This window comes from Anarhichas minor, unplaced genomic scaffold, assembly GCF_050575085.1.
Source record: "Anarhichas minor isolate MPS153535 unplaced genomic scaffold, ASM5057508v1 ptg000024l, whole genome shotgun sequence".
NCBI lineage: Eukaryota > Metazoa > Chordata > Actinopteri > Perciformes > Anarhichadidae > Anarhichas > Anarhichas minor.
This window is the reverse complement of record NW_027466470.1, coordinates 18,034,477-18,307,818: the sequence shown is the minus strand read 5'-3', so window position 1 is coordinate 18,307,818 and position 273,342 is coordinate 18,034,477. Positions and strand designations below refer to the sequence as shown.

General features: G+C 44.2%; 31 protein-coding genes and 1 long non-coding RNA gene across 39 annotated transcripts in view; 13 read left to right on the top strand and 19 right to left on the bottom strand.

Annotated features, from left to right (window-relative positions):
• Nucleotides 1-51,640: 51,640 nt before the first annotated feature.
• psmb5 (proteasome 20S subunit beta 5) lies at nt 51,641-58,411 on the bottom strand. The gene is made up of 3 exons (XM_076097820.1): nt 58,165-58,411; nt 56,099-56,405; nt 51,641-52,059 (listed from the first exon to the last, which is right to left on the bottom strand). Exons 1-3 carry the CDS (start codon nt 58,387-58,389, stop codon nt 51,776-51,778), a joined length of 816 nt encoding a protein of 271 aa, XP_075953935.1. The 5' UTR covers nt 58,390-58,411; the 3' UTR covers nt 51,641-51,775.
• Nucleotides 58,412-58,722: 311 nt separating this feature from the next.
• On the bottom strand, nt 58,723-59,662 carry psmb11a (proteasome 20S subunit beta 11a). The gene has a single exon (XM_076097819.1). The coding sequence runs from the start codon at nt 59,623-59,625 to the stop codon at nt 58,723-58,725; it is 903 nt and encodes a 300-aa protein (XP_075953934.1). The 5' UTR covers nt 59,626-59,662.
• Nucleotides 59,663-60,634: 972 nt separating this feature from the next.
• On the top strand, nt 60,635-66,517 carry prmt5 (protein arginine methyltransferase 5). The gene is made up of 16 exons (XM_076098496.1): nt 60,635-60,760; nt 61,116-61,234; nt 61,845-61,930; nt 62,034-62,168; nt 62,277-62,389; nt 62,500-62,549; nt 62,672-62,835; nt 62,924-63,085; nt 63,174-63,251; nt 63,526-63,584; nt 64,115-64,237; nt 64,758-64,933; nt 65,159-65,362; nt 65,468-65,578; nt 65,662-65,726; nt 65,812-66,517. The coding sequence occupies exons 1-16, from the start codon at nt 60,663-60,665 to the stop codon at nt 65,962-65,964; spliced, it is 1,896 nt and encodes a 631-aa protein (XP_075954611.1). The 5' UTR covers nt 60,635-60,662; the 3' UTR covers nt 65,965-66,517.
• Nucleotides 63,681-66,095, bottom strand: LOC142956759 (uncharacterized). 2 transcript variants are annotated; one of them, XR_012956050.1, is made up of 3 exons: nt 65,768-66,095; nt 65,446-65,587; nt 63,681-64,206 (listed from the first exon to the last, which is right to left on the bottom strand). It is a non-coding gene; the product is annotated as an uncharacterized LOC142956759 (long non-coding RNA). The 2 variants fall into 2 exon arrangements; XR_012956051.1 differs by lacking the exons at nt 65,446-65,587; nt 65,768-66,095 and adding an exon at nt 65,089-65,430.
• A 1,654-nt stretch (nt 66,518-68,171) lies between the features above and the next one.
• Nucleotides 68,172-73,425, top strand: slc7a8b (solute carrier family 7 member 8b). The gene is made up of 6 exons (XM_076097381.1): nt 68,172-68,349; nt 69,581-69,760; nt 70,078-70,333; nt 70,855-71,006; nt 72,351-72,476; nt 73,268-73,425. Exons 1-6 carry the CDS (start codon nt 68,172-68,174, stop codon nt 73,423-73,425), a joined length of 1,050 nt encoding a protein of 349 aa, XP_075953496.1.
• A 5,049-nt stretch (nt 73,426-78,474) lies between these two features.
• Nucleotides 78,475-91,595, top strand: ap1g2 (adaptor related protein complex 1 subunit gamma 2). Its single transcript, XM_076097332.1, has 21 exons — nt 78,475-79,424; nt 79,954-80,078; nt 81,068-81,209; nt 81,849-81,945; nt 82,027-82,103; nt 82,190-82,285; nt 82,641-82,721; nt 83,017-83,115; nt 83,237-83,292; nt 84,039-84,152; nt 84,736-84,876; nt 85,238-85,292; nt 85,906-86,028; nt 87,105-87,194; nt 87,399-87,526; nt 87,747-87,851; nt 88,015-88,165; nt 88,677-88,824; nt 89,032-89,183; nt 89,923-90,021; nt 90,315-91,595. The coding sequence occupies exons 1-21, from the start codon at nt 79,128-79,130 to the stop codon at nt 90,420-90,422; spliced, it is 2,484 nt and encodes an 827-aa protein (XP_075953447.1). The 5' UTR covers nt 78,475-79,127; the 3' UTR covers nt 90,423-91,595.
• A 95-nt stretch (nt 91,596-91,690) lies between these two features.
• On the bottom strand, nt 91,691-93,538 carry nedd8l (NEDD8 ubiquitin like modifier, like). The gene is made up of 4 exons (XM_076097333.1): nt 93,379-93,538; nt 92,410-92,457; nt 92,214-92,296; nt 91,691-92,104 (listed from the first exon to the last, which is right to left on the bottom strand). Exons 1-4 carry the CDS (start codon nt 93,394-93,396, stop codon nt 91,981-91,983), a joined length of 273 nt encoding a protein of 90 aa, XP_075953448.1. The 5' UTR covers nt 93,397-93,538; the 3' UTR covers nt 91,691-91,980.
• Nucleotides 93,539-94,285: 747 nt separating this feature from the next.
• On the top strand, nt 94,286-96,820 carry LOC142956695 (zona pellucida sperm-binding protein 3-like). Its single transcript, XM_076098412.1, has 9 exons — nt 94,286-94,352; nt 94,436-94,620; nt 94,694-94,797; nt 94,879-94,970; nt 95,048-95,228; nt 95,319-95,424; nt 95,501-95,589; nt 96,010-96,101; nt 96,200-96,820. The coding sequence occupies exons 1-9, from the start codon at nt 94,286-94,288 to the stop codon at nt 96,358-96,360; spliced, it is 1,077 nt and encodes a 358-aa protein (XP_075954527.1). The 3' UTR covers nt 96,361-96,820.
• A 1,749-nt stretch (nt 96,821-98,569) lies between these two features.
• On the top strand, nt 98,570-100,458 carry LOC142956607 (zona pellucida sperm-binding protein 3-like). The gene is made up of 9 exons (XM_076098266.1): nt 98,570-98,660; nt 98,760-98,926; nt 99,007-99,095; nt 99,179-99,267; nt 99,356-99,536; nt 99,613-99,718; nt 99,805-99,890; nt 100,000-100,091; nt 100,166-100,458. The coding sequence occupies exons 1-9, from the start codon at nt 98,594-98,596 to the stop codon at nt 100,228-100,230; spliced, it is 942 nt and encodes a 313-aa protein (XP_075954381.1). The 5' UTR covers nt 98,570-98,593; the 3' UTR covers nt 100,231-100,458.
• Nucleotides 100,459-105,646: 5,188 nt separating this feature from the next.
• On the bottom strand, nt 105,647-107,089 carry LOC142956657 (zona pellucida sperm-binding protein 3-like). The gene is made up of 8 exons (XM_076098329.1): nt 107,023-107,089; nt 106,757-106,923; nt 106,588-106,676; nt 106,418-106,506; nt 106,149-106,329; nt 105,967-106,072; nt 105,796-105,881; nt 105,647-105,686 (listed from the first exon to the last, which is right to left on the bottom strand). The coding sequence occupies exons 1-8, from the start codon at nt 107,087-107,089 to the stop codon at nt 105,647-105,649; spliced, it is 825 nt and encodes a 274-aa protein (XP_075954444.1).
• A 3,812-nt stretch (nt 107,090-110,901) lies between these two features.
• Nucleotides 110,902-112,966, bottom strand: LOC142956452 (zona pellucida sperm-binding protein 3-like). The gene is made up of 9 exons (XM_076098058.1): nt 112,870-112,966; nt 112,604-112,770; nt 112,435-112,523; nt 112,263-112,351; nt 111,994-112,174; nt 111,817-111,922; nt 111,645-111,730; nt 111,447-111,538; nt 110,902-111,369 (listed from the first exon to the last, which is right to left on the bottom strand). The coding sequence occupies exons 1-9, from the start codon at nt 112,934-112,936 to the stop codon at nt 111,305-111,307; spliced, it is 942 nt and encodes a 313-aa protein (XP_075954173.1). The 5' UTR covers nt 112,937-112,966; the 3' UTR covers nt 110,902-111,304.
• A 1,220-nt stretch (nt 112,967-114,186) lies between these two features.
• LOC142956451 (zona pellucida sperm-binding protein 3-like) lies at nt 114,187-116,324 on the bottom strand. The gene is made up of 9 exons (XM_076098057.1): nt 116,258-116,324; nt 115,990-116,174; nt 115,813-115,916; nt 115,640-115,731; nt 115,382-115,562; nt 115,186-115,291; nt 115,005-115,093; nt 114,491-114,582; nt 114,187-114,389 (listed from the first exon to the last, which is right to left on the bottom strand). Exons 1-9 carry the CDS (start codon nt 116,322-116,324, stop codon nt 114,190-114,192), a joined length of 1,116 nt encoding a protein of 371 aa, XP_075954172.1. The 3' UTR covers nt 114,187-114,189.
• A 1,583-nt stretch (nt 116,325-117,907) lies between these two features.
• LOC142956593 (zona pellucida sperm-binding protein 3-like) lies at nt 117,908-120,066 on the bottom strand. The gene is made up of 9 exons (XM_076098251.1): nt 119,976-120,066; nt 119,710-119,876; nt 119,541-119,629; nt 119,371-119,459; nt 119,102-119,282; nt 118,920-119,025; nt 118,749-118,834; nt 118,548-118,639; nt 117,908-118,472 (listed from the first exon to the last, which is right to left on the bottom strand). The coding sequence occupies exons 1-9, from the start codon at nt 120,040-120,042 to the stop codon at nt 118,408-118,410; spliced, it is 942 nt and encodes a 313-aa protein (XP_075954366.1). The 5' UTR covers nt 120,043-120,066; the 3' UTR covers nt 117,908-118,407.
• Nucleotides 120,067-123,725: 3,659 nt separating this feature from the next.
• LOC142956572 (zona pellucida sperm-binding protein 3-like) lies at nt 123,726-125,911 on the bottom strand. Its single transcript, XM_076098227.1, has 9 exons — nt 125,823-125,911; nt 125,557-125,723; nt 125,388-125,476; nt 125,216-125,304; nt 124,947-125,127; nt 124,767-124,872; nt 124,596-124,681; nt 124,395-124,486; nt 123,726-124,316 (listed from the first exon to the last, which is right to left on the bottom strand). The coding sequence occupies exons 1-9, from the start codon at nt 125,887-125,889 to the stop codon at nt 124,252-124,254; spliced, it is 942 nt and encodes a 313-aa protein (XP_075954342.1). The 5' UTR covers nt 125,890-125,911; the 3' UTR covers nt 123,726-124,251.
• A 3,663-nt stretch (nt 125,912-129,574) lies between these two features.
• Nucleotides 129,575-131,761, bottom strand: LOC142956591 (zona pellucida sperm-binding protein 3-like). Its single transcript, XM_076098250.1, has 9 exons — nt 131,671-131,761; nt 131,405-131,571; nt 131,236-131,324; nt 131,064-131,152; nt 130,795-130,975; nt 130,615-130,720; nt 130,444-130,529; nt 130,243-130,334; nt 129,575-130,165 (listed from the first exon to the last, which is right to left on the bottom strand). Exons 1-9 carry the CDS (start codon nt 131,735-131,737, stop codon nt 130,101-130,103), a joined length of 942 nt encoding a protein of 313 aa, XP_075954365.1. The 5' UTR covers nt 131,738-131,761; the 3' UTR covers nt 129,575-130,100.
• Nucleotides 131,762-135,422: 3,661 nt separating this feature from the next.
• On the bottom strand, nt 135,423-137,609 carry LOC142956578 (zona pellucida sperm-binding protein 3-like). The gene is made up of 9 exons (XM_076098232.1): nt 137,519-137,609; nt 137,253-137,419; nt 137,084-137,172; nt 136,912-137,000; nt 136,643-136,823; nt 136,463-136,568; nt 136,292-136,377; nt 136,091-136,182; nt 135,423-136,013 (listed from the first exon to the last, which is right to left on the bottom strand). The coding sequence occupies exons 1-9, from the start codon at nt 137,583-137,585 to the stop codon at nt 135,949-135,951; spliced, it is 942 nt and encodes a 313-aa protein (XP_075954347.1). The 5' UTR covers nt 137,586-137,609; the 3' UTR covers nt 135,423-135,948.
• Nucleotides 137,610-141,396: 3,787 nt separating this feature from the next.
• Nucleotides 141,397-143,465, bottom strand: LOC142956433 (zona pellucida sperm-binding protein 3-like). The gene is made up of 9 exons (XM_076098034.1): nt 143,369-143,465; nt 143,103-143,269; nt 142,934-143,022; nt 142,762-142,850; nt 142,493-142,673; nt 142,316-142,421; nt 142,144-142,229; nt 141,943-142,034; nt 141,397-141,865 (listed from the first exon to the last, which is right to left on the bottom strand). Exons 1-9 carry the CDS (start codon nt 143,433-143,435, stop codon nt 141,801-141,803), a joined length of 942 nt encoding a protein of 313 aa, XP_075954149.1. The 5' UTR covers nt 143,436-143,465; the 3' UTR covers nt 141,397-141,800.
• Nucleotides 143,466-144,685: 1,220 nt separating this feature from the next.
• LOC142956432 (zona pellucida sperm-binding protein 3-like) lies at nt 144,686-146,816 on the bottom strand. Its single transcript, XM_076098033.1, has 9 exons — nt 146,756-146,816; nt 146,488-146,672; nt 146,311-146,414; nt 146,138-146,229; nt 145,880-146,060; nt 145,684-145,789; nt 145,503-145,591; nt 144,985-145,076; nt 144,686-144,888 (listed from the first exon to the last, which is right to left on the bottom strand). The coding sequence occupies exons 1-9, from the start codon at nt 146,814-146,816 to the stop codon at nt 144,689-144,691; spliced, it is 1,110 nt and encodes a 369-aa protein (XP_075954148.1). The 3' UTR covers nt 144,686-144,688.
• A 1,254-nt stretch (nt 146,817-148,070) lies between these two features.
• Nucleotides 148,071-149,728, bottom strand: LOC142956637 (zona pellucida sperm-binding protein 3-like). Its single transcript, XM_076098304.1, has 9 exons — nt 149,638-149,728; nt 149,372-149,538; nt 149,203-149,291; nt 149,033-149,121; nt 148,764-148,944; nt 148,582-148,687; nt 148,411-148,496; nt 148,210-148,301; nt 148,071-148,135 (listed from the first exon to the last, which is right to left on the bottom strand). The coding sequence occupies exons 1-9, from the start codon at nt 149,702-149,704 to the stop codon at nt 148,071-148,073; spliced, it is 942 nt and encodes a 313-aa protein (XP_075954419.1). The 5' UTR covers nt 149,705-149,728.
• A 2,114-nt stretch (nt 149,729-151,842) lies between these two features.
• LOC142956549 (zona pellucida sperm-binding protein 3-like) lies at nt 151,843-154,008 on the top strand. The gene is made up of 9 exons (XM_076098187.1): nt 151,843-151,933; nt 152,033-152,199; nt 152,280-152,368; nt 152,452-152,540; nt 152,629-152,809; nt 152,886-152,991; nt 153,080-153,165; nt 153,275-153,366; nt 153,447-154,008. The coding sequence occupies exons 1-9, from the start codon at nt 151,867-151,869 to the stop codon at nt 153,509-153,511; spliced, it is 942 nt and encodes a 313-aa protein (XP_075954302.1). The 5' UTR covers nt 151,843-151,866; the 3' UTR covers nt 153,512-154,008.
• A 1,749-nt stretch (nt 154,009-155,757) lies between these two features.
• LOC142956281 (E3 ubiquitin-protein ligase RNF212B-like) lies at nt 155,758-158,787 on the top strand. The gene is made up of 12 exons (XM_076097798.1): nt 155,758-155,857; nt 156,303-156,355; nt 156,451-156,525; nt 156,813-156,919; nt 157,023-157,125; nt 157,223-157,251; nt 157,341-157,381; nt 157,487-157,511; nt 157,623-157,689; nt 158,411-158,468; nt 158,582-158,612; nt 158,712-158,787. Exons 1-12 carry the CDS (start codon nt 155,758-155,760, stop codon nt 158,785-158,787), a joined length of 765 nt encoding a protein of 254 aa, XP_075953913.1.
• Nucleotides 158,788-159,144: 357 nt separating this feature from the next.
• Nucleotides 159,145-164,065, bottom strand: homeza (homeobox and leucine zipper encoding a). Of its 3 annotated transcripts, XM_076097796.1 has the most exons (4): nt 163,611-164,065; nt 162,761-162,945; nt 160,621-162,483; nt 159,145-160,358 (listed from the first exon to the last, which is right to left on the bottom strand). In XM_076097796.1, the coding sequence occupies exons 2-4, from the start codon at nt 162,833-162,835 to the stop codon at nt 160,251-160,253; spliced, it is 2,046 nt and encodes a 681-aa protein (XP_075953911.1). In that variant the 5' UTR covers nt 162,836-162,945; nt 163,611-164,065; the 3' UTR covers nt 159,145-160,250. The 3 variants fall into 3 exon arrangements, with proteins under 3 accessions (XP_075953911.1, XP_075953910.1, XP_075953912.1); XM_076097795.1 differs by having other exon boundaries at nt 159,145-162,483; XM_076097797.1 differs by having other exon boundaries at nt 159,145-162,483; nt 162,854-162,945; nt 163,611-164,064.
• A 1,318-nt stretch (nt 164,066-165,383) lies between these two features.
• On the bottom strand, nt 165,384-168,728 carry dhrs1 (dehydrogenase/reductase (SDR family) member 1). Its single transcript, XM_076098025.1, has 9 exons — nt 168,588-168,728; nt 167,743-167,891; nt 167,356-167,499; nt 167,115-167,194; nt 166,771-166,903; nt 166,508-166,651; nt 166,338-166,407; nt 166,156-166,236; nt 165,384-166,059 (listed from the first exon to the last, which is right to left on the bottom strand). The coding sequence occupies exons 2-9, from the start codon at nt 167,884-167,886 to the stop codon at nt 165,923-165,925; spliced, it is 933 nt and encodes a 310-aa protein (XP_075954140.1). The 5' UTR covers nt 167,887-167,891; nt 168,588-168,728; the 3' UTR covers nt 165,384-165,922.
• Nucleotides 168,729-170,819: 2,091 nt separating this feature from the next.
• LOC142956075 (uncharacterized) lies at nt 170,820-182,975 on the top strand. Its single transcript, XM_076097380.1, has 45 exons — nt 170,820-170,895; nt 171,119-171,192; nt 171,287-171,331; nt 171,446-171,470; nt 171,608-171,676; nt 171,757-171,846; nt 171,960-172,028; nt 172,154-172,243; nt 172,378-172,464; nt 172,592-172,684; nt 172,900-172,965; nt 173,060-173,149; nt 173,224-173,310; nt 173,394-173,483; nt 173,615-173,704; nt 173,860-173,946; nt 174,072-174,134; nt 174,221-174,283; nt 174,357-174,425; nt 174,552-174,635; nt 174,780-174,866; nt 175,783-175,857; nt 175,950-176,018; nt 176,164-176,238; nt 176,361-176,450; nt 176,538-176,627; nt 176,704-176,766; nt 176,858-176,920; nt 178,343-178,411; nt 178,573-178,662; nt 178,801-178,887; nt 178,993-179,076; nt 179,175-179,243; nt 179,356-179,445; nt 179,539-179,628; nt 179,731-179,820; nt 179,920-180,009; nt 180,101-180,181; nt 180,366-180,428; nt 180,771-180,836; nt 180,939-181,085; nt 181,231-181,377; nt 181,488-181,529; nt 181,643-181,690; nt 182,291-182,975. Exons 1-45 carry the CDS (start codon nt 170,820-170,822, stop codon nt 182,842-182,844), a joined length of 4,026 nt encoding a protein of 1,341 aa, XP_075953495.1. The 3' UTR covers nt 182,845-182,975.
• A 21-nt stretch (nt 182,976-182,996) lies between these two features.
• On the bottom strand, nt 182,997-184,420 carry cunh14orf119 (chromosome unknown C14orf119 homolog). Its single transcript, XM_076098171.1, has 2 exons — nt 183,670-184,420; nt 182,997-183,565 (listed from the first exon to the last, which is right to left on the bottom strand). The coding sequence occupies exons 1-2, from the start codon at nt 184,096-184,098 to the stop codon at nt 183,392-183,394; spliced, it is 603 nt and encodes a 200-aa protein (XP_075954286.1). The 5' UTR covers nt 184,099-184,420; the 3' UTR covers nt 182,997-183,391.
• A 250-nt stretch (nt 184,421-184,670) lies between these two features.
• Nucleotides 184,671-199,152, top strand: acin1a (apoptotic chromatin condensation inducer 1a). Of its 2 annotated transcripts, none has more exons than XM_076098169.1 (18): nt 184,671-184,829; nt 186,149-186,214; nt 186,389-186,500; nt 186,608-186,663; nt 186,843-189,644; nt 189,747-189,890; nt 190,069-190,154; nt 192,582-192,639; nt 194,659-194,698; nt 194,911-195,053; nt 195,183-195,326; nt 195,574-195,763; nt 196,017-196,162; nt 196,777-196,884; nt 196,991-197,098; nt 197,187-197,487; nt 197,651-197,751; nt 197,851-199,152. In XM_076098169.1, exons 1-18 carry the CDS (start codon nt 184,692-184,694, stop codon nt 198,160-198,162), a joined length of 5,055 nt encoding a protein of 1,684 aa, XP_075954284.1. In that variant the 5' UTR covers nt 184,671-184,691; the 3' UTR covers nt 198,163-199,152. The 2 variants fall into 2 exon arrangements, with proteins under 2 accessions (XP_075954284.1, XP_075954285.1); XM_076098170.1 differs by lacking the exon at nt 184,671-184,829 and adding an exon at nt 185,821-185,973.
• Nucleotides 199,153-206,090: 6,938 nt separating this feature from the next.
• Nucleotides 206,091-218,765, bottom strand: mmp14b (matrix metallopeptidase 14b (membrane-inserted)). The gene is made up of 10 exons (XM_076097815.1): nt 218,174-218,765; nt 211,129-211,277; nt 210,899-211,021; nt 210,357-210,664; nt 209,680-209,841; nt 209,381-209,541; nt 209,160-209,298; nt 208,877-209,027; nt 207,778-207,893; nt 206,091-207,654 (listed from the first exon to the last, which is right to left on the bottom strand). The coding sequence occupies exons 1-10, from the start codon at nt 218,270-218,272 to the stop codon at nt 207,206-207,208; spliced, it is 1,857 nt and encodes a 618-aa protein (XP_075953930.1). The 5' UTR covers nt 218,273-218,765; the 3' UTR covers nt 206,091-207,205.
• Nucleotides 218,766-220,064: 1,299 nt separating this feature from the next.
• On the bottom strand, nt 220,065-227,367 carry sall2 (spalt-like transcription factor 2). The gene is made up of 3 exons (XM_076098218.1): nt 227,292-227,367; nt 221,540-225,420; nt 220,065-221,338 (listed from the first exon to the last, which is right to left on the bottom strand). The coding sequence occupies exons 1-3, from the start codon at nt 227,365-227,367 to the stop codon at nt 221,063-221,065; spliced, it is 4,233 nt and encodes a 1,410-aa protein (XP_075954333.1). The 3' UTR covers nt 220,065-221,062.
• Nucleotides 227,368-234,557: 7,190 nt separating this feature from the next.
• trim110 (tripartite motif containing 110) lies at nt 234,558-239,119 on the top strand. The gene is made up of 7 exons (XM_076098380.1): nt 234,558-235,095; nt 235,182-235,277; nt 235,478-235,711; nt 236,715-236,737; nt 237,044-237,189; nt 237,347-237,618; nt 237,981-239,119. Exons 1-7 carry the CDS (start codon nt 234,607-234,609, stop codon nt 238,248-238,250), a joined length of 1,530 nt encoding a protein of 509 aa, XP_075954495.1. The 5' UTR covers nt 234,558-234,606; the 3' UTR covers nt 238,251-239,119.
• Nucleotides 239,120-239,161: 42 nt separating this feature from the next.
• On the top strand, nt 239,162-242,023 carry cbln12 (cerebellin 12). Its single transcript, XM_076098143.1, has 4 exons — nt 239,162-239,343; nt 240,451-240,802; nt 241,084-241,203; nt 241,286-242,023. Exons 2-4 carry the CDS (start codon nt 240,521-240,523, stop codon nt 241,481-241,483), a joined length of 600 nt encoding a protein of 199 aa, XP_075954258.1. The 5' UTR covers nt 239,162-239,343; nt 240,451-240,520; the 3' UTR covers nt 241,484-242,023.
• Nucleotides 242,024-243,500: 1,477 nt separating this feature from the next.
• On the top strand, nt 243,501-260,752 carry chd8 (chromodomain helicase DNA binding protein 8). 3 transcript variants are annotated; one of them, XM_076097244.1, is made up of 39 exons: nt 243,501-243,632; nt 244,770-245,723; nt 245,865-246,170; nt 247,474-247,587; nt 247,720-248,213; nt 248,365-248,476; nt 248,777-248,980; nt 249,113-249,181; nt 249,277-249,332; nt 249,430-249,547; nt 249,651-249,734; nt 249,859-249,996; nt 250,085-250,206; nt 250,447-250,690; nt 250,774-250,950; nt 251,227-251,370; nt 251,489-251,587; nt 251,690-251,849; nt 252,141-252,351; nt 252,492-252,687; nt 252,844-253,014; nt 253,130-253,423; nt 253,545-253,765; nt 253,859-254,061; nt 254,175-254,331; nt 254,439-254,528; nt 254,667-254,770; nt 255,124-255,247; nt 255,728-255,803; nt 255,912-256,183; nt 256,534-256,769; nt 256,962-257,642; nt 257,725-257,831; nt 257,955-258,176; nt 258,389-258,484; nt 258,906-259,019; nt 259,164-259,265; nt 259,361-259,465; nt 259,605-260,752. In XM_076097244.1, exons 2-39 carry the CDS (start codon nt 244,872-244,874, stop codon nt 259,968-259,970), a joined length of 7,641 nt encoding a protein of 2,546 aa, XP_075953359.1. In that variant the 5' UTR covers nt 243,501-243,632; nt 244,770-244,871; the 3' UTR covers nt 259,971-260,752. The 3 variants fall into 3 exon arrangements, with proteins under 3 accessions (XP_075953359.1, XP_075953360.1, XP_075953358.1); XM_076097245.1 differs by having other exon boundaries at nt 248,774-248,980; nt 257,728-257,831; XM_076097243.1 differs by having other exon boundaries at nt 248,774-248,980.
• Nucleotides 260,753-270,630: 9,878 nt separating this feature from the next.
• The window catches only part of tox4a (TOX high mobility group box family member 4 a), a 5,660-nt gene continuing 2,948 nt past the window's right edge, over nt 270,631-273,342 (top strand). Inside the window, exons 1-7 of one of the 2 annotated variants that reach the window (XM_076097372.1) lie at nt 270,631-271,488; nt 271,568-271,633; nt 271,721-272,017; nt 272,121-272,366; nt 272,518-272,850; nt 272,940-273,020; nt 273,122-273,342. The exon at nt 273,122-273,342 is cut by the window's right edge and continues 487 nt beyond it. In XM_076097372.1, coding sequence (XP_075953487.1) covers nt 271,384-271,488; nt 271,568-271,633; nt 271,721-272,017; nt 272,121-272,366; nt 272,518-272,850; nt 272,940-273,020; nt 273,122-273,342 — 1,349 coding nt within the window. In that variant the 5' untranslated portion in view covers nt 270,631-271,383. Of the gene's footprint in view, nt 271,489-271,567; nt 271,634-271,717; nt 272,018-272,120; nt 272,367-272,517; nt 272,851-272,939; nt 273,021-273,121 lie in introns of both variants that reach the window. The other variant, XM_076097371.1, reaches the window with a different exon arrangement.

Sequence of the window (273,342 nt, the reverse complement as noted above, 5' to 3'; positions counted from 1 at the left end):
CGGCTATCCGCTCCACTGATAACAAGAGCAGCCTAATTCTATTATAAATATATACCGTGAGTGCAGTGGTGGCTGAGACGAAGGCGGCGAGGAGGAGAAAAGGGGGGGGGTGATGGTAGGAGATGGAGGCCAAACAGGGGGAGGGAGGAGCAGGCTGACTGACTGGCGAAACAAACCCGAGAGACAACAGTGAGCCTGAAAGCGCTTGCACAGGGAGAAAGTTTCGCCTGTCTTCTTCCGTATCTCCTTACCCCATCTGCCCATCATCTCTCTCAACCTCTCCATCTCTTCAAATCAGCCTCTCTCCATCTATCTAACTACCCATCTGTCTGTTTATGGCTCCATCCATCTGCCGGCTCTTATCACTCCCCACAGGTGACTGTTCTCATTTAGGACAGCTCTCTCTCCGCTTGGCTCGCTTTTATTTTTTCTTTGACTCCTAACATCCATTTTGCCCTGCTCGTTTTTTTTCCCGCGCCAAGTTAGCTAACCTCGCGTCTCGCAGCCGGTTGCTCTTTCATCTCCGAACTCCTTGGCAAGCTGGAGTGCTCTGCAAACGACTTTGTTTTCCAGGTTTGACTAAAGATAGACCTCAGTGGCCGGCTAGTCACCAATCAGCCGGGGGATCAATCTGAATTCACAGAGGGCTGCGAGGGAGCGGGTCCCGGTTTATCTTGTCTTCAGCCAAATAAGACTTTCAAAGAGTATTTGCCTCCGTGACAGCTGGGGCCAGCTGAGACCAGAGATTGTGAGTGAGACAAAGGATTTGATGGAGATGAGAAAAAAACTACACACTGAGAGCCGGCGAAAAACATCATTATTTTTTGCCATCATTTTTTTCTCTTAGACGAAGTGAAAAAAGAAAGCGAGGGAGTGAAAGCCCAAGTGTCAGGAGCAGAGTGCGTACGTGGGGTCGGCCTATAATAAAAAAGTAAACAGCAATGACTCCAGCAGCCGGGCAATAAAGTGTCAGGCTAATGAATTAATCAGACGGTCATTAGTTTCTATCTGCTGAGGGTCCGAAGCCGGCTACTTTTTCTCCCTCTCTCTTCCTTTGCAGACAGAGAGAGGATGCTCATTCAGCCGTGAAAGACACTGTGTGTGTGTGCGTGTGTGTGTGTGTGTGTGTGAGAGATCACACGCTTTTATGCTGAGCGTGCATGTGTGAGTGCGTGCATGCACCCATTACGCTTTGTAGCTTCTGTTGATGATCACCTGTCATACCAATAAACTAAATGTGAAAAAGGGGAGGGGGGGAGACGGGGTGGTGTAGAGAGCACAAAAGCAAAGTCAAGGAAGACACAGACACACAGAGGGAGAGGGAGACAGAGGGGGGGGGGGGGGGAGAATTAGGTGGACAGTTGGGAGAGTCACAGCTGAGAGATAAGATCCTTGGATTAACAAAGAGAGAGCTACAGAGTGACAGATGAAGAGGCTGAGATACGGAGAAGGGCAGTTGTGTAATCTTGGGTTTTAAAATGAGTTTGCTACTGCGGTGGTCAGAGGGGGGCTCTGAATTGAGATTATAAGGGATTGCGGGAGGACTAGGCGGCGATAAGGAGACACTAATAATGACAAAGATAAAGGGGAGCCGAGGATCAAGACAATAGCTGTTTATGAATCTGCACGCTGTCTGGTATCCAGTCCCCCTTCAAATAGCACTTCATTTCGCTCAAGTGGAACAAACTCACGGAAACGCATAAATAAGAATGCAGTGTTTGTCTCAGATGAAAGTCCCTCTCTCTGTAGCTGCCTTTGTGCAACAATCAGCCTCGGAGTTGTAACCTGTAATACTTACCTTCGGCAAACGACACACACTACACAGGCTGTGTCAATGATGTATGCAAATTGAATAGAAATGAGGAAAATAGGCTGCAGATCCCAAAATAGCAAAACAAATAAGACAGAATAATGAATTTAAATTGTCGTGGGTCCAACCGCCACAGAGACGATTATTTAAACAAGCCACTTAACACCCAGCATTCTGGGTCGGGCCAATAATGGTTGTTTTAGCGAGCGCACTCATAATCAATGAATGGACTAATAACCAAGGATATGGAGTCGGGTAAATGACTTTACTCGGGTAATATTAGCAGGAGAGAGGTTAGCCACCTTTTACAGTTGACTTTTAAATCTTTAAAGGATCTCTATACAATATTAAGAGCATTACTATAGCAGCAAACAGCTATTTGCTATGTAAAGATATAGTTGAGCAGAGTCTACGTGAGCAGAGGGTGAAGTCACTCTCCTTCTGTGTGCGTTGTTATCCACGCTTTTCTGTGCTTTGCTGACATTGCCGGGATGGCCGCTAGTGCATGTTAGTGCACATGAGCGTGCCCCACTGCTTCGCTCACGGCCGCAGCTCTGCACTGCTCTCATGCGGCGGTTACAGCTGATAATGCTGTCCCGACTGGCGGCGTAGCACATGCTCTCCGGTTCCTCTCCTGGTTAACTCTGTGGGCACTGTTGCCGTTGTTTGCACTGTTAGCAGCTGGCCGCCGGCTCAGCTGGCTCCATGTTGAGAGCCCTATGGAGGCACTAGTTTTGATTTTGTGTTGAGCACCTTTAAAGGTGCTTTCAGACCAAAGCTGTTTGGTCGGTCAAACAAACATCTGTCCGTGTGGTCGTGTTCATTTAGTCCGATGTGAAGGCTGTCAATCACACTCTGCTGGGCGCTAAAAACCAGGCTACGGCCACTTTCACTTCATTTGGTCCAGATCAAGGAAAAGAAATACACATTGTTGCCTTTGAGTTCCAGTCCATTTCATGTTCACACTGGCTGTAAGCATGGTGTAAAATGGTCCAAAGGGTAATTCGTTTATTGGACAGTCATCCTGCATCATCACATGGACCCACATGAGGGGAAATCAAATTCTGACAGCAGTTATGCTGCACTTTTCTGAACCTGATGTGTCACAAAGAACTAATAAGATTATGACCACATTTGGTCGGGACTGCAGCTGGACCAGCTGGTCATAAATAATGCCGAACAGTCGGGACACAAAATATACATTGTGTACAGGAGGATAGTTACTGTCTGGTCGCTTCGTTTCAGTCTTTTTTTTATCAGGGAGCTGCTGAGTAGGACACAAGCTGAACACACATCTGGTTTAACTGACTGATCAGGGAAAATCCCTGCATTGTGCAAAATAATCTTCTATGGCTTTATACAGATCGGGAGATCGTATACTAACAGTTCACTCTACGCTGATGGATTTCAAAGTACTTTAGCTTTTGAATTTCATTCGTGAAAGCAGTCAATCATAACCTGGTGCAGACGAAACAGCTGGGCCAACACCTCCTGACAGGTTTCAGTCCGTAAACTCATGGTGTTTGTGGTGTGAGAGCAATAAAGCAGATCTACCGCAGGGTTGCCTGATAGCAGATACGTGAATTCAAAATGAATTCAAAGGCTAAACTTCTACTGAGTTTAAAGTAAAAGATGCTCCGTTTTCACCATTTTCTTTCCATCGTGTTTATGATTATGTATAACACATGGACAAGTGGCAGCCTCGACCGACGATGCTCATAATCAGTTATTTCTTTGTGCTCTTTGTTCCACCGGAGAATGTTCAGATACACGTAAGAAGCGGTGTAGTAAGACAGACTTACGTCAAGGTGTTGACCGTTTGTAGCAAACGGGTTTAAAGTTAGGTGTGCCGCAAAAGGCTCTGCTCTCTGATGGATCTCTTGTAATCCGAGTAGCGACGAGCTTTCTGCTGATAGAGATAACAATCCCCTCAATGAACACACGTGGACATTAGATCTTTCTGAAATACCAAAAATGCATACTGTAGAGAGGAGGCTGGGATGGCAGAGCAATAGAGAGAGGCGTCAAATCATAATTGCAGTGCTGCACACCTGGATGAATATGGTCGACGCAAGCCGAACAGCTGATGAATGAGCCAGTGATTGTGAAGTGCGTATGAGACAGCTGATGCTAATCAGCTAATACAAGCACGACTTAAGTGCTCTGCGTGAACGCTGTGCTTCTTTTAAGGGCTGACAGTCGATTTAACGATGTGTTTACAGCCACTTCGTGTTCTCTCCAGTGAGAACACGAAGTGGTCCTTAACCAGTTTCACAATCTAAACTAACATCTAAAAGCCAAGCTGGAGAAGTTGTTGACATTGACTAGGAGCGCTTCCTCTTTCTGATCAATGGTCAGACCAGGGAAGGAGGGGTGATTGGCGTTTGTCATGGATTTGATCTATCTGGTCTTCTCCACACCTGTCCCCTGTCTCCGTCTTTCAAGAAAAGAAAAAAACTGATCAATGCATCGGATCGATGGCTCCAAAGATTGAGCCTAAGCTCAGCTCCGTTGTCAACGGGGCTGTCATTCCTCCCCGGCTGCCGAGACACATCTTATTCCAACAGGAGACAGCTATTCACTTTCTGGCTTTCGCAAAGCACTCCCTGGCGTCCATTCTGAGGGATTCTGACAAGAGGCGATGGTGTGTTTTCGGATTGAGACTGAGCGCAGAGATCGGAGCTTGGATCCAGAGGGAAGAAAAGGTGGGGAGGCGGTGGGGTGGGGATGGGGCGGAGGTGGTGCCGTGGAGGGGCCGGCTTGTGAAAACAGACGCTTGCAGAGGCTCCGCTCAGGAAATCATCAAACAGCAGTTGGTTAAGGGTCTCTCTTGTTCCGCAGCAGTAAAGGGACCCTGATGATGTGACACCCTGGCGGAGCAAATGAATGTGACTTTTGGCTGGTTATAGATAGCCCCATTCTGTGCAACACGGCCCCTCCTTCCTTCCACTGGCAGCCAGCTGAATGGAGGCTTGGCATTTGAAAGGAAGCCGGGAGATTTGCTGGCGGATTAGTCCTTTCATTAGGGAAAGTGAGAAGTTAATTGCGGCAACAGCTGCATCTCTCATGTTTACACGACTGGCGGTTTAAACGTCGTCCCTTTTAACGGAAAAAAGCAATTATCAATAAATGCGGGGCAATCTTGCCATGATGATGAATTGAGCTCAAATTAGGCTTTCTTCTTCTGCGCACCGCGCAGTCGCGGCGCGAACAGCCGTGTTGGCTGGCAGCGCGTGGTCTTTTCCTGAGTTGAACTGTCACACAACAAAGATAAAACACTTGAGTTTCTGCGATGAAGAGGTCCCAGAGAATGCGATCAAAGGTGAGCCGGAGACGTGTCTTCGAGATGATGAGGAGAAGAGGGGATGAAGAAGAGAGCGCAGGGAGGGAGGGTGAAAGGGGCTCCAACTCACATTTGCAAACTGAGGGGGAAGAGTTGTGTTGATACATTGTGGAACAACAACTTCAACAGAAGAAGAGCTTGCCAGACAACTAGAAGTCAAATTACGCCGGTAATTGAGAAACTGAGAGAGCGCGGCTGTCTTCGTCCCGAAGTTTCACTTTGAGGAATGAGAATCGAGAGCGCAGGGGAGACGAGAATACAGAGGACGCTGCGGAGGAAGTGGGACGGGCATGGAGGTTGAGAGATGAAAGGGAGGGCCGGGGGCAAAAAAAAAGTAACCGGATGACTGAAAACAAGGGCAGCGTGGAGTCCGACAGCGAGAGGGGATGGATGGAGGACAAATAACGTGGGTAGAGAGATGAGACGGAGGAAGGCAGGGTAGCGTTCACCGTTAGGACCAATCAATTTCCCGTCCCCTCAATAATAGATGTGACGAGCGCGGTGGTCTGTTATCTGTCATGGTTGACCGACCGAAATACAATCCCCCACTGGGAGCCCACACACGCACTACGATGAGAGATCACACAAAAAAAGCTCACACAAAAAAAAGGAAGAGAAAAAAAGGTCAGATTTTTTATCACGCACTCAAAGTTTTTATGAGCTGGTGGTCAGAGAGACAGAGAAATGGAATTCAACACAAAATGTAAATCGTTTGTGTTCGCCGAGGCCTTCGACGTCGTCTCACGTCGACGCGCTGATGTCACCGACGCTCTCATTCGCGAACTGAACTTTCTGTCCTCTACACACAACCGCCTGCTTTTCTAACGTCCCTGTGTCGTGTTTTTTTGAATCTCTCACCCTCCATCTTTCATGGGACCCGATGTCATGTCACACGCATGACATTACGCCACGCTGCACAGACGCCCTGCGCTTTTAACCGTGCGAGAGTGTGGTGGTATCGACTCGCACACACACGAGCATTAGGTTACCTAACAGCTAGCGGAGGCGTCAGGCACACGGTGAAAGGCGGGCATGTGGAATAAGCCTCAGAGTGACAGAGCACAACAGAAACAGGCTCTCGCTCAGCCCATATCTGTCAGGACCCCCTCCCGCGTCGCTCTACCCAGATGTGTCACACCAGAACACACACACACACACACACACACACTTTATCTCCAGCTGTTCCCCCTGCATATGTAAAGGGTACGTGTGCGCACCTACAGCTACATATCTGAGTGTCTGTTTGCGTGCGTCCTTTTGTCTTTGCTGATGTTTGCCATATTGGGTATGTCACAGCATATCTGCGTGGATGCATCCAAAGAGAGGGTGACAAAAGTAGAACAGAGGAATATGTTAATGTGCATGGGAACGAATCAACAATTGTAAACATGTCAGTTTCACACACTGAAAACACATCAAACACAGTCAAGAGGAGCAGAGCTGATACATGCCGTGTGCTGAATCCAATATCAGGAGGGGGGGGGGGGGGGCACCAGGACGGTCAGTTTTGGCAGAAAGATTATTTGGCGCTCGGATACATTTTAACTACCCGATCGAGAACAAAGAAACTCAATTTGGAAAGTATTCAGACGTAAATGGCCATGAAATGTATGAGCCAATTTAGCCAACATTCAGCCTGTGATCAGGGATGAGAAACGCAGAGCGAATGCTGCTCCGATGAAAAGCCTCTTCAGCACAACCCGCAACCGGCACACAGGTGAGGAAACAGTCGTGGAGCACAAGATGACATGTGATTACCGTTTGAATACAGTGTTCACAGAGATGTATTTACTCGTGGATGAGGAGAAATGTCAAGCAGCTATAGGAACAATCTGCTCCTACTGTGCTATACCGGGGTGTAGGCCTCGCCGCAGGCTTTCAGATGACGTGCCATTCCTGATATTCAAACAAAGCGGAGCCACGGGAGGGCTGAGTTCTACTTAGCAAGACCTGCACTGCAATGCACGTCTTTTTCTATGAAAAAAACAATGGAGGTATATATTTTTGTGTGTGTGTGTGGGGGGGGGGCTCTCGAAAGACGAACTCTTATGTTTTTTTCTTCTTCTCTTTCTTCTTGAGTCTTATTGCCGTATTTTGTCAAAATGTGAATTTCCCAACGCCTTTGCCGCTCAAAACCAGCTCAGAGCCTCCTTGGATTTAAAAAGATCAGTTAAGCCAAAGTCTTTGGCACCTCCTGAAAGTATATCGTATTCAGTGAGTGTGGTGGTACATAGTCGATCCCTGTCCGACCAGCAATAGATCTGTCGGTGTGCATTAGGTATTAATTCAGCTGATGGTGGCACTGAGTGATAACATGGATATATTCAGCTGTTTTGCACAGCAGCATTAGCCACGACTGCTCTGCACACCCAGGCAGGTGTTTTCACTTTTTGTGGCTGATTAGATTGGAGTAAGGCGGAACCCGAAATCAAAGCAGCTAAATGGATTTCAGTTGTCAATAATTTCATTGTTTACATCCGTGCTTTTCCTACTGTGACAAAGTCAAGATGTCTTCCAAAAAAAAAAGGCCTAAAAATCACATGCGAGGAGAACAATGGGATCAAAAGAAGAGGAATCTGATTTTGAATATATCATTTTGAAATGATAATTTCAACTTATACGCAAGGACGGATCTGCCCATAAGAGGCCAATGGTGGGAGACATGAGCCTGAAATATCATTTTGTTTAATTTTTATTTTGTTTTGCTCTATCCAGACAGTAGAAAGTGACGCCTCACCGCTGTGATTTTCACTGGACATCTGTGGTATCTACTGTACAGCAACTGTTAGCGTATTTTTCACATTGATTAAGAAAAAAAAAGTCAAATGAAGAGGTTTTTTTAGTTGCTCGTTTTTCGTGAATGTAGCTAGGCAGCTAGCTAGCTAGCTACATAGGAGGAGGCTGTTCTCTTTTCTTACCGAACTGATGGTCGACTGTTCCGATGGGCGATACACCGGAGCTACTTGTGCGTGGCGATGCAGAAGTCTGGAAGCAGGCTAGGTAGATGACTGTATTCATTCGGTCTGAAACCCGAGGGGGGACCAGGTCTAATCAGCCAATTAAGTGGAAACACCTGTGTGGGTTTACAGTGACTGAGTGTCGGGGCTACAATCGGCCCTTTTCACTGCAGCCATTTTTACACGCCATAGCAGGGTGAACACAGGTGTAATTGTTCTAATTAGTTATCGTCCCATTCTATTTAGTTTTTGTTGCTTCTATTCATTTATAGTCTGGTTAGTTTTGTGTTCACTACAATGCCGTGTTTCCGTGTTTTCCGCCCTGCCTGTAGACATAAAACCCAAATTGTATTTTTAGGGATTCCATTGAAAGCACCACAGTTCAAACTCTGGCTCCACTTTTTAGTGGATTAACTTGTTTGTGTGTCTATCTGCGCTTGTCTGTCTGTTCTTACCCTGCGATAGACCTGGCAACCTGCCCGGGATGTGTCCTGCCTTCCGCCCAGTGCATGCTGGGATAGGCTGTGGATGAACTTGTGACCCTAGACAGGAATAAGTTGGCACGTTAAATTAACGTTTGTTTTCTTGTCGATTGGTAAAATACTCAACGTTTTGCAAAACTGGTATCAGTTATGCTTCCCTAAACAATATGATAGTCTGTGATATGTTTGGCAGTATACATAGAATGTATTTTATTTATTTCCACACAACATAGAAATACACTAAAAGATATGGGGGGGGGGGGAAATCAATCACACATAATTCAACTTCTCTTTCATGTACCGTTTCCATGTTTCAACATTACTCAGGCTATTATTAATAGTCTTGCAGTAAGTATAAAAATAGCTGGAACCAGTGTACAGAAACAATATGCTGGGGGGAAAAGTATTATAATAATAAGTATTTTTTTTAAGTATCAAGGCATTTCTAGGCCAAGAAAGGAAAACTGCTTCCCAAGAATGACTCCCCAGTGAGCAGTGTGTGTGTGTGTGTGTGTGTGTGTGTGTGTTGCAGCCTTCCACACACCAGAGAGAGAAAAAAAGGAAAAGAGAATTACAGTCCACTTGAAGAGAGATGAGTGTCAAGACTGTAAAGAACAAACAACCTTTTTGCCTCACAGCATGAAACAGACCCTCCATCCGAAAGCGTGCTCTGTCGAGCTCTAAACATGATTCCAGCGTGGCGGCGCTGTGAAGTCCCGGCCAAAACAAATGTGATGTCAATGCAATAATAAACGAGCTTTGTGTTTGAGTGCGACCGTGATAATTAGTCTCAAGACGGTATGTTAGAGAGACGGCTCATAAAATATAGAGGCCGTTTGGCGTGCACTCAAGAACAAATCTGTATTCTAAGAGCGTGGGCTGTTTCACTAATGTTCTACATAGTTTATATCTGGCAGAGGCATAGTCAAAAAACTTTGTTCGGTGGAAAGATGCTGACGGATCCCGGGCAGCGAGCAGGAGAGATTACTGAGTCAGCGCACGTACCCGGATGCATGTGCACGCCCGCTCTCAGGCACACTCCACTCACTTAAAAAAAAAAAAAGAAGCTTATTGTTGACTCGATTGCCCATGTGCCCCCGAGAGACCGCACGCATCACCATTCAAGGTTTCCGACAAAATTGGGGTCGCCGCTGAACAGCACAGCGACTCAGGGTCGGGGAGATGATAATGATGTTTATGAAGTCTAAATCCACAAAATAAGATTCCCTCTGTATCTTCCCAAGTGCCTACCTGCCGAGCAAGCCTCCATTGTGACCGAGTGTGAAAGGTCTCGTCCGCAATTTCAGCTGGAAGCCGCGTTGTGCGGCGCAGCTGAGGAACGGGAGGCCGGGGGGGGGGAAGGCACGCATCGAACCTCCGAGAATCAGAGGCCTCGCGGTGAATGTGCAATTTGCAGGCAGACAGGAACAAGAGACACATTCCTGCAGTTTCGCGCAGTGAATTATTAGATTATTGTCCAAAAGCCTCCGGCATCAGCTGGGGGGGGTTTCCAGTGACATTTTGACAACACTAATCGCCCTCATTCTGAACCGGTTCTGTTTGCCCGGGGAAGCGGAGAAGTCCCCTGCGGCTGAGCGGCCCCGGGAATGCGCCGCGGCAAAAATAAAAGGCGTAGCGAAGATCTTCGCTGCCCGTTGGGTGGTCCGAAAGCTTCCAGGCGGGGAGGGGGGGCTTTTGGTTCAAGATTGCTAGCTGCTTGCTCAAATTGTAGCGTGGTGTTTTTCACAGCTTCCGTTCAAGTAACACCCTCCCCTGCCATGGCACCCCCTTCAGAGGGGCAGCAAACACATCTCGGCTATTTCCTGAGGAACTGGCAAAGAAAACAGAAAATAGACTTTCTTTGAAAGTTTCAAGCTGCTTCTTGTCTTTTAATTTATGTAGCCTTAATTATGCATATAAAATTAGACTTTCTTTTTTTTTTTGATTAAAGCATCAAAAACACAGCGGCGCAGTTTAAGCATGGGGTTTTTTGGCGGATGGGAAACTTTCAAAGCCTAATTGAAGTGCGCTTTAATGGCAATCAAAACACGAAAAAAATAATAAATCAGTGACCATGACACTCGATCGGTGTTTGTTGAAAGAACACACGCAGCTGGGCTGCTGTAGGCCTCCCTGAAGTGTACACGATGCAGATAGAGGAATAAAGATGCACACAACCAGATATATAATGCTATGGAAAAAAAGCATCCATGTGCATTAGAGTATGACCGGGACTGACCACCACCATTACCGCAAAAGTGCTCTCACACACACAAGACAGGCACAGATTCGACCCCAAAGCGCTGCTACACACCCAATTACAATTACACTCTGTGCTCGGTGCTCCTCTGGGGCCGGGGGTATCGATGATTCATTTTGCGTTTTATCAAAGAAACAGGAGTGCCATTAAATAGAGATCAGTCAGCCACCAGGCTTGAGGAGCCTGCTTCTAATTTGCCATTCATCAAAAAGCCCGCTCAAGTAGATCACAGCGCTGAAATATCACGCGTGACAACTGACCCGCGCTGCATTCATTACGCCGCCGATGAACCTTCGCGCTCTGCGGCTCGCCCCTCGTGATCCAAGAGAGGCACAGATGCACCGCACACCTGTTCGCACGCGGGGGGGGGGCGTCGTGACGGAATCACTGTCAGGAAAGGCTTGCAAATAATACATAACATGGTAGGGTGCATCGCACCAAGCTAAAAATCACGGTGTCTATCAATGCAATTTGACACTTGGATGAGCATGAAACAAACATTCCCTTTGCTTCTGTATTTTTAGCTTAAAAAAAAAAAAACCCTCCCCGAGGTGCTGCCATTTCATCTGCTCAATATCATCAGTCAACCTTTACAAAAATTGCTTTCAAACCATTTCTCTTCGCAGCGAGTCCGAACGTAATTCGACGGAGACGCAGCACCGGTTTGAAAAAGGCACCGCAGCCGCTGTCTCTCGATTGTCTTTGTTCAACTGAGCAGCCATCAGGACACACACACACACACACACACACACACACACACACACACACACAGATTAAGCATTTTGAGCTCCATTTCTCTCCTCTCTCACTATGTGCGGGGGAATTCTCCCTTTCATCCATTTCCTGATGCACTCTAACTAGACAGTTTTCGGTCACGTCCCAGAATGTGCGTGCTAGCTCTCTAGATTCCCTCACACACACACACACACACGAAAAGCTGCACATCTGCTGACAATTCATCCATCTCCGAATCTCTTATTTTCTGGTTTGAGCGTTTTGGTGCCCCCCCCCCCCCCCTTCCCCCCTTCTGAGCTGCTGGATCAGCTGAGGCCGGGTTCATTACTAAGCAGTTGCCCAGAGGCCAAGAAACACAGATGCAGCCGCTGCCAGTGTGGTTACTGAGCAACTACGGGGTTAAAACGGGCGTTAAGAAAACGAGCCACACGGAAGCTTGTTTGCACGCTGTGCACTCATCTGCCGCGTTTCCTTTGGGCACGGGACTGATGAGGAAGGGATCTTCAAAGTAACGGAGTGAAACCCGGATGGCTTTTGATGTATGGATAATGATTTAGGTAAGGCTCGAGCAACACTTTCTCCACATCCAAGCTCAACAGAGGGCCTGGAACTGTTGCGTCGGCTCGGGCATGAAAACCAGAAATTGAGAGCTTCACTAGGGCATGAGGAAACGTGGCTCTGAAGTCTTCAACGCGCATTGATTGTTCCTTAACCAGCCTGTCTGTGTAACTTCTTTTCATACATCAAACGGCAAGAACCAGACAGTGTAAGAGAGGGGGCACCTTGCGGGAATCAAACTCGTGCCCTTGCAAACACTTGTGCATGTCAGTCCCTGCACAGGAGCTCTGGACTGTGCACTGCAGCTATCAGTTCATCTTTGTCATACAGTAATTCAGTATGTAATGTGCCTCTCAGTCCCTAAGAAGCAGAGGAACAGACACACTGTCTACCCGGAGCATGCTAAGCCCAGTCAGTGTCCTGCAGGACGGGCTATTTAACACAGGAATAAGCCAATTATCTTCATGGTGAAGGCAAATTTACAATAGGATTTACTCAATTCCTACAGGACTCCTATGTCAGGGGTGGCAGCTTATACTGTAGGTTTCTTTCTGTCATGGCCGCACACACACACACACAAACACACGCGCGCACACACACACACGCGCACACACACACGCACGGCCATGTAGATGCGCATCACCACCAGCCCAAACACCTCCACGCCATCACTCCTACCTTTTTCGCAGAATTACTGTCAGTCTTAATAAAGATGAGCCAAAACACAGAAGGGATAAATAACACCAAAAAAAATAAATAAAAAATAAGATACCATCTGCACAAGCAAATTGAATTCAATTGCTCAGAAAAAAATAATTAAGTTCCTGAGTATGATGAATATAATTCCTAGTCGTTGATTACTGTCATTGACAACTTTTGTCGCGAAGCTTATTAAAGTTTGCCTAAACTGTGTAAAACTATGGTGAAATGAATAAAGTAACTGCAGTTACTGCCTTAAATTTCATGTGTGCTTGGAAATTAATTGAGAGATAGGAACAGGGAAATGGAAAGCCACTGGAAATTATCAAATTGAAAAACTGCTGTTCCATCACTTGTTTAGCACCCACTTCAATGCGACTTCAATGCGACTTCAATGCGACGTCTGAATAGAGATCAAATTTGACATTAAATATCATGATTTCAGATGCAGTGTGCTAACGCTCTAATTGCACCCTCCTTCCGTTTCAGTGCAGCTAAGTAAGATTTGACCCCCCTTATGGATTCCACCTTCATTATCCTTGTACATGTACGTAATGCAAACTGGGCTGTGAGACTGATCTGCATGTTCTTTCATCTGCTCTTCACTTGCACACCTTCATCCTCCCACCACCATGACTCATGATTTAAAGGAATATTATGAGCCATTTCAGTGCTGTCTGCTAGAGGATTACATTTATTTCTCTTCTACTCAGGAGTAAATGTTAAGTGCATCACAAGCTGTTCTGAAAGACAAAAATTGTGCAAAATATGTGCAATATACAATCATTCATTACCTATTACTCACTGAAAAAGTAATTTCATTGCTTTGCATTACTTAAAAGCTAAATAGAGTCGCAACATTACATTTTACATTATTTCACCATCGAAAGGGCATTTTCAAGCTGCTCAATATGAAATTCTGAGCATTTCTTTTGCCTCCAAAGAGCTCTCAACATGCCGATGACTGAGCCGGCGGCTCGCAGCTAACAGCGCAAACAGAGGCAACAGTGCTGACTGAGCGAACAGTGTTTACCTGGCGTCATCAGCTGTATGAGCGCAGTGCAGAGCACCGGCTGTGAGCTAGCCAGTGGCACACGCTCACTAACATGCACTACAAAGCATGGCTACGTCCACAAAGCTAACAGCTAATGTTAGCTTAGCCTCTATGACTGACCACATGCAGCTTTGGGACTGAGCTAAAATGAGCTATCACCAGCCAAATGTAGGCAAAGCTACTGGTGGCTGACTGGCTAAGAAGACACAACATGTCGGTAAAAGACTCACCATGCAGGAGGAGAAGGGTCTATCAGCAGCTTTGCAGGATACATGACACACACCCACTGAGATAACTTACGGACAGCGTGGCCAGATGTGTGATAATTATCGTATTTGTGCAATAATTCTGAGTCTGTTTTGTCTCATTATAATTAATTTCTCCCTCACATTTCTCCTCTCATGCTAGGCTAAGCCCCCTGCGCAAGCTAACTCTTTGTGAGACAACAAAACCGGCAAAATGTTACTGCGACAAGTAACTAAAACTGTAATCCCTTGGACCGCTATGAAAAAACTAATTGCATTACTGGCATACATAAGTTACTGCCCAACACTGGTTTTAAAGTCATTCTTTGCTGCTGATTTCACTTGACTTGAGGGGCTCTAGCCTTATACATAGTGTATTTTTCCCTCCTACTTGCATACACTTAATATTTGTGCACCTGAAGCATGCAAACATTGAAATCTTTCCAATAGGATTTGACAGAATTATAAGGAAACGCTCAGTATCATTATCCAGCACTCGATTCTTGGGTTCAAGAACGAGAGAATAGATTCACTTTAGATCACCACTCCAATATTACTCTGCCAGTGGCAGAAAGTCTATAACCAACACACACACACACACAACTAACAGTCATTTAAGCATTCTTGGTCTGTCAATGGCTGACTCTCTTGCCCTCTCTACACAGCAGGGTATAAATGTAAACACACACACACACACACTCTGCCCAGAAGCAGCCTCCCGCCATTCTGTTTAATAATGTCTCTGGCGGAGCGAGCTGCTTTACTCGGGAGTCCTCCATCCCATCCATCCACCACGAGCTTTGAGAAGCCTCCCCCAATCCAGCACCCCGCTCTGAAATTCAGTCCGCTACGGACCCCCTGCTTACGGCAGAAAGAGAAAGCGCCTCCGAACTTTCAATTCTCGTGGAATGGGAGAAGACAATGATTATGTATGAGTTTTTCTAAGACCCAAAAACGAGTGTGTCTCCTCCCCAATAGGTGCTTGCGTGAGCACCTCTACCTGCACGCATTGCCGCGTGCGCGAGTAAACAGCGGAGGCCGGTCTGAGAAGAATCGGACCGTGACAGACTCTGCAGCACCATCCCACAGGCCTCCACAGAGGGAAAACACTGCACCGCTAGACATAACCATTTCCTCTAAATGACCGCCCTCCTCCCTTCCCTCCCTCCCTCCCATCACCACCAGGGAGAAAACAGAAAGAGAAAACTTGGTGATTCCCCCCGTCCCCCCCCCGTCTTAAAAAGTCGGCATCAGCAAACGTGTGTCTTCACCTCCTTTGATACACGATCACCATCAAAGGCCAACGAGGGAAGGTATAGCACATCATCCCTCACATCCATCGGAACTTTAAAGGGAGCGTCGCGTATGGATGACAAATTGCTCGTCAGTCACTCGACATGAGTAGGTAATTGGTAATGATATAGTTGAGATTGAGTCCCGCACAGAGTCACTGCAGAGTCACAGGCCTTTCATTGCCCCCCCCCCCCCCCCCCCCCCCCTTTCAAAAGACTGACACCAGAGGAAAAGTACTGTGCCGAAGGTTTTTGATGCAGCTCATCCTATTTTCCCCATGTCTGGAAAGCTAGAAGAGGGGAGCACGAGCGGGATCTTAGACAACGTTAGATCCTGGAAGCTCCTTGTTTCCGTTCCTGTTTGAAACAATCAGAAAGGGAATTCTGCCATTACATTATCTGTGCGTGCGAAGGGCCCTGGGGAATGTTCACGTCTCCAGCACTAAGCATTTACTTCCTTGTTCTCCGCGAGGATCCCTGGGAGGCCGTGTTGTCTGATTCATTCCACTGAATTGTCAGCTAATGAATGGTACACGTCCGCCGACTGACACACACACACTCAGTCGGAAGAGAAGAGCCCCTATGGGTGCACATCTTGGGGATTCTCCCATTCTCATTAGGAGGGAATCAAAAGGAAACAGAGGCTGACTGATCGTTTACCATGTTTCCTGCATGTGCGTTTCCCATAGGGGGAGTTGCATATGAAACCATCATCCCCCCACCATAGAATGATCAGCACATTTCGAAGCGCCTCGAACATCTTTGGGAGGGGGGGGGGGGCATTGACAGAGTCTGATTGAGTCATTAAAGAAAGACAGCCAGTGGAGTCTCTGGAACGTAATTAGTGAGTAATCGCTCTTCCTGGCAAAACTTTACAAGGCACTGCAGGCAGGAGAGGCAACCAGGTTATGTAAGATCGGTGGAGGAAGATGAGAAAATCTTCATTCAAGACATGAATTCAAATTCCGTGTTCCTTGCTGCGTCCTAGACTCTCTAGTTTCTGTCTCGGGGAAAAAAACACATGCACCTTTTTTATACATTTCCCTGGCGAGGTTTTATTCTGAGTCTGCCGCTGCTGTTCCGTCCTCCCTCCCACCATCTACTCCGAACTCCTTCCTTATTGTCGGCCGTAATACACAGTAATGTCCGCTTACTTGTCACAACTTCTCCCCCTCCAGCTTCTAGTTTTATCGACGGCATAAGTCACAGACTCAGCGCGACCTGACCTGTTCCCTCCCTTCTCCCTCTTCCTCACCCTCTCTACACCCTCCCACTCTCCACACATTTTCCAAGTATTTCGTCTTAATCTCTCCCCGTGTTCCACCCCACCCCTACCTCTGTCCACCTTTTCATCTACTCCCCCCAACCTTTCTCCAGCTAACTTCCCCTCCTCTCCCCTCCTTTGAAGTCTCCTCACCTCCTGTCTCCCTCTGCCCCGCTCCCCTCGCTTGTTCATTCCCCATCTGGGTAAATGCGAGAGCTATCTGGTGTAAACAACCGCTAACTGAATGCTGACACACAGATTGCCTCTCTCTCTCTCTCTCTCTCTCTCTCTCTCTCTCTCTCTCTCATAACCACCTCAGAAGAGGAGAGAGTGCGAGTCCAATCACCAGTCGTCCTGTTTTCTCCAACAACAACACCGACAAAAAAAATGCCATGCTGGGAGCTGCTCGGGAGAAAATTGCAGAAAAGTCCTCACGCAATCAAAGACACACATCGTGGAAGATACTCTGGGATAAACACATGCAGACGCACAAATACCACACACAAACAAATATAGTCTCGCCGTTCACACACATTGAACTGATTGTACCCATTTACCCTGGTGGGACAGAGATATGTATAATGCATGAGCTTTCCACATACATAAACATGTCTCACACTGATCAGAGCCATTACAGGCGCTTAAGGCCCATCATTTGTGTGTGTGTGTGTGTGTGTGTGTGTGTGTGTGTGTGTGTGTGTTTGTGTGTGGGAGTCGTCCGTGTATCACATTAGTTGCTATGTATATGATCAACAAGAGGCTACAAGAGCACACATTTTCCACTTGAGAATTCACAGCTGCACAAGATGACTGTATCAAAAGCTCGCCGTGCTCCCTCCATCATCAGGAAATTATATATAGATACGGCAGACCCAGTTTTCTTGCTCTTACACAAATATAGTACACAGCTGCAATAATCGATATAACCTGGGAAGGCAGGTCGTAAATCCAAGCAAATATATTTCCCGGAAGGGCAATGGATGCTTAAGGTTTCACACAAACACACACATTATTACTATTTGTGCAGGGTGTTCAAAAAAACAAACAACGTTTCGCACACGCGCATCACCGACATCCCTGGATGTGAAGCCAGATACTTATTATCACCGACTTATAGGGTCGCGTATCAAATGGACGCAATTATGCCGGGTTTTTGGAGCGACTCGGAGCCGATCAACCTCATTAGAGACGCGCCGAACCGCGGAGAAATTGCGCATACGGACGGCGAGCAGGTAAAATATTTGCTTCCCCCCCTCGGGGTGTCGGTGCTCCATGTGTGACAGCCTGACAGCCGCTGCCCGCCACAGCCGTCCGTCGGTAACGGAAAGCGTGCAGACAAGACAGGAGTGCGCCGTCTGTTAGGAATCGGCTCGCACGCGTAAACATATTGCGCCCGTCCAATTGGCACATAAAAAATAAAAAAGTGACAGCCCCTTCTCCTCACCTTGTGGTCGGAGGACACCACGGACTACAAATCTGGTAGAATCGACAAATGGATCAATAGGAGGATCAGTCAGTGTTCACAACAGTTATTATGGCGCTAAAATCCCCCCCTCACTTAAAAAAACACACACTAGTGTGCGCCAGCGGACAGTTCCTCGATCTCTTTGACCAAGGACTCCCAATTAAGACTGTGTGTTCAATGCCGTCCACCGGCCCCGCCGCAATATTTCTCATGACCACAAATCACACGCTGTTTTCACATGAAGCTTTAACGGGTATACTTTTATGACGACAAAAAAAGCCGCAAAAGAAACCCCTCCGGGGTCTTGAAAATACGCGCGGAGCCAGTCCGCCGTGAGCGCAAACCGCATGCCACTGAAACAATTAATGGAAAGCACGAAATTGACGTTGAAGTATTTTAAGTGAAACGTGCCGTGGTTTCAATTCAAGACGTGAGCTCTGGCGAATGTCAAGCGGCGGTGCCAAAGAGCAGGCGGGCAGAGAGAGAAACGCAATTCCCAAATACCGAGCGAGGGGGAAACTGGGTCTGATCTTCAGTCCGCCTGACCGCCGCACAAACAGGGAAAAATTACAAAAAAAATCCTAATCGCTCACAATGACAGGATTATCTGGTTTCAGGCAAATTGATTGTGAATTTACCTCTGAATGTCGGATCTCGGTGTGATTGTCCCAAGTTGCTTCGTCCGTCGCCCGCTCAGCCCGTCAGCCGGTCACAAAACTGAGTCCAAGAAGGACGAACGCTGTTATCGCGCCTCTCTCTCGCTCTCTCGCTATCTCTCTCTATCTCTCCCTCTCTCTCTCTCTCTCTCTCTCCCCTCTCTCTCTCTCTCTCTCTCTCTCTCTCTCTCTCTCTCTCTCTCTCTCTCTCCCCCTCTCTCTATCTCTCTGTCCCTCTATTCTATAATAACATGACTCTTGAAAATCTCACTACGCGTTTTCTCTACCTGTAATTTCTCGGATTCGTTTCCCTCTCTCTCTCTTCATCACCGGTTCTCTCTCTCTCTCTCTGTCTCTCTCTCTCTGTCTCTCTCTCTCTCTCTCTCTCGGAAGTGATTATTATTGGTATGATGTCCATCATCATCACTCATAATCACCACTGCGTACTCAACCCACCACCATCATCATGATCATCATCATCGTGGCATCCAAAAATCAATACAGCATAGGCTACTAATTTGCATATATTATTGACGAGTTAAGGTGTACAGTTTTGGTTTTTCTTATAATATTCCAAAAACTTACGCTGTGACTTCAGTGTCTTCATCATAGGTCAAACGTGGCATTTTTAATAAAGGGTTTATATGCTGTTGCTCATGCCTTAATTAACTGATTATAGATAAAGTACTAATGCTAGAAGCCAATGAGTATTCTATCAACAAATATTGATAAATACAGTGTTTCTTATCTTCTCAAAGCCTAATAATTATGGATTAATGGATTCATTAACATTACTTAAGGCATTACTTACAACCTACAAACCCTTTATAAAGAGGGTCTTTTTATGTTCACATACCTCTTACTAAAGCAAGTACATTATCAAATTGTCAGGTGACCTAAAACTTGTTAATGGCTTATAATAGAGTTACAAAGTATTTATTAACCATTTATTAAGCAATTACTTAGAATAGACCATTCATAAAGTGTGCTTTGTTAGAATTATGAGTGTTCCTAGTGACGTGTTGTAGTTGTCATCATCAGTCATTGTCAGCTGTGACTTTTGATTTCTTACAGCCTGTTATCATTACTCTATTACAACATTTGTAAAGGTACCCTATGGTGTGTTTTATTGGTTTCTTTACCATATTAGTGCACTAATAAGACCACGGCCCTCATTTTGTTTGTATCATGCACGCACACAAGGACGCAAGAGCGCGCGTTTTCACACTGTTCAGCTGATTGACAGTCAGTGGTGGCAATGTGCCAAAAAATGTATAATGTGCCGACAAAGCCAGTGAAGAAGAAGACCGCGAGATAGTAAACGTGGAAGTAAACACTGCACCATTTAAAAAACATATTGTTTTATGGACGCTTTTGTTAGAGGATACACATGACACATTACTTTTTTTTTGTAACTTCACATGGCATCTTTTACAAACATTCCTCAAACAAAAATAACTTTCTTTTCATTCTTTTTTTTGCAGCCTGGTTACAGCGTATATTAATCTTTAAACATGTGCCTTTTGTGTCATTACCCATCTTTCAACAGGGCCACCACCATCATTATCAACACTAAGCCATCACCTGATTACAGGCCAATGATAACATTATTATATTCATGTTAATCAGACCGCCTTCCTCACCGTTGCGGTCCCATTTCAAAAAGCTATTAACTCCATCCTTATCACTTAAGAGCAAATTATACCTCGCCATCTTCACGCACATGCCCGCACACACACACACACACACACACACATTTCATTACGCCGATATATCCTCCTCAGTCATCGCACACGCTGTAAGTCCCCTATCTTCGGTCTACAGTGTACTTGTAGATTGACTCCACCAGAAGCCCTTTGGAGAACAGAGGGAGGGAGGGAAGAGGAAGATGTATGTGTGAATAGTAAAAGAGAGGAACTGCTCCTTCTCTATTATAGAAACACAGTAGAACAGGGCCAGCCAGACGACAGAGCATGAAAGGACTGATTTATCCACCAGGGAGAGACTCTCGTGTGTGTGTGTGTGTGTGTGTGTGTGTGTGTGTGTGTGTGTGTGTGTGTGTGTGTGTGTGATGAAGAGTGAGATGGAGGAAGAGAGGAAGAAATACAAGGAGCCGTGTGTACTTGTCTGTTTTGCTCTCTTTATTATTGAATGATAGAGTGGGTGTGTACATTATTAAATTGAACGTACATATTTGTGTGTGGGCTGTGAATGCCTCTGTAGCACGTCTTTGCTGCAGCCCGGGGGAGGCAGTTTTGCCGCCACATGTGTTTGATGAGCAAAGTCCGTTGGCCAGGAAGCTAGAAGCAGGCTGAATGTACTGTACACAGTACCAGAAAATCTATAGCAATCTATATTTTTGAATTCACTGACATTATCCCCCAGATATGATGTCAAGGCTTGGCTTATATTACACTTATTATATTATATAATATGTATATTTATTATTTTAAAATATCATTATACTATGTAGGCCTATTTATGTTTCATATATCATAAAGATGAGATACTATGACCCCAAATATGCCGATTCGCACGGGACTAATATTATCACATGACCTCTTGGCATAGTATGGCAGGTCATTGGTGGTATTTATAAATAACTGGCGAAATAATGATTACAGACGACTGGATTGAATTTGATTGAATTCAATACTTTGGTTCATGATCAAAATATGTGCTACACTAGCGACATTCCCATCGGCCTCAGCTGTACTTTCTGTTAAGAGCGGTTCGCAAATGTTAGCATGCCAATAGGCTCAACTAACATGGTGACAATAGTAAACGTTACACCTGCGATACATCAGCATGTTAGCATTGTCACTGTGAGCACGTGAGCATAGTGATGTTGGCATTTCGCTCTAAGCAAGACTCTTAGTCATGTTGGAACTACTGTCTACTGAAGAAATAGTTCCTCTACCAAATGCTAAACGGTGAGGTTTTTTGGATAAACGGGAAACCTGCCACTCTACTGAAGGTAGACTACACACGACGTTAGCTTTTGTAGTGTCTTCTCTTTTTGTCTTTTATTTCACGCAAAAATGCGTTGCTGCCAATCACTTTGTTCAAAGGTGTCTAGTTTGTCTAAGTTGCATGAGTTTGAGTGTCTGTACGTGATGTTTTTTCTTCCTCTCTAATGCCATGGAGGCAATCTTATTAATGTGCTCCTCTCGTGTTTATTAAAAACACACAGTCAGAACTCATACCTGTGTGCCAAAGCCATCTACAACAGCAACGACCTACTGGCGGACGAAAAAGCCGGGAGCGGGATAAATCATTTTTGTGGCATGGTAATTGGTGTTAGGCTAACAAAACTGATATTTAAATGACAGTATCAGAGATAATTATTTAGTGAGTCGTTGTAACTCAGAACAGCTATCAGATGCAGCTGGTGAGAGGTTGAAATCTCAATTGCTTGGTTTCCTGTGTCAGTCTGCCCACAGTTTAACGCTAAGCTACTCTTTAACCCCGCAGGGATCGGAAAACAACCATGAAAATCAAACAAACCGTCGCACATACATTCGTATTCAAACACACACATGTGCACACTTGATTTATCTCGCTCTCATTTCTGCTTCAGCCACTTTATGTGCATGCCGGCGTGTGTGTGTGTGTGTGTGTGTGTGTGCATGCAGACTGGCGGCGTGTGTGTTTTGAAGGCCACCGTCATGTGCTTGGAAGTGGGGAGGCGGGGGGGCGCTCCCTGCAGCAAATAACATCCCTTGATCCCAGTATATCTCCCAGTCATCTATCAGTATATAGGAGCCACAGGGAACAGAGAGACGGGGCCGAGGCTGCCATTCGTGCTGGATATATAGAATGATATGTAGAGGGACAGGGAGGAAGAGCAGCTATGGGTGCATCAGATCGGCCAGCAGGTGGGCAAATAGACAGGAGGTGTGCTCGGTGCAATAGGGACAGCTTTACGCCACTGATGGACGGACACAGGGACAGGCAGGCAGAGTGACAGATAGCATGAGGATAACAGACGGCTGGACAGATGCATGATGGGTACTCCATATCTACGGTGAGACACTGGCGAGGTCCACCGTCTAATAGCACGGCACTCAGACGGACACGGACAGCTGCCGCACGCTATAGTCCGAGTCGAGCAGAGACGGACAGATGCCCTTCTCTCGGATGGAGGGATGCTGCACCTCTGCACGCACACACACACACACACACACACACACACTGCTCGTCCTCCTCCTTTCTCCACCTGTCTGCTCCTTGCTGTCAGAGAGCCAGACAGGAGGTGATGTTTGTTCCCTCAGGCACTGTCATCTTCTCCCCCCCCCCCCCCTGTCTCTCCCCGCTCACGTCTCCTTTCCTTCTCCCTCCTTTCCTTTCCTTTCTATTTTCTGTGTGGCATTTGCCATTTAGAGTGCTGTCGCCCTCAAAAGAATACCTCGGACAGACAGCACAGAGCGGTTTGTCTGTTTTGGTGGCGAGAGTCCAGGTATGAATATGACAAGGGCTCCGTGCCAGAGAGGGTGCACGAGCGATTGTCTGAATGCTAATGACCATATATGGATGCATTGTTATTTATCTTTCCTTTCTGCCTCTCTGTCACTCATCCAGCTGGCAGAGACTCTTTGAGCAAATTATATCAGCCTTTAAATGGCTGTTGACAATCGATGAAAAGAGAGAAATATATGGATCGAGAAAAGAGGAAGGGGAGACGGAGGTGTAGGTGAAGAAGCCGCTCCGCTCCGTTAAATCTGGACAATCGTCCTTCACACGGGCTCATTGGAAAATATTCATAGAACAGTATCTCAGCGTGTGTGATATAGCAGGTTTTAGCGGTCCAGCTGGTCACATTTGATAGGATTGTTGAGTCCAAATGGCAACTGTATTTTTCTGCATGAAGCCAAACCATCGCATACCTGAAAATATTTGCCCGCAGGCCGTTTTTATGTTTAAAAATGGAAATTTGTATTAGGCACAGCCGACATTATCTCTCACCAGCAACACTTGTCGTTTAAACCTGCGATAGCGACGGGAAGTGAGAGGCCTCCCACCTTTGTGCATTTCTCTTTACTTATCAAACAAAGCAAGAGAAGAGTTTATTTTAAAGCATTTCTTTTTAGCTTTGGAGGTTAAATCTGCATCAACTGATTTGTAGAGGCAGCACAACAAGCTGAGATCAGCATATTAAGTTTTTATAGCTAACGTGTTAGCATATTTACACAGCAAGAAGACACACAGCAATATTAGGAATTATTTGCCTGGTCATTTGACAAAAGTCCAATATTATACTCTCTGTTTCAGCCTGATCTCAGAGAAATATTATGATGCGACAGCGCATCATAATGTGTACAATTTTGTGTGGGCACAATAGAAACAATGGCAAAGAAAAGTCAATTAGGACCCTTTGTCGTGTCACAAATAAACGTACCCATGTGAATAATCACCACTCAGAGCTCGTGAAAACGTACAGTTTGTGACGTGTTTATGAATTTCACTTAGTTTACATACTTATCTTAAGCCCAACCATGATGTTTTTCCTAAACCTAACTAAGTAGTTTTGTTCCCTAAATCGGCATGTAATTTTAACACGTAGATCGTGGTCATTTCTCGTATGTCTGCGATTTCACGTGGCGCATTTTAGCTCTGTTTTTGGTCTCCACCCTCTCCTGATGGAAATGCTGTTTTTAAAGTTGTTCAATGACTCGCTACGTTCACCAACTTCAGTTCGTTGCTGGGTATATCAGAGCTTCTTTCACCAAAAATAGCGACCCTCTAGAAACAGCGCTGATGAGAACCATAAGAGGGAAATAAAAAGTATGAGACACATAAATGCTCTGGAGAGCAGAGCTGGGTAAAAATAGATAATTATGATAATTCTCAGAGTGACCCCTTTCACATTACATGTAGGCACTTTTTCAATTGTAGAGAAGTGGAGCTTTAAAGTATTCGGGTATTTTGTCAACCTGGAAACGCATCCAAAATGGTACCAGCTTTGGACACACAACCCTAACTGTTCTCCGTGATACTACCAGAAAGACAAACTACTATACTATTGTTTGTTAGAGACAGAGATAACATTCTGGAAAGCCACACCCAAATCAAGAGTTCAACAATAATACTACATGTTGTGCTGTTTATGCTGCTCCTCTTGTTTTCAGGTTGTAGCTACAGTGCTGGCAGTGCACAGGTGTTTCTGCCTTCTCACCCAACAAAAGGTGACGTTGACTTAAGTCATTTTAACTTGTGTTACTTCCTTAAATTTAAAGCTAAACATAAACAGATTTGATTGGTGGTTTGAAGACGTTCAGCTTCAATGTGCAGATTCTGCACTATATTCCGATGCGATAAGATGCTCATCGTGCACTTTGTGTCATCATGTAACAGAAGATAAAAATACAGACCTGCTTTCTGCCTCGGTAATAACTGCAGTATTTAGAAACGGTTTGCTCCCTTTTTAACAGCATGTGAATCACATATCTAATGGATGCCAAGTGCACAGTGCCAAGTGTCATCTCAGAGATATTCAAAGCATTTCATGTATTTTGCGTATCTTTCAAATGTAGATTCACAAAATTAAATTACATGAAGTCAGATCTGCACATCCATTTGTTACATAGACTGGGCTATTTGAGTTTAATTATACTGTTGGATAATTTACTCCTCACTTAATCCTGGGATTCAAAAACTAAAGACTGACTCCGCACGCACTTTCTGTACCAAGACTATCCTAATGAGTACTCCAGATCTTTCATCTTTTGAATTCCATTCATGTACTTTTGTATTTGTATTTTGCGAACCCTTCTCACCTACACTGCTCCTACGCAACACTGTAAAGAACATTTGTGAACTCCCTTATCAGGATGAGTTGAGAAAATGTGCTGTGTGTCAATTAAACAAGACCTTGATGGGATTGACGCTGCCTCACGACCCGCAGTCGAAGCCCCCATGAACTTCAAGTGCACAGCAAGTCGTCTATGCTTGCTCAGGATCTGTTCAGAAGGAACTTCAATGGCCCCTTTTTATTTGTCTGAGCTGCAAGAAGCGCAGATGCAATTTGGGGTCTTTTTCTTTTCTTTTTTTACTTCATACCCACAAATCCACAATTTCTTAATGATCTCTTTAAAAGTCATGCTATGTACGGTAAAGACACTAACAAACACATCGTCTGTCCACATTAGACGTCTTTGTAGAGACGCTTATCTCACTCAGACAGTAGAAAGTCAGCGATTGCAGCGATTGCAGCGTGCATGCTGGTGGAGCAAATGCACCCAGATGCAAGCTGCCTATCGGCTAAATCTCAAATGCAAAAAAGAACCAAGCAAAAGTCAAACAGAGCCTGCAAGCAGAAGATGTTGTCAACATCAGCAGCGGCTCCAGCGGAGCAGAAAAAAAAACCAGGTAAAACAGCCCGGCCGCTGGCTAAATCAGCCTAATTTGAGCCGTTGCAGCAAGCGTAACATTTTCCAACACCTCCAGGGCTACAGAAAGAGTTCTTTTAACTCGCCTTGTAAGTTGATTTTATGGCAGGTTAAATACCCTCTTTCATCGATCATGCATGGAATGAATCTAATCCATCGAAATCCGCCTTTAATCTTAATCTCATGACTTGAACGTGGCAACAATTTATCGTGTGCAGCCCGGACTGAAACTGAATGAGGAAAAAGGGCACATTGGGCCCCGGGGACTTGATGCATCAGAGACTCTGCTGGCTAAGTTCATATGTTTTTATCTGCTTCTATTCATTTCTAATGATGGCCTCGGATCAATTTTACATTGAATCAGTTTAGACAAGCTATGTTTCAAGGCTGTCCAATTGTTTTTTTTACAGAAACAAACCAAGTTAATGATTTTTTTTTTTTTAAACGGAGCAGTAAGTAGAGTGAAACAACTGATTTCATCAAGAACGCAGTGTTCCTGAGCACCGAGTCCTGTTGCACATCAAGGTGAGAGGATGCTACATTAGTGTCATAAAGATGTCCTCCAATAGTTAAACCTCTGGGTGTGAATAACGAGTAATGATTATAAAAACTGTTACTCAAACCTGCAGCATGTCCAGGAGCTTCACGTACAGCCAAGGACCTGCTCAAAGTTTTTACTGTAGAATTACAGTAAATGAGCACTGTACAGTTTGCAGGACATCCACTGTATCAAAAGATCAAAACATACGGTAATTTGCTGTAGTTGTCACGGGGCATGGTGAGGACTCAAACGCAGACAGTCATGTGTAGTGAAAAAGGTTTTAATGAACCAAAAACAAACAGGGAATCCAGGGACAAGACAAAAGACGAGGGGGAAATCCGGCAGCAAAAGGTAGAACAGGCAGACTGGAAAACCGGGAACAGGACGAGCAAACCGGGCGGGTAGGTCGGAAAACAAACAATGATCTGCCAGTGGGTGTGTGTGCGGCAGGGGTTTAAATAGTGAAGGAGGCAGAGTGAGCAGGTGAGAGTAATGAGCCGAGTGTGACTGGCAGGTGCACTGAATGAACTGATTAGGTGAGTGAGGAGCTACAGAAAGAAACAAAGACACAGAACACACAGGGCAAAGCCTGATCGTGACAGTACCCCCCCTCCAAGGGACGGATTCCAGATGTCCAAAAAAACAAAAACATGAACATCTTCCAAGGGAGGGCGGTGGGGGCCCGGAGGAGGGTTATAACTCCTCCGAGGCCGAGAGTCAGAGTCCACAACCGGGTGGGTGGAGGGGGTCCGGAGGAGGGACGGCCGGCCTGGCAGACTGGGGAGACTGAGGGTCCGGAGGACGGAGCTCTGGAGGCTAAGGGTCCGGGGGACGGAACTCTAGAGGCTGGGGGTCAGGAGGACGGAACTCTAGAGACTGGAGATCAGGGAGACTGCACTCGAGAGACTGGAGATCAGGGAGACTGCACTCGAGAGACTGGGAACCAGGAGGGGAACTGCACTCGAGAGACTGGGAACCAGGAGGGGAACTGCACTCGAGAGACTGGGAACCGGACGGGGAACAGGGCTCTCGAAACTGGGGATCGGACGGGAAACAGGGCTCTAGAGACTGGAGATCGGACTGGGAACAGGGCTCTAGAGACTGGAGATCAGACGGGGAACAGGGCTCCAGGGGCTGGAGATCAGACGGGGAACAGGTCTCCAGGGGCTGGAGATCAGACGGGGAACAGGTCTCCAGGGGCTGGAGATCAGACGGGGAACAGGTCTCCAGGGGCTGGAGATCAGACGGGGAACAGGTCTCCAGGGGCTGGAGATCAGACGGGGAACAGGTCTCCGACTCTCGGAGATGGGGCTACGGGCAACCGGAGTCCATAGACTGGGGCTCAGGGGGATAGACTGATGACCCAGCGGGGTAAAGGGCTGGAGGTCGTTGCAGCGCAGAGGCGGCAGCGGCCGGGACTGGAGATCGCTGCTGTTCGGAGACGGCGGTGGCCGGAGGTCGTTGCAGCGCGGAGACGGCAGCGGCCGGTGGTCGTTGCAGCGCGGAGGCGGCGGCGGCGGCGGCCGGGACTGGAGGGCGCTGCGGTCCGGAGACGGCGGCAGCCGGGACGGGAGGTCGCTGCGGTTCAGAGACGGCGGCGGCCGGGACTGGAGGTCATGGCGAGGACTCAAACGCAGACAGTCAGGTGTAGTGAAAAAGGTTTTAATGAACCAAAAACAAACAGGGAATCCAGGGACAAGACAAAAGACGAGGGCGAAATCCGGCAGGAAAAGGCAGAACAGGCAGACTGGAAAACCGGGAACAGGACGAGCAAAACGGGCGGGTAGGTCGGAAAACAAACAATGATCTGGCAGTGGGTGTGTGTGCGGCAGGGGTTTAAATAGTGAAGGAGGCAGAGTGAGCAGGTGAGAGTAATGAGCTGAGTGTGACTGAATGAACTGATTAGGTGAGTGAGGAGCTACAGAAAGAAACAAAGACACAGAACACACAGGGCAAAGCCTGATCGTGACAGTAGTAATTGAAAAACTAAGATATTTTACTGGCAGCGGTTTCACAAGTAAGATACTGTCTCTCTGCTGTATCTGAGAAATACAGAAACGTAGTGTAATCAAAATGTGGTCTCATTCTCTGCTGTCAAATATCCGCCACTCTCTGGCATGCCTTCGATTCTCGGATGCTGGCCTCCTTTTTCTAGGGGCCACCTGTGCGGCGTCTTCCAGCAGCAGCCAGGCCAGCGGCCATGCAGGAGCCGTGCCAGCGACCGTGGCTTCTGTTGCCACCGCTCCCGTGGTGGAGGAGAGGCCTCGCAGCCTGGCCTCGAGGACCGCTGCCCAAACAACAGGAGAGGTTCCCTGTCAAATGAGCCCGAGCATGTGGAGATGCAGCTGCAGTGTTTAGTGGCCCGGTGGAGCTGAAAGAGTGGCGACGGTCAACTTTGACCTTGTTTCACTTTACTAAGGGGCAACAATACATTTGAAACATCAAATGAGGATCATCTGTTACTACATGTTGAAGTTAGAAGTTGATGTTTTTAAAGTAGACTTCTTGAAAACGCCAATTTCAGCAGCCCAGTTGTATCCTAAATTTGTTCATTCGGAGGAGCACGTGCTGGCACGTGTCCTACTACATCTGAAGGCAAAAGTGTTTATAGCTGTTCACTTAAGGCCTTCACCGAACCAACCTTGACAACCTTGACAAAGGCAACGTAGACCAGATCCACATCCATCCTTACCTTTCACGATAAAAGACATATCATATCCGCAGGCGATTAGTTTGCATTTCTGTCTCGTTTGTCCATCACGCCTCCAGTATGTTAATAAGGCCTTTTGAGGCGGGTCAAAAGGTCTCCTGTCATAGAGGGGGGCGAGACACAACAATCTTTTTTTAAATGGGGATAAGAGAGCGCACACTTTCGCAGTCCTTTCTCGAAGGCACTCGCGGTGTTGTACCCATTTGTACAAAGTGACAGGTATTGTGTGTAACGCCGAGTGCTGCATGTGGCGGGTGGGCTTGTCGCTTTCAGAAAGTAACAGAACTTGTCGGACTCGGCTCTTCTAATACTGAGTCAGAAAGGTGTGTGGGGGGGGGGGTGTAGATGCTGTTGTATGATCTGACAAGCACTTCGACTGAAGCATTCTGACACCTTAACAGCTATCTCGTGGAGGCTGGACAAAAGTGGTACATCATTGTAATCTTGTCTTCCAAGGCCTTTTGTCAACAAAAAAAACAAAAAACTTTTCAGACTTGTGTTTTGACACAGAGTAACATCCACACAGACTACCTTCATGCGTTGGAGGGGGATTGCTGAGCATGAAGAATCCAATCTTTTCGTGCTTCAGTGTCAGTGAAACTGTGTGTTCAGACGAATGCAACCCAGAAATCAGCCAGCGTTGTTCTCTAATTATTGTATTACCAACCGTCACTGCAGAGACTGGAAACCTCTGGATACTAATCATCAAATGGCAACGTATAATTATGGATATTAACTTTGAAATTATAATTAAAATTGCTATTATTATGCCTTTGGAATGACTAAGTAAAATGCGTGTCAGGCAATTTAGCCAAATGTTGTTGCGAACATTTGGCATTTCCTTGTAATATAAAACCGACCTCATCAAAACATCTAAAGAATTATTTTTCCATGTGAGAGTATATACTGATAAATGAGTTATAAACTTAGAAAAGAAAAACAAGTCAAGTGAATACTTTTGGAAAGACTCTTTCATCCACTATAAATAAATAAAACAGTTCCCCCGGAATTTTCAAACCGAATTTTGTAGAAATGCCTCACTATGCATTGTTAATGTGTGAAACGTCTGGAAATGTAGCGTGAGAGCGCGTGATTTGAATATGAGCGCGTGCGTGTGGCGTCATCTTTCATCTCCAAGAGTACAGGCTCAATGTCAAGCTGCCCCCCCCCCCCCCCTCCACTTCCTTTCTAATGTGCGCTCTGCGAGTAAAGATTCTGCATCAGTGTGTCCCTGGAGGTAACCCATCACACTGGAATACCAAAACGACAACCGCACACACCTGCACAAACATCATAAGAGCTTTATTTGTTGTTGTTGTTGTTTAAAAAAAAAGCTGCAATACATCTGCACAATCACGCGGGAAAACGGCGCGCTTGCGAGCAACAAACACGACGAGAGCCAAGTGAGCGATAATCACAATAATGATGATAATCACGACCGTCCGAGCAGGGAGAGGATAAAGTTTGAACAAATTACATGCTGCTTAATTTTCCCTCCACGAAGCGCACACAGAGAATTGGGTTGGCAGTGGCTGAGCAGCTAACAATGACAAATTGTCCATACCTGCGATCATATTAACAATAATTATAGCATTAGCGTATTTCGTACAGTGATGAGAGTGGACTCCGTGAGCCGCATACAGAGTGGCCCCCTCCGGCTGAAGGAGCAATGCAACAGTGGAATCTTTGTCATTCCTCCGTGTGAAGTCATTTTCACCGTCATGTTGGCGTTCTCTTTCATCAGGGGCCGGCATTGTTTCGGCACTGCTCCGGCTGACAGAGGTGTAATTTACAGGTGGTGCCAGGCTTCCTGCCATCCACAATAAATTGGTCTCCATTTTTCTGACATCTGTGCTTTTGGAAGTATGATTTCTTTGATCTATTCAGGCCTATACAAGACGTTTTCTGCTATTCCATTTTACATCATCAACCTCTCTGATGCCTCCCCCCCTCTCTCTCTCTCTCTCTCTCTCTCATCAAACTGTCTGCCTCCCCTGTTCTTTATTTATTATTTTTTTGTCAGTCCTGTCACTTATCTTTTCTTTATCGCCTGTCTTACTTATCTCACAGTTTCATCTTCTTTTTGATTTTACTTCTTGCTGTGCCGCTGTCATTATCAGTGAGGTATGTCATGCCTTTGGTTGCAACTTAGTGATCTTAGTAACCATTCCCTTTGTGGATGTGTGTTTAATGTGAATATGTGTGAAGAATTGTGGAACTATTTAAATCTGTAAATCAGGTTTGGAAAGAGTAGAGCGCCGAACTCAAGTAATAAGTACTACTACTTTAAAGATGTATATTAGTATATAATATTTAGTCACATTGTCCGTTGCTGTTTGTAGACACAGCAGTCAAACTTCGCGCCTTTTCTCCGCCTCAAAAAGCGAGCAAAAGCGAGCAAGAGCGCAGCGGGGGGTCGAGCAAGCTCCAGAGTGAATGAAGGGAGGCACCGGAAATTTGCGAAAAACAGAGCTGCCACCAGAACGATGAAACTCCACACAGCACAGAGAGTCCGACAGGGAAAATTTAGCAGAGTAGCAGAATTAGAGGTTGCAAAATGGAAACAAGTCGGCTTGATCTACAGGAGAAGAATGGAGAAGGGGTTTTCAGGATTTTTTGGTAATTGGGCAGGTTTTAAGTGTTCTTACATGTCAGCTAATATTGGCCATGTTTTTTATTGGGCAGAATTTATACGGCGAAGACGTTCCCATAACACATTTAGTGCATCAACTCCTTTTCAACAAAGGCAAAAAAACACCTCAAGTGGTCATGAAAAAAAGAAATTCCTGAAGCGACAAAGTTTTATCAAATTTAGCTTTTCTAATGAGATACTCCACTGAGATACTTCAAAATGCGCATACAAATATGTGAACGGAAAGTGGAGCCGTTTTCCCAAGATTTTATAATTGGGTGTTGTATGCCTCTTGCACTTGTGGAAAATCAACATTTTAAATACTTTCTTGACATTATGCAAGTACACGCCAATCTCTAGATGAATAATCTCTAAAAAGGTCAAAGAAACTGTTTTGGAGAAGCTGGAGACCCAGTTGTCTGTGTCATTAACAACTGATCTCTGGTCTGATGGTATATGCTACGCTCCCTCCTTGGTGTGACCGCCCATGTGCGCTACAAATCAAAGGATTCCGATGCACTTGGATCCTATACTTGCTTGACCGTATGCGTTTTACAGGCAGACATAGTGGGGAGCGAATCGCTTCTGCCGTTGAGGAGATCACAGAGGAATAAGGGATCAATCAAAGGATGACTTACACCATCACAATGCTGCCAATATGAAATGTGCTTTCAAAGTTCAACGTCTCAATTCCGATGACAGTGAGCGTGAGGTAGAGAATTGAGAAGATCAGCACTTCATCGCGACACAAATTCAGCAGAAGACAAAGAATTACACCGGTCGTCTATGGAGCATCTTCCATGCTTCGCCCTCTCTGCAGTCAGTTGTAAAACGACGGCGTGAAGGAGGTTAGGACTCCGTCTCTCGAGGCGTGGTTGCGTCAAACAGCAAGCAGCAAACTGACCTTTCAAACAAGGACAGGCCCCTTACAGCTGCTTAGCGCTCGTGAGTGGAACCAGCTGATGGAACTGAAGTGCAGTTCTGACGGAAGGAGAGAAATCGGTCACCATTAGCAGTGCTGGCTCCAACTGTCCTGGACTTGAATACACACCTCCTCAAGATGGAGGAGACACGAGCGCAATGCATTAGTCAAGGGCCTCCGGACGGTCTCTGGGGAAAAGATTCTCGAACATGGCCAAAGAGAGCGGAGGAGAGGAAACCTTTTTTACCCACAATGTGTACTTTTTGGCTGCCGTGTTGGAATCCACAGTTTGGCCTCAGCTAAGTGGATCTGGATGTTAGCAATGGTGGACATGCAACATCAGTGAAGAAGTTCAGAGGTGAGCTGAGGAAGACACCGACAGGTTGGTACACATTTATATCTGGTGGCAACAAACGAAGACAAACATTTTGAGTGCACTATGTTTCCTTTGGCTTGAAATTGTTATGATGTTCCTAAATTGACAGTTTTTGCAATGTCCACTCCTCATTTGAGTGGGTCTTGGCGTCAAAATAATAATTAAAAAACAATAAATTCGAATTTCCTATTTTCCCTGTTTCAAGCCAGGACTCGAGACTCCCGGCTCGAAACAGGGACCGTCACGGACAAACCGGGAACATCTGGTCACCGTAGTTTCCCCGTGATGAACAGGACTTCAGGTTGGAGTGCCGCATACAGTCACATGGGCGAAGATAGCTGTTGGCAATCAGTAAATACCTCCATGCACATTTGGGATTTAGAAAGCTGTTCGTAAGCACTGCTTTCTTTAATACATTGTAAATTTGGGTACACGTCCACCATCTTGATTTCCTGTCACGCCGTTAGGAATGAACGGAATCACCCTTAATTAATCGACCACTTATGAATCCCCATGTCCACTCGGCAAGTCTTTAGACCTTTCAATGAAAAGACGAGCAGAGAGGAATGATCATTTTGTCGTTATGTTTAAGTTGCATTGGCATGGTCCCTCCAACAATGCTGGAAGAGCCATCATTACGCACAGCTGTGGCTTTTTATAGCAACCGGATTGTAATTAATTCATCATACATGCAACCAACCATCGCGTTGACAGTAAAGGCTGTCACATCGTTGCTCATTAAATGGGAGCCGTCTCACATTTGTTATGAACGCAGTGCAGAAATAACAGTAATGTCATGATAATTCTCAGTCATTTACTTGGTACGGAAACCATTTGGGTCAAAGTGAGGCTGAGCAGTGGTGGCCTGAGCCAATGAATCCAATATGTGGATGTTTCCCGGGCAGACGCTCTGATGTCTTCAATCTGCAGGTTGCCATGGCGCTGTGGATGGGGCCGACTCGATGGCCAGATGGAGCGGCAATTATTCTCACTCCTGTTGGTCAGCTCCGTTTCAAATTTGAGCGAGCGTCGCTGTTAAGAGAGCCGACCTGAGAGTTATTGCATCCCATCTAGGCTCCGACCTCTCCATACCTCCGCAGTCACTCTGTCTCCAAATAGAAGTATTTCATTTTCTTTCAGACACTAAGAACAGGTCAATTACAATAGATTAGTTAAGATTGATGTTCCAGACACAAATATAATAAGCAATGTTGCCATATGATGGACAAAAATTCTTATCATTGCCCAGCTTGTTTCCAGGAACAATACAGTGTCTTCAGCATGAAGCTACGTTAACTGTCGCTAACTAAGAGTTGCATTAGAGCAAGCCTGTGCAACTTCTTAAAACAAGAAATAACACAAGCTTATTCACAGCACGCGGTGCTGAAATGTGGGCGGCTTAACACAGTGCGTGGCTTAGTCTGTGAGCGCCGTGTCTCGTAGATGGGACTAAATAGAGCCAGTGCGTTTGTTGGGGGACTATTTTCAGCCATGTATAAATGCACATTTGGTGATCTAATGAGTACTTCTGGCAGCAGGACAGTATATGTGGGACTGACTAGTAAAATAAACGAGATAGTGTGTGTGTGTGTGTGTGTGTTCATGGTAGTGAGGAACATGTCACCCAGTGCAACAGTGTGACTCACTGATGTGTTTTTCATTGTTTCTGGACAACGATGGCAGAGAGAACTATGCTGCAATGAGCTTTAACCACGCAGCCAACAGTCAGTAGAGGGTCAACGGGTTGGAGTTGATGGAAGTCATGGGTAATGTAACTACTTTTTCAGTCGCTGATTACAGTATTCCAAGTTAGATATGTGTTGTGTGCAGGGGTCCTAATTACCATCTGTGTGTGTGTGTGTGTGTGTGTGTGTGTGTGTGTGTGAGACATAAGTGTATTCAACAGAGTAACTCAACTGCACTGTCCGCTGGCACCTGAGTCCCGGCTGACCAACTCTGCTGCATAAACAGTCCCACGCAAACACAACGCACACACTCCTACTCCATTCACACACACACACATGGATACTTCCCTCCTCCTCCTCCTCCACCCTCCCTCACACATCCCTCCCTCTCTCTCTCCCTCCCTCTTCTTTTCATCTCCCTCGCTTTTTCCTCCATCAACCAGATGGCTGACCCATCTGCTCCCCCTCTTTCCCTCACTCTCCACCTCCGCCTCCATCCCTCCCTCAGCGCTCTGTGCTTCACGTGGTCGAGATCCAAGTTCTGTACGAGCAGGACCCTCAGTTGCCTCGGACGCCGTGCGCTCACGGGGGTTTGAGTCGCTCCCCATTTTGCAGCGACTGTGTGTTTTGGCGCACATCTGTTTGGTCGCCCACGTTTTGAAGCCATTTCTAACGACGGCTCTTTTTGAAACTTGTGTTCTTGTGTGTGTGTGTGTGTGTGTGTGTGTGTGTGTGTGTGTGTGTGTGTGTGTGTGTGTATGTGTGTGTGCACATCTGCTTAGGTAGCCAAATGTGTCTGCGTGTGTATGCAGCACACCCACCATCTGTTAGTGTATTTTTGCATTTGGGGGGGGGGGGGGGGTGGTGGGCGTTTGTCTGATTATAGACTAAAATGTGTTTTGCTTGAGTGTGAAGTGTACATGGGATGATTCTGTCAGCACTGCTTCTTTATCTCTTTGCAGCTACAGCCATCTTTGCTTGGCCATTGTTAAAAGCAGTAGTTTGCATTGTGTATTTTTGGGAATGCACTAATTCACATTCTTGCAGAGGACTAGATGAGAAGATTGATACCACTCTTGTGTCTGTACAGCGAATATGAAGCTCTCACCAGCAGCTGGTAGCGTAGCTTAGCATTGACAGTAAAAACAGCGAGCCTGGCTGTGTGTCCAAGGGTAAGAAAGTCCACCTACAATCCAAAGAAAAACCAAAGCGCAAAAAACAACATATTGTGGAAGTCTAAATTAGGAAATATTCTGTAAAGATCACAATTTATTGTTGTTACATTAAGAATGGTGTACGTAATAAACAAACAGGAATGAATGCGTTAATTAGTGAGCTTCAATGGTGCTGGTTTGCGTCCTATTATTAGCGCCAATTTTTGTTTTATTTTTGCAAATGACTTCATTTTTGCTTTTTAAATGACGCGGTTCTTAAACCAATGAGACGGACCTACTTGTTTATTGTCGAATCGCAGAACACAGAGGGGCAATGAGGCGCAATAAGAACGCAAGGTACAGGCTACACGCCTTTTCTCCTTGACGAAAACAAAAGCATTAAGTCCAGTCACAGAGATGACTGCTAAAATCTCTTCTCTGTAGTTTCTATTCTGTGGATTGTTACACTGAAATTTCTATATAGAACCACGAAAAGCAAGCAAGGCTGAACCCAAGTGATATGTTCTGTCTGTCTCTGCTCAGCTCCATTCAGTATAGGGTCAGCGCCACAAAGCCCTGTGCATAAAGCCTGAACGTAAAACAGATTATTATTATCTTTTTTTACATCACATCGCATAGAGCGTGTCATGAAATCTAATATATACATTTTTTGACAACGCACAACAAACAGCGCTGTCCATGGTTCTGAAATAACAGCGCTATGTTTCACAACAATCTCGTAGCGCCGGGCTCGTTAGCGGTTGTGGCGGTTGCTTGCCATCTCCTGCAGTTGGCTGTAGTGGTTCCATGCCTAGCTGGTAGGTGGATTTTACCTTCAGACGGAGCCAGCTTAGCTGTTTCCAGTCTTTATGCTAAGCTAAGCTAACAGTCTCCTGCTTGTAGCTTCATATTTACTATGCAGACATGACAGCGGTATCGATCATTTTGTTCTCTGCAAGACAGCGAAGAATCATATTTCCCAAAACGTCAAACTACTACTTTAAATGCAGCTTCTTTACAGCCTAACCCTTGATTTTGTAGCTTGGACCATCATTTAAAAATTCTAAACGCTTGACTCACCAAGTTGATTGCTGAGATGTGGAAGCCCAACGAGTGGTCAGACGATCAGACAGGTTGTAAACAAGCCACAGGTTCAGCCACATGATTTGTAGGAAAAACCTGAAATGAGTGCACCCGAAGCGTCCGCCGCTACGCGGGAAAACTGCATGCGCGCAAATACAGTAAGTACGGTAAATCAAGGTGGAACCATGAAGTCTGTCTGTAAAACTGCGATGTTTACAACGCGCAATGTCGAATTTTTACTGCCCGGCTTTGTTTTCTTTTCCTAACAACAATTTTATTATTACCAAGAATGACAAAGCTACAAAAATATGATCTAAGCTGTGGTAATAAACAGGACATTTCCTTTACCGGCTTCCTCATTCAGAGAAAGGGGGACAAAGACAACGACGCTGCTGTCTCGAGGGCTCGTTGGCAGCTCTACCTTTTACCACGTTTCGAGTCACCTTGACCTTGCCTTCGCGGCATAGATAAAATCCTGCTGAGAGACGTTTGACTGACAGGTGGGCACGCGGCGGCCTTACACAAACACCGAGATCGACGCGCAAACATGCGGACACACGAGCCCCCGAGACATGCTCAGGTGCAGAGGGAGATGGACAGCGTGAGCCCGGGGAGTGGAGCGATTGCTTCAGACACATGTGGCAAGAGTCAACACGGAGAATAACAGCGAGGGGGGCTGGAAATGGCAAAGCAGACAGTCTGACAGGCAATGCTGGACAATCACACAGATTCACAGATGGGCAAAATGAGAGACAAACAGACTGATATGCAAGCCCCTACTGCCTCGTACTTATAAGAATCTCCAAGCAGAAGCATGGAAACAGGGTAAATAAAGAAAGAAAAACAAACAGAATTTTGACATTTTCACACACCAAAAAATCCATATACGTAACCTTCACCGGCTCAAAACCCTGTTTGTGTTTCATATGCGGAGACAGTGATATTTGCCTTAGAGATGGAAGAGTCGAGTCGCCACGTGTGATCACAGTTGTCTGAGGAAGAAGAGAGAGAATAGAGGGCGCAGAGACAAGACACTTCTTCAGACGTTCTGCCTGTTCAAATATTCCATAAAGGACAGAAAACAAATGTGAAAACGCATGCATCGGCTGAGAATCATCCACTGCCGGTGGATCTCCGCATGCATGCGGATGGACGGTGCACACTCTCCGGCTCTGTGCGCGTTATTAGGGACACACCTGGCGGAGGCAGTCTGCACCTGGAGACCTCAGGTGTGGCGAGACAATGCAGAGGATGGAGGGAGGAAGCGAAACAAGGTCGCAGGGGTTGCCTTGGGCACCAGGCCAACTGTACTCAAGTGGAAGACCATCAGAAACCCGAGTCCCCCGACGCACGAGATGAAACCGCACGGAAAATCGGGGCAAGGCGGTCCTTGATGCCGTCCGCTTGTGCGAACACAGCATGCACAGATGCTACCCCGCCAAACGCACACTCTCTTGCGCACGACATCCACCAGATACTAACAAACCGTAGACGCCCCCACGGGCGGAGACAAGTGAGCGAAATGCAATACCCACATGTTAACAAGCACAACAATGGTGCAACGGTGCGGCGCGCAGTTACCACCAACTCTCCTCTGCGTCGCCTCAGCAGGTGCCCGGAGTCTTGGCAGCAGACGGCAGGAGGAAAGAGGAAGAAGAGGAGCAGTCGGGTTACTCAGCTTCACAAGGCCCGCCCGCCCTCTCGTGTCATCTGCACACAGAAAAATAATGGTTCTTAAAAAGAACTATCAATTAAATTTTAAGTATTGGATGGTTCTACATGTTTGTCATATGGTTCTTTGGGATAAAAAAAAAAAGGGTTCTTAATTCATGTTTGTGTTATTGGAGGGTGGGGAATGGTATACATTTGCAAAACAAACTACCTTGTCATGATCTGGGGTAGTTAGCTGATATTGTTTTCTATATAAATATATATATATACATATACTGTACATATATATTCCAGAAATCGGTTATTTAAAGAAAAAATGATTCCTTGGAAGAACCTTTTTGAAAAGGTTGCCTCAAAGAACCATTTTTTTGAAGGTTCTTTCACGCACTGTTGCGGGTTCTTTCAAGAACCGTTTAAGAAAATGGTTCTTTAAAGAACCTTGGTCTGAAAGGTACTTTGTGGAACCAGAAATGGTTTTTCTAAGGCATCCCACTGAAGAACCCCTTTTGGTTCCAGATGGCACCTTTATTTTTCTGTGTCCTGCGTTAACCCTTCACTAATCCCCCCCCCCAGTGCGTTTCGACCCCCTCTTCGCCGCAGCGTCTCTCTCTCTCTCTCCAGAAAATTCCCCCGCAGAGGACATCACAACCAATTAGGTGGCAAGAGAGGAAAGCCTTCGCCAGAGCTAGGGGCCGCCAGATCGCAGGCGGAGGGGAGCGATTATCGGAACTCGGGTGAGCAGCGAAACAAGCAAACACATTTCATTTAAGGCCGCTAAAAATCAGTGCGATACCATTTGCGGATTGAGAGGAGTCGCAGCCAGAAGCTTCTTCAAGGGCTTGTTCTCGGTTCAGCATAGAGCTCACATTTATTTACAGGAATAATTCACAGTACAATAACAAGCAAAAGGTTAAGATAAAGAATGAGAGCATGAAAGAGTGTATATCCATTTTGATGGGGGAAAGAATATATTTATGAAAGGGCCGACTATACAAACAGAAGTGTTTGCACACTCAGAGGTGAGAAAAACACTTTCATGTTTTATGTTCGGGGACGGCGGCACCACCGCCTACTGCGGAGGAGACACTGTATAAATACACCTGAACAGTTTTACAAGGCTGTGTTGGAGAACAAGAACGCGCGGCGGCAGCGAGACGCGGTAGAGTAAATATCCTCGGCGAGCAATGGCACCGGAAGACCCTCCCAAAGCAATAAGAAAGCCCACCGCTTAGTTAGATGAAGGGGATCGTAGTAACAATCACTGTTGGGATTACAGGCAAAGGCGAAGCAAAGACTGGGCTTACTCTGATGTGTTTTAACAAGAGAGGAAGGAAAGGGAGGAAAGTAGCAGAGCGGGTTTGGAGGAAACAGAACACAGACATCATCATCTGATAAAGACCACGCTGCCCCTCTAAAGCGGAAAATACACAGTTCGATACTCTTAAGAGCAAATGCAAGACTAATAGCAAGCAATGCCATTTTGCCAGAGAAAAGTGAAAGTTTAGAAAACACAACCCGCTGCAGTCCATCGAGGGCCACTATTGGCGGAGTAATTGGTACCTCTGGGTCGTCTACGAGGCTCCTGTACCTGTATAGAACATGTGAGTGTAAGATGGTGAGTGTAGACACAAGCCCTGATAGGCCTACTGGTGGGGGGTGGAGGGCGATACAAATCAGATGCTTACCTTTGATGCTACAGATTTTTTTGCAGTGTCATGATTTGCACGCTGATCAACGGAAACAAGAACAAGGCACCGGTCGAACAAATAAATAAACCCAGAAATCAAAGGGAATTGCAAACAGGCCTTTTTCTTTTCTTTTCCTCCACAGCAGACGTTTTTGACGAGTCACAGCAGGAGGGGGGGAACAGGTGGAACGAATCACATTAATGGTGTCTTTTCCGTCGAGGTGTCCCGCTAAGCCACTGGCATCGAGTCAGCGTGCACGATATCAGGACCCTGGAACTGGCACACTTGAATGGAATGCAGCTATTATTAATGTTATTAGTTACACCTGTGCTTTCCCTGCTGTGACAGTCAGAATATCTTCCCCTGCGAAAAAAATAAAAAAGCCTCCAGACCTCCAGAAGAGGCACAGTTATACAGAGTCACAAAGAGTCTGTAGAAGTGTGCGCTACAGACTAAAAGATCGAACAGAGTTCTCTAGAGAGTGATCAAGGGTCTGTGTCCTGGAACATCCTGCTCCAGGCCATGGCAGTTAAAGAAGTAAAAGAAGTGCTTTATCTGTGTAGCAACAGACACACAGATATATATATATACACGTTTTATTCTTAATGCATAGAACATGTGAATATGCAATAAGTACTGGTTATCCAACACAAAGAAGAAGAGGACATGTGTGCAGGCAGTCAGCTGCATGGATCACAAGTTAAGTGATGCAAGCTTATGATGGTTTATAGTTATAAAACAGTTCTACTTATAATATAAAATACTATGTAATATGTCCATTACCCAACAGCAAGATACATTACACATATGTTAACACAAAGGATGAAGGTCTATGAGTTCAGAGCAAAAGTACAAGCACTTAAGCATTTACACAATATACTTAAGTAGAAATATATACTAAATAGAAATGTTCCATTACAGGGGTTATAGTGTGCTCTTGATGGAAACTAAGAATAGCATGCACAAAGGAAAGAGAGAAGCTGCTCACACAAAGAAAACAGTACACTGTAGCACGAGTGTAGCCAACCACTTGCTGCAGGTTTCCATTGCAGCCAAAGACCTGCTAATTAGCACTCCGTCAGGTAGAAGGGAAGAGCTCATCAGCTCAGTCACCTGCTGAGGAGATCTGCTGGAATGAAAACCTGCAGACTTTTTGGCTCTCCATGGCATATGGTGCCCCCCCCCCCCCTGTGACGGTACACATCCCCGTGTGGTGTCAGTCTGTAACGGGCATTGTCCCATCAGTACTCACACCCTCTTTTCAAAGTCACCTTGCTTCTGAGTAGCACCCTATGAAGAGCCACGTGGACTTTACTTGTGACTGACACACGTAGCATCTCCTCAGAGTCCGGTGGGCTAAATCGATTTTTTTTTTTTAAATAAATAAAGACTAAATAGTTTTAGCATATGATTGAGCTGTCGTATTGTGGAAAACACAGCTGCAAGCTATTACAAATTAATTCTAGCTAAGTTTGATTGCGTTTACATGGTCAGTATGATCTTCTTTAAACCACTGCCATCATTACAAAAGTATGTCTCACATTTTGTCCAAGTAAAAATAAAGTTAGAAGAAAAGTTAAAGTTGCAGAAATGGAAAAAGAAAGAGTTGAATTAAGGGATAAAGTCTTTATTTTTTTCGGGTTTAAAAGACCCTGTGAAATGTTAGATGTAAGTACATGAGATTTTATCTCATCTGCGGCTTTGTTGAAGAGAGATTTTGTCTTTCACTTCGGCATATATACGAAAGAGCCATTCATGATATTACATTCTTTCTTATGGGACAGCTTGTTCACTCATCTTCTACCTAACTTTCAGCCAGAAGTGCATATAGTCCCCATTCTCTTTATTAGTGTGGATAAAATCTTGCTTTCATGAGACAACCCTCTGGTCATAAAGTTATCCGCTATAACAAGATAGTTGGACAGACATTCCTTTTTTTTCTTCTCTGTCTCTCTCTCACTGTGGGAGCTCTTGCTGCATCCTTGAGTACGCTGTGCAAAGGTCTGTGTCAAGTGCAGAGGAGAGGAAATGCAGTGACGTCACTTTCAATCAATGCTCGCTGCTTTTTACAGTGGGGGGACTTTACTCAGTTGGACGTCAAGTGCAGTGAAGCGATTTTTTGGGCTTTGGAAAAATAGCTGACTCTCTGGGCAGTTCACTTACTGAGCTGCACAATGGACCACTTCACTTCTTGCACGTATTGTAGATTCCCTGGGACCGCTTTCTTTGTTGGAAAGTAGTTCCAATGGAAACTGTTAACAGAGGGGCCTGCAGATAATTCAGTGTAACCGAGACGGGCTGGTTTTATTTTTTTTATTGCTTTCTGTAAGCACAACAAAAATAGTGTGCGACTCTGCTGTAATGGACGGACCCCTTTCATAGCCGATCACATCCAGTTTAATGCTACACGGCTGACATCTACTCTACAGTCATTACAAATCCACGCTCTGCAGCCAAGCGTCGCTCAAACCCAGATCACTTTAGTATACGAATTCTAGCGGAGATCTCGACGTTTATAAATGTACCAAATATGTGAGGCTAATATCTGGGGAGTTGTTTGTAAAATGATGGACAAGATATCTTTGAATATTTCCATTTGATGGAATAGTGCAGCCAGAACAAGGTGGAGCCTTTAACTACTTAACTCTGTAAATACAGTGGTTTTAATGGAGAGTTGGAACAAGCCAATAAAGAATATATGATGCTGTCAGACAGTAGAATAACCTAAAACCTAAAAGGGGAAATCAAATACGTTTTTTGGGGGAAGTACCATACGTGGAGAAAGTTGTATAAAGCCCTCAGCGGCTCACTGCACGACATCTGTTTAAGGACCTCGAGTGATGTCACCTGAGTCAGATTCGAAGATTGCAACTTTAAAAAAGAAAGAAAGAAGCACAACACGCCTGAATCTCCTGACTCCAACTGTGGGCAATGTAGGCGCAAGGCTTTTCACAAAGAAGAAGAATACACGCAAAGAAAAAGACGAGATCTGTGGCTCCACTGCATCAGTTCCACAAAGCTGAATCAGTGTAGTACTCTTTTAAAGTGACTTAAGGAGAGCTAAACGGGGGGTAAAGTGGATTTCAAGGGGTGAAACTAAGCTGCAATAGGAGTGCCGTTTGAAAGGAGAGGAGGAGGGCGAAACAGTCACCTCACAACATTAAGTTATGATTTGGATTAGCATCCCATTTCGCACAACTGTACATCCAGATGGGGGAGCATCGAGTGGGAGGGCGGAGGGGAGAAATGGGACAGATTGTAGCCTGCACCATTTGCATCTGAGCAAGAAATGCAGTGGTAGTATAGCAGAGAGTCACTTGGACTGGAGGCGAACCACAGTCAGCTGCAGTGCAGGTAATCCTGAATGTGTGAAACATGCGCCTTGAGGAATGAATAATGGAGGGCGGTTGTGGCTCAGTTGCTGCCGCTCACTGGCAAAAGCCTGAATCAAAGGGGGAAAGCCTCATACCTGAGATCTGAAATAGAGTGAGAAACAGGAAGGGCCTCCAGCATTTACACCTGGAGAGTCCTGCTTCAATAAAGCACTCATCTTACCACGCGACCTACTATATGAGAAGAGGTCAAGGGGCAGAGTAGCAGGTGCCAGGCTGTCTTTGTGCCCACGGAGAAAGAGCCGAGGCTGCCGTCAGCGCTGAGTGCTGCTGCATGGTGGTGGGGGGGCTGCAGTGAGAGGTCTTGGAGGGGCACTGGGGAGAGAGTGCACCATTCAACTGAATCGTCAGGGCCATCGATGTAATGAGAGCGGATCGGTCCTGAGCATAGGAAGGCAAGCAGGGGGGAGAGGGTAAGAAGGAGTGGGTGAAATGGGCAGGTGGGGGGTTGGGGGGGTAAGTAGAGAGTGAAGGAGGGGAGGGTGGATGGTGGAAAGCAGTTGGGCAGGGAGATAATGGGATACTGAGTATAGCATGGGAGGATAAGGAAAAGTTGCTGATGGAGGGATACGGACTTAAAGATGGTAAACAGATAAAAGCTGTGGCAGGAAAAAATGGGGAATGGCGGGAAATGCTTGAGGAGGGACTCGGCTCGGCAAATAAACATTTAAAAAAAAAATTCCACCGCAGTGCTTACATGAAAGACATCAGAGGCTGAATTACACAAAGGAGGGCAACCGCTGGGCACTCAAGGCTTTGGCACTCAAGCTGTCAAGAAAAAGACACGCAACACAATAGGGCATGGGAGAAGAAAAGGATGACTAGATACTAGGGCACACCGAGAGAGATGCAGTTGTCGAAAAAGAAAAGAACAATTCACCTCCAATGTCTTTGTGCCACAACAAGTAACCACATCGACCGGCGATGACGTCTCTTAATTTTACAATGCCGATTCATAGCAGAGTCCTGATGTCTAATTAAACTGCCATTTCCATGATTTAGTCCATTAGCTTCTCCTTCTCACAAACACCATCAACTCAGTCATTCCCACCGCGGTGACAACCTGGGCTATTGTTTGCGATCAGAGAAGCTGAACTTCCAAAAGGGGTCATTACTCATTTCTGGCATTTGTCTCGGCTCCGGAAGAGAAAGTCATAAATTATTTCTCTCACACACGATCCCATTGTCAGCGCTGCGTGTCAATCACTTTCGAAAGCAACTCCCAGGCCCCCCCCCCCCCCCCGCTTCAGTTCCGTCACGTCCGGCCCTGGCGGATGATCCATCAGCGGGCGATCGTCCGGTTTGGACGGGCCCCCTCTGTTATTACCCTCACGTCTTGGGCCCGCAGCTGAATTACAATTGCAGAGTGGGTAAAGAGCCAGGAAGCTGAGAGGGCTGAGCCTGGATAACGAGCTCTGGGGTGAGTAATTAATGCCTCCCATCTCCCCGTTGGTATCGTCGGGGGGGATGTGGCATTGATCGGAGTGGGATCAGACCGGAGGGGAAGTGGGCAATGGGCCGAGGGCACTACAGGGGGGATTAAGTCAAAATGTAAAGCAGAAAAAGAAAGGGATGGATGGATGGAGAGGTGAGAGAAAGAGAGAAAAAAGAAGAGAAAAGGGGGGGATGGGGAGGCTTTAAGCCAGGCTAAAGAGTTGTCCCTCTTGAGATGGGTCTTCTGCTGGGGTTCGGCTACTCTGTCAAAAAGCCTGCAGCTCTGAGTGACACTTCAAACCAATGCAGTGTTGTACTCTTCTGTCAGAATTGTAAAGCAGAGGCATCCAGGAGGGAAAATAACGTGGAATCCAAAGCTGCATTTCATCAAGTAGACGCACTCTCCTACTTGTCAACGATTTATGAATATGACAACCTCCACAACCCACGATTTGAATTTTCCACAAATAACATTATAGAAGGTTATAGAGGCGAAGCAAAAAATCTCAATAAAACACGATGTGAAATAAGAAAACAGAAGCAGAGTATATATACTGTGCAAGGTCAGTCAAATGAAAAACAACAGCCCGTAAATGGTGTGTCACCTAAACAAATGTAAGAGCTCACATAACCAGAACTGAACTGCCACTAAAATAGCAAGTCGGAAGGGGGAAAAAAAGCCGATTGATACCGCGAAAACAACGGAATCCGCAATTCACTTCTCTCCACCCCGAGGGACTCAGTCGCCACGTGTTGAAGGACACAGTGCAATATAGAAGGAAAACAAAATAGAAAAAAGCCAGGAGCCACATGGGAGTAAGTGGAGTGACCGTGGCAGCCACCATCGCTCTTGCTGCCACGTCTTTAGCTCTGGTCTCCCTGACCCTGTCCGTGTTTGCCTGGGAGGCCAGGCCTGGCGCCTGCTGACGATAAAACAAACAGACAGGCCCCATTTATACAGTCAGGTGTCATGACTAGGGATAAACAGTTGGCCGCTTCGGGCCTCTCGAGGCACAGTCTGCGTTAATGGTATAGGGGCTATCATCATCCTCGGCCCTCATGATCATCATCATCAAGAGCAAGCAATAGCGGTTGGCAGAAGCTCCAAGGTGCCTGCTGGGAAGCGGACGAGCACCGACTCAGATTGGACAAAAACTCGAGGGCCGCGCTGCTTACTTTGCCGGGCTGTGTTCATTCGTGTCACTGAATTGATCAAGTCAAAAAAAAAGAAAAGGCAATTGCCCATAAACATTGCTGGAAAAAAAGGGGGGGGAGGGGAGAACAAATAAATAAAGGAACAGTCGTGATTAGAGCAGAGGCGGCGGTGGCGAGCACGCGGCGGGAATGACAAGAGTGTTGCTGTTATCGCCAGGGATGAAAAACAGCTCCTCTCTGACGAGGCAGCGGCTGCCTCTCGCGCCGGCGAGGAAGGGGCTGCGCGGGGACCACAAACGCAATTATCTTCGCGCCGGCTTTGTTGTTTGTCAGAACCGGCGTGCGTTTAAGGACTTGGGTGTACTGATTATGTGACACTCGGAGAGCCGTTGGGGGTGGACAACAGGCAGCCAGAAGGGAGTCATTACCCAAACCAAATAGACTTCTCATTTGGGGTTTTTCTGTCGGGGTAAAGAATCAACAGGAATAAACAACGGCTGATAGATACTCAATCAGCAAAAGCCTTGCTGTGGGTGATTTTTTTTTTTCCAATTACAAAGTCCTTTGCATCAAAGCTTGGGAAGTAGCGGCTCATATGCGAGGTGTGTGTGTGTGTGTGTGTGTGTGTGTGTGTGTGTGTGTGTGTGTGTGTGTGTGAATCCCTGAAGCGTTGTCGGCGCACCCTTAGGACTGTGTTCAGATATGATCTGGTGTCTGGGACTGAAAAACACATTTGACCACCTGACAGATGGCATTATGTGGGCACAGGGGGTATTTTCTGACAGTGTCAAATTCATCGCGCTGGCACCTATCAATATCGGCAGCTGGTCTTTCTTCATAGCCTTCCGTCTAATTTAGGCGGGAAAAAACAAACGCAAACACAAAGCTATTTTTCTTCATTTTTGTCATGGTGTCACCATCCTGCCCTGTGTAAGTGTAAAGTTTTTCGTGAAAAGTATTCTGAAAGGCGGTACTTACCAGCAGCTATACCTGTTGACAACCCGCAATCTCCGTGCCAGACTTGGACGAACCCCCGACACACTGGCCTGCTGTCTGCGGGTCCGACGCCACGGTCACACTCGCAGACATGATGGGTGAGTCCAAACACGGTGAGAAACCACGGGGGGGGGAAGTGCTTCCTACACACACATGACCAGACAGGCCGACAGGGCAGGCGGGAACATCCACACCAGTGACGACAGGTTTGTAAATGTAAATCAATAAACAGTAACGTTAAGAGTTCAGAAGGCTTCCAACAACCTAACTCGCACCCTGAACTCAAGTGTTTACACGTATATACAGTTGTGTGAAAAAGTGTTTGCCCCCTTCCTGATTTCTTATTTTTTTGCATGTTTGTCACACTTAAATGTTTCAGATCATCAAACAAATTTAAATATTAGACAAAGATAACACAAGTAAACACAAAATGCAGTTTTTAAATGAAGGTTTTTATTATTAAGGGGGAAAAAAAATCCAAACCTACATGGCCCTGTGTGAAAAAGTGATTGCCCCCTAAACCTAATAACTGGTTGGGCCACCCTTAGCAGCAACAACTGCAATCAAGCGTTTGCGATAACTGGCAGTCTTTTACAGCGCTGTAGAGGAATTTTGGCCCACTCATCTTTGCAGAATTGTTGTAATTCAGCCACATTGGAGGGTTTTTGAGCATGAACCGCCTTTTTAAGGTCATGCCACAGCATCTCAATCGGATTCAGGTCGGGACTTTGACTAGGCCACTCCAAAGTCTTCATTTTGTTTTTCTTAAGCCATTCAGAGGTGGACTTGCTGGTGTGTTTTGGATCATTGTCCTGCTGCAGAACCCAAGTGCGCTTCAGCTTGAGGTCACGAACAGATGGCCGGACATTCTCCTTCAGGATTTTTTGGTAGACAGCAGAATTCATGGTTCCATTTACCACAGCAAGTCTTCCAGGTCCTGAAGCAGCAAAACAGCCCCAGACCATTACACTACCACCACCATATTTTACTGTTGGTATGATGTTCCTTTTCTGAAATGCCGTGTTACTTTTACGCCAGATGTAATGGGACATACACCTTCCAAAAAGTTCAACTTTTGTCTCGTCAGTCCACAGAGTATTTTCCCAAAAGTCTTGGGGATCATCAAGATGTTTTCTGGCAAAACTGAGACGAGCCTTTATGTTCTTTTTGCTCAGCAGTGGTTTTCGTCTTGGAACTCTGCCATGCAGGCCATTTTTGCCCAGTCTCTTTCTTATGGTGGAGTCATGAACACTGACCTTAATTGAGGCAAGTGAGGCCTGCAGTTCTTTGGATGTTGTTCTGGGGTCTTTTGTGACCTCTTGGATGAGTCATCGCTGCGCTCTTGGGGTAATTTTGGTCGGCCGGCCACTCCTGGGAAGGTTCACCACTGTTCCATGTTTTCGCCATTTGTGGATAATGGCTCTCACTGTGGTTCGCTGGAGTCCCAAAGCTTTAGAAATGGCTTTGTAACCTTTTCCAGACTGATAGATCTCAATTACTTCTCATTTGTTCCTGAATTTCTTTGGATCGCAGCATGATGTCTAGCTTTTGAGGATCTTTTGGTCTACCTCACTTTGTCAGGCAGGTCCTATTTAAGTGATTTCTTGATTGAGAACAGGTGTGGCAGTAATCAGGCCTGGGTGTGGCTAGAGAAATTTAACTCAGCTTTCCAAAGATGTGATAAACCACAGTTAATTTATGTTTTAACAGGGGGGGGGGCAATCACTTTTTCACACAGGGCCATGTAGGTTTGGATTTTTTTTCCCCCTTAATAATAAAAACCTTCATTTAAAAACTGCATTTTGTGTTTACTTGTGTTATCTTTGTCTAATATTTAAATTTGTTTGATGATCTGAAACATTTAAGTGTGACAAACATGCAAAAAAATAAGAAATCAGGAAGGGGGCAAACACTTTTTCACACAACTGTATATATAATGTATATAATACTATACTATATATAGATCCACTAGATGAAAAAAAAAGTCGGGATCAACAAAGTCTGTAGGATTCTTCCTCTGGGGACCATGAACATCTGTGCAGAAACAACGGCAACCCATCCCATAGTTAAGATATTTCAGATTGACACTGCCGTCCATGGCTAGCATGGCTAAAAAATGACTGGAGGTAAAAAAATAAATAAAAAAGAGACCATGAGAAGTTCAAAAGCTTTCTCCTCTTCACACACATGGACATGTTACAAAAATTGTTGCCTCTCCGATTCCAGAAACGTGTTTGAAGTGGGTTTCTGGCACCGTTGGGCGATCTGATAAGTATTTCATTTGAAGAGTACCGGCACCTTTGACCAGGATGTTTTTAACCCAGTGTAAGAAACACAAATAAGAAATTAGCACCCCATGTTCCCCCCTCGCTCCCTGGCATCCTCCGATGCCTCTCTCTTCTCGTTGTCCCGGGAGCTAGACCCCAACACAAAGGAGGCAAGCGGTCAGCTGTCGGAGCAACAACTTGCCCCAAAAAATGGTCAAGGCGGCAATATGCCTTTCTTTTATAGTGATCACTTTGTGTCTGCATTTCTGTAACGTGTTGTATGAAGTTGATTATTACTGTGCGAAGCCAAGTCCCCAGACAAACCGAGGAGATGTAGTAGATGTGAGGGATCATCCATCTTGTACAGTAGCCGTTTAGTTGGGATGCTCATGAGTAATGTGCTGGTTGAACAAGTGGCGCAAACAGTACACTGGAATAAAAATACTAACACATGTTCCTCTATGCTTTTGCTCAAATAGCATCTCTCTGCAATTATAGAGTAAAACTGCAGCCTCTTAACACTGGCTATTCTTTATCAAGGTAAGAGTTCCTAAACGTATATGACAATATGTTGAATATTTAACGGTGCTGCAGGAACTAGCCTTCTTCCACTTTTCTGAGGATATAATTTAAAGTCATATCCACTCAGTTTGTGAAAAAAATTAATAAATCCTTCCTTCAACCCAGAAGAACAGTTAAGAGGTTAAGTCTTCTACAAAATGTGAAAAAGCATATCTCCATGTGCGCATGCGTGGTCGCTCTGCCAGTCTCTGCTCCTATTGACGGAGCTATTTCCATCACTTCATTCACCAAGAGCAGCATCGCAGACGAGACCCGCTCATTTCCATTTATCGAAATCCCATTTCTCCTCCGTCTGCAGACTGGTCACCTGTGAAACTAGTTTTTAACCATGATTTGAAAGTGCACTGGCTTTTCAGATGTCTACCCCGTCCCCTTCATTAGTGTTTATTCCTGACCATAAAAAGCGCTGGAGGGGCACGCACTGCCAGCGCAGGTCGTTACATTGTAAAACACCGTGGAGGGGCGCACACGGCACTGCGCATCGAGTGTCTCGGGAAGGAATTAAAGAATAAATTCCCCACACTTCCAATTAAAAAGGACGTGCTCCTGCAACGTGAGCGGAGGAAGGGAGCATTATCAATGAGGGGAAGAAAACACACCGTTACAACTCAGGAGGCACAATTACTGAGGCTGGCGGTATGCAATTAAATAGTGCTATTTAGACGGCGCTACTCCGCGCTAATAAACGCAGAACATATAGAGGAGACCAACCAAAAAAAAAAAAACAGTCTTTGGGTGTACCTCCCAATGCCAACAGCTGGGGGAACAGATGACTAAAATGTAAACACAAACGGTGGCATACAGGACTACTTCAAAGGAAAACGAGGCAATAAGAATGCGCATTTACATAAAAGGGTAAATTCTGAGGATTACTATTCACCATAATAATAAACAAAAACAATGCTCTTTGAAAAAAAAAAAAAAAAACGAACATCACAGGTTTTATTGTTGAAGATGAGTTTAGAGTAGGATTCAAATTAAAATGTATGTGAGCGAGCACCACATTACTCCCACTCTGTATCAAAGCGTGTCGGGCCCTTTAAAGCACACTGTGCAGGGCGAGCGGTGCTCGCTGGCATTGTTAAAAATGTAGAATATGAAGCTTTAAGCTAGCGACAAGTAATGAAAGTGGAAAACGGGCAGATGAGTCTTTTTGTTTTTTTATTCATGTGTCAAACCCTACTGACATTTCAGAACATGCTAAACATTAGTATAAACTCCTGACCCTCCCCATTCTGCTCCCACTTCCTGGTCCCCGCTGTGCTCTTGATTCACGCGACTACGCCTGACCCTTGTACTGCTGGTGCAGCATGAGCACGTCTTCCTGGGAGACCCTGGTCCATCCCTCGCTGTGGACGTGGTACAGGTTGACCTGCCCTCCGCTGTAGGCGTCGCGGAACGTGGCCTGATAGATGGCGCGGCGGCCGAGCTCGCAGGCCTCCTCCACCGTCAGGTCCTGCCGCAGGCCGCTGTCGATCACGCCGTAGGCGTACATGGAGCCGGAGCCCACGGCGAACAGGTCGCCGCACACCCGGTTGCCCTCGGAGTCGACGTAGTACAGCCCTGGGGACAGAGGACAAAAAGGCAGGTTAAAAAAGGAGGGTGGGGGAGGCAAAAAGGGAGCTGGGAGGAAAACGGTGTTAAGGGGAGCAGCGGCCTCCTGACTCAGGTGTTGAACTTTTTGTCAGGAAAGCTGAGACGGTGCATATCCAACACGCGCGCACACACACACGCACACGCACGCACGCACACACACACACACACACACACGAGAGAGAGAGAATATGAACAGCTGCAACCTCTCTGAGTGAAGTAAAGCTGGCAGATATGAACAGCTGCATCCTCTTCTCCAAAAAAAAAAAAAAAAAAAAAAAAAAAAAACGAAGCCGGCCACAGAAACCTGCTGACGAGGCACGGGCCACATCGCTGCCCCGGGGGCCCTGCTCCGGGTCTTATTGATCCCCGCAAACACGCCAAAAATTAACTATCGACCCGCAACCCAGAGCTGCACAGGTAACTGCGCCTCGCGCCTCATAAGGGAGGACAGGAGATAAAAGAAGAAAAAAAAAAAAATTGTGTGCTCACATCTTGTTGACATGAGACGAGTACAGCACATTCATATCCTTCCACACACACTAGAATTTCAGACATTTTCCTTTAACTTCTTGGCGTACACACACTTGAATGACACATGCTCACACACGCACGCACGTGCACACGCAAGCCAACGTGCACCGCAAGACCCACAACGCCCCGATGGACCCGTGACCGACAGTTTGCTCCACACCACGCTTCGTGGACATTTTGTTCCGCAACCATGACACACTCGCTCGGGCCTGATCCCAGAGTGACGTGGAACGGGTGACTAGCCAGCACCAGCCTGTGCGCTCGCCCACGGCCAGTCCCGCAGATGGTAAAAAAGAAAAAAGAAAAAAAAGAAAAACAGCCTGCGAAAAAAAGGCATGTTTCTCACAGCGCTTCACAAAGCAAAAAACCTGTGAAAATGAGACCCACTCCGAGAAACGCAGAGACACATGCATATGAGATTGCCTGATATCCAGCGTCGTCGCTCATCTCCCACATTAAAAAACACTCCAAAATGCCCTCGGATTGCATACGCTCGCTTGCCGAGTTCCTCGGCTAAACTAGTGACAGTCTATTAGGGATGGAGAGCCACTTGCTTTTCTGGGAGAAAAAAAAAAAAAAAAAAAAGGGAGCTTACCATTGCTTTCAACTGGCAAATTGCAGCTTCCTCAACCTGTCGTTAGCTTGCCATGGTAATCATGCCGTGCCTGTCTATGCATGGGTGTAATTTGCCAGTCTGAGACCAGTCTGTTCCTCTCGAAAAACTGTAAGGGACTCGTTAAAAACATAATAGGCAGGGAGAAGAGGGTTGTAAAGGCGGCCTCTCGTGTTGAGTGGCACGGTTTGACGGAGGTGGATGAGGACTCTTTAGGAGGTCCAAGTATAGCTGCGGAGCGGCACCAGAAAAACACTTCCCACATCCATTTCCTTTCCAAAACACACCTGGGTCTTTGTAGAGCCCCCTGCGCTATCGCTTAATGGTCTCTGCGCCTCAAACTCTGCCGTAGAAAGGCACGCAGGCAGAGATGTGTGTGTGGGGGGGATTCATGAGCCCCACTTAAAGCGGAGGGCACGTACGGTGGAGCATTGCAGCGGTGGCGGCCAACAGAGACTCCTTCCACTCCGTCAATCCACTGACAGGTGCTTAAGGAGCCTTGCAGCCGGCTGGACTGACAGCTTTTAGAGGAGCACAGTGCGATGGGTGGATGGATCAAATGGGTCAGTGTCTGTCCTTCCCACTACAATTCACCACTGGATGAGGAGTAAAAAAATAAATAAATATGAAGCGCAGCAGTTGACCAGACGGGGGGGGGGGGCAATATTACATCACTCTCCTGGGAGAGGCGGTAAAACTGACACATGGTCTCATATCACACACTGTTCTGCACCTTTTTGTCATGGGGGCTGTATCCCATTTAGTCACATATATCACCTTCTTGCAAACCCTTCATGTCTTTGTAGGTAGCGGGGGGGGGGCTCCACTGAGTTATCAAGCATTAACTGTACACTGATTGCAAGTGTCATAACATTTGAGGTTGTTGCGTGGAGCCGTATTTGACAAGCTCCTCGACGTAGCTTTTTATTCGATTTGTTTTGCTGCGGCTTAAGACACTCCATCGAGGGAATAAGTGCTCTTGACATGATTGTAGCCGGCTAATGAGCTTCCCGCCCAATCGAGATTGATTTCATTTACATGACATTTACCTCTCCGTTCAGTCATTGGCATTGTGGGGGGGAACACACACACACCTATTGAACCTATACGGGGATCATTATTTCCTCAATTGATTGCTCGGGGTTTAACGCTGTGTCGTTTGCGTTTGTTGGCACACAGGCGGGGCCGACATTGTTCACACGGTCCTCTCTGCTCCCCGGACAAAGCCGGCATCGACCGCGGCGGGTGTACGGGCATTACGCATGCGACCCAATTGTCCGGGGCTGGGACCCGACGTCCATCATACCGCCGCGTTCTGGCTGGCCCGCAGTCCCCGGCTTCATTGATTTCCCATTACTGTGTCAGTGTGGCGGCCTCTTTAAGCACACCTTCTGTGATGTACGGCCCTCACGCTGTGTGGCATCCAAAAGCCACAGCTCGAGGTACAAAAGAGGGGCAGAGCATACCGAGAGACCGCAGCGACATCTAGTGGGGAGGTCTGGTAACTACACGCGCTTACACTTAAACACAGGAAAGACACATGTATTGACGGTTCTGTGCATAAAAGGATCGTACATTTCATGGCTGACAAGAAAAACTTGACAAAGTCCTTAAAATGATTATGTGTGGATAGTCAGTTGTTATACATCAAGATTAACTGATTTTCCTGCACCGCAACAAAAGAACTATCTATATATATATCTATATATATATCTATATATCTATCTATCTATCTATATCTATCTATCTATATATCTATCTATCTATATATCTATCTATCTATATATCTATATATCTATCTATATATCTATATATATATATATATATATATATATATATATAGATATATATATATAGATATATAATTTCTTATATTAAACAGCTAACCACTCAAGTTCAACCTCAGTTTGGGAAGTAATGAATGCAATTAATAATTTCTTTGAGGCTAAAGCATATGGCCGGTCTTTCATGACTAAAACCCCTGAAACCGTATTTAAATGAGTGAATTATGTAGCTCACTTCACAAGCTGTGAATCAAAATTAATTAGTGGAAATCACAAGCCGAGAGAGGGCAGTTAATGTATGCTTCGATAAGTTTGAGTGCAACACTCAGACCTGAATTCAACAGCTTTTCCAAAGAAATTTGCCGTGTTGGTTTTAGCAGTAAAATACATCCGGTCATAACAGAGTGAGACACTTTTAACTGACGAATATAAAAACATGCAAAGAATTATAAATCCATACTGCGTCGTTTTCAGAATCCAAATCTTAGATTAATTCAAATTTATTCGATTTTCTAGATTAATCGAGGTGTCAGAAAATATATCTGCTCTTTTGATAACTTTAGAAATGATTATGTCATTTTTCAAGCAAAACAAATTGCAAATATTTGACGTGAGGTTTTGCAGCTTTTCTCTGTTTTCTATGAAGTAAAATGTAAATCTTTTGGTTTTGGACTGTTGGTTGGACAAAGCGAGACATTTGAAGACATCACCCTGGGCTGTAGCATATTGTCATGGCCCTTTGCACTGTTTTTCTGATCGACCAATAAATAACTTTTAAATCGTGAGTTGCAACTAATGCATCAAAAAAGGAAACCCCATCTATCTGTCAACAGTACAACAAAAACAGAATAAATATTATATATTCACTTTGGGAAAATGTTGCTGTCTGACATTTATTAGACAATTTTTTAAATAAATTATATTCTTTAAAAAGAGTGTTTGTATAATAATTGAAACAGCTCTTTTCCTCAAGACTGAACCATAATAATCACCTTTGTGCCAGACGTAGTAGAAATCTTAATTTGGATCATAACCCGACGCCATGTGTGTGCGTGTCGTATACAGCCGTTGTATTTACCTGGGCCTCTCTTGTCCCAGCCACACACCATGGTTCCCATGCTGAGTCCCATGCCCTTGTACTGGTACACCATGTTGGCGAGCAGCTTGGAGGCCGCCGCCACCGAGATGCGCTCCTTGTTGCGGAGCTCGTAGATGCGGCACTGGCGGGCCAGCAGGCGCTCCCAGAAGCTGCAGTCGGCCGCTCCACCGGCCATGGTACCCAGCAGGTAGGGGTTGATCTCGATCACCTTCTTCACAGTCTGCGAGGCGATGTAGGAGCCCGCTGTGGCCCGAGAGTCCACCGCTACGATGACGCCATGCTGGAACTGAGAGAGGTGACAGCGGGAAGGGGGGGAAACGCATTAATGGGAGCACATGATGGCAGGAGGGGGAACACGCACACGGATGGATCAGCGTAGAGTTCAATTACCTATTCCCTACCTTCCATTTCTGTCTAGACAAAGCAGAAATGTGCTGCTGCTCTACAACTGTGCGAGGAGACGAGATATATGGCTCAGCTCTGCCAGAAAGCTGCTGGATAAGAAGGAAGACCTTTGCTCTTCCCTCTAAAATCCTCAATCAGTGAAGTGACAGTAACAACAGCTGTATAGCACTACAGTGAAGACAACAGATTTAGCCAGCCAGAGGAAGATGTCTGCGCCCCCTTCCACTCAGGGATTAAAGGATAAAGTTGGGAGTTATTTTATCTTTTCTTTTTATCAACAAATCCCCGGAAGAGACCAAAAGCAGCTGCAGGGAGTTGGTGCAGTATTTACAGGGCTCTGCACGCTTGACAGAGTGAGAGGGGAACAAGCTGGCCGTTTCCACTAATGACAGCATATGACACCCAAACAAAGTGTGGCTCTTTTATGCGTTTTTAATAGTTTTACGGACAACAATGGTGTTCTGTGGCAGAACTGATTTCAGACTATTATCTCGTTAGTAGCCAGAATTCATTCTTGGGATTGGTATTTCTACCGGACTAGTCAAAAAAAAAAAAGATATGATACCTGTTTTTTTCCAGCATTATTCATTTTTGCTTCAGTGGATCCTACTTTGTTCTTTACTGCTACAACATTCAATGAGCTTATCCACAATAGTGCTTTTGTTGGGTTTTTCTTATTGTGGTGTATTACTGTCATTATGTCTGGTTCTGAAATAATATTCAGATCATCTGATATCGAAGCATCTGCCCTAATATGAACAACATTTACAGAAAGTATGATAGCATACTTAAATGAACAAATAATGGATGTGAAAAAATTAATTCTCATTTTAAAAAATGCAATCCTTCCTACCATAGCTGCTATAAATAGCCTGCCAGGACATATCATCACTGAAAATATGAACCACGTTTTTTTTTATTTTCACCCATTAGATCCATTAATACTCAGTTAAATGGTTACATAGTTTATTTGGGATGAAAGAAAATTGTCAAGAATGCCAAATAGAATAAAGATATACATTATCACACACTTTAACGCCTCAGTTGTCTTTTAAGGTAATCTGTTCAACTTGACTATAATAAGACTTTAAAACAGTTCTTTATCATATTTAACTGTTAATATGCAAAAAAAAGACAGCACCTGTACAGTTGGATGATAGCATTATGTAAACCACAAATTGAGTTCATACTTATATTATTGTGCAGAGAAGTTATTAAACATAAGCCATGTGTGGACGCTGCACAAGTGTCGTCTACAGATCCGTCTTCTTTCCATTCATGCAGGTGGAAATAAAGCCGACAGATTCAAAGGTATTAACTTGAGACACGTACACATTAAAATGTCATGAATGTCAAAAACACACAGAGATGACTAGCTTACGATCACTGAACTGCTTCTGATGCCAGAAACGTTTGACACAAATCATCACAAAGCTAACGTTAACGTGAGGTGAACATGTCCAATGAGAACGCGGTTTGTAGCTATGCTAGCATGCTAACGGTTGACATGTAGCGTTATGTGAACTCTCAAGAACGTAGTCTGGAGTTTGAAAGGTTTATCAAACACCTATGTTGACAACTATTACAATTCGTTAGTTTAGGAATAGCCGCTAGCTACTAATTGGCTTTAATTGACTTACTTTAAATGCTAAGGTGGTGGTTCCATGCAGGAACTCTATTTTCCTCTCGACGCCATCCTCGTCCCCGCCACTCAGAGGGTTTTTAACGGAGAAACTGAGACCGTCTCCCGGCGTAGCGTCAAACCCCAGGCCGCTCTGTTCGGGTCCGCAACCGAAGACGTGAGGTTGACAATTATCAAAAGAAAAATTCGCACAATCACTGCTCAACACACTAGCCAGAGCCATCTTTGAAATAGTGTGATGAGCGAGCAACTTCCGCCGGGGAGAGGGTGAAACATTTTATCGAGTCGAGGTGGCAAAAGAAAATCCCACAGCGCCCCCTGTCTTCGGGGCGGACTGCAGATGTGCCGCTGCGATGAAAGGGGAGATAAAAAGCTGTGTGTAAACTGTGCCAACACCTTGATAAACAAAATCAAGACTCTAAAGGCTACAACAGTTTTAAAATACTTATAGTAAAGATGTATTCTAGCTAACTGACAAACTCTTAGGAAGGTGGCTGACTTTACAATACTTCTAAACTTTACCACCAACCACCACCTGAACCACCAACATTCTGCTTCATCCCGAACCCTCTGATGCTCTTCTTCTTTCCTCCACTGTCTTCTCCCTCCTCTTCATGTCTCTGTAATATTCCTCTCTCAGGTCCTCTCTCTTTCTTTGGCTCCATCCCTGGGCTGTGATGTGGAAGAGGTCCACGCTGTTTCCCGAGTAGGCGTCCCTGTGAGTGGCTCTGAACACCGCTTCCCTTGCCAAGGAGACGGCCTCTTCTTTACTCAGACTCCACCTCAGTCCTCCATCCAGGACTCCGTAAGCATAAGGAGAGCCCGAGCCCACGGAAAAGACATCCCCCTGCAGTCGGGCTCCATCGCTGCACACATATATCAGCTTTGGGCCTTTGTTGGGGGACGCAGAATGTGAGTCTTCTGACCTCATTGCACCGTCGGCGTTACCTGCTTCCTTATCCCAGCCACACAGTGTAAGGGCCACACACAATTCAGTCCCTTTAAAGGGGTGCAGCATGAACGACAGGAGCTTGGCGGTGCCACTTATCGAAAGGCAACGTCTGTGCCGCAGTTGGTAGAGTCGGATCTCTCTGGCCAGAATTCGCTCCCACAGCATGCAGTCCGCCCCGCTCCCCGAGGAGGTGACCACTAAATGGGAGTGAATGGGGGTGATCTTGTGAACGGCTGGACAGGCAACAAGTCCCCCAGCACTGGCGCGCGTGTCTGCAGCTGCAATGACCCCGCCTTGGAAGATGAAAGCCAAGGTCGTCGTTCCATGAGACAGAGGGAAGGGTCGGCGGACCGTCACTGAATTGTTGGCCGGGGAATAAGGCATCGGAGGCCTGCGGTGGAAAGGGGCAGAGTTCGGCAAAGTTAGCTTGGAGAACTGCAGTTGAATCCCCCTATTTGTCCCAGATTTCACCAGTCTCCTCAATCCAAAATTGCATAAGTCAGTCATGTGAAAACATGCGGCTGTATCTTCGAAGTCGAAGTCAGGAAACCACTTGGGATACACAGGAGTGTCTCTGAAGCTACAAATGTCTTCCAAAGCCATGATGAAGGATATACTGATAGATTTGTTGTTCAGAAATTCAGAGTGTCTTTCCCAAAGATTTGGCAGGCAAAAATTAATCATCAAACACAGATTAAACCAAGGTCTGTCTTTAGGAAAACTGGTAAAACAAAGTCATTAAACTCAAGTGTTTTGTAATGGTGAATGCTGCCACCAAGTCTCACTCGCTCATCTGACGTCTGGTCTGAAAGACCAAAGTTTGTACCCTTTTATAGCCCTCCCAAATATGACACCTTGCACAAAAACACACACAGGCCTGTGTCCAAAACCATTGGAGTTGACATACGTGATATTTTATCCAACCGGCTGTGAAAATAATATCCAGAGAAGCCCTTTTCTGCAAACCCTCGATGTTTTACTGAGTGACAGACTCATCTTTCTAGTTGTGTGCAAGTTCATACATCTTTTTCATCATTTTCACTTTGTTGTTACAGCAAAGCAGGATCTTCTGACAAACTTCCTTTCTGTATTGTAGTTGCATCTAGTATATGGCCCAGAGATCTATCATTTAGTTCTAGCAGAACTAAAGTAGGCCTAGACCGAATAACAATTCATCTGATTGAATACCGGTACCTTTTTCAAATTATTCTGACAAAAGATTTTTATTTTTATGACTGTTACTTTCATTTATTTTTAAAATAACTAAATATCTGTGTAGGATGTTTAAAAAAAATAACGTTAAAGCTTTTATATGAAACATGAACTGTTGAATTCAGTATTCATAAACTGAAGACCTTAGATGCGCAGTTATCGCGGTATTTTAAGATACATGCAACTGCAGTACATCCGACGCCATTTTGGGTCTACGTCATCTTGCTACCCAAATGAGCACAGTGGCCCTTGCAGATCCAAGATGGCGTCAGTTTCACCGTAAACCATAGGGACGAGACGGTCCCAGTCAATCCATTCAGTCGGCTAAAATCATGGCGTCCGGCAGCACGGGGAGCAGGGTATCCTGTGGGAGAGATTTGAACTGTGTCCCGGAGGTAGCCGACACTTTAGCTGCGGTCGCCAAACTCGGGTGAGGATACTGCTGCACTCCGCAAATTATTTTTATTTTGGTAAAAGTGAGCTTGCGAGAGGAAACGCGCTGGTTTGCTTGCAAAAAGTCCGTGCGTGGGTTTGCTAGCATCATGTCGATGCGTGATGCTCGCTAAGCTAGCCGGTGAATAACCAGCACGTGCCCAATCACAACGATGCATGATACCAATGCAAAGTGTTTATTTTACCCGTATAGGCTGTTCTGTTTGTGTTTTTGTGAGCCGGCCGGGGAGTAGTTAACTAAACAGTTTGTTTATTTTTAGCGTTTCACCTCTACTTGACATTATACATGATATCAATGCTAAACTGCGACCCGTTCTTTCTCTGGTGTCCAGGTTTGACTTCCTGTGCATGCCCCTGTTCCACTCGAGGCTGAGGAGAGAGTTTGAGTTGGAGCCCGCTAAATCCCGATCCGGCGCGCATACCCGATCAGACCTGCTGCTGTGTGGAAGAGGTTTGTCCTGCTACTGTCTTCAGTCATGTCGGCGGCTAGGAGTAGTTTTATTGTATGCTCTCTGTAAATAAGAGAACTGATCCCCTGTCTGCCGCAACAGGCCCCTGATGGATGGATGATGGGTGATTATGATGGTCGAAACGGGGGTTCAATAAATGGGATTATTATTCACTTTTTAAGTTTCAATTAAAGAATTTTAGAAAACCACAAAGCCAGAAAATGTAATCATATGAACAAACAATAAACTACAAATACAGATTTGTAACAAAGCAAAAAATAAATTGCATCATAAGAGGTCATGGTTGTATGACATAACTCGAGATGCAAATATCAGTGTATTGGTTTTAGTGTACCGTTAAATATATGTCTTGTCCGTCATAACGTCGCCTTTTCCATTGTTCTCTCTGTTGTAGCATCACTAACAAAAAAAATTGGAGTGTCGTATCAAAGTTGGCATATAGATACAATGCTTGCTTCAGCCTTTTTTGATTCTTTGTTTGCAAAACACGGTGCCAGTCAAATTGAACCCACTCAAAGTTTTGATAAGAAACTAATAATAAATCAGTTGAAGCCCTTTTTTTCTTTCAACTGTGCTTTGTGCTTTGTCTAGATTGGAATACTCTTATTGTTGGGAAGCTCTCTCAATGGATCGACGTAGATTCAGAAATCGAGACAGAGCGCCGAAACTCGGAGGCTGTAAGTTCCTCAACTTGCAGAAGTTTTTGATCTTATCTTGTCCAATCTCCTGTTAATTAATGTCTCCACTCATCATTCTTTTTTTCCCGTTGTTTCCGTCCAGGCTCTGGCACAGGAGTTGAACTTCTCCGCCTACCTGGGTCTGCCCGTCTTCATGATCCCTCTAAAGGGCCCTAACTGTGCCAATCTAGCCCGTCTGCTGCTAAACCACATCCACACTGGACACCACACCTCAAATGTAAGACAAAGCACGAACAAACTCCACATGCACACGTAGATTGCTTTTCATCTAGCAGAGAATTCCGACGGACTCATCCGCTAACTTCTTGTCCCCCCCTCGGATCAGTTCTGGGTACGTGTCCCGTTGATGGCGTCTGAGGACACGCGGGAAGATCTGATCGAGAACGAGCCGGGCCCTTGCATCGACGACGCGAGTGTCGATGAGAAGACCTGGAGCTGGTTAGTCCACTTCCCGAGCAGTCGAGTGCAGTCTGCATGCTAAAACAGCTGCCATTGATTTCCTTTTAAAACCGTGACTCATTTTGTTTACTTCCCTCTCGTTCCTTTAGGTGGCACTCATTTAGAACCCTTTGTGACTACAACAAGAGGATCTGTCTCGGTGAGAGAGAGAGAGCACACTGTGAAGCACCAGCCTGGGGCAAAGTCACTGCATTAAGAATAAATAATTATGGTTGTGTCTGCTACTGAAAATGTGCTTTTCTTTTTTTTGTATTCCTGAAGCTATTGATGTCGGAGCAGACATGCCGTCAGACGCGGTGATTGATAAGTGGCTCGGGGAGCCTATCAAAGCAGCCATACTTCCCACCAGCATCTTCCTAACCAATAAGAAGGGCTTCCCTGTTCTGTCCAAAGCCCATCAGCAGATAATCTTCAGTCTTTTCAAGGTACGATTCCACAGCTTCAACTGAAATGACAAAACCAGCCAAATGAGGAAGTGTCGCTTTGAATGAAAACAAATCAATCTTTTCGTAGTTGGAGGCCCAGTTCGTCTTCACAGGCACCAGTCGCCACACTGAGAAGGACTTCCGGTCCTACCTGCAGTACCTGGAATACCTCAACCAGAACCGGCCCTCACCCAATTCCTACGAGCTCTTCGCCAAGGGCTACGAGGACTACCTGCAGTCTCCCCTCCAGGTAAGGAAGTGCTCCTCGGCTTTCACATGTCCAGAGAAGAAATGTTATCGATGAAGACTAATGCTATTATTTTCCCTCCTTCCTTCAGCCACTCATGGACAACCTGGAGTCTCAGACATACGAAGTGTTTGAAAAGGATCCTATTAAATATTCACAGTACCAGCAGGTAAGACCATCAAACCCTTAAGTCAGCCATTCCAATCAGACCTCTCCTAGGCAGATCTTGTGAATTTGTACACAGTATATATATTTATCTATATATTATAGTAGCTACCTTACCCGTTCTTACTCTGAGCTTTCGTGTCGAATATTTAATTAGCTGTCGACGTGTGCGTCTGTAACTGAAGGGAGAGCTTGTACGGACAGGACTGATTGCCACTTGTGCTGCACTCTCACACCATCGACATGTTGATCCACCTGCTTTGTCCTTGTGTCTACAGGCTGTGTATAAATGTCTACTTGACAGAGTTCCAGAGGAGCAGAAAGACACAAGCGTCCAGTGAGTATCTGTACCCACATTAAACGTTTGCAACCAACACACTCTCCTCTCGATAGAGCTCTGTAGAACCTTTAGTAGCTGAACAGGGTAACATACTTGAGGAAATGATTGTTATTTATTTGACAGGGACGGTGCACAGCTTCTTAGTTATTCCAGATTTCGCTATAAGCTAATTTACACCTGTAGTTCCTGGGCAGTAAACAGAGAATAACATCGCTGTTAAGAAAATGAACGCCATAGTACAAAACACAATTACAAGACTGTACATATTCACGATACGAGAACAACATATTTATGGCAGCACAACACCCACAACATTTCACAACTTTAAGACACATCAGGTGTTAGCGTTCATGCGTGACGGGAACATGATTGGTTTGCTTTTAGCCATGATTTCAAATGTCTTGAATTTAAAGCCCATCTCTAACATAACTAAGTTAGTTGCTCTAATAGAGAGAGGCTGATCTGCCAAACTCGGTCGAGCCGTCGCTTGCAGTCTCCTCAGAAATGATGATGTCTCGTTGTCACAGGGTGTTGATGGTGTTGGGAGCAGGTCGGGGTCCCCTGGTCAATGCGTCCCTGCGCGCTGCCAGACAGGCGGACAGGAAGCTGAAGGTGTACGCTGTGGAGAAAAATCCCAACGCTGTAATCACGTGAGTGGAATATACAGTATGTCTAAGCTTATATCTGTACAGTTTAACTTTCATCATCTGACCATAAGGATAAGTCCTGTCTTATCTCACTATAAATCAAGGCGTCTGTCGGTCTGTCTTTATGTGTGTTATTCGCATAAATCATGAATCGCTCCTCCGATCTACATCACACACGCTGGGTGTGTTACTGGAGTGCTTTTTTCAAATTCGGTGCAATTTGGACACGTTCAATAGTTATACACTTTGAATATCCAACAGCGGGGAAAATGACATCGAAGTGTGTTTCACCGCAACCCGAACGTGTGTTTTCATAACCGGATTTGGTGATTTAGGGCCCTTTGCTCTCCTTTTCACCCTTTCCCTAGCTGGGAATTGTGGGTATTAGCAGTGGTAGAAGAAGTACTCAAAATCCAAAGTACCAACGGGCTCTTCTACTAGTTGCATACCAATTTATAGAGCCTAGAAAACATTAAATTGATGCCTTGCGCAAACAATCTTAACAACTTCTATACATGTTCAGGCTGGAGAACTGGCGCTTTGAGGAGTGGGGGGATCAGGTGACAGTGGTGTCATGTGACATGCGTGACTGGGCGGCACCCGAGAAGGCCGACATCATAGTCAGCGAGCTGCTGGGATCGTTTGGTGACAACGAACTTTCCCCCGAGTGCTTGGATGGAGCGCAGAAATTCCTCAAAGGTACTTGGGTTGTGTGGTTAATGTGAAATCTTTGTCCCTTTTTTTTTATTATTTGAAGTATCGACTACAAATGTAGATGCTGCAGATGCAAAGTCATTAAATGCAGGTTGTTTGCCACATCAACCGTGAGGAAAGCATTTTTTGTCCTCTATTACCTTTTTTTTATGCTTCCTTGCATCTCAAAGCGCTTTCTCTTTTCCTCGTCCGGCCACGTCTTGTTCTCAGATAACGGAGTGAGCATCCCTTGTTCCTACACGTCCTTCCTTGCTCCCCTGTCCTCCTCCAAGCTCTACAACGAGGTACGGGGGTGCCGGGAGCGCGACAAGGACCCGGAGTGCCACTTTGAGACGCCCTACGTGGTGCGCCTCCATAACTTCCACCAGTTGGCTGAGCCCAAAGCATGCTTCACCTTCAAACACCCCACAACAGGTAGACGCAAACAGACTGAACTCGTACGGTACGCCCCGGTAAACAAATTCCACTTTGACATGATGTGTTGTGAGTATGCTGACCGCTCTTTGCTTCTTCTTTCAGATATGGACAATAACCGGTATCAGTGCCTCCGATTCTCAGTGGGTTGTAACTCCGTGCTGCATGGTTTCGCTGGCTACTTTGAGACCACGCTGTACAAAGATGTCACTCTCAGTACGTCACCTTTATTAAGAGGGAAGTAATGTCGTCATTAGATCTAAATGTTGATGTTTATATTGTGTGTTTGTTTGTTGCAGGTATAAAACCAGCCACGCATTCACCTGGAATGTTCTCCTGGTTCCCCATCCTCTTCCCCCTCAAAGTGAGTCGCACAGATAAAATCTTCGAAATTGAACTACTTGCCGTTTGCATTCGCATATCAATCCTCGAATTCTTCCTCCCGATAGCAACCCATCGCCATATCCCGGGATGAGGACATCACGGTGCGGTTCTGGCGCTGCAACAACGGGAAGAAGGTGTGGTATGAATGGGCCGTGACCGAGCCCTCCTGCTCCGCCATCCACAATCCAGCAGGACGCTCCTACACCATCGGCCTGTGATGACGACACATCAGCACACCCATCAACACACACATGTTTCTGTAAGAGTTAATGGCAGTTTAAGTGGAGGTGTCCCAGCTCTTTTTTTATATACACAGTTAAAACCTGGACTCGTGGTGCAAAACCGCTAAAAGTTCAGTCCGGGTTTTAAAGTTACCAGTGTTTGGAACGTTTGAGCGGGCAAATATAAAAAAAGAGTTGATTGGATAAACAAGATATTTCCGCCTGTGTTTTTGAGAAGTCCGTTCAAGCGGGCACGGACTATCACCTGTACACAGAGTGTGTTATTGCTGTGAGATGGGCTCATTCAGATTAGGTCAAACACATCGTCACTGGTTTATTTTAAGTCCCCCGACATCCACACTCAACAGAACCTTTTGCCTTATCAAACACAAACACACATTCCATACCCTCCTCCTCAACACAAGGGGGTCAGAGGAAGGTCTTGCCATTCAGGTCACATACCATATTGTTTGGGGGGGGGGCTGTCTCTTATTACCTTTATTTTGTTTGTGTGTTTGAACCATGTCAATAAAAACAACTCTGTAATGTTCTCCCTGGGCTCTGAGCTTTTGTTTGGTACCACTACGCTCTGCAAGTTGTTGGGATCATAACATAACTTATTGTAAATGTCTATTATTTTAGAATGAGAACAGAAGCAGTGCTTTATAGTTTATTATGAGATGGCAGGCTAAGCAGCAAGGATATTTTGTTGTCCAGTAGATGTCACCCTTGGAGGACAATCTGCTGGCCCACAAGAAATCAATAGATTGATGGCTCGCCCTGACCTAATGTGTGTAGAGCGTGTACGCTCTAATTTTTTTTTTGCTGAAGCCTTGTACTTCATTAGCAGATGTTCAGGCATATACAGACCTGTCGGATGTAACAAAGCGTAGTCATCGGCTCTGAACCTCACAGTTGTGCAGTGTGCAAGTGTTTTTCTGCATCGATGCAACTGTCGAGTTCAATTTAACCCTCGGAGAGACTACAAAAGCTACTAAATATGTTCTTCAATCACAGCTAAGCATTTCTGGAGCCTGCAGACAAACAAGCAGGGTCAAAGGTCGATTGACGTGTTAATAATTAAAACAGACAGTAGACTTATCCATATGAGATCATACACTATATGTAACTATTTTATGCAGGCAAGTATGACTATAAGTAAGTTGATAAGCTTACACTTACAAGTTCCCCATCAACTGTATAACCACCTACTTTTGGTAACTGGTGCTTGTCTTGTTAAATGACCGTTTGTGCAACTAAGGGCAATGTCAATCATACATATTGTGTTTGTGGAGATATTCCTTCACCGTCATTTGAAATATGCAATAAATGGATATATATATGTAAGGCAAGTCCTATATCCAAATTTAGTTTTTTATAGTTCTATTCAGGCAACTTTGCTGTAAGGATAAACTATAAGTGTACCTTTAGGTTGTGTATTATGTCATTGGGGAAAAGGGAGCACTGGGTCCTTATTGCTAGAGAGGGCGGGGCGTGAGACGTTTTGACAATTTGGGCTACGCTGATTGGTTAAAAATAACTTAATTTTTCTAATTAATTGTCAGCTGGGTGTCTTTTGTTATCTCGGCCAGCCGACAGGACGAATGCCCAACATGAAGTCCGTCACCTAACAGGCCGCTTTCAGGGGGGTTCAAGTCACAGCAGCTGCCGAACAGGTGGGTCCTCACTTTATTAGCTGTTTCTTGAGGTGTTACACAGCAAAACAAAGAGCACGAGGTTAGTGCTGATGGGTTAATTGCTAATTCCAACCGTCTTGTTGGTTACACAGGAAACACACTTTTGTTGGTAGCTATTCGCGAGACGTGTTTAACCGGCGAATTTCAACCTCAGTATTTCAACATTTACCGGTTTGTAATGTAACGTGACGTGCCTCATTTTGCTTTAAAAAACAAGTTTGTGGTCACTAGTAAACCCTCCAGACAGAGTGCTGCACTCTTCATTAATAATGCTAGGACGAGCACGAGCCTACTGCAGCCAACTTATTTTTTACATCAAATGGTTCTGTAGGAAAGTGGCGGGAAAGTATTCAACAACTGTGTCTGGGAAATATAATTGAGTTGAAATGGAGTTCACTTAAAAAAAATAAATAAAAATTCTGCCTTCATATTTAATTTGTGTATTGGCAGGCTTCGTAGGGAGGCGCTGGCCACAGAAGAGGGAGTGTCGTTGGAAAAGACTTGAGGATGCCCGAGGGTCCGAGAGAAGAGAGCAGCGGCGGCAGCAGCAGCAGCAGCAGCAGCGGGGCCAGTCACTCGGAGGGCCCAGGCCTCCAGTCGGGTGCGGGGAGGGATGCAGGAGTAAGCTCCAGGGTGGCTCTGAGGAAAGAGATCGGCCTAGTCAGCGCCTGCGCCATTATAATCGGTAAGAACGAACATGTGGTGTTTCCTTCCACTCGTGAACTATTGGTAAGTGAAAATAAAGGCAGTGAAGCTCTCATCAGGTTTTAAGTGACAAAAATAATCAATTTTATGGCTGACTTGACTGTGTGGATTGGCCATCAGCAATACTTCATACTGTCATGCTTCATTGTCGTAATTATTTTTTGGGCTTAAATAATGGGCTATGGCTGAGTGGAACAAACAAGTTATTCAACAAGTTATTGTACTGCATAAAACAATCATGAATTTAGTTTCACTTGGGATTCATTACACCTTGTTTTGTGTGAGAAATCACTCATTTGGAATAATGTCGTCCAATTTGTGAACATTTTGTCACTAAGCATATTTTGAAAGCATTTTCAGGATGTCGATGAACCGTCCTCCTTTACACGTGTAAAGAAAATGTAGCTGAATCAAGCTACACTGACTTAAAACATGCCACCATTTACTTTGTACTGAAGTGGTTGGGCCTCACTGACTGTAATCTCTCCCTCCATCACTCTCTCTGTCGTGATCGTGAGGGATGGGCATCCTCGGTACGCTCGTCACATGTTTCCAGGGAACCGTTAACTGCCAGGAAACCTGCTCAGTCCCTGCATACATGCAGAGAAACCCCCCCCCCCCAAAAACAAATGTCAATGAAAAGCAATCCCACTAATGATGGTGTCTACCAACTGCATTTTCCATCACCGCCTTAAGCATGTGGTCGCTTTACCGTTGACAAGAAGCAGCTGTGGCCTCGTTATAATATATTGATTATTATGGATAAATGAGTGTAAAAGCCCATCAATCATCTACCTCATTTAATTTAAACTGCACAAGATGGCAAATACCTTCTTTGAAATAAATCAGGTTAGGCGGTGCCGTGTAAGCATACTGCAATCGTCTGCTCTGCTTTTCCCAGCCACTGAAAATTTCCCAGTGGATGTTTTTAACAATATTATGTACTGTTTGGATTTGTGTGTTTGGTTCTAGGAGCCACACGGGATATAAACTCATTCATCTCCTCTGGTGTTAAAAGTCGCACATATTCTCCTCTAAAACAAAGGCAACGTAAATATAATTCAGAAAAAACATTAGCAACTACAAAGAGGCTAATTGTCTCTCTCGTAGACGGTAACAGACATTCAGATGACAAAAGTAAAATAGAAAATACGACTCGACTGCTCGTTTTTGAAATTGTCCATATCATCGTTGATCCCAAACGAGCACAGTTTTCCCCACATGGGCTGACCAGCAGTGGGCTTGTGGGATGGGAAACATGGGATACCTGATTGGCCAGTCCACACGCAGGATCAGGCTGCTCCAAAAATACATCATAGCCCAGTGTGGAACAAATCTACGAGCCGGTAGTGCGGGCCATGCACAGAATATTCACTTGGGGAGGTCCATAGGTGAGAATAATTTTATATAAAACCAACTCGGCGCGCAGGGTAATTCTGTACTGGAAGAAAAAAACGTATCGCGGGGCGTCATGTGACAATAAATTTAATCTTTCCCTTTATAGCCTGAGATCTGTTTTAGTGGCTTTATGCTTGTTTTCATGCTTCCCACTGTTCATAAGCATAATATCTGCACCGTTATGCTTTTTATACAGAAGATTTGTGACTTGTTTCATTGCATTCACAGTATTTAGTTTTGCATATTTAAAATGGCATTGAAATGCCAGAGCATCCAGCAACTGCTTCTAATTTGTATTCTTAATCTGTCCTCTGTCTGTTCGTTTATTTATTAAACTTTTTTTTTTTTTTAACTCTCTCAGGCAACATCATTGGATCAGGGATTTTTGTGAGTCCTAAGGGGGTCCTGGAGAATGCTGGCTCAGTGGGTTTGTCCCTCATTGTGTGGGTTACCACTGGAATCATCACAGCCATCGGTGCTCTCTGCTATGCGGAGTTGGGGGTGACCATCCCCAAGTCGGGGGGAGACTACTCGTATGTCAATGACATCTTTGGAGGACTGGCTGGGTGAGAACAAATATTTGTCTGAAGCCCTTATGTTAAGGATTTAAAGGAGCAGCATCTAGCATTCATGGGGATATATTAGATAATATTAATATTGGACACAAAGAGGCTTCAACGCATGTTTGCTGTATATTGATTCCTGTATTTATAAAGTTTTGCTCCATTGATGTGTAAAAGCTGTCTGGAAAAATTATAATGCAAGGTTGTTGTAGCAAACCTTTTGTAATTAATGAGAATGTTGAGTAGGCCCCGCCCCCTTTCCCTCCACAGCCATGTTCACCATATAATGAAAGACTCTACTAATGTGTTAAGTGTTGTGTTCCCAGCATCCCAGAATGTCACTGACCCAGTTGCACTCATTTATCTCGTCTTCAACAACAGTGCCCCAGTGCAGTTCTATAACACACTTAGCCGATATGCTTAATTTTGTGCTAACGAGGGCTAGCATGCTCACACTCAGTTGTGCGTGTGTGATGCACACTGTTGCTACGTCTCATCCACCTCCTGCTGTTGTTGTCCCTCAGGTTTCTGCGTCTGTGGATCGCAGTGCTGGTGATCGCCCCCACTAACCAGGCTGTGATTGCGCTCACCTTCTCAAACTACATCCTGCAGCCCCTCTACCCCTCCTGCCTCCCCCCAGAGAGTGGCATGCGCCTGCTGGCTGCTGTCTGCCTGCGTGAGTCCCAGAATTAAACCCCAGATGAAATGGCTGTCGTTTGAGGCTAGTGCATTAACGGATGCAGAACGTGATGCGGCATTCAAAGCCCACTTTGAGGAATTAATTTCAGGCATGACTTTATTTGATTTTATAAAGACTTTTTAAAGCCTTTGTTAGAGGAGCTTTGTGTGTATGGGGGAAAATAACTCGAGTGAGATCATTGAGTAATCTTTGCTTGATTGCCACCTCTATAAAAGTTTTGATCAAAAAGCCTGCATTGCAAACTGGATATCGATGTAGCGTGCAATGAAAGACGCTGCATTAATAATGCACGCGTTGTAATCTGTGCAGTGTAGGAGCTTGAGACATACGGAGGACTTAAAGTCAGGATATCTCTTTCTGTACTGCATTGATGGCAACGTTCATTCATCATTGAACCCTAGTCAGGATGAAAATATTTAAAAATACAACTATGCAGTATTAAGATCACATTTTGCATGAGTTAGCATGCTAACACGTTAAACTAAGAGGTGTTGGGCACAGTGGTGCTTTGAGCTAAATGCTAAGTACCGCCTCTCAGAGCTGCTAGCATGGCTGTAGACTCTTCAGGAACTTGTGAGTGACATATTGTACAACGAACTTCATGGAAGAGATACTTGAGTGCTGGAGTCCACCGTACTGTGTACAGGTAATCAAGCAAACCCTGGGAAACGCATGTTACATCGAAACACTGATGTTCTGAAGATTGGTCATACAGATGCTTATCTGCAGGTGTTTTCTTTTTTCTACTGAGGCAGGCTTTTCTGTAGGTGAATATATATATAGTCACACTTATGCCAAGCAACGATTGGACTAGTTTCACTCAAATTGTCAGATATACAAATACTGGCTTTGTTGCCACCTTGTTGTGAGAAGAAATGTCTTGAATCAGACAAATAAATTAAATTATGATTGGTAAAATGTCTTGAGGCGCAAAAAGAAATGTAACATGGAGGGGAAAACTAATCCCCACATGATGGGCGTGTGATGCAGCTATGCACTTTAACTGATTTGACTAATAATTAGATCCTATATTTTAAGTGTTATGACTTTAAGGTACATAAAACCTTTATTTTCTTTTAAATTAATTTAATGTTTTAAGATGTAAAGCAGCATTCTGTATTATACATTTACCTGTTTCTATTGCAGCTCCACACATCTGGTACATTTTATTTTTCATTAGAAAACCAGGGTTGTTTCTATTCAAACACCATGAAAAACATCAAAACACATTGTAGATGCCACATTGTGTAGAAGGCTCCGTATTATTTGTTCGTAAAATGGGACGGACCTCATTCTAACTTTTGTCTTGCTGTCCTGTAGTGTTGCTGACGTGGGTGAACTGCTCCAGTGTGCGCTGGGCCATGTACATCCAAGATATCTTCACGATTGGCAAGCTTTTGGCCTTAGGTCTCATCATAATCCTGGGCGTCATCCAAATATCCAAAGGTAGCATCATGTCTCTTTCACTCAGACCATTCCTTTAGTTTCTGTCTGTCCGTGTCTCTCTTATGACAGTGGTTCCGTATCATTTGTGCTTTTAGCCTTTTGAAAGTGAAGCAGGGTCAACTTCATAATGTCTGCAATGTTTCCCCATCTGTGTTTCACCTGAATAGTATTTAGAGGTCTGAATAGGGAAACGTGTCTAGTATTTCACAATAAATATGTAGTTTTAATCATTTCCTGACCCTTTACTAGAAAGCCCCTGTCTTAAGGTATGATGCTAAAACGACGCCTCAGCCACATCACAATATAGTTCCCTTGTGCCTCTCACGGGATTTATAATTCCAATGTGAAGGAGGGATTAGCTCTTCATCCCACTCATAATACACACACACACACACACTCATGTGACCTAGCCCCCTCATATCCCACTTTGTGTGACATAGAAGCAGGAGGTGGTTATTGCTCGATATGATAAAATAATATTTAGTGGCTGAATTCTAAAACTGTTAAAAATAGGGATTGATGGTCACCACCGCTAAGATGATGTATAGGAGTAGACTTACACAGGGTATCTGTAGATTTCTATGTTAAGTTAACACATCAGACCCCTGCATCCGTAATCAAAAAGGCAGTAATGAACTGTGTAGAACATGGAAGGATCGTAACGGAGACCTTTTTTAAAAGCATCGTGTGTTGTGTCTGGCGACCTCTGCTGCTCGGGTTGTGGAAGTGAAGAACCAGCTCGCATCAAGATGGACTTCAGTTAAGCCCGACGTTTGCTTTTTGGTTCACAGGTCACTATTACTGGTTGGAGCCGGTTCACGCCTTTGAGACCTTCCGAGAGTACGACACCGGTCAGATGGCGCTGTCCTTCCTACAAGGCTCCTTTGCTTACGGAGGCTGGAACTTCCTCAACTACGTGACAGAGGAGCTGGTCGACCCGTACAGGTAACGTCTGCACAAGCAGCGAAACGCAGAAAACCATCATTCGTTAAACTATTAAAAAGGGAATTTTAATATTGACATAAAAATCAAAACATGGTTTTATGAAGACCTCACAATACATAAGAATTTGTAAATGAAGGCAGAAAAAAAAGTTATGAAATACGTTGCGCAACACACAGGAGAAGGCCACAATGTACACAGCAGTTTGGTCCATCAAATAAGCGTTCAGCTGGAATTAAACATTTGTTAGAGGGGATGGTTGTGGAAATCTCTGCCGCATGATAAGTGCCATCGTTTTGCAGCACAATTTGCTTCCGATTTTCCGATTGAATTTAATGAAAGTTTTCAGTTCTAAATCTTGGAAGATGCAAATGATCACTCGTTGTCGGTACCAAATGCATCACACACACTTGTACATAAAAATAAATGTTGCTCTGTGGCCACTTTATTAGGTACACCTGTACTATCAATGCAATCCAAGCAGGATGAATAGGAATCCAAATGTTTCACTTGTTTAATTAAAGGTCAGTTGCGTTTCTCTAAGGTAACATTAAACTTCAGTCACAGAAAATGGTTAATGTACCGTAAACATCGTCTTCCACCCTCCCAGGAATCTGCCACGTGCGATCTTCATCTCCATCCCCCTGGTCACCTTCGTTTACGTGGCCGCCAACGTGGCCTTCGTCACAGTCATGAGCCCCCAGGAGCTGCTGGCCTCCAATGCTGTGGCAGTGGTGAGGAAACAGAACCACGTTAAGTCCAATCTGAATGTAGCTAGAAGCAGATCAGACTTTGTACTCACTTTGACATGGAGTAGTTGCATTAAGAGTAACCCCATTAATCTGACGCATGCGCCACATTGTAGCATAAGCACTTGATACGTCTCGATTAGTCACTGTTATTAAAAGTATGTGTTATAAGTGTGTACTACTTGTTCTCTCTGTCTGCTCCTCATAAGACATTTGGAGAGAAATTGCTAGGAGTGATGTCGTGGATCATGCCCATCTCTGTGGCGCTCTCCACCTTCGGGGGCGTCAATGGCTCCCTCTTCACGTCGTCTCGGTCAGTTTGTCCCCTCCTGTCCTCTATTTCATCTTATTGCAGCTTCTATGCTTGTTTTTTGTTTGTTTTTGTCACTTGTTCCCATGCTGATATTGGAGCCCGTCCCTGTAGATGGAAACAGGGCAGGGTGAAAATGAGAAGCTTAACAGGAATAAAATGCATGGGCAGTGTAACGGCTCGTCTCTGAGGCCAAAAATTAGATTGCAGATTGTGGCGAGAGAGCCTGAATAGAAGGTCGTACTCCTCGGAGCATATTTGACTCTAAGATGACCCCACTTGATCAACCCATCCCAAAGTACTGCGCCCATTGTTCTCCTTTTCTGGTTCATTTTTTCCCCTCCTGCACTTTTGACTTGAGCAGTTTGTCTCTGCACCAGCTGGCTCTGCTCTCCGGACTTAACGGCTCTCTGGTTCTGTTGCTCAGGCTGTTTTTTGCCGGAGCAAGGGAAGGCCATCTCCCCCGTCTGCTGGCCATGATTCACGTCACAAACTGCACTCCCATCCCAGCCTTACTGTTCACTGTGAGTCCTGAGGGGGGAAAAAACGACAAATCTACTTTTTGTCCTTTCGTGTGTTCTCCTCATCCTGTGCAGAAATGCTAACGTCTCCTCCCCTCTCACCGTGTTCAGTTGATCTCCACCCTGCTGATGTTGTGCACCAGTGACATTTACACCCTCATAAACTACGTGGGCTTCGTCAACTACTTCTTCTATGGCATCACTGTCACCGGGCAGATTGTGCTGCGCTACAGAGCGCCCGACATGCATCGACCCATCAAGGTAAAGACACAGACAGCAACTACAGAGATCACTTTCTGGCCAAACTTCTATCTAATTCTTCTTCGTTCATAACCAATAATCCAATTTCACAAACCCTTTTGAAACACTGACTCATCAAGAAAGGTATCTATGTGGCAAAGAACATGTATTTATACTAGTTTGATAATAAGACCATATCTGCTCTTCATCCACCAGGTGAGCCTGATATGGCCAATGATCTACCTTGTGTTCTGGGCCTTCCTGTTGGTCTTGTCCTTCTTCTCTGATCCGGTCGTCTGCGGTACTGGTGTGGCTATATTGATGACTGGTGTCCCAGTATACTTCCTGGGAGTCTACTGGGAAAACAAGCCACAGTGTTGGGATATTACCATTGGTAAGGCAACATCCTGGTGTCTTTAAATAAAAGTGGTTCATTATTAAATGCAGAGGTTAACGAGATACATTAGTCAGCATAAAAGGTTAACCTGCTTCACTTGTAATTTAAATACAACTAAAAGGTCTTTTTCACAAAGACTTTAATAAAATATCATATAGGTGTAATAAAGCTACAAGATTTATCACAAAGTTAAACCACTGTGATGAGTACATAACAATAGCACGATTAAAGGGTCGAGTGTATTTGAAATCAAGAATTTCTATGAACCATTAACTCTTAATATCAAATATGTTTTTTTTTTTTTGTTTTTTTTTCTTTCTCTTTTTACATCCCAACTGCATCCAGGTAAAATTACTCATCTGTGCCAAAAGCTCTGTGTGGTGGTCTATCCGGTCATGGTGCAGAGCTTGGAGCCTCAAAACCACGATGATGATGACGGCTGATTGAACATGTGATAAACAAACGCTGACAATGTGTCACACTTTTGGCACAAAATACAAAGGCACTTCGGGAAGACCCTCAGAAGATTAGCATACATATTCACTTGTTGTTTAACACTGGACTCTGTTGCTCTATGGTGACCGGCCTTAATTGCTCTCCACCATTCCAGTATGTGGTCCGGGAACAGATGTTTGAGATGAAATGTCACTTAATTTAAACTTATGATGCACAAGTCTGTTCTGTTCACATGTTGGAATTGAGAACTTTGTCCTCTTGTCTGTCTGAGTCTGGAGAAATATTTTAATATGCAAGTTGTATGTATTGTTCAAACTCTGTATTTATATTCTCACCTGACTAGAGTAACACTAAAATGAAATTTACCAGATGGTTTCATGTTGTTGTTTTTTTTTTAAATTCTCATTGGGCTCGTGCCCCATTGTATTAATAATTCATTCAACATGTTCCCCTTTGAATACATAGAGGCAGAGTTGGCTTTAGAGAGCAAGTGTTTGGTTTTCCTAGCATAGATTTCTAGTTCTGATCATCAATGTTGAGTTTTCTGACTATCATTTTTCCCCTTAAGATATATTTGCTGAATATGAATTAATGCAGCTTTTCCTAAAAATTCAAAACAAAATACCAAAAGCTATATTAACTTTATTTATTAAAAGACAGACAGTCCATGGTAAAAAAAAAAAAAGTTTACAACATGCATATGACTATATACCTACATTTTAAAACATCTTGTGATCATTGTTTGGTATTTTTTTTTCACCAGACGTGTGTGTGTGTGTGGTACTTCTGTTAAGATGATACTGGGATGCCTAGTGGCCCTCAGTGTTGCATTGTTGTGTGTGTGTGTAGGCTTAGTGGTATTGGTACGGTGCTGCCTGCTGCGCCTCATTAATGTTTGTTCCACCTGTTGGAACAGCTGACGTAGAAGGGGCGGAGTCCACGTACAATGAGCGATCGAATTGCGGAAGTGATGGGCGGCTGTGACAAGCGAGCTGGGTCAGGGCTTCACTGCCCTCAATAAGACCAGGAAGTAGATGAGTGTGCTTTCAAAATAAAAGCCTGAAACTCCTGACTGCCAAATAACGCCGCATGGATTAGACGTTTTGGCTGGTTCAAGCCAGAACTTCTAATTCATGCAGCCTAGGTCACATATTTAATGGCTTATGTTTATATAATTACGAAGGCTCACAACAGTACACATAAAAGACTACATGTGAGAGTTGGGTAACATTTATGTCTAGAACCACAACCAAACAATTTCCAAATGCAGGGTAAAAATACTGACACGCAGTCAGCCTCAGGCTGTCCGGGGCATTTGCACATTTTGCCAGTCGGTTAATCCAGTCTGTGTTCTACTTGATGATTTGTTGTCACAGATTTTTTTTTTGTCACTAGTATGTGTCAACAGCGCAATTCAAAAGCTACTCTGTTAAAGTTAGTTAGGAACACTTTTCACCTCCCTTCAAGAATTGTAAGGAACCTTTTCATCAAAAGGCCACTTGCAATTTGAAGGGAATAATTGGGGTATGTGTACTTTAAATATATTTAAGTTATATAATAAATGTTTACAGGAGGATGCTACTTGACCTGGGCATGACGACTGCCACATTTATTTATCCAAGGTAGTCGTCAATGACTTTGTACTGGAACACTTTTCTACACTGGTAGACCTAATTCTTCTGTCCATCTGCAGATGAAGGCCATGTGATGCAGTTGAAAGGCCTGGAAAAGCTGGCGAGTGAACCTCTAGTTCTTTTTTTTTTATGTTCTTGCCAAGTTACTGTAGTAATAAGCCCTATTTTCATACTATGACAGGTCTGCTGTAACAAAAGTCCTATTCCCAGCAGTGAAGAGAATTGAAAGCAGCCTTCAGATCATTGTATAGGTAAATTGATATGAAGTAACATATTTAAACAATTAAATTAATACAATTTGGATACAAAAGTATATAGTATTTTTGTATCAAGCCAGACATTTTGCAGCTGAAGTTGTGCTGGGGGAATGTACATTCATGACCTCAATATTTCTGACGCCCTGGTAATGACCCTGGCTCTTTTCCAATGCGTTTTTTTTTTCAAGTAATCTCATGCCATTGAGGCAGCTACAACACTACAATGCCCTAGTACTTACCTACATTGTTATTTGCACCTGTTTGTCCTGCTATGTCTAAATGTCTTGTAGGAAAAGGGACTGTTAACAGAGTTTCTTTCTGAGAATGACACATCAAATCGTGTATAATGCCCTCTCCAGTCAAATCCCTTCACTTTTGTTTGATTTCAATGTCTAGATATATTTCTAATAACATTCCGAATACGATATTTATCAAATATGTTTTATTTTGAAAGTTGTGACAGGAAGTCGTGTGATTATGTTTTTGGATCCATTGACACTATATGGATACACAGTATTTGGGATTCCAGCCAACTGACTGCTGCCGTGTATTGGAGGGGGTTCGGTTGAACCGGTTTACTTTTTTAAATACTGGCGACTCTCCGTACAGTGTAGAGGTACGTTGTTATTGTGGAGCTGCAGCCGTTCACATGAACAGACTGCCATGCTAGCTCCGCTAGCTCTGTCGCTCGACAGTCCCTCACTGAGCAGGCTTGACAGCATCTGCAAGGTTAGCTCTATGCGGTCATCATCGGGCGTCATGCTAACTTAAATATACGTGTTAATGTATTCTCACCACGTAAATTAGTCATTTAGAGGTAGAACAATGAATGTAAGGAGTGAATGACGCTGTGTGCAACAATATGTCACCAGGAGCGATAGTCGAGTTTACCACACTTGAAACGTAGTTGAAGTAGTTTGAGCAGTTTTTAAAACAAATACACGCTTAAGTTGTGTGTTGTAGTGACAGCACAGCTCTAAAGATAAAAGTGTAGTTATTATAGTGTAGTAACAGCTTTGTCATTACCGTAACGTCACACACCTGGGGGGCTTTTCAGTACCAGGAAGTGGAATTGAACTGTGCAACTCTGCATAGTAAAGTAGTTTGTTTTAATTATTCTGCTAATATATTTTTTGTAATTTAATATGTCCACGACACCACATGCACACATACCAACACACATACATCCTCCCATCTACTCTCTCACACACACACACACACACACGCGCACGCACACAGCCATGTCTCCATCAGTACCCCTGCAGGAGATGATCCGGGCCATCAGGTCAGCGAGGACGCAGTGTGAGGAGCGAGGTGTCATCCAGAGGGAGTGCGCGGCCATCCGGGCGCAGTTCAGACAAGCGGACAACGGGGGGCGATCGCACAACCTGGCCAAGCTGCTCTACGTGCACATGTTGGGCTACCCCGCTCACTTTGGTCAGGTGAGGAGCTTTCGCTAATGCCCGTCATGGGTTTGCTTGTGTTAAGGGGGGTCAGCAGGGGTGAGGAAACCATCACGCAGCTGGAGGGTCTGGGTCTCAAGTCTTCGCTGAGTGGACCAGTCCCAGTGTGCAACCACTATGTCCTGAGCCGTGATCCCACACAGACATTATATATGTGTGAGTGCGTGATGGAGCTGGGCACACATAGAGAGGCAGCACATTGTGGCATTACATGCTGACTATAATAAGCTATGATGATATTAGTAATGTTACTGCTCTGTAAACTTGCACTTCTCGCTTTTTTTCAGACTTTGAATTCTGGTTAATTCCCTCAAGCAAAGTCTGCAGCATTGTAAACCCATGTCAAAATAAAAAAAAAACTGGGTCTCTAAATCCCTCTCAGCTCTCAGGGCTGCTGCTCTGAAGCTGACCTCCACTCCGGCACCGGCCCCGGCCCCGGTGTTATCAGTTGTGTCAGTCTCTCGAGTCACTTGACATTTAAAGGGGGTGTTGTTGCTCTTCCTACTAGATGGAGTGTGTTCGGATGATAGCCAGCCCTCGCTACAGCGAGAAGCGTGTGGGATACCTCGGAGCCATGATGCTGCTGGATGAGAAGCAGGATGCCAGCTTGCTCATCACCAACTCCATCAAGAAGTAAGGAAAACACGTTTAAAAATAACTAGTAGTTACATTTTCGGAAAAGGTTTTATTTTAACCTCCGTATTTAGCGTTCATATACAATTAAAGGGGAACCCCAGTGTGTCTTGTAAATTGCCTCAAGTGATGTCACGTGAGTCAACGTTTGTTGTGGCTGAAGGAAAATGAAAAAAAAGTGAGGTCGCTGAGCTAGAAGCTCGAGGCTACAGTAGCAGCTACTGACATAACACACCCGAATCTCCAACCAAACTATTGGTGGTTGAGTTGCATTGTGGGTAATGTAGGTGCCAGGTTTTGACAAGGGAGAAGAGTGCATGCAATTAAAAAAGACGATATCTCTGGTTCTGCTGCATTGATTAAAAAACTGTTCATCTTATATTGCTATCGAAGTACAATGCAAAATAGCTGGTGGAGCGCTTGTTTAATAATCATTTAATAAATGGCTTATAATGCATTAAAATAGAGTTGTTGTCAAAAAAAGGAAACTTTTACGCATTCATTAACATGTCAAGATTTTTAACTCCTCACATAAAGCATCTGCTGCAGGTGTATAACCAATAATGAACGTTGGATAACACAGTATAACATAGCTGTAATCATATACGATATAGTCATTTATCAAGCATGCATTATCTCTGTTTACACCAGTTATGGACACTTCATGTGAGGAGTTATAGTTGTTGACAAGTAAACACTTAAAATAGCCGTATATCGTCATACTATACCATACAGTGTAGTAGCATATTATAAGCCGTTTATATACATCTTATAAATGCTAAATGAGGGGGTTAAATAACTTGTTACCAAGTGTTCCGTGGTATGTGTTTAATTCTGTAAGACTACTAGTAAACGAACAAGGACTGGTGTTCTGAGTAAGTCAGATAGTGTACAGAGAGGAGGATGTTTCTTGTATGATTTCAGTCCAACATTCTTGCTCTCACCGTCGTCCTTTCTGTGTTTTTCTCCCTTGCGTGTTTGTTTTCCAGTGACCTAGCCCACAGTAACCAGTATGTGCAGTCTCTGGCTCTGTGCACGCTGGCCTGTATGGGCTCAGCTGAGATGTGCAGAGATCTGGCACCAGAGATCGACCGGCTGCTCCGAGCATCCAACTCCTACATCAAGAAGAAGGTGGGGACCTCACAGCTAGTTTTAGTTTGTTTCTCCAGTAGGCTGTAACAATATTCACATTACTACTATGAACTACTCCTCGCTCACATCACCTCACGTCACCACCACTAAGATAAAGGCGGACTAGTCGGTGTGATGACGTTTAGTGTGTTAGACACAGACCTTATTTCAGGCATCGAACCAAAAGCTCATTCTGAAACACTTTGAGACGAGGGAACCGAAAATGTCAAAATGCTGACTACAGAGAAATAAAACACTTTTCTTACTTATCGCTCTCCATTTAGCGACTGCCTTCTGCTGTGTGCTCCCTCAATACTGGACTAATTAACAACAAATCTTGTCCCCATTAGTCACCTAGACACAAAGAACTTGGTCCAGGTTGAAAAATACCAAAGTTACCCTTTAATACAATGTAAGAAGAATTCATTTTTGTATTTAAGAGGCAATGTTGGGCCTCTTCTCTCAGAAACAATATGACCTAAACATAGTTTAAGTCCTGCTCATTTCTAGCGTTGGGGATGATGTTCATCCAGTTTAAAACAATTGTTAACCACACATTTGAATCTTTCATCAGCAGGAGAAACTCTCAATGTACTAATGATGTAACGGTGCTGATGAAGTGCTCCGCTCTTCTTCCAGGCTGCTCTCTGTGCTGTTCACATCGTGAGAAAAGTCCACGAGCTGGGGGAGCTTTTTGCGCCCGCCGCTCGCTCGCTCCTCTCTGAGAAGAACCACGGTGAGTGGATCTAAATGACTCGCACCTTGGAGCTTTCCTCTCAAACACTGTTTTCCAACCATTACTCCCATTTCTCCCCAGGTGTGTTGCACGGTGCCGTGGTGCTCATCATTGAGCTGTGTGAGCGCAATCCAGAAACACTGGAGCGGTTCAGAAAGGTAAGATGGACACACACACACACACATCTGATGAGTTCGGTATCTCTCCGTGTATGCTGTCATGTGTTTGCGTCATGTATTTACAGACGGTACCGGATCTGGTTCAGATCATGAAAGGTCTGGTCCTTTCGGGTTATTCTCCAGAACACGACGTGTCAGGAATCAGCGATCCCTTCCTGCAGGTCAGTCTGGACTCGTGGGATCGTTTTGCAGCATCATATCTCTCGATTTAATTAGGTTAATTAAGTTCAATGGGTACTTCACATTGATTATAGAGCAAAAGCACTTCAATAACATCGGAGACGTCTTATCTGTTGTAATAAATCATTATCACTCTCCTCTCTTAATGGCTCAGATTCAGTCTTAAATAAGTACGGACTAACTAATAAATAGTTTATATTGTTCTTACTTTCAGTTTCTTTCTTTCTCTCACACACACACACACAGACGTATCTCCCTTCCAGCCGTTTTCGCTGATGCCGTGCACCAAAGTAACTTGTAGTCCGTCTGTTCCCTCTCTCCGGTCTCCGTCCTCAGGTGCGCATCTTGAGGCTGCTGAGAATCCTCGGCCGCAACAACGAAGGAGCCAGTGACGCAATGAACGACCTGCTAGCACAGGTACAATGTTCACCTTCAGAAATAGTGAAAATGTATCTTTTTTGTAATTTTTACATTTCTACCCAGTCCCACACTCAGTTTTTTCTTTTTTTATTCCAAACAAACACTTCCTGTGTGCGAGAGTGTCTTCCTCTGTAAAGATTTACCCCAAACTGAGTGTTAAAATCAGCAAATTTAAGAGCTTGAATCACTTCTGTCGAAGCAAAAAATATTCTTTATTCAAAAACAAACTGTCACAGATCTTTGGTACCTGTTACAAATACATGCATGCATGTGTGTTTGACTTGCCGTACAGGTGGCGACCAACACTGACAGCACTAAGACTGTGGGCAACGCGGTGCTGTATGAGACTGTTCTCACCGTGCTGGACATCAAGTCAGAGAGCGGCCTCAGGGTGAGAGACTAGCAGCACTCCTCACCGTGTTTAACCGCCTTCATACACAGGGATGTGTTGTGTTACCTAATTACTGTATGAATGCATACAAAACATACGCTTCATTTCACTTGCGCTCCAGGTTCTGGCTGTGAACATCCTGGGAAGATTCCTCCTGAACAACGACAGGAACATTCGGTTAGTGTTGCTTTCCTTCCTCCTCCACATTCCCGCGTCTCGTTCTCTTGTCACCTCTTCCCTCAGTCCTTCCCTCCTTCCTCTCAGCCTCATTTGACCCCCCCCCCCCCATTCCACAAGGCCAAGGGCAAACTCATTGCAGCCAGAGAGAGAAACCTCCCAACAGGCTGCTATCAGTCTGAGCCCACTAATCACTTTCCCCGGAGTCGTTCCCCCAGAGCCACAACAGAAGACCGCTGTTTTGTCTGTTCATGCTGATCTCTCAATTTTGGGGCCCTGTCATTTTATCATCAGACAGTGTGGAGACGTGTTACAGGTTCCTTTTTGGGGTTTTGTTATGCTCTTCTTCTTTTTGGAATAGGGTTGTGTGGACAGGTGAGCCTGTGTGTTTTACCTGCAGGGCCCCTGAGTCTCTCTGTGGCCGTGTGACAGTAATAGGACGGCTTTTATTCCTGCGGGACCTGCCTGGATAGATAACGTGTCTCCTGTGCAAACATGAATATTTGAACAGTCCGTGGGACATTTCAAGTGGAAAGATGAATTATTGATCTCGCCGAGTTGAAAAAGTGAAGTTTACACAGCGCCCCGACAGTTGCTCTCGATTGTTAGCCGACGGTCAGAAATCATTTTGTGAAAGCTTTTTATTTGTTGAATATTTTCTGCTACACTGCTCTTCAACCATAATGCAGTATGAAGCTGAAAACATGACACCTTTTCATATCTGGCTGTTCTATATTTGTGTCCAGGTACATTGCCATGACGTCTCTTCAAAAGATCGTTGGGACGGACCACAATGCAGTGCAGCGCCACCGGGGAACCATAGTGGACTGCCTGAAGGACCAGGACGCGTCCGTCAAGCGGTAACTTTCAGCCGTTACGTCACAGATGTTCAGTGGACTTGACACTCGTGCTTTTCCAAAGTCACCCCCTAATTTGTGTTTTTTCAAATGTTTTGTTCAGATGGGATCAGTTAGTTTTGAAGTGGGAATCAATTAATCTTCCTAAATGTAGGAAAGCTCTCTAGAAGTATGTAACCTATACCTAACCAATACCTAATTGATCCCTGTGGGTAGCTTCTCCTCACATGATCATCAGGAAGTTCAAATACCAGACGGCAACCTGTGGCCACTAACAGGTCAGTGTGTTGCTCAACAGCACGTCAGCAGAGTGGGTTCTATTGACACGGGAGCGTCTTCCTGCTCCAACAGCACGACATTGTGGATGTCGATGGATGCAGAGGGATTGAACATTTTCTGTACCCGCTGAACTGCACCGCTACGTCCGGTCAGTCGAGAGCACGCTGGCCTCGGCTGCGTCGACACAGAAGGAGCAGCAGTCTAAATTTAGATTTTTAATTAAGAGAGAAACGGCACCAGACTCTCGTTTTTTAAAGGGCCGGTACGTAGGCTGCATACAGACTGACCGACGTTTAATCCTCTCCAGCCGCTCGTTGGAGCTCTCCCTGGCGCTGGTGTCGGCCTCCAACATCCGCTCCATGATGAAGGAGCTGCTCCTCTTCCTCTCCTCCTGCCCCCCTGAGCTCAGGTCGCATGCTGCCAGCGGCATCTTCAACGCCGCAGAGAGGTGAGTGACACGGCAACACGCACGGACACCCACGCACGCATGGGAGCACACGCACACTCATGTGCATGTGAATACACTTAATGTGACGCAGCTGTTGAAGTGTTTAGGCTGTCAGTAAAAAAAAAAAAGAAGAAAAGTCTCTGTGCTTCTGTATATGTGTGGCTTCATGTCCCACCCTGTCTCTTTAAGTGGCTCTGAGACGATGAATAGTCCTGTGTTTCTGCTCTACACACTCTACCTCTTGATGCACTTCGTTTCTGTGGATGGATTTGCAGATAGATTTGTGTGTGTGTGTGTGTCTGACTCAACCTCAAGCACCACTGAGTGTGTGTGTGTGTGTGTGTGTCTCTGTCTCTGTCAGGTATGCTCCCTCCCAGCGCTGGCACATTGACACCATGCTGCATGTCCTCATCACGGTAAATACAGCCCGAGCCACTCTCTCACATGGGTTTCTCTCACTCACGACTCATTTTAGGTCGTCCACTGCCGTCATTAACGCACCATGGGTTAGTGTAGACACCAGGGGCCACGTGTATGCTGTGGGATACTAAATATACATTTATGTAAACAATACATTTAGCAGAAAACAGTGTGTTGGTCCTCTGTACAAACTTTCATACGTTCAGCCCCAGCTCCTGAACAGGCCATTAATCCTGTACTAATGCTCCTCCATTTGTACTTTTCATTTTGTGCTCCATTTGGGAAAGGGAATAAATGACATTGATGTAAAAGCTAATGCTAACGCTAATCCTTTTGCACTGTTCTATCTGAAAAGGTTGGAGTGTACAGAAAGGGTAATGGTGGAGAGGTAGCGTTAATGAAAGCTTGAACTCTATCGGTTAATGTCCTTTATAATGTAAACAAACTGTGATGGAAGTCTCCAAGTGAGGTCATTGTGTCTGGGAGGGAATGTAGGGCGACCCAAATACATGGGCCAGCTGTCTCGCTAATTGTGTGTGTGTGTGTGTGTGTGTGTGTGTGTGTGTGTGTGTGTGTGTGTGTGTGAGACACACACTGTTGCTCTTCCAGGCAGGGGGCGACGTGAGAGACGAGACGGTGCCCAACTTGATCCAGCTCATCACCAACGCCTCAGAGCTGCACTGTTACACCGTCCACAAGCTCTACCGCGCTCTGCTCACGGACATCTCTCAGGTGTGTGTGTGTGTGTGTGTGTGTCTGGGCATTTCCTGCTCTTAAAGAAACACTTCATAGTTTTAGGCCGATTGTTTTGTTGGTCAGTTTACTCATTCAGTGAATTAAAACAACATAATCCATAACATCCGTCTCTGGGTTTCTCCCTGCTGATCCCTTATCAAACAACAAACAACGATAAAGTGAGATTAGATTCGTCATAGAAAGATTACTGTAAAAGGTTATTTTATATTTTAGTACCTCAGTTCATTGAAGTGCCATTTAAGTAGCATAAATACAAGAATGCAGTTCTGTTTTCAAGCAAATTAAAACAAATGCAACCACAGGAAACAGAATTGTTTGTTGGAAGAACAAACTTGACCTCACTAGTAACCTTGCCAACAAACTTCACACTTCAGAGAAGAAAAGCTACCAATGAAACGTGAAGAACGTGCAGAGCTCAGACTCTCATGTTTCCTGCCTTTGACCGCATCTCGGATCCTGAAGATATCTTTTGTCTATAAGACAATCAAAGTTATATTTAGAACATGATGCTACAACTGGTCTGAGATCAGCGCGGCAACATGTGAATCAATGTCACAGTTAAGCTAGACAATTACAATTTTGCATAACATCTTAACATTTATTTGAGTTTTTAGACAGAAGTCCCTTTGGTTAATATCCATTCTTGTGTAAATATCAGAGGGGTATTGAAGATCATTTTTTAACGCAACACAATATGCAAAGCACGAGAGATGTTCACACGTTTTCATTGGAAGAAATGTCTGTGCCAGTGTGGAAGCAGGCAGAGCTGGTCTGAGAATAATAGCAAGGCTCTCAGTTTAAAATCGGCTGATGCAGCCAGGTTTATTTTTGGAACCAAGTCGGATGAGCAGCCATGTACTCCTCTGCAGTGTGGTGCAGTTTCCCGTCTTCCACCACAAAGAGAATGTGACTCTGATGTTTCAAACTGCTATGCTGACCAGCAAGCCAATCCCCCCCAAAAGTGAAAGCATTACTTTCTGAAAATGTTCTTTCCACAATGTGTGTTTTGTGGATACGTAGTTGTGTGAGTGTAACATTTTGTGTGTGTGCAGCAATCGCTGGTGCAGGTGGCGTGCTGGTGTATCGGAGAGTATGGAGACCTGCTGCTGAGAGGAGACTGTCAGGAGACCGAGCCTGTTCAGGTACCCACACAGCTCTATAGAATCAGACAATACCAGTAGTAGTGCTCAGGTAGGACTCAAAGAAACACTTCTCAGGTCCTCTCAAATCCTCTTCATCATTCAGCAGAGGCTACAACGTGCCATTTGTATCCCTAGTTCTGGTTTTATCTTGAAAAAAAAGAGATGTCATTTTCAGACCCTGTAGTGACGGCGTCTCTCCATCAGGTCACCGAGGACGACGCCCTGGACGCCTTGGAAACGGTCCTGCAGTCGCACATGTCGTCGCCGGCGACCAGAGGCTTTGCTCTCACCGCCACCATGAAACTGAGCACGCGGATCACGGACAACGTGGAGTAAGAAACACAGGAACAGGCCGCTGTGGCCGGTTTAAAGTCTGACGGATTTATTTGATTTATTTGGCGTATAACTCGTATAGTTGTCAGCACCGGTTTAAGTTTAGGACTGAGGATTGGACAAAGAGCTTCAAGGGTCTAACACACGGTCACAGTCCGAGTTGCAGTAATGTCTCAGTAGTCCTCTAACTGCTTGTCTTCTTCACTTCACCCCTGCCAGTCGCATCAGAAGCATCGTCAGCATCTACGGCAGCTGTATAGATGTGGAGCTCCAGCAGAGGGCAGTTGAATACAATGCTCTGTTCAAAAAATATGACCACATGAGGTATGCAATGAAGAAGTCAACACTATGTTTCTGTTGTTTTTTCCCCCTGGAAAACTAGAAGTAGAACTATTTTCGTCTACATTGCGTTTACAGTTTTAGCGACGGTAGAAGCAGCTCTTTTCTTTCTGGCCTCAGAGAGCTGACATGTTCCCTCTCTCTGCAGGGCAGCAGTGCTGGAGAGGATGCCTGTGATCGAGAAGAACTCCCCGGGTCATACCAACGGAGAGTTCACAGGGGAGGCCATCAGGGACATCCCGACAGCCAAAATCAAGCAGGGAGAGCTGCCGCTGCTGCCGCAGCAGCCTGCTAACCAGGTACAACACGTCGGCACAGATACACACATAGTGTGTCGAATGCAGTAGACCAAAAATACCAGGATGTTCTACCACATTCTGTTGCTTTTTGCAGTATGCAAGCCAGCATGCTTTTCTGGCTATTCCGACCCACAATTCAGTGCGCTGCAGATATATGAGCAAGAGGGTCGAAGTTCAAGGGGCCCTGTTATTAGGAAGTAGAATATCCCAATGGAATGCATACTACATGCAACAGTACATACAGCTTGTACTAAAAGTAAGAAAAAGTAGACACCATGCAAAATGTAGACTTTTCAACTTAAAGGCACAGAAGTTTCATCTCAAAAGCTGTTCACTGGTGTCCTTTTTCTTTTTTCTGGTTTCACGAGTATGTTTGTTGTTCAGTTAGCGTTCAGATATGGGTGCATTCAAATAACGTTCACACGGCCTTCCTGTCCTTACAAGTATTTGCTCTGAATATACGGAGCAACGTGTTCTCATGTCCTCCTCCCGTCTGTGGGTTTCTCCTCAGGTGTGTGATCTCCTGGACCTGCTGGGCGGCTCTGAGGAGACTCTGCAGCCCAGCCCAGCACCCGGCCTGTCCATCAACGCAGCCAGCACTGCCGGAGGAGACCTCCTGGATCTGCTGGGAGGGTTAGAGCCTGCACTGCTCGCACCAGGTGTGACCCTCAGACACACACACACACACACACTAGTTTAGACCGAAAGGAGCACCAAAGAGGAACTGATTTTGAACATGAAACTAGAGAATGCAAAGTTTGGGGGACTGGAACCAACAGATAATCTCCCCCTGTTTTGATGTTTATTTTTATTTTATTGGTTTATTTAAACTAATGCACCGTTTTATAACGTCTGTTTTTCCGTAGCTCCCACGGTGCCGGTGTATGAGAAAGGCGGCGTGACTTTGACACTAAGCTGTGAGAAACAGTCAGACACGGGCCTGACGGTCACACTGACAGCCTCCAACTCCACCGACTCAGACATCAGCAGCTTCACCCTGCAGGCTGCGGTGCCCAAGGTTTGTCTCACTTCCTGTGATAAAACACACACACGTGCATGCTGCCAATGGAAGTGCCCCCCCCCCCCAGCCATCCAGACGAGCTATCAAGCTTTAAACGTTGAATTAAGACCGTCACCAGCATCAAAATGTCTGCTTGTTGCATTTTCTGTACAGCGGACACAAGTTCCACAGACGTCAGAGAGAGGACCACAACCATTTCACAGCAAACAGATGTTTCAGTTTAACAAGTGACCGTGTTAACTGGTGCCTTTTACGTCAAATGCGTCCGCGGTTGCTCATTGTAACTTGCGTAAATGGTTGGCATAGATAGTAAAACACAGATGGGTATGTATTTAAAAGTGATCGAAGGCTTTTACAAGGAACCAGGTTTCCAACATCTGCCGTCACTACGAGCAACCACGGATGCATTAGGCTGATGGTCACCAGTTAACACGGTCACTCGTTAAACCGAGACACAGGCGGCGTCTATAGCTGCAAGCTATTAAATGTATTAACTACCACTGGACGGATCACAAAAGCTCGTGTTCATAGCGTCCATTTCAACTAGTGATATAGACATGTGTATGTATGTGGCCACTAAGTGTTGGGCCACTCGCTAACGTATTCTATTCACGCACTAATAGCGCACAGATCTGGTTCTCTATCCATGGTGGTTCATGCCCTCACATAGCTTGACAAGCTAACCCCCCCCCTCATTGTTTACATTGTCCCCCCCCCCCCCCCTCCCTCCTACCAGAGTGTCCAGTTACACATGAAGGCTCCCAGTGGGGACTATCTTCCTGCACGAGGCACAGCGAAGGTGATCCAGATGGTGGTCCTCAACAACCCAAACAAGGTGCGTTTGACAACACACACACACGGACACAAAACTATGATTCCCATTCGTCAGGACAATCAGGAGTGTGACCCAGCAGGGGAGAAAATAACATTGGATCAGTTTGGAAAATTAGAACATTACAATCTTCACACTTTATCTCCAAACTGTCACATAAACTCCCACAAACCTGTTGTTGTATTTGGCAGTAACAACACCTCATGTGTGTGTGTGTGTGCGCGCCATCAGCCAGTTCCTAATCTAGTCTTCTTGCTCCCAGAGCCAGTTCTACTAAATCCTCATTCCTCCTCCAGGTGAACCTGAAGATGAGGGTCCGCATATCTTACACCCGCCAAGCATCGGCCTTTCAGGACACGGTCCAGATCGACTCGTTCCCCGGACTCGATGCCGCCGGCCACTGACAGCGGACATTCCCTCACACGGGACTATGACAACAGCCTGTGGATGAGTCAGCAGGCATCGCCCCTCACTGACCACGTTTTTTTTTTTCTGCTGTCACACCCTCTACACTAAAACATCCAAGCTGCTGCTTCTGAAATTCCTGATTTTGTTTTGAAGAACACTTTTCTTTCACATGAACTCCTCCTCTGGAGTCCAAGTGTAAATGTGACTGATGGTGTTATTTAATATGGCAAAGAGTTTGGAATGTGCCCTTATAATATACTAAAATATGAAGTAATGAGTTTTCTGCCCGTAGAACTTTGTACCATCCAGGTTCTTTTTTGTTTCAACTACTACAGCTGATTGTAGTTATTTAACTTCATGAAGATGTATTTTTACAACCAAGTGTCCTCCCATAGCACTCGTGTTTATTCCCTTTTAAAGTGATTTCCTTTACCAGCCTCACCTTGTTGAAAAGCAGCTAATCACTTACTAATGAACCATTACTATTATGAAATGCTCTAATCCGGTACACTTGATTTTACTGGGAAACGACGGGATGTGAATTTGAGATTGATGGGTGTCGGATTTTAAACACAGCCTCATGCGTTGCATATTTTTTCCTGCCTCATTCAGCCGAACAGCTCAGAGAATCCTCCTAATTAGTTCTCCTGTGCCTTTCATCCCCTCCAGCTTTGAGCTTTTTCTCATGTACAAAAATATGTAACTAGATTTGGTTTTTATCATTACCATTCAAGCTAGCTTCTGCCTACCAGTTTCTCCCTGTCTATTGTTTACAGAGGCTCCGGAGTTATTTTATTTTCTGGAGACTGTGTATAGCGGTACAAGATGTATATTTCAGATTTTAAGTATGTAAGCACAATTAGATGATACATCTTTGGAACACTCTTAATACAACCCTTTGTTGTAGAAGGAAAACACTGTTTAGATGGAGCCGGTGTATCGCATCAGTAACGTGATGACTCGTCTCTTGATCACAGACCTCTGTTAAAAACACTCCAGCAATGGTGCTCTAAATGGATTTTCATCTCTACCAAACTGTTTCAGATTACTACCTTCACTAAGCTGTAAAGAAAATAAGGTGTACTCAGTCAGTTACGTAAATTGTCTTACTATCTTCTGTTTTGCATCATTTTCTAAATTAAAAAACAAATCAGTTTTCAGAATCCTCAGCGGCGTCTTGTTTCTGTGCTCAGAATGTGTGTGTGTGTGTGTGTGTGTGTGTGTGTGTGTGTGTGTATGTGTGCGTTAGAGGACAACGCTTCACTCAACTTCAGCATTTATTCACAAGCAAAAAAACCACAGTGTTTTTCTTCTGTACTGCATGGGAGCCTGCATCAACTGGTCAAACTCAGAAAGCCAATGTGGGTTTACAAAAAAAAACATCTACAAAGGAATCAGGAACGTCTTTTTTTTTCTTCTTCTTCTTGTTGCCGTTGTTGGTTGATTATATTTTCTTTGCGTGGGGATTTCAGATCTCTGTGCTGAAACATGGTTAGACGGTGACGGACACCTACAGCGTTGGCCCTCGGCTGGCCCCAACGCAACAACAGCGACTCATGACAAAGAGGAGCGGCGTATGCAGGGCCTGTGCGGCGTCGAGCCGCCTCTTAGCGCCAGCACAAGATGGAGCACCGAGCCTCCCTGGATCTTGTAGTCTGCAGCCGTCTTCTCATCATTCCTGAGAGCGAGAGGGCACAAGATGGTTGAGAAAAAGAAATGGCTGAGAAACAGGAGCGTCTCGCTGTGCGACTACAGAGCGAGATAGTTCGCCTGGTAGGGGAACTCACATCTGTTTGCCGCTGTAGATGAGTCTCTGTTGCTGTGGGGGGATCCCTTCCTTCTCCTCCACCCTTTCTTTAATCCGCTCCACCTTCATTCACACAAAAAAAAACAAGACATTTAGAAACGATACGGCGCCTTCAGAGTCAACCCACGCTATACAAACGAGTGTGTTTTTAAATCTTATAGACATTTGTATTTCACCTTGTCTGTGGGCTCTATGTCGATCTCTATTTCCTTTCCAGTGAGAGTCTGAAACAAAACGTTCACATGATCACATCAACACCAGCATGGTGTCTGGAACACACACACAACCTGTACGAGTACGAGTTACACAAAATTCCGTGACCCATCAGATTTTTGACCTATATTACTACTGCAAATGTTAAACATGAGGGGGGCCATTGGGGATATTTAGATAAGGATATCTCTGACAGTTAGGGATGCATCTATGAATGTTTTCACTATTGATTCATCAATACAATAGTTTTTCTATTTATAGAGTCACGTTTATTGTTAGTTTACAAAACAGGAGGGGAAAAAATGCGTGACACAATTTACCAGAGCCCAAAGTGACGTCGTCAAACGTCTTGTTTCGTCCGACCAAACACTAGATATATAATTTACAAGGATATAACTCCACAATGGCGAAGTTAGATTCAGAGAATGTTTTGCATTATGTGTAATAATCCCCCTCAAATGATTGATCCATTATCTTTCTGTCGATCAACACGTAGATAGTGTAAGAGATGAATGGTCCCAGCCCTAGCAGTAGCATAACGTTGTGGGTCAGTAGTAACAGCTGTAGGGGACTAATTTATCACGCGTCACAGAATCTCAAGGGGCACACATGTTGTTGTTGTTACACCGGCCAAGGAGTTGGCTAACCTGCTTTCTGATTGCATTTAGGTTAGCATGCTATCAAATAACTTAGCTAGCTACTGAATGGCGACACGTACTAGCGTTACCCAAAGAGCGGCACGTCAAGAGACAGTTGAGCTAAAAACCAGGCCGACATTCAAAGTTTTTACGCATAGAATGAGATTAGAATATAATAAATTACTCCCTGGTCCAAAGATAAATTGAAGTGGTCATTGGTGTTAGCGCGCTACCAAACAACAGCAGCTACGAGCCAGCGGAGAAGCGCGAGCGTGGATGAAACAATGTTCTTACCTTAACTTTGATCAACATCTTGAATAACCGATATACTACAGTTCCAAATGATATGAAATGTTTCTGTGTACTGACGAAAACCCTTGGTATACTGGCAAATTACAACCTACTTGTCCCAGGCTGACTTGAATTTACTTCCTGTGTACACAGCTAAATCCTCCGGACGTGACGGCGTCCAACCACACGGAAAATGGTTCCGCTCTCATATCAAATCAAATCAGCTCTTTCTAAACTCACAGCAGCTTTCATATGGACAGAAATATTTACATCCTTAACAGAAGAAAACATATGTATGCAACATCAAGCTGTAATTTATATATATATATATATATATATATATATGTATGTATATATGTATGTATATATATATATATATGTATGCATATATAAATAGTTTAACATTATTAAGAATATTACTCAAACGGGCCTAAAAGTATGAAAATATTTATGGCAAAACAAAAGTACACTGATTTTACATGATTGGGTCATTATAACTGATGCAGCAACATCTAAGCATTTTCATGTTGTAGTTAGTCGAGGTGGAGCTAATTTTAACTATTGTTTTATAAACTTGTTTTCTTTATGTAAAATATGAATCTGTGAAGTAAATAACAACCAGTCAAAACAAATACAGTAGAGTGAACAGAAATGAAATACAAATAAATGACAAAATTTGCCTCTCAAAGTGGAGGCGTAAACTAAAATGAGCGCATAAATACATATTATTTTGAATTGCTTGGGTAAAATAGTTGATCAAGTCCACCTCTGCATTTAGGAATTGTCTAAATGAATACTCTACAATATAAATTGTAGAGTCGCCCTGCTCTCACACATGTTAATCATTCAGCTAATTGGACAGGGAGACTACAAATAGTGTCAGTTCCACTGGGCTTTGTATCATTCAGTCATGGGGACTCATCTCTACCTAGGTGTGATCATCTTGGCAGTTTTTGCAACAACTGTTGCCAATGCAGGTATTTGTTGCACGCGGTAATGTTTCAACCTTCTGTAAGTTGTTTGTGTACTGAAACTGGAACCATAAGTGGTTTGTTTGCAGAGATCAAAGTTGTCTGTGCGAAAGACTCGATAAAAATCACATGGAAGATCAACGCGGAGCTGGTGCCGTATGCAGCGCGTCTCTTCCTTGGAACCTGCATGGCCTCTGGTTTCAATGTCCTGCCCAGCGGAGAGGGCGAAGCAGAGTTCAACTACGGTTTTGCTGACTGCAAATTCAAAAGACAGGTAATGCAAAAGGTCCATTCAACTAAAATTCCTCTCAGCCTCTCGAGTATCTCAACAAGCTGTTTTTCTACAGATGAAAGGAAAAAATCTCTTCTATAGAAATGAGCTGACTTACCGGCCACAACCAAGGTCAAAACCGGCTGCCTATGTGTATCCCATCGAGTGTGTTTATAAAAGGTAGGAGGTATTTTTCAAGAATCAAAATTCCACTTTTAAAGCTGAAATGTGAGCTGAGAAAATGCTCCCGTTATATTTCAGACCCGCAGGATGGGTTCCACCTTTCCTGAACCCTGGTGCAGGTGTTTCTGAAGGCCGAGGCAGTCTAGTGTTCCACATGGCGCTGCTCAATGGTGAGTTCTTGCACTACCAAATGCAACATGGGCTTACTCAAGGGGACACTCTAAGCATTTTTATTTTTTCACTACAGATCAATTAACGCATATATCAAAGACCAATGTTTTCACCCTGGGCTCCTTCATGCCAATATGGGCGGCAGTGGAGCAGAAGTCCCATCAACCCTTGTTGCTGCTCATGGAGGAATGCGTGGCGACCACTACACCAGAGCTGCTGTCTGGTAGCCAGGTTTACCCCATCATAAGCAATTATGGGTGGGTGTTCATGCACTGATTTGTCTTTCTATTGACTATTTTCCAGATGTGAAGTCTTATTGCTAATCAGCGACACTTTAATTTCTTCAGGTGTCTTCTAGATAGCAAGAGGGGAAACTCCAAGTTCCTCCCTCGCTACCAGTCGTCTGCTCTCACCCTTCTCCTGCAGGCCTTCCAGTTACGGTTTGGAAATGAGGTGAGAGGGGGAACTGCCATAAGGAATATTAAATGATTTTTATTTTGGTTTTTTTTGACTGGCGTGTGCTCCTCAGGTGTACATTCATTGTAAACTGATTGCATGGGATCCCGACGTTCTCGATGCTGGCAAGAAAGCCTGCCATTACAAGAAGGAAAGTGAGAGGTAATGACTGAGAACAGTTAGAAATTTTGGAAAACCTGTTTATTTGCTTTCTTGCTGAGAGTTCAAAGACGATACCAATGATGTCATGTGTGCCAAGTATGCATCTTGTGCCAGGAGGAGGTTGGCTTATCTTACATGAACATCAAACAATGCAACTAGAAAGTTAAATAAACGTATCTCTAAGAAAAACAACTACCTATCGTAGATTGTCAAATATTTCTATTCTAACTTCTTGCACAAGGTTTCCTTAATTAAAAGAAATGCCAGTTAAACTTAGCATGACCTGTTGAGTTAAAACAGGCAATCGGAGGAGCAAATGTTATTGTATTTGACCAAAAAGTCAATGTAATGGCTTTTGTGCTTTACAAAATTGTATTAACATGGTGATGCAATGCCTCTCTACAATTGCTCCTTTTCCAGCTGGGAACTACTCGATGACTCCTCTAAGAGCTCTGTCTGTAGCTGCTGTGACTCAACCTGCAAGCCCCGCACCAAAAGAGGACTTGAATGGAGTATTACTTCTCTGCTAACATGGGTGTTTTCATCTTTTTTTTTTTTTTTTTTTTTCTCTCAATGAAGTCATAATCTTTATTTCATTGTTTCCTCTCAGAAACTAACGGCTTTAGTCACCATTCTGTGTTGGGACCCCTGATCATAGTGGATCCGTCTGACTCGAAGGCCAACAACGTGTCTGTTCCTGCAGCTTACTCTCAGGTTCATGGTCTTTGTTCTGAAACTGGAGGTTTGGTTAAACTCTTTAAACCGGACTAAAGCTCTCAACTTGTTCTCAACAGGAGGCCCAGTCTAAGCTGACGGAGACTCCATGATCGTGCTCGACTGAAGCAGATGACCTCAGCCTCCTAACTAACGTGACATCAGCTTTACATGATCTCAACTTGAACTGTTTGCAGATTGTTGGAATTGTCAAATGTTGTACATCCAGTTTAAACTCTGTATACAAATAAACCAAGTGTAAACTCCTCAAACTATTGTTGTTTTTTGGCTGTGTCATCACCACTCCAGGGAAATAAAATATAGGTATCCAGACTTAATATAAAAGTCACATAAGCTTAAACATGCGATACTAGGGTCTGATGTCAATGTGGTAAATATCATCCTGTAACCTCATAACGTCTCCTTGTTTATCACTAGTATCCAACAATTGTTTGGCTGTTTCGATTCTCGGTGTGACTTCTTTTTATTAATTCTTATTAAAAATAACAATTAGAGTTTAGCCTGCAGGGGTTTTCTTACTCTGGCTGTTGCTGAGGCTTTAATTACAGGCTGGCTACTTGGCTACAATCACCAAGTGTGCATCTGCTAGCACGCTCTCCTGCATGCAGGGATTTTCTTACAATATAGATTGAAATTCCTTTAATGGGAGCTACTTGGTGTGCAGATCTATTTGTTTTCAACTCTGCTAGATAAACTAGTTCTCACTGTTAACAGTGCATGCCACCTGCAGCATGGTTGCAGGGATGGTGATAAATAAATTGTTTCAGGTTATTTGGCTACCTCCCTTCATGGCCGTGATACATATTTAAATGTATGAATGTATGAAATGCATCACCTCATATTGTCTGTGTAAAAATAAAATATTTCCACAAATCGTGACACCTGCTAACGTGCAGCTGATCAAGCTTTACCCCGTCAAAATGAAACGGGTCTGTGGGTACATCCCAAGTCTCTTAATTGTCGTTTCCTCGCTCCTCGCTCCTCGCTTGAACCGGAAGTTGTTCTGCGCCGCCATATTGACGGCCGTCCCAAAGCTCTTATTTAGCTCTGAGGAGGGAGGAGGGAGGAGAGAGGAGGGATCTCCGAGGAGCCATGAGCGAGGACCCACGACAACAGACTTACAGGAAGTGTTTTAACGGCCGACACGCCCCCTCATTGTTCATCAGTTATGTGATTGGACGCTGCAGCCGATCGGACTGATGAGATTTTGTTCAACATGTAAACAGTGAAGATCAAAGAATAAACTCTAGTTTATATTTGATTCGTTTTCTGATTCAACATCTGGTTAAAAAAATGTTCATCTTAGTCTGAACAACAAAAGGACCACAAACAACTTTCTACATTTAATAGAAAGATTTGTGTTTTCATGATCTGATGTTTCCCTCAATAACTTTTTTTATGAATACAATTAAAGTCAGAGAGACTAAACCCTTTATATATATATATATATATATATATACACACATATATAATATATAGAGAGAGAGAGCTGAGATACTTCTACATCACGTACTTTTACATAATTTATTATAATTTCATTCAGTCACGTGAGGCTGTTCATTCCTGACTGTCGGGTTTGATGAGTTTTATCATTTAAGAGAAAACAATAATCATATTCTGGGTTATTTAATAATGACGTCACAATCTGTATTTCCAAATGTACAGACGCAAATAATTCATAAATAAGACGATCGCATTCCGCCGGTAGAAATGTATCCTGAGCTTATAAACAGAACACAGTTTGTAAACAGACTACAGAGAGAAACACCTCTACAGTGGTGATTACTGTGTGTCTTTATTAGTTATTAGTATTATTAGTTACTATTATTAAGTACAGTGATCATGTGAACAGACACAAACTTATCAAAAGTCTCTCCAGCTGTTAAAGCCGACTGACAGCTGATCCAGCTGTGATCAGCTGATCCTCCGTCATCAGAAACAGACGTCGCTTCACGTGACGCAACTGAGGAAAGGACGTCTCATGTCTCTTAAAACATATTTCCTCGTTCCTCTCTCCTCGCATGGTTTCCTCCATGCATCCCTGGTGGGAGGGACTAAGACGCAAGGAAAGGACCCAAGTGAGGGAATGCAATTAAGAGACTTAGGATGTACCCTGTGTCATGAGCTGCTTTCCAAGCTGCAATCAGTGTGAAGGCCTCTGCACCTGAGGCTGTTGACACACACCAGGTGAAAGAGGGTTTCTTAATGAAAAGTGCCCCGGTAACAAGGACTTAAAAACCTCCACAGTGTCAGAGGCAGGCATCCAGTCATGATGGCTTTCTTTTGGCAACGTGCACTGCTTTTGAGCCTGGCCGCTGCCATGTCGGTATATGCAGGTAATATTGTAACAAAATGGTGGACGAAGGTATGTGATTATCATTAACAAAAGCTGTTTGAGTAGCAACTTGAGTTCTTTGTGTTGTGTCTTCTTCCAGACATGAAGCTGAAGTGCGGCCCAGATTTTGTGACGCTGGTGTGGACGGAGAGCAGATCCCAGGCTGATTTCTCGCTCTTCCGTCTGGGTAACTGCTTCCCCACCAGCATCTCGGCCACCGAGGCTGTTTTCAGCGTGGATGTCAACGATTGTAACTTCAGGAGAATTGTGAGTAAAACATATATATTTACCTGCAAACTGAGTCCAGTGTATTTCCTGCAGCTTGGTGACATTTGTCTCTCTCGTAGGTAACTGGGGATCACTTGATGTACACCAATGATCTGACCTATAGTTCCTCTCCTGACTTCACTTACCCCGTTGCCTGTGCATATGAGAGGTGGGTGTTCATACTACAACAGTAGAGTGTTTGGTAAAATGGCAGCAGTTGCTTTACTCAATTGCTTTTGTTTTGTGTTGCAGGCCTAATAACTGGTACCCTCTGATTTATGAGCCAGTGTTCAGTACATACGGTCTAGGAGCTCTAGTGTTCCACATTGGACTCATGAATGGTGGGTGTAAAGCATGACCTCACTGGAAATGTCGGCTCTCACGGTGACTCTTGTAACGTAATGACTCCTCTCCTATTTACTCCTGTAGCTGACTTCTCAGGCCCTGCTGAATCCTCTACCTTTCCTCTGGGCTCCTTTATCCCAATCATGGCTAGCGTGTCTCAGATGACCCATCAGCCCTTGCTGCTGCTTCTTGAGGAATGCGTAGCGGCTACCACAGCGGAGCTGCAGCCTGAGAGCACTTTGTACCCGATAATCGCCAATAAGGGGTAATCTTGTGTCACTGCTTTTTTGTTGTTGTCCAGATATAAGATGTAACACTCTTTTCCGTTCTCAACCACACAGATGTCTTGTGGACAGTCTGGTATCGAGCTCTAAATTCGAACAAAGGCAAAAATCATCGGAGATCCATCTATCCCTTCAAGCCTTTAGGTTTGGTCTCGGCGAACGGGTAACTATGATGTTGTTTTTTTAGATTCAGAGCTTTATTGTGAAAGCTGGAAGCTAACTGTGCCTCGCAACCTCACCACTCAACAGGTGTTTATCCACTGTAAACTTGTGGCTTGGGATCCCAACGGTATGGACAACACCAAGAAGGCCTGCCACTATGTCAAAGAGCATGGGTAAAAATGTCACTTAGCATTTCACAATGTTTTCTGGGTTCAATCAGACTTGTATGATGGACTGCTTGAGAATAACTTTCTGACTCTCCTTCAATCCTCACGATCTCAGCTGGGAGCTGCTGGACAACTCTGCATACAGCAATCTCTGTGACTGCTGTGAATCTGACTGCAAGTCCAGGAGGATCAGGAGTACAGCATCAGGTATCTGCGTGACTTCTGCTATATTAACGTGTCTGCTTTGATTTGTACTTAAACTTTTCTTTTTTTTAAAACAGGGAAGCATGGTGTGGTACAAAATGCTGTCCTTGGGCCACTTACCATCACTGATGTGAATTCCTGAAGTATTTTCAAGGTAATTTTACATTGCGCTGTATATTCTATTCATCCTCCAACTACTTAACCTTTTTTTTTAATTTTTTGTTCTCCAACAGGAACGGATCCATCCTGCACACTGGCTCCTTCAATCTGAATTGGATTTGTCTTGTAAGCTTCTAAAAGCTTGATGCCTGTCTCTTTGCAGTTCAGATCATAATGAAGTCATTAAAGATGTAACTATCTACTTGAAAGGGCTCCCATTATTAAGCTTGAGTGTGTAATTGGGTAAAAAAAGCTTGTTCTTGGTTAAACTGCTTGAAATGCACATCTGGTCAGCAACTTCATATACAGTGAATGATCTCTGCTTCTTTTAGCAGGTCTCTTATGAATAAACTAAATTCCTGCCGAGATCTATTGAGGTTTTGTTGCCGTGTCATCACAACTCTTAGTAATGATCATAAAATATACAGGTGCATCTCAATGAATCAGAATATCATCAAAGTTCATTTATTTCAGTAATTCAAAAAGTGAAACTCATAGCTTCATCACACACAGGGTGATATATTTCAAGTGTCATTTCATTTTGATTATGGCTTACAGCTAATGAGAACTAAATTCAGTATCTCAGAAAATTTGAATATTACATAAAACTAATTAAAAAGATTTTAATATGGATGTTAGCCTACTGAGAAGTGTACGTATGCACTCAATACTTGGTCGGGGCTCCTTTTGCATCAATGGAGGTGATGAGCCTGTGGCACTGCTGTTATGGAAGCCCAGGTTGCTTTGATAGCGGCCTTCAGCTCGTCTGCATTGTTGGGTTTAGGTCAGGAGTTTGCTGGCCAATGAAGCACGGTGATACTGTGGTCATTAAACCAGGTATTGGTACTTTTGGCAGTGTAGCAGGTGCCAAGTCCTGCTGGTAAATGAAATCAGCATCTCCATTGTCAGCAGAGGGAAGCATGAAGTGCTCTAAACTTTCCTGGTAGACGGCTACACTGACTTTGGACTTAAAACAGTGGACCAACACCAGCAGATGACATGGCTCCCCAAATCAACTGTCCAGTCAGTCTTCCCCATGATTGTCGCCTCTGAACCAGACGGACCATTTAAAGGCTCAGGAAACCTTTGCAGGTGTTTTGAGTTCATTGGCTGATTAGAGACACCATGAGTCACAATATTGAACTTATTCACAATATTCTACTTTTCTAAGATACTGCATTTTGGGTTTTCATTAGCTGTAACCCATAATCATCAAAATTAAAAGAAATAAACACTTGAAATACATCACCCTGTGTGTAATGAATCTATATATGTGAACTGAAATAAATTAACTTTCTGATGATATTCTAATTCGTTGAGATGCACCTGTAGGTATCCAGACTTAAAATAAGTCACATAAGCTTAAACTTGTAACACTATGACCTGATGTCCATGTGGTAAATGTCATCCTGTGACCTCATAACGTCTCCTTATCGCTAGTATCCAACAATTGGTTGACTATTTCGAGGCTCCCAATAAACTTTACATTTTAACCGTACAATTAAAAGGAGCTCCTGAATTGTTAATCTGAGGCGCAACAGTCTCATTTACCCTCAGATATAATGTGGTCTTCAGACCCATCTTTATTGGCCATGAGATTTAGAGGATCTAGCCCTGACTGTGATCATGCACATTCCTCTGGAGAGCATGGTGAACAAGTAGTCCCGAAGGTAAGGACCTGCCACTCGTACACACTGGGTCTCGAGCCTCTTTGCAGGTAACGCCAGAGAAAGTGCAACAGGTCGGTCTTCAGGCAGCAGTCTCACCTGGTGGAACATTCCCTTTATGTCACTGCTGATGGCAACGTTATGTCCTCTAAAACGCAACAAGACACCCAGAAGAGAGGCATAGGTTTGGGCCTGACAGTAGCAGCTCATTCAGGTTCTGGTCCCTACAGAAGAAGGAACAGTTGAACACAACTCGGTTCTTCCCGTTGTGTGTAACCCTGTGGTGGGGAATGAACCAGGACTCCTTTGCCTGCTCCTGATTGGTTCTGCTGATATAGCCCGCCTTCTCCAGCTTCATGATCTCGACTCGGTAAGCCTCTGCCTTCACTGGATCTCTGCTGAGACGCTTATCGGTGCTACGCGGACTAGGAAGGCAAGCTTCAGGCCGTGCTGTGAGCGTGGGCATGTTACTCACAGGCAGCAGCGGTGTGGCATTTCTGCATACTCCCACTACCTCCGCTCTCGTTGTCTTCACGTGGAGACGGTTCATGGCCTCTTCAACTCTCCGGGACCTCTTAACCAGCTTCTCGCTTCTGTATGGTAAGGTGTCCAGTTGCCAGAGCTTCTCGACCTGATTGAAGAGTTCAGTAGCCGGGGAGGTGGTGGCCAGGATAAGGTACTCCTGTTGGCGGCTACACTGTTGGAGAGACTTAACTGGCTCCTGCAGTGTCCAGCCGAGCCTGGTCTTTACTGGCGGGCCGAGACAAACAGGCTCAATAGGCGTAACGAGGTGTAGACAGTCTGAGCCTGTCAGGAGGAGCGGCTGGGTGTTAATGATGGGCTGCAGGGAGATCCTCTTGAGGTGCTTATATCTACGCTGATGTCCCTTCACTGGATAAGAGTGTTAAGCTAGCTCACCTGCAGTGAAGGCCCTCTATATGGACAATAAGCTTAGGGCTTCTACGGGGCCTCTTGGGGGGCTGGGGCTTCAGTCGGACATGCCCAGAAGGCTGTGTCATGGGTGGCACCATGTAGCACAGCCATAGTCTTCCTTGCGCCTTACTTGTGTCTGTCCCACTCCTTCTTCGGCCTGTCTCCGCCTTCTTGGATTACCAGCTCATACTCGAGCCACTCAGCAAAGTCCATCAATGATGGGACTCTGTCCCTCCGAGGGTATAGGTAGCAGCGGAAGGTGGCACGGAGATCCTGGGGCAGCTTACTCGTCAGCCGTGCAACGTAAGACCCGCACTGCAGCTCTGCGTCTTCACCCAGTTGCTCCAACATTCCGACGAGACCTTGGACTCTCAGAGCGAACCTCCTGAATCCCGCGGTGTCCTCTGCTCAAATGGTGGGCTCCTCCATTAACTCTGCGATTTGCTGTAGTGACAGCTGGTGAGGCTGACCGTAGTGTTTGATCAGCGAGGATATGGTGTCCGAGTAGGGGTACAGGGAGTTGCTGTATAAGTCCGCTATCAGGAGGGCCTCTTCGAACTTGAGGTGATCGCAAAGCACTTCCTTGTATCCTCTTGAAGCTGCTGCAGCACAACTTTCACCGCAGGTGGGCACTGACATGACTGTGGCGTGCTCGAGTACACAGGCGCTGCGGCTCCTATGCGACTGGGAGACCTCTGAACTCAGCTGAGCGCTGAGGCCTAATGCTGTGCCCTCAAAAAACCCATTATGCCCTTTAAAACACTGGCCCTACATATAAAATCAACAGAGAGAATAGACATTGGAATTATTTTAATGGGAGCTACTTAGTGTGCAGATCTATTTCTATTCAACTCTGCTAGATAAACTAGTTCTCACACTGTTTACAGTGCATGCCACCAGCAGCATGGTTGCAGGCATGGTGGTAAAGAAAAATTGTTCCAGGTTATTTGGTTACCTTGCTTCATGGCCGTGATACATATTTAAATGTATGTGTGAAATGCGTTGCCTCATATTGTCTTATTTATGTGTAAAGAGAAAATATTTCCACAAAACGTGACACCTGCTAACGTGCAGCTGATGAAGCTTTACCCCATCAAAATGAGACGGGTCTGTATCATAAGTTCGGCTGCAGTCAAAAAGTCCAAAAATGACCTCCTAACGCCTATTCCTAACCACTTTTCCTGGACCTCTATGGAAACGTCATGGGGTTAAGGAAAAATGTAAAGGAGAATTCATGAGGAGTTAGGAAAAGACAACTGTGGTGTTTCCTGTCACTGACGTAGATCTGCCATAGTGAAACTACAACGGAGAAGGACTACAAAAAGCGCAACTAAAACATGTCCCCATGAAATCTGTTACTGTACTGCATGCAGGCTATATAAAGAACGTCTTTTCTGAGAGGCTGATTCACTCGTGGTGTGTGAAGGAGAGAAACCGGAGCTCCTTCCTTCCTGCTGCTGTCACACTTTACAATCAACACTGTTTCAGTAGAAACTGACAATTTACTCGTGCAATATCAATGAAACTGTTCAATATCAATATTTCCTTTCTGCAATAATGTAGATTCAACGGTTCAGTTATATTGTGCTTTTTACCAGTTTACTAATCTATCATAGGCCTAGCTTGTTTTGTGTTTTACTGATGGTTCTTGTTATTGAGAACGTGAATTTGTTCATTGACAATTTACAAAATGTACTTTCCATTTTATTTCTTATTCTTTAAAAAATAAATTTATTTGTTACATGTTTGAAGTAAATAAATACATATGAAATTAAACGTAAGGATTGTCACTGTCTATTCATATTCATCAACATGAATCCCATTACTTTTTGACTGTATGAGTATAATTGTTAAACCTGTGTAAGATAAGCATATCGTTTGTTTTCATGGACGGCCGAATGGTGCGTCACTTTAAATGTTTAAATGAAGCACCTTTCCTTAGCATTTAGAGGATTCAAACAGCTCTTTTCATGGCGGCCACTTAGATACTTCCAAGTCATTTCACTCAGTTGGGAACCTTCCTATGAGCAAAAAGGACTATTCGACCGCAGCCTTGCTTTCCAAGCTGCAATCAGTGTGATGGCCTCTGCACCTGAGGCTGTTGACACACACCAGGTGAAAGAGGGTTTCTTAATGAAAAGTGCCCCGGTAACAAGGACTTAAAAACCTCCACAGTGTCAGAGGCAGGCATCCAGTCATGATGGCTTTCTTTTGGCAACGTGCACTGCTTTTGAGCCTGGCCGCTGCCATGTCGGTATATGCAGGTAATACTGTAGCAAAATGGTGGACGAAGGTATGTGATTATCATTAACAAAAGCTGTTTGAGTAGAAGCTTGAGTTCTTTGTGTTGTGTCTTCTTCCAGACATGAAGCTGAAGTGCGGCCCAGATTTTGTGACGCTGGTGTGGACGGAGAGCAGATCCCAGGCTGATTTCTCACTCTTCCGTCTGGGTAACTGCTTCCCCACCAGCATCTCGGCCACCGAGGCTGTTTTCAGCGTGGATGTCAACGATTGTAACTTCAGGAGAATTGTGCGTAAAACATATATATTTACCTGCAAACTGAGTCCAGTGTATTTCCTGCATTTACGTTTCCTGCATTGTATTTACTTCAGGAATTCACATCAGTGATGGTAAGTGGCCCAAGGACAGCATTTTGTACCACACCATGCTTCCCTGTTTTAAAAAAAAAGAAAAGTTTAAGTACAAATCAAAGCAGACACGTTAATATAGCAGAAGTCACGCAGATACCTGATGCTGTACTCCTGATCCTCCTGGACTTGCAGTCAGATTCACAGCAGTCAGAGATTGCTGTATGCAGAGTTGTCCAGCAGCTCCCAGCTGAGATCGTGAGGATTGAAGGAGAGTCAGAAAGTTATTCTCAAGCAGTCCATCATACAAGTCTGATTAAACCCAGAAAACATTGTGAATAGTTAAGTGACATTTTTACCCATGCTCTTTGACATAGTGGCAGGCCTTCTTGGTGTTGTCCATACCGTTGGGATCCCAAGCCACAAGTTTACAGTGGATAAACACCTGTTGAGTGGTGAGGTTGCGAGGCACAGTTAGCTTCCAGCTTTCACAATAAAGCCCTGAATCTAAAAATCAACATTATAGTTACCCGTTCGCCGAGACCAAACCTAAAGGCTTGAAGGGATAGATGGATCTCAGATGATTTTTGCCTTTGTTCGAATTTAGAGCGTGATACCAGACTGTCCACAAGACATCTGTGTGGTTGAGAACGGAAAAGAGTGTTACATCTTATATCTGGACAACAACAAAAAAGCGGTGACACAAGATTACCCCTTATTGGCGATTATCGGGTACAAAGTGCTCTCAGGCTGCAGCTCCGCTGTGGTAGCCGCTACGCATTCCTCAAGAAGCAGCAGCAAGGGCTGATGGGTCATCTGAGACACGCTAGCCATGATTGGGATAAAGGAGCCCAGAGGAAAGGTAGAGGATTCAGCAGGGCCTGAGAAGTCAGCTACAGGAGTAAATAGGAGAGGAGTCATTACGTTACAAGAGTCACCGTGAGAGCCGACATTTCCAGTGATGTCATGCTTTACACCCACCATTCATGAGTCCAATGTGGAACACTAGAGCTCCTAGACCGTATGTACTGAACACTGGCTCATAAATCAGAGGGTACCAGTTATTAGGCCTGCAACACAACAAAAGCAATTGAGTAAAGCAACTGCTGCCATTTTACCAAACACTCTACTGTTGTAGTATGAACACCCACCTCTCATATGCACAGGCAACGGGGTAAGTGAAGTCAGGAGAGGAACTATAGGTCAGATCATTGGTGTACATCAAGTGATCCCCAGTTACCTACGAGAGAGACAAATGTCACCAAGCTGCAGGAAATACACTGGACTCAGTTTGCAGGTAAATATATATGTTTTACGCACAATTCTCCTGAAGTTACAATCGTTGACATCCACGCTGAAAACAGCCTCGGTGGCCGAGATGCTGGTGGGGAAGCAGTTACCCAGACGGAAGAGCGAGAAATCAGCCTGGGACCTGCTCTCCGTCCACACCAGCGTCACAAAATCTGGGCCGCACTTCAGCTTCATGTCTGGAAGAAGACACAACACAAAGAACTCAAGCTTCTACTCAAACAGCTTTTGTTAATGATAATCACATACCTTCGTCCACCATTTTGCTACAGTATTACCTGCATATACCGACATGGCAGCGACCAGGCTCAAAAGCAGTGCACGTTGCCAAAAGAAAGCCATCATGACTGGATGCCTGCCTCTGACACTGTGGAGGTTTTTAAGTCCTTGTTACCGGGGCACTTTTCATTAAGAAACCCTCTTTCACCTGGTGTGTGTCAACAGCCTCAGGTGCAGAGGCCATCACACTGATTGCAGCTTGGAAAGCAAGGCTGCGGTCGAATAGTCCTTTTTGCTCATAGGAAGGTTCCCAACTGAGTGAAATGACTCGGAAGTATCTAAGTGGCCGCCATGAAAAGAGCTGTTTGAATCCTCTAAATGCGAAGGAAAGGTGCTTCATTTAAACATTTAAAGTGACGCACCATTCGGCCGTCCATGAAAACAAACGATATGCTTATCTTACACAGGTTTAACAATTATACTCATACAGTCAAAAAGTAATGGGATTCATGTTGATGAATATGAATAGACAGTGACAATCCTTACGTTTAATTTCATATGTATTTATTTACTTCAAACATGTAACAAATAAATTTATTTTTTAAAGAATAAGAAATAAAATGGAAAGTACATTTTGTAAATTGTCAATGAACAAATTCACGTTCTCAATAACAAGAACCATCAGTAAAACACAAAACAAGCTAGGCCTATGATAGATTAGTAAACTGGTAAAAAGCACAATATAACCGAACCGTTGAATCTACATTATTGCAGAAAGGAAATATTGATATTGAACAGTTTCATTGATATTGCACGAGTAAATTGTCAGTTTCTACTGAAACAGTGTTGATTGTAAAGTGTGACAGCAGCAGGAAGGAAGGAGCTCCGGTTTCTCTCCTTCACACACCACGAGTGAATCAGCCTCTCAGAAAAGACGTTCTTTATATAGCCTGCATGCAGTACAGTAACAGATTTCATGGGGACATGTTTTAGTTGCGCTTTTTGTAGTCCTTCTCCGTTGTAGTTTCACTATGGCAGATCTACGTCAGTGACAGGAAACACCACAGTTGTCTTTTCCTAACTCCTCATGAATTCTCCTTTACATTTTTCCTTAACCCCATGACGTTTCCATAGAGGTCCAGGAAAAGTGGTTAAGAATAGGCGTTAGGAGGTCATTTTTGGACTTTTTGACTGCAGCCGAACTTATGATACAGACCCGTCTCATTTTGATGGGGTAAAGCTTCATCAGCTGCACGTTAGCAGGTGTCACGTTTTGTGGAAATATTTTCTCTTTACACATAAATAAGACAATATGAGGCAACGCATTTCACACATACATTTAAATATGTATCACGGCCATGAAGCAAGGTAACCAAATAACCTGGAACAATTTTTCTTTACCACCATGCCTGCAACCATGCTGCTGGTGGCATGCACTGTAAACAGTGTGAGAACTAGTTTATCTAGCAGAGTTGAATAGAAATAGATCTGCACACTAAGTAGCTCCCATTAAAATAATTCCAATGTCTATTCTCTCTGTTGATTTTATATGTAGGGCCAGTGTTTTAAAGGGCATAATGGGTTTTTTGAGGGCACAGCATTAGGCCTCAGCGCTCAGCTGAGTTCAGAGGTCTCCCAGTCGCATAGGAGCCGCAGCGCCTGTGTACTCGAGCACGCCACAGTCATGTCAGTGCCCACCTGCGGTGAAAGTTGTGCTGCAGCAGCTTCAAGAGGATACAAGGAAGTGCTTTGCGATCACCTCAAGTTCGAAGAGGCCCTCCTGATAGCGGACTTATACAGCAACTCCCTGTACCCCTACTCGGACACCATATCCTCGCTGATCAAACACTACGGTCAGCCTCACCAGCTGTCACTACAGCAAATCGCAGAGTTAATGGAGGAGCCCACCATTTGAGCAGAGGACACCGCGGGATTCAGGAGGTTCGCTCTGAGAGTCAAGGCCAAAGGATGCTACATGGCTCAGCAATGACGTTCAAGATCTTCCCAGATGGTCAGCTAACAAAGACATTGACCATTGAGAGGGCCTTCACTGCAGGTGAGCTAGCTTAACACTCTTATCCAGTGAAGGGACTTCAGCGTAGATATAAGCACCTCAAGAGGATCTCCCTGCAGCCCATCATTAACGCCCAGCCGCTCCTCCTGACAGGCTCAGACTGTCTACACCTCGTTACGCCTATTGAGCCTGTTTGTCTCGGCCCGCCAGTGAAGACCAGGCTCGGCTGGACACTGCAGGAGCCAGTTAAGTCTCTCCAACAGTGTAGCCGCCAACAGGAGTACCTTATCCTGGCCACCACCTCCCCGGCTACTGAACTCTTCAATCAGGTCGAGAAACTCTGGCAACTGGACACCTTACCATACAGAAGCGAGAAGCTGGTTAAGAGGTCCCGGAGAGTTGAAGAGGCCATGAACCGTCTCCACGACATTTACCACATGGACATCAGGTCATAGTGTTGCATGTTTAAGCTTATGTGACTTTTATTTTAAGTCTGGATACAGGTGCATCTCATAGAATATCATCAAAAAGTTAATTTATTTCAGTAATTCAATTCAAAAAGTGAAACTCATATTATATAGATTCATTACACACAGGGTAATATATTTCAAGTGTTTATTTCTTTTAATTTTGATGATTATGGGTTACAGCTAATGAACACCCACAATTCAGTATCTTAGAAAAGTAGAATATTGTGAATAAGTTCAATATTGTGACATGGTGTCACACTCTAATCAGCAAATGAACTCAAAACACCTGCAAAGGTTTCCTGAGCCTTTAAATGGTCTGTCTGGTTCAGTAGGCTACACAATCATGGGGAAGACTGCTGACAAGACAGTTGTCCAGAAGACAGTCATTGACACCCTCCACAAGGAGGGTAAGCCACAAAAGGTCATTGCTGAAGAAGCTGGCTGTTCACAGAGTGCTGTGTCCAAGCATATTAATGGAAAGTTGAGTGGAAGGAAAAAATGTTAGAAAAAGGTGCACAAGTAACAGGGATAACCGCAGCCTTGTGAGGCAAAGCCCATTTAAGAATTTGGGGGCGATTCACAAGGAGTGGACTGCGGCTGGAGTCAGTGCTTCAAGAGCCCCCCCCCACACACAGACGTATCCAGGACATGGGCTACAACTGTCGCATTCCTTGTCAAGCCACTCCTGAACCAGACACGTCAGAAGCGTCTTACCTGGGCTAAGGAGAAAAAGGACTGTTGCTCAGTGGTCCAAAGTCGTCTTTTCAGATGAAAGTAAATTTTGCATTTCATTTGGAAATCAAGGTCCCAGAGTCTGGAGGAAGGGTGGTGAGGCACACAATCCAAGTTACTTGAAGTTTCCAGTCAGTGATGATTTGGGGAGCCATGTCATCTGTTGGTCCACTATTTTAAGTCCAAAGTCAGCGTAGCCATCTACCAGGACATTTTAGAGCACTTCATGCTTCCCTCTGCTGACAAGCTTTATGAAGATGCAGATTTCATTTTCCAGCAGGACTTGGCACCTGCTACACTGCCAAAAGTACCAATAACTGGTTTAATGACCACAGTATCACTGTGCTTGATTGGCCAGCAAACTCTCCTGACCTAAACCCAACAATGCAGACGAGCTGAAGGCCGCTATCAAAGCAACCTGGGCTTCCATAACAGCAGCGCCACAGGCTCATCACCTCCATTGATGCAAAAGGAGCCCCGACCAAGTATTGAGTGCATACGTACACTAACATTTCTGTATTAAAATCGTGTTTGAATTAGTTTTATGTAATGTTCTCATTAGCTGTAAGCCATAATCAAAAGACAACGTTTGAAATATATCACCCTGTGTCTGATGAATCTATGAGTTTCACTTTTTGAATTACTGAAATAAATGAACTTAGATATTCTGATTCGTTGCGATGCACTTTATGATCGTTACCAAGAGTTGTGATGACAGCAACAAAACCTCAATAGATCTCCGCAGGAATTTAGTTTATTCATAAGAGACCTGCTAAAAGAAGCAGAGATCATTCACTGTATATGAAGTTGCTGACCAGATGTGCATTTCAAGCAGTTTCACCAAGAACAAGCTTTTTTACCCAATTACACACAAGCTTAATAATGGGAGCCCTTTCAAGTAGATAGTTACATCTTTAATGACTTCATTGTGATCTGAACTGTAAAGAGACAGGCATCAAGCTTTTAGAAGCTTACAAGACCCAAGAATAAAAATCCAATTCAGATTGAAGGCGCCAGTGTGCAGGATGGATCCGTTCCTGTTGGAGAACAAAAAGAAAAAAGGTTAAGTAGTTGTTGAGGATTAATAGAATATATAGCGCAATGTAAAATTACCTTGAAAATACTTCAGGAATTCACATCAGTGATGGTAAGTGGCCCAAGGACAGCATTTTGTACCACACCGTGCTTCCCTGTTTAAAAAAAAAAAAGAAAAGTTTAAGTACAAATCAGAGCAGACACGTTAATATAGCAGAAGTCACGCAGATACCTGATGCTGTACTCCTGATCCTCCTGGACTTGCAGTCAGATTCACAGCAGTCACAGAGATTGCTGTATGCAGAGTTGTCCAGCAGCTCCCAGCTGAGATCGTGAGGATTGGAGAGTCAGAAAGTTATTCTCAAGCAGTCCATCATACAAGTCTGATTGAACCCAGAAAACATTGTGAATAGTTAAGTGACATTTTTACCCATGCTCTTTGACATAGTGGCAGGCCTTCTTGGTGTTGTCCATACCGTTGGGATCCCAAGCCACAAGTTTACAGTGGATAAACACCTGTTGAGTGGTGAGGTTGCGAGGCACAGTTAGCATCCAGCTTTCACAATAAAGCCCTGAATCTAAAAAATCAACATCATAGTTACCCGTTCGCCGAGACCAAACCTAAAGGCTTGAAGGGATAGATGGATCTCAGATGATTTTTGCCTTTGTTCGAATTTAGAGCTCGATACCAGACTGTCCACAAGACATCTGTGTGGTTGAGAACGGAAGTGTGTTACATCTTATATCTGGACAACAAAAAAGCGGTGACACAAGATTACCCCTTATTGGCGATTATCGGATACAAAGTGCTCTCAGGCTGCAGCTCCGCTGTGGTAGCCGCTACGCATTCCTCAAGAAGCAGCAGCAAGGGCTGATGGGTCATCTGAGACACGCTAGCCATGATTGGGATAAAGGAGCCCAGAGGAAAGGTAGAGGATTCAGCAGGGCCTGAGAAGTCAGCTACAGGAGTAAATAGGAGAGGAGTCATTACGTTACAAGAGTCACCGTGAGAGCCGACATTTCCAGTGATGTCATGCTTTACACCCACCATTCATGAGTCCAATGTGGAACACTAGAGCTCCTAGACCGTATGTACTGAACACTGCCTCATAAATCAGAGGGTACCAGTTATTAGGCCTGCAACACAAAACAAAAGCAATTGAGTAAAGCAACTGCTGCCATTTTACCAAACACTCTACTGTTGTAGTATGAACACCCACCTCTCATATGCACAGGCAACGGGGTAAGTGAAGTCAGGAGAGGAACTATAGGTCAGATCATTGGTGTACATCAAGTGATCCCCAGTTACCTACGAGAGAGACAAATGTCACCAAGCTGCAGGAAATACACTGGACTCAGTTTGCAGGTAAATATATATGTTTTACTCACAATTCTCCTGAAGTTACAATCATTGACATCCACGCTGAAAACAGCCTCGGTGGCCGAGATGCTGGTGGGGAAGCAGTTACCCAGACGGAAGAGCGAGAAATCAGCCTGGGATCTGCTCTCCGTCCACACCAGCGTCACAAAATCTGGGCCGCACTTCAGCTTCATGTCTGGAAGAAGACACAACACAAAGAACTCAAGTTGCTACTCAAACAGCTTTTGTTAATGATAATCACATACCTTCGTCCACCATTTTGCTACAATATTACCTGCATATACCGACATGGCAACAGCCAGGCTCAAAAGCAGTGCACGTTGCCAAAAGAAAGCCATCATGACTGGATGCCTGCCTCTGACACTGGAGGTTTTTAAGTCCTTGTTACCGGGGCACTTTTCATTAAGAAACCCTCTTTCACCTGGTGTGTGTCAACAGCCTCAGGTGCAGAGGCCATCACACTGATTGCAGCTTGGAAAGCAGATCATGACACAGACCCGTTTCATTTTGACGGGGTAAAGCTTGATCAGCTGCACGTTAGCAGGTGTCACGATTTGTGGAAATATTTTATTTTTACACATAAAAAGAGACAATATGAGGTGACGCATTTCATACATTTAAATATGTATCACGGCCATGAAGGGAGGTAGCCAAATAACCTGAAACAATTTATTTACCACCATCCCTGCAACCATGCTGCAGGTGGCATGCACTGTTAACAGTGAGAACTAGTATATAGCAGAGTTGAAAACAAATAGATCTGCACACCAAGTAGCTCCCATTAAAGGAATTTCAATCTATATTGTAAGAAAATCCCTGCATGCAGGCGAGCATGCTAGCAGATGCACACTTGGTGATTGTAGCCGAGTAGCCAGCCTGTAATTAAAGCCTCAGCAACAGCCAGAGTAAGAAAACCCCTGCAGGCTAAACTGGCCAAAATCTAGTTATTTTTAATAAGAATTAATAAAAAGAAATCAGACCGACAATTATATAGAGTTGGATCACTTTGTTTTGTATATATAATCTGTGGCAATGCAGCCTTACTGTATTATATCAGATGTCATAATAGTTAAAGAGCTTGAGGAAAAATAGGAGGTATCCTGTCAGGATAGCCATTTCCCAAATCAGGGGCTAGATCCTCTAAATCTCATGGCCTATAAAGATGGATCTGAAGACCACATTATATCTATATATCAAATTTAAAAGCCAATTCGAAGTTAGTTGCCTCGAAACAGCCAAACAATTGTTCGATAGTGATAATCAAGGAGACGTTATGAGTTTACAGGATGACATTTAACACATTGACATCAGGACCTAGTGTTGCATGTTTAAGCTTATGTGACTTTTATATTAAGTCTGGATACCTATATTTTATTTCCCTGGAGTGGTGATGACACAGCCAAAAAACAACAATAGTTTGAGGAGTTTACACTTGGTTTATTTGTATACAGAGTTTAAGCTGGATGTACAACATTTGACAATTCCAACAATCTGCAAACAGTTCAAGTTGAGATCATGTAAAGCTGATGTCACGTTAGTTAGGAGGCTGAGGTCATCTGCTTCAGTCGAGCACGATCATGGAGTCTCCGTCAGCTTAGACTGGGCCTCCTGTTGAGAACAAGTTGAGAGCTTTGGTCCGGTTTAAAGTGAGTTTAACCAAACCTCCAGTTTCAGAACAAAGACCATGAACCTGAGAGTAAGCTGCAGGAACAGACACGTTGTTGGCCTTCGAGTCAGACGGATCCACTATGATCAGGGGTCCCAACACAGAATGGTGACTAAAGCCGTTAGTTTCTGAGAGGAAACAATAAAATAAAGATTATGACTTCATTGAGAAAAAAAAAAAAAAAAAAAAAAAAAAGATGAAAACACCCATGTTAGCAGAGAAGTAATACTCCATTCAAGTCCTCTTTTGGTGCGGGGCTTGCAGGTTGAGTCACAGCAGCTACAGACAGAGCTCTTAGAGGAGTCATCGAGTAGTTCCCAGCTGGAAAAGGAGCAATTGTAGAGAGGCATTGCATCACCATGTTAATACAATTTTGTAAAGCACAAAAGCCATTACATTGACTTTTTGGTCAAATAAAAATACAAGTCATTAACAGGTCATGTTAATTTTAACTGGCATTTCTTTTAATTAAGGAAACCTTGTGCAAGAAGTTAGAATAGAAATATTTGTAGACTGAAATATTTACAATTATTTGACAATCTACGATAGGTAGTTGTTTTTTTAGAGATACGTTTATTTAACTTTTTAGTTGCATTGTTTGATGTTCATGTAAGATAAGCCAACCTCCTCCTGGCTCAAGATGCATACTTGGCGCGCATGACATCCTTGGTATAGTCTTTGAACTCTCAGCAAGAAAGCAAATAAACAGGTTTTCCAAATTTCTAACTGTTCTCAGTCATTACCTCTCACTTTCCTTCTTGTAATGGCAGGCTTTCTTGCCATCATCAAGAACTTCGGGATCCCATGCAATCAGTTTACAATGAATGTACACCTGAGGAGCACATGACAGTCAAAAACTAAACATGACATGACAAAACTAAATAAAAATCATTTAATATTCCTTATGGCAGTTCCCCCTCTCACCTCATTTCCAAACCGTAACTGGAAGGCCTGCAGGAGAAGGGTGAGAGCAGACGACTGGTAGCGAGGGAGGAACTTGGAGTTTCCCCTCTTGCTATCTAGAAGACACCTGAAGAAATTAAAGTGTCGCTGATTAGCAATAAGACTTCACATCTGGAAAATAGTCAATAGAAAGACAAATCAGTGCATGAACACCCACCCATAATTGCTTATGATGGGGTAAACCTGGCTACCAGACAGCAGCTCTGGTGTAGTGGTCGCCACGCATTCCTCCATGAGCAGCAACAAGGGTTGATGGGACTTCTGCTCCACTGCCGCCCATATTGGCATGAAGGAGCCCAGGGTGAAAACATTGGTCTTTGATATATGTGTTAATTGATCTGTAGTGAAAAAATAAAAATGCTTAGAGTGTCCCCTTGAGTAAGCCCATGTTGCATTTGGTAGTGCAAGAACTCACCATTGAGCAGCGCCATGTGGAACACTAGACTGCCTCGGCCTTCAGAAACACCTGCACCAGGGTTCAGGAAAGGTGGAACCCATCCTGCGGGTCTGAAATATAACGGGAGCATTTTCTCAGCTCACATTTCAGCTTTAAGAGTGGAATTTTGATTCTTGAAAAATACCTCCTACCTTTTATAAACACACTCGATGGGATACACATAGGCAGCCGGTTTTGACCTTGGTTGTGGCCGGTAAGTCAGCTCATTTCTATAGAAGAGATTTTTTCCTTTCATCTGTAGAAAAACAGCTTGTTGAGATACTCGAGAGGCTGAGAGGAATTTTAGTTGAATGGACCTTTTGCATTACCTGTCTTTTGAATTTGCAGTCAGCAAAACCGTAGTTGAACTCTGCTTCGCCCTCTCCGCTGGGCAGGACATTGAAACCAGAGGCCATGCAGGTTCCAAGGAAGAGACGCGCTGCATACGGCACCAGCTCCGCGTTGATCTTCCATGTGATTTTTATCGAGTCTTTCGCACAGACAACTTTGATCTCTGCAAACAAACCACTTATGGTTCCAGTTTCAGTACACAAACAACTTACAGAAGGTTGAAACATTACCGCATGCAACAAATACCTGCATTGGCAACAGTTGTTGCAAAAACTGCCAAGATGATCACACCTAGGTAGAGATGAGTCCCCATGACTGAATGATACAAAGCTCAGTGGAACTGACACTATTTGTAGTCTCCCTGTCCAATTAGCTGAATGATTAACATGTGTGAGAGCAGGGCGACTCTACAATTTATTTTGTAGAGTATTCATTTAGACAATTCCTAAATGCAGAGGTGGAACTTGATCAACTATTTTACCCAAGCAATTCAAAATAATATGTATTTATGCACTCCTTTTAGTTTACGCCTCCACTTTGAGAGGCAAATTGTCATTTATTTGTATTTTATTTCTGTTCACTCTACTGTATTTGTTTTGACTAGTGTTGGTGCACTGTGTTTTATCAAGTCCAAAGTCAGCGCAGCCGTCTACCAGGACATTTTAGAGCACTTCATGCTTCCCTCTGCTGACAAGCTTTATGGAAATGCTGATTTCATTTTCCAGCAGGACTTGGCACCTGCCCACACTGCCAAAAGTACCAATACCTGGTTTAATGACCACAGTATCACTGTGCTTGATTGGCCAGCAAACTCTCCTGACCTAAACCCAACAATGCAGACGAGCTTATTATATCTGAGGGTAAATGAGACTGTTGCGCCTCAGATTAACAATTCAGGAGCTCCCTTTAATTGTACGGTCAAAATGTAAAGTTTATTGGCAGCCTCGAAACAGTCAACCAATTGTTGGATACTAGCGATAAGGAGACGTTATGAGGTCACAGGATGACATTTACCACATGGACATCAGGTCATAGTGTTACAAGTTTAAGCTTATGTGACTTATTTTAAGTCTGGATACCTACAGGTGCATCTCAACGAATTAGAATATCATCAAAAAGTTAATTTATTTCAGTTCACATATATAGATTCATTACACACAGGGTGATGTATTTCAAGCATTTATTTCTTTTAATTTTGATGATTATGGGTTACAGCTAATGAAAACCCAAAATTCAGTATCTTAGAAAAGTAGAATATTGTGAATAAGTTCAATATTGTGACTCATGGTGTCTCTAATCAGCCAATGAACTCAAAACACCTGCAAAGGTTTCCTGAGCCTTTAAATGGTCCGTCTGGTTCAGAGGCGACACAATCATGGGGAAGACTGCTGACTGGACAGTTGATTTGGGGAGCCATGTCATCTGTTGGTCCACTGTTTTAAATCCAAAGTCAGCGTAGCCGTCTACCAGGACATTTTAGAGCACTTCATGCTTCCCTCTGCTGACAATGGAGATGCTGATTTCATTTTCCAGCAGGACTTGGCACCTGCTACACGCCCAAAGTACCTGGTTTAATGACCACAGTATCACTGTGCTGGATTGGCCAACAAACTCTCCTGACCTAAACCCAACAATGCAGACGAGCTGAAGGCCGCTATCAAAGCAACCTGGGCTTCCATAACAGCAGTGCCACAGGCTCATCACCTCCATTGATGCAAAAGGAGCCCCGACCAAGTATTGAGTGCATACGTACACTAACATTTCTGTATTAAAATCTTGTTTGAAGTAGTTTTATGCAATATTCAAATTTTCATTAGCTGTAAGCCATAATCAAAAGAGAACACTTGAAATATATCACCCTGCATCTAATGAATCTATGAGTTTCACTTTTTGAATTTCTGAAATAAAACTTCGAGGATATTCTGATTCATTGAGATGCACCTGTATATTTTATGATCATTCCCAACAGTTGTGATGACACAGCAACAAAACCTCAATAGATCTCAGCAAGAATTTAGTTTATTCGTAAGAGACCTGCTAAAAGAAGCAGAGATCATTCACTGTATATGAAGTTGCTGACCAGATGTGCATTTCAAGCAGTTTCACCAAGAACAAGATGCTTTTTTTTTTACCCAATTACACACTCAAGCTTAATAATGGGAGCCCTTTCAAGTAGATAGTTACATCTTTAATGCTTCATTACAATCTGAACTGCAAAGAGACAGGCATCAAGCTTTTACAATCTTACAAAACACAAGAATAAAAATCCAATTCAGATTGAAGGAGCCAGTGTGCAGGATGGATCCGTTCCTGTTGGAGAACAAAGAAAAAGGGTTAAGCAGTTGTTAAGGATAAATAGAATATACAACGCAATGTAAAATTACCTTGAAAATACTTCAGGAATTCACATCAGTGATGGTAAGTGGCCCAAGGACAGCATTTTGTACCACACCATGCTTCCCTGTTTTAAAAAAAAAGAAAAGTTTAAGTACAAATCAAAGCAGACACGTTAATATAGCAGAAGTCACGCAGATACCTGATGCTGTACTCCTGATCCTCCTGGACTTGCAGTCAGATTCACAGCAGTCACAGAGATTGCTGTATGCAGAGTTGTCCAGCAGCTCCCAGCTGAGATCGTGAGGATTGAAGGAGAGTCAGAAAGTTATTCTCAAGCAGTCCATCATACAAGTCTGATTGAACCCAGAAAACATTGTGAATAGTTAAGTGACATTTTTACCCATGCTCTTTGACATAGTGGCAGGCCTTCTTGGTGTTGTCCATACCGTTGGGATCCCAAGCCACAAGTTTACAGTGGATAAACACCTGTTGAGTGGTGAGGTTGCGAGGCACAGTTAGCTTCCAGCTTTCACAATAAAGCCCTGAATCTAAAAATCAACATTATAGTTACCCGTTCGCCGAGACCAAACCTAAAGGCTTGAAGGGATAGATGGATCTCAGATGATTTTTGCCTTTGTTCGAATTTAGAGCTCGATACCAGACTGTCCACAAGACATCTGTGTGGTTGAGAACGGAAAAGAGTGTTACATCTTATATCTGGACAACAACAAAAAAGCGGTGACACAAGATTACCCCTTATTGGCGATTATCGGGTACAAAGTGCTCTCAGGCTGCAGCTCCGCTGTGGTAGCCGCTACGCATTCCTCAAGAAGCAGCAGCAAGGGCTGATGGGTCATCTGAGACACGCTAGCCATGATTGGGATAAAGGAGCCCAGAGGAAAGGTAGAGGATTCAGCAGGGCCTGAGAAGTCAGCTACAGGAGTAAATAGGAGAGGAGTCATTACGTTACAAGAGTCACCGTGAGAGCCGACATTTCCAGTGATGTCATGCTTTACACCCACCATTCATGAGTCCAATGTGGAACACTAGAGCTCCTAGACCGTATGTACTGAACACTGGCTCATAAATCAGAGGGTACCAGTTATTAGGCCTGCAACACAACAAAAGCAATTGAGTAAAGCAACTGCTGCCATTTTACCAAACACTCTACTGTTGTAGTATGAACACCCACCTCTCATATGCACAGGCAACGGGGTAAGTGAAGTCAGGAGAGGAACTATAGGTCAGATCATTGGTGTACATCAAGTGATCCCCAGTTACCTACGAGAGAGACAAATGTCACCAAGCTGCAGGAAATACACTGGACTCAGTTTGCAGGTAAATATATATGTTTTACGCACAATTCTCCTGAAGTTACAATCGTTGACATCCACGCTGAAAACAGCCTCGGTGGCCGAGATGCTGGTGGGGAAGCAGTTACCCAGACGGAAGAGTGAGAAATCAGCCTGGGATCTGCTCTCCGTCCACACCAGCGTCACAAAATCTGGGCCGCACTTCAGCTTCATGTCTGGAAGAAGACACAACACAAAGAACTCAAGCTTCTACTCAAACAGCTTTTGTTAATGATAATCACATACCTTCGTCCACCATTTTGCTACAGTATTACCTGCATATACCGACATGGCAGCGGCCAGGCTCAAAAGCAGTGCACGTTGCCAAAAGAAAGCCATCATGACTGGATGCCTGCCTCTGACACTGTGGAGGTTTTTAAGTCCTTGTTACCGGGGCACTTTTCATTAAGAAACCCTCTTTCACCTGGTGTGTGTCAACAGCCTCAGGTGCAGAGGCCATCACGCTGATTGCAGCTTGGAAAGCAAGGCTGCGGTCGAATAGTCCTTTTTGCTCATAGGAAGGTTCCCAACTGAGTGAAATGACTCGGAAGTATCTAAGTGGCCGCCATGAAAAGAGCTGTTTGAATCCTCTAAATGCTAAGGAAAGGTGCTTCATTTAAACATTTAAAGTGACGCACCATTCGGCCGTCCATGAAAACAAACGATATGCTTATCTTACACAGGTTTAACAATTATACTCATACAGTCAAAAAGTAATGGGATTCATGTTGATGAATATGAATAGACAGTGACAATCCTTACGTTTAATTTCATATGTATTTATTTACTTCAAACATGTAACAAATAAATTTATTTTTTAAAGAATAAGAAATAAAATGGAAAGTACATTTTGTAAATTGTCAATGAACAAATTCACGTTCTCAATAACAAGAACCATCAGTAAAACACAAAACAAGCTAGGCCTATGATAGATTAGTAAACTGGTAAAAAGCACAATATAACCGAACCGTTGAATCTACATTATTGCAGAAAGGAAATATTGATATTGAACAGTTTCATTGATATTGCACGAGTAAATTGTCAGTTTCTACTGAAACAGTGTTGATTGTAAAGTGTGACAGCAGCAGGAAGGAAGGAGCTCCGGTTTCTCTCCTTCACACACCACGAGTGAATCAGCCTCTCAGAAAAGACGTTCTTTATATAGCCTGCATGCAGTACAGTAACAGATTTCATGGGGACATGTTTTAGTTGCGCTTTTTGTAGTCCTTCTCCGTTGTAGTTTCACTATGGCAGATCTACGTCAGTGACAGGAAACACCACAGTTGTCTTTTCCTAACTCCTCATGAATTCTCCTTTACATTTTTCCTTAACCCCATGACGTTTCCATAGAGGTCCAGGAAAAGTGGTTAGGAATAGGCGTTAGGAGGTCATTTTTGGACTTTTTGACTGCAGCCGAACTTATGATACAGACCCGTCTCATTTTGATGGGGTAAAGCTTCATCAGCTGCACGTTAGCAGGTGTCACGTTTTGTGGAAATATTTTCTCTTTACACATAAATAAGACAATATGAGGCAACGCATTTCACACATACATTTAAATATGTATCACGGCCATGAAGCAAGGTAACCAAATAACCTGGAACAATTTTTCTTTACCACCATGCCTGCAACCATGCTGCTGGTGGCATGCACTGTAAACAGTGTGAGAACTAGTTTATCTAGCAGAGTTGAATAGAAATAGATCTGCACACTAAGTAGCTCCCATTAAAATAATTCCAATGTCTATTCTCTCTGTTGATTTTATATGTAGGGCCAGTGTTTTAAAGGGCATAATGGGTTTTTTGAGGGCACAGCATTAGGCCTCAGCGCTCAGCTGAGTTCAGAGGTCTCCCAGTCGCATAGGAGCCGCAGCGCCTGTGTACTCGAGCACGCCACAGTCATGTCAGTGCCCACCTGCGGTGAAAGTTGTGCTGCAGCAGCTTCAAGAGGATACAAGGAAGTGCTTTGCGATCACCTCAAGTTCGAAGAGGCCCTCCTGATAGCGGACTTATACAGCAACTCCCTGTACCCCTACTCGGACACCATATCCTCGCTGATCAAACACTACGGTCAGCCTCACCAGCTGTCACTACAGCAAATCGCAGAGTTAATGGAGGAGCCCACCATTTGAGCAGAGGACACCGCGGGATTCAGGAGGTTCGCTCTGAGAGTCAAGGCCAAAGGATGCTACATGGCTCAGCAATGACGTTCAAGATCTTCCCAGATGGTCAGCTAACAAAGACATTGACCATTGAGAGGGCCTTCACTGCAGGTGAGCTAGCTTAACACTCTTATCCAGTGAAGGGACTTCAGCGTAGATATAAGCACCTCAAGAGGATCTCCCTGCAGCCCATCATTAACGCCCAGCCGCTCCTCCTGACAGGCTCAGACTGTCTACACCTCGTTACGCCTATTGAGCCTGTTTGTCTCGGCCCGCCAGTGAAGACCAGGCTCGGCTGGACACTGCAGGAGCCAGTTAAGTCTCTCCAACAGTGTAGCCGCCAACAGGAGTACCTTATCCTGGCCACCACCTCCCCGGCTACTGAACTCTTCAATCAGGTCGAGAAACTCTGGCAACTGGACACCTTACCATACAGAAGCGAGAAGCTGGTTAAGAGGTCCCGGAGAGTTGAAGAGGCCATGAACCGTCTCCACGACATTTACCACATGGACATCAGGTCATAGTGTTGCATGTTTAAGCTTATGTGACTTTTATTTTAAGTCTGGATACAGGTGCATCTCATAGAATATCATCAAAAAGTTAATTTATTTCAGTAATTCAATTCAAAAAGTGAAACTCATATTATATAGATTCATTACACACAGGGTAATATATTTCAAGTGTTTATTTCTTTTAATTTTGATGATTATGGGTTACAGCTAATGAACACCCACAATTCAGTATCTTAGAAAAGTAGAATATTGTGAATAAGTTCAATATTGTGACATGGTGTCACACTCTAATCAGCAAATGAACTCAAAACACCTGCAAAGGTTTCCTGAGCCTTTAAATGGTCTGTCTGGTTCAGTAGGCTACACAATCATGGGGAAGACTGCTGACAAGACAGTTGTCCAGAAGACAGTCATTGACACCCTCCACAAGGAGGGTAAGCCACAAAAGGTCATTGCTGAAGAAGCTGGCTGTTCACAGAGTGCTGTGTCCAAGCATATTAATGGAAAGTTGAGTGGAAGGAAAAAATGTTAGAAAAAGGTGCACAAGTAACAGGGATAACCGCAGCCTTGTGAGGCAAAGCCCATTTAAGAATTTGGGGGCGATTCACAAGGAGTGGACTGCGGCTGGAGTCAGTGCTTCAAGAGCCCCCACACACAGACGTATCCAGGACATGGGCTACAACTGTCGCATTCCTTGTCAAGCCACTCCTGAACCAGACACGTCAGAAGCGTCTTACCTGGGCTAAGGAGAAAAAGGACTGTTGCTCAGTGGTCCAAAGTCGTCTTTTCAGATGAAAGTAAATTTTGCATTTCATTTGGAAATCAAGGTCCCAGAGTCTGGAGGAAGGGTGGTGAGGCACACAATCCAAGTTACTTGAAGTTTCCAGTCAGTGATGATTTGGGGAGCCATGTCATCTGTTGGTCCACTATTTTAAGTCCAAAGTCAGCGTAGCCATCTACCAGGACATTTTAGAGCACTTCATGCTTCCCTCTGCTGACAAGCTTTATGAAGATGCGGATTTCATTTTCCAGCAGGACTTGGCACCTGCTACACTGCCAAAAGTACCAATAACTGGTTTAATGACCACAGTATCACTGCTTGATTGGCCAGCAAACTCTCCTGACCTAAACCCAACAATGCAGACGAGCTGAAGGCCGCTATCAAAGCAACCTGGGCTTCCATAACAGCAGTGCCACAGGCTCATCACCTCCATTGATGCAAAAGGAGCCCCGACCAAGTATTGAGTGCATACGTACACTAACATTTCTGTATTAAAATCGTGTTTGAATTAGTTTTATGTAATGTTCTCATTAGCTGTAAGCCATAATCAAAAGACAACGTTTGAAATATATCACCCTGTGTCTGATGAATCTATGAGTTTCACTTTTTGAATTACTGAAATAAATGAACTTAGATATTCTGATTCATTGCGATGCACTTTATGATCGTTACCAAGAGTTGTGATGACAGCAACAAAACCTCAATAGATCTCCGCAGGAATTTAGTTTATTCATAAGAGACCTGCTAAAAGAAGCAGAGATCATTCACTGTATATGAAGTTGCTGACCAGATGTGCATTTCAAGCAGTTTCACCAAGAACAAGCTTTTTTACCCAATTACACACAAGCTTAATAATGGGAGCCCTTTCAAGTAGATAGTTACATCTTTAATGACTTCATTGTGATCTGAACTGTAAAGAGACAGGCATCAAGCTTTTAGAAGCTTACAAGACCCAAGAATAAAAATCCAATTCAGATTGAAGGCGCCAGTGTGCAGGATGGATCCGTTCCTGTTGGAGAACAAAAAGAAAAAAGGTTAAGTAGTTGTTGAGGATTAATAGAATATATAGCGCAATGTAAAATTACCTTGAAAATACTTCAGGAATTCACATCAGTGATGGTAAGTGGCCCAAGGACAGCATTTTGTACCACACCGTGCTTCCCTGTTTAAAAAAAAAAAAAGAAAAGTTTAAGTACAAATCAGAGCAGACACGTTAATATAGCAGAAGTCATGCAGATACCTGATGCTGTACTCCTGATCCTCCTGGACTTGCAGTCAGATTCACAGCAGTCACAGAGATTGCTGTATGCAGAGTTGTCCAGCAGCTCCCAGCTGAGATCGTGAGGATTGAAGGAGAGTCAGAAAGTTATTCTCAAGCAGTCCATCATACAAGTCTGATTGAACCCAGAAAACATTGTGAATAGTTAAGTGACATTTTTACCCATGCTCTTTGACATAGTGGCAGGCCTTCTTGGTGTTGTCCATACCGTTGGGATCCCAAGCCACAAGTTTACAGTGGATAAACACCTGTTGAGTGGTGAGGTTGCAAGGCACAGTTAGCTTCCAGCTTTCACAATAAAGCCCTGAATCTAAAAATCAACATCATAGTTACCCGTTCGCCGAGACCAAACCTAAAGGCTTGAAGGGATAGATGGATCTCAGATGATTTTTGCCTTTGTTCGAATTTAGAGCGTGATACCAGACTGTCCACAAGACATCTGTGTGGTTGAGAACGGAAGAGTGTTACATCTTATATCTGGACAACAACAAAAAAGCGGTGACACAAGATTACCCCTTATTGGCGATTATCGGATACAAAGTGCTCTCAGGCTGCAGCTCCGCTGTGGTAGCCGCTACGCATTCCTCAAGAAGCAGCAGCAAGGGCTGATGGGTCATCTGAGACACGCTAGCCATGATTGGGATAAAGGAGCCCAGAGGAAAAGTAGAGGATTCAGCAGGGCCTGAGAAGTCAGCTACAGGAGTAAATAGGAGAGGAGTCATTACGTTACAAGAGTCACCGTGAGAGCCGACATTTCCAGTGAGGTCATGCTTTACACCCACCATTCATGAGTCCAATGTGGAACACTAGAGCTCCTAGACCGTATGTACTGAACACTGGCTCATAAATCAGAGGGTACCAGTTATTAGGCCTGCAACACAAAACAAAAGCAATTGAGTAAAGCAACTGCTGCCATTTTACCAAACACTCTACTGTTGTAGTATGAACACCCACCTCTCATATGCACAGGCAACGGGGTAAGTGAAGTCAGGAGAGGAACTATAGGTCAGATCATTGGTGTACATCAAGTGATCCCCAGTTACCTACGAGAGAGACAAATGTCACCAAGCTGCAGGAAATACACTGGACTCAGTTTGCAGGTAAATATATATGTTTTACGCACAATTCTCCTGAAGTTACAATCGTTGACATCCACGCTGAAAACAGCCTCGGTGGCCGAGATGCTGGTGGGGAAGCAGTTACCCAGACGGAAGAGTGAGAAATCAGCCTGGGATCTGCTCTCCGTCCACACCAGCGTCACAAAATCTGGGCCGCACTTCAGCTTCATGTCTGGAAGAAGACACAACACAAAGAACTCAAGCTTCTACTCAAACAGCTTTTGTTAATGATAATCACATACCTTCGTCCACCATTTTGCTACAGTATTACCTGCATATACCGACATGGCAGCGGCCAGGCTCAAAAGCAGTGCACGTTGCCAAAAGAAAGCCATCATGACTGGATGCCTGCCTCTGACACTGTGGAGGTTTTTAAGTCCTTGTTACCGGGGCACTTTTCATTAAGAAACCCTCTTTCACCTGGTGTGTGTCAACAGCCTCAGGTGCAGAGGCCATCACGCTGATTGCAGCTTGGAAAGCAAGGCTGCGGTCGAATAGTCCTTTTTGCTCATAGGAAGGTTCCCAACTGAGTGAAATGACTCGGAAGTATCTAAGTGGCCGCCATGAAAAGAGCTGTTTGAATCCTCTAAATGCTAAGGAAAGGTGCTTCATTTAAACATTTAAAGTGACGCACCATTCGGCCGTCCATGAAAACAAACGATATGCTTATCTTACACAGGTTTAACAATTATACTCATACAGTCAAAAAGTAATGGGATTCATGTTGATGAATATGAATAGACAGTGACAATCCTTACGTTTAATTTCATATGTATTTATTTACTTCAAACATGTAACAAATAAATTTATTTTTTAAAGAATAAGAAATAAAATGGAAAGTACATTTTGTAAATTGTCAATGAACAAATTCACGTTCTCAATAACAAGAACCATCAGTAAAACACAAAACAAGCTAGGCCTATGATAGATTAGTAAACTGGTAAAAAGCACAATATAACCGAACCGTTGAATCTACATTATTGCAGAAAGGAAATATTGATATTGAACAGTTTCATTGATATTGCACGAGTAAATTGTCAGTTTCTACTGAAACAGTGTTGATTGTAAAGTGTGACAGCAGCAGGAAGGAAGGAGCTCCGGTTTCTCTCCTTCACACACCACGAGTGAATCAGCCTCTCAGAAAAGACGTTCTTTATATAGCCTGCATGCAGTACAGTAACAGATTTCATGGGGACATGTTTTAGTTGCGCTTTTTGTAGTCCTTCTCCGTTGTAGTTTCACTATGGCAGATCTACGTCAGTGACAGGAAACACCACAGTTGTCTTTTCCTAACTCCTCATGAATTCTCCTTTACATTTTTCCTTAACCCCATGACGTTTCCATAGAGGTCCAGGAAAAGTGGTTAGGAATAGGCGTTAGGAGGTCATTTTTGGACTTTTTGACTGCAGCCGAACTTATGATACAGACCCGTCTCATTTTGATGGGGTAAAGCTTCATCAGCTGCACGTTAGCAGGTGTCACGTTTTGTGGAAATATTTTCTCTTTACACATAAATAAGACAATATGAGGCAACGCATTTCACACATACATTTAAATATGTATCACGGCCATGAAGCAAGGTAACCAAATAACCTGGAACAATTTTTCTTTACCACCATGCCTGCAACCATGCTGCTGGTGGCATGCACTGTAAACAGTGTGAGAACTAGTTTATCTAGCAGAGTTGAATAGAAATAGATCTGCACACTAAGTAGCTCCCATTAAAATAATTCCAATGTCTATTCTCTCTGTTGATTTTATATGTAGGGCCAGTGTTTTAAAGGGCATAATGGGTTTTTTGAGGGCACAGCATTAGGCCTCAGCGCTCAGCTGAGTTCAGAGGTCTCCCAGTCGCATAGGAGCCGCAGCGCCTGTGTACTCGAGCACGCCACAGTCATGTCAGTGCCCACCTGCGGTGAAAGTTGTGCTGCAGCAGCTTCAAGAGGATACAAGGAAGTGCTTTGCGATCACCTCAAGTTCGAAGAGGCCCTCCTGATAGCGGACTTATACAGCAACTCCCTGTACCCCTACTCGGACACCATATCCTCGCTGATCAAACACTACGGTCAGCCTCACCAGCTGTCACTACAGCAAATCGCAGAGTTAATGGAGGAGCCCACCATTTGAGCAGAGGACACCGCGGGATTCAGGAGGTTCGCTCTGAGAGTCAAGGCCAAAGGATGCTACATGGCTCAGCAATGACGTTCAAGATCTTCCCAGATGGTCAGCTAACAAAGACATTGACCATTGAGAGGGCCTTCACTGCAGGTGAGCTAGCTTAACACTCTTATCCAGTGAAGGGACTTCAGCGTAGATATAAGCACCTCAAGAGGATCTCCCTGCAGCCCATCATTAACGCCCAGCCGCTCCTCCTGACAGGCTCAGACTGTCTACACCTCGTTACGCCTATTGAGCCTGTTTGTCTCGGCCCGCCAGTGAAGACCAGGCTCGGCTGGACACTGCAGGAGCCAGTTAAGTCTCTCCAACAGTGTAGCCGCCAACAGGAGTACCTTATCCTGGCCACCACCTCCCCGGCTACTGAACTCTTCAATCAGGTCGAGAAACTCTGGCAACTGGACACCTTACCATACAGAAGCGAGAAGCTGGTTAAGAGGTCCCGGAGAGTTGAAGAGGCCATGAACCGTCTCCACGACATTTACCACATGGACATCAGGTCATAGTGTTGCATGTTTAAGCTTATGTGACTTTTATTTTAAGTCTGGATACAGGTGCATCTCATAGAATATCATCAAAAAGTTAATTTATTTCAGTAATTCAATTCAAAAAGTGAAACTCATATTATATAGATTCATTACACACAGGGTAATATATTTCAAGTGTTTATTTCTTTTAATTTTGATGATTATGGGTTACAGCTAATGAACACCCACAATTCAGTATCTTAGAAAAGTAGAATATTGTGAATAAGTTCAATATTGTGACATGGTGTCACACTCTAATCAGCAAATGAACTCAAAACACCTGCAAAGGTTTCCTGAGCCTTTAAATGGTCTGTCTGGTTCAGTAGGCTACACAATCATGGGGAAGACTGCTGACAAGACAGTTGTCCAGAAGACAGTCATTGACACCCTCCACAAGGAGGGTAAGCCACAAAAGGTCATTGCTGAAGAAGCTGGCTGTTCACAGAGTGCTGTGTCCAAGCATATTAATGGAAAGTTGAGTGGAAGGAAAAAATGTTAGAAAAAGGTGCACAAGTAACAGGGATAACCGCAGCCTTGTGAGGCAAAGCCCATTTAAGAATTTGGGGGCGATTCACAAGGAGTGGACTGCGGCTGGAGTCAGTGCTTCAAGAGCCCCCACACACAGACGTATCCAGGACATGGGCTACAACTGTCGCATTCCTTGTCAAGCCACTCCTGAACCAGACACGTCAGAAGCGTCTTACCTGGGCTAAGGAGAAAAAGGACTGTTGCTCAGTGGTCCAAAGTCGTCTTTTCAGATGAAAGTAAATTTTGCATTTCATTTGGAAATCAAGGTCCCAGAGTCTGGAGGAAGGGTGGTGAGGCACACAATCCAAGTTACTTGAAGTTTCCAGTCAGCGATGATTTGGGGAGCCATGTCATCTGTTGGTCCACTATTTTAAGTCCAAAGTCAGCGTAGCCATCTACCAGGACATTTTAGAGCACTTCATGCTTCCCTCTGCTGACAAGCTTTATGAAGATGCGGATTTCATTTTCCAGCAGGACTTGGCACCTGCTACACTGCCAAAAGTACCAATAACTGGTTTAATGACCACAGTATCACTGTGCTTGATTGGCCAGCAAACTCTCCTGACCTAAACCCAACAATGCAGACGAGCTGAAGGCCGCTATCAAAGCAACCTGGGCTTCCATAACAGCAGTGCCACAGGCTCATCACCTCCATTGATGCAAAAGGAGCCCCGACCAAGTATTGAGTGCATACGTACACTAACATTTCTGTATTAAAATCGTGTTTGAATTAGTTTTATGTAATGTTCTCATTAGCTGTAAGCCATAATCAAAAGACAACGTTTGAAATATATCACCCTGTGTCTGATGAATCTATGAGTTTCACTTTTTGAATTACTGAAATAAATGAACTTAGATATTCTGATTCATTGCGATGCACTTTATGATCGTTACCAAGAGTTGTGATGACAGCAACAAAACCTCAATAGATCTCCGCAGGAATTTAGTTTATTCATAAGAGACCTGCTAAAAGAAGCAGAGATCATTCACTGTATATGAAGTTGCTGACCAGATGTGCATTTCAAGCAGTTTCACCAAGAACAAGCTTTTTTACCCAATTACACACAAGCTTAATAATGGGAGCCCTTTCAAGTAGATAGTTACATCTTTAATGACTTCATTGTGATCTGAACTGTAAAGAGACAGGCATCAAGCTTTTAGAAGCTTACAAGACCCAAGAATAAAAATCCAATTCAGATTGAAGGCGCCAGTGTGCAGGATGGATCCGTTCCTGTTGGAGAACAAAAAGAAAAAAGGTTAAGTAGTTGTTGAGGATTAATAGAATATATAGCGCAATGTAAAATTACCTTGAAAATACTTCAGGAATTCACATCAGTGATGGTAAGTGGCCCAAGGACAGCATTTTGTACCACACCGTGCTTCCCTGTTTAAAAAAAAAAAAGAAAAGTTTAAGTACAAATCAGAGCAGACACGTTAATATAGCAGAAGTCATGCAGATACCTGATGCTGTACTCCTGATCCTCCTGGACTTGCAGTCAGATTCACAGCAGTCACAGAGATTGCTGTATGCAGAGTTGTCCAGCAGCTCCCAGCTGAGATCGTGAGGATTGAAGGAGAGTCAGAAAGTTATTCTCAAGCAGTCCATCATACAAGTCTGATTGAACCCAGAAAACATTGTGAATAGTTAAGTGACATTTTTACCCATGCTCTTTGACATAGTGGCAGGCCTTCTTGGTGTTGTCCATACCGTTGGGATCCCAAGCCACAAGTTTACAGTGGATAAACACCTGTTGAGTGGTGAGGTTGCGAGGCATAGTTAGCTTCCAGCTTTCACAATAAAGCCCTGAATCTAAAAATCAACATCATAGTTACCCGTTCGCCGAGACCAAACCTAAAGGCTTGAAGGGATAGATGGATCTCAGATGATTTTTGCCTTTGTTCGAATTTAGAGCGTGATACCAGACTGTCCACAAGACATCTGTGTGGTTGAGAACGGAAGAGTGTTACATCTTATATCTGGACAACAACAAAAAAGCGGTGACACAAGATTACCCCTTATTGGCGATTATCAGATACAAAGTGCTCTCAGGCTGCAGCTCCGCTGTGGTAGCCGCTACGCATTCCTCAAGAAGCAGCAGCAAGGGCTGATGGGTCATCTGAGACACGCTAGCCATGATTGGGATAAAGGAGCCCAGAGGAAAAGTAGAGGATTCAGCAGGGCCTGAGAAGTCAGCTACAGGAGTAAATAGGAGAGGAGTCATTACGTTACAAGAGTCACCGTGAGAGCCGACATTTCCAGTGAGGTCATGCTTTACACCCACCATTCATGAGTCCAATGTGGAACACTAGAGCTCCTAGACCGTATGTACTGAACACTGGCTCATAAATCAGAGGGTACCAGTTATTAGGCCTGCAACACAAAACAAAAGCAATTGAGTAAAGCAACTGCTGCCATTTTACCAAACACTCTACTGTTGTAGTATGAACACCCACCTCTCATATGCACAGGCAACAGGGTAAGTGAAGTCAGGAGAGGAACTATAGGTCAGATCATTGGTGTACATCAAGTGATCCCCAGTTACCTACGAGAGAGACAAATGTCACCAAGCTGCAGGAAATACACTGGACTCAGTTTGCAGGTAAATATATATGTTTTACGCACAATTCTCCTGAAGTTACAATCGTTGACATCCACGCTGAAAACAGCCTCGGTGGCCGAGATGCTGGTGGGGAAGCAGTTACCCAGACGGAAGAGTGAGAAATCAGCCTGGGATCTGCTCTCCGTCCACACCAGCGTCACAAAATCTGGGCCGCACTTCAGCTTCATGTCTGGAAGAAGACACAACACAAAGAACTCAAGCTTCTACTCAAACAGCTTTTGTTAATGATAATCACATACCTTCGTCCACCATTTTGCTACAGTATTACCTGCATATACCGACATGGCAGCGGCCAGGCTCAAAAGCAGTGCACGTTGCCAAAAGAAAGCCATCATGACTGGATGCCTGCCTCTGACACTGTGGAGGTTTTTAAGTCCTTGTTACCGGGGCACTTTTCATTAAGAAACCCTCTTTCACCTGGTGTGTGTCAACAGCCTCAGGTGCAGAGGCCATCACGCTGATTGCAGCTTGGAAAGCAAGGCTGCGGTCGAATAGTCCTTTTTGCTCATAGGAAGGTTCCCAACTGAGTGAAATGACTCGGAAGTATCTAAGTGGCCGCCATGAAAAGAGCTGTTTGAATCCTCTAAATGCTAAGGAAAGGTGCTTCATTTAAACATTTAAAGTGACGCACCATTCGGCCGTCCATGAAAACAAACGATATGCTTATCTTACACAGGTTTAACAATTATACTCATACAGTCAAAAAGTAATGGGATTCATGTTGATGAATATGAATAGACAGTGACAATCCTTACGTTTAATTTCATATGTATTTATTTACTTCAAACATGTAACAAATAAATTTATTTTTTAAAGAATAAGAAATAAAATGGAAAGTACATTTTGTAAATTGTCAATGAACAAATTCACGTTCTCAATAACAAGAACCATCAGTAAAACACAAAACAAGCTAGGCCTATGATAGATTAGTAAACTGGTAAAAAGCACAATATAACCGAACCGTTGAATCTACATTATTGCAGAAAGGAAATATTGATATTGAACAGTTTCATTGATATTGCACGAGTAAATTGTCAGTTTCTACTGAAACAGTGTTGATTGTAAAGTGTGACAGCAGCAGGAAGGAAGGAGCTCCGGTTTCTCTCCTTCACACACCACGAGTGAATCAGCCTCTCAGAAAAGACGTTCTTTATATAGCCTGCATGCAGTACAGTAACAGATTTCATGGGGACATGTTTTAGTTGCGCTTTTTGTAGTCCTTCTCCGTTGTAGTTTCACTATGGCAGATCTACGTCAGTGACAGGAAACACCACAGTTGTCTTTTCCTAACTCCTCATGAATTCTCCTTTACATTTTTCCTTAACCCCATGACGTTTCCATAGAGGTCCAGGAAAAGTGGTTAGGAATAGGCGTTAGGAGGTCATTTTTGGACTTTTTGACTGCAGCCGAACTTATGATACAGACCCGTCTCATTTTGATGGGGTAAAGCTTCATCAGCTGCACGTTAGCAGGTGTCACGTTTTGTGGAAATATTTTCTCTTTACACATAAATAAGACAATATGAGGCAACGCATTTCACACATACATTTAAATATGTATCACGGCCATGAAGCAAGGTAACCAAATAACCTGGAACAATTTTTCTTTACCACCATGCCTGCAACCATGCTGCTGGTGGCATGCACTGTAAACAGTGTGAGAACTAGTTTATCTAGCAGAGTTGAATAGAAATAGATCTGCACACTAAGTAGCTCCCATTAAAATAATTCCAATGTCTATTCTCTCTGTTGATTTTATATGTAGGGCCAGTGTTTTAAAGGGCATAATGGGTTTTTTGAGGGCACAGCATTAGGCCTCAGCGCTCAGCTGAGTTCAGAGGTCTCCCAGTCGCATAGGAGCCGCAGCGCCTGTGTACTCGAGCACGCCACAGTCATGTCAGTGCCCACCTGCGGTGAAAGTTGTGCTGCAGCAGCTTCAAGAGGATACAAGGAAGTGCTTTGCGATCACCTCAAGTTCGAAGAGGCCCTCCTGATAGCGGACTTATACAGCAACTCCCTGTACCCCTACTCGGACACCATATCCTCGCTGATCAAACACTACGGTCAGCCTCACCAGCTGTCACTACAGCAAATCGCAGAGTTAATGGAGGAGCCCACCATTTGAGCAGAGGACACCGCGGGATTCAGGAGGTTCGCTCTGAGAGTCAAGGCCAAAGGATGCTACATGGCTCAGCAATGACGTTCAAGATCTTCCCAGATGGTCAGCTAACAAAGACATTGACCATTGAGAGGGCCTTCACTGCAGGTGAGCTAGCTTAACACTCTTATCCAGTGAAGGGACTTCAGCGTAGATATAAGCACCTCAAGAGGATCTCCCTGCAGCCCATCATTAACGCCCAGCCGCTCCTCCTGACAGGCTCAGACTGTCTACACCTCGTTACGCCTATTGAGCCTGTTTGTCTCGGCCCGCCAGTGAAGACCAGGCTCGGCTGGACACTGCAGGAGCCAGTTAAGTCTCTCCAACAGTGTAGCCGCCAACAGGAGTACCTTATCCTGGCCACCACCTCCCCGGCTACTGAACTCTTCAATCAGGTCGAGAAACTCTGGCAACTGGACACCTTACCATACAGAAGCGAGAAGCTGGTTAAGAGGTCCCGGAGAGTTGAAGAGGCCATGAACCGTCTCCACGACATTTACCACATGGACATCAGGTCATAGTGTTGCATGTTTAAGCTTATGTGACTTTTATTTTAAGTCTGGATACAGGTGCATCTCATAGAATATCATCAAAAAGTTAATTTATTTCAGTAATTCAATTCAAAAAGTGAAACTCATATTATATAGATTCATTACACACAGGGTAATATATTTCAAGTGTTTATTTCTTTTAATTTTGATGATTATGGGTTACAGCTAATGAACACCCACAATTCAGTATCTTAGAAAAGTAGAATATTGTGAATAAGTTCAATATTGTGACATGGTGTCACACTCTAATCAGCAAATGAACTCAAAACACCTGCAAAGGTTTCCTGAGCCTTTAAATGGTCTGTCTGGTTCAGTAGGCTACACAATCATGGGGAAGACTGCTGACAAGACAGTTGTCCAGAAGACAGTCATTGACACCCTCCACAAGGAGGGTAAGCCACAAAAGGTCATTGCTGAAGAAGCTGGCTGTTCACAGAGTGCTGTGTCCAAGCATATTAATGGAAAGTTGAGTGGAAGGAAAAAATGTTAGAAAAAGGTGCACAAGTAACAGGGATAACCGCAGCCTTGTGAGGCAAAGCCCATTTAAGAATTTGGGGGCGATTCACAAGGAGTGGACTGCGGCTGGAGTCAGTGCTTCAAGAGCCCCCACACACAGACGTATCCAGGACATGGGCTACAACTGTCGCATTCCTTGTCAAGCCACTCCTGAACCAGACACGTCAGAAGCGTCTTACCTGGGCTAAGGAGAAAAAGGACTGTTGCTCAGTGGTCCAAAGTCGTCTTTTCAGATGAAAGTAAATTTTGCATTTCATTTGGAAATCAAGGTCCCAGAGTCTGGAGGAAGGGTGGTGAGGCACACAATCCAAGTTACTTGAAGTTTCCAGTCAGCGATGATTTGGGGAGCCATGTCATCTGTTGGTCCACTATTTTAAGTCCAAAGTCAGCGTAGCCATCTACCAGGACATTTTAGAGCACTTCATGCTTCCCTCTGCTGACAAGCTTTATGAAGATGCGGATTTCATTTTCCAGCAGGACTTGGCACCTGCTACACTGCCAAAAGTACCAATAACTGGTTTAATGACCACAGTATCACTGTGCTTGATTGGCCAGCAAACTCTCCTGACCTAAACCCAACAATGCAGACGAGCTGAAGGCCGCTATCAAAGCAACCTGGGCTTCCATAACAGCAGTGCCACAGGCTCATCACCTCCATTGATGCAAAAGGAGCCCCGACCAAGTATTGAGTGCATACGTACACTAACATTTCTGTATTAAAATCGTGTTTGAATTAGTTTTATGTAATGTTCTCATTAGCTGTAAGCCATAATCAAAAGACAACGTTTGAAATATATCACCCTGTGTCTGATGAATCTATGAGTTTCACTTTTTGAATTACTGAAATAAATGAACTTAGATATTCTGATTCATTGCGATGCACTTTATGATCGTTACCAAGAGTTGTGATGACAGCAACAAAACCTCAATAGATCTCCGCAGGAATTTAGTTTATTCATAAGAGACCTGCTAAAAGAAGCAGAGATCATTCACTGTATATGAAGTTGCTGACCAGATGTGCATTTCAAGCAGTTTCACCAAGAACAAGCTTTTTTACCCAATTACACACAAGCTTAATAATGGGAGCCCTTTCAAGTAGATAGTTACATCTTTAATGACTTCATTGTGATCTGAACTGTAAAGAGACAGGCATCAAGCTTTTAGAAGCTTACAAGACCCAAGAATAAAAATCCAATTCAGATTGAAGGCGCCAGTGTGCAGGATGGATCCGTTCCTGTTGGAGAACAAAAAGAAAAAAGGTTAAGTAGTTGTTGAGGATTAATAGAATATATAGCGCAATGTAAAATTACCTTGAAAATACTTCAGGAATTCACATCAGTGATGGTAAGTGGCCCAAGGACAGCATTTTGTACCACACCGTGCTTCCCTGTTTAAAAAAAAAAAAGAAAAGTTTAAGTACAAATCAGAGCAGACACGTTAATATAGCAGAAGTCATGCAGATACCTGATGCTGTACTCCTGATCCTCCTGGACTTGCAGTCAGATTCACAGCAGTCACAGAGATTGCTGTATGCAGAGTTGTCCAGCAGCTCCCAGCTGAGATCGTGAGGATTGAAGGAGAGTCAGAAAGTTATTCTCAAGCAGTCCATCATACAAGTCTGATTGAACCCAGAAAACATTGTGAATAGTTAAGTGACATTTTTACCCATGCTCTTTGACATAGTGGCAGGCCTTCTTGGTGTTGTCCATACCGTTGGGATCCCAAGCCACAAGTTTACAGTGGATAAACACCTGTTGAGTGGTGAGGTTGCGAGGCATAGTTAGCTTCCAGCTTTCACAATAAAGCCCTGAATCTAAAAATCAACATCATAGTTACCCGTTCGCCGAGACCAAACCTAAAGGCTTGAAGGGATAGATGGATCTCAGATGATTTTTGCCTTTGTTCGAATTTAGAGCGTGATACCAGACTGTCCACAAGACATCTGTGTGGTTGAGAACGGAAGAGTGTTACATCTTATATCTGGACAACAACAAAAAAGCGGTGACACAAGATTACCCCTTATTGGCGATTATCGGATACAAAGTGCTCTCAGGCTGCAGCTCCGCTGTGGTAGCCGCTACGCATTCCTCAAGAAGCAGCAGCAAGGGCTGATGGGTCATCTGAGACACGCTAGCCATGATTGGGATAAAGGAGCCCAGAGGAAAAGTAGAGGATTCAGCAGGGCCTGAGAAGTCAGCTACAGGAGTAAATAGGAGAGGAGTCATTACGTTACAAGAGTCACCGTGAGAGCCGACATTTCCAGTGAGGTCATGCTTTACACCCACCATTCATGAGTCCAATGTGGAACACTAGAGCTCCTAGACCGTATGTACTGAACACTGGCTCATAAATCAGAGGGTACCAGTTATTAGGCCTGCAACACAAAACAAAAGCAATTGAGTAAAGCAACTGCTGCCATTTTACCAAACACTCTACTGTTGTAGTATGAACACCCACCTCTCATATGCACAGGCAACAGGGTAAGTGAAGTCAGGAGAGGAACTATAGGTCAGATCATTGGTGTACATCAAGTGATCCCCAGTTACCTACGAGAGAGACAAATGTCACCAAGCTGCAGGAAATACACTGGACTCAGTTTGCAGGTAAATATATATGTTTTACGCACAATTCTCCTGAAGTTACAATCGTTGACATCCACGCTGAAAACAGCCTCGGTGGCCGAGATGCTGGTGGGGAAGCAGTTACCCAGACGGAAGAGTGAGAAATCAGCCTGGGATCTGCTCTCCGTCCACACCAGCGTCACAAAATCTGGGCCGCACTTCAGCTTCATGTCTGGAAGAAGACACAACACAAAGAACTCAAGCTTCTACTCAAACAGCTTTTGTTAATGATAATCACATACCTTCGTCCACCATTTTGCTACAGTATTACCTGCATATACCGACATGGCAGCGGCCAGGCTCAAAAGCAGTGCACGTTGCCAAAAGAAAGCCATCATGACTGGATGCCTGCCTCTGACACTGTGGAGGTTTTTAAGTCCTTGTTACCGGGGCACTTTTCATTAAGAAACCCTCTTTCACCTGGTGTGTGTCAACAGCCTCAGGTGCAGAGGCCATCACGCTGATTGCAGCTTGGAAAGCAAGGCTGCGGTCGAATAGTCCTTTTTGCTCATAGGAAGGTTCCCAACTGAGTGAAATGACTCGGAAGTATCTAAGTGGCCGCCATGAAAAGAGCTGTTTGAATCCTCTAAATGCTAAGGAAAGGTGCTTCATTTAAACATTTAAAGTGACGCACCATTCGGCAGTCCATGAAAACAAACGATATGCTTATCTTACACAGGTTTAACAATTATACTCATACAGTCAAAAAGTAATGGGATTCATGTTGATGAATATGAATAGACAGTGACAATCCTTACGTTTAATTTCATATGTATTTATTTACTTCAAACATGTAACAAATAAATTTATTTTTTAAAGAATAAGAAATAAAATGGAAAGTACATTTTGTAAATTGTCAATGAACAAATTCACGTTCTCAATAACAAGAACCATCAGTAAAACACAAAACAAGCTAGGCCTATGATAGATTAGTAAACTGGTAAAAAGCACAATATAACCGAACCGTTGAATCTACATTATTGCAGAAAGGAAATATTGATATTGAACAGTTTCATTGATATTGCACGAGTAAATTGTCAGTTTCTACTGAAACAGTGTTGATTGTAAAGTGTGACAGCAGCAGGAAGGAAGGAGCTCCGGTTTCTCTCCTTCACACACCACGAGTGAATCAGCCTCTCAGAAAAGACGTTCTTTATATAGCCTGCATGCAGTACAGTAACAGATTTCATGGGGACATGTTTTAGTTGCGCTTTTTGTAGTCCTTCTCCGTTGTAGTTTCACTATGGCAGATCTATGTCAGTGACAGGAAACACCACAGTTGTCTTTTCCTAACTCCTCATGAATTCTCCTTTACATTTTTCCTTAACCCCATGACGTTTCCATAGAGGTCCAGGAAAAGTGGTTAGGAATAGGCGTTAGGAGGTCATTTTTGGACTTTTTGACTGCAGCCGAACTTATGATACAGACCCGTCTCATTTTGATGGGGTAAAGCTTCATCAGCTGCACGTTAGCAGGTGTCACGTTTTGTGGAAATATTTTCTCTTTACACATAAATAAGACAATATGAGGCAACGCATTTCACACATACATTTAAATATGTATCACGGCCATGAAGCAAGGTAACCAAATAACCTGGAACAATTTTTCTTTACCACCATGCCTGCAACCATGCTGCTGGTGGCATGCACTGTAAACAGTGTGAGAACTAGTTTATCTAGCAGAGTTGAATAGAAATAGATCTGCACACTAAGTAGCTCCCATTAAAATAATTCCAATGTCTATTCTCTCTGTTGATTTTATATGTAGGGCCAGTGTTTTAAAGGGCATAATGGGTTTTTTGAGGGCACAGCATTAGGCCTCAGCGCTCAGCTGAGTTCAGAGGTCTCCCAGTCGCATAGGAGCCGCAGCGCCTGTGTACTCGAGCACGCCACAGTCATGTCAGTGCCCACCTGCGGTGAAAGTTGTGCTGCAGCAGCTTCAAGAGGATACAAGGAAGTGCTTTGCGATCACCTCAAGTTCGAAGAGGCCCTCCTGATAGCGGACTTATACAGCAACTCCCTGTACCCCTACTCGGACACCATATCCTCGCTGATCAAACACTACGGTCAGCCTCACCAGCTGTCACTACAGCAAATCGCAGAGTTAATGGAGGAGCCCACCATTTGAGCAGAGGACACCGCGGGATTCAGGAGGTTCGCTCTGAGAGTCAAGGCCAAAGGATGCTACATGGCTCAGCAATGACGTTCAAGATCTTCCCAGATGGTCAGCTAACAAAGACATTGACCATTGAGAGGGCCTTCACTGCAGGTGAGCTAGCTTAACACTCTTATCCAGTGAAGGGACTTCAGCGTAGATATAAGCACCTCAAGAGGATCTCCCTGCAGCCCATCATTAACGCCCAGCCGCTCCTCCTGACAGGCTCAGACTGTCTACACCTCGTTACGCCTATTGAGCCTGTTTGTCTCGGCCCGCCAGTGAAGACTAGGCTCGGCTGGACACTGCAGGAGCCAGTTAAGTCTCTCCAACAGTGTAGCCGCCAACAGGAGTACCTTATCCTGGCCACCACCTCCCCGGCTACTGAACTCTTCAATCAGGTCGAGAAACTCTGGCAACTGGACACCTTACCATACAGAAGCGAGAAGCTGGTTAAGAGGTCCCGGAGAGTTGAAGAGGCCATGAACCGTCTCCACGACATTTACCACATGGACATCAGGTCATAGTGTTGCATGTTTAAGCTTATGTGACTTTTATTTTAAGTCTGGATACAGGTGCATCTCATAGAATATCATCAAAAAGTTAATTTATTTCAGTAATTCAATTCAAAAAGTGAAACTCATATTATATAGATTCATTACACACAGGGTAATATATTTCAAGTGTTTATTTCTTTTAATTTTGATGATTATGGGTTACAGCTAATGAACACCCACAATTCAGTATCTTAGAAAAGTAGAATATTGTGAATAAGTTCAATATTGTGACATGGTGTCACACTCTAATCAGCAAATGAACTCAAAACACCTGCAAAGGTTTCCTGAGCCTTTAAATGGTCTGTCTGGTTCAGTAGGCTACACAATCATGGGGAAGACTGCTGACAAGACAGTTGTCCAGAAGACAGTCATTGACACCCTCCACAAGGAGGGTAAGCCACAAAAGGTCATTGCTGAAGAAGCTGGCTGTTCACAGAGTGCTGTGTCCAAGCATATTAATGGAAAGTTGAGTGGAAGGAAAAAATGTTAGAAAAAGGTGCACAAGTAACAGGGATAACCGCAGCCTTGTGAGGCAAAGCCCATTTAAGAATTTGGGGGCGATTCACAAGGAGTGGACTGCGGCTGGAGTCAGTGCTTCAAGAGCCCCCCCCCACACACAGACGTATCCAGGACATGGGCTACAACTGTCGCATTCCTTGTCAAGCCACTCCTGAACCAGACACGTCAGAAGCGTCTTACCTGGGCTAAGGAGAAAAAGGACTGTTGCTCAGTGGTCCAAAGTCGTCTTTTCAGATGAAAGTAAATTTTGCATTTCATTTGGAAATCAAGGTCCCAGAGTCTGGAGGAAGGGTGGTGAGGCACACAATCCAAGTTACTTGAAGTTTCCAGTCAGTGATGATTTGGGGAGCCATGTCATCTGTTGGTCCACTATTTTAAGTCCAAAGTCAGCGTAGCCATCTACCAGGACATTTTAGAGCACTTCATGCTTCCCTCTGCTGACAAGCTTTATGAAGATGCAGATTTCATTTTCCAGCAGGACTTGGCACCTGCTACACTGCCAAAAGTACCAATAACTGGTTTAATGACCACAGTATCACTGTGCTTGATTGGCCAGCAAACTCTCCTGACCTAAACCCAACAATGCAGACGAGCTGAAGGCCGCTATCAAAGCAACCTGGGCTTCCATAACAGCAGTGCCACAGGCTCATCACCTCCATTGATGCAAAAGGAGCCCCGACCAAGTATTGAGTGCATACGTACACTAACATTTCTGTATTAAAATCGTGTTTGAATTAGTTTTATGTAATGTTCTCATTAGCTGTAAGCCATAATCAAAAGACAACGTTTGAAATATATCACCCTGTGTCTGATGAATCTATGAGTTTCACTTTTTGAATTACTGAAATAAATGAACTTAGATATTCTGATTCGTTGCGATGCACTTTATGATCGTTACCAAGAGTTGTGATGACAGCAACAAAACCTCAATAGATCTCCGCAGGAATTTAGTTTATTCATAAGAGACCTGCTAAAAGAAGCAGAGATCATTCACTGTATATGAAGTTGCTGACCAGATGTGCATTTCAAGCAGTTTCACCAAGAACAAGCTTTTTTACCCAATTACACACAAGCTTAATAATGGGAGCCCTTTCAAGTAGATAGTTACATCTTTAATGACTTCATTGTGATCTGAACTGTAAAGAGACAGGCATCAAGCTTTTAGAAGCTTACAAGACCCAAGAATAAAAATCCAATTCAGATTGAAGGCGCCAGTGTGCAGGATGGATCCGTTCCTGTTGGAGAACAAAAAGAAAAAAGGTTAAGTAGTTGTTGAGGATTAATAGAATATATAGCGCAATGTAAAATTACCTTGAAAATACTTCAGGAATTCACATCAGTGATGGTAAGTGGCCCAAGGACAGCATTTTGTACCACACCGTGCTTCCCTGTTTAAAAAAAAAAAAGAAAAGTTTAAGTACAAATCAGAGCAGACACGTTAATATAGCAGAAGTCATGCAGATACCTGATGCTGTACTCCTGATCCTCCTGGACTTGCAGTCAGATTCACAGCAGTCACAGAGATTGCTGTATGCAGAGTTGTCCAGCAGCTCCCAGCTGAGATCGTGAGGATTGAAGGAGAGTCAGAAAGTTATTCTCAAGCAGTCCATCATACAAGTCTGATTGAACCCAGAAAACATTGTGAATAGTTAAGTGACATTTTTACCCATGCTCTTTGACATAGTGGCAGGCCTTCTTGGTGTTGTCCATACCGTTGGGATCCCAAGCCACAAGTTTACAGTGGATAAACACCTGTTGAGTGGTGAGGTTGCGAGGCACAGTTAGCTTCCAGCTTTCACAATAAAGCCCTGAATCTAAAAAATCAACATCATAGTTACCCGTTCGCCGAGACCAAACCTAAAGGCTTGAAGGGATAGATGGATCTCAGATGATTTTTGCCTTTGTTCGAATTTAGAGCTCGATACCAGACTGTCCACAAGACATCTGTGTGGTTGAGAACGGAAGTGTGTTACATCTTATATCTGGACAACAAAAAAGCGGTGACACAAGATTACCCCTTATTGGCGATTATCGGATACAAAGTGCTCTCAGGCTGCAGCTCCGCTGTGGTAGCCGCTACGCATTCCTCAAGAAGCAGCAGCAAGGGCTGATGGGTCATCTGAGACACGCTAGCCATGATTGGGATAAAGGAGCCCAGAGGAAAGGTAGAGGATTCAGCAGGGCCTGAGAAGTCAGCTACAGGAGTAAATAGGAGAGGAGTCATTACGTTACAAGAGTCACCGTGAGAGCCGACATTTCCAGTGATGTCATGCTTTACACCCACCATTCATGAGTCCAATGTGGAACACTAGAGCTCCTAGACCGTATGTACTGAACACTGGCTCATAAATCAGAGGGTACCAGTTATTAGGCCTGCAACACAAAACAAAAGCAATTGAGTAAAGCAACTGCTGCCATTTTACCAAACACTCTACTGTTGTAGTATGAACACCCACCTCTCATATGCACAGGCAACGGGGTAAGTGAAGTCAGGAGAGGAACTATAGGTCAGATCATTGGTGTACATCAAGTGATCCCCAGTTACCTACGAGAGAGACAAATGTCACCAAGCTGCAGGAAATACACTGGACTCAGTTTGCAGGTAAATATATATGTTTTACTCACAATTCTCCTGAAGTTACAATCATTGACATCCACGCTGAAAACAGCCTCGGTGGCCGAGATGCTGGTGGGGAAGCAGTTACCCAGACGGAAGAGCGAGAAATCAGCCTGGGATCTGCTCTCCGTCCACACCAGCGTCACAAAATCTGGGCCGCACTTCAGCTTCATGTCTGGAAGAAGACACAACACAAAGAACTCAAGTTGCTACTCAAACAGCTTTTGTTAATGATAATCACATACCTTCGTCCACCATTTTGCTACAATATTACCTGCATATACCGACATGGCAACAGCCAGGCTCAAAAGCAGTGCACGTTGCCAAAAGAAAGCCATCATGACTGGATGCCTGCCTCTGACACTGGAGGTTTTTAAGTCCTTGTTACCGGGGCACTTTTCATTAAGAAACCCTCTTTCACCTGGTGTGTGTCAACAGCCTCAGGTGCAGAGGCCATCACACTGATTGCAGCTTGGAAAGCAGATCATGACACAGACCCGTTTCATTTTGACGGGGTAAAGCTTGATCAGCTGCACGTTAGCAGGTGTCACGATTTGTGGAAATATTTTATTTTTACACATAAAAAGAGACAATATGAGGTGACGCATTTCATACATTTAAATATGTATCACGGCCATGAAGGGAGGTAGCCAAATAACCTGAAACAATTTATTTACCACCATCCCTGCAACCATGCTGCAGGTGGCATGCACTGTTAACAGTGAGAACTAGTATATAGCAGAGTTGAAAACAAATAGATCTGCACACCAAGTAGCTCCCATTAAAGGAATTTCAATCTATATTGTAAGAAAATCCCTGCATGCAGGCGAGCATGCTAGCAGATGCACACTTGGTGATTGTAGCCGAGTAGCCAGCCTGTAATTAAAGCCTCAGCAACAGCCAGAGTAAGAAAACCCCTGCAGGCTAAACTGGCCAAAATCTAGTTATTTTTAATAAGAATTAATAAAAAGAAATCAGACCGACAATTATATAGAGTTGGATCACTTTGTTTTGTATATATAATCTGTGGCAATGCAGCCTTACTGTATTATATCAGATGTCATAATAGTTAAAGAGCTTGAGGAAAAATAGGAGGTATCCTGTCAGGATAGCCATTTCCCAAATCAGGGGCTAGATCCTCTAAATCTCATGGCCTATAAAGATGGATCTGAAGACCACATTATATCTATATATCAAATTTAAAAGCCAATTCGAAGTTAGTTGCCTCGAAACAGCCAAACAATTGTTCGATAGTGATAATCAAGGAGACGTTATGAGTTTACAGGATGACATTTAACACATTGACATCAGGACCTAGTGTTGCATGTTTAAGCTTATGTGACTTTTATATTAAGTCTGGATACCTATATTTTATTTCCCTGGAGTGGTGATGACACAGCCAAAAAACAACAATAGTTTGAGGAGTTTACACTTGGTTTATTTGTATACAGAGTTTAAGCTGGATGTACAACATTTGACAATTCCAACAATCTGCAAACAGTTCAAGTTGAGATCATGTAAAGCTGATGTCACGTTAGTTAGGAGGCTGAGGTCATCTGCTTCAGTCGAGCACGATCATGGAGTCTCCGTCAGCTTAGACTGGGCCTCCTGTTGAGAACAAGTTGAGAGCTTTGGTCCGGTTTAAAGTGAGTTTAACCAAACCTCCAGTTTCAGAACAAAGACCATGAACCTGAGAGTAAGCTGCAGGAACAGACACGTTGTTGGCCTTCGAGTCAGACGGATCCACTATGATCAGGGGTCCCAACACAGAATGGTGACTAAAGCCGTTAGTTTCTGAGAGGAAACAATAAAATAAAGATTATGACTTCATTGAGAAAAAAAAAAAAAAAAAAAAAGATGAAAACACCCATGTTAGCAGAGAAGTAATACTCCATTCAAGTCCTCTTTTGGTGCGGGGCTTGCAGGTTGAGTCACAGCAGCTACAGACAGAGCTCTTAGAGGAGTCATCGAGTAGTTCCCAGCTGGAAAAGGAGCAATTGTAGAGAGGCATTGCATCACCATGTTAATACAATTTTGTAAAGCACAAAAGCCATTACATTGACTTTTTGGTCAAATAAAAATACAAGTCATTAACAGGTCATGTTAATTTTAACTGGCATTTCTTTTAATTAAGGAAACCTTGTGCAAGAAGTTAGAATAGAAATATTTGTAGACTGAAATATTTACAATTATTTGACAATCTACGATAGGTAGTTGTTTTTTTAGAGATACGTTTATTTAACTTTTTAGTTGCATTGTTTGATGTTCATGTAAGATAAGCCAACCTCCTCCTGGCTCAAGATGCATACTTGGCGCGCATGACATCCTTGGTATAGTCTTTGAACTCTCAGCAAGAAAGCAAATAAACAGGTTTTCCAAATTTCTAACTGTTCTCAATCAGTCATTACCTCTCACTTTCCTTCTTGTAATGGCAGGCTTTCTTGCCATCATCAAGAACTTCGGGATCCCATGCAATCAGTTTACAATGAATGTACACCTGAGGAGCACATGACAGTCAAAAACTAAACATGACATGACAAAACTAAATAAAAATCATTTAATATTCCTTATGGCAGTTCCCCCTCTCACCTCATTTCCAAACCGTAACTGGAAGGCCTGCAGGAGAAGGGTGAGAGCAGACGACTGGTAGCGAGGGAGGAACTTGGAGTTTCCCCTCTTGCTATCTAGAAGACACCTGAAGAAATTAAAGTGTCGCTGATTAGCAATAAGACTTCACATCTGGAAAATAGTCAATAGAAAGACAAATCAGTGCATGAACACCCACCCATAATTGCTTATGATGGGGTAAACCTGGCTACCAGACAGCAGCTCTGGTGTAGTGGTCGCCACGCATTCCTCCATGAGCAGCAGCAAGGGTTGATGGGACTTCTGCTCCACTGCCGCCCATATTGGCATGAAGGAGCCCAGGGTGAAAACATTGGTCTTTGATATATGCGTTAATTGATCTGTAGTGAAAAAATAAAAATGCTTAGAGTGTCCCCTTGAGTAAGCCCATGTTGCATTTGGTAGTGCAAGAACTCACCATTGAGCAGCGCCATGTGGAACACTAGACTGCCTCGGCCTTCAGAAACACCTGCACCAGGGTTCAGGAAAGGTGGAACCCATCCTGCGGGTCTGAAATATAACGGGAGCATTTTCTCAGCTCACATTTCAGCTTTAAAAGTGGAATTTTGATTCTTGAAAAATACCTCCTACCTTTTATAAACACACTCGATGGGATACACATAGGCAGCCGGTTTTGACCTTGGTTGTGGCCGGTAAGTCAGCTCATTTCTATAGAAGAGATTTTTTCCTTTCATCTGTAGAAAAACAGCTTGTTGAGATACTCGAGAGGCTGAGAGGAATTTTAGTTGAATGGACCTTTTGCATTACCTGTCTTTTGAATTTGCAGTCAGCAAAACCGTAGTTGAACTCTGCTTCGCCCTCTCCGCTGGGCAGGACATTGAAACCAGAGGCCATGCAGGTTCCAAGGAAGAGACGCGCTGCATACGGCACCAGCTCCGCGTTGATCTTCCATGTGATTTTTATCGAGTCTTTCGCACAGACAACTTTGATCTCTGCAAACAAACCACTTATGGTTCCAGTTTCAGTACACAAACAACTTACAGAAGGTTGAAACATTACCGCATGCAACAAATACCTGCATTGGCAACAGTTGTTGCAAAAACTGCCAAGATGATCACACCTAGATGAGTCCCCATGACTGAATGATACAAAGCCCAGTGGAACTGACACTATTTGTAGTCTCCCTGTCCAATTAGCTGAATGATTAACATGTGTGAGAGCAGGGCGACTCTACAATTTACATTGTAGAGTATTCATTTAGACAATTCCTAAATGCAGAGGTGGAACTTGATCAAGTATTTTAACCAAGCAATTCAAAATAATATGTATTTATGCACTCCTTTTAGTTTACGCCTCCACTTTGAGAGGCAAATTTTGTCATTTATTTGTATTTTATTTCTGTTCACTCTACTGTATTTGTTTTGACTAGTGTTGGTCCACTGTGTTTTATCAAGTCCAAAGTCAGCGCAGCCGTCTACCAGGACATTTTAGAGCACTTCATGCTTCCCTCTGCTGACAAGCTTTATGGAGATGATTTCATTTTCCAGCAGGACTTGGCACCTGCTACACTGCAAAAAGTACCAATACCTGGTTTAATGACCACAGCATCACTGTGCTTGATTGGCCAGCAAACTCTCCTGACCTAAACCCAACAATGCAGACGAGCTGAAGGCCGCTATCAAAGCAACCTGGGCTTCCATAACAGCAGCGCCACAGGCTCATCACCTCCATTGATGCAAAAGGAGCCCCGACCAAGTATTGAGTGCATACGTACAGTAACATTTCTGTATTAAAAGTGTTTGAATTAGTTTTATGTAATATTCTAATTTTGGGTTTTCATTAGCTGTAAGCCATAACGCTTGAAATATATCACCCTGTGTGTGATGAATCTATGAGTTTCATTTTGAATTACTGAAATATATGAACTTCGATGATATTCTGATTCATTTAGATGCACTTTATGATCGTTACCAAGAGTTGTGATGATACAGCAACAAAACCTCAATAGATCTCTGCAGGAATTTAGTTTATTCATAAGAGACCTGCTAAAAGAAGCAGAGATCATTCACTGTATATGAAGTTGCTGACCAGATGTGCATTTCACCAAGAACAAGCTTCTTATAAAGAAAACACTCAAGCTTAATAATGGGAGAGCTTTCAAGTAGATAGTTACATCTTTAATGCTTCATTATGATCTGAACTGCAAAGAGACAGGCATCAAGCTTTCACAATCTTACAAAACACAATAAAAATCCAATTCAGATTGAAGGAGCCAGTGTGCAGGATGGATCCGTTCCTGTTGGAGAACAAAGAAAAAGGGTTAAGCAGTTGTTAAGGATAAATTTAATATATATAGTGCAATGTAAAATTAAAACTTACTGGAAAACACTTCAGGAATTCACATCAGTGATGGTAAGTGGCCCAAGGACAGCATTTTGAACCACACCATGCTTCCCTGTTTTAAAAAAAAGAAAAGTTTAAGTACAAATCAGAGCAGACACGTTAATATAGCAGAAGTCACGCAGATACCTGATGCTGTACTCCTGATCCTCCTGGACTTGCAGTCAGATTCACAGCAGTCACAGAGATTGCTGTATGCAGAGTTGTCCAGCAGCTCCCAGCTGAGATCGTGAGGATTGAAGGAGAGTCAGAAAGTTATTCTCAAGCAGTCCATCATACAAGTCTGATTGAACCCAGAAAACATTGTGAAATGCTAAGTGACATTTTTACCCATGCTCTTTGACATAGTGGCAGGCCTTCTTGGTGTTGTCCATACCGTTGGGATCCCAAGCCACAAGTTTACAGTGGATAAACACCTGTTGAGTGGTGAGGTTGCGAGGCACAGTTAGCTTCCAGCTTTCACAATAAAGCCCTGAATCTAAAAATCAACATTATAGTTACCCGTTCGCCGAGACCAAACCTAAAGGCTTGAAGGGATAGATGGATCTCAGATGATTTTTGCCTTTGTTCGAATTTAGAGCTCGATACCAGACTGTCCACAAGACATCTGTGTGGTTGAGAACGGAAAAGAGTGTTACATCTTATATCTGGACAACAACAAAAAAGCGGTGACACAAGATTACCCCTTATTGGCGATTATCGGGTACAAAGTGCTCTCAGGCTGCAGCTCCGCTGTGGTAGCCGCTACGCATTCCTCAAGAAGCAGCAGCAAGGGCTGATGGGTCATCTGAGACACGCTAGCCATGATTGGGATAAAGGAGCCCAGAGGAAAGGTAGAGGATTCAGCAGGGCCTGAGAAGTCAGCTACAGGAGTAAATAGGAGAGGAGTCATTACGTTACAAGAGTCACCGTGAGAGCCGACATTTCCAGTGATGTCATGCTTTACACCCACCATTCATGAGTCCAATGTGGAACACTAGAGCTCCTAGACCGTATGTACTGAACACTGGCTCATAAATCAGAGGGTACCAGTTATTAGGCCTGCAACACAACAAAAGCAATTGAGTAAAGCAACTGCTGCCATTTTACCAAACACTCTACTGTTGTAGTATGAACACCCACCTCTCATATGCACAGGCAACGGGGTAAGTGAAGTCAGGAGAGGAACTATAGGTCAGATCATTGGTGTACATCAAGTGATCCCCAGTTACCTACGAGAGAGACAAATGTCACCAAGCTGCAGGAAATACACTGGACTCAGTTTGCAGGTAAATATATATGTTTTACGCACAATTCTCCTGAAGTTACAATCGTTGACATCCACGCTGAAAACAGCCTCGGTGGCCGAGATGCTGGTGGGGAAGCAGTTACCCAGACGGAAGAGCGAGAAATCAGCCTGGGATCTGCTCTCCGTCCACACCAGCGTCACAAAATCTGGGCCGCACTTCAGCTTCATGTCTGGAAGAAGACACAACACAAAGAACTCAAGCTTCTACTCAAACAGCTTTTGTTAATGATAATCACATACCTTCGTCCACCATTTTGCTACAGTATTACCTGCATATACCGACATGGCAGCGACCAGGCTCAAAAGCAGTGCACGTTGCCAAAAGAAAGCCATCATGACTGGATGCCTGCCTCTGACACTGTGGAGGTTTTTAAGTCCTTGTTACCGGGGCACTTTTCATTAAGAAACCCTCTTTCACCTGGTGTGTGTCAACAGCCTCAGGTGCAGAGGCCATCACACTGATTGCAGCTTGGAAAGCAAGGCTGCGGTCGAATAGTCCTTTTTGCTCATAGGGTACATCCCAAGTCTCTTTATTGCATCCCCGTTTCCCTCACTTGCGTCCTTTCCTTGTGTCTTAGTCCCTCCCACCAGGGATGCATGGAGAGATCATGGGTACTTCTCAAGTCTCTTATTTGTCATTTCCTCGCTCCTCGATCCTCGCTTGAACCGGAAGTTGTTTCTACGCCGCCATATTGACAGCCGTCCCAAAGCTCTAATGTAGCTCTGAGGAGCGAGGATCGAGGATGGAGGAGGGACCTCGGAGGAGCCATGAGCGAGGACCCACGAGAACAGACTTCCAGGAAGTATTTTAACGGCCGACACGCCCCCTCATTGTTCATCAGTTATGTGATTGGACGCTGCAGCCGATCGGACTGACTGACTGAATTTAACACCAGAGTGAAGACAGATCACAGAATAAACTCTAGTTTATATTTGATTAGGTTTCTGATTCAACATCTGGTTTAAATAAATGTTCATCGTAGTCTGAACAACAAAACAACCACAAACTACTTTCTTCATTTATTAGAAAGATTTGTGATTTCATGATCTGATGTTTCCCTCAATAACTTTATTATAGAAACAATTAAAGTCAGAGGGAGCTGGAGAGACGAAACACTTTTTACATCATTCCTGAGTGTTTGATGAGTTTTATCATTTAAGAGAAACAATAATCATATTCTGGGTTATTTAATAATGACGTCACAGTCACAATTTCAAAACGTACAGACGCAAATAATTCATAAATAAGACGATCGCATTCCGCCGTATAAATCGATCCTGCGCTTATAAACAGAACACAGTTTGTAAACAGACTACAGAGAGAAACACCTCTACAGTGGTGATTACTGTGTCTTTATTAGTTATTAGTATTATTAGTTACTATTATTAAGTACAGTGATCATGTGAACAGACACAAACTTATCAAAAGTCTCTCCAGCTGTTAAAGCCGACTGACAGCTGATCCAGCTGTGATCAGCTGATCCTCCGTCATCAGAAACAGACGTCGCTTCACGTGACGCAACTGAGGAAAGGACGTCTCATGTCTCTTAAAACATATTTCCTCGTTCCTCTCTCCTCGCATGGTTTCCTCCATGCATCCCTGGTGGGAGGGACTAAGACGCAAGGAAAGGACCCAAGTGAGGGAAACGGGGATGCAATTAAGAGACTTGGGATGTACCCCATGTATCATCATTTCATTCAGTCACGTGAGGCTGATCATTCCTGAGTGTCGGGTTTGATGAGTTATATAATTAAAATTTAACCTGAAACATTGAACCTAATAAATTAATTACATTGTTCAAGAGAAACCATAATAATATTCTGGGTTATTTAATAATGACGTCACAATCTGAATTTCAATACGTACAGACGCAAATAATTCATAAATAAGTCAAACGCATTCCACCGGATAGAAATCGGTCCTGTGCTTATAAACAGAACACAGTTTGTTAAAGAGGTAACAGACTACAGAGAGACAACACCTATACAGTGATGATTAATGTGTCTTTATTAGTTATTATTAGTTACTATTATTCAGTACAGTGATCATGTGTACAGACAAACTTATCAAAAGTCTCTCCAGCTGTTAAAGCCGACTGACAGCTGTGATCAGCAGCCGCCATCATCAGAAACAGACGTCGCTTCAGTGAGGCAACTGAGGAAAGGACGTCTCATGTCTCTTAAAAAATATTTCCTTGTTTCTTCTCGCCTCGCATGGTTTCCTTGCGTCTCTCCATGCATCCCTGGTGGGAGGGACTAAGACGCAAGGAAAGGACGCAAGTGAGGGAAACGGGGATGCAATAAAGAGACTTGGGATGTACCCTATGAGCAAAAAGGACTATTCGACCGCAGCCTTGCTTTCCAAGCTGCAATCAGCGTGATGGCCTCTGCACCTGAGGCTGTTGACACACACCAGGTGAAAGAGGGTTTCTTAATGAAAAGTGCCCCGGTAACAAGGACTTAAAAACCTCCACAGTGTCAGAGGCAGGCATCCAGTCATGATGGCTTTCTTTTGGCAACGTGCACTGCTTTTGAGCCTGGCCGCTGCCATGTCGGTATATGCAGGTAATACTGTAGCAAAATGGTGGACGAAGGTATGTGATTATCATTAACAAAAGCTGTTTGAGTAGCAACTTGAGTTCTTTGTGTTGTGTCTTCTTCCAGACATGAAGCTGAAGTGCGGCCCAGATTTTGTGACGCTGGTGTGGACGGAGAGCAGATCCCAGGCTGATTTCTCGCTCTTCCGTCTGGGTAACTGCTTCCCCACCAGCATCTCGGCCACCGAGGCTGTTTTCAGCGTGGATGTCAACGATTGTAACTTCAGGAGAATTGTGCGTAAAACATATATATTTACCTGCAAACTGAGTCCAGTGTATTTCCTGCAGCTTGGTGACATTTGTCTCTCTCGTAGGTAACTGGGGATCACTTGATGTACACCAATGATCTGACCTATAGTTCCTCTCCTGACTTCACTTACCCCGTTGCCTGTGCATATGAGAGGTGGGTGTTCATACTACAACAGTAGAGTGTTTGGTAAAATGGCAGCAGTTGCTTTACTCAATTGCTTTTGTTTTGTGTTGCAGGCCTAATAACTGGTACCCTCTGATTTATGAGCCAGTGTTCAGTACATATGGTCTAGGAGCTCTAGTGTTCCACATTGGACTCATGAATGGTGGGTGTAAAGCATGACATCACTGGAAATGTCGGCTCTCACGGTGACTCTTGTAATGTAATGACTCCTCTCCTATTTACTCCTGTAGCTGACTTCTCAGGCCCTGCTGAATCCTCTACCTTTCCTCTGGGCTCCTTTATCCCAATCATGGCTAGCGTGTCTCAGATGACCCATCAGCCCTTGCTGCTGCTTCTTGAGGAATGCGTAGCGGCTACCACAGCGGAGCTGCAGCCTGAGAGCACTTTGTACCCGATAATCGCCAATAAGGGGTAATCTTGTGTCACCGCTTTTTTGTTGTTGTCCAGATATAAGATGTAACACTCTTTTCCGTTCTCAACCACACAGATGTCTTGTGGACAGTCTGGTATCACGCTCTAAATTCGAACAAAGGCAAAAATCATCTGAGATCCATCTATCCCTTCAAGCCTTTAGGTTTGGTCTCGGCGAACGGGTAACTATAATGTTGTTTTTTTTTAGATTCAGGGCTTTATTGTGAAAGCTGGAAGCTAACTATGCCTCGCAACCTCACCACTCAACAGGTGTTTATCCACTGTAAACTTGTGGCTTGGGATCCCAACGGTATGGACAACACCAAGAAGGCCTGCCACTATGTCAAAGAGCATGGGTAAAAATGTCACTTAACTATTCACAATGTTTTCTGGGTTCAATCAGACTTGTATGATGGACTGCTTGAGAATAACTTTCTGACTCGCCTTCAATCCTCACGATCTCAGCTGGGAGCTGCTGGACAACTCTGCATACAGCAATCTCTGTGACTGCTGTGAATCTGACTGCAAGTCCAGGAGGATCAGGAGTACAGCATCAGGTATCTGCGTGACTTCTGCTATATTAACGTGTCTGCTTTGATTTGTACTTAAACTTTTTTTCTTTTCTTTTTTTAAACAGGGAAGCATGGTGTGGTACAAAATGCTGTCCTTGGGCCACTTACCATCACTGATGTGAATTCCTGAAGTATTTTCCAGTAAGTTTTAATTTTACATTGCACTCTATATTAAATCTATCCTTAACTGCTTAACCCTTTTTCTTTGTTGTCCAACAGGAACGGATCCATCCTGCACACTGGCTCCTTCAATCTGAATTGGATTTTTATTCTTGTGTTTTGTAAGATTGTGAAAGCTTGATGCCTGTCTCTTTGCAGTTCAGATCATAATGAAGCATTAAAGATGTAACTATCTACCTGAAAGCTCTCCCATTATTAAGCTTGAGTGTTTTCTTTGTAAAAAGCTTGTTCTTGGTGAAATGCACATCTGGTCAGCATCTTCATATACAATGGCTTTAATGATAAGATCTATTTTCAAGAAGCACAAATCTCAAACCTGTCAGAATATCTTCATCCACATTTATATCAACATTTCCCAAAGTATGTTTGAAGGGCTGTCACTGGGAACATCCCTAATCACGGTCATGGTAAAAATAGACAGTAAAATCGGCTTCTTAATACACAGAACTAAATTGACACTGCTGTCTTTATTTATTTTTAACAATGAATGATCTCGGCATGTACATTTTTGTCTAGCAGGTCTATTTCAAAGCTAAACTCAGCATTTTATTATTTATGTAGAAATAAAAAGTTTTAACAAGATTTAAATGGATTTTTTTTTCTATTTACGCATAGAAACCTTATTACCCTGTCAAAATGGGTCCAACATTTATACTTAGCCAACTGCTCCTTGGTACATAATTCAGTCTTAAGCCACACCAGCACAAATATGTTGTGCCAAGGATTAATAAAGCTTTAAGGTGAATATTTCTTGAACTTGGACACTGTGCAACCAGTGTAGTTTAGATCAGGTCTACAAATCACCAGCATTCAAAGGGTAACAATAATTGCAACTCTCTGTGCTGAACTGTTCAATTTTAGAATTCTATTATTTTGAAAGGGTGAATTTTCTAATGAAATAAATGACTAAAACATGTTTGATTCCTACTGACTACCTTATTTAAACGTCTAAAAACAAGCTGGCATACTTGTCTAATGTCATGGTTAAATTGGCCTTAACTGCAATAGCAGACCTGTCATTTGCATGTTGATCCGAGACGCTCCGAAGGGGGTTTTACTACGTCACACGGTCAATCAGAACAGAGCACGAGATCCGCTATTCGCGCTGAGGCGGGACGTCTGCGCTGAGCTGAAATATCATCCGAGGATAAAACTTCAACTAACTCACCTCTGAGCATATTAACAGGTAATGTTGGCAAGATAACAAAGACGAGTGTGCGGATATCCTCTAGACAAAGTTTAATGAAAGTTTTGAGCCAAAGTGGATGTTCCACAATTTAAGATAACGTTAGCTAGCGTTAGCTAGCAAACACTTTGGTAGCCAATAGGCTCTTTTCACAGCAGCCATTTTGAGGTGTCATTGCAGGGTGAACACAGGTGTAAGTAATAACATTAATTATGGCCCTGTTCCATTAGGCTTGTCAGGACGGAATTGTGCATGCTTGGCTCACTGGAATGGCTGTGACACAAAACATTGAATGGGACTGCAATTAATTTAATGAATTACACCTGTGTTTACCTTGCTCTGACAAGTCAAAATGACTGCTGTGAAAAGGGGCTATAGTATAACCTCTTAGCATTGTGGATAAGTAACATTAGCTAGCTTTGTCTTCACGTTAGACAAATGTACCTAACTGTACTGGTGTGTGTGTGTGTGTGTGTGTGGAGGTTATGTCTTTGCAAAATACCCTAGCCTAATGCTAAAATGGTTAAGCTATTGCTAACTTTTTGCATGAGAGTGTATGTGATGAATTTATATTGTGTTAACTTGTGATTATGGTAAAAAAAAGTCACAAAAAGACAAAATGTATCTACATAATGGTACATCACATGGCAACAATATCATACCTGACACCTTTTTTATTCTTGCTAATATATTGCCAGTAGTTTCCACTAGTGGAGTGTTGAGACGTGGGGGACTCAAGTTGGGTGCTAATGCCTGGTTCCACTTTGTCTCAAAGGTGTTGTATGAGATGAGGTCAAGGCTCTGTACAGGCCAGTCAGGTTCTTCCACACCAGACTGGGTAAACCATTTCTTTATAGACCCGGCTTTGTGCAGGGGGATAGTGTCCCAATACTAAAAGAATATAAAAATGTGTGACCACATACTTATGGTCATATACTGTAATATTTCATGTTACATATTCACATTTGTGTATCATGTGTTTGCAGAGGAGGAACCCCACAGGACTAAAAATGGACTGGTTCCACTGTAACCAGTGCTTCACAAGGAGAGGGTCGAGGTTTGCTGTGTCCAGCTGTGGCCACATCTGCTGTGAAGCATGCATTAAATCTAGTGAGACGGTTATATCCACAAAGTCAATGCTTCCATTATTATTCAAAGTTACTGTGAGGAACTTTTAACTGGTTGTGAAACGTTCTCCTCATTACTACCGATGCCCCTATATGACCTACATAAGTAAACAAGACCATCAGCGATTGGTGGAAGCAAACACCGACAACACGCTGCCGGAGACCCAGGCTGTATTCCTGGGCCTGCTGGAGGGAAGGGAGGCACGGGAGAACCAGAACCAGGACTGAGCAGGGCAGACTGCCAGACCCTGCTGCAATAAAATTAGAGGTTTTCTGAAGAGAACCTGGTGAAACACTACCACTTTCATCCAAACGGACCGCCAAAATTGACACAAAATGAGAGCTCCTTGTAGTAACTTTAACACCATTGCTCAAATTAGACAGTTGCCGGCTAGTTATGGTTCTTGTGATTCTGTCTTTCCCCGCAGAGCAGTGCAGTGTGTGTGGGGCCAGCTGCAGTTACTTGCCCATCACAGATGAGGTTGGTGAGTTTGACATCTCCACGGCAGGATACTGTCTGATCACCTTATTTTGCATAGCCAGCTTATTATATTTGCACTATTATTTTTGTTTCAGATGAAGCCACAGGAAAAGGTGTTTTTCAAGGACCCCGTGAAGCTCATCCAGTCACGGCTGGAGCACATTTCACAGGTCTGTCTCTGCTGTGCAGCGGCCACCCAGGCTCCCTCTCTGCTGTCATTGTAATTGCTATACAGAGACTTTAAATGTCATAGCAGCCAGTCAATTAGTAACCGGTGAGTGAGTCACAACAAGAGACTGCTTCAGTTAGAGGGATATTTGACTAGATTAAAAGCATCCTAAATGGTCAGCATCATTTGGGAATCCCTGAGCTTTAATCCAAAAGCCAAAGTTGAATCACATGATGTTTTTATTTTCACTGAAAGAATATTTGATAGTGAGGTCTTCGTGCTCCTCAGATTGCCCTTTTTCAGCGGACACAGACGGAGAGAGTCACGGCGCACTTCCAGCATAAGTCTGTTGAACTGGAACGACGTCTGAAGGAAGTCACTGAGCAGGGTTACAGGTGATTTCCATGTCTGTTGTTGTTGTTCCTTTGTGGCCGTGTAAATAACCCCCCCCCCCCCCCCCGATTGTAACGCTATTCTTCCCACTTCTGTCATCATAAGGCAACTCTCTGAGCTGAAAAGAGAGAACGCTGAGTTAAAAAAGCAGCTTTCAGAGCTGAAAAGAGAAACTGCTGATTTGAAAAAGCCACTTTCTCAGCGGAGGGTAAGTGCTCCGAAAGTCTAATATAGAAAAAGTTCATTTTTTATAAGTTAATAAGTTACATATTTAATTTAGCTTGCACACTTTGTGTTTGCCACAGGTTTCTCCAGGACAGTTTCATACAAATGGGTAAAACCAAATTTCCCTTTCAGGACTACCCTGTTTATTCACAAACACTCTCCAGTATTAAAACTTTTAACTTATTGTCTCGTATATAGAACTCAACGGATGTCCCTCCCTGTGGCTATCACCTCTCCAGGTAAACCCTGTGCTTTAAGTTGAATTGTTACAGTTACTCTTTTTGGTGTTGGTGGTCCATTTAAAATTTAAGTTGATGAACGTGTGTATGTTCTCTTTTTATCAGTTACCCCTCGTTCAAGAACCATGAGGTACGTACTCCGTGCTCTGATGGATTTCATTCTGTATTTGCAACATCGTTGTGTATCGACACTTAATGAAAGGATTGCTTTCTATGCTCTAACATGTTGTCTGTGTCTCAGTTACTTTGGCTCAGCAGAGTCTCACGGGTTGGCCAGAGACAGAGGTCCCAGTCTGTCCTCCCTCACAGTAAGTCTCAGAGTTACATTGTAATGTTTTGTAGACCTAGTGGAAATAAATACTGAAGAAAATACAAATACCTCTGTTCTTAGATTATTCTGCAACTCTTAAAGACCCGTGTCGACATAATAACAGTGTGACATACAACATTTGTAATTCACGGTCAACTAAATAGCTTTTACCGAAGCGTTTCATGAGCTCTGGAGTTTGTTCTACTGTTAAGGAGATGCTATCTCCATGACAACTCCATCCACTGACGAAGAATATGAAATGAGGTTGAAACCTCAGGGAGGGGCTCGTAAGTAAGAGCAACGTGCAGGTTAACTCAATGTGTAGGAAAATGATTTAGTAAATAGTTTCAGAGTTTTTGTAAGACGTGTTTTAAATCTGCTCAAGACAAAACGGAAGTGACGTGTGCAGAGGGAGCGCGGCCAGTTTGATTTTCATAAATATGAATCACCGCTAATTTTGACACTGAAGAGGTTGAAAATGGCAATTCATATGCTTATGATGGATTATAGTCTCATAATTATGAGCCGGGTGCCCAAGAGCCCAGCAACAGGATATTGGCAAGAAATTGAGTCGATCAAGAGTGTTTTTGTCAGATTATAATGTCCGTGGTCAAAACTAGATTTTTACACTCACTACACATTTATACCCAGGTCCTCATCAGTACTAGTCAAATATTCAACTATGAACTTTAAATCTGTACTCCTATTGTTTTTTTCAGACACCTGGATCGGCAACCTCTATTTCCAGCCACAGTTCTCTCCATGAATACGTTCACAGTGAGTGTTGTTGCAAAGACGCTTCTGTAGCTCGACCAGAGGTTCTGTGATTAAACTGGATAAGTTCAGCATATTCTGTCTTTAATCGAGATCCTTTCACCTGTTTTAAATAGGAACACCCACATCCTTTAGCACTCCTACAAGGTAAGAAACGCTTTCCAATTAACGTGTAATGAAACATTCATCTTGATGGGAAAATGTTCTCGTGCAATCGCTGAGTCAGTCTATTTGTGTCATCCTCAGAATTCAGCGTCAGACACCTAATGTTTTCCCGTTCCAGTTTATGAATGGATTATCAATACATTCACCCAGACATTAATGAAATGGCCTCCATCAGTTATTAAGGAGTGTGTAGCCATATGTTTGTTTAATTTCTCTTAACCCATTAACATTTGGCACCAATGATTTAATGTAAAGTACTTGAAACCGTTCGGTTTACATGGATGTTGTTACCATGCAGTTCCTCTGTTGATGGATTTATCTGCCAATTGTGTTATTGATCATTGGTTGACTGATGGCCCTCCATTTGTTTCTGGCAATACATTTCTTTAGCAACAATTTATATTACCACCGTTTCTGCAGAGAATTTACATATAATGAAAAAATAAATGTGATCTGTCAGAACCAGTCGCAGTCATTACAGCACACACACAAAAAACATGGCTTACACACATGATTAGAAAGACAAATCCTTTACTGGTTTCCAGTGACACAATTGTGCAAATAAAGGATTTTTTTTTTTTCATACATGGAAGACATCGGCAAAGGAAAACACTAAGCATTATGGACATCTCCCCACAGCATGACACTTGCATTAACTTTTCATTACTAAAAGAATGACCGAACACAGCGACGGACACTGCTTTATCGACATTCTGCTCATCTAACGTTTATCCAGACTTTCCTAATGAACTAAACTCTGCCCACTTCGCCCCCCCCCCCCCCCCAAGTCTACTAAGATGTACTTTAAAATGTGGGGTTTTCTGAACGGATGACCTGAATGTGTAATGTTTGTGCTACAATTCATAATTTGAGTTATTAGAAATGTATGTTTTCTTTGGATTCAAACCATTTGCTACTTATACAGTACGTGGACCCCACCATCCGTTATTTCCTCTAGTTTTTCTAGATTATAAACCATCAAGTCACACTCTATAGCTATTAAGACAAAATAGATATACAAATACTGACTGAATTAATGAGTGCAAATCAGAATTGAAGTTGGCAATTCTGACATCTGTGTGCTGTTGATGTGAACGCTGCTCACTTGGTACCATTATCCTCGTGAATCAAGTCTTACACCAGAGCGTCTAAATGAGAATCTGGGAATGTGTTTCAGAAATATGCTTTAGAGACGTTAGTAGAATCAGATGGACCATGTTGTTTTCAAAAAGGCATGATAATAGGTTTCAGTGTTAAGGGATCAAAAACTAATGTTTTGTAAAATAATTGGATTTAATGAATATGACAGCAGGCTCTAAAACCAAAGTGCAGGATGTCAATTTAAAGTGTACATGTCCAGTGTGCTTTTCATGACAAGGAATTATTGGCTGTAAAGGAATGATTACACACAGTGATCAGTCAACAGATTCATCAACAGAGACATCTTTCTGGAACAGTTACTTGTCTGCTTTAGTCAGGTACTACGAGTACAACCTGTTTAAATTATACTGCTACAATAGCATACTAAAAATTCTGTAGTAGAGATATCTAAACAAACATAAGCTCAAAAAAATATAACAAACCAGTGTACACGTTACTGTCCTATTTACAGCAACACAATTATAATTCAAGTCCAAAATATATATTAGGATAAGCAGGAAATGCAGCATATGTATAAAAAAACAAACCTTTTTTGGGCTTGTGCTGGGAAGACCGGATGTTACAAACCTGCGAAATTAAAGCAATTTAAACCAAAGTAACAACTATGCTCGTTGGTGCAAAGGATGCGAGCAACACTCCACCAACCTAAAAAAATGTTCTTGAGTCTGGTTCCGGGGTCTTAATCAGCAATAATCAGTTTTTGTTCAGTACCCCTAACATCCTGACCTGCAAACCAATCTCGCACTTGCTGGTAGCTCATTTTAGATTTCTTGCATAGAGAGTCAAGGTCTCTTTCATGTAGTGAGCCTGTTGCAAGGTAATACGTTACCAGAGGCTGGAGATCAGGGAAATCTGCACTTGTTGCATTTGCTTGAGACTTTCGTTTGCGGCCCCCGGCCCGGGTAGATGTCCCAGAGCCACTTCCGTTAGTCAAACCACTGCTGCTTTGCTGGGCTGCAAGTTCTGCCAGGAACTGGTCACGGACCCCCTTCACCCAGCGCAGCTGGCCATTTTTAACGGCATACCGCGTGTCCCCAAACCACTGAATAACATCGGCCCGGGGTAAATTTGTAAGCTTAACAAGTTCAGTGTAATCTTCGCTCTTGGGCCACTGGCAGCGTAAGAAGTGCTGCTTCAACACGTCCAGCTGCTCCTTGGTCTTTCTTGGTCGCCCAGCCGGAGTGAGGGCAGGGGATGTGGATGTGGATGAGGGAGCCTTTGAGACACGCAACGGTGTTTGTGAGGGACTGGCTTTGGCTGAGTGAGCTGACTTCTTTGATGTGCTGATGTTGTTTGAAAGCGGTTTATTAGGCAAGGCAGTCGGTGGTGGGCTGCCAGAGGGGGAAGAGCAGGGAGAGGTTTTTAATACACCCGATGGTTCCTGTGGAACATCTGGCTCAATCTTGTAGGTCTTGGTCAGCTGCAGGGGCAGCTCTTCACTTTGTTCCTCGTCTTTCAAACTGTCCCCATCACCAGAAAGCTCCTCCATACCGTCATACCCCTCTGCCTCAAGGACCCTGTCCCCGAATGCTTCCAGGCTGTTGGACAAAAAGGTCTGGAAGAAATGTGAATTTCTAATCCCATTGCTACGGGCTGCCTCCTGGCCCTTCACCCCGTTTAGTTGACTGGTCTTTTGTGTAATAAGTGGGAGAGGTTGGATTTGTTGTTCTTGTTTACCTCCAGTGTGCTGCGAGTAGTTCTGGGCTGCGGCGAGGCTCCCTCGGCCTACCCTGAGCTGGTACCGGCTGTCACTGAACCACTTGCGAATGTCGTTACGACTCAGTCCAGTTTCTTCCTGCAAGCGTCTGAGCTCTGCCTCCGCAGGCCAGTTCTCTCTCAGAAAGCTCTTTCGAAGGGCAGCGAGCTGAGCTTTAGACTTTTTGTAGCGCCCGTGGCGGTGCTGTCGCAAAGGCGACTCCGAAAGGTCGAGGGATACATCGGCCGCCGTGCTTGCTGGCGTTTCCGCTGGTGGCCGGTAGAAGTATGAATCCTGAGGGGGTGGGAGGGTGGAGCTGAAACACGGGGCAGAGGGTTTGGCTGGTTTATAGGAATCTGGTGACTCGCACTTTAGTTTCTTCTTTGGGGGGCTGGAGGGAACAGCCTCTACCTGGTTGTTATCCTTATCCTCAATTACCAATTCCTCACTACTTCCACTCTTGCTCTTCGTTTCGGCTTCTTCGTTGGTTTCAGTAGCATCGTCACAAAGCTCAGGCACTGCAAGCTTTCGCCGAGTCTCTTCTATCTCCTCTGAGGACCAGCTGATGCCGTATTTAATTCTCTGCACCATAAACCACACCTTAACTTTGTCCAGTGGCAAGGCACATACCCGAGCCAGGGTGCTAACCTCGCGAGACGATGGGTATGGAAATAAGTTAAAAGCTTGGGTCAGCTCTGAGATCGTGTCCAGTTCACGGGTTTGATCCGACTGCGTCCATACCAACTTCAGTCCCTCTGATACTAGAGGCAGGCACACAACAGAGTTGTGGTTGGTGGTGAAACTAGCCACGCTGCTCACGTTGCCGTCAGCTGAGTGGCGCAAATCCTTGGAGGAGCGCTTAGCTTCGAGTTTCCCTTCACATTCTGTCTTTGTTACTTTTCCTTCAAAATGCCCCTTCATGCCCATAAGTAGTCCATTTCTGCCATTGTGTTCACTGTAGGTCGCCATCTGGGGTATCAAAACAGGCTCGTTCACCTAGAAAAGAAATACAAAAAAACACAGATTTAGTTGCTGGTTTCCTACTTGTCTCAGCTGCCAAACACTGATAAGATGCCTGACGAGTACAGCCAAGAGTACAAACTATGATGTTAAAAGAACTTTCAGTTCTCATTCAAAGTCAATTATCTGACAGCTGTTTCCCCTCCCCCACCCCCACCCCCATACTTCGCACTCCTTATTCTGAACTCCCAGTGAAACTAGTCGTATACTCTGTCCAGACTGGGTTCCCCTCCCCCAGAGTGTGGTGACTGACTTTTGTTTTGTGTGAGTGGGGGGATCGGTCGCAAGGGGTGGGTGCGCGGGGAATGGGGATCCATGAGAAATCCATCACGGTCTACTTTCTCACCCTTTCCCAGTCCGGCTTTGTTCCACTCCCAGATCCTCGGTCCCTAAAGATGAGTGTAGCCTCTTCACAAAGGCAGATACCACAAGAGAGACCTGTGGAAGGAGAAAATGAGTTGCATTAGTCACCCTCAAGTCCAAGTTTCGGCCCTCTAAGCCCGTAACCAAAAGTAAATTTGTGCTTTAGCAACAGGTGTTAAGCCAACACATCGACCCATCACAGGTCTAGTAGTTACACGGCTAAATACAAGGATTTTACTCACATTGCAGTTATTACATTACTATATTCATGACTCCTCGTTGAACAGTGTCTTTCAAGTAACCGTGTAGCCCACTCTTCACTTAGGAGGAGTAGTGTACTTTATTTGGGACAGCAGAAGAAATATTGCACATTTAAGTACGGTTAGGAGACGACTACGGTATCTTGAGCCACGCTAGAAATGTTTAAGTGTCCCAAAAACATTAGCAAACAATTATGAAACCAGAGTATTAGTCATTCGTGACACACTAAACCGACGGGATGAGATCATGCGGTGACGTAGGATGTGTTACTTCAATGCACTGTACGAGTTAATACGCTGTATTATTTTGTTTTACTGTGACAAAAAGCTGTAAAAGTTGCTTTCGGAGCCAACCACAATAGCAGCCCAGTGTCTCCGACCCCCCCTCCTCCTTTATGGCGTACTAACTAAAACGCTTCACACTGCACAGGCGCACTTCACCGCCAGACACGCTTCAGTGAAACATAAAAATAAACTTACCAAAACGCTGCTTTACCCCGTTAAGGTCCGTTAAACGCGTGAAGAAAACAAAGGGAGACCGGGAGTTAGCCCTCCGCCACTCCGCCTTTTATGGCCGAAGTTTAGAGCAAGAGCACGGAAACAATACCGTCCGTCTGTCGGTTTGACCCTTGTCTTATTTATCGAGCGCCTCGACGGATTACGGTCGAGATACAAAGATGCGAAGCGACCAAGTTTGTCGCCTTTTCGAAGGAGTTCAGTCGTCGGCTTAGTCCTTTCCCCGTGTAGGCAACAAATATCTCAATCCGCGAGATTCAGGTCGGAATCTGAGTCGCCGTTACTTCGCCCTCCTCGGTCCATCCGTTGTTGCTTTTGTTCTTTAACTGAGAAGTGTTTTCGCCGTCCGGTCAGATCGAGGCGAGGCGGAGCCGAGGACCAGGAAGCCCACAAGGCCCAACCGACTCTCCCACACAGTGACGGCGGGGTGGGTGTGCCAGTCTGGGAGAGCAGGCCGTGGATTGGCGGGAGGAGGCGCCTGTATAATAAATCCGAGGGCAGTGGGCTAAACGTGTTTCACGTCACCCACCCACCAGTCCCCCACCACACCAGGCCCACAAACGAGACGCATCGTCTTGTTAAATAGAAACACTGCTTTAACTCTTGCTGGTCTAACTCAAAGCAGAAAACAACATTTATATTTGACTTACAGGAACTCTCCTTCTAGCCTCCCTGAAGACCACATCATAAAGCTTCTGATCAGTCCGGGCCACCTACGACACTGTGTTTTCTGGAAATGTGGCAATTTTAGCAAAACGGGAGAAGTTATGTTAAACATCTCAAACATTAACACATCGTGGTATTTCATAGACAAATACTACTACTTTTGAGCCAACAAATAACTAAACGAAGAAGATGGTATTCAAGTTGAGATACAACTTACAGAAAATCAAACTGAACCGTTAATTCAACATTTAAGTCAATCAATAAAATACGCAAAAAATCCAAATAATTAAAAGCATTTTAATCTGAGCTTTGGGACTTGACATCATCTCTATAACAATGACTATGGCCGTGTACCAATTCCAAGTTTACAGCCTGTTCAATTCCTCTTTGTATTTTAAACAAGATGGACGCAAACAACCAACAGTGTTCCAGTGATACTGTCTTTGAGCAATATGCTGAATTCAGATCAGCTTCAGACACGATGTCCTCTCACTGAAAACAATTCAGCTGTGTTTTAGTGGTATATATATATAATATATATATAATATATATATATATTATATATATATTATATATAATATATATATATAATATATATATATATATACAGTTGTGTGAAAAAGTGTTTGCCCCCTTCCTGATTTCTTATTTTTTTGCATGTTTGTCACACTTAAATGTTTCAGATCATCAAACTAATTTAAATATTAGACAAAGATAACACAAGTAAACACAAAATGCAGTTTTTAAATGAAGGTTTTTATTATTAAGGGGGAAAAAAAATCCAAACCTACATGGCCCTGTGTGAAAAAGTGATTTGCCCCCCCTGTTTGTGTGACAAACATGCAAAAAAATAAGAAATCAGGAAGGGGGCAAACACTTTTTCACACAACTGCATATGAGTCAGAGGTAGCAATTATAATTCATTGTTAGTGCTAAATAATGTAATAGACAAGATGTAAATATTAATCTTTCTGCAAGAGAGCCAACCCTTTTTTATTAAAGACGCATCTGTTTCTATGAGTCTGAAGATGCTTTTTTATTTTGCATAAAGGAATGAGAAGTGAAACAGCAGCGAGTTAACATTTCTTTATTTAACCAGTTGTTACATAGCCGGTTAAATACCATAGTAGTGGTAATAGAAGTAGTGTATATTCATTAAATAGACATATAACAAGGCTATAAATTTGTGAAAAATACAGAAGCATTTAAATGTTTCATTTGTAAATAGATTTTGCATACTGCTTAAGAAAATACATAACATGTGGTAATCATAATACATTCAGATCATGTTCACATTGTGAGGCTTCACTCACAGATAACAGTGTTAATGTTAAATTCATGTTCCTTCATGTTCACGTTGTTTACCTCAAACTTCATAGAACTGCCTTCATTAAGAAAGTAGGAATATATATATATATATATATATATATAAAAAACACCAGTTTCAATTATACTCCTTCATAAGATATTGTTAGTCAGTGCACCTTGTCACCCATTGGCTTGATGGATTTGATCCGAAACATGGCAACTATATGTTTAGCTAGAATTTGGACCATATAGTCGTCAGACAGTCTGATAGTACGCTACATCAGTGCTGATGTAGGACATGTTTAGAAGCGGCTGTTAGCCAGAGAGAGCACAAAGCGTGGCAGGCGTAGGAATGAAGGGACAACAGCTGACAGCCAGGAGAGATATGGGACCTGAGTCAGGAGGAATTTCAGAGACGTGTAATCGGCTACACTCCGTCCTGGAAATACACAGATGAACAACACATTAGGATCACGTGACTGTACATAATAGTAAGTAAAAAAAGCAACGACATAGGCAGCCGATGTAAACTTACCATCAATGTCTCGTATGCCATAGCGCCTTGCCAGGTCACAGGTCATCAGTACTTTCCCCGTCAGAGACATCAGATGTTTATCTTTTAAGAAGAAAGAGAACGTATGCTGAGTTTGCTAATGAACAAGAATAAGAGTTGAACCAGTAACTGCTCCTCAGCAATAATTAAAGAGGTAGTCCTACCTATTGCCAGGTTGACAATGCACATCCCACTCACTTCTGTGGATTCCCCATTGGCAAACACTTCTTTGAACTGAGCAAAAGAAAACAGAGATTGAGCAACAACAAAAAAACCTGATATAGCTACCGGGGATTTGCTGGATTACAGGATTTGCTGTTAGAGAAGAGTCTACCTTGGGATCTCCACCCTGTGGTGTTTCCTTGTCCAAAATCATCTGAGACACCAACTCTGTTTTTACTGCTCCCGGCCACAGACTGACAGAAGCCACGCCCCTGCTCTTAAGCTCAACAGCCATGTCTGCTGCCAGCCTGTCACACTGGAAACACACCACGAAACAGGTTTTTATGACACTGTCTGACGTAATTCTACAGCACATGTACTTTAATGATATGTGGCTCTTGATAGCATACATCTGGGACTAAATGAGGGACTTACTGCGGCTTTGCCAACGCCATACGGCACATTGAAGAGATACCGCAGACCCCCCATAGATGAAATTGTGACTATCAGACCCCGACCTTGAGCCACCATCATCCGGGACGCGTAAACTGAGAAGAAATAGTGGCCCCTGCCAGATAAATAAAAATGGAAATCAGTCAAATCATTCCTATCCACTCGCTTGTAGAATACCTGTAATGCAGTGCAAATGAATAATGCTTGAATTTCCAGTTAACACACCACACATCACATGAGTAACAGATGACGTCTGGAAAACCAGCACTAGTCACAAGGAGGTGACTCGGTCGACTTATCAGACATGACTAAACAAAAAAGCATACCTGAGGCCTGTGTTGTTGATGGAATCCCAAATGGTTGGATCGGTTTCCCAGAACTTGTTCCCCATGTTTTGGAAGATGGCCTGGAATAACCCATCATGTTTTAGAAGACACGCAGTCTAAAGTTTAAGCTTGGTGCTCTTTAATGTTGTTCCATTACGTTCACGCTGCTTTACTCCACGTTAAGTGTTCAACAAGTAATTCAAGTGCGCGCTGGAGTAGTGTTTACTCTAGTGTAATCTACCTGGACTCCAGCGTAGGCGTTGTTCACCAGGATGTCCAGCCGGCCATTCTGCTCACGCTTGATCCGTTCAAACAGGTCTTCGATGTCTTTGTCTTTCGTGGAATCGCAGATAACCGGCACACAGTTTCCCCCCCTCTCCTTCACCTGTGTTGAGAACAAACGCGTCCGCCGCGAACCATAGAGATAAATGGACTTGAAAGACACAAAACGACACTGCAGGAAACGAAAAACATTTGAGGTGCGACGCTTTGGAAGTCATCGGGACCTCGGCTGAGCCTACAGAACACAAATGTATTGCACCGATGTCGGTGAGAGACACTGACATCCTTCACTATATACCACTGTCTGATTGCAGCCCTTGTAAGAAAGTCAAGCTCAAACCGTCACCTGTGCAGCGGTCTCTTTCAGAGTGGTCTCCTGGCGCCCTGTGATGTAGACGGTGGCCCCTGCCTCAGACAGCTGGAGAGCTATTCCCCGGCCGATGCCTCTGGAGGCCCCTGTTACTACACACACCCAGCCAGACAAGGACATTCTCTCTGTGGGAGGAAGCAACACCACGTAAGATAAGAAATAAGCTCAGTTACATATCATCTGAGGCCAACTGGGAGATTTAAAAAAAAAAAATTACAACATGGCCAGCCAACTGTCCAGAGTTCACTTAAAATCTAGAGGAGCGATTTATTTTTCTGCCTTGCACAACTCATTTTGGTCCAGTCACTGTTTTTCAGCATTGCGCATGTGCAGTTGACTGCTGCCTTATCATGATGTCAGTGATTTATCAGTGATAAAGTTACTGATCATGAATAAAGTTAAACTTTGCCCCGATCACATACGCATTGTTTAAAATGGCATAGCAGTGCTATTGCTGAACGTTAAAGGAGGATAATACGACATAATAAAAGTGTATTATTAGTTGTGACGCTCTGGACTATGATGATGTAATAATACAATCAGAAACATCTGTTTCTAATACAACGAGAAAAAACAAAAACTTAAGTAACGAACTCAAACTAAATTCACTGTCTCGTTCTTATGTCATATTAACTCACTTATGTTACACATGTGCCTAAATGTTCTTGTTAAGATAAGATACTTTTAGGAGAAAGTGACGTCTGGTTATGCGAGAGGATTTTATCACTTTGTAAAGCATGATAATCAGAGGATTTACTGTTATTCAACACAGATTGTGGACTTGAAAATCAAAATAATTCGCTTGAATAAAAGACACTAACCTTATTCCACAGACAGCGCTGGAACTCAATTATAGCTCTTCCGAGTAAACCGACAAGGAAAGGTATCGGTAGTCAAATGTCACGTCTGCCTAAAGCTGCTGTTATTATATCAGTGACTAGTGCCGCGAGCTACAATGTGACCAATGTTATTTACAAAGCTACCAAGGCGCCGTCGTCTCTAGTCGTAATATCGCGAGAAGACGTCAGACGAAGTAAAGAGTGGAGTTTTAGAGATGCGTCAGTTTAGTGAGCTACCGATGGCGTTTCGGTGTCAACTATTTCGTTAAATGAGTGAAACACAAATGTAGGTGTCGTGTTTGAGCGACCTGCTATTACTCTACTTGCTTGTTAACAACATATTCCGATGTTGGCACAGTTGTAGGCTGTTGTGGTATAGTTTTACATCAGTTTATGCATAACGATAGGCCCCAAAACATCAGGGAACTATCTTACTGTGAGTGTCGGAACTGGTCTTTGGTTTAACTCACGTTTCACACAAGATGGCGCTATAGTCTTCCTAAAAATACACCAATTACTGTGCCTATTGTCGGGCTCGTGTGTTCACAGTAGAAACGGAGGTTTAGCAGTGCTAAAAAAAAAAAGGTGTTTGTTTCATATTCTGTGATTTCGATAGAGAAGAGAGGCTGAGGTTATGACGTCTGTGCGGATTCGCTGCTCTAATACTATGAAGGAAAAACACTCAGCCAAACACTGAGTGCTGCACGTGCAGTAACTTCCCTGCTATGAATGTGATACATAATCTCGTGGTGGGATCTACAGGAATGTGCACTCTTCTTGCAGCTGCAGCCATGCTACTGTACTCATAGCATGCATTTTATTTCTGTCCTGTAGCATGTGTAACTAGTTGTTCACGTTATGGTTCCCAGTGTATCTGTTGGCCCATTGGTGGATTATTGTCTTAGTTACAAGATTGGATCAAGAACACATAAAGAGTGGGGCTACTGGTGGGACCAGGTTTCTTCCTTGTAAGTTATTTGAATGAAGTCCCTCGAGTGTAACAAAACTACATTGTCGGCATACTTTGTATGCAGTTCCTTTTTTCCCTAGAAAATCACTTTGTAACTCTAAATCCTGATAACAGTTCTGCAGAATACTATATATTTGCCGTGTTAAAGATTTTGAAAACAATCGACTTCCTTATCAGTCGTTTCCAAGGGCGACCTCTTATCTTGGTTTTTAGTAAACTGACTCCTAATTCCAGAGGTCCGATCAATAACTGGAAACGCTCGTGGGCACGTGCAGCGGCTTTCTCTTCTTCTTCAGAGTTTAGGATTTGTTTAGCAACGCTTTTACTTGTTTAATGCGCAATTATTGTTTATAGAGGTTCAAATGTCCTCTTATAATATAAACAATCTAACCTTCTAAAAACTGTAAAGGGGACGCTGTTACTCTCCCTTTTTAATGTGAAAACAAACAAATCTTAAATCATATTCTACTTTTTGTTATGGTAAACTTATATTCTGTACAGATTGAAGCGGAACATGGTGGCGTTATGATTCAATGGCCTGCTTGCATGCAAATATCTCTGCATTTAACATGTCTGCCATTAGTGTAACGGTTAGTGAGTTGGAGTTATTCGTGCAGGTTATCGCCTACATGTGATGTGTGAATAGTTGCGGTTCTTTCTTCTTTAGGTTTAATAATGTCAGGATTACGTTAATGTCAGGTTTAAGGTTACGTGGTCATTACTCGCCAAACAAAATCAGCAGGAAAAACTCGTTAAACATTTACTGTTACACTACCTTATTGCAAGAAATGACGAGAATCAAAAACATTTAGTCAATCATTAACAACAGGAAATACTGTAAACAGAGGAAGAAGCTGCAGATCACTAGTCAGACAAAGCAGATACTGAATCACTCCTAAATAAAGTGATTACTCTTTTACAGCAGATTTGATGTTATTCAAAAACTAACAAAATATGTCATGAAGCGTTCTTTCTACAGTTTGTTACTAGTGCAGCAGTATTAGTAGATTTGTACCTGATTCCTAAATGTTGGCCATCTGGGACCCTGACCTCCATTTAGTGTTGCCACAATGTTTTCTGAAGACAAACAAACAACTCTGCAATACCGTATCTAATGCAACCTCTACTTCTCGGCACTGGAGATTTAGTCCGTGTTGGTTTACGCCTCCTTTCTTTCGGACATTGACCGATCAGCGGTGTATAAAAAGCATTAGGCCGTTCGGTAGGAGAGGAACATTATTGCAATGGCCGGGGGCTCTCGCTTCGTTTGGATTCCCTTCCTTTTGTCTTGTGTCTTTCAAGCTTCTGACAACAGACATGGTAAGTCAAGTCAATTTTATTTTATACAGCCCAATATCACAGAATATCCTCTGTCGTTAGATCAAAATGATGAAAATGACAGTACAGACGATCAGGATGACAAAACACCAAACCGATTGTAAACATACGTAATCCCTCCGTAGTGCTTGGTTAGTGAGCAGTGAATGAAATGTTTAAGCAGTTACATTCAGTTGATGATGCTGAATTGTTTCTCTTTTCTCAGTCCAACAGGAAGAGATTCATTTAAACGGTCCTTTGGGAAATCCAGAGGTGGATGACATCCTTTCGAAGATCCTGGTGAGTCCCCGAAACTGTTTTGAGTGAGATAAAACACATTCATGTTGCAAACTGGGAACTTTTAATGTTCTATCTTCTATCACGTTGACTTCAGATAGCCCTACCGGAAGGAATTGACCCGAGGAATATAAATGTAACGGTGCGTAGCGGAAAGGTTTTTACAACAATCTCAAACATATTCAACAATGCTTTATTTTTAACCCACTTCATATACACCTTGTCATGTGTGTCAATCTATTTTGTTCCTTCACAGACAATTACTTCCAAAACTTGTAGTGGTGAGTGTTCGTTTAATTGTAAAGTCTCCCATTTCAAGTGCACACAACGGTTCATCCTGATGTAGAGGACACACTGTAACACCACGTCAACATATTCTCTCTTATTATCTTCCTGAACTACTAACATGCGTGGTCAGGTATGAAGGATCAGCTGGCACATCTCAACATTCAGTTTCAGCAGACAACTCACCGCATCAGCCAACTGGGTGAGTATTGATCTGTTTTTTAGAGCCTGAGGAACATCAGTGGGTAGTCTCTGATTTAACCAATGCGCTCTTCCTGACAGATGATGAAGCCTTCGGGTTGAGGGGGGAAGTCAGACTGCTGAAACTGCAACTTGCAACATGCAGCTCCACAGCCTCGGCTATCGCTGGCTGTAAGCGTTTTAACTGTAAATCGTACTCTACATACAGTGTGTGGCACATGTTCGGCTGATACACACGTAACGACGTAAAGCAAAGTTAAACTGTGTCTTTCATCCCTGGACAGCTTATCAAACCCAGTTACTCAGCAAGATGAATCAGCTTCTGGGGACGTTTGATAGCGATACATTTCTGAGTAAGTTTGCCTGGAGTCAAACTTTGAATTATTTTTGTTTATTGTTTTGCAGCACACGTCAGAATGTCTTTAAACGTCTTATCATACGGCGATTTAATCTTTCATAAATGTTCATTTTTTTCTAGTCATGAAAGTCATTTCACTCACCAGAGAGGTGAATTCATTACAGAGGAAGGTCCAACACGCTGCTAATGGCACGGGAACAAATCACATCAGTGGTGAGTGCTGCTTTATTCTAAGTCTTTACAATTAGCACCACACTCTACCGTTACTGTCGATACGATAAACTCCAATCTCATTTTGAACTTAAAACTGTGTGAAAATAAACATGTGAACGCGTGTCTCACAGGGCTGCTGAGAGAGCAGCAGGAGAAGATCGTTGAACTGAGCCTAAAGACGCAGCAGACGGAAAGAAGCCACACAAACTCGGCACTAAGTAAGATTTACAAGATGTTTGTAGAACAGCTGGGAGCAGCTGCTCCACTTTGATTTGCACGTTGGATATAAGCTATACACTGTAAATGGTTCTTTTTTTGTGTGTGTGTGTGTGTGTGTGCGTTCAGTTCTTCAGATCATCTCACTGCAAAATCAGATCTGGGATTTGGATCAGGCAGAATTAAGAAGAAGAGATCTTCAGCCCAACAAGACAATTCTGCGTAAACTGACCGAAACATTTGCATGAAGTTATTCAAAATGGCAGTACATATGAGACAAAACATTATGCCATAGTCCTCATATCATTTCACTTTTCCATCATGCCGCTTGATATCTTCTTTCTGTTCAGCAGCTTTGTTTTGCAGGAATCCACCGTGCAGCGTGTCGTGTCTGTGTTGATGATTTATTCTCTGCTTCATCACTCTCACTACATCAGCTCTTCAAGAACAGCTGGACAGGAAGATCAGTGAGCTGCGAGGCAAAGGAGATGCACACTCAGCCGGTCAGCACATCTCTCCACTTCTTGCACACCTTGTTTTTTTCATAATTAGCCATGTTAAAGATGTGACTGACTGATGCACACGCTGGTCCTCCAGTGCTGGAGCTGATTTCTGTCAACAGTAAGATCGCAGCCATGCAGAGGCTCATCAATGTCCACATTGAGGAATCCAGAACTAACGCTGCCGGTGAGTCCCGGTACCGTGTGTGTTGATAATGCCTCATCTTGTGTGTGAAGAACTTATTTTTCTTTCTTTTCCAGATTACCAGAGGCAGTGGAGGCAAAAAGTTGAGCTCCTCAAAGGGAAGATTTTACAGTTGAATCGTGACGACCGTAACAAAGAACTCAGTGCGTGTGCAACTCAGTCAAATGCTCCTTTTTGTTGTGTTTAAAACAGCATTCATTTGACGTCCTTTATCTCTTTTCTCCAGCCAAGCAAATTTTGGTCTTGCAGTCTGAGTTGGAGCATTTTAGAGAGTTAATGATGAACGCCAAAAAGACAACTGACTCTAAACTAAAAGGTGAATAAACCCTGCAGCTTACTTCAATTTAAAGGTTGAAAGTCACACTTATGCTCGTCTAATGAAATGACAAACTAGAAACAACAGCTCAGTCAGAAAGGCGTAAAAGTATTTTTTGTTTTTCATCCTAGAGCTAAGAATTATTTTGGGGGCGGAGAAGAAAAAAGAAGAAAACTTACAGAAACAGCTGGAGGAAGCAGAGTATTCCCAGGCACAACTGAGTGAGTATGAGTATGCAAAAGAGATAGGCTGATGCTTTCAAAGTGTGTTTTCTGAAATCCTTCTATTGTAAATGTTGTGTTAAAGAAACATCCGTATACAGCATGGATATGTCACCTCCTAAACGACACCTAAACATTTCCTTTTCTCTGACCAGTCATAAAAATCATCAGCATCATGAAGGAGGTGAGAGAGCTGGATGGTGATGAGCAACACCAGACATCCTCAACAAGTCAAACCACCAGTGAGTCCTCCTCTACTACTCCCGCTGTTAAAGTCGGGCTGAAGCAGCAGCTGAGAACTGACAAAAATAGTATGGCTCACACTCACTGAGACTCTAAGCTCCTACGTTTCATTGTTTTCAATCAGCTCGTCAGACTCTGCTTCAGGCCAAAGAAAAGGAATTGGCCGAAGCTCAGGCTGAAATAAACGGTGAGTCCATTTAAAACTGCTTTTAATACTTCAAAAGCACAATTTCAGTTGAGCGATTCGATGATCTGACATCTTCTGTAACACAGAGCTTCAGAGGAAACTGCGACTAAAGAGTGAAGAATGCCCTGGACTTGAGGAAAGATATCAGGGTAAGTTGTCAATATGACTTCAGCTAAAGGCTGCGGTGGTTCATGTTTTAGTGTCTGTTTGTGTTTCTTTCAGAGGTAAAGACTGAATTGGAACAGAAGATCGCAGAGCTGAACAGAACCGGAGACTCCAAAGCAGCACTCAGTGAGTGAAGTGACACCGCATGTTCACACATGGCAGAGAGCCCTTTTACATGAGAGCTGTATCCGGCTCAGTTTGTTTCAGACGCATGAACTGTGTGGTGATGTCTGCTCTGTTTCTCTGAGTCAGTTCTGAACGTGATGAACCTGCACGAGGACCTGAAGACTCTGAGGGACCTGATCTCCACCGCAGAAGATCCAGACAAGATCTCAGGTCTCACACTGCGAATGTGTATCTGTCATTTGTTTTAACCAAATGTAACTAGTTAGTTTTTAAAAAGAAAAGCACAGTTATTTAGAAGAGCAGATGATGTTTGGATTAAATGTTTCTGCCTCACATCACGTTGTCTGCTCACAGAGCTGCAGAGGCAACTGGAGAAGAAGCAAGACGAGCTGAACTCCCAGACTGCGCAGATAGAGAGGCGGATCCCCAACCCCAAAATATGTGAGTTTATGTACAAATCATCTCTATGGGTGTATAAGTTAATACCTGTTGTCAACATAGTGAGCACCACAGAAATAAAGACAGCATGTCCCCCTGAAGTTGATGTCCTGTAAACAGGGATTATATATATGCCATACATTCTTTTTGTGATTTGAAACTTTATTTTTGATCATTCTTAACAAGTGGAAGTTTGTTGGGTGGTGTTGTGTTATGACATAATAGAAATGCACAGAAAACAAAGACTGCTCAAGAAAACATTTACAAAACGAGGAATATCAAAAATATTTTCAAATGCTGACGAATTGTCTCGCATAATTATCCAATTGTGGCATGAATTCACAAACTTTATGAATTGTCCTTGTTTTTTCCATATCTTTTTGTTTTCTTCTTCTAATTACTTTTTCACAAAAAAATGAAAAATTAACCAAATGTTGCAGAATCACCATCATGTTGCAGACAGAGTGTGTGTGTGTGTGTGTGTGTGTGTGTGTGTGTGTGTGTGTGTGTGTTTTTTTTTATTTGTGCCACCTGGCTGCTGTCACACTGCAGCTTCCTTTGGGATTAGTTCCAGTAATGAAGCACTTCATCTTTATAAAAAGAAAACATCTTCTGAAAAAAAAAACATAGTAGGCTTAAATTATTCAAAACCTTTATAAGACGATTATTACTCTCAATGCAACATTTCCGTCATTTAAAACACACAAAGAATGAATGTTTTACTTTATTATGGGAAACATGGGAATGTACCCAGAATAACTAAACTCAACCTGAGATCATTTTGGTTATATTTGTGCCATTTAGTGTGCGGCAGCCTTTTGCTCTTTCCTCGACTCCCCAAATCCACGGTTGTCTTGAGTATAAGCTGAGGACTGGTACGATAGATCTCTGAGCCTCACTGCGTGTTCTTTTGTTTCAGTTTTACTGATCATCAAGCTGCAGAATGAGTTATGGGACCTTGAGAAAAACGAGACCACTGGTGGCCGTGTACAAGGTTTGTCCTATTTAAAACAATACAGAGTGAAATTATTTCAGGAATCAATGACAAAACGTGAAATACATTGAAGGCTTTTTACTTCCTCCTAGAGTTGCAAAGCAGAGTGGACGGCCTTATCAGTGAAATAGAGGACAAAGAAGTCGACAACACAAAACGGAGTGAGTTTGAAATACCTGTGAGCAGAAAGCTTTCTCTCATCACTCCTCTGATGAGGGATGATCTGTTACTTTCCTGCGCAGTATGTTGGGGATCCTATTACAGTATCTCTTGCATTAAATTACACTTTCTGGCCTCTCTGTTCAGTGCTGAAAATCATGACGCTGCAGAGTCAGGTAGAGCGGCTGCAGAGACAGCTGTTACAAACCACCCAGGTAACCCGTAAGTATCTCTAATGATCCTTTACAATTCTCCAAGCCCGCAAATCATGACCTGCTGCTAAGGTTGTCAGTAATATTGTTATTATTGTGTTCATGTGTTTAACTGCTTTCATTTTGTCCCAGAGCTCACAAATGAGCTCACAACCAGGAAGGAAGAGCTGCAGAAATACATCAACGATCTGAATGAGAAGAATCCGGCAAACGCCCAATTGAGTGAGTAAAGAGGGAACATGGTGCCTCAAAGTCATAACTGAGGAAATAGTCTGAAATGTTTCATGTCTTCTTTCTGTGTTTCCTCAGTTCTGACAATCACTCATCTGCAAAACCAGCTCAGAAAGCTAGAAAAAGAAAAGCCCGATGAGGGCCAAACAACTTCTGCTGCAGCTACTAGTGAGTGTCTCACTTCCCTTTGACATCATTGAGTTCATGCATTTGCAGCAGCTGATGCGTACCTTACTTTTTCTAGAGCTGAGAGAACAACTGACGGCAAAGGTTGAGGAGCACTCTCGTGATCAAGCTGAGATCAACGGTGAGTTCAGTGCCAGCACGAGTAGCTTTCTGCGACAAGAGAGAAAGAAGAAGTTTAAGTTGAATATGAGAGTTTTCTTTTTTTCTACTAGCTCTGCAGAACAAACTGAACCAGACAAAGGCGCAGTGTTCCAGTTTTGACCACACACTTAATGGTGAGTGAAGTCTCTCCTGACTTGTTACTCTCTGTCCCTGCTGGCCGATAACGTCACACCCTTTTGACTCCAATGTGGGAAATGAATGGTTTTAATGTTGTTGTTTTTAAAGTATTTTTTAATCAAAATAGGAGAGTGTTCACAACGTTTTCTGTCAATTTGAGCAAATTATTTGATTTGGTACCATACATAGAAGTCGATAACACGCCAAGCAACTTTAGAGCTGAATCCAGTTAAAGGATGAAGGGGAGAACACTGAGAATATCATTCAAAATCTTGCAAATCAACCCCTCCAGAAGACTTATTTCTCAGGAAAGTTGAGTTAACCTTAAATGGTAGTTAATCCTTTTTACTGTGCAATAAAAATGGAGAGAAAAAATATCCAAAGATGAATACAGGGGGAGCTGAAGGAATCTTTGAACTTCAATAGGTGGATGTAGTAATCTTGGGCAGATTATGAGACAATGGGTCCCTGGGCACAGATATTTAAAAGACCCCACCAGCTCTCCTACATATGCAAGACACACAAACTTAATATGTTTTTAACCTCTTGTTCTTGTGATTCTGTATCTCTTTGTAGCCGTGAAGCATCTCTCTGTGGTTTTGTGTCTCTTTGTGGTCATTTTTTTTGTCTTTTTGTAGTTATTTTTGTCTGTGGTTGTTTGGCCCCTTTTTGTAGTAATTTTGTGTCTCTTTGTTGGTGTTTTGCCCCTTTTCATAGTCATTGTGAGTCTCTTTGTGTTCTCGTTGTAGCTGTTTTGCATCTCTTTGTAGTCTTTTTGTGTCTCTTTGTAGCTTTTTTATGTTTCTTTGTGGCCATTTTGAGTCTATGCCTAGTTGGTACATGTCTCTAAGTGACATTTTGTTGGTGAAGGCCAGCGGAGCCCCTGACACTTTGGGCCCCCGGGCCTGTGCCCGGTAGGCCCATTCAGTAATCCATCCATAATAGTAATCATTTGTAAAATACTCGAAACCTGAAAGAAGAATAGAAGTCATTTTTATAATGTTTTTGTTGTTTCAATTTATATTTCATCACTATTGGGGAAATTATTTATCCCCTGAAAACTGTCAGATAGTTTAACATCTGGGTATCAATTGTGAGTTTTTGTTTTTCCGTGTATGACGGTATCATCTGCATAAGGGGATATGAAACAGTACGGACAGTGATTGGCTCATGGTCATGTGATTGCCAGATAGCCTGCACAAGTGGGCACAATTGTGCAAACAATAAGGGGGAGAGGCTGCAGCCCTGGCAGATGTCGCCTGCATGTCAAAACTTCCACTTTTGGATTAACAAGGAAACTTGATCTGAGAAATATGTTGTTCACAGTCCTCAGACAGCCCTATTTAAGACATTCATGCTTTATCTCGTTCTCTCTGTGGGGTCAATAGTTGTTACAAACGTGTGCAAATGTGTTGTAGGTCTGCAGAACGACCTGGACGTCAAAATCAAGGAACTGCAGTCCAACTCTGGGTCTGTTACATTACTTGGTGAGCGGTGGAGCTGTGTTACCAAACAGTGAATCCATTAGTTGAGAAAATGAATACAATTGTGTAGTGGTCTGCGTGTGGTCTGCAGCTTTTATGGATAAGGAAAAAACAATTTGAGTACTTTTCTTTAGTCTAACTGTTTTCTAATGTGGTCTGTTCAGCTCTTCAGGTTTCTACATTAACGCTGCAGCTGGAGGAGCTACAGAGGAGACTACGAAACACTGAGTCTGAAACCAAGAGGAATGAACAGAGTGTGTGCTTCATTCTCACTCTACAGTTTGATATTGCCCATATATTCCATCCTTGCTTGATATAAAGTATATTTATGTTTCTGATATTTAATATAAAGGATATACAAGTTCAAAATAGTTTTATTTTTTGTTCTGCAGAACTTCAAAAAATGATAGATGAGAAAAACAATGAACTGACCAAAAAAACAGCGGAGCTGAAAGCAAGAAGTGCTCAACCACAAAGACGTGAGTAACAACCCATTTTAATAACCACTATATTATACTATATAGTTATAATTAAGAGGGATACGTGCTAGAGTGTGATTATCAATGTGTAATGCTTTTTTCCAGTTCTACAGATCATTGCAATACAAACAGATATTGACAAGTTGGTGAATGTAGCAGCAAACGAGACAAATTACGATAAGATTAGAGGTGAGTGACAGAAACGTACCTCCGCTCTAAAGACGGACATTTCATAACCAGTCAAAGCAGAACACATGCTGACATGAATTAATGTCTCTGGTTTGCAGCTCTCCAAGACCATTTGAATTATTTAATTGATGGAATTCAAGACGAAAACAATGAAAATACTAAACTGAGTGAGTCATCCTCAAAATGACAGTAAAGCTTTATTGTTCCATTGTCGCTGATCGTGGTGTTGTTTCCGCTGAATTTATCCAATCCAACGTTTCTTCCTTTTAAACGTTTCAGTGTTTAAAATCTTGGCTCAACGAGATGAAATAGCGAGATTGGAGAAGCAGGAAAAGAGTCAGACACAAGCAGCACTGGAGAGAATTAAAGGTGGGAAGCAGCATGTACAATTTACAGATACATTCAGAATACTCTTTTCATACATTTTGAGGAAATGAAACATCTGTTCTGTCTTTCTCGAAGATCTGGAGGATGAACTGGAGCACGTCAGAAATCAGATAAAAGAAGAGACATCGGAGCTGGACTCAAGTGATACAAGGATCGCTAATTTGTGTAGGTGTTCTGGTCACTTTTGGGAAGAGAAAAAGAAATCTGTACAGAATCATCATATGGCATCAGAACACTGTAAGTAGCTCGCTTTGTCCCTTTTTTTAGCGGCTCAGATTATGGAACTTCACAAGAAAATCAAACCACTGGAAGATGAGATATCTGACCTTAAAGAGACCAGCGATGAGAATGTCGGAGGTAAAGAACAAAATGTAAAAGTGACATTGTTATACGTCACGGATTAATACATACACCGATTTCGATTTTGTGTTTCATTGATGTCTAAATCATTTTCAGAGCTGCAAACGAGACTGCATCTGACAAAGAGGCAACTGCAAGACAGTGAACTCCTACTCAAGGATGCAGATACGAAGAATTTTAACCTGAGTGAGAACATTTCTTTTTTGCTTATGTTTTCATGTTGTGTTTGTTTGTTTCGTTTAAGCACAAAATAACACTGCGGCTGTGTCTCCGCTAGTAATGGAGGTTGCTGATCTGAGGACACGACTGAAAAAGGCTCAGAAACAGGCTTCCCAAGCTGCTGAAAACAATATTGACGGTTTGTCAATCTGTTACTTTTCTACTGTAGCGTCTCTGCTGTCGTCCAGCACATTATGTCTTACTATGCATGCTGGAGTAGTTCTTATGAATATTCCTAAGACTGACATGTAATGATTAAACTGTTCAATATTCACTAAATTCGTTTTTTAATGAAGTATGGTAATTTCTTTGTCTTCTCTCAGAATTGAAACAACTACTACAAACGCAACAAAGAGAGAACAAAAGACTTAAAAAGACAAATAACGGTTTGTACTGTACAGTTTCTTAAAGGGACACTTTAACATTTTGGGAAATATGCTTACTCGCTTTTTTCAGAGAGTTAGATGAGAAGATTGATCTCACTCATGTTTGTATGCAAGAAAATCCAAAAGCCGGTTAGCTTAGCTTAGCACAAAGACTGGGAACAGGGGGAAACAGCTAGCTTGGGACTGTCCAAAAGGTAACAAACTGTGTTGTGTTTTTAACCCGGCTAAGCTAACTGGCTTTGATCTACACTCTGTCTCTCGGCAAGAAAGCGAATGTTGAGCTATACCTCTAAAACTTGTTGTTTGATAAATGTCCGTGTTTCCACCTCCTTCCTCTGTCAGACTTAAAGCAAGAGGTCAAGGAACTGAAAATGTGCTGCGCTGACGACGACAACACCCAGTGTGACGGTGAGATCCTCGATACGAGCCCATTATCACTCTATACCTGTAGCTGAGATACAGGGAGTCATTTGATGTCGTTTTTTTTTGACTGAATATGTCATCAAACAGATTTGCAAAGACAACTGCAACAGAGCCAGGAGGATGCGGATCGCCTGCAGCAGCAGCTGCACAAGAAGGAGGCCACCCTCAAACAGCTGCAGCGGGAGTTAAATGAACAGAACAGGGAGAACAACACACGGCAGTATGAATACAGCAGTAAGTTCAGACAGTAATCAGTACATTCAGTCATGTTCAAGGACGGGTTAACTTAAAGCAGCCAGTGTGATGGTGGGATCCTGTACCCTTTAGATCAGGTGTGTCGTTTGATGTACTTTTTGAACAATACATTTCATTAAAACAGACTTAGAGAGACAGCTGCAGCAGATCCAGGACGACGGCGATTACCTAAAGCAGCAGCTGAGTGAGAAGGACGCCGCGCACGAACAGCTGCAGCAGGAGTTAGAAGAACAGAGCAGGATCAATAACAAGCTGCAGGACGACTACGACAGTATGTTCAACCCTCTGGCAATAAGTCGATTCATTCAGTATACTGGGGACGATAATGTAGATCCTTGTTGAAATGTACACACGTTTCTGTCTATTCTGTCTCAATGCTAGGCCTGCAAAATGAGAAGAACAAACTTGAGGACAGTGTACAAGGTAACTATAAGTTCTGTTCAGCAAAGTGCAGAGAATACACTGTGTAAATGTAACACCCCCTCCCAAAAATGACCAAAAAAAACAACAACATGATATCCTTTCTTTCTCCTCAGAGCTTCAAGCCAAACTGGGGGATGTGGAAGATAAGACGATCTCTGCCAGTGAGTCACACACAAGAATTCATTTCATTTCTTGAAATCTTCCGGTCTCCAGATATTTGGGATATTTCTGTTTAGAATCAACGTTTAAATCCTACATGATACATTTTCAAACTACATAAGTGTTATGAGAAATATATATACAATCCTACACACAAGCAGACTTGTTGGATATGAATCGAACTGTATGCAGGACTTAAACAGGTAAAGGTCAGTACCTAGTACGGCACTACTCAGCCTGTGCAAATGGTTGTGTAATGTCTTTTCGGGCTCTGGATGAGCTTTATCAAGTCTGGGAAAATAAAAGTTTGGAAGACGGGGAATGAAAGATGCCAGTATTGCATCATGGGAATTGTAGTCCAATCCTGTGTTATGGGGTTGACCCCGGCTAAGGACCAAAAGTCAGGATATCTCAGCAGCTGCTGCCTTAATTTTGACCATTTTTGTTTTTTTCATGTCACTTGACACTTGACTTGTCCCTGAACTTTATGGAAGTGACATACTAAATCACTGGAGGACTGCTTTAAACTTCTTAATGTCAGCTTCCTTTCAAAGATGTGATGTAAAGATACACGTGATCGACTACATTTCTCGGTTTTACAGGGCAGGTGACCTTGGATCCAAACACAGCGCACCCAAGAATAGCTCTGTCTGTGGGTAACACCGAGATGACCACTTCTGACGTAACACAAGACGTCCCCGACCATCCGGGCCGGTTTGATGCGAGTCTCGCCATCCTTGGCACAACCGGCTTCTCAACTGGCAGACATTACTGGGAGGTGTCTGTAGCTGGGAAGCTCTGTTACCACCTTGGGATGGCCAGTGAATCTTCTCAAAGAAAGGGAGCGATAATATTCAATCCGACAAATGGTTTCTGGACTGTGGTCCTGAACAGACAGGGTCAGTACAGAGCTATCGATAGGAGTGTCGTTGGTATTCCGGTCCAGACGCTACCTCTTACACTTGGAATTCTGCTGGACTACAAAAAGGGAGTGATCTCATTCTACGACGCTGGTGCCAGGTCTCATATGTACTCATTTGTAGGTCAAAGGTTTACTGGCAAAATCTATCCATTTATCAATTTTTGTGTCGAGGATGTTGAAAGTCAGACACCAATAGTGTCACTTCCTCCTGGATCGGTCGACTGGATAAAATAGAGAACAAGGCAAGTTATGTTTTGTTCTGTGTCAAATCACAGCCATGTATCTAATTTACGGTAATCTCAGTAGGTCATAAAACAATCCCTCGAGTAGTTCTCAGACATATTTGTTACTGCTGCTGCTGAATATTAAAAAAACAACAACAATGGTACAATGATGCATTTTGTTTATTATAAGAGAATTTGTCCTCTTGTCCATGTCATTCCACGTGTTTCAATCACTAGGCCAAGGTCATTAGATGGTAGAGCTTCGCCCATGATAGAAGCATTAAACAAAAAGTTCTGAACTGAAATGAAAAGTGGTGTGTGATGCAGCCCTGGACGAACCGGTGTATGAAACTGATCAAAAACAGCTCATATTGAATTGAACACGTGTGTTCTTACAATGAAATGGTTTATCTACAACAATAAATCCTATCGCAGTTACACAAACATTTATCTGAAGAGACCTACCTCAGTTTCAATACACATTTACAAACAAGTGTCACCTCTTTTAACACATTTCGTTATGATCACTTTCCTTTCCATCACAATGCAAACATTAGTCAGTCTCTTCCTGATGTACCGGCTACGCTCCTGTAAAAGTGGCCAACAAAAACTGGGTCCTGCTCTTCCAGTATGTGCAGGAAATGATTCCTCTCCTCCTCTCCCCAAGACTCAAACCACTGGGTCCACAGGCGCAGCTGGCATTCATAGATGTTTGGTAGTCTGTCTTTAACCTGGCAGGTGTACAAAAGAGAGAAAATCAGCTGTTAAATGATAGAAAATTACATAACATCACTCTCTGGAACATCTGTTAAAGAAGTGGCGGTGCAGGAGGTACCTCAAGAGTGCTGAGTGAATCTAGGAGGGTGCACACTTTCCCAGGTACAGCTTTCCCCAGAAGGTCCTGCAAGAACCGCTCCCTCTGAGTGGCGTTCCAGACCTGGAACCAGCTCAGGACGCACCGCTGCTCCTGGAGGCTCACATAGGAGATGGGCTCCGGCTCTCTGACCCTACCCGCGCCCGGATAAGCGCAGGACAGGTTCCGAAGGCTGGGAGGGCTGACTACACCCTGTGGAGCCGATGGAAAGTCCTCCGGACTGGGAGTGGGGCACCCGGTCCAGTGTTGCGTCGCCATGGTCGGGGATCCCTCTGCTGGACCCCTGAGCCTGGAGGTCAGCATGTCTGTGGCTGTGAGTCTGTCGCTGTCTATGGGCTGCGGTTGCTGCTGCTGATTTAAGCCTTGACTGACGTGATTGAACCACGCCATCTTTGCAAAGACTGGTTTGTTTCGGCCCCAAACAAGTCGGCTATTCCTGTAAGTTAATCAGCTGTGCCAGCTGCACAGAGAGACTCCTCTGGTCTGGGTAGTGTTAACATGTAGCTTAGCTTAAATCTTAGCGATCTTACCAACGAAGTCTGAACTCAGCGTCGCAATGAACTGCTCTTAACATTCATGTTTGCGAGTGTCCATCTTTTTCTCAAACGTAAATCACCCTATTGTCGGCATACTGTTAAGGTAGCGATGTTCAATGAGCGTCGCACTAATCTCTCCGACAAATTCATACAGGAAGAGTGTGCGGTTAACTCATTAGCCTTGTTGTGTATGAAGTCAAGCTTGCGCAGATTTTGCGCAAAGGTTATCGTTGGTGAAATAATACAAAAATAAATACAATTGCAATCTGTGTCTACTATATAAAATGCATTAAATATCACTGACAGTGAATGTTGTGTGTTCTGGGCTTTACATTATGAGAAACGTTACATTTATTTGATATATGACTAGGAAGTCGTCACGGTGACGCTGGGTGGAGGAAGGCGTTGCTCGTCCCTCTGGCTGGGAACTGACTAGAGGAACGGAAAATGGCGGACCTCGAAGACGTTACGCTGGACGGGAGACCGCTCCAGTCCCTTCGAGTAGCGGACTTAAAAACTGCTCTTGAGGAGAGAGGACTCTCCAAAAGTGGGCAGAAGAATGCGCTCGTAAAAAGACTCAAGGGGGTGAGTTCTGCTGTGAAATACGGGACTACGGTTGCTTCAAGCTAACGTTAACGATGAGACGGGCTGATGTTCTCTCGAGGGCCGCCGATCGAGTGTCGGTGCTGCCTAGCAGCGTAGTATAGTTATCGAGGTTAACGACCATTAGTTAGCCGAGAATTGCGGCTATTTGCATCGCGCCTTGGTTGAGCAGTGTTTTCGCCGTGCAAAATTAAATCAACCGTAGCGCTAACGGGAGTTCAATCAACTTGGTGGCTAATTTCAAAGTGATGTTGTCCTGTTAGCTCGTTAGCTCTCCTGGCTAACAACTGTGCCGTGAGCGGTGGCCTGGTTTGCGGCTGTCTGTGAAACCATTGACGGTGTCTGCCCCAAGCGTGTCGGTCTACATGAGTTTAGTCGGCAAGGTTTATGTTACACACGTTATTTAGTAGCCCGACTACTATTATCCGCTAACTCCAAGTGTCTATTTAACGTCAATGTAATGTTATCAAATAGGCGGCTTTCACTGGTTTCCGCCAATTTAGCAACAGTTTTGACCTACAATGTATCACAGGCCCTTGGGCTGCACAGGTACCGTATGAGCCCGTTTGTTTACATTGCGACAGGTATTCAGCCATATCTACCTCGTGATGAAAGTTGGAACACTCGCTTCTTATTTTAAGCGGGTAATCTGGGTAATTACCATTTGTCCGCTGAATTGTGCCATGGAAGCACCAAGTGGTGTTTACGTTGCCCTTTTCCATGTTGTGGCTATGAGTGAGCACAGCGGGAGGGATGCTGCATGGCTCACTATCAGGACATGGATGGATGAAAACAACAAAGTGTTTTATTAAAGATGTGTACAATTTAAACCAAGTCAGGTTCAGCTGTTTTTAAGTTGCAGCTCTGCCTGACCCACATCATTCTCCATCTGGTCTGCTCTCCACCACAGTCTGCGAGTCGACATGCCTTGTCTGATTGACTCTTACCGTGTTAATTGTTGGCTTGACCAGGGGACTTTGTTGTTCCTCGCTTTCGCCACAAGTTTCTCGTTGCTTTCCACTGTACGCTTCATCAAAGGCAACATATTCCAAACCAGAAGTTATTAAGAAAGATGGGCAGAGATGCAGAATGATGTTTGTCCCATCTATGCTGCTGGCACACAGAGGTACGCTTGTAAAAAGTTCTAAAGGATGGAAATATTGGCAGTCATAATGAAAATGACTGTTGAGTTCAAGACACAGAAACTAGGTTGTCATAAATTCAGTACCAACTCTAAGAACGTCAAGAATACCTGCATATTATTGACATTGATTGAAATATGTTTCCTGTCTCATTAACAGGCTCTCATGCTTGAGAACCTTCAGAGGACCTCCACCGCTCACATCGGACTGCAGCCAAACTCGCAGGTAAGTGTCTCAAAGATGCTTACATTTTCACATCAACAGCTGAAGCCTCTTCGCATACAAAAATACAACTTGGAGAAACTTGAGCATGAATGAGCAAATTTGCACAATATTCATAAATGTCTGCAGAAACGTATGTGTGAGGTATTCAACCTGTTTTCAATGGTCTCTGCTTAGATCGGTGAGGAAATGAGCCAGAACAGCTTCATCAAGCAGTATCTGGCTAAACAACAGGAGCTCCTGAGGCAGCGGCTGGAGAGAGAGGCCCGCGAAGCATATGACTCAAATGGTAAGCTTTGATAGAATCCACCACTGCCACAAGTGCGTCATTGTATACGTCTCGGGTCCTCGTGCAAAACATTTTGGTGATTTTATTTTTGTCTTTTTTTTTAACAGAGCCAGAGGACCACCCAGAAGTCAATAACAGTACATCATGCCCTCCTCAAGCCCAGGTCAGACATCACTTTCTTTTCTTATCTATTGCAGCACACATTCTCTAATCTTTTGGTCTCGAGATTCTCTGTGCTCCCAAAACATTTTTTGCACATTTGAAAGGAACTTGCCGGTAAGAATTGTTCCTAACATATTGCAACGTCAAAATAAGCCTCACCTCCCTTTCTGTCCTCGTCAGGATGCCACGCCAGCGTTGGCTGAGCAGCACAAGCCACCCGGCCCCTCTGGTGTAGATGGATTGTTTGGTGCGGCGAATGAGGGAGAGGGCAACAGGAACCAGGAGGCCGACGTGTCCGGTCCTCCTGCTTCTGGCTCGATGGCCATGCGCGTTCCTGATGGTGAGCACCGGCCAGAGAAGGGGTCGGCCTCGAACGCAGCCGCTGCGGACAGCGACGACGACGATAGTGATGACGGCGAGGAAGATGGCGACGATGAGGATTGGGAAAGCGGCGCTCGGAGGAGAAGCCACAGAGAGCCGGCCAGAGCGCCCACGTCCAGAGAGAGGTCTGGGGCGTCCTGTCAACCCCCGCAGCAACACATGCCATCCCTTTTGTCCCCTCAACTCCGCCAGCCAACTCCTCCTCCCTCCCCACCTCCAGAGCTGTCATTCCCCCTGCCTGACACCCCTAAGCAGAGCCCCCCTAGTCCAGATGTAGCCCAAGCTAGGCGCTCATCGAGTACCTCCAGCTCTGGGTCCTCCAGCAGCGGCAGCCGCAGTAGCAGCCCAGAGCCGCAGAGGAGTGGACATCCCGAGCGCAAGCCGGGCCCGCTGACCCTTCTGGCACGTAAAATGGAGTCAGAAGGTGCTTTCTCTGGAGCCGGTTGGCACCGCGCCGGTGGGGAAGGTGACAGGCAAGATGGCAGTTCTCCAGCTACATCATTTCCTGGCAGAGGGCCTCTAGAGGGTCTGGTATCTGCCATCACTCACACAGCCAATACTGCAGGTCATGTGTCATTCCCTACGATTGCAGGCATTAACCAGGGTATCGCGGGAGCACATTCGGCCCATATTCAACTACCCGTGAGTGTGCTCAAGACCACTGCAACAGAAGAGAGGGACTCTGAGATAGAAAGAGAAAGGGCCCTCGAGCTGGAAAGGCAAGAGAAGCAGAGGAAACTTGAGCAAGAACGAGCCATGGAGGAAGAGCGGGAAAGAGCTCTGGCGCTGGAGAGACAGGAAAGAGAGAGAGCTGTGGAGAGGGAGAGAATTGAGCGACAGCAGGCCTTAGAAAGAGAAGAACGCGAAAAGGCTCTGCAGCGGGAGAGAGAACTTGCCCTTGAACGAGAGAGGCAGGAGAGGGAGCTCGCTTTGGCTAAAGAGAGGGAAGAGCGAGAGCAAGCCTTGGCTCACGAGAGGGCCCTGGAGATGGAGAGACAGAGGGCCCTAGAGCAACAACGTCTGGAGAGAGAGAGGCGAGAGAGAGAAGAAATGGAGAGAGTAAAACAGCTAGAGAGAGCCATGGCCTTGGAGCAAGAAAGGAAGGAGAGAGAAAGGGCTCTCGAGCAAGAGAGGCTTCAGAGGGAGAGAGCTCTGGAGGCTGAGAGGATTGAGAGAGAAAAGGCTCTGGAGCAGGAAAGGTTGGAAAGGGAAAGGCTAGAGAGACAGAGAGCCCTGGAGCAGGAGAGACTAGAGAGAGAGAAAGCCTTTGAGCAACAGAGACTAGAAATGGAGAGAGCCCTGGAGCAAGAGAGACTAGAGAGAGAGAAAGCCTTTGAGCAACAGAGACTAGAAATGGAGAAAGCCCTGGAACGAGAGCGTCTCGAGAGAGAGAAAGCCCTGGAAAAGCAGCGACTGGAGAGAGAGAAAGCCTTGGAGCAGGAGCGTTTCGAGAGAGAGAGAGCCTTGGAGCAAGAGAGAAGAGAAAGAGCTCTAGAGCAAGAAAGGTTGAAGCAGGAGCGAGCCCTAGAACAGCAGAGGTTAGAGCGTGAGAGCAAGGAAAAAGAGAGAATTGAGAGAGAGAAAGCCTTGGAGCAAGAAAGGATGGAGAAAGAGGCAGCCCTGGAAGAGGAGAGGAAGGAGAAGGAAAGAGCCGAGAGGGAGAGAGCCCTACAGCAGGAGAAGCTTGAAAGGGAGAGAGCCTTGGAGAAGGAGAGGAAGGAGAAAGAGAGGTCTCTGGAACACGAGAGGCTGGAGAAGGCCATGAGGAAAGAGAAGGAGGAGCAGGAGAGGGCCCTGGAACAGGAGAAAGAGAGAGCTAGGATGGCTGAAAAGGAGAGGGAAAGTCACCTCCCTCCGTCCAAGCGTGGCCGTGAGATCGGCCTCACCCCCCTGCCCACTCCTCCCCCCCTCTTCGCTGTACCAGGTAGAAAGTCCTCAACAGAAGCAGGAGAGCAGAGCGATGACCATGCTCCGAAGTCCCGGGGTGAAGCAGCAGAGTCCAGTGCACCCATGTCACCAACACCTCCGTTGCCTCAATCCTCATTCAAGAAGTTCCGGTTCTTAAGGGACACCCCGATTCAGCTCCAATCTTCCTCCCCTTCCATGGTCATCAAGCGACCTCGTAACTTCTCCGACACTCCCCAGCCTCGGGCCTCACCCGTCTCCTCCCTCACCGATGTCGGGCAACGCCACGAGGAAGGACCCCAGTCCTCCGCTGAACAGGAAGACCCGCAGAAGGGGACAAAACAGGAGGTCGCTGCCAGGGCGCCGGTGTCTATGGGGACCGCGCCCGAGAAGGAGGCCACCGTTGGTACCACACTGGTCTTGGGTCCCGAAAAAGAAGGGGCCACCAGCTCAGTGTCGGAGGACAAAGAAAAGGAATCCACCAAAAAAGTGGATGAAAGCAGTCCTTCAAACCCACTGGCTTCTGCACAGCGTAGGGGAAGAGACGCAAAGAAGGAAGAGAAACAAGCAAGACGAAGATCATCCTCTAATGATTCCTCTTCCTCAGAATCAGACTCTGGGTCCTCATCATCTGGGTCGTCCGGCTCATCCTCATCCTCTCAAGAGAAAACCTCCTCCACTACAAGAGGTAGAAGGGTAAGTAATCTAAAAGGAACCCCTCTCTCTGACCCTGACATAAAGTGCCTCATCATCATGGAACTTTTTCATTGTTGCTCTATTTGTTTTGTCCCTTTTTAGGAAGGGAAGCCTGACAGAGACACCTCACCACAGCACAGGATGACACTACAGGCAAAGGCTGAGGGGTTAAAGGAAACTCCAAAAGCCTCTCCTTACAAAAGAGAGAAGAGTAACACAGCTGCTGATGGAGACACTCACACCAAGGTCAGTTGCTTGGTTTGTTACAACAAAGATTCATCTAAAATCAAGTGATGCTACAGACCAATCTCATGGCTTTATTTCTGGTATTTATTTTTCCCCTTTGATGGTGTTACCTGAACTACGTGAACAACTTTTACATAGATTATATTATTTCACATTCCCTGCTCTTTCAAATCCTCAGAAAACGTTCATGGAAGCACCAACCAGAGAGGAGTCACAAAGGAAGAGAAAGGACAACGAGGGAGAGGAGGAAACGGACAACAAAAGGTCTGCTTTTAAGTCTTGGTCTTATGGAACACATCCGATACATATTTGTGTGTGTGTCAGATTTACACACACAAGCATGTGAATGAGTCTGGCCTGATAGTCAATTGGACATTTACTATATAGTCAATATGTGTCAACAGTGCATTCTTTAACTCTGTACTACAGAAGTTAAAAAGCCAATGGGGGTTCTGCATTTTAGATAAACTGCTTTAATTGACCCTTCGCTAAGTCCTGCCCGTCTAAAGCAGACTGGCAAATCATAGCGGGGCGACACGTCAATTTCCATTTCCATATACAAACCTGGTTTCATCCCTTTTATGATTTTGAGAGTCCCAGTATGATATCGCATGCAATGGCTGCTCTGATTGTTTTATTCCAGCTGAGGGAACCATTATGTTCTGATGTGATTGTTGGTACAGCTCAAGTAAGTACGTGTCGGTACAATCTCCTGTTCATGATGAATTCATTTTGTCCACCAAGAACTCACTGGGAAAATGTCAAAACTTGCGCTGGAAATGTCAACAAAAGGCAAGATTTAATGGGTTTTGAGAACGACTACTGAAAAGAAATGTTGATGATAAACAATGACTTTGCAGGCTCTGCTTCTTTTCTCTGCTTCTGCTTTTCAAGATGCAGCATAAGTGCGTCTGAGCCGCTCACTGTTACATACGTCCACTCTACCAGAAAGAGCATGCCATTGAAAATTAAAAATTGCATTGTGCACAGAGGAAATAAGTGAATCACAATAAATAATTAAGAATAACCTGAATGTGTATACGGTGGGAAGCCGAAATGAAATTCCTTTCAAAAGTAGTCATGGATACCCTAAATATGACATTGTGTTGCACTCTCTGGACAGCGTTCTTATAGCACTAGTTGATGGAAACACGTGCTGATTGACATAATCACATGTGTATTAACGGTTAATACAGCGTTGCATGCAGCCCACGGTGAAAGAGTGGTGGGGATATTTTGACATGCATAGAATTACAACTCTTTCCTGCCCAAGTTATTGATTGTGAACTTGTACATCAAAGCTATGTCGGGCTGACTAGATGGCGCCCATTTTAATAGTCACCAGCCCTCATCTTCAGTAAATATGGTAAACATTGGAATCCGTGCCAGACGTTTCTGAGCAATGTTTGTGTGTTGACAAATCTTGCTTTGTAAACTCTCTTAGTCATCAGATCATATGTAATGCCACTCCATTAGCGCCGTAACGCTGTATATTTGTGCATACATTCTGGCAATGATAAAACCGTGTCATAAGAGATGCCTGACTTTTCCCGTCAGGCGATTAATGAGACAGCCTTGAAGCCGGTGCGGCTGAGAAGATGCGGGTCCTTTTAATACACGGTCCTTTTTTTTTTTTTCATTCGTTGCGACATGGCTGTTCTCCGACGGTGGATTTAGCCGCTGATGCCGGCCTGTTTTCCATACAGCGGCTCAGCTAAACAGCGGGCGAGGGTTTGTCCGTCACAGGTTGTAGTTGCCAGGCGGACGTAATGAATGCGTTCAGAGAAGAGTAGTCTCCGCTGGGAGGGAGGGAGGGGGGGGAGGAGAGAGAGAGAGGAGGCTCGTTGCGACGCAGCCGCTTTAGCAACAGTCGCAGCGCGTATGCTGCGTTTTAACCGAGCCGTTTCTTCGCAGTGTAGTCTCTCCCCCAAGTTAATTTGAGTCCTAATGCGTGAACGTGTGCGCGCACGAGGATGCCATGAGAACGTGAGGCGCGCGCTCATTATTCAGGTACCGTGTGGCTGCTGTTGACTGTTCCGCTCGGACTGGACGTACTCGGCAGGTCTGGAGGAGGACTGCGGAGGCTCTGCATCCCTTGACTCCTCTCCTCGGCTCCGTCCTTTGACCCACATTGAAGAATTAGGAGCGACCTATTTGTGAAATGACAAAGTGACTCTGGTCAACAGTGTGAGATGCGCTTAAGGCGCCGTTATTTTAGCATCACCTGGTTGTGTATCTCAGTAGAGTAGGTTCAACTGCTGAGATTTAGTAATAGGTGTTTTAATGCTGCCTTGTTATCTACGTTTAGGCCTCTATGATTTAAATGTCAAATGTCGTTAAATGAGATTTAAAGTAGCATAGTAGTGCTTTTGATTGTTTTTAGATTATGTGTACTTCATGTGCCAAGGCATGATATTTAAGAGGGCTTGTGCATTTATATCATCACATTTAGTTATCTTTAAATATTGCCTAACTTTTATTGTAATATGTGGTATTGGCATATTATATTCTGTTTAATTGCTCCTATTAAACTACGACTCTATGCCGTTTCATTTGTTTAGTCGTGATACATTTTACACAACCCACCCTCTGATTTTGGTAATTCATGTGAAAAATGTATTTTCTCCATCGTACTGCTCTGCTCATCTGACCCCTCCCTTCCTGCTCATCTGTATTTCTCACACTATGCAGGCAGGTGAAGGAGACGGCCATGGCCGAGCCGGAGAAGCTCCCGGAGACCAGCGAGGAGGTAAGGCATCTGGAGAACCACCAATCATCTTGGTCCTCAAAGCTGTTGGAAGCCGAGGAGGACTGTCGATGGACGGACCCATTTGATCTTTTTTAAAGTTGATTCTTTATAGTTGAGTTTGATTAGCCTGGATATATTACAGTACATGTAGGTCTTTTGATTATACATCTATATTCTTTGTTGGAAATATTTTCTTTACATTTAAAATATATTTCCACTAGATGAATTTAATAAGCCCTTATGACAAGTGGTAGAATGTGTATAGGAAATTACAGTTTTATTTTAAATATGGTTGTTTAGTAAAAACCTTTTGTTGGCACTGTCATAGGCAGGAACAGCAAGCTCGTTTTCTCACTGTGGCTGATGTTTAAACCCCAAATGATTGCTTTGTTATAAAGGTGCTCATGCCTCTTCCATTGCCCCTATTGGTACCTGCATACTACCTCTGCCACTACTACTACTACTACTACTACTGCTACTGCTGCACCTATTCCACTGTCCCCAAGAATCCAGGGTTGACCACAGATAAGCCCCCAAGGCTGCACTGCAGAGGGACACCCCTGGCAACAAAGGCTGCCTCATTTTCATGGATATGGCCGGCCAGAGCTATTGATTGGACAAGGAGATTCAAAGAAGGGGTTGGCTAGTCAACGTGCGCCACCTCTCTTTAGCCTTTAATCCGCTAAATCAGGCCTCGTGCCCTTAAAATCAACATGGAGACGAGACGAGCAAGGATGTGTGCGCACGTCAAGTCAAGGCTGCTGTGAAACTCTCAACCACTGAATAGTTTTTATATTATTTCACTTTTGAGACATTTTTAACCCACTTGCAGAGAAATGCGGGGCCTTTATCGACACATCATTTAATATGGCTGGTGAACTGTAACATGCTTCACGAATGACATTTGGGATTTTGTTAAACTCTTGGATTCTGAATTCTCCAGCGAATACCCTTCTTGGATACGACTTGAGCTTTCAAAGAGGCCAAAGCTCTTACCGGGACTCGGTGGACTTGACAGTTTGTATTTGAGCTGAAGAAGGACTTCCTGTTTGAGTTCCTTTCTGCAACAGCCATCTCTGGATTTTTGCTACTTTGTGACTCTCGGTACGAACTTGCTGCGCCTCGAACAAACCTGAACACTAACATTGAAATTTGGGCATTTGTGTGCACAGTGACCGTTGACAGCGTTCAACGTCTGATCTAATTGGACTCATTGTTTCCTACCGTCGTTATAAGAGCCTGCCGCATTTTTTTAAAAAGGACTAATGGCAAAACACCTGAGGATGACCGCTTTGGCCAAAAGCATTTCAAAGCCCAAAAGAACTATTGATACCATCGTGCCAGCCAACACGCTTTCAGATTTCCATCCAAACATCTGAGCCACCTTTGATTGGACCCTTGTTGCCTAGATACAGTACATGCAGTCGTGATTGGGCCATATCCAAACCAGTAAGGATCAGGTGTCAGTGGTACCAGGGAATAAGTAGACGTTTACTCAATGTCATATTTCATAGCAGTTCTTTTGAAAATGCTTAGTTTACAATCATACCCTGTGTAGTCTTTGCTGGGAGAAGAACAGAATGTTTATCTTATTTGTGGCCACTGCAGTTTAATCTAAACTTCTTTCTTATAATCTGAGTTGATTTTCACTTCTGTGAAACTAATTGGAGTTAATGTTGCTGTTCAGGAACAAAGTTTGAAAATAATACGATTTTAAACTGCAGTATTTCCACCAGATCCTTGTTTGTATGATAGAAGCTGCAACTCCAGTTTGCTATCGAGTAATTATGAATGGCATGCACTTAACTACCAGTACAGTACAAAATAGCCCGCTGCCATATAGTAGACTTAAATTTCAAAAAGACTTTGCACAGCAGTTTCTATCATTGACTCTCTCAGCCCCTACTTGACCCCTTCCTGTTATTGTTCCACCTTTCCTCCAACCTGTCCTTGACCACTTGGTGTCTGCCTCTCACCTCTCCCATGTATCGGGTTGTTTTTTATCTTCTTGTGTTTCAGACACCAAAGGCCTTCTCAGCTCGTAAGATCTCTATCAGCAGTACGTCCCCCTCCCAACATGCTCTCTTCTGAACCAGCATTTACATTATAATGCATGCAATAATGTCATTATTAGTCTATTGTTTGGGAACTCCACATCAATAAATCTTAAGATTATTTGGATTGCATGATCATAATTTTTCCAAAATATGTATATATAGATTTGTGATGCCATGTACTGGAGGATTCAAAATGTTTCCCGTGTCTTACCAGGCAGTAAATCGTCCCCAGGCACTGGCAGTGCAGAGGGCGAGCAGGACTCCGGGGCCGCGGCCGGTCGCAAGAGGAGGTGGGGCTCCAGCACAGCTGTCACTACCAAGAAACCCTCCATCAGCATTACCACCGATTCACTCAAGGTATTTGCAGCGTGGCACGACTGATATTACATTGTGGATGCGCTGTCAGGCACTTTGCATTGCCTCTGTCCTCCGTGTTGAACACCGCAGGCCCGTACATCTCCTGCATTATCTGTCCTTTGCCCTCAGTCCCTGATCCCAGACATTCGCCCGTGTCTCGGGCAGGAGGCAGTAGTGGACCTGCACCCAGAGGAAGCCGTCCTCTCCGGGGCTGAGGAAGAAGAGAGGGAGCGCTCTGACCAAGACCTTCAGATCCGCCGCACTGTCACACAGGTTTGTCCACAGCTCTTTACTGTTTTACATGAATGAGTTTGGAACTGTCTTTAGTGTCAAATAAATGGTGCTCCTCATGAAAGCTGCCTTGCTACTCAGCCGCCAGGCTCAAAGACACAAATGCGTTCTAGGTCGGGCTCCAACCTTTTGAAGAAAATCCATGTTTTGCTCCATCCAAAATCCTTCCACTTGCTCACGCTCCACCCCACGCACCCTCTCTGGTGTTGATACCTTTCCTATATTGCAGGTGGTGCACTTGGAGAGCCAGGAGAATGGACAGAAAGAGACAAAGAGGAGCAAAGATGAGGAGTCAGAGGAGGACGACCCGCAGGGAGACGCGGAGAGGACACATGACGAGAAGATGGACGCCCCATTACCTGGAGCCATGGAAACCCAGTCTCCATCACACACCAGCCATGATGTAGAAATCAACACTGGTAAAGGATCCATCTCAAGATGGTCTTCATCACAAGATGGTGATGAATTCAATGCTAGATGAAGACCAACAGTTCCCAGTATTTGTTTAGAAATTGATTTAACTTAAAGCTAACCATTACAATGTTTTTCTTTGTAATAACACAACTGACGATACATAGTCGGGTACAAGAATCCTTCTAAAGAGTGTAACAACTGTAGGTACAGTGTAGTAATGGAGACACGATGCTGACTGCTCTTCCTTCTTCATCCTAGTGACCCCCAGCGACACCCTCATTCGTCGCTCCATCAGCCAGCAGAAAACGGGTGTTTCCATCACAATCGATGACCCCGTTCGCACGTCCCGGCAGCCCTCGCCCCCTCGAGGCAAAGTCTCCAGCATTGTTCACATCAGCAACCTGGTGAGGAAACACTGGCCTCATTCCTTACATCAGTAGAAACACACAGAATTACTTCTCTACACATGCACAGGGATCTCTGCCCGTGGCCTCCTGTGGCACAGAGGCTTATGCTATGTATGTCAAAAAAAAAAATTGTTGTTCATAATGATACCAGGATTATTCTTGATATGCGCTTCTCTTACTGTGCAGTTCAGGACTCGTTTTTCTTTTTCCTGCACCACAAAACTCACAGTTCAGATCGTATCACAATTTGAGTCGTGGATCAGAAAAATTACCCAATTACTTCTTCTTTTTTGCCGTCTATACCGACTGCCAATCATTGATAAGCTTTTTTTCTTTTGGTCCGTGACACCACTACCTACTAGGCACCTATTATTACCTCACTATCTTCCTTTACACACTTTTAGGAACCCATGTGCATCTTTCATAGGCTTCAGCACCTCTGTCGCTTTCTTAACTCAATATGCAGTATTTATTATTGTTTATCTTTATGCTATTTACAGGAAAAGGGTTTGAATATGTATTGTGTGTATGTATGTATGCTAGGTATTTTTGCTCACACTATCAGCATTGTGTGAAGCAGTCGCAATACATACTCTGATATATTTTTTTAGGTGAGGCCGTTCACTCTGGGGCAGCTTAAGGAACTGCTCGGCAGAACCGGCACCCTGGTGGAGGAGGGCTTCTGGATCGACAAAATCAAGTCCCACTGCTACGTCACCGTGAGTTATTACAAGCGTGTGTTTTCTCTGATGGAGCTGAGCCAGACTGCTTCTGTCCTGTGGAAGGTTCTCCAGTGTCTAACGGAGCTCTTCTCTCTGTGTTTAGTACTGCAGCCCAGAGGAGGCCGTCGCTACACGGGCATCTCTTCATGGAGTGAAATGGCCTCAGAGCAACCCAAAAGTCCTGAGTGTAGACTTCTGCCAGAAGGATGAGGTAAGACCTCTTTTGTTATCGCTTATGTTTTTCTCTTTCGCCCGCGATGCTGAGCCATCTGTAGCCTGAGACTATCTCTGCCCTGTAGCTGGACTACCACAAAGGCATGGCCGACCGACCCGCAGCGGAGGAGCAGGGACCCGGCGCTGGCCGCGGTCGACCAGCGGGCCTGCCCTCTCTCCTCCCCGAGCGAGACCAGTGGGCCGAACGCGAGCGTGAGATGGAGCGCCGGGAGAAGGCTAGAGCAGAGCGGGAGTGGGACCGCGACAAGGTCCGAGAGTTTGGGAAGCCGGGTGAGGAGAAGGAGGGAGGACCCCGGAGGTCACGCTCCAGAGAGAGACGCCGCAAGGAGAGAGGAAAGAGCAAGGAGAAGAAGACCGAGAAGAAAGGTAAGAGATGCAGCCATGAGTTTAGACTGCTTTTACATCGGAGTGACGGGCCGTTTCACTATTTTCTGACATGTTAATAACAAAACAATTAACTGAGATATAATCGATATTAAATAGAAATGTGAGCAGTTGTTGCAGCCCTTAATATTTATGTTTTTGGCAGAGAAAAAGGCTGAGGATCCCCCTGCAAAGCTGCTTGATGATTTGTTCCGCAAAACTAAAGCGCCTCCTTGCATATACTGGCTTCCACTCACGGATGAAGAGGTGAGAGTTGACACTTGGCTTGCTGCTTTTAATGCATCACTTTCAAATACATAACCATCTAATTCAAAATCTTGCTCTGTGCATTCATCTTCATTTTAGTTTGCTCAACGGGAAGCTGCCAGAGCAGAGCGCATGAAGGAGCGTGAGAAACGGAGGAAGGAGCAAGATGAGGAGGAGGAGAAAAAAAGTGAAGAAGAGCGCAAGGAGAGGATGAAACCTGGAGGCGTCCCAACAGGAGAGCGCAGTGAGGGTGAGAAGGAAAAGGAGAAGGAGAAGGACAGGGAGAGGGACAGAGACAGGGAGAGGGAGAATGACAAACGCAGGGATGGCTACCGTAGACCAGAGGGCCGCGGGGCAGGCGGAGGCCGACGCTCCCGCAGCCGCAGCGACCCGCGAGAAAGGCGACGTTAATGGCCAATCACCCGATGGAACTGTCCTAGAGACCACCCTCTTCCATTTGCCTTTCACTACATGTACTTTGTTACAACTAAGACCCAACAGAGGACCAACTGATGTCGTCACCATCCCTCAAATTGTCACCTTTTTTAAAGCACATCTACACCTACACACCGCCATGCTTAAAGGGGACCATGATTTCTTTGCAGCGTTACCCAGAGTGCTGTGCGACGCGCGTCTGTCGAGGATTCATATATTTTCTTCATACGTTTGCCTCTATTTTTCCCCTTTTTTTGTCTTGACGATTTTCGCGGTACGGCACGCTGGGTCATAGTTTCCCCCAATGTTCCCCCTTTGCCCCAAAGTGTAGGTGCCAATTATGATTTGCTCTGATCAGTCGTCGTCGCCTCAGTGTTTCAACAGCTCTGGAATCCGGATGAGGAATCCTTTTGTTGCTGCATGTAGTCCAAGGCTCTCCTTGCCAGTCCTGCCTAAAGAGAAAACTCTGACCTCTTGCATAGGCTTGCATAAATCAGAAAATATTGGAATAGGTGTGTTTGGCATTTTGTACAGACATATTAGATAACTCAAAACCAAGTCTTTAAATGAGGCAGCTCTGGGGTATTTTTGGAAAGGTGTAACTACTAACGCAATGAAGTGTTCCTCTCTCCCTCTGTTTAGTTAAGAGATGAGATGATTCTCTGTGGGGGGGGGGATCGATGTCCGTCACACCTGACACAAGTTATAATCATGTCCTTATCATTGATTCTCTTCTTCCTCCTTTCTTTCCTCTTCCTCCACTTCTCTAACCCTGTAGTGTGGATACAGGCCGAGAGGGGGGGGGGGTGCATTATGCGTTTCCTCACCAATGGTTTTAATATTGTTTTTTAATCTTCATTCTATCATTTAGTATAAAGGTATGTGTGTTTTTTTGTATTATTTCTTCTTTGAGTACGCCTATCAGTGGTGAATGTACAAATAATAAAAATTGAAATTTGAAATTTCTGTGACGTTTCTTTTCCATTCCTGCTGACGGGTGTTTCTTCCAAGGTTCTGGGGTTTGAAAAAAATGTAACAATTTCCTGTGAATAGTTCAGATCAAGCAAAGCACAAGGTTTTAATCTGTGGTATACTCTCAGAATCCACAAGGTGTCAGTCACACCATATTGTGTTCCAGGTCAGTCAGAGCATCAAACACAAGGGGAATGACTTAATGCAGAAAAACTAAGCACACACCGATCTACCAGCAACTTATACTCTCTCTGTATGGCACACTTTCTCCTTTTCATCAATTCTGAAGTGGCATCATTCATTTGACACTCATCCTAATCTTGTGGTTTCCTCCGATACAGGAGAGTTAAAGGTCTGAACTCTGTGTCCCCATGTTGCCCACCATTCGCTTCTCGCAGTCTGCAGCAGATCCTGCGTTTGCCCTCTTCTGTTCCCTCGTTCCATCTCTCCGGTCTTGACGTTCATCCTGCAGAGCTCAGCAGTGCTCCTATGTAATTACGGCCCTATGGTCGCTGAGCAGAACATTTTTCTGCCCTGATGCAACACCGTGTGTCTGGACTCTGTGAGGACCAGTGAATCCTTCACCCTGGCATCTCTCTGGCGACCCAAGAACACATCTCTGACTGCTCGGAATGAGAGCGCTGCAAAGAGATTCAGTCTTTTATCTAATAACGTTCATCTAGCAGGCAGGCGGAGGACTCCGTGTCTGTGTCAGAGCAAAGTGATGGAAGATTGTTTCTGTTGAGTGAGGACAGGACTGGGGTAATAAGTTAATGACACTGTCAATAAGCCTACAATATTCAGGCAATGGGCTAACTTAAAAAAGTCATTCCAGCCTAAAGATTGCAAGGCCCGCTACAGCCTTACTCATCACACCCAACCACACCTTTAGGGTTTGTTTTTATGGCAAACAGTTGCCTTTTTACACATCCTGCAGCATTTTTGTATTCATGTTGCTCTAACAACAACTGGACTACAGACACATTCCAGTTCAATGTTCCCTCTCCTTTTAGGTCTATAGCCTGGTGTACACAAACTCTTGGGGGGGAAATATCTGCCTCCTTAGCTGGTTCGTCATTTTCTTTGTTTCTAACTTCGTCCGTCTGCTGTTGGGTGTTGTTGGCAGGTAGCACACGGTTGGTTTGTCAGAGCTTTTTTCGCCCCAAAACAGCTGCTTGCGGCAACTGGCAGACTGGATAAACCACAAACAAAAGTTGTTTTCCCCCAAACATGCACAGCTTGTTTTTGTCTTTGACAGTCAAGAAGTATTAAACAACAAACTGAATCAATGGTCTGTAACAAATGGAGCTCTGGCGGTCCCAAAAATTTTGTACAGCTATTTGTTAACAACTGGCAGCCACTAGATCTGTAGATTTAAGATTAGAATCTTTATCACGCCCAAATCATATCGATAATCAGCTGTCAACAGCAGTATTGTGTGACACCGGGAATAAACCACACTAATGTGGTCGTGTCTAAAAATTAAACCTAGTTTTTGCATAAACTGACGACATATCCTAACCGTAACCTTTCAATCAATGCCCAACCTCACAAGAGTTTCGTGAATTGAGAGTTACCGTCTAGACACGAACATCTAATGCAGCAACACCTGAAGTCTATCCATTGAAAACTGACACCAACAAGGAGAACCTCAGCTACGAATGATTTTAGTTCACTAGTTCCACTTTGTGAATGCACAAAAGTCTTGAAATTCAACATGCAAAACTGCCTACTGCAGCTTTAACACAGGATTCTTGTCCTGGACCTGCCCAGCTCTGTGGAATGCCAGATTTGGCAATGATCCTTCTTGTAAATCTAAAGTGGAACAGCTGGACAGCACTGTGACCACAGGTGAAGAGAAAAGATGACTCGAAACCATGCTCTTTTTTTTGTTTTGTTTATTTTACAGAACCACTAGTGACAGCACAGCAGAATCACCTGTGTCTGGTGTAGAGCTCAGGTCAATGCTAAAGGCCTCCATGACCAGCCAGTCAGCTGTGCGGGGCCACTCTCATGCTGACGAGTGGGCAGTAAAAACAATATGTTCTCGCTCTGTAAGCAGTCCCACCCCCGACCCCCCCTGCCTCTTCCCCCCCCTCACTGTAACTACATGGGCCTTTGTGTCCAGCACCATTAGGAACTCAGCATAGAGGCCCACCGAGCTCCGCTTTCAAAAGCACGCTCTGATGTGGCCCTTCTGATCTCCGCACGTCTCACTGAATCTCCACAGACTTGGGAGTTTTTCTTTCTCTGTCTGAATCCTATTTACCCATGCTTTTCCCTCACTCTCTCTCTGACACACACACACACACACACACACACACACACACACACACACACACACACACACACACACACACACACACGCATACTTGCTCTTATAGATTTCCTTGTATTCTTTGACTGAAGGGAAGCTGGCCTGTGTCTAGAAGACACGTGCGAGGAGAGTTTGGAGGGATGACGAAAGACAGCGATATCGTGACAGTCGGCCCCACCACTCCTTGAAGTTTATAACTTCCCTTGATGCATACACACCCTTCCCCCTCCTCTTTCAGTCCTCCCCTCTTGTCTCCCCCCTCCCCGTCTTTGTGAGGACATGTATGTGCTTATGGAAACCAGATGTGACTTGTTGCACTGAAAAGAGGCGAGAGAGAGAGAAAAAGCCATGCATGAGGTTGTGTGAGACTTCATTAACGGACAGCAGGAGATCTGGAGGGGGGGGGGGGGGGGCTGAGGCTGAGCAGGGGTCTTGCTGCTGCTCTCTTGTGGTCTTCAGAGTTCAGACAGTGACTGTGTATGTATTTAGTTGCCAGATGAAATGTGCCCACAATCCTGACCAGGGCCCTGAGCGAAGCAGGGGGGTTTCCTTGCGGATATGGCTGGGTCAGGGCGAGGGTAGCCTGAATCAGCATCTCCTATGATGAGGTGTTTTCCCGCAGGGCTTGGGGAAACCACGCCATATGAAACGGCTCTGAAGAAAAAAAAAAAAATGCAACCTAAAGAAGTTGAAATGTTGATTGTTCAACTTCCTTGCACCTGTATTTTTTTGTCGCCCACACAGCGCCTCCCTCCGACATTTTAAAGAGACCGCTCCCACGGCACCACGCCCGATTCTAAGTGCAGACATTGTGTTTAGTGTAACAAAAGCAGGCAGCTTTAAACTGATAGCTTTAAGCAGATTCAGCACGAGGGGGCAGACACGAAAACTGCACGGCTAAGAAAACAGATCATCAAACAAACAGTCTGTGAAAATGAGATCGGGACCTCTGGGGCACACAAAAAAAAAGTTTAACTAACGGGGAAAGTTATTTTCCGTGTGTAGCTAAATGGATTAATAAGATGCAGACACAACGGAAAAAGTATTAAGTATTGATCCCGCTCTTTCACTGGCAGTGTACACCACCGTGTGTGTGATTGCAGCAGCTCTACTCTAACAACTACTCTTGCACCCTTCCACAGTGTGTCATACTTTGTTTAAAGGTCAACATTTAGTTTCTATTTTAAAACAATGAGTGCACTTAAATAGGGAGCAAACCTCCGTCAAGACACGGTAGACCTTTTCACAGCATGCTGACATGTCATAGCATAATTAATAACTTTAAAGATAGTCATTCACGCCCCTGACATTGTGCTTGACTGGGGCGCTTGAATGGAAATTGTGCACATCTCAGCATTGCATGATGTCCTATGAAGGCCATACATCAAATCAGCTTCTCATGGCATTGCTAAAAAAACGTATAATATGTATATATAATATGCAACATCTCTTTGGTATGGTTTTTGAGTTTAAAATTTGTTAGAACATTGATACAAATGCTCTATTATCAGTTCAAATGTTCTGCTGAGATCGGCACGGTAGTTAAAGTCTACACAGCAATGTTAGCAGCTCTGTGCGGCTGTACTTAGGCACCGTGGGGCTTTGACCTCAATGCTAATGTCAGCATGCTAACAGGTTCACAATGACAACATGCTGATGTTAAGCAGCTTCCATGTTTAGCGTGGTAGTTTAGCGTGTTAGCATGCTAACATTGGCAATTATCTTAAAACACAAAGTATGGCTGAGGCTGGTGGGGATGCCGTTAGTTTTGCATTAGATGGTGGTGCTAGATGAAAAGTTACAAATCATTCTGAGGGGAACGTCAAGGAATTTCAAGACAATCCATCCCATATTTTTCTTCTTTTTTTTTTTACTGAAAACCATGGTGTCTTGGTGGAGCTAGAATCAGGGGATCATCAACCATGAACGTCTACGTTTCACGGCAAGCCATCCAATAGTTGATGATACATTTCAGTCTGGACAAAGGTGGACGACAGACCTTCAGACTAACACTGATGTCATCAGGGTTATCCAGATAGGACTTGGAGACCAGAGCACTTTTGACTGAAAGCCGGTGTCACTAAGGGGTCGTCAGTTTGAAAGAAACTGACTTTATCAGGCACAGTGAGTCTTAACAAAAATACTCAAATTGCATTATGGGAGTTGTAGATTCCTCAGGTGCGTCAGTTGAGACCATTTTAACAAATTTGTCTCAAGTTTCTCAACTTCACAAGGTGCAGTAATACATTGCTGTCTCATTTGCCCGATGGTGGCGCTCAAAAGGACGGCCAGAGAGGCCACTCAACGACCCAGATGAGCACAAACATGCGAAGCAAATTTCATGTCGGTCCCTCCCATTTGTTTCTGGAAAACATTTTGGACACAAGCAAACAAGCGGCAACCACATCACCTCTGCTCTTCGGTGAATTAAGTGACCACAAGCTCGTGCGCTTGACGTTCTGTCTGTCCGCGTGTGTTCGGTTGTGTGTGAGAGTAAGAGACCCCGGAGAGAAATCCCTTGTTCCTGTTTGTCGTATTAGTGCTGGTTCAGGATGTGGCAGAGCTTTAACTGATGCAAATGAAAACCATGTGTAACCTATATAGTTACTCACCAGTTCCCATAAGAAATGCTCATTTCCACCGTCGCACGGCTGAGTGCAACACTAACCGTTCTCTGTTCATCATTTAGTCTCATTTAACGGGAAAATCTGATCTCTGAGGTCGGTCCTGCAATTACAGCATGATATTCAGGTCGGCTATTATGAGACACAATAGCCAAGAGCAGGACTTACCCTATTTGGAAGTTTCCACTCATCAGCTTGCAGGCTATTCACATGCCAACCGAAACAGGCACAGGAAGTGTCCAGCGCAGAGACAGAAACATAAAAGGAGCTTGTTAATGGCGTCTCCTGTGAGTAGGGGTTCAATGCAGATGTATGTGAGGCCCAATTGGCACAGAGGAAAGGATGGAGGAGTCAGTTTGTAACTTTGCTTTTGTGGAAAGTGATCAGCAGCACTGGAATCAGGGCTAGAAATGACCTTTTCCTTTATCTGTGTTGACATGTGAGAGCCAAGAGGAGTGGAGGTGGCTGGAAGCGTCCAGGGGCCGTGTGGTGTGCTCTTTTGTCGGGCTTTGTGAAAAAGGAGTGAGTCATTTCGCAGACAGTGAAGAAAAAGCTCTCCGGTTACACAGAGAGAAGAGGAAGGAGAGCGCTGTAGGGAAGAATTATGCTGAGGCGAATCTTTTCCTCGCTCTGCAGAATCAGCTGGGGAGGACGGAAAACATCAAAATCGTGACCCGTAAGCTAGATGTCTGACTTGTGTGCGGGCCATGGAGATCACAAAAACATCGTGCACAAATACAGATGCTTACTGAAAACCTGCTGAGTAGGGAGAAAACTCCCAAAACACATAATGGTACTTTACATATCCTTTATTGTGACCATGATGTCGTAAAAAAAAAAGCCAATTAAACATATCCAAACCAACCCCCATCCCGCGTCCCGCTGTGTGTCTGGCCTACATGATGCAGTTGGAATTCCAGATGTTGCTCATGGAATTCTGCTCCATCTCTGGCATCCAAATGTGACTTAACCCTCCTCACTCCTCCTTCATCTCCTCCCCCCTCCACACACCCACAAAAAATCCCTCGTGACTTCTCTCTCCAGTGCCCAGCTCTTCAACACACTGCAGCACAGTGGAGACAAATGGGCGCCGTAGCCCTTTTGGGCACAATAGGAAAATACCTCATCATTTTCATTGCATAAAGCCCCATTGCTGTAATCACAACATATCATAGAGGCGATGACTCCCACCCACTCCTTCTCTTGCAGTCAGTCATCTTTACAGTGGGTCTAATAGCTGTATGGCAGTTGCTCATTAGTGGGATCATTAAAGAGTTAGGAGACGCTTAAGTTTGCTGTTTGAGCTTTTATTGGCCTCATGGTGGATGGGAGTGTACATATAAACATGCATGAGAGCATGCTTGTATTGCTATACTTGTGGGACCTGCGTTGACCACATTCACTTACCGAGCCCATCATAGAATATTAAACCCTAAATCCAAACCTTTAGCATTGGAGAAAAGAACATGTGGTCCACTTTCCTCACCCACCTTCTCTTGTGAAGAGGTTTTAGTCCTCATAAGTATGGACAAGAACACACACACACACACACACACACACACACACACACACACACCCTGTCGCTCTAACCGTACAGCTGAGATATGTTTTCCTGCTGTGCAGCAACGACTTTACACAATCCTCTTTATCCCTGTTTCTACTTAAGCTTTGGATCCAGTCCGCGTTTTCCGACCCAGATCCTGGCCTGCCAGTTTCCGAGCCCCAGTAAAGAAGAGTGATGCAGCCGGGGAGCAAGAAACCTGGAGGTCCAGGAAGACGTGGTGAGGACCAGATGGGTGAGATTAATGTGAGAGCATAAGAGAACAGGTAAGAACTGGATTATATGAAAGCACCTAGGGACCTAGGTGGACATCTTGCCGCATTAAGAGAGTGAGTGGCTCCAGTTCTGCTCCAAGCAGTTAACAGAAAGATGACACGAAGAAAGAAATATTAAGTGAATGTTTTACTGAGTGAAAATCAAAGCACAGAAAGCCTTTTGAAATTACTTTATTTTGTAAGAAACGCTTAAAAATATAAGTGAGTAAGGACACACACACACACACACACACAAAGAGAAAACTAGATCATTATCAGTATCACTAGTATCATTATCGTTGTTGTTAAACTACTTATAACCCCTGACTAGTAATGTAGCACCATGGTTTCAAAACTGTAAACAAGTACAATGACAAAAAGGAGTAATTTTCAGATCTTCAATTTATTTCATTTGAGATTGATTCAAGGTAAAAACAAAACAAAAAAAACAATCAAGTTTCAAGAATACATAACCCCGTTCACTGTCCCCACACATTTATAAAATTAAGGCCACTTTAAAAACCGTATGTCACTGTCCAGCAGGACGTTTTAATGACAATGTACAAAAAACACATTCTTTACACGTAGGACAACAACAAGAATACTATTAGTCATAATAATAATGACGACATCATTTATAATAATAATCAGCACGAAAGACATTGATATAAAAAAAAGGAAAAGACTGATTTATTGCTTTACTCTGATATGAGTGTATCTCTCTGCTTCATAAAAACTTGAGCTAATGGTTTGTTTTCCCTTTTATCGTCCATACTGGCTCTGATACGTTACTCTACTGGAAGATTAAAAAACACAATGACGATGTCACTGTGGTTTCCAAGTGTGTGTGTGTGTGTGTGTGTGTGTGTGCGTAGGGGAAGGAACGAACGATCAAACTCGCTCTCCGCTCACTCGTAAGAACATGCTAGAATGTGCGTCACAGAGATGCAGGTTCGAAGAGGACACAAACACTGACCACTGAAAGAAACTAAAAATAAGACTTTGAAAAAGACTAAAACAAACAGCAATGAGCTGGCGTCAGTAACCGCGAGGAGAGAGGCAGAGCCAGACGGGAGGGAGAGAAAAAAATGGAAGGATGGAGTGGTTGAGCAGAAGGAATCTGGCAGTGGTACGAATATTTTAAAATGCAAGTCTGGTGCTTTTCCTCCTGCTCTTTCTCCAATTTCTGATCTCTTCTGCTCTCATTATCTGTGTTTAAGATTTCCTTCCACTTTTGTGTTCTCTTTCTCTCCCTGTCTTTCCCTCCTCTCTCCCTCCCCTCCTCCTCTGTCTACACCTTGTCCAGTAAAGATCGTTGGCAGTAGAGGAGTCGGCGTGGGGTACCGTACCGACGGAAAAACACCAAGGCGGCCAGGGTCACAATCACACACACCAACAGGAACAGCGGCACCACCACAGCCGCTGCTCCGCTGCCACCCCCTACCCCTTCCTCCTCATCCACTTCAATAATGATCACCTCCGTGTCCTCCTCCTTCTCCGTCTCCCTCTCTCTTTCCCTCTCTCTGTCTCTGGTTCTGTCCTTATCCTCCCGCTCCTTGTCCTTCTCCCTCTCCTTGTCCTTGTCGTGTCCGCCGCCGCCTTTTCCTCCGTCCGTCTTGGGGTCTTCGTTGGGGCAGCCCATCCAGTCGCGGAGGGCTGATTTGGGGTATCCCGGCTCCACACGCATCATCTGGTTGTTGAACTTCCAGTACTTGTTGGCTTTGTAGAAGTAGGTGTGCACTGGAGGGGGGGTTGAAGAAAGAAATGTGAGACGCAAACAGGAACTCAACAGAAAAGCAACTTATTGGTTGACACGAAGATGTGAGAAGATAGTCTAGGTTATATCATACACGCCGCCCTTACCTTGATCTTTGCTCATGAAGGCCGACTTGATGTTGTCAGGCACTCCTTGCCACACACTAATAGCTTTTGGATAATCACTGTCAACGCTTCGTGTATATTCGTTGAAACGGTAATATCTAAACAAAGAAGAGGGGAAAGGTAAAGAGATGAACGGCTGTGGTGAGTTAATGGTCTCATTCAGAGCCCTGAAAGACTTGAGCCTTGACTTCTACTTGCCCTAAAGGACTTGAGACTTGCTCTGACAGACATAAGATGTGACTTGGACTTGCCCAAAAGGACTTGAAACTTTACTTGAGACTTGTTCTGACAGACTTGAGATTTGATTTTGACTTGCCCTAGCATATTTGACCTGCAGTTATCTCAAATTATTTGAGAACTGACTTGTCAAGAAATTCAGGAGACTTGACTTTTTGTTGGCCCAAAGGTTTTGGGACTTGACTTGAGACTTGTTCTGACAGAAGTGAGACTTTGAACTGGCCTTCAGGACTTGAGTCTTTACGTAGACGTCCTCTAAAGAACTTCTGACTTGACACTCAGCTTGTAAAAGACAAGAGACTTGACTGAAGACTTGACCTGGACTTTATTTTGACCCCAATAACTTGTGCTTTAGTGATTCTACTAAACTAAACCACAAAGCAGTTCACAACATGGATGTTTTCTGTAGAAATATGGAGAGATAGATTGGTGGTAACTCTTTCAACAGCGAGAGTAGTTGACTGTTTTAGGTTTTTTTTAAATAACACTTGTCATGGACTCTGTTTATGTGGGTGGCCGTTTGCACTGTAATCACGGATTGCCACGTTTTACCCAACTGTTTTAAAAAGATGACTATAGTGTAAAACATGGGGGGGGGGGGGGGGCTTAGCAAGCTTTGAAGTTCCTCAATGTTTATTTCTATGTTTAAACGATATGCAGGTTTGTAATTCGGGATAAGTGACTGGCCTAAAGTTTTTGACCTTATATGGTCAATATTGAAACATATCATTTGGTGGTGTTGACACAAATGCATGCTCTTTGGAATCAGTAGTTTATAAACTTCAGTACAGTTTCATCGTGGGATATGATGCACATACAGACACACAGAAGGAGGATGACTAACTTGTTTGCTCTGAAGTAATACGTCTGTCCAGTGGGGGTGTAGTGGAGAGCAGCGTCAATTCGATCTTTGGGAAGCCCAGTGCCCATTTCCTTTAGACTCTTAGGGTAATCATCATCCAGAATGGATTCAGTGAACACCCAATACTTGTCCCCTGGAGAGAGAGAGAGAGAGAACGGCAGAAAGAGTGCACATGAGATAACTGCAAGATGTTGACTGTTTGATGATGACTGCTTTTAAGGCAAGTCTTTTAAATGTTGTGTTACTATTCTGAAGCCAGACTTGCCTTTAAAGAAAACAAATTTCCCATCTTCCCTTTCAAAAGCGGCATTGACATGGGTGGGCAATCCCCTCCAAAAGTGACCAATCGGCATGGGGTATCCATCCAGAACATGGTTGTTACGTACCCTCCAGAACCATTTGTCCTGAAAGTGAAAAAGAGATTTAGTAACAGCACTGCTCGACAAACTGTCATATTACAGGTCAGACGAGGTTGTGCGAGTTTACCTTGAACACAAACATTTCTCCTCTGAGGATGGCGATGGTGTCGAAGTGTCCGTCACAGATGTTGGGGCCAAAGCGAGGCTTGTCTGGTGAATATGTGGGGTCTGGGTTGTGGTTCGGCGTACGGGGTGATACATCGGGGGGGTGAGGGCCTGATCCAGAACCTATGTGAAAAGGATTTTCGTAAACTTAATCTTAAACGTTCATTGGAAAGACACCTTTCTTCAGATTTCTGGTGGTGTATCACTTCAGTTGGGAAAACAAAGATAGTAATTTGGAAAGCGAACTGTCCAATAACGCACCATAAAGTTGCTGTACGCCTCTGCGATCGTCGTCAGGAAGTTGGAAGTTGTCGGTGTCCATCCACTGGTAGAAGGGAGCCATGATGGCTGAAGGGTCATTGGAGTGCTCCAGACCCAGAGCATGGCCCAGTTCATGGACCGCAACCAGGAATAAGTCATTACCTGGAACAGTGTCAACACCAAAACACCATTTAATAGGACTCTATTTTTGAAGCAATTGAAAGTAGTGTCTGAGAGAAATAGGAGGAGTTTACTCTTGTGCTGATGAGACGATAGGTACTGAAGGAGAAGGAGTAAATGTTGCCGATTCCTCATTTTTAAGTGACTCAAACGCACACAAATACTTATCACTTCAGTAAATCAAAGATTAAATGATCAGCAGATCATAAGACGATGTGTCACTCAAACAGCTGACAGTGCAAACACAGTCTGCTGTGCTCCAGAAATAAACGCTTCTTCATTTCTGCAGTATCAACATAGCACAGGGTATTAACTCCCGTAAATGTACTGGCACAAGACTAGACATGTTGCTGCTTGTGTTTTGCCCACAGCAGCAGAATTAAGAGTCCTGCTGACTCCCAACATACAGAGCACCTCCCAACATTGTGGCATCATCAGTTTCAGAGGAAAACGTTCCCCTCATTTATCAAAATATCATAGATTGAAAAGAGCCTCACCCATCAGATCCTTGTTCCCAACAGTCCACGGCTCAGCCGCATCAAAGTGGGTGTCCCCGCCGATGCCATTACTGGGGAAATAGGCATGTGCTAGGAAGCCCCCCTCCCCATCGAATGGGCTACTGTCCCCATGGAAACCCTCGGCGAAGAAGAGCATGATGTCGGCAAACTCCTCCACCTTGTCCCGTATGTAACTGTAGGGTATTTCCCGGAAACGAAGCGGGGTGACGCCCTCCCACACCTTGAAGGCCTTCCTGATGGCGTCGTTGCTCTCGTACTCACCCACCTTAGGGGTGTAGTTCTGTATACTGCAGAGTGTGTGGTTGTGTGAAGGGGGGGGGGGGGGGATGGGATTAAGGTAAAACATGGAATTATTTCCTCATTATAGAAAAGAAAAACCTTTCAGTTCCTCAATAGTCCCCTCACCAGTTAGGGCTTTCTCACGTCGGTTCATTAGGTACAAAGGTAGGAGTAAGCGAAACAATTTTAGCATTAGGTACTGTCCATCACGCCTCTAGAGACGCAGCACATTGCTGACTTACGAGAAGGTGATGTCATTCTTTTTCCACTTCAGGCCCTGGATGGCGTATCTCTTCCTCCTCAGGTTGCTCTTCAGCTCGGCACCAAACTTATCTGGCACGCCACAGCGCGGTCGCTTCATGGCCCTGCCGAAGACGAGACATAGTCCACTCAAAACACGGCAAGAGATAGTATAGCTTTGAAAAGCTGCACTTTTTCTACATGTAGAATACAGCTGTTTGAGGTTGCTCACTCAATCGTGTTGGTGTCAAAGGTGCCAGTGACAGTGAGTCCGTAGAACCTCTGCATGGCGCCGACGGCCGAGGAGACGGAGTGAGGGGAGCGGAGGGCGTGGGTCCTCATGTCCCCCGGGGGCAGGTACCCGTACTGCTGCAGCCATGACTTCAAAGCAAAACAAAAAGGAGAGATCAGTAGGAGTTATGAGAAATATTGCAAAATGAAACCAAGGAAACTCCAGTCTCAGTACGGAGAGAGAAAAAAGGTTTAATTACAAACAGACCCATAAACAAGTCCTACCTCATCTGATTCTTGTTGTTTAACAAAGCTGAACCAGGGTAAAGGAACTACTCGGTATGATGTTGATTACAGAGACTATAAGTTCAGGATGTTTTTATGTGACTGCAGCAACAACACATTCCTCGCTGAAGGCGAAAATAAGCTCTTGAGTAACATCTTTCTGTGTTTTGATATCTGGATATATTTGGACAGTCAGAGCAACATATTGTCAAGCACCCGGCATGACGGATGACGAATGACGAAACACAAATGACGAAACACAAAAGCTATTCGACCATCAACCTTCGGCTCTCCACTACAGACCTTATTAAATTAATACTAAGGTCAGCATGAAAGAAAAATGCCGAGCTTCAGCCCCCATCAAAGCGTCAAACTAAGACAGTTCAGGTTTCACCAAAAACCCTGTGAGACCGAAACTGACCGAGGAAAACCCCCTCAAAGAGTTAAAGATTAACTTCAGTTCCTACATTGAAGTCATTCTGTAGCTACTTGTTTGTGTTTCAGTGCAGATTGCAACACTTACACCTGAACTCTTTCTTCCCTGTGGTTGAGTTTGTACATGAAGAAAATATTAGTTTGAAGCCCTTCAAGCACATATTCTGATGGTCAGTGAGTTCTTCAGGCCTCCAGATCCCTGGGTCTCAGTTTAGCTTGACTTTACTTTCCCCTGCAAACCTATTTCACTGCGGTGCCGGTTTGACATCTGGACCTGTGCCAGCAGCTTCGCTCCGCACCTCTCCCACACAGCTTCTCCTAAACTCTTTCCCTCTCAAGCTCGGGCTGACAAATAACACTGAGGCTATTGTGAGGGCAGTGAAAACCGAAACGGCTTTGATATTCTGCTGTACACCATTACTTTGTGAGCTTGTAGTGAACTTTTAGGATTGTGTTTGATTTCTTTCCTTGCACGCTATAGGGCTTGATGTGACTTAAGATACTGTGATTTTTTATTTTGCATCGTTCTGATTAAAAACCATAGGCGTAGTGGGTGTTTGAGCAGTGAAGGGGATTGAAAAGAGAGACGAGAGAAAGATAGGGAGTGTCCCAGGGTGAGACTCAGTCCTTGGGCAACCTCAACCGATGTCTCCAGTCGAGCAGCAGTGTCAGTAATTTAACTGGGAATTTCTTCCTCTGCGCATCCAAACCTCAAAGTCAAACTCTTCCCCCCACGTCCATGTCCCTGTCTTCGCCTCGTCACCCCACCCCTTCTCCTCTCTTCTCCCTCATCCCTCTCTTATGGAAAACCCAGTGACTTCAGGATAAATACTTATGAACAACCACACCCAGAGCCACTCAATTGTTGCTGTATGGACCTTTCCATTGCCATTCTGTTGATGGGGCAACCGCTGTGATCCCTGTTTACATCCCGTCAGCTACTAAATTAACAAAAAATGCAACTGAAAATACAGTGAAGCCCATTTAGATTTAAGTTGTCAAATTTGAAAAGGACTATAGCTCATCTGCTGCTAATAGGTGCAAGATACAATGAAGGCAAAACATGTTTAAATGTCTTGCTTCAGCATTTTTCCCACTGATAATGTAGTGCTGTCAGATTAACTGAATATGTGCTCTTATATTTACACATGGCTATACTTGTGTGAGTTTGGGCAGCAGTGAATGTCAGAATGGCATTTTGGAGGCCCTTGATGGTCTAATCTCTCCTTCTCTGTCTGTCCTTGAAAGACATGGAGGTCTCAGTGTTTAGACGTCAACCCTGAATGATCCCTTTCTGGTTCTGACTCACCCATGGAGCTCCAGTGGACACATAAAGACTCACTGTTTTCCACTGTTCCAGCACATCCACATAAGCGGGAAAATCAAACACAAACTTTAGCATCTCAGAATGTATTTCACTGTAAAACCATATTCTTCTCTTTCAGTCATTCAATCTGTTTTCTTTTCGACAAAATCCTAACTTTCAGTTAAAGCTCAGTCAAAAGACTGCTGTTGAGTGACACTGAACACTTGTTTTACCTTTAAGGCTCCCACACCTCTTTCTCGGGTCCCTAAGGTGACTCGACAAAGTCTTATTCACTGTTGCACTCTGCTATTTTTGACCAGACTAATGGGCTGAGTAACTACAGCAGTAGCAGGAAGAGGGAATGGTCATTATTTACAGTGGCGTAGGAGATGACAGCCCAAGCTAACAGTCTTTTGATGTAGAGCAGTGGTTCTGAACCACCCGTACACTCACAGCCTTGTCCAATTAACTCATATACCCCTTCCTTGACAACCCATAATTTCCATTATTTATATATTACTTTTAGCTCATAATTTCAACCATTACTTAAAGCAAACTATTTTAACTGTATGTTCATTAGTTTTATTACCTATTCCAACAAATTATCCAGTACTTTAAGCTAACTATTGTATCTGTTCATCCATTACTTTAAGCTAACTATTTATTCATTACTTTAAGCTAACTATCGTATCTGTTCATCCATTACTTTAAGCTAACTATTGTATCTGTTCATCCATTACTTTAAGCTAACTATTGTATCTCTTCATCCATTACTTTAAGCTAAATATTTCAACTGTTGATGCATTTGTTTCAGTTATCTATTTCAACCATTTATCCAATTTCTTTAAGCTAACTATTTCACCATTCATACATTACTTTGTGCTAATTATTTTAACTGTTTATTCATCACTTTTAGCTAACTGTTGAAACATCTCTGCTTGCTAGCTAAATAGTTTTCCAGCACTCTCAAAACCTGGTGTTCGCGTATTACAGCTGACTTAATATGACAATATGAGTTATTTTATTCAAATCACAAGTTACATTTGTTTTCTAAGAAGTTGAGCTCCTCCACAATCTTTCCACATACACCCTCAGGTAACCTACTGCACCCCCGGCTGAGAATCACTGATGTAGAAACTGCTGCACAAACACACTGCCGTGTTAAAGTCACTCTCGATCCTTTGATTTTTAACAACGCTCAGACATAGACAAGCACAGAGCAAAGGTACTTCTAGGAAGCCAAATCCATGATTGTGTTTACCATTTTGAGGTAAAGGGCGCAGCTCGCTCATCTGCAGCGATGTGAGTTTATTGTTTAATGGAAGATCCACAAGAATCAAACAACGGTTGCTATGGATGTCAGGAGGCAGAGTGCTCGTTTTGCATAGGATGACAAGAGGGAGACGGAGGGATTGCATTTCAGAAAAGAAAGAGTCAGTTGTTCCGTTTGGTGAGGGCTAATGGAAAGAAACTTTGGTCAACAGCGATGGGAGTCCAACTGAGGCATGCTGTATACAGCACACACACACAGGTCCTCATGCCACATCCAGTCTGTCCAGAGAGCTGCAGTATTATGTCAGATGTGTGCCCCCACTACACCTGCAACAGCTCGTTATTGCCTTGCGATTGCGTGTGTGTTTGTGTGTGTGAGGGAGTTTGTGTGTAGGTATGTGGGTTAAAATCAGACTTTTTAAAATGCTTCATGCAGTCTGAACATTTGCCCGAGGCTAATGCTGTTCCTTTAGGATAACATGTGCGATGTTGCTGACCGCTCTGGCCAAGAGCTCCTCAACACACATGTAAAAAGGTCTTTAAATGTGTGTGTGTGTGTGTGTGTGTGTGTGTGTGTGTGTGTGTGTGTGTGTGTGTGTGTGTGTGTGTGTGTGTGTAAATCTATTAAAACAACCATTGTCCAGCCAATAACAATAAGACCCGGTAACACAGGAGTGGAAAAACTCATCTCTGCCAATGTCATTTGAGCAATAAGACAACCTCAAGCAAATCTCGAAGGCAGGAAAAAGCTTCCCTGAAATTTGGCTCATTGCTTGCTTCCTTTATGAGGAAATGAGGTAATGACTTTGCGTATTACCTTATTTCCTGTCACACCTCCTATCTTTCCTCAGGGAGGCTGCCCTCAGGCCACCCACTGGGGATCTTAAGGATGTGGCTTTGTCTAAAACCTACGCACCCTTCCTTCCTTCCTTTCATCCGCTGAAAGACTAGTAAGACATCAAGATGAGACTGGTTCAAAGTTACCAGTTTAACCAATTTGAATTCTCTCAAGTCCCTGCTTATTGTCATTAGCAGCACAAGGGAAGAGACATATATTTATACAGGATGTGTGTGCATGACAGCTATGATCTACATCCTGTCCGAATCAACTGGATAATTGCTCCATTTTCCAACTGTCCTTTTCCCAGATTGAATCACTCCCATCGCCACAATGCCCTCCTTTCTAGTCATCAACAGCCTCCTCACTGTCTTCCCGGCTCTGCTTTCATCATCCCATGTCATGCACATTTATCTTCTTCTGCAGTGAATGACCTCAGCATGTAGCCATTCCTTTGTGAATGTGCATAAGAAGAGATCTATGCACATATGAGATTAGGTATGTGTGCGTGTGTGTGCCAGTGAGTCTCACACACACACTTGTTTGCTGACGCACCAAGGTGTTTTTTAGCGGCGAATGAAAAACCCACTGCCCACTTCCTGTCTCTACCACAGACCACAGGAAATGACCTCTGCATCCTCACAACCCCTGACTGTCTATCTCCCCACTCAGACCGACGGAACAAGACTCAGCCACTCACTTTATTAGACTTATGGTTAATTAAAACACAAACTACTCAATTGGTTTGTGGAGGCAACGTACGTGATGACAAACATCCGATGTTGGAATGAAGTAAATATAGACACAGGAAGCAGTGTTTTTACATCATAAAAACATAGGCGGTGAATCACTAAATTAACATAAACTTATTGAACGAACACACTTTCCAGGGCACTTCAGGCCAAGCCGGCCCCTGCACTTTGGTGCAATTTTCCACAGAAACTTGATAGCCTTTCTACTTCCTACAACCACAAAAATCACTTGTGTTCCCTTGTGATGTAGCTAAAAGTTCAATTTTCTCTTATGCGGACATTAGACATGTTCGTTGGGTTGCTGGTTGTTAAATGTTGACGTTGCCGTTCTTTTTGATTGTGTAGATACAGAAAGGTTAACTCAAAATCAAAGAGCTCTATATATGACTAAACCTATTTCCAAAGTAGCAAATAACTTGTCACTCATCTCCATGTTTCAATACTGTGCATTCAATTCATGGTTGATAACTATCACACCCTTGCTGTCTTTCTCCAGGATCAATTACAGGCAAAAAAAAAAAACAGAACATGTGTGACTATACCTTCTTTTATTTCCTGCAGCTCTTTTTGTTGAATACGAGAAACATGGCTTAGACATTGTTCTAAGTGCTAGATCTGCCTAGCATCTATTATGTCCGCCATTGAAGCCTAGAAGTCGTTTAGCGTTACTTGATACAATAAACATTTTGAACCTTATTTGGCCATTTGTAGCATAGCATCGGGAGAGACATTTTTTAACAATTACCGACTATCCATTGTAAAACCATCTAATAATTGATTGAGGAAATTCCTTGAAATTTGCATCCCCAGTAAAGCTACCGGGTTAGCCACTGGCTATATATATATGCTCATCTCAACACTTTACAAATGACTCACACATAAGTCATTTGATTTATAAAGAAAGAGTATATTGTTGTGTATTTCTTAATTGATCTTATTTGGGAAATATAGATCTATATTGCTCACACATTTTTACTGATGGGAACAATCCTTTAACAGCCTGGGCCAGCTCCTCTAGTTACATTTAAACCACGGATTGTGTCTTATGTAGGTCAATGGAGTTTTCTTCCATTATCTCAGCTGGAATTATAACTCCATAGGCAGGATACAATGACTAGAGAGACGTTTGTGTAAGATCTTACACATGTAACACACAAACACACACGCACAGTATTCACTGTGATACTGAGGGAAGCAGGTGTGTAGGGGTATCATAACAACTCACTTCCTGCTAGATAAATACAGAACTTCCTGATGCTACACTGGCTGTGGGATTGGAGGACTGCTGATACTGCAGACAGAACAGATCAGATCAGAGTAAAAAGAACAGAGCAGAGAAGAACAGGAAACTCTTCCCTTTAATGATGGTGGGTGTTTTTCCACAACTGACCATGTCTGAGATGCTGAAGAACCTCTCAGATTGTATAACCCACCTCCTTCAAATCCACTGAGCCATAACTTAGGACAGATGTCAACAATTACATCTCCCCATCCCTCTGAATATAACTGCACCCACAACTATCAATCCCTCCCCTCCATTCCCAAAATAATTGCCTCTGTCTCTGCCCCGACCACAATACAAGCTCATGCATTTCTCCTCATTTGCTTTTTCTCCTGCACTACTACCACTTCTGCCCTCTCAGCATTTCTCAGTGTTTTCATGAGCGCTATTATCATTATGGGCTGCTTCCTCGCAGGGTCAAAGCCATTCCCATATCCCTGCGCCAACTACAGGCAACTGTTAGAATGACTGTCCATGAGGAAGCTATTGTGGTAGTCACAAACAAAACCAGTATAGTATTATATGCAGGCCTGTGAAATCAAAGTTGGTGTTGTCACATCAGTAAATTATTGACATTAGCAGAAAAGATCCTTCATTCCTACAAATGAGGGTACAGCATATTTCTCAGTCACGCAGAATTTAAACCTTTCTGAACCCTAAATGCATTTCCTCATTCAAGCTTTGTTTATCCTCCCTCAACTCTAGATATATGTATTGAGTTTTAATGATCTATTTTGGATATATTTATCTGGCTTATTCCTCTATACTGCATTTGTTCTTCTGCATTCCTCTCTAGATTTATTTATCATTGGTTTAATCATTGATTCTGGATCAAATTATCTGGCTTTATTTTAGATTCATTTATTTATTCCTCACCTCTGGATTGACTTGTCGCTCCGTCGCTCCATGTGCGCTCAGCTCCCACACCACTGCCAGCAGCAGCAGTCGGACAAGCGATTTGAGCTCTGGTGCCATCACTTGTCTCTCCAAAAAACAATACAAAATAGACAGATCTTCCTGTAAAAGTTCGCGCAATCTTCACTTTGCTATTTGTCAAAACATTGTCTGTGAAAAGACGTATCCAATAAACGAAAACGTCGCACCCGAGATCGACTTGGCGCAAAGCACAAAACGAGTTTCCAGAAGATATGCGCCTCTGCAACTTATTTACTTGAGTTACCTAAACTACGAGGAGTATTTGTCCAGTGTGCATTCTGCTCGCGTTTTGGTGAATTTTAACCAACACTATTACAACACTATACTGGGAGCAGGAAGTCTGTAAGGGGCTCTGGCTACAGGCGGTGCGTATTCTATGTCCAAATTCAGTTTGCGCTTTGCTCCAGATGTTACAGCCGACTTTGTTTTCATGAAGCAGTCCTGACTCCTCGCTGTCCTCTCTTCTCGATCCTCCAGTCGGCTTATTTTGATCCCCTCTCCTCTTCCCCTCTCTCCCTGCTGCAGACGTGGTAGTTTGATACTCCCTGGAGACCTTTAGCTGGAAAGTAGAGGGTTGTAAACCTCCCCCTCCTAAATCAGCCCGCCCCTCTGACATGGAGGGCTGGAATCAACTGAGTGACCTTCACATTAGACTTGGCACGGTTTGCTTTTACTCTTTGGCTGTGATTAAATGCCTTAATGCTCCATAAAATGCATAGCTGTTATTATTAGCAGAGACGAGAGCGCAAACATTGAGCCAAACGACAAATTCGACAACAAATTGCACAGTTCAAACTATTTGCAACACAGTGAACTCATTTTAAAGCTGCGGTAATTTTTCAGAGTGCCATGAACAGAAATATTACTATACACATCAATCAATCCACGACATTATTTCACCTTAAAAACAGTTTTTACCCATACCCTTATTTTAATGCCCACGGCAATAACCAATAATTGTTAAACTATTATTTCTGTTGTACTGTTTAGGTTTTAGACGCAGGGGACTCATCAGTTAATTACAGGTAGTTCTTTATCTTAATGTACATTTTACACTTCACACATTGATACTTGTCTCACACTGATTTTTATTGAGTGCTGTTCAAAAAGGCCCCCAAACAAACTCAATATGCAGCACCAAATTGTGTTTAAAATGGAGAATTGCGCCCTCTAATGCTCACATTGCACACACATTTAAACACTTCACAATGTCAGATTAGGTATATAGCCTCCTACTATACATCCATGCATCACACTGACCATGGATTATTTTGTCCTGCATGCTCCTCTGCTTTCATTAAGGAGGACATATTTGATGTCTAACCTCTGTAAAGACAGTGTTGGTTTGGTTCCAGATTATAACTGCAGGCTGTGTGTTCATTGACAAGCATGTGATAGCACTCGAGGTAATGGCAACTATAGATTTCACGACAGGATGGCTGCTGACAAATGTGTAAATACATTAACACAGAGTAAAACGTTTAAGACTTGAGACACACGCATTTCCTGTTACCAACCTTATGTGCACACATACTGTAGCTCAGCTGCTGTGTTGGCCTTAGCTGAGGAAAGACAGCTGGCCTCCTCCACTCCCCTCCGTTGATGTGACACAAGAGAGGGGAGCTTTGATTGTCTTGGCAGAGAGCAATGATCAATGACGTGTGACTGTTAGGGATTGTTGACATTATAACTGGACACACAAATGTCTCCAAGCATGTGTTCATGCTGTGTTTTATGAAAATAAGTCTGTACACCAGTTACAATACATTTTGTTGTGTAAAAGTAGCGCAAAAAAGGAGCCAGATATGTTTTTTCAAAATTCCTTTTTAATATGGAGCACTGAACGTACAGCTTACAACAAACAGACAGACTTCTGATATATTTATAGCAACTTAAAAGTTTTAGTAACTGAAAAGCGTTACAGATATTACTTTTGGACCAAACAACAATCATAATATTCACAAAGCTTAAGGTCACACACAAGACCATGTCCTCACTGGGTTCACAAACACTGCAGCTGTGCTTCTGGTTTGACAGGACAATGTAGTGAAAAGTAAATCACAATGACATGAGCGAGTAGTTTATCTGAACCACAAAACGGGACTAAAAACTTAATATTCCCCACAAAAACACATTCAGTTTGTTGGCCCTGTGTGCTCACGCAAAGCAAAACTTTTTATCAGTTCCTTCTGTGACTGAAGGAAAACATCTTTTAGATACGACGTAAGTCGGGAAGCATTCGCAAAGAAATAACATTTTGGTTAGCTTGAGCCTCCTTTGGTGCCAGTTGGATCAGATTTGGTACATGGCACAACACGACAAGTACCGAAATGTTTACATACTGACATTTACTTATTTGAAACTTTTCTTTTAGTGCACTATCTTGTGAATCACTAACTAGCTAATGTCAAATATCCAAAAAATAAAACAAAAAACTCTATTTGACTCAGGTCTGATATGAAACATTGATACATCAGGGATACTTTGTTAGAACGCGAATCAAACTATTAACAACTTCAGCCAGACAAAAGGTAGTGTCACTTTTTATCAAATCTAGCAGAAACTGGACTCTGTTACTTCTCGAATATTTTCATCTTCATTTGCACATTAGCTGTCTTTTTTTTTTTTTCTTTTTTTTTTAACACCACAAGACCAAGCTGATTGACTCACAACTTTGACGTACAAACATTACTCTGACTATCGAACTGACGGGCTACTTGAAATGTGTTAAGGAAGCAGGTACTACGCAAATGTTCATACAGTTTCACCAAAAGGTAAACATTGATTGAAAACACCAGAACATTATCCAGCGAATCACGCTGACTCAACTTATGACCCTTCACTAGACCCTTCCCCAGCTTCCTCAGTGGCTCTTGGGTCTATCTCATCATCTCCTTGGCCGCCAGCAGTTGGGTCATCAGTTGGCTCGTTACTGGTGTTGAGGAAGGCTTGGTACTGGTTCCAGAAGCCTGCTGAGCTCCTGGTGGCGGGAATATTTAAGGAAGTCATAGATGTAGAAGAAGGAAGTTGGTCAGCGGAGGAACGACTACTTCGGGCTGGTGGACGTATTGTTTTGGTTACCACACCATGGTGCTTCATGTGCCCCTAGGAAGATAAAGCACATTTTTAGCAATTCTTAACACAAAGATTGTTTTTATTTTACAGCTTTAGTTCTGTACTAAGGCTGTAAAATATTGTTTCAATCTCCTGAAAATAAACAATTTAATACAACAAGTAATCTTCCAACATATCCATATATCTTGTTAAAGTTTTTTTTTTTTATATCATACAATTAATTTTCTTCACCTTCAGTCCACTGCGACTGGCATACTCTTTTCCACACTCGGCACAGCTATAGGTCTTCTTCTCAGGGCGAGACATCGGAGATGGGAGGGTTGGGGTCAGGTTGATGGGGACAGAACCATCCAGTGTTTCAGTTGGAGCCAATCCACTAATCTCAACATCTTCTACCCGGTCTTCCCTCCCATAAGAACCAAAATGAAAGCTCTGACGTGTCTCCCTTACAAAAGTGGCAGGTCTCTGTGATACACCCATTACCTCAGCAGCAACAGTTTCAGCAGTCTCCAAAGCGGACGTCACGCTGGGGTCCTCGTCAGGCACAGTTGCTTGGTCTTGCTTTGGTGTTGCTGGTGGAGAAGACTGATCTTTGTCTTCTTCCATGGGTTCTGGTGATTTGGGCCTTGGTGAGACTGACTCTGATTCCAAGGTTGGTGTTGCAATAACGTTAGGAACATCTTGACTCAGGATGAGATCAGAGGAGGTACTGGGACAGGTGTAAGCAAAGGGGTCAGCAAGGACAGGTGTGCTTTGTAAGTCCTCCAGGTTTGTTCTGGAGCCTTGGAAGGCTTCGGAGGAGGTAGAAGCTTCATCCTCTCCACAGTCCACTACCATAGCATTAGCTGACACTGTGGTTTTGGTAACAGTGGAGGCGATTGGAGAGGCGGTGGATTTAGGAAGATGGACATCAGCAGTAGCTTGTTGTTCAACTTGGTTATCTTTGCCAACTGGGGAAGCTTGATCTGTCTGCTTGGAGGCTGGCAAGGGGGCACTGACACAAAGGAGAGGGGGTTCTACACTGCCTGGTGGTGGAGTCTTTGTTGTGGGATTCATGAATGGGTCAGGGCTAAGGTCAGACGGGGGGATGAGGTCTGGGCTGGAGGACCCAGACTTGCTAGAATTTTTGGTAAACTCAACTGATTTTGTACTGCCAAATGCAGGGACTGAACCTACTGCTGGAGTTTGAAATTCTGAGCTTGGGGCTGGGCTCTTGGAGTGGCCTGCTAGAGGTGGTGTTTTACTAGAGACAGTATTTGAGTCAGTGGACTGGGATTGAGATTGTAACAAGGGTTTAGAATTTGATTCAGCTGGCATCTCATGTGCAGAATCGTCTGTGCCATCTGTGGGCAACTGTCCACCAAGGTGCATACGGATGTGGTGCTGAAGCACTAGGGCATTAGTGAACTTGCGCTGACACAGTGGGCAAGAATTTTGGACACGAGCATTGGGTGGCCGGGCATGATGGGTGGCCAGATGTGACCGCAGGCTGCCTTTAGTAGAAAAGGATCTACCACATATCTTACATGGAAAAGGGCGTTCTCCAAGGTGCGTAGCCTGGTGCAGACGCAGTGCTCTGGGACAACTCAGCACCCGTAGACACACCCCACACTGATTGGTTGTCATGTTACCAGCTGGATTTGTAATGCTTAGTGATGGTAGGAAGCCCCCCGCAATGGCACTTGCTCCATTGGCACTCATGCCTAGGGCAGCAACCATCTCATGTGTGAAGTTTGAAACCGAAGTGGAAGCACGAGTCGAAGATGGCGGGGAGGCCATTACATATGTAGTTGAAGTGCTGGCATTTGTGAAACGACTGTTGGCTGAACTTGAAGAGGAAGTGGCACCGCTAGTTAACATCTCCAGCATGGAGGACGAAATAGAGGAAGCAGTCCACGGAGAAGAAGAGCGGGGCGCTTTCTCTAGCTTCTCCACCAGCCTCTGCAGCTTGGAGGTTTCAGATGTAAGAGTGGAGTTAACCATGGAGGAAGGTAGGGTGGATGGAGTGGTGGTGGATGGACCTGGGACTTTAGGAAATGAAGCGAAAGGGAAAGAAAGCTGAGAATGGCTTGAAGAAGCAAGTTGGTGGGAGCCTGGAGTAGAGGGTAGTGGGGTGCGTAGCAAGCCCAAGGCTGGATGGTTGTAGAGGGATGAGTGTGCAGCAGGGGTAGAGGAAGAAGTGGAGACAGATGGGAAAAGGAGCTTAGGCAGGTGGGCTAGCTGGGAGTAGGCAGCAGGGGACAGCATTGGGGCATGAGGGGGAGTGTTCTCATCAAAGTGCTGCTGCTTAGCACCCTTGAATAACCCTGTGATGGTGGAAGACGATGACAAGGAAGGATTGTTGAGGAGGGAGGTAGCCAGAGAAGAGGTGGAGGTAGAAGAGGAGGAAGAGTGGGATGAGCCAGAGGTGATAGAGGCTGCAGCTGCTACAGCTGCAGCCCTATTAAGCTGCAGGAGAGAGTGGGAAATCAAAGCCAGGTCTACACTAGGGGGCAGGGGTAGGGTAGAAGGGGTAGATCCTCCAGAGGCTCCCAGAGAAAAGCCAGTGTTCGTACCACTGACCTCCACATTATCTCCACATGTCTCATCCTCAGTCCTGCTCTTTGGCTTCATTTGTATCATATTCATGCCACTAGTACTGCTGCCACTGCTCATGGTCTGTCCCATGTCTGATCCCCCAGTGGCCCCTAATGCTAACCCAAACAAAGAAGGTGGCAGGAGTGAAAGTGAGAGTTCTGGGTTTTGCTCACGGTGGCGTAGGAAGTGCACCTTGAGATTGCCTCGTGTGGTGAAGCGGCTGAGGCATACTGGACACTGGTAGGGCCGTTCCCCTGTGTGTGAGCGTAGATGTATCTGTAGGGAAGAGTCGCTGCTAAACATTTTTCCACAAAAGCGGCAGCCATGTTGGAGGCGGCTAGTATTGATGGAGCTGGATGCAGAGGAAGAGTCTGCTCCTCCAGAGAAAGACTGCATAGCATGTTGGGAGTTTGGGACCATAGATACTGATGTGGGGAGGGATGAGTTGAGGAAGGACAGGCCACTGTGCCCACTCACTGAAGTGGTGTTTGAAGATTTTTCATGGAGATAGCGGTTGGGCAGAGCTAAAGACAAGCCCAACGGATAGGTGGAGGAAGCCATGGAGATGGCAGCAGAGGAAGAGGTGGAGGGAGCCGAAGGTCGAGAACTCACCCTCAGATAACCATGAGCCCCTGCAGTCCCTCCTGTTCCTTCCATCTGGGGCTTCTGGGGCTGCAGGATTTGAGACAAGGAACTGCTTGGCTTTGTGGGCTTGTTGGCTGCCTGAGAAGGTAGCAGGGAGGAGAAACATGCCAGGAGAGGAGCAACAGAGGTGGAAGGCTGAAGTGCAGTTGGCTGGGTAGTTGGGCTGGCTGCCCTTTTGCTGCCTTCCAGGCAGAGCTGGGGCAGCGGAGGGAGAAGATGCTGGGAGGGTGTGTCTACGGTATAGGACGCTCCACCGAGGCGTAGCACCTGTCTGCAGATCTCCTCCGTTATCTGCATCTGATGGATCTGCCTTTGCTGAAGCACCCGGAGCTCCTCCAGGATCAGGGCAATGCTCAGTTGGGCCCTAGAGGGTGCAGCTGAGGCAGATGTCACTCCTGGGCTGGGAGTGGGAGTAACGGGACTTGGGGGGCCCTCAGGCACACGGCTAGGGCTTCCAGGGTGCGGTGGGGGACATAAGGAGGCAGAGGACGAGGACGAGGAAGAAGAGGTGGTGGTGGTGGCTGACAGCCCCAACTTTGGAGAAGCCATGCGTTCGCTTCGGGAGGGGTGGATGAGGGCACTTGCAGATGATGTAGATTTGCAACTAGACAGTTGAAGGGCAGGTGGATATTGAGTTTGTGAAGAGAGAGGGCAGTTAGCTAAGTCAGGAGAGAAGGAGGGCTGTGGGTCTTTGAGGGGCTGGTGGGAGGACTGGCTCAGTGAGCAGGATATCGCTGGATCCTCAGTGGGTAAAGAGGGGGTCTGAGAGCCCTTAATAGATGAAAGGAGAGCGAGGGGCAGCTGGGAGCTTTGAAGAGAGGACGATGCAGAGGACGATGGAGAATCCAGGATAAATGGAAAGGAGTTTGACTTCACTGCCAAGTTGTCATCTAAGGAAATTGAAAGAAGAAAATCATAATATGATTTTATCATTGTTAATGATAACAAAACAATCAAGATTTGCATAATGGTCTACAATCTTCTTTTATAATATAGCTTTCTAAAAAAAACTTTTTAAAGTACAAATCTACTTCTCAGGGCACTTTAAAACAACTTACAAAAACCAGCAGTGAGAAATAAAGGATTTTATTAGGTGGCTACTTAATGTCTAGATAATTAAAGAATTTTGTTGTTCAAAAGATGACTTTTAACCTTCGGGATTAATTTCTACCACTTTATATTCCACCACTGTTTTCCTCTTTGTCCTGTCCGTCCTCATCAACTGTAGCCTCCTAAACACAGTCGCCACACACACACACACACACACACACACCATGTATGCAGGCACACATGCTAACACACAGACAGATTACACTGATCTGCAAGAATACACTGCTCACCCATAGAGGTGTCTACCTTGTTTCCAGGGCAACACGCACAAGACAATGGAACCCCCCAATAAAAAGAAGCCGCATACACACACACACTTCCATCCCTGCCCTCCTTCTCTTTCTTCCTTCCTCCATTCAATCCGTCTTTCTTTCATCTCCTTAAGAGCCCTTCCCCCAGTAGCCCAATGGGGCGCTAAGGGTTAGGTACTGGACACTGTACTGGGTGCCTGATTGGCTGGCAGTCTTGACCTTAAACACTCTGAGGTCGCATTCCTGATACGGTTTAGGGCCAGGCAGAGGAAGAGATGTGGCACACAAAGAAAAACAAACAGCCCCGCAGACAGACACGATGACTCACAGCCCATCAACAACCTAACTTAGCCCAGAAATGCATAGAGAGACGGATGTGAAAGCACATAGGCCTACACACAGCCGGTCAATGTACAACACACAGACACAAAAGAGCGAGCATTTTGTGTGCACAGGGTTGCTCACGCTAACACATACAGAACTTACTGCTGTTTGCCTGAAAGCTACACTTTTATGACACAATGTGGGGCCTACTACTGTAACTGGAGTGAACAGACAGACACAAACACACACACACACACACACACACACACTTCCATACACACACACACACACTTCTTCATGGGTATGTTCATGCTTCAGTGCCCAGCAACAAAGCTGAAAGGAGACAATAGGGTCTAATGCTATTGCGGTAAGAACACCTTATACAGTGCCTCACAAAGTTTAATTTTCCTTGACCTTCTCATGCACATCTCTTTGCTCCTACAAACACATTTTCTAATTCACTGTATTCTTTTTCACCAATTATTTATCTAGGTATTTACTGTATAGCCTCTTATTCTGGGTGGTCTGTGTCTTTGAACCTGGCAGCGATGAGGAGTGAAGACATTTGGGTTTTACAGGGCAAAGAAAGCAGCTAATGGCTGCAACCGCAGAGAATTAATTAAAGACTGTAGGCCATTCATTTCAACAAGCCTTTTTCTAAGCGTTTAACATAATGCAAATTAAATTATTTCACTGTTTAGTAATTCTGATAAGAAACCATTTAGAAATGTGGATGAAGATTAAATCAACAAAATTAAAAACAAGTCCTAACTGACCATAATGACATTGCCGTTTAAATTCCAAAGATGGTATTTCCCATATAAGGTTAAAACAAGTCATCCTAGGTCACAAAGTTAGTGTAAAAAGTTAAATCATCAGTTTAAGGCCTTAACAAGAATGATACAGTAGATACACCATAAAATAATATACCATCACTATGAGCAACTAACTGGAACAATCTCTGCATGTTGAGGAACAGTGAATGTTTTGAGTTCTAAACCTCCCAACGAATGTGAATCCAATCCCACTAAATAACCAGTATTCTTTTGATATTATAGTCTCAGTATATTTCTCACCATGCTCAAGTATCCGACAGGCACCGAGGGTCAGGTTCATAAGCTGCTGGGGTCGTTTCTGTTTCCGACGGGACATGCTTCTGCAGGATGGGAACGACGCAGGGGCGCATTGGCCAACACACAACTTTTATTCTGTTTCCCTGCGCACTGAAAAAAGTAGGTATCTAAATTACTTACAGGGGAAAAAATGAAGAAAAACGTTCCAAAAATGTGACAATGGATGCTCCGGATTGATTAGTCTCAAAGCGTGTCCACGTTGGTGGCATTGTGGTGCAGAGAAAGAAAGACAGAACTAAAGTGCCAAAGAGGCATGTGTGACAGTTTTCTCTCAACAAGTCTCCCTTTTCTTAAAACTCACCGTTGGCCCTCCTTCTACGCACACGCACACACACACACACTCACACTCACACAGCTCACTTGTTCATCCACTACTTTGCATTCAAATGGCGAGTGAACACCCCTTCTTTTGAGCCAAGAGTCCACTGCCTCTCTTTAGTAAACCCTCATACATTGGCGCTGAAGTTCATCACATAAAAGGCCCTTGCCTGAGCTTTCGAGTACCGATATGAGCCTATCAAATCTTAGCGTCACCGTGTGTGACAGAAGGAAACTGTGCGCACAGGTGGGCGTTAAACCTGACGCCAGCTCGGTTACATTAATGCAGGTTTTATTTTTCCTTTCTTTCCCTTAAAGCCAAACATGTTGTGTCAGATGCCACCTTGTCACACATGCTAATATCAAAGTATATTCGAGATGTGTGATATGCGTGTGAGGTTCCACGGTGCTCCGGTCGCCTCTAAAAAAAAGAAACAGGCTCCTGTGTGAGCTCTCGGTAAACAGCGCGGCTGAAATGAGGTGGAATTTGCAACAATGGCGTATAGGGAGCACAGCTGAGTGAACATCACCCTCTCAGAGCCTCTCCAACACATAAGGCCACTGACTGGAGGCACAATGCGCCCTTTTCTTTCACCCTCATCCCGACTGCTCACCACGTGGAGAGAGGTATTGAGAGAAAGACACAGCCGGAGTGAGCAGGAAAATAATTTTTCACCCGGACCCTGTGACACCCCCCCCCCCCCCCCTTCTCTCTGTTTTACTGAGGCTTGGACAGAATAATAAAATGCACTCGAGATTTGACTCTAAGTCTGAATGTTAGGTCGTCACAAGGAAGCAGTCAAACGTGTGCGTGTGAATTGTTATTTAAAATAGCCTTTGTAGGACAGTGGAAGTCCGATTAATTTAATGACTTATTTCTGTAGTGGCCCGATGGACTCTTTTCTTTGCAAACCGAGCAGTGATTCCCGCACAATATAAAATGATGAAACAGAAAAAAATAATTAAGCTCTAAACATGCGCATCGTTGCGTAGGCTCATCGATAGTATTTCGTCAAAGAGAAAGAAGCGATAACTCTCATAGTTGCCAAACATTCAAAAAGAGAGAATATCGTTGTTGTTTTCTAACCAGAACTCTATTGTGCCAACAACGCATTACTCGTGCCATCTCGCCATTATGTTCGCGTGTTCGACGGTCGGACGGTTTTTTAAAACCAATGTTTCCATACAAGCGCAAAACACGGCGGTGGGATGCGCGTCCCCGCTACTGTACGGCGACCTGTTGCACGCCACGCGCGCTCCCACATCATAACAAGTTATGATTCATAAAATATTATGACTTCTCGAAAAAATACAGTCCCGGATGTGCATTTCCCCCACAGGCCGCTCGTCGCCGACACAACCGCTTTGAATATGACAAAAAAAAACAACTTACCATGTTTGAAACGATGATTTTTGGCAGCGATATTGTGTAATGACACGGGGTGGGGGGAAGAGCTCAGGAGCTTAGGTTGGGTAAGATCGGCTCCGTCTCTCAGCCGGGACACTGGCGCAGCAATTCCCTATTCACTCCCAGGGATGCGCAGTCGGACAGACGCATTTTTTTCAATTATTTATCCCCGTCGCAAATCGCGTTTCTTTCTCTTTTGACAAAGGGTTATTATGCCTGAATGTATTTACTCATAGTCCACTGGCAGCAGGGGCGGTGCAGATAACTGTAGGCTACTCGCTACACGGGGAGGATTTTTTTTTTTTTGGCCGTGCGTGCTGCTCTTCCTCCTTTCTTTGTATTTGTCGGGGCCTACTCCTGTCAGGCCTGTCTACGCTCTCTGCGGAACTGTCTGTCTGTCTGGTTAGCAGGCTAGCTGTCTGTCTCGCTGTCTCTTATAATTAATGGCCCTCGCCGCCAGACGGTCCTCTGGGGAACAGTGACCGCGGTTACCTCCACATTGGCTCTCAGTGTGCATCTCACATAGGAGTGCAGGCCCGGGCACACACCGCTCTTAAGTCTGACTGACAGGGATTTAAGAATTGCACAGGTGTGCATGATTGCCCCCCACACACACACAGTTATCATCAAACAATCATAATTCATATTTTTCATATTTTAATACAAAATTGTTAAATTGAGTCCCAATAAGTAAAGACATAGTTTTAGATATTGGATTATTGGTAGTACACGTGGTATCCCTATACATGCAATGGGTTCATTACTGTCTGAAATGATCTATTTTGGGACTGTGACTCATAATGTATTAAGCTCATGTAACAGCCAAAATCACCCCAATACAACCATTTAGACAAAGGCAGGTACCTCTACAGCATCAATGAGTCATGTGGATAAAATATACTATAAATATATAGAATAAAGCCAATAATAGGTCTGAATGGGGTTTACAGTCCCATAGCATTCCTCTTCTTATATCTGTGTGTTATGACTTTCTTTAATGGGTCAATGTGAAAAAATATATATTTCTAAGTTTCTAAGTGAGATAACCTTATATTTAGGTATTAAATCTAGAATTAAGAATAATTAATTGGATTAACTAGGGCTGACTCTACACGGCTGATTGACTTAATTAAAGTAAGTTTGATATTATTTGGGGTTATGTTTATCTCGATACAACATATTACAGGACCTCCAGATTGACTTTGACATTTTAAGCTCTGAACTTTCAAGGCAAAAACAATGTTTTGCCAGTTTTAGTCTTTTGACTTGCATGGCGGCGTACTGTCAGCTTTATCGTGGGAGAAAATATTGTCGACTATTGTTTGCACAAGGTCATTTTTTTTCAACCTGTCATGTTCCACTGATAACAATAACTGCTTCAGATGGTTTATATCCCATTCAATACAATACAAACCTAGTCTCAGAATAGCCATTTAACCAAACACCTTTTCTCTGACAATGAAATTGATATAAACCAGAACAGCCCACATCACACACACGGCAATGATAACACATGTTCCAGGCACAGACAAAATGATATAGACACTTCATGAAAAAGGACTTTGAAGAAACTCCATCATTACTGGTCAAACATGTCAATAAAGGTGATATTTTCACAATGTTTATTGAGGTTCATCCTCTGGGGATCATGCATGTCTGCACCAAATGTTACTGTTGTCATTCATTCATTCATCTAGCATACTGTATCTGTTGCTCAAAGGCTACTAACTGTAATGGCATATTAAAATATACACATGTCAATTTCACCAAGATAATTCACCCCCCTCCTCTTGTGTGGTTCTGCTGAATTGTATAAGAGGCCGCCAAGCCACCATATGTGCCTGTTTTAGAGTGTTACGGTATTTTGTGCAGGGTAGATCAGCAACTTGCAGGGTAAAAGGAGCAGCATGCTACTGGATTTGTCAGCTAATGATGTTGACCACCTTGTTGCCTGGAGCATTTTCCAACTTTACACATCTATTTTCATTGTCATTGTATTGCTGGGACGTGTTGTCCTATCAATTGACCATGTCTCCTCACTGTGGCTGACAGATGCTGTGGTCTTTGCATCAGTAAAGCCACTAGGTGTCTCTCAAAGACAAAACATGGTGCAATTAGCTGGAGTACTTTATATTTAAATTTGGCTAAGGTCCAACTGACATTTACCACAAGTGTAGATAATGCAGATATTGTTTTAAAAACGAATGTATTTAATGTACAATTCATTTAATCTATTAAAGAAAAACAGTAAAAGCTGGTGAAAAGCAAAGACATGTTTATTGTAATTCAAAAGTAAAGTCCCTTTATAACGACAGTTTTCTCAGCTTATGCTCAGAGCAATCTTCAGTTGTTCAGACAATTTGTGTGTGAGTGTGCTCAGTAATCTTGGTACACTGGGGTAGACGCTGAAGGGTACGGCGCCCCTAAGAAACGGCATTATTAAAGTGATTTTCCAGCTGACTTCAATTTCCCTACTTTGTGAGATGGGCCCCGGTGTATGAATTGACACCTCTTGTTTGTGAGGTGATTTAGAAATTCAAAGCAGTTACGCATGTCATGTGAGAAAAAGATGATTCAGAGCTAAGCCACAATACAAGGGGTGTGATGAAAAACTCCCCCTGAGATGCAGTTCCCTTTTTTAAACTACAAACTAATTACAAAGCTGTCTCTGTCTGGGAAGTGTCTCCTAGCTCATCCCGAAAGTCTTTGACACTCATCAGAGGCATTTCGCAGCAGGGAAATGCTTCCACTATATATGTCCATTATGTCCCTCCCAATGAAAAAAATAGTTTATCAAAGGGCTAAGATAAAACATTTCACTGGTCAAAAAACCTGAGAAATCCCTGATCTTGGTCCCTTGTCACCTTCCTGAAACAAAAGAGGAAGAAAATTGTGAGTGTCCCAAGAGGAGGACAGTGAAAAGGTGCTTTGTGCGATACCACACTGGACAGACCACCTCTCTGCAGAAATCAGCGCCATGAAACCCAAACTGGAGGTCAGTCCCAAGCGGACAAAGAGTCGTGCGATGCAGCGGGCCCTGGCGAATCAGTAAAAGATTCCATAAAAAACAACAACGTCTCAGGATAAAGACAACTGAGGTCCCGATCTGAATGAGTTCTGACTGGAGCAGGTTTTTGACAGGATTGGATTTGCTCTGTCCTTCTTGAGTAGATACAGGCGAGCAGGCCAGGCAGACTTCAGGTAGTTCTACAATGAATATCACCCAGTCTACTACCATACCCATGGTATTTGTGTAATAGACAGGACCATTACCACAGAGAAGTGAATCTTTTCATGTATCCCAGACATCTGTCTGAATATTGACCTTGACGCTTTCAGCTTTGCCGATTTTCACAGTGAAGTTGTATTTTTTGCTATTTCCCATTCATCCTGTCAACGTATGACTAGCTTCAGCAAAGAGCCTGATTAAGTTGTGCACATCGGGATACCATACTGTGTGTCACTTCCTGCTAGCACACAAAACAAGCACATAAACTGTGAAGTTATTCACTTTCATTCAGTCGAGAGAGGTTTTAAGTAACCTGTTGATATGTGCCTTTCGAGTCAAGTCTGTATTTTGTTATGTGTTAAACAAGCAGTGAAGATATGACACCTATTCCACGGTGATAAAATGCAAAACAAGGCAAAACAGGTAACATTTTATTTTGCTCAAAGAGTCAAGGGTTAAACCTATACACATACGGTATATAAAATAGCTAGCTTAGCTTAGCATAAAGTTAAAGCTCTGGAGATCTGTGCATGACTAATTCTGGCAAGGGGGATTTTTGTTACTCTTGGACAGAGCCTGGCTTGTCTCTCCCTGCTTCCAGTCGTAATGCTAAGTGGCTGCTTCACATTATACATTTAGATATGGGTGGGGTATCGCTGTTCCCAGCTAACTCTCGGCAAGACACCAAATGAGCTTAGTTCCCAAAATGTTACACTATTCCTTTGAACTGAAGATCAGTGGTCTTCCTCATGCAGTTACCATTATTTCCAGAGAAAAAGTCAGATCATCACCAAAGTTATTACGATTCACCCAGAGGGGGACATGAATGTGTGCACAAATCTTCATGACAATCCATCCAGAAGCTGTTGAAACGGATCACTCAAAACTACAAAAGTCAGCCTCATAGGGGCGAAGTAAAGGATGTCAAAAGTAAGTTGGATACATAATCTGTACACTAGTGTGTAAATGCAAATGATACATATACAGTGAATAAATCTCTACTTGCAGTGGATACCCTGAGCTTCCTTGATTTCCTTCTTGCTTTCTACCTGTACCATTTGATCATTGCTGCTGACGTAATCAGCCTGAAATTGTGTTTGTGGTTTTTAAGGGATATGGAAAAAGTACTGGCCTCTCAGGTATGTGAAACGCGTCTCTTTAGATCTTGTAAATTTGATGGCTTGGAAATTTACAATCAGTTAAATCCTCAAGGAAGTGAAAGTGAACCAGTGCTCGCTCGTACAGTTATACTGGTACATGCCCAAAAAACAAAAGCCAGGAAAGCATGTGACATTTACCACAAACTGAAGGAACAAGTTTGTTTCTTTCCACTCACAATGTCATATACTATGTGTTCAATAGGACCACTGCTGTACAGTTCAAAAAGATGAGCTAAAGATGTATGTTTTACATAAATACAAAATGAGCTGATGTCAGAATGGTTTAAAGGGTGCACTGTACTCACTATAAATAAATAAAACAAGTCTTCTGAGAACAGTTTATTTAATTATTTCCCCCATGACCCCCCACTCTCCCTTCTCCGGGTCATGTGACGAGTCCAGTGCCACCAGGGGGGAGGGGAATCTGTTGGGATTAGCCTCCACAGTCAACACACAGGTCACACGCAACACACACACGCTCGCTGATGGCTACACTCTGCAAACACCAGGGCACCAGCAGGTAAGAACCCCCACTTCTGTTCCAGACATTTATTTAGATTCTCATTCAGTTGAGAGATATGTGAGTTGGTGGTTAAACGTGTGAAAGCGGAGCACATGTAGAGTATCAGACCAGCAAGCTGTCACGGATGATCTCCTGATCCCCTGTGCGTGTGTTTGACTCAAGTGAATCTAGTGTTGCAACCTTCTACCCTCACTGTGATAACCAGCAAGGTATATTTTTCTACGTACAGTTCACCTACTTCCTCCCCTTAGGTTGTGAGGTGTTTGTCTAACCGCTGCACGTTTTCCTAATAATAGTGGTTGTTAAGTATTCTATTCATAGACCAGGGTAAGCAAAAGCCCAGTAGACAGGATTACTGGTCAGAGTGCACAGTTGGAGTGGAGCAAGGACTTGCACCAGCTCAGTACCAGCTGACGTAAAGCATCATGTAACTTGTGCGAATTCTGTCTCTCATTTGGTGTTGCACATGATGTCTGCATGGTTACATTTCCTTAGCATGTACAATCACTGACTGCAATCCAAATTAGCAATGTGTTTTGATTCCTCTCTTGTCCACTGTTTATTTAGAAGCTTTGTGTGACACACACACACACACATCAGAGACCCTTCATCCGCTCACCATGGCGTCCCTGGAGGAAGAGCTGACCTGCTCTGTGTGCCGAGACTTCTTCAGCCAAGCCCACCCCCTGCCCTGCGGACACAGCTTCTGCCCCGCCTGCATCCGCGAGGCCTTTGGCGGCCTGGGCGAGGCCAAAAGTCGCTTTACCTGCCCCCAGTGTCAGGAGGAGCACGGTGAAGTGCCGTGTGACTGCTGCCCTCCCGCTGCAGATGAAGGACATCCACCGTCGGCTGTCAAGACCTGCCTGAGGTGTGAAGTGTCGCTGTGTGCCACGCACCTCCAACCCCATCTGGAGATGCCGGTGTTTAGCACCCACCTGCTGGTGGACCCGCTCGGGGACCTCTCCCAGCGAAGGTGCCCGACACACACCGAGATACTGCGCTACTACTGCGCCGACGACAGGGTGTATGTGTGTGGTGACTGTCTGCTGGACGGAGGCCATGCTGAGCACAAAGTGAAAGCACTGAGACAGGTGGAGGAGGATCTGAAGGTCAGCAGGAAAACTAGATGTGTGTTTCTTTATGTCTATTTGTGGCACTAGTGTGTGTCTGCTCATATATGTGTGTGATTGCACAGGTCATACTCCAGACCCTGTTCAGCAAAGCAGAGGAGAAGCTGAAAGATGGAGAGCGAATCCTCAAAGAGCATGAGAGCATCGATTCAACCATGGCTGTGAGTAACAATATTTAAACTGCAGGGAAAATGCAACATAATGACTCCCTCAGTAGATGTAGTGTGCACATTGTACTGCTCAAGTTATCAAGGAATCCCAAATCCTCAGACTGGTCTCATTCTACTGATTTCCCAATGGATCAGATGTTCTGATTATGTCTCAACCACTGCCACCACCAACCTCTCATGACTGGTTTCAGGACTCCCTAAAGCAGGACAACACCCAGGTGGAGCGGCTGGGCTTGGACCTGCAGGTCCAGGTGATGAGGCTGGTGGTCGCTCTGAGGGACATCACCAGGAGGGAGAGACAGCAGGTCATAGAGCGCATGCACGAAGACTGCTCCAAGGTGAGAGGCGAGATGAGCCAGGCGCTGAGCATCCAGCGCTACCTCGCCTCGCTGCTGGCAGAGACGGACCCCTTCCTGCTCATCTGGGTAAGACACTCTGCTGTACATAGCTGTGCTGGGAATAATATGACACGGGGCTTTCAGTTGTGGAAATTAACCGTTGATACAATTTAGCTTCTGGTGTGCGAAGCAGAATAATTTAACCCCGCTGGATCAGTTTTCTTTTAGCTAACCATATTTAGCCGGCCCAATAGCCGGAAAAGTCGGTCTTGTCCATCGGGTCCACCACTTAGGTGGTCCTCATCAGGTCAGGCTTTTAATTTGTCAAATTCTATCTTACCTTATCTGGCAGCAACTAATCGGAGGACAATTTAGAGAAGTTGTTCACATTGCTGTCAACACTATATAGTAGTTCTCTGAGGCATCAAATATGAACAAGAAAAACTCTTAAAAGCTGATCTGTTTCATCCTGCCTGGATGGGTGTGGTGTCATTTAAATGACGATGGCAAAACAACTCACTGTCATCAGATCCTGATTCAAATGCTGCTGAATCACGATAAATGCATGTGTTGCCACCATTTTCCAGCTCGGCCCAAAGCAGTGGGAAGAAAACAGACATTCATTTTTTTATGAGAAATTACTAAAAGTGATGGCAGAAAATGTAGTGTTAAAGTAGGGTCGTAGGGTCATTTAGCTAGTGGCAAGACGCTGATGGAGAAGAAAAGATGTTCAGGGCCTTTTCAACTTTACATTTTTATAGCACAAAGCCAATTCATCTTTTCAAAAAGAGGCGCATAGTTTAGTTTCTAACCCACAGACGACGCCGTCGTAAAGCAGCTTGAGGTTATTAGTACTTTAAGAATGCAAGCTATGCCGCAGAGCCATACGCATGTTTACCACAAATATTATTGATAATATTGCATAAGCTCATATATTGCGGGGAAAAACAGAAGTACATATCCAGGGCCACAGACGGAGGTAGTTGTATGTTGAATGACTTGGTGTTTGTTTCCTTTCTTATCCACACACACAGGGAGATTCCTTCTATGTCGTGTTTTTCTCAGCTGTCCTTGACTCTTCTTTTCTCAGGCCTTTCAATCAGATGACACAAAGTAAGTGCAGAACAAGTTAGAGTCTCAAGGTGTGTTGAGTCTGTCTGTGTGTGTGTGTGTGTGTGTGTGTGTGTGTGTGTGTGTGTGTGCGTGTGTGTGTGTGTGTGTGTGTGTGTGTGCGCGCCGGTAGCCGGTCTTTCTATGTATGTGGGAGGTAGAAAAGACAGTGGGACACAAGGGGAGGACAAATTGAACCAATGAATGCAATTATTTCACTAAGCAAGAAGCCTCTCACCTGTATGTGCTCACTGCTTTAAACCAGGCAGTTTTCCTCCAGCAGCATGTGTCGTGCTCTTGTGTTCATAGGTTACTAGCCGACCTGAACAGCCCGCTCTTCATCCCTGACGCTGTCCGTCTGGACAGGAAACACATCTTGGAGGACATAGAGAGCAAGTATCGAGAGTTCATCACCGGCACCCTCCGCTGCCTCAGTGAACTCAAGAGGGAGCTCTGTGAGTGGCAGATTTGGTGGCGCACACCCACCCTGTTCATTTTATTTAAATATCTTTTATTTGATATCTGTTAGAGTATGAAGCTACAGCCAGCAGCCGGTTTTTATATATAAATATATATATTAATTTGACCTTGTTTTATTTCCCTCTCATGCAGTAACCAGTCCCTTGACTCTGGACACTAACACGGCCCATCCTCTGTTGAGCATCTCTGATGACCTTCGCTCGGCGGTTCGGGTAAAAAGACGCTTGCCATGCGCTGCTCACCCCGAACGGTTCGACCACTGGCCGCAGGTCCTCGCCGCCCAGACCTTCACCTCTGGGACTCACTACTGGGAGCTGGAGGCTGAAGGGTTCTGGGATATTGGCGTCTGCTATAGAAGTATTGGACGGAAGGGTAAAGAGGGCAACGCCTTTGGGAACAACAAGGTACTATATGCAACCTACAGTAGCTTATTTGACGGCACTTACATTTATTTATGATGTATGTCACATGTTTTTGCATTATTCATTTCATTACAACGAATAATTTGATTGTTTGGTCTATAAGATTTCAGAAAATTGTTTAAAAGAATTCCCAGAGTGCAATTCAGATTGATTGTTGTGTCCCAAACTCAAAGATCAACTGGTTCACTATCCTAGGCAGCAGAGAAAGGCCACAAATCTTTGCATTTGCGAAGCAATATTGAATAATGATCTTAATTGTTGGCAGTAGACTAATCCGTTGTTTCAGCTCTAGCTTCAAGAGGAAAACATGTCCCTTGATTAAAATGCCTTCGTTGAATTGCCAGGTATCATGGAGCTTGACACAGCAGCATGACAGGAGGCTGGCTGCCTGGCACAACCGCAGGAAGACCCGCCTCACGTGCCAAATGACCGGCAACCGAGTTGCAGTTGCCGTAGACTACGGCGCAGGCACCGTCACCTTCTCCGAGGTTGGACCATCTAACAACCTGACCCACCTCCACACTTTCTCCGCCACGTTCACTCAGCCGCTGTGCTTGGGCTTCGGACTCTACAAAGCTGAGCTCAACAGTCACATCTGTATCGTCAAAGTCTGAGGAGGAGAAAAGGGGGAAAGGAGCACAGAGAATAAGGACCCTGACAAGCACTGTGCTGGTTTAACTTATAGACAAAGCCAGGCCAAGACACTCCACTCTCCCCTTCTAGAAACCATGCAGTCTGCAACTTTGAGCCTCTCTCATGTTTCTCTCCCCTCAGATCTCAGCCTGAGCTCAGCTTCTTCCTCAATAAAGTGACAAAACCATACTTCCTAAAACTGTGATCAAGTGATATTGACATGGAGATATGGAGATATCTGAGAATAGAGCATTCACTGAGTGAAAATGAGTCGATCCTAGCGGGACAGCAAATGAAAAGGCTTCTTTGAAAAAGGACAAAAATAGGTTTTGGTAACAAAATTGCAAGATTGTTGTTGATGTGCTTTTCATTCCACAAAACTGCAGATGATTGGTGATCTAAAGATATAAAGAAGGATGCAAATGTTCGTGTTGGTAACTGGATACTAACTCATCCCATCCTTTGCTTAATTAAGCATCTCTGATGGTCTTCCTCTGTTTGACTGAGAGCTTCATTCTGTCTATGTTTTTAGACATCAGGTGTATGTTCATCAGGCTGGTTTATGTGTTCATATACTCAACGAAAATACAAAAACAACGAAAAGACTGTTAATCCAGTCTGATATCTGAAGGTACACAAGGAGCATTTGAAACTTTTTAACTCGGCTTGAGACGACAAGAAGGGAAGACTGATTTGATTGGATATTAAAGTAAAAAAAAAAGAAAAACAGCTGCCAGTCACTCGATATCTTTGCTCTTTGAAGCAGCTCAGATACCCAATTATTCTCTCATTTTCTTTATTTCTCTGTAAAGGTGAGTGGGCGGGTGTAACATAGCGGGTGAGAAAGAAGCAGAAGGAAAGGGGGGGGGGGGGGGGGGCAGAGAGAGAGAGAGAGAGATAGACGAGGAAAGATAGGGACACAGCGATATGAGCATACTCTGGCTTGGTTACGAACACACTGACTGCCTGACTGCCTGACTGCCGTGCTGTGAAATAATGTGATCAGGGATTTTATGACCGTACGACGGTGCTCCAGCTGGGATATGGAATACGAGATTGTTTAGACGGAAACAGGTGATCATCTATTTTTTCATTCACTTTAAAATATTAGCGTTGCACTGCACGACGAAAACAGTGTAGTTTATTTTAGAGCACTTGTTTTCAGGTGAACATTTGATTCTTTTGCAATGTGATTCCTTCTCCAACCAAATAGCAGCTGTGTTTGTGTGCGATGAGTAGGTTGTAATAAAGCTAAGAAAAAGATGTTTTCACACATGCTGTTGCTCATCTTGGTCAAAGATAAATGTACTCTTTTTGACTTTATATATATACTGAATGGCATCATCTCGGAAAAATGGCTCCAATCCCCAATTTCACATTTGATTCTTATGAGTTAAACAACAGAAAGGCTGCTGAACTCAGAGAGAAAATAAAAGAAACATACTAAACTGTGACACAAAAGTGTGAAACAAAAGCACAAGTGAGAGAAAGTGTGTGTGTGTGTGTGTGTGTGTTGTGTGAGGGAATTCGTGTTGATCAGCATTGGGAGGGAGGGGGGTTCGTGTAAAAGACAGATGGTCACTCAGTGGAGTTGTTCCCCCACACCCTCTCTCTTTCTCACTCCCTTCTGGGTCCTACATCCTTTCCCTGTCACCTCTCCAAAATCTTACCTCATCTGTTTGTTTTTTTTCCCTCCCTCGCCTCTCATCAGCATCTTTCATCGCCCCATCCTTCCCTCCATCTCCATCAGGGAAAGTCTGAACTCGGATCTTTGCTCACTTCGCTGCCGTTTGTCTTTGCAAACCCTTTCTTCCCTTTCCCAGCTACTTCTCTTCTGCTTTCTTGTCAGTCCTTTTGCTGAAGAAATCAACTTGAAATTTTTTTTGGTGATTGTTGTCATTCTGGCCCCTGCTGACACAGCACGTAGGACGCTCAAGAGGTTTGGGACTTGTCTGGGGCAAACAAGAAAACTAGAAGAACAGACAGAAAGGGAATGATTGACAGCTATGGCCAATGAAGAGTATTTTTCTGAATATTATTTGGCTCTGAGTCACATCTGCTGGTTGGGTGCATATTAATGTACTTCAGCTGGTACCAGCCAAAACTACGCAGAGGTTTAAGTTGGAAACATTTTCACAAAGACGATTTGTTTCACCGTAGCATGTTTGTTTTCATGTCAAGCTGTGCAAAGTGACGCTTCTCTACAGTAGAATCGATCCCAGATATCCGACCAAACATCCCAGGTTCAGTCATGCACCCGAGGTCAGTCACCTTCGACCTCCCCATACTGTTGGGTGTGCTCCTGTTGTTGGGGCCTATGGAGTCTAGGGGCCAGAATGACACAGAGCCCATCATCCTCGAGGGGAAATGCTTGGTCGTGTGCGACTCCACTCCTTCATCCGAACCCGGCGGTAACGCCCTGGGCATGTCGGTCCGCTCCGGCTCCGGCCGGGTGGCCTTCTCCGCCAGCCGCCAGACCAACCACGAGCCCACGGACATGAGCAACCGCACCATGATCATCTACTTTGATAATGTGAGCATGTGGCTGCTTATGTGTCTTTAATTAGCAGTATGCATGGTTTGTAGTTTAAATATAGCCCATGCATGAAATGAGAGGACATATGATGTCGTTGCAGTTGTCTGCCAATAAGATGCACATGTATTTTCATGGACATTTTGGGCTTTTTTAAAATATGTCAATGTAAAAAAATGATTCAGTATATGGGGAGGAGTCTGAGCTCTAACTGCATGGACAAAAAGAATGACTCAAGTGCCTTCCTCCTTTTTTTTCTCCCTCCCTTGCTGTTGCATCAGATTTTGGTGAACGTGGGCACTCATTTTGACCAAGAGAGCAGTGTGTTCCTGGCGCCAAGAAGAGGCGTGTACAGCTTCAACTTCCATGTTGTAAAGGCCTACAATAGACAAACTATTCAGGTCTGATACCCCAACTCTGAAACTTATAGCAGTGGAGCGACATGCCCTCTCTTACCCCTTTATTTGCTCCCTCTTACTGCAGGTCAGCTTGATGTTGAACGGCTGGCCCATGATTTCAGCTTTTGCAGGGGACCAGGACGTGACCAGAGAAGCTGCCACCAACGCCGGCCTGGTGATTATGGAGAAGGGGGACAAGGCCTACCTCAGACTGGAGAGAGGCAACCTGATGGGAGGCTGGAAGTACTCCACCTTCTCCGGGTTCCTGGTCTTCCCTCTGTGAGGAAGGTGGCTGAGGTGTCGGAGTGGTGATAGGAGGAGAATTGGATAGAGAAGTAGTGAGAATGAGGCGGAGGTAAACATGAAAGGTGGTGGTAGAAAAGAAGGCCTTCAGTCTGTAACTCTCTATAACATCGCACGGAAGGATGTGTTTTATGCAAAAATGAGATGAAGGTTGTGCAAATGAAGATAATTCTCGCTTGAGACCCAAAAAGAAGAACGTTCAGTAAACATGACTTACCTGTTGATCTAATTTGCTCTGTTTCTGTGAATAAATATCTGTTGGGTTTATATAAGAGATAAAATATTAAGTAGTGCAATGTAGGCTTCTGTGCTAAGATTAGTTTTTTTTTTCAAAGTGTTTGAGACATTGCTGTGCTCCACATGACACCCTGGCTAGCTAACAAACATGCCAAACTTTCCCTTTACTCTGCTGTGTCCTATGACTGATGCTCCTCTATATGCCTGTCTCCTGCAACAAATGTTTATTTACACAGAAATTTCTATGGAGGGTAAAATATTGAAATAAAATGACGTAACGTTGGCTCAGTGTATCGTTTTTTATGCATGCATTGTCAAATATTCCTTCCCACAAACATTTTCAGACAGACAATATTTCATGGGTCATTGCTCGACGAACGCACAGAAATAATTGATTTGATAGTGTAATATGTTAAGGACGTGACAGTTTAATCTGTTCTACGCATAACAGCATTTGTCCCTCCCTCTCATTGTACTCTCGCCAGTGCCACGGCAGCTGTTTGTAAATATAGCTCTCACCAGCAGAGTTAGCGTTGGCGTGGACCAAGCAGACCAGCATGGGGCAGAGTGTAAATGTGGTGAATAGCGGATACACCTCGCAGGGCCGCAGACAGATGGAGGCCTTGGCGAAGAGGCAGGCTATTCTCTACAGGGCTGCCATGGATAAAGTGTAGTGTGCTGTCACATGCAGTCACTTTCACTTCCCTGGTTCATGACCATCTCTCTCTCCATCTGTCTGTCTGTCTTGTATCAGAAAAACACCCGACCTTATTCCCATGAAGATAATTAGGGCCTCTGGTAATCTTTTCCCATTTTTTTGTAGTATGATAGCTCATAAATATTTAGCTGATGAGAACAGAAATGGTGATATAAAAATGAAGGCCAGAGTAGGCTAACAACTCAGGGGCCCCAGTGCCAGGGGGACATGCAAAAGCTGTAGGTTCCCAGTGCAACAATTGGTTTGTGGTAACATTAGTAAATTGTAAATTGTAAAAAATTGCACAACTAAAATACAATATCATCTTACATGCTAAAGGCCTTGATGTTGGCTTTATTACCTGATCTTGAGGGCCTGTCCTTAAGAGAGCGAGAGGGGGGGGGGTTCAGGGGCCCCTTTATGCCCAGGTGCACTCTATTAGCAGAATAATTTGGCCATTCTCTACAACAGCCATAACAGCTAATAATCATATTTCAGTCTGGCGGCACTAGAGGGCGCCAAACCCCAGCCACCCAGCCACAGAGAACTGAATTACTAATTGAAGCACACAAATCACATTGGTACCGAGTAGAAAGCTGTTGTTGATACCTCAAAATGTAATAATACTTAATAGAAACCCGCCAATGTGCCCACGGGGTTTCGATGTGTGTCTTTAGGTAATAAAGCAATATCACACGGTAAGGATAATTGCTGAGCTGAAGCCAATGTAATAAAGCCCTGAAAAAAACCTGACATTGTCATTCACAAACGGGCCTCTCGGGTTACACAGTCCATTAACCCTTTCAGATGATTATAACACCGTCTATTTTTCTCCAGTCAGCTCTAAAGGGCCTGTGCTTTCTAGCGCGAGCATCTATGGCGGTAAAACGGCAACGTTGGAGATCACTTAGTCAAATGATTCCAACTAGGCCGCATTCATTGCTTTTTCAACCTAACTATGGCTCTAATCCCGCCCAGAAGCGGCCGTGAATGTGACGGATTGCTCCTCCTACCAATGAAATAGCCGCGTGCTGCCGGCTCGGGAGGAAACGGACCAATCACCGTTTGATAGCCTACGAGGGGCACGCATTCTACGCTCTCTCTGGCAAGAATGTTAGTTCCTGCTCTTCCCTGGCCGTTTCCTGTAATCGTACAGTGTTGTGAGACGGAGAAAGCCATGTGTGTCGATGCAAAGGTAAATTTAGCACCCCGAAATTATTACTGTGAGAGTTGGGGCAGTGGATATGATGGTTATTTTCATGTATTTTTGCCGAAAAATAGACGCAGACCAACCGAAACAATATTGCGGCCTAACCCGTGTCTGAACGTTGACGAGCAATGGTTATTGTGGCACGTTGCTTTGGTTTGGTCCGGTTTGTTGATGAGGTTGAAGGAGTCCGGTGGACTGAATGGTTGGTAGTAAATGACAGAGAAGGGAGGAAATGGTTCCAGACGTACAACACATCACGTTTATCGGCCTCAATATGCTTTCGGTGCAACGCACCCTTTTGTAAGAGGCACATCTTAGTCGCGGTACAAGCTAATGCTAGCCGACGGTTTAGTGAGAAAGACTGCAATACGACCAGAGAGGAAAGCATCCCACCTCTCCCACAGCATCAGTACCCTCCTCGTCTGACTTCACCACCAACTATTTATATTCTCTGAATGTTCCCAAAGTAGCGTAGCTTTGTATTGAACTGCTGAAGCTAGCTGTGCTTGTTTTTAAAGCTCAAATATGACGTTTTATGGACGTGGTGACAATGAGTTGTGTGTTGTTTTCAATAACATTTTTTATTTATTTTTTTTTAACAATCGGTTGGCAATCATTAGTTTACTGGGCGTTATATGTCATTTAAAAAAAAAAAAACATGTTTTATTTCATAATTGTTGTGAGTTAGTGGTGTGAGGCACTTGACTCACTGTAGAGTATACCTAATCATTTCAGTCACAGCTCTTATAATACATAAATAAATTTAAGTGTGTGTGTTCATGTGAAAGTTGTCTGTGATTTAGTAAACAATGCATTCATTCTGTGCTTTAGGAACCACACTTGAGTGTGTGGTGTTGATGGGCATCAAATAAACTAAATTGGAGCTTAAAAAGGAGACCAGGGCCAAAACTTCCAGGACTGCCTTTTGCCATGTAGGGCCACATTTGTTACTGTGTCATCTTTTGTACAATCAAACACACGTGTCCTAACCACTGATGAGACCCACCGCATTTCATTTGTTGTGTACAGATTTGAGCTACATAATCATCAGTGTAGCATTTGTTTGTATAATGCTAACGTATTTGTTTGTGCTTTATTGACACGTCTCTCCTCTTTTACCAGCTGTATACTTTGAAAGTTGAGAAGAACTGGCCCGCAACAATTTAGCTTCAATCTCGGAGTCTTTTTAACTCTGTGCCCGTCTCCCTGTGTGGAGTGGGCAAGATGGCAGACCCCATCATGGACCTCTTTGAGGACACACCCCTGTTTAACCTGGATGCCCTACCGGACGACTCCTTCTCTCATGGCTCCTCGGACCCCGTGGAGGAGGCCCTTAAGATGGCGTTGGGCCAAGTGGACCCACCGACCGAGACTGAGCTCACGCTCGGTGTTTCTGTAGCAGCTCCCGCCATCCCGGAGCCTGCCCCCGTTCAACTCCCCGCACTGCAGCCGATGCCAGTGGCGACTGCTCAGACTGTTTCCATAGCTGCGGCTCCTGCTGTAGCCCCAGTCCCTGCACCAGTTGATACTTTACCTCAGATCCAGGTCCAGACCACCATACCCACCACTAGCACTGTGCTGCTGAGCACACCTATGACAGTTTCCAGCTCCCCAATCACCACCACTGCCACCACGCAGCAGCTCACACAGATAACTCATCAGCTCACTGCACAGCAGTTAGCTGCCATCACGCAACAGGCCGGTGGCAAAATTGTCATACTCAAAGGTCCCCAGGGTCAAGCCCAGGTGCTGCAGACTATGTCAGGAGCCACAGGCCAGACGGGTGGGAAGGTCATCCGTGTGTTGTCTGGCACTCCTCTTAAGGCCGGCATGTCCATACTGCAGGGGGGGACGGTCTTGAATCAGGCCGGCCCGGGACAAGCTCAAATCAAGGTGGGTGCTGCTGGGGTGCAGAGGCTGCTGCAGTCTCCCAACGGGCCAGTGAAACAGATGCTGCTGACCTCTATGCCCCAGCAGACACAAGGCCAGACCATTCAGCTGCAGATTCCTGCCCAAGGCCAAGTCCAGACCCAAGGCCAGGTGCAGCTCCAGCCAGCCATGCAGGTCCAAACGCAGGTAAGCACTACTTCTTCTGCTACAGCAGGCAGACCACAAGGTGACGCTTGAATCCAGCAATGGTCCAAGCTGTATTTTTAGGTCAGTCTTTTTTCCCCCCCAAGTGTCATAATGAGTCTCATTCTGCGTGTCTGATGGTAGGGTGGGGAACCAAAGCGGATCACACTGGTTCTCCAGCAGCCTTCCCAGGCTGGCACTGCTGCGTCAGCGGGTCAAGGCCAGCAACAGTTGACACAAATCCAGCAGGTTCAGACAACCCAAGGGGGCCAGCAGCAGGTCCCAACTAGACTGGTGCTGGGGCAGCTCCCGGGAGGCAAACTGGTTATCCAGGGAAGCCAGCTAGCAGCCCTGACCCAGGCTCGGGCAGGCCAGGCTGGGGGGCAGCCCAAAGTCCTCACAATTCAGCTGCAGGTGCAGCAGCAGCCCAACCAACAAGGAGGAATTAAGGTGAGAAATAAAGTGTTATAGAGTTTGGAGATACCCGTTTGTTTAATCAGATTAGTGGTTTCCCTCCAGTACATGCATTTTGTTTTTCTTCTTCTCTTGTTTGTGGCAAATCACTCAGAGATCTGATGTTCTCTCTTGTGATAGTGTGGAGGGCTGTCTCCATGCAAGCTGCTAGTTTTCTATTGATGCCTTTGGAAGGGTGTGTGGGAGGTCTTGAATTTTACTGATAATAATAGAAGCAATTGTAATTCCCAATACACTCAATATTGATATTTGTCTACTTGCAGTCACATTTTCAACCATTCCCCAGTAGTCAATTCTTTCAAATAGTGTATTTCTGTAATCTGACCCCCGGTGACATGCTGCTGCCCGGCAAAATGCCACCAACAACAAATGTGGCTCTGCGTGACCGATGTTTTAGTTTGTGTTACACTAGAGTTGTTGTTTCTGCTTGTTTTAGACGGCCACACTTAATATTGCATGTGCTGTTACATTACACCACAAAGGATCAATGGCTACCTTTGTGTGGCCGGGACGGATCAGTCCAAATGATGAATATTCCCACATTGGCTCCGCTAACTAGTATCCATTAGCAGTTTAATGTTAAAGCTTGCTTCTGTTATTTGCCATGTAAGGACATTCATTGTTTTGAATGTGTCGCTACACTGTAGCCAGTGAATATCTGATGCAGTGGAGTGGCCAAGTGCAAGAAAATGAATGGAGATAAAGAAAAGAAGGAATTATAGCAGATTTCTTTGTTGCATAAGACTGAATGGTTTAAGGTTAAAAACCAGCAATGTGGCTCTTTGTATCGAGCAGTACGTCAAATTGATTGTTTGCTCTCAAAATGTACATCCCCTCCAAATGATGTACCACATTTTATTTCCACATAACCTATAGTCATAGTGACGTTTCTAAATTATCACATCATTTAAGGTAGAGATTTACATCTTGAATGTGCCGCTGTTTAGTTCACTGCTGTTTTATACTCTCACGACTATATTTTCCACCACCGTAAACGTGACCGTAAAAGATCGGGAGCAGTTTCATCTCTGTGCATTCGGATCAGACGTATGTTTAGCCTAGCTTAGCACAAAAGGTTGGAAGTGGAAGGAACAGTTAGCCTAGCTCTGTCAAAGGCGTCTTTCACAGCTCGTTAACGGTCCAGCCGAAAAACACCCTGGACCAATACCTCTACTAGAGTACCCTAACTGCTTCACTGTGTTACAGCTAACATTGGCTTTTCTTCGGTTGTTTTTAGAGGGGGCTGTGGCTTCACACGTCTGTTCTTTCACTCTTACAGTACCAGCTGGTCTCAGGAACCGGCACTACTGGCAGCCCACAGGTGTTGCAGATCACGCAGGGCCAAGGAGGACAGAGGGTTGCGGTGCCACTCAAAATGCTTCTCCAGCCACAGGTAGACCTCCAGATGTGCATAGACATTTCCTATTTTTATATACATGCATATAATTATATAAAGGGGGAGGGGCTTAAGAGTTTCTGTGTGGCAGAAGGTTTCCTGCACTCTCACACATTCTCCTTCACACAGACAACCTCTGCTGGCGGCACGGTCTCTGTGGTGAAGGTCATCAGCACGTCGGCCGCAGGCCCCTCCACCACAACCACGACTCCGTCCCAGGCCATCCGCATCACCAAGGCCCCTGGCGAGCCTGCCGCTGTGCGGCGGGTGGAGATCCTCTGCAAGCAGGAGAAAGCGAACCGTATTGTGGCTGAAGCTATAGCTCGGGCCAAAGCGCGCGGCGAGAAGAACCTGCCCAGAGTCCTGAACCAGGATGAGCTTCCAGCCACACAGACCTCCCCAGAATTGGGGGGCACTGTGACTGTTGTGTCCACGGCTAAGAAAAAGTCCAGCGGAGGAGGAAGCAAGAAGAAAAGTCCTGTAGCTGGAGGAACGACTCCCAAAACCACAGGCGGGGCCGACAAAAAGAGCAAAGTGAAGACTCCAGGAGGAACGACTGGAGTGGCTGGAGGCACAGTGGTAGCCGGGGCCGGGAACAAGAGCAAAAGCAAGACTAAGACAAAGTAAGTGATACTGTATGTGTGAGAGGGGGACTCATTTAATTCTAACGTGTTTCTCTGTGTTTGGAAATGCTTTGTAGAAAACAATTTTCCTAACGCTACACTACTTCACGCTGTCTTTGTTTGTCCTCTCTCTCCCTCCACCTTCCCGTAGCACTATTACTCTAGTGGGAGCAAAGAAAAGAAAGCGCAATGCGTCCTCAGACCACTCTGACGGGGAGTTGAGCCCTACCTCACCTGCTGCTCTGGATGATGATCTGATTACGGTACAAACTCGTTCATGGTCACATTAGTCACATTTGTCTATTAGATTAGACAAATGGTCTGCAGACGGCCAACGTTAACTGTAATTGTCTACATTGTGCATCCTGTAAAGGAGGGTTTTGACTCAATGTTTCAGTTGACTCATACTATCAACACAATTTATAAAGCATACTTCTATTTTTAGACTGAGTTGATGTTTGTTTTGGTGGATCTTCATCTGCTTGACTTTTTGACTTTTTGACTTTTTTTATTTATTTTTTTTGAAAACACTGAATTTTATACCTTTGTCTTCTGGCCAGAAGAGGCGCTCCAATCGCGTGGTGAAGAGGAAGAAGTACACAGAGGACCTGGACATCAAGATAACGGATGATGAGGACGAGCAGGAAGATGTAGACGTTACTACAACTGCGGCGGCTGTGGCCTCCATCAGCGGCGGGTCGGCAGCGCAGCTTAAACAGGAACTGGAGCTGGATGTTGACGGACAGCCCAGCATGCAGTTCTTTGTGGTGAGTTTAAATGTACTGTAACAAATGTATTTCTTCTCTGGTGAGATTAAAGGGATTGTCATGAAGAGATAGACACTGATTGAAATTGAGTGGGTTTGTCTTTAGTTTATTACTTTTAAATTTTTTTTACAGGAAAACCCAAGTGAGGAAGATGCTGCCATTGTGGACAAAATTCTGTCTATAAGGTTGACCAAGAAGGAAGTATGTTTATTCCATGTATTTATTCCAGTAAAACGCTTTAATTCAATTACATTTTCAGAATAATTAAAATCCCAAAACCTGTATTTGTCTTTAAGGTGTCCCAAAACCAGTACACCACTGTTGAGGAATTCTTCGTGAAATACAAGAACTAGTAAGTTTCGATACCTCACTGAACATCTTTGACCTTTGACCTTTCTGTTTCTTGAGGAGACATTTAAATGAGTGAAACCCGACTCTTTTGTTCTCAGTTCATACTTGCACTGCGAGTGGGCCACTTTGAATCAGCTGGAGAAAGATAAGAGGATCCATCAAAAGATCAAGAGGTTCAAGACCAAGCACGCACAGATGAGGCATCTCTTCCAGGAGGTGAGAGCGCAGCAGATCCTGAAACCTCTTGTTTTAGGATGCAGTTGAGCGACTTTGATTTATAACTATTTCTACGGTGTCTGACTCTGTGGTTCTGTTTTAGGATGAGGAAGCTTTTAACCCAGACTATGTAGAGGCGGACAGGATCCTGGATGTGTCCCACAGTGTGGACAAGGACAACGGCGAGGTGAGAGAATCACTTGCTCAGCTGTTCCTCTCTTGGCTATGAAGCTTGTGCTTTTTTCTTTCTTCTGTTATGAATTTGCATGTTTGCAATAGTTAAAAAGTAGCTTTCCCTCTTTTCCCTCTAGCCCGTTATCTACTACTTGGTGAAGTGGTCCTCTCTGCCTTATGAGGACGCCACTTGGGAACTGAAGGAGGACGTGGACGAGGGCAAGGTCGAGGAATTTAGCAAAATCCAAAACCGACAACCTCGCCTGAAGAGAACGGTGAGCAGTCGAGTGGAAGACGGCAAGGTGTCTTTTTTAATTCCTTGTTCCCTTCTGCTCATGCATTTTTTCCCCTCTCCGTCCTCAGCCACGGCCGCCTGCCAGTGCATGGAAGAAGTTGGAGGAGACCACAGAGTACAAGAATGGCAACATACTGCGAGAGTACCAGCTTGAAGGAGTCAACTGGCTGCTATTCAACTGGTACAACAGGTATTAATCACACACAGTCCATGTATCGCCTTTAATAAAGTGTATTCTGAAGTCACATTGAACTGGATTGGCGCAGTTATTTGAATAGGTGCAGTAGCAACTTTAGGATTGTAGTACAGCATAACATGAAGAAGGCATTGTGTCCTCTATATTCTGGCCAAAGTTAGTCCAGTTGGAATGATGCTTGTTGATCGCTTCTCCCAAGGATTCACTTATTCCTCGCCGTTTCTTGTCTCTCAGACAGAACTGTATCCTGGCAGATGAGATGGGTCTGGGTAAGACTATCCAGTCTATCGCGCTGCTGTCTGAGGAGTACGCTGCTGGCATCCAAGGCCCTTTCCTGGTCATTGCTCCCCTCTCCACCATCACCAACTGGGAGAGGGAGTTCTGCACATGGACCAACATGAACGCCATTGTCTACCACGGCAGCCTGGCCAGCCGACAGATGATCCAACAGTACGAGATGTACTTCAAGGACGACAAGGTGGAGTTATAGGTTACGATTGTTGTTGATTAACTTTACTGATGGTACACGTGTCTCATGAAAATGCTCAATTCTGTCTACAGGAGCACTTGATCCCGGGTGCGTACAAGTTTGACGCCCTCATCACGACATTTGAGATGGTGTTATCCGACTGCCCAGAGCTGAGGGAGATCTCCTGGCGCTGTGTGATCATTGATGAGGCCCACCGCCTCAAGAATCGCAACTGCAAGCTGTTGGACAGCTTGAAGATGCTGGATGTGGTGAGTGGACCTCAGCCGAATCTGGATTTTGGAACAAAACCAACATTCAAATGCGCAGAGAGTAACGGGATGCTGGTCGTTTGAATGGCTACAACTTATTTCCTGGTTCTTTCTTCTGTATTGTCACCTGCTTTTATAGTTTTTTTTTTTTTTTTTTTTTTCCTTCCCTCTCTGCCTGAATATTTGGTCCTACCTAAACCTTCTTCCCTCTCTGCCTGTCCTCCCTCGGTCCTTCTCTATCTTATGTTTGTGTTCTGCTCTTGTGTTTTCTTCCAGGAACATAAGGTGTTGTTGACCGGCACTCCTCTCCAGAACACTGTGGAGGAACTCTTCAGCCTGCTTCATTTCCTGGAGCCTGCTCAGTTTGCTTCTGAGACTGAATTCCTCAGAGACTTTGGAGACCTCAAAACAGAGGAACAGGTGTGAAATACACACTCACCCTCGTATTCCCACACAATGTTCTTTGTCTTGGTATTTTGTAGCAGTCACTGAGCAAATCTTCTTCTCGTTATCATTTTTTTTTTTCATGGGTCCACAGGTTCAGAAGCTGCAGGCCATCTTGAAGCCCATGATGCTACGAAGGCTCAAAGAGGACGTTGAGAAGAACTTGGCACCCAAACAGGAGACCATCATTGAGGTTAGTGTAAATAGTGCACATGCAATGTAAACTGTTGTGTTAGGAAAGCTGAACAACACAAATAAGGTAACAATTTGATTGTTTGACTGCGTTTGCTCTCAGGTTGAGCTGACGGATGTCCAGAAGAAGTACTACCGGGCCATCCTGGAGAGGAACTTCACTTTCCTCAGTTTAGGGGCAACCAGCAACAGCAATGTCCCCAACCTGCTCAACACAATGATGGAGCTACGAAAGTGCTGCAACCACCCCTACCTCATCAATGGTAGTGCATCAGAATATTAACTCAATATTGGCTCTTCGTACGTGCTGTCTGCATGTATGTTTGTTAGATTCAGCCTAGAACTGATCTACTTCAAATAGTAACTTTTGGAGGGCAATTCCAAGTAGTATTAACATCAACTAAAAAAAAGTCATTGTAGTATATATTTATTTGTTGCCATTTTACAGATGGAACATACATTAAATCCAAAGTTCAATGTTCTGCCAACAAGCAGTCTGAGCTGCATTTGCTTGTGAAAAGCTCGCATGACACCGTCGTCCCTCTTTTGTCCAGGCGCGGAGGAGAAGATCGTGGCTGAGCTGCGGGGGGTGTACGACCCCATGGCGCTCGACTTCCATTTGCAGGCCCTGATTCGGTCGGCCGGCAAGCTGGTGCTACTGGACAAGCTGCTGCCTCGGCTCAAGGCCGGTGGCCACAAAGTGCTCATCTTCTCCCAGATGGTGCGCTGCTTAGACATCCTGGAGGACTACCTCATCAACAAGAGGTGAAAAGGTGTATTTAATTGCGGCTGATGATTTTTTTTTTTTTTAAATGATTAAATATTGCCATAACTGTTCAAGTATTATGAGGACTTGTGTGATGTGTTCATGTTAAATATGTTCACTTGTTTTTTTTTTTTAACAGATACCTTTATGAGCGAATTGATGGCAGAGTGCGTGGGAACTTACGACAAGCTGCCATCGATCGCTTCAGCAAGCCGGACTCGGACCGCTTCGTCTTCCTGCTGTGTACCCGTGCTGGCGGCCTGGGCATTAACCTCACTGCTGCGGACACCTGTGTTATATTTGACTCTGACTGGAACCCTCAAAATGACCTGCAGGTACAAGATCGTACTGTTCTTCTTTCTGGTCTGAAGATAGTTCAATGAGACTGCAACAACAAACGTCTTTATATTCATTTCTTGGTTTACTCTCTTACGTGTGTTTTAAAATGTCAGCAGCTGCCTGTGATGCATTTTTGATCCTTCTTTTATCAGGCCCAGGCTCGGTGTCATCGTATTGGTCAATCTAAGGCGGTCAAGGTCTACCGCCTGATCACTAGGAACTCTTATGAGAGGGAGATGCTGGACAAAGCAAGCCTGAAGCTTGGCTTGGACCGTGCCGTCCTGCAGAGTATGAGTGGCAACAAAGAAACCAACGTCAACGGGGTAAGAATGTAGTATCGCATCTTTTAATATAGTATTTGCATCTTTATTTAGAGATATTAGTTTGCTTAATCCAGTTTTGGGCTGCTTGTGTAAATGACATCTGTGTCACCTCAAGCAAGTACAGCAGTTCTCCAAGAAGGAGATCGAGGACCTGCTGAGGAAGGGAGCCTACGCTGCCATCATGGACGAAAATGATGAAGGCAGTCGCTTCTGCGAGGAGGACATCGACCAGATCCTTCAGCGGAGAGCCACCACCATCACCATAGAGAGCGAGGGCAAGGGCTCCACCTTCTCCAAGGCCAGCTTCGTGGCCTCTGAGAACCGCAATGACATTGCCCTCGATGACCCGGAATTCTGGCAGAAGTGGGCCAAGAGAGCCGACTTAGACATGGACTCCATGACCAGAAAGGTAAGGGCAGGGTTTTTTTTCGTTTTTTTTGTGAAGATCAAGTTTTACAGTGCAACTGCATATATAGATATATTGCTCAGAGTAATATGTAATTGACTAAAGCTGTCTTTGTTCTCCACAGAACACTCTTGTGATTGACACTCCCAGAGTCCGCAAGCAGACCCGCCAGTACTCCACTTTACGAGGTGAAGGTGGAGACCTGTCTGATCCGGAGAGCGACGATGAGTATCCACCGGCCAATTCCAGACAGTCGCGTTCCTCGCGGCGCTCCGACCGCCACAGCGGAGGGGGCTACGGCCGCACTGACTGTTTCCGGGTGGAGAAACACCTGCTTGTCTATGGGTGCGTAGGCTTTGCTGCTCGATTTCTCAATCTAGACTCTGAACGTTTGTCCCTTGTTCTCACTCTACGACCTGTTCTCTTCTTGTTCTCCAGTTGGGGTCGCTGGAAGGACATCTTGTCCCATGCCAGATGTAAGCGTCGTCTGAGTGAGCGTGACGTGGAGACAATCTGCCGAGTCATCCTGGTCTTTTGTCTGCTCCACTATCGTGGAGATGAGAACATCAAGAGTTTCATCTGGGAGCTCATCACACCGCCAGAGAACGGCCGCGAACCCCAAACACTACTCAACCACTCTGGTAGGAGCGTCGCACAGAATCACCCGCACAATGTTTTACTTCCATCCATAATCTTTGGACCGTTTTACTTGTTGTCAGTTGAAATTAACTGTATAACGTTTATCTCTGCCTAGGCCTGTCTATCCCTGTCCCAAGAGGCAGGAAGGGTAAGAGAGTAAAGGCCCAGAGCACGTTTGACGTCCAGAAGGTGGAGTGGATCCGCAAGTACAACCCTGAAACCCTGCTACTGGACGAAAGCTACCGCAAACACCTCAAGCACCAGTGCAACAAGTCAGTGAAGCACAATCAGCTGTGTGTGTGTGTGTGTGTGTGTGTGTAAACACATGAAAACATTGTCATCAGTGTTCAAACACTAAACCTCTCCTCTCCTACCGCAGGGTGTTGCTGAGGGTGCGCATGCTCTACTACCTGAAACAGGAGGTGATCGGCGAACATGCAGACGCTGTCCTGAAGGGAGCTGACAGCAGGTATCTAATGCTGCCCTTTGTACATTCAGCCAAATGCAGACACACACACACACACACAGGCTCTATTACTGAAGTTCACTGTGATCCACTCAAACACAGTATGCTATGCGTTCACTTATTTTATTTCTTTTTTCTCAGGGACGTTGATATCTGGATGCCGGAGATGGAGCAGCAGGAGGTCCCTGCTAGATGGTGGGATACTGAAGCAGACCGCTCACTGCTTGCTGGCGTATTTAAACATGGTAGGTTTTCTCTCTCTGTAAGCTCAAAACATTTACGAGCCTAGTGTAAGGATTTGTTCTAGCTTAAAGGGACAGTGTGCAGAATTTGCTTGCATATAGCGATGTGATTGCAGTTTGCAACCAACTGACGACCCCCCCCCCCCCCCACACACACACATACACACACTCAACCCTCCCTTTTCAAGACTGTAACCGTTGGAGGCCGTCCTCACCATGAATTCACTGCTTAGGAAGTCAGAGCGAGATGGTTTCGGTTGTGGTCATGTTCACCATTATTGTAACGTGTCAAGCAGCTGCCTCCGTTGTGGTACTTTTTATTAAACACTGTGCCTCGACTCTTCCTCTATTACCAGGTTATGAGATGTACACCACCATGCGGGCTGATCCCTGCCTCTGCTTCCTGGAGAGAGCCGGTCGGCCTGATGACAAGGCCATTGATGCCGAGCAGCACACTGGTGATGCCGAGCTGGGAGATGAGTGAGTTATCACTCATCTGTTTATTGACAAACACCAATTTTTGATGTGCTATTTGTGTGTAGCGTTGTATTGGGTGTATTGTATGTTCTTTATGGTATATCTTTGTATTATGTCTTTTCCTTTTACTGTGTTATTGTCTTGTCCTTGTTGACTTGCCAAGGGACTGCAGATGCAAATTAGCTTAAGCTACAATCTGGTACAGTGCATCGAATGGTGACATTCATGTTTAAACTGTACATGGTCCCTTTTAAATAAATAAATCATGGCCAATTACAACTTATTAGCCTCTAGATTTATGGCAGACTTACAAGTTAACTGGTAATTGTAACATTGCAGACATTTTTACATTTGTTAGTTTCAAAGTTTCGCTTTCATTGTAACTTGAAAATGGTCAATGCCTTATAATTAACTATATGAAATGTATTGTATAGTGGTGTCCCTTTCCCTGCTTAATGGTGCCTAATTGTTTGTATTGTGTAGTCCTGATTATGATAAGTACTCAGAGGACCCGGAGTTCAAGCCTGCATCAAGACACGCCAAAGATCTTTTCGATGAGGTAGGAATCTGAGCCGTCACATTGAAGCCGTTCTGTCTGCACTCGTCGTTTTTTTGCTAACCTCGCGATAAGCAGTTTAATGATTCTCCGTTTGATCTCGTCTTCCAGCCTGATTCCATGAACGCTGACGATGAGATTTCTGTGGAAGACAAGGTGGGGCCAGCGCTCACGGAAAGCTTCTCCATCCAGAGCGGTGCGTGCGACTGGCCCTCGAGCTCAACACTTACAGCGCGGTTGCGACGACTGATCACGGCTTACCAGCGCAGCTACAGGCAGGAGCAGCTGAAGATCGAAGCCGAGGCGAAGGGCGACCGCAGGCGGCGGCGGTGCGAACAGGCCAGCAAGCTGAAGGAGATTGCGCGGCAGGAGCGCCAGCAGAGGTACACCGTCGTTAACTTTATTATTTTGTCTTCTATGGAAAAGGATGATTATACGTTACAATATGAACCTCAGGAACAAAAGTTATGTTTACATTCAGTGTTACTCACCGAAACGCTTTGTTTGTATCCTTGAGGTGTAACAAACGTGATAAATGTAATCCCTTCCTCATAAAACCTCACTCATTTTTAAACCTGTATTGTTTTACGTCATGTTAATAGCTTAGCATGCACATGCAGTATCAATGAAGACCTAAAACATCATCTTTAGGGATGTCCGACTATGTTTTATTCTTCTCTTTTATAGCTATTCAGTAAATATTCCCCTACTTGCCTTTCTGTCTTGCTCCCAGGTGGACACGTAGGGAGGAATGTGACTTCTACCGCGTGGTGTCGACTTTTGGTGTGGAAAAGATAATAAAGAAGGAGCAAGGTCTTCCTGAGGCCGGAGATCCCGATTTTGACTGGAACCACTTCCGGACCTTTGCTCGTCTGGATAAAAAAACGGACGAGAGCCTCAGTCGATACTTCCGCTCTTTCGTTGCCATGTGTCGGAGAGTTTGCCACCTGCGCCCAGGCCGCGGTGACGGTAATTACCTAACCTAACTCATGCTGCCAAAAGCTCGGCTTAGCCACTTGAACAGCAGTTAAGTGTTTGATGCTTACTTTTTGTGACGGCTCACAACACCATGTACTTGCGCATGTCCTCTTTCTAAAAACCTGGATTTATCACTCTTAATATGTATGTATAAGTAAATATCTCTTGTCTCATCCTGCTCAGAATCATCAGAGCTTTCCCAGACTGTCGCCCCCATCACTGAGGAGCGTGCTTCCCGAACCCTGTACCGCATTAGCCTCCTGCGTCGCCTCCGCGAGAGAGCGCTGCCCCACCCGTCCCTGGAGGAGCGTCTGCATCTGGCTCCGACCAGCTCCGAGCTGCCCACTTGGTGGAATATTCCAGAACATGATCGTCAGCTGATGCTGGGCGCCGCGCTGCACGGTGTCAGCCGCACTGAGCTCTCCATCTACTCGGACCCGCAGTTCACCTTCAATCAGGCTCGGGAGGAGTTCATCCAGAACCAGCAGGCCCTGCCACCCCCACCTGAAGCACCACCCATCATGCCCCTCGTCATGCCCCTCGTCATGCCCCTCAGCCAGCCGAAGACTGTGGAGGAGGTGCCTGTTGTGAAGGTGGAGGTATTTAAAGAGGATGCCCGGTTGCTTGGAGGTGAAATCAGTGCTGAACTGCAGAGTACGCCCTTGAGTCACCACGACGGCAAGGCACGAGCGCAGGGCTGGAGCCTCAAGAGGAGCAGGGGGAGGAGCGGCAAAACAGGAGGAAGGAAGGGAGAGGGAGGGGGAGGGTCGGATTCTGACTCCGATTCAGATTCTGGCTCGTCGTCCTCTGGACGATCCGGCAGCAGTGACGAAAGCGGAGAGAGTGAGGAAGAGGCGGAAAGAGGTACGTTTGTAGTTATAGAGAGAACAGTTGAATGCTTCAAGAATAAACTCAACAATTCATTATGTTCCCTTTTTCTTCATAGCAGGCATGAAGCTGTGTGACGTGGATGAAGAAAATAGTTTACTCTCTATGACTCCATCTCAGGATGGCATTCCTCCTCCTGATCCTCTCAGAGTGGATTGGCCCAAGGTAATTAATGCACATGTGTCTAAATTTGATTAAAGCATTTCTCATGAAGGAATGAACAACATGTTTATTTTTGTGAATACATTGGGCTCCTTTCTTTTTTTTTTTTTTTTTTTTTTGTCCCAGGACCGCGTGTTAATCAACCGCCTGGACAATTTGTGTACGCTGATGCTGACTGGTCAGTGGCCCTCAGGGCGGCGCTACGTGCCCGAGGCTCAGCTCAACCCGGGCTCAGAGCTGGCGGGAGACGAGATGGCCTACACGAGGGTGATCCGTAAACCCAGCGGCACGCCCGGTGTCCCCGGGGAAGACGGAGAAGATGGAGAGTTCACTGTCAAGCTCCTTAAGGTGAGTCGAAAGTGGAGGATGAAACGATGTTCTCTGAGGCATACGCATTGAAAATATACAAATACATTTGCAAATAAAATCATCTTAGCTGTATGAAGGTCTGCCAAAAATAATTTGAGTCTGTTTAAAGTCGGAGACAGACACTACAGGGTGCAGCTGTGATGTGTAGGTCATGGCTAATTTCGAGGTCTCTCTGTTTGTGGCACTGTCAGGAGGAGGGGCTGAAGCTGACCTTCTCTAAGCAGTCCCTGATGCCCAATGGGTCGGGGGGAGAGAGCAGTGGCCGCAAGAGGCGCAAGGACCAAGAGGTACGTGTGTCGGATCTACAGCCGACAGGGGCAACTGTGGATCAGTGGTAGAGCGGTGTCATCCTTCCATCGGAGGATCGGCGGTCTGACCACTAGTCCATGACGCTGTGTCTTTCGGCAAGACACTCGAGCCCAAATTGCTCCCGTAGGCTGTGCCTGCGGTGTATGAATGGATGTGACTGGTTAGTTCGAGTCCTGATGGGCAGGTGGCAGCTTGCATGGTAGGCCCTGCCATCAGTGTATGACCGTGTGTGAACGATGACATGTAGTGTTCAAGCACTTTGAGTAGTCGGAAGACTAGAAGAGCGATATACAAGTACAGTCCATTTACATGTGCTCCACTCTAGTACAGGAAGAGTTGGATGCAAAAACCAAACTGCCTTGGATTTAGTTAACTTTTTTCTGGCTGTCTCTCTTTTAGTTATCAGACCCAGATGGACTCAGTGATCCACTGGAGCGTACTCCTCGGCGCAGGGACCCTCCCACCTGGTTAAAGGAGAACCCAGATTATGAGGTGGAGGGAGACATGCTGGAGGTATATATTCGTGATATGGAACAAGGACCAAGTGTCAATTCATTTTGCCGTGCTTATTATAAGGCCCTGGTCTCCGGCTGGTAAGGAAACAAAATATACTAACTATGTGTCCGCCGTATTACATAATTTGTCTTGTTTCCTCAGCTTCTTGTGAACAGGAGCAAGAGGAAGAGGAGGAGGAGGGCAGATAAACCCCTGACAGGCAGTGAGAAGGTCAAAGTCATCAACATGAGGACGGGAAAGAAGGTGAGACATGCAGCGACTGGCATCATAGACTTGATTTGTTGGCTGCGTGTTATCTCTCGCCGACAGACAGACATCCAAATGTTTCTCCTCTGTAGGTCGGAGCTGCGTTCTGTCCGATGATGCAAGACCTGAGGGAATATCTGGAGGAGAATCCTGATAACGCTGTAGCTCCGGACTGGTCCGAAACTGTTCGGAAATCTGTACGTACTCGGAGATGTTACGTTGTTACCAGAGTTTGTTGTGCAGCATTGTTTCACCGTTTCTGAAAGACTCTGTGAGAACACATCCCGCCCTCTTCTGGTTGTTTTCCAGTCTTTCTAATCCTTTTTCTTTTCACAGGGCTTCCTGCCGGCGACCTTCTTCCACCGACTGCTGACCGAGCACTCGGAGATCCCGAAGAAAAACCGGCGCCGCCACCACCACCACCACCACCACCATCACCATGCTCCAGAGCCCGCCCCTGAAGACCCCACCTTGGACGGGGTGGAAGAGGAGACTCTGGTGTCAGACGGCGCCTACATGATGGATGAGGAGGACCTGGAGACCTCCCATCACTTCCTCACCAGTCCGGACTTTGACGTGAAAATGGAGGGCGGCGACAGCCTTTCCCAAGGTGACTATGACAGCTCGGATCAAGAGGCGCTATTGGACGATGTCATCATAGCACAGAAGGACTCTGACTCCTCATCAAGCTCAGAGGATTGACTGAAGCCCTCTCGCCGAACACATCGGACTTAGTCCCCGTCTCAACAATGAATCATGTAATTCCTCGTCATTTATTTTTACCCTTTTATGTATCAAATTATGGATGAATGTGGGTTCTTTTGTCTCAACTTTTATTCATTTATTTTATATAGGTATTTTTTTTGAAAGGAGCAGGTTTTGTTTTCTTTTTCAACATCACAATTGTGTTTCATCTTTCTCTCCCTGATCCTCCTCGCTGACCTCTGACAAAATGGCAAAAAGCTGAGCTTTCTTTCTTACTTCACGACTCGTTCTCCTCCTCTTCCCTCCAAACCTATTCTTTCCCATGACATTCCCAGCCATGACCAAAAGGGGACCGTTGCTGTACAGATGCCCTTTTCTTATCAAATAACCTCAATGCTGGCCCTCTAGCGCTACATGAAACTGGACATGTATACTGAGCAGAGCCCGGACCCTAAATCCCCCCCCCCCCCCCCCCCCCACCACCACCACCTCGTTTGGTCATGTCTTCTGTGTCCAGACGAGTCTGTGAACTAAAAGGGGATCCAGTGCGTGGATGTACTGTTATTGTTTTCACTCTAAGGGAGGGGTGGGGTTTGAGAGGGAGGGAGAGGGAAAATGGCGTATTAGTTACTGAAGCAGTGCTAGGAGGATGGGTGTGTTGTCCAATGTAGAGCTGGTCAATTATGTACTAAGGTGCAAAGATGACGGCAATGAGTTACTCTTCTTGTTTTATGATCTGAGTGTATCTGTGAAATGAATAACAGCAATCTACAGTGAAAGCAGGTGTGTTTGTGTTATTGTGACTTTCACCAAGCAGAATAAGGAGGTTTACTGTTTGTACACACGTTTTGTTATATCCACTTCTGGTTAATGACTGTGCCCTATTTATAGCATTTGATAATGTTTCAGAGCTTAAATGATTCCTGTTATGAACTACAAGTTAGTAATGGCAGTAATGTCCACATTCTTTAGACCAATGCAGAACTTAACGGTACTAGATATTTATTTATTGAGTTAAAAGCCCCTTACATAGCCACTGTTCCACTGTGTTTATCACAAAAGAATTATTGTTCTGAATCTTTCTTAAATAAGGTAGCGGAGATATGTTATTAGGCTATATGGATGCTACACATCACGAGAGAAGGCCTTGCTGCCTGAAAGGCTGAACTCTGAGGAGTAAAGTCCCGTGAACTGCGGATGTGGTAGAATTTATTAAAATATTTAGTAAGAGATGGAATGATTCAAATTGCTGAGCCTTGACGATTGAGAAGACAGACCGATTTGTCTTTGATGTTCTCGATCCTGTTTGTCAGTCTCACGAATATTAAATTTACTCATTTCTCTTATAAACTCTACAAACAATTGTGAATGATAATATTGGTTAAAAAAAGAAGCCATTAATCTAACTCATTGATTGCAGGGTCTGTCAGGTAAGTTTCCCACTTTCCTATATTTATATTAAGCATCAAAAGAAAGAAACATGTACCACTCCAACAGTGGAAAGTATCAAACTTTTCATTAGTGGTCATGCTGATTTAAACTCAAAACGCTTATGTAACTACTAAGCTCTTGTGAGTAAAAACAAATATATAACTTAACTTAAAATAATAGATGCCATACATGTATATGATTTTTTTAAAAACACGTTTGAACCTTCAGGGACTACTTCTTCAACCCTTGCATTAGAGTGGGAGTAAAGAGGCTCTGTGCATTTAGATGGGGAGCAGGGGGAAGCAGGCCATTTGCGCTAAAACAAAAATATATTTAATGTAGTTTAGAAACTAGATAGTCTAGTAATAATATTACAACATGTGCCAGTGAGCATGTATTTGGTGATTTGAAGGTCGAACGACGAGTAAATCAGGCTAACGGTCCGTGCACGAAGTATAATTCATTCGCCATTGTTCACGTTGTATAATGAACAATGTCAGTTTAGGGTTGTTGCCTCATCTCATTGGTCGACTTGAACAAATGCAAATGTGTTCTGCTTGAGTAGAGGAAGTCGAGAGTCGGAAACGAGACAGCTCGCCTTCAAAGTAAAGGTTGCGCGTTTTCAAACGTAACTTGCTCCAGCGATCAATTTAAGGAGAGCTTAAATTAATGAATGTAATTAACATAATATATTACTTTGATAAAGTCATATTTCTGCCACTTTCCCACAATTGAATGTGAATAAACTGCCAATAGGTGCAAACACTGAATTATTTGTATGTAATGATTAATTATATCATCAATTTATTTATTTAAATAAAGGCTTCTTAAACTATTTTGGTGAATGTTTCAGGCTGTAGTGTTGAGACTTGTGATGAGTCTGACAGATTATGGTCACAGTTTTTAACAGTTTTAAACAGCCCTCCTCCCAAAGCAGGCGTCTGCAGACCAGTGTTATTGGATGGGAACTTCATTTTACGAGACAGCCATGCTGGTGTGTCCAACATGCTGAAGAGCTGGTAGTCTGTTGCATTGGTTCCCAAACCAATTCCAGTCTGACGGTTTGCATCCCCCAAGAGCTCCAGAGATCAACCTGAGGCGTCACGAGACAGATAACATGATAGCAAAGAAGTAAAGAGAACCAATTTATCTGGTTTTTACTCATGTGAGATTAGGAAAACAATTATAATATTCTAGAGTCAAACTTTCTGTATCTCAATGGCAATAAAACAAGTCATTGTATTTGGACCACAGCATTTGACCCACATTATATCTTCTCAGCTTGGCCCTTTGACCTTTTGTTTAACCATTAAATTCAGGATTTAGGTGTGACAAATGAATCAATGAGGTAGGTGAATTATGGTTAGTGTTTAATAAGAAAGAACCAAAATGTCTGTTTATTTTTCAATTGTCATTATTTATTGCTTCGTGATCAACACATGCTCACTCTTCTATGTAGGTATGTTTGTTTCTTAAATGACATAAATATAACAAGTACATACATGATGTAATTAGGTTGCAAATTAACCATAAACATCAAATATCAGATAAATTAATCAGCATTCAATACATCTGTATCAATAACCTACATACAAAGGCACAGGCAAATATGACTAAATCTATGGTTTAAATAGCTACTCAACTCAACATACTGTCTTGTTATTAAGTGTCAGAACAAGCCTAACTTCTTTATATTTGAATCACAGATTGTGAATATAAATTATTGTATCATGCAATCTGGTGACATTATGAAAAACATCAACTGTGCATGACTGTGGATGATAGGAAACTCACACTGAGCACACAGATGTTTAAAGATACGAGATACAGTATTGATCTTTATTGAAATAAGGTTTTAGGTAAATTGTACAAATGCTGATCAGCCTTCAACGTTGCAGGTTTTGTTTTCATCACTAGATTCCGCTTGATCACCCTAACGACGTCACGTTTGTAAAAGCCCAAACCTTTCTGAATGAATAGCTCTCTCGCGCCTGTAATCCAAGTTACCGGGAGGCTGAGGCTGGCGGATCGTTTGTAGGTATGTTTTGTTCTGAAATTACATGAAATAACAAGTAAATACATGATGTATATAACTAGGTTGCAAATTAAGCATGAACATCAAATAGCAGATGAAATAATCAGCATTGAATACACCTGTATCAATAACCTAGACCAGGGGTATTCAATTAAAATTCACGAGGTCCATTTCAAGAGAATCGCGACACTAACTTCCTAATTTCGCCAAGGTCTCCCTAAGCCAATCATATATTTCCCGTCAAACTTTAAAGACCTGTTCTCTTCTCTGCAGTCAGCTGTCATTTCAGTACGAACCAATGCACCATCTCTCTATCAGTTTGGGGGTCCTTGGCCTGAAAAACGTTGAAGACCCCTCATCTAGATCTTCAACCTGCCCCTACTGTCTTCAACACCCCCACCAGCGTCGACTCTCCAAAATTTTAACTTTACTTTGCACAATTTGATAAATGTATTTGTTCACTGTAAATTAAGTTTCTCCTGATTGAACAACCTGTGCCTACCTGTATAATTGTGTCAATTATCTCCCGTTTGTTTCAGTTCTCATATTTATTATGTTTTTAGTGTGGTATATTTTCAGGTCTTGCACAATACAGCGAAGACCCCAAGTGTATTTGTCTTAGATGAAAACCAGATGTGCAGGAGACCAGGGGCAGAAGGGGGGATGTGTAGAATGAGGAGGCCACATACATTCTCTTACGTTCCGCCCAGATGTTACATAACATGTATCCTATATAAAGAGGAAGCGAGAGCCCTAAAGGCAGGACTTTCAGATTCGACTTGAGACCTCCGGGCGATCTAGACGTCTGTAATGGCATGTGTTGCTTGTTTGTAATAAACTTTATTATACCAGCAAGAACAGTGTCCACGGAGCATCCTTCCTCATCACTTCAACAGCATTGTCGCATGAAAGATGGCGTCACAAACAGGATCGGAGGTGGCCTTGCGGTTTCCTACTACCACTTCACATACGGTGAGCTCTCTCGATTGAATGCTGGTCATAAATTGGGGCTGTTATGTGGAGTTGCTTGGACACACCGTAAATTAAGAACCTTCTTGTTTTGGACATGTCCTGTTGATTTGATGTTTAAAGTGAGGCTCCGTGCTAAATTTAATGTAAAAAAGGGGAAGATAAAAAGTGAAGAAAAAGGAAAAAGGAATAGTTTAGAATAGCTTCATGGTAACGATAAGGTGTGCTAAACAGTATCGTGCAAGATTAATGAAGAGGGGCCCTCAACTTCTTAACGGTAAGACACATGCATATTAGTCACTGCGTAACGATGGCTCTGACATAGTCCGGAATTAAGTTAGAAAGACAAAATTGGGGAAACCTGGATCCAGGTAATTTGAATAAATAAATGTAAAAAGGTAAAAGAAAGAGTGATAAGGAAATAAAGGAAATGATCATATGATTGAGCCGCAAAATCAGATAGGTAGAGCCCTCAAGTGTAGGAGCATGTAGTACGGGCCGCGTAAAAGCTGAAACATCTTATGGTCAGTTTAATAACTGGAGAGTGTAAATTCACAATTCGATTGACTGTTACCACTCTGACATTTGTTGACGAACGGTGTCTGATGCAGCCTCTCATCGAATATTTACACCTCAGAGGTAGCATACATTTTATGAGAAAAAGTAAATAGCGGCAAAAAGCATGCTGTGTGAATGAAGGCTAAGAGAATGTGTGTGTGTGTGTTTACTTTGGGATGAGAAGAGAGGGGAGAATGGGTGTGCGTAGAAGTGCTGAAGGTATGTGTGTGAAACTTAGCTGCTGATGTGTTCCAGATGTGTGCTATAAAAATGCATAGGATTTGAATAGATGTGTTAAAAGAAAGAAAAAACATATTATGATTGAATAAACGTACATAGGTGGTGATTTGAGAACGGGACATTTAATAATTTGTAAGGACAGATATGTGGCCCAATGTATTTTATAAAACAATGAGCTTCGTTTGAGAAGACGTAATGAATTGAACGAGTCAGTAAATAAAACATGAGCTATTCTTAAAAGGGACGTAATATAACAAATGAGCTGTTAAATGCACAATGAACTTCGTTTAAGAAGGGTAGAATTTGACACCCCCCCCCCTCACTCGTCTCAAAATTCCCTCCAGATGGAGGTCGGAATGTGGGGGTGGAAAGGCGTTCGGTGATGATAAAACTCTCTTGGGAGATACAGAGAATTTCTTTGCCATTTGAACTGTTGGGTTCAGTTGGAGTTCACTAAATGCTACAATGTTTAGGTAAGGGGTCAATTTAGGAATAAAATTGATGTATGGGTTCATAAGAGACTAAATCATTGCCTGTTTCTTGTCTGTTATGTCATTTACGGTGAATGAGAATTGAGAAGGGGAGGCAAGGCAGTGGACCGGCACATCACGGAATGTGGCTGGCTGACGTCCACGGGGAGGCTTCTGTTTCAATCTACTAAAGGCCGGTACAAATTTATCTACAGACTCTTTAGCAAAAAAAAAATAAAAAATAAAACCTGCATTTTCCATATTTGTATGTGTTCTCAGTCGTAGGTAATATTGATGGTACACATATAAACCTGCTTTCATTTATAAGCCTAAGAGGATACTGACCTGCTCCGATACACATGAAAGAATACATGCTCTAGGCAGATAGGAGAAATAAATAAATAAATAAATAGAAAACTTGGCAACTGATTGACCAGTTAATGCATTTAATTAATTAATGGCATATGATTGTTTGGTCTAACCTCTGCTGACAATTGCAGATGTCCATTTTTGTTATTGTGCGTGGTTTGTTCTGATCTGTGCTGTGTTGTACATCAATATGGTGACTGTCTGATGATTTGAGCTGAATATTGGATAATTGGTTAATTTGTTGATTGATTGATTGTTAATTTGTTAATTTGTTAATTTGTTAATTTGTTACTTGGATAATTGGATAATTGGATAATTGGATAATTTGTTAATTGCTAATTGGTTAATTGAAGGGGGGAAGTAATCTAAATAGCCTTGAGTAGTTTTAATTGTAGCAATTAATTCTTAAAGTACAATAACGGAACATAAGAGGAAGTCATTATAATGGGAAAAAAGAACACTAAAAATCCAAAAGTAATCACTCCTGTTGAAGTGGTACAGAAGAATAATCCTTTAATTAGAGGCATCGCAAACATTGCAAAAATATCGGGAAAATGGCATAAACGCTGGCCTGAAATTGACCAACCATGGCCAGTGGAGGGGACTCTTAACCCAGATGTAATTAAAATAATACTGGTACTTGTATCCACATACAAGGCAGAGCAAAAGAAGGGAAAAAAGGGGAGAAAACGCAAGGAGAAGAGGCAAGTGGAGCTTGGCATTCTCCAGTTGTTTGAAAATGAGGGACAGAAACTGATCAAAGCTGCAAACGATAAGAGGGATAAAGATGCAGAAGAAATAAAACAAAATACAGAACAAACAGAAAAACTGATGAAAGACACCAATTCATTGTTCTCACATATGAACCCAGTGAAGGGACCGCCACCTTATGAGGTAGGGACGAAGTCCAAGAAAATCTATCCTCAGATCCCAGTGATCAGTCAGGAGGGTGACTACCGTATCAGAAACGAGGAGGACATAATAATAGAAACAGGACGAGCGGAGACAACTATAACGATGCATCCAAGATCCAAAAGTAAGAAGAAATCAAAGTTTGAAGAAGGGAAGCAAAGGCGGGGCCATGGAAACGAGAGTGACCAAAGCGACCAGGAAGGGAGCAGGGGAGGATATGACCCTGAAGTCAGGCGGATGCTGGCCAGAGCGGAAAAGAAAGGAAATGTTAGCTCTGATGACAGTGAGGATGAAGAGAGCCATGAAGAGGAAGCCCGGAAGACTTTAAGAAAGGTCGAAATAAGCATAGACCGATGCCGCCGTGAACGACAAAAAACTGATAGTCCAGAAGAACTAAGAGAACTAGAGTACCAGCTGGAGGAATTGCGGTTTCGGAAGGAAGAGTTAGAGAATGCAAACTTCAACCAATCTGCCACGAGAGATAGAGTGCGCTCAGTGCGGTCAGTGCATCTGTTTAGGCCTAGATTTACTTGATCTTGGTTGACGGAATTATCATATGTAAATTTACTTGATCAGCATGAAGATATCAGAACAGCGGTCCCTGATATAATGGAGGTGACATCAGTGGGAGCTACCAGCTGTTTTTGTTCAAATACAACTTATAATGGGCCGGGAACGTTTATGGGGTTATCAGATTGTGATAAATATATGATGGAATAGGAATGATTCGTATGAAGCATCTTTTCAGATACCAAAAAACAAAAAGAAGACAATTTTAAGGGTATATAACCAGATATTGCCGGGGAATGTGACTATAGGGAATTTTAAGGATATTTGGTGGGTCTGTGGTGATAAGGCATACATATTTCTACCATATGGGTGGACAGGATGCTGTTATATGGCACTGTTGAAACTTCCATATGAGGTTCTTACTATCCAGAAGGGAGTAGGGCCAGATGGGGGCCAATCTGATGTCGCTTCACATAGTAGGATGAAACGTGCGTTGGCACAGTTTCACAATTTGGAATCTTACCATTGGAGAATAAGTATAGGAGAGAAGTGGGGTATAGGATTATTTCCATGGTATGGGGTGACATTCTTGGCAGATCACATCGACAACATTACCTACACCTTGCAGGGCTTTGCGAACGAAACCATAAGAGGTTTCGAATTTTTGTCAAACACTCAGAGAAGCCACAGACTGACGTTGCTAAAACATGACATGGCTCTTGACTATATTTTGGCCAAACAAGGGGGCCTTTGTATGACTTTGAACTTAACAGGGGAGGCTTGCTATACGTTGATTCCTGATAGTTCTGATAATATGACTAGTGTCATAGAGGCATTGAAGCTCATAAGAGATGCATTTGGTCCGTCAGAAGACGCGGGATGGTCTGCAAATGCTTGGTTGCAGGATAAATTGGGGCCACTAGGAGCAGTGTTAGTTCAGATTTTGGTAGCGCTCGTTCTGTCGTTGTGTGTGATGTTTTGTTTTTGTACGCTGTTGTTGACCTTTGCAAAGGCAATGATAATTAGATGGGTTGGAGTTGTGCTACCCGGCGATCAAACTCTGATGCCATTATTACACGAAGCTGACACGGACATGGATGAGGATGACGCAATAAAGATCGAAGTGGTGGAGGAATATCCATTTTGAATATCTCATGATTATAATCCTATTATTTACCTCTGTTATTGCTTGCGTAGTTTGTAGTGTTGATTTTGTTTTGCTTTTTCGAGACTTTGTGTAAGTCTCGAAGGGGGGAATATGTGGTATATTTTCAGGTCTTGCACAATACAGCGAAGACCCCAAGTGTATTTGTCTTAGATGAAAACCAGATGTGCAGGAGACCAGGGGCAGAAGGGTGGATGTGTGGAATGAGGAGGCCACATACATTCTCTTACGTTCCGCCCAGATGTTACATAACATGTATCCTATATAAAGATGAAGCGAGAGCCCTAAAGGGAGGACTTTCAGATTCGACTTGAGACCTCCGGGCGATCTAGACGTCCGTAATGGCATGTGTTGCTTGTTTATAATAAACTTTATTATACCAGCAAGAACAGTGTCCACGGAGCATCCTTCCTCATCACTTCAACAGCATTGTCGCATGAAAGATACGACATTAGTTATGTATGTTATGTTATTGCAAACTAATTTGCAATCATAACAAGCGTGGTCTTTGTTAGTGAAATGTTTCTTGTATACAAAGAACAATTACTTACTGTAAAATCTTCTAGGTGTGTTTTCTAGACTTACACTGGTTATGAAAAAAAGTAGGAAAATAATCCTTGTGTTGATTTTGGAAGTTTTACCAAGCTTCAAGATCTGAGAGACAATCATGATTTAAGAGTCTGCTTTTGAACAGCAACCTCATGGCTTCCGTGTAGTAGAACTCAACCTATCCACAAACATTGAATTAAACGTTGGAACACCTCACCTCTACTGCAATGAGCTCGGTTCCATTGTGCTCCGGCAGCCCCGGTGGCGTAGCCGGGTGGTGTGGGAAGTAAGGGTTGCCTGGGAGGTACAAAGGAGGTAGAGGACAATGATGATGTTGAAGGGAAACGCTGAGACAGGCAAGTCCCAGCGGTCCAACACCGGGGAGAGACCACTGAAGAGAAAGGCACTGGAGATAGGGACGGGGGGTGAGAGAGCGGGGGGTGGGAGAGCGGGGGTGCTGATAATTTTTAATGAAATAGACATGGTTTACAAGCTTTTTAGAGACACATGTTCACACTCACACTAAATGGCTTCACTGTGGCATCCATTTCTCTCATACTGTACGTTGTAAGTGGAGGCACACTGATGGTGTGGTGGGAGGAGGGCCATTGGCGTATTTCATTATTAGCATTCAGAAAAATTCAAAGCGGTGAATAAAGTCATAAAAGTCATAGTACAGCATCTCGAATGAAGTCATGAATAAGTCATAGTCAAATCGTAAACTGAGAGGCAAGATCAGCAATCCCTAGACCAGAGGCCTTCCTCTTCAGCTGCTGGCATAGGAGCTTTTAAGAACTTCCTTTGCAATTCAGGTGCACCTCGATTGGCAATGCAGATTGTCTGGGGAGGATAGAAAGGGACAACATCGCAGGGAAAATATACAGCCAAAAGAGTATGTCGAAAAAAGTCATAGTAGGCTATAGTAATTAACAAAGACACAGGTAAATATAACTAAATCTGTAGTTTAAATAGACTTATGCTGTCATCTACTGGTAGAAATGGTAAACACTTTTACTCTGCTACCCTTATACAGTCGGTGCTCTGCGTTCACTCAAGGAACAGAATACGGTGGAAAAATAAGTATCAGGTCCAACAGCAACAACTCTGAACACAAAAATGACTTTTATTAAACTATATTATGAACTGTATTGCAAACAATGCACCGATTAATCAAAAGTTGATTCTTGCTGTGTACATGGATAAATGAGAATAAACTGCATGTAGTCAACTTCTGTTGCTAACACACTCCCATCGAGCAAGGATTATGTCTTTATATTCATTAATTTATCTTCTTCTACTGTTACCCTGGTATATGCTTGCATCATAGACTATAATAATTTCTTGAATACGGTCATTCTATCGCCTTGACTTTTATTTTGACTTTTTATTTTGAAATGCAAGGAGATCATGGAGCAGAGTCGACTGGTTTAACTTCCGTTTGAAGTCGGAAGTGCTGCCTTCAGGGCCTTTTCTTTGCTCGTAGATGGAATACAGAAAACAATCAAACTTGTTGTAAATATAAAGAGTTAGTTAGCTAGCTGCCGTTTCATTTTAGACTTCAAACGAAAATGGAAACAAGTGAATCTGGCATTTTACCTACCGGCTGTTTTAATTGGCCAAACAAAACGTTAAGCTTACAAACATGGTTGTAAATAATGCTAAAAGTGTAACCTTTGTTCACTTAGAAAGCTATTTGTTTCTTCACCGTCACGTCTTAGCGAGTCACATAGCTGGCAGAAAGTTAATAAATAGGCCTGTCATACAGTCATATATACATTAGGTAGGCCTTTAAGTACCTTTAAGTATTTATTTCCGACAGCCCTTGAATGTAGCACTAGCTATGCTTCGGACATGGCGGTAGCATCACACGTATGAATGGGTTTGTTTTGGGCCTCCTGCAAGCTTTGCTCCCCGGGGAGCTAATACATAGCATTTTGATAACTTATTATTTTACTTTTTTCAGCCCCAAATCGCCCCTTGTCCCAGGTCTGCCTCGGGCTTCAAAGCTAAGATAGTTTAGCTTCATCTCCTCCACCATAACGTTATGCTAACCGGTGGCAGAGATTAGCTAGCGAGCCGCTAGCAACTTTAGTTCATGTTGAGATAGTTGACCCAAATGGGTAGGTCATTGAGAAATTACCCCTTTCGACTAAGTGTAACACGTGCGTGGTTGTTTGTGTGTTTGGAGTAAATCATCTCAAAATGGACCTCAATTTCTACTCTGACCTGTCGGATGGTTGTGCTCAAAATGTTGACTCGGAGTTTTTGGACACTCAAGCCTATGGTGGATACTCGGAGGAAAATAAGGTAACCCGACATTACCAGTATTTAAGTGAAAATGTCGGCGAATGGAAATGCGTTAGTTAGTTAAAACGGTCTGTTTCAGTTTACAGAAGGCGGCGACAGTTATCTCACAATCAGTGGAGGGGGCCACCCGTTTTTGTCCGCTGAGGTGAGTGAGTTAACGCTAAGTCAAGCAACGTGGTACCGGTAGTGCAGAGTAACACGTCTCCACCGTCTCTCTCTCCACATATAGCAGACGTTCCATACCCCCAGTCTCGGGGATGAGGTTTTCGAGATCCCCCCTATCTCCCTCGACCCAGACCCGACTCTGAGCATCACTGATGGAGTGTCCCACTTTCAGTTGACGGATGGGTCGGGCGGCCCCGGGGGGCCTTCGGGCTCCCGTAGCCTTGTCAGTAACCTGGTGGTGGAGGCCAATGACCCGTCCTTTGCTTCCACCTTTGTGAACTCTGGGTCTCAAGGCCTGGAGCAGCTGAACCTTGGCGCTATGGGCCAAGCTGGAGTGGGAGCCCTGCTGAGCTCTTCTGCTCTGGTGAGTGTCTGGTACCCTCACACGGAAACGCTGTTTGGTGTGTTTGAATGTTAGTTGTCCTTGATGGGAGTAATTCATTTTTTGTGTTCAAATCCCTCCGCAGGAACTGGGGAATTCCAGTGGTTCACATTTCAGCAGTTCATCCCCCATGACCATTGATGTCCAACTTGGTGACATCAGTCATGGTCTTTTGGGAAGCAGCCACTTGAGCACCATTAACCCGTCTGAGCTGGCACTCGGTCTCGGGGGTGACAACATTGGGCATCCTTCAGAGACACTCGAGCAGCCGCTCTCAGCAACACCATCACCGGCTGGCTCCCTGCAGGATGAGGACATGGATGACTTCAAGGTGAGAGGTTACACCTGTAGACACCTACTTACTACCTTAATGTTTGCTTGCATGCCTTGTATTCATGTCTGTTGGATTCCGTGCTAGGTTTTAAGATCTTACGGCTAATATGTCTTCTCCCCTGTCTTTCACGATTCCTCTCCCTACTCAGAGGAGTGTGCTGGTAGACGCCCCCTTGTATCTCTCCTCTTCCCTCTCCCACATGTCCTCCCACCCAGCTCCTACATCTTCTGTGTCTCCGGCTACAGCCAGGAGGGGCGGGGGGAAGCCGGCCTCACTGGCCTCAGTGACGGCGGCAATGGGCGCTAAGAAAGGACGGAAGAAGAAAGACCCAAACGAACCACAGAAGCCCGTCTCAGCGTATGCGTTGTTCTTCAGAGACACCCAGGCAGCCATTAAGGGCCAGAACCCCAACGCCTCTTTTGGGGAGGTGTCAAAGATTGTGGCCTCCATGTGGGACAGTCTGGCTGAGGAACAGAAGCAGGTATAAGGATTCTTGTATATTAATGTCCTCTGTCGGTATTGGGGGAGAGAAATGATTTAAAACGATGGTACTTGTCCTGTCTCCACTAGGTGTATAAGAGAAAGACAGAAGCAGCCAAAAGGGAGTATGTGAGAGCCCTGGTAGCTTATAGAGAGAACCAGCTCACACAGGTAAGATCATGCTGTCCTCTGAATGAAAAGCAGGTGATTGCTGTTTCAGATTTTCATTCATATTTCTTTTCTATGTTTCTTTGAATCCGTCTTCACCACAGCCTGCCATTGAGGAGATGGAGACCGCCCCTTCACCACCACCTCCACCGGTGGTCAGTCTGAATCCTGGAGCCTTTCAATTAGCTGGTCACCAGGCCATCCGTCTGCCTACCAACAGCCTGGAAGAGAACACCATCACCAACATTTGTGCCTCCAACATCATCCTGGACGTCCCGGAGATGACCACGCGTTCCCGCACGGGGGCAAACAAAGCCCCCGGTCC

Excerpts from the sequence above, each read along its gene's own strand:
- psmb5 (XM_076097820.1), bottom strand. The coding sequence starts at position 58,389 with ATGGCTCTGGCTAGTGTGTTGAGCAGTGATTGTGCGAATTTTTCTTTT. Across the intron at positions 56,406-58,164 it reads CCACCACCTTAGCATTTAAA|TTCCAGCATGGCGTCATCGT; the intron begins GTAAGTCAATTA and ends CACCTCTCTCAG. Across the intron at positions 52,060-56,098 it reads CTGGGACAAGAGAGGCCCAG|GGCTGTACTACGTCGACTCC; the intron begins GTAAATACAACG and ends CTCTGTCCCCAG.
- psmb11a (XM_076097819.1), bottom strand. The coding sequence starts at position 59,625 with ATGACTGACTTATGCAATTTTGGATTGAGGAGACTGGTGAAATCTGGG.
- prmt5 (XM_076098496.1), top strand. The coding sequence starts at position 60,663 with ATGGCGTCCGGCAGCACGGGGAGCAGGGTATCCTGTGGGAGAGATTTG. Across the intron at positions 63,585-64,114 it reads CAGAAAGACACAAGCGTCCA|GGTGTTGATGGTGTTGGGAG; the intron begins GTGAGTATCTGT and ends TCGTTGTCACAG. Across the intron at positions 64,238-64,757 it reads AATCCCAACGCTGTAATCAC|GCTGGAGAACTGGCGCTTTG; the intron begins GTGAGTGGAATA and ends ATACATGTTCAG.
- slc7a8b (XM_076097381.1), top strand. The coding sequence starts at position 68,172 with ATGCCCGAGGGTCCGAGAGAAGAGAGCAGCGGCGGCAGCAGCAGCAGC. Across the intron at positions 69,761-70,077 it reads TCACTTGGGGAGGTCCATAG|TCTGTCTGTTCGTTTATTTA; the intron begins GTGAGAATAATT and ends CTTAATCTGTCC. Across the intron at positions 72,477-73,267 it reads CGTCATCCAAATATCCAAAG|GTCACTATTACTGGTTGGAG; the intron begins GTAGCATCATGT and ends TTTGGTTCACAG.
- ap1g2 (XM_076097332.1), top strand. The coding sequence starts at position 79,128 with ATGTCCACGACACCACATGCACACATACCAACACACATACATCCTCCC. Across the intron at positions 85,293-85,905 it reads TGCTGCATGTCCTCATCACG|GCAGGGGGCGACGTGAGAGA; the intron begins GTAAATACAGCC and ends TTGCTCTTCCAG. Across the intron at positions 89,184-89,922 it reads TGCAGGCTGCGGTGCCCAAG|AGTGTCCAGTTACACATGAA; the intron begins GTTTGTCTCACT and ends CCCTCCTACCAG.
- nedd8l (XM_076097333.1), bottom strand. Across the intron at positions 92,297-92,409 it reads ACATAGAGCCCACAGACAAG|GTGGAGCGGATTAAAGAAAG; the intron begins GTGAAATACAAA and ends GTGTGAATGAAG. Across the intron at positions 92,105-92,213 it reads ATCTACAGCGGCAAACAGAT|GAATGATGAGAAGACGGCTG; the intron begins GTGAGTTCCCCT and ends TCTCGCTCTCAG.
- LOC142956695 (XM_076098412.1), top strand. The coding sequence starts at position 94,286 with ATGGGGACTCATCTCTACCTAGGTGTGATCATCTTGGCAGTTTTTGCA. Across the intron at positions 94,971-95,047 it reads CCACATGGCGCTGCTCAATG|ATCAATTAACGCATATATCA; the intron begins GTGAGTTCTTGC and ends TTTTCACTACAG. Across the intron at positions 95,229-95,318 it reads CCCATCATAAGCAATTATGG|GTGTCTTCTAGATAGCAAGA; the intron begins GTGGGTGTTCAT and ends TAATTTCTTCAG.
- LOC142956607 (XM_076098266.1), top strand. The coding sequence starts at position 98,594 with ATGATGGCTTTCTTTTGGCAACGTGCACTGCTTTTGAGCCTGGCCGCT. Across the intron at positions 99,096-99,178 it reads GTTGCCTGTGCATATGAGAG|GCCTAATAACTGGTACCCTC; the intron begins GTGGGTGTTCAT and ends TTTGTGTTGCAG. Across the intron at positions 100,092-100,165 it reads GATCAGGAGTACAGCATCAG|GGAAGCATGGTGTGGTACAA; the intron begins GTATCTGCGTGA and ends TTTTTAAAACAG.
- LOC142956657 (XM_076098329.1), bottom strand. The coding sequence starts at position 107,089 with ATGATGGCTTTCTTTTGGCAACGTGCACTGCTTTTGAGCCTGGTCGCT. Across the intron at positions 106,677-106,756 it reads ATTGTAACTTCAGGAGAATT|GTAACTGGGGATCACTTGAT; the intron begins GTGCGTAAAACA and ends TCTCTCTCGTAG. Across the intron at positions 105,687-105,795 it reads CACTATGTCAAAGAGCATGG|CTGGGAGCTGCTGGACAACT; the intron begins GTAAAAATGTCA and ends TCACGATCTCAG.
- LOC142956452 (XM_076098058.1), bottom strand. The coding sequence starts at position 112,936 with ATGATGGCTTTCTTTTGGCAACGTGCACTGCTTTTGAGCCTGGCTGTT. Across the intron at positions 112,352-112,434 it reads GTTGCCTGTGCATATGAGAG|GCCTAATAACTGGTACCCTC; the intron begins GTGGGTGTTCAT and ends TTTGTGTTGCAG. Across the intron at positions 111,539-111,644 it reads CACTATGTCAAAGAGCATGG|CTGGGAGCTGCTGGACAACT; the intron begins GTAAAAATGTCA and ends TCACGATCTCAG.
- LOC142956451 (XM_076098057.1), bottom strand. The coding sequence starts at position 116,324 with ATGGGGACTCATCTCTACCTAGGTGTGATCATCTTGGCAGTTTTTGCA. Across the intron at positions 115,732-115,812 it reads ATCGAGTGTGTTTATAAAAG|ACCCGCAGGATGGGTTCCAC; the intron begins GTAGGAGGTATT and ends GTTATATTTCAG. Across the intron at positions 115,292-115,381 it reads CCCATCATAAGCAATTATGG|GTGTCTTCTAGATAGCAAGA; the intron begins GTGGGTGTTCAT and ends TAATTTCTTCAG.
- LOC142956593 (XM_076098251.1), bottom strand. The coding sequence starts at position 120,042 with ATGATGGCTTTCTTTTGGCAACGTGCACTGCTTTTGAGCCTGGCCGCT. Across the intron at positions 119,877-119,975 it reads TGCCATGTCGGTATATGCAG|ACATGAAGCTGAAGTGCGGC; the intron begins GTAATACTGTAG and ends GTCTTCTTCCAG. Across the intron at positions 119,283-119,370 it reads CCACATTGGACTCATGAATG|CTGACTTCTCAGGCCCTGCT; the intron begins GTGGGTGTAAAG and ends TTACTCCTGTAG.
- LOC142956572 (XM_076098227.1), bottom strand. The coding sequence starts at position 125,889 with ATGATGGCTTTCTTTTGGCAACGTGCACTGCTTTTGAGCCTGGCCGCT. Across the intron at positions 125,128-125,215 it reads CCACATTGGACTCATGAATG|CTGACTTCTCAGGCCCTGCT; the intron begins GTGGGTGTAAAG and ends TTACTCCTGTAG. Across the intron at positions 124,317-124,394 it reads GATCAGGAGTACAGCATCAG|GGAAGCACGGTGTGGTACAA; the intron begins GTATCTGCATGA and ends TTTTTTAAACAG.
- LOC142956591 (XM_076098250.1), bottom strand. The coding sequence starts at position 131,737 with ATGATGGCTTTCTTTTGGCAACGTGCACTGCTTTTGAGCCTGGCCGCT. Across the intron at positions 130,721-130,794 it reads CTGATAATCGCCAATAAGGG|ATGTCTTGTGGACAGTCTGG; the intron begins GTAATCTTGTGT and ends TCAACCACACAG. Across the intron at positions 130,335-130,443 it reads CACTATGTCAAAGAGCATGG|CTGGGAGCTGCTGGACAACT; the intron begins GTAAAAATGTCA and ends TCACGATCTCAG.
- LOC142956578 (XM_076098232.1), bottom strand. The coding sequence starts at position 137,585 with ATGATGGCTTTCTTTTGGCAACGTGCACTGCTTTTGAGCCTGGCCGCT. Across the intron at positions 137,173-137,252 it reads ATTGTAACTTCAGGAGAATT|GTAACTGGGGATCACTTGAT; the intron begins GTGCGTAAAACA and ends TCTCTCTCGTAG. Across the intron at positions 136,183-136,291 it reads CACTATGTCAAAGAGCATGG|CTGGGAGCTGCTGGACAACT; the intron begins GTAAAAATGTCA and ends TCACGATCTCAG.
- LOC142956433 (XM_076098034.1), bottom strand. The coding sequence starts at position 143,435 with ATGATGGCTTTCTTTTGGCAACGTGCACTGCTTTTGAGCCTGGCTGTT. Across the intron at positions 142,422-142,492 it reads CCGATAATCGCCAATAAGGG|ATGTCTTGTGGACAGTCTGG; the intron begins GTAATCTTGTGT and ends TCAACCACACAG. Across the intron at positions 142,035-142,143 it reads CACTATGTCAAAGAGCATGG|CTGGGAGCTGCTGGACAACT; the intron begins GTAAAAATGTCA and ends TCACGATCTCAG.
- LOC142956432 (XM_076098033.1), bottom strand. The coding sequence starts at position 146,816 with ATGGGGACTCATCTAGGTGTGATCATCTTGGCAGTTTTTGCAACAACT. Across the intron at positions 146,230-146,310 it reads ATCGAGTGTGTTTATAAAAG|ACCCGCAGGATGGGTTCCAC; the intron begins GTAGGAGGTATT and ends GTTATATTTCAG. Across the intron at positions 144,889-144,984 it reads CAAAAGAGGACTTGAATGGA|AAACTAACGGCTTTAGTCAC; the intron begins GTATTACTTCTC and ends GTTTCCTCTCAG.
- LOC142956637 (XM_076098304.1), bottom strand. The coding sequence starts at position 149,704 with ATGATGGCTTTCTTTTGGCAACGTGCACTGCTTTTGAGCCTGGTCGCT. Across the intron at positions 148,945-149,032 it reads CCACATTGGACTCATGAATG|CTGACTTCTCAGGCCCTGCT; the intron begins GTGGGTGTAAAG and ends TTACTCCTGTAG. Across the intron at positions 148,136-148,209 it reads GATCAGGAGTACAGCATCAG|GGAAGCATGGTGTGGTTCAA; the intron begins GTATCTGCGTGA and ends TTTTTAAAACAG.
- LOC142956549 (XM_076098187.1), top strand. The coding sequence starts at position 151,867 with ATGATGGCTTTCTTTTGGCAACGTGCACTGCTTTTGAGCCTGGCCGCT. Across the intron at positions 152,541-152,628 it reads CCACATTGGACTCATGAATG|CTGACTTCTCAGGCCCTGCT; the intron begins GTGGGTGTAAAG and ends TTACTCCTGTAG. Across the intron at positions 153,367-153,446 it reads GATCAGGAGTACAGCATCAG|GGAAGCATGGTGTGGTACAA; the intron begins GTATCTGCGTGA and ends TTTTTTAAACAG.
- LOC142956281 (XM_076097798.1), top strand. The coding sequence starts at position 155,758 with ATGGACTGGTTCCACTGTAACCAGTGCTTCACAAGGAGAGGGTCGAGG. Across the intron at positions 156,356-156,450 it reads ACTTGCCCATCACAGATGAG|ATGAAGCCACAGGAAAAGGT; the intron begins GTTGGTGAGTTT and ends TTTTTGTTTCAG. Across the intron at positions 158,469-158,581 it reads TCTCCATGAATACGTTCACA|GAACACCCACATCCTTTAGC; the intron begins GTGAGTGTTGTT and ends TGTTTTAAATAG.
- homeza (XM_076097795.1), bottom strand. The coding sequence starts at position 162,835 with ATGGATTTCTCATGGATCCCCATTCCCCGCGCACCCACCCCTTGCGAC. Across the intron at positions 162,484-162,760 it reads CCCACTCACACAAAACAAAA|GTGAACGAGCCTGTTTTGAT; the intron begins GTCAGTCACCAC and ends TTTCTTTTCTAG.
- dhrs1 (XM_076098025.1), bottom strand. The coding sequence starts at position 167,886 with ATGTCCTTGTCTGGCTGGGTGTGTGTAGTAACAGGGGCCTCCAGAGGC. Across the intron at positions 167,195-167,355 it reads ACGCCTACGCTGGAGTCCAG|GCCATCTTCCAAAACATGGG; the intron begins GTAGATTACACT and ends GGGTTATTCCAG. Across the intron at positions 166,237-166,337 it reads CATTGTCAACCTGGCAATAG|ATAAACATCTGATGTCTCTG; the intron begins GTAGGACTACCT and ends TCTTCTTAAAAG.
- LOC142956075 (XM_076097380.1), top strand. The coding sequence starts at position 170,820 with ATGGCCGGGGGCTCTCGCTTCGTTTGGATTCCCTTCCTTTTGTCTTGT. Across the intron at positions 172,029-172,153 it reads TGATAGCGATACATTTCTGA|TCATGAAAGTCATTTCACTC; the intron begins GTAAGTTTGCCT and ends ATTTTTTTCTAG. Across the intron at positions 176,019-176,163 it reads AGTCGACAACACAAAACGGA|TGCTGAAAATCATGACGCTG; the intron begins GTGAGTTTGAAA and ends CTCTCTGTTCAG.
- cunh14orf119 (XM_076098171.1), bottom strand. The coding sequence starts at position 184,098 with ATGGCGTGGTTCAATCACGTCAGTCAAGGCTTAAATCAGCAGCAGCAA. Across the intron at positions 183,566-183,669 it reads ATTCACTCAGCACTCTTGAG|GTTAAAGACAGACTACCAAA; the intron begins GTACCTCCTGCA and ends TACACCTGCCAG.
- acin1a (XM_076098169.1), top strand. The coding sequence starts at position 184,692 with ATGGCGGACCTCGAAGACGTTACGCTGGACGGGAGACCGCTCCAGTCC. Across the intron at positions 197,099-197,186 it reads ACTTCTGCCAGAAGGATGAG|CTGGACTACCACAAAGGCAT; the intron begins GTAAGACCTCTT and ends TCTGCCCTGTAG. Across the intron at positions 197,488-197,650 it reads GAAGAAGACCGAGAAGAAAG|AGAAAAAGGCTGAGGATCCC; the intron begins GTAAGAGATGCA and ends TGTTTTTGGCAG.
- mmp14b (XM_076097815.1), bottom strand. The coding sequence starts at position 218,272 with ATGGCACCAGAGCTCAAATCGCTTGTCCGACTGCTGCTGCTGGCAGTG. Across the intron at positions 211,022-211,128 it reads TTTGACACCAACACGATTGA|GGCCATGAAGCGACCGCGCT; the intron begins GTGAGCAACCTC and ends CGTCTTCGGCAG. Across the intron at positions 209,299-209,380 it reads GAGAAATGTTTGTGTTCAAG|GACAAATGGTTCTGGAGGGT; the intron begins GTAAACTCGCAC and ends TTTCACTTTCAG.
- sall2 (XM_076098218.1), bottom strand. The coding sequence starts at position 227,367 with ATGTCCCGTCGGAAACAGAAACGACCCCAGCAGCTTATGAACCTGACC. Across the intron at positions 225,421-227,291 it reads CTGTCGGATACTTGAGCATG|ATGACAACTTGGCAGTGAAG; the intron begins GTGAGAAATATA and ends CAATTTCCTTAG. Across the intron at positions 221,339-221,539 it reads CCAGTCGCAGTGGACTGAAG|GGGCACATGAAGCACCATGG; the intron begins GTGAAGAAAATT and ends TTATCTTCCTAG.
- trim110 (XM_076098380.1), top strand. The coding sequence starts at position 234,607 with ATGGCGTCCCTGGAGGAAGAGCTGACCTGCTCTGTGTGCCGAGACTTC. Across the intron at positions 235,712-236,714 it reads ACCCCTTCCTGCTCATCTGG|GCCTTTCAATCAGATGACAC; the intron begins GTAAGACACTCT and ends TTCTTTTCTCAG. Across the intron at positions 237,619-237,980 it reads ACGCCTTTGGGAACAACAAG|GTATCATGGAGCTTGACACA; the intron begins GTACTATATGCA and ends TTGAATTGCCAG.
- cbln12 (XM_076098143.1), top strand. The coding sequence starts at position 240,521 with ATGCACCCGAGGTCAGTCACCTTCGACCTCCCCATACTGTTGGGTGTG. Across the intron at positions 240,803-241,083 it reads TGATCATCTACTTTGATAAT|ATTTTGGTGAACGTGGGCAC; the intron begins GTGAGCATGTGG and ends CTGTTGCATCAG. Across the intron at positions 241,204-241,285 it reads ACAATAGACAAACTATTCAG|GTCAGCTTGATGTTGAACGG; the intron begins GTCTGATACCCC and ends CTCTTACTGCAG.
- chd8 (XM_076097243.1), top strand. The coding sequence starts at position 244,872 with ATGGCAGACCCCATCATGGACCTCTTTGAGGACACACCCCTGTTTAAC. Across the intron at positions 249,735-249,858 it reads TGGACAAGGACAACGGCGAG|CCCGTTATCTACTACTTGGT; the intron begins GTGAGAGAATCA and ends TTTTCCCTCTAG. Across the intron at positions 252,688-252,843 it reads ACCCTCAAAATGACCTGCAG|GCCCAGGCTCGGTGTCATCG; the intron begins GTACAAGATCGT and ends TTCTTTTATCAG.